This window comes from Eleginops maclovinus, chromosome 4 (assembly GCF_036324505.1).
Source record: "Eleginops maclovinus isolate JMC-PN-2008 ecotype Puerto Natales chromosome 4, JC_Emac_rtc_rv5, whole genome shotgun sequence".
NCBI lineage: Eukaryota > Metazoa > Chordata > Actinopteri > Perciformes > Eleginopidae > Eleginops > Eleginops maclovinus.
This window is the reverse complement of record NC_086352.1, coordinates 23,998,783-24,243,262: the sequence shown is the minus strand read 5'-3', so window position 1 is coordinate 24,243,262 and position 244,480 is coordinate 23,998,783. Positions and strand designations below refer to the sequence as shown.

Below are 244,480 nucleotides of genomic sequence, written 5' to 3'. Positions count from 1 at the left end.
GTTGATTGTTGCTAATCAAGCAATTAAAAAAGTCTTATCAAACTGTAATGAGTTCTCTATGGCTGACTGAGATTTTGTGAAGAAAACACTACCCCTTACAGGTGGATGAAGTGCACTACATAAATTAAATCAACACATTTTACACAACTGCGTAGTCACACTCAGCATGAGAAAAAGAGTGGAACATATTAAAATTGGAGAAAATAGGGCAGTCTGGAAAACTGTGGAATGGGAGTTTTAAAGAGTTGAGGAAGGGATGTTTGAACCATTAGATTGCATTATGGGAAATGTAGGGTCAGGTGTTTCTGCTGCTTCACCCAAACTAACAGCCAGTCAGGATGACTCAGAGTCTGCTCATTTGATTTTGACCTATCTTTAAAATCTGTCACTTTATTTCTGATTATTTTACAGTTTTCACTCATGTCACAGTTCACAAGTTTGTGTTCGGTCTCGCGAGCTAGGATACATTCAGGTCACAGAGGTAACCGCTTGTTTCCTAATGATAATTAGTAATCCTGCAATGTTCTATACCATAGTAAAATGTTTAAAACTCTTCCTGTTGTTTTGATTTTTTAAAAGACTCTTCTTACCATCTGGATGAAAAAATATTCTGCCGTCTTGATGAACATAAGGATATTCAAGCTGTTTCCCAAGTTACAACTTTGTTTCCAATCCAGAAAGGCTTTTTTAAATTCCATTTTTAATGAATCATTATTTAATGATACCATCAAAACAGCTGTTTTCATAAACAACCATCTTTTTCCTTTTGTGAATGTATTTAACTATCCTTTAGAGAATTTCTTCAAATACTCCTTATCTCTCTGATTCTCTGCCCACAGTTGCCCCACTCTGTCTGCATTACATTACTTGACAGGAAATAAACAACTCTCAGTTCTCCAGGCCTCATTAAGGCAGTAGAAACTCCTCAACTGTTCATTAAAAGAAGACATTTATAGACAGATACTGTAGTACAATGTTTTATTTGCAGGCATACTACAGCTCTTCACACCTCGGCAAACAGAACAAACTTCATGAGTAACACCAGGAGGGTGATGGGGATTTCATCTTTATAGCATCCGATTTTATCAATTAGTTACAGTTCTTCATGATATTTCCTTTGTTGAAATCTGTGTTGCCTGCAGTATATTATGCACATCCTTTTGCTCTGATGCAGTGCACGTTAAAAGGCATGCAACGTCTCGTAACAGGTTCAGTAACACAAAGCCATGTTGCTACAAAGTAATGCCATAAACCATGTTGAAAATACTGAAAACCATTCGAATACTTGAAAGCGTATAAAAAGGTACTTGACTATTTACAAAATTCAAGTTCATTTAGTACAAAGTAAAAGTGCATCAAATGTTTAATGTTTTCCAGGATGAAAATATTTAAAGAAAATAATTGAACTCTTAAAAGCAGATGCAAGTTGAGAAGATTCTTCTCAGTATAAAAAGATTGAGAATCTTCTGTAAGTTTAATGTTATTAATCTTCTTTGTACTTTGGTGACTTTAGTTGAGTTGTATTTCTTCATAAATTATTATGCAAGTGTGCTGAACCATTTGCAGATAAAATATTTCAAACATCAGATTTAATATACAGTATAATAACTTTACATATGCCGTAGCTTTTGGGTGGCATGTCACCCTTGAGGTTTTTCATGTATTTCAAAATTTACCATAAGAGTTAAATAAATACACATTAGGAAGAGACAAAAAAGGGACTGGCTAACGCTTGACTCGAGGACAAATTGTCGCCTGGAAATCTTGGGACAGATCGATCAAAGCTCACCATATTCTTCTTTTGAACAACCAGATAAAAGCTCCGACCAAGAAAACTGAAGCTCAGAGATCTGTGAAGGTACGACACAGAGGGCAGCGAATACATAGACAAAGAAGGCCCTGATGCCGCAACAGTGCAGGAATCCTAAGTGAGTGTGACAGTGCTGACTCTTGGGGGTCAGGGGTTGTGGCGTGGGTCGGATCCAGTGCACTGAACAAGCCCTGTTTCAGTGGTAATGCGGAGCCGTCTATGCAGTGCCACTGCGTTGTTGGGGAGCCTGGGGAGGTGGGTTGGTCCCTGAGTGTCGGGTCCCCTGTGGAAAAGGTAACTGCTGGGGGCCCTCAGCCTGCGTTACCGCACTTCAGCCACTTTCCCTTTTGTCTCCTGCTCGTCCTCGTCTTTTCGCTTCTGTCTCCGGAAGAAGCCGAGCTGGGAGGGAGAGCAGGAAAATACATTGAGAAATTAGCCTGACAACATGTAAGATTGTTGAAGGAAGTTCATTCTTGGCAATGACATCAGTATGTTTGATACAAATGAATAAGTGAGCAGATTTCTTTTAGCTTCAAACGGCATCTTACAGTCTTCAACCAGTGAATGTAAGTGGCTCAGGTGTTGTGACACGACCAATACTTACCAATACTTACCAAAACTTAATACACTTATTTCATGTTTTGACACTTCAACTATAAACTATAACTATAAAATCTAATTTTCATAGGGTATTTAGCTTGGCATATTAAACTCAAACTGAAAAAAATGCTTTACCATAAAAGATTTCAGTAGCCTTCATAAAAAGACACGATATAAGATGAATGCAATTGTAGGCTGTATTACACGGCGAGTAAACCTTTCTTCTAATTTAGATTTATGATGCTGTTTTGACAAAAACAAATACATTTACCTATCATCCAATCTGTTAAGGTAAAATAATAATTAATCAATAATTAATAGTAACCTACAATTGTAACTAAGATGCCATAGCGTAGTCAAGGTAACGTGATATGTCACCGCAAACTGTCGTCCCATTCGTAGTCATACCATTTTAACGACTTGTGTTCTCTTACACTCAGGCCTTTAACTAGGTGACTTCAGCTAAATCTGTGAGTGTTCAGGACTTAAGGCTTTAAGGGGACACTGGGATTGGTTTACAGTCAGCAGACACCCACGCAATCCAAAGAAGAGCTCTTATCAACGATAAAATCATCTGGGTGCAGGGCACTATACCCTGTTCAATGTTGTCTGCCTTGTGTAAAGCACCCCCCTCCTTTTTGCTTTTAAAATATATTAAACAACAAACGCAACGTAAAAAACATAAAATGCACTCTGAAACAATTTGGTGAATGAAAGATGATACACAATAAAAAACGTTACTTGATTTGAATTAGAAACAAAGATGACCTGATTGTTAATTAATATACTGTATGTTATGTTAACGTGAAAGATGACCAATGGCCTTTGTAAGGGTGAGCCATTTTTTTCAAGAGCTTTGACCCAGGAATAAATAGTAACAATCATTCAGCAATGATGCAGCCAAACTATTCTTTTGAAGTTATGAGTCGAGGTTAAAAATGATAACTAATGAACCTATGTTTTATAGGAAAACGCTGTGACACTCTGTCAAGTTAAAATTACTTTTCAATATCTTGTTTCAGGCATTATTCTCAACCAGAGGGTGGCAGCATAACCCTACACAGGCTGTGAGCATAGTTTTAACATGACCGATAAAGACATGATAACTTCAGGAGAGCCACATTAATTTGATAATGAAATAAGATACTAATAACTTCTTTACACTGAAAAACATACTTATACCTTTTCTTATAATTCCATATCTATTTTCCTTCGGACTAAATCTGTGCATGATATGATGACTTACCTTCCATAGCGCGAGAATGAGCAGGGCTAACAACAAGAGTCCTCCCAGCGTGCTGCCAATGATAATCCAGTTAGGGATTCTGTAGTCTCCTTCCTTCCTGATCTCCAATATTATCTGTGGATAAGACGACATTTGAGTCATTAGAATAGACCTTTTAATTTATTTTTGGAAACACTGTAAAATCAAGTGAAAAATGGCATAGTTAATTTATTTATCTTGCAAATGCTAGAGATATAATTAACAAACACTTAAATATATATAAGTGTCTATATCTTCACTAAAGTTAAAGCAGCAAACACTCAAAGGCGGAGATAATGCACTTACTCTGACATTATGATGGTTAATATATCAAGAAATCTGTTTTTGTGGGGTAGTTATATTCAGTACATGGGATATTCACCAAGAATGCTGACCTATTCTGTAACTCAAAGAGACATATTGTACTGTATGTAGAATAAAACATGACAATCTTTCTGAAGTTGGTCTGAAACGGCATCATTAATTGCACAGATCAGAAGCAGGTTTAGCACTAAATCTAGTTCCTTTTACACAAATGATTTATCAAAAGCTTACATCAGCTGACCAAAATCAGTTTGTATTGACTCATAAAAGCATAACAAAGAGAAACTGTATTACTGCTGGTACCTGCCAATAGATGGCAGTAGAGATTAGTGAGTGAGTGCGACTTTTACATGTTGTGCCGCTGGTCCTTTCGGTCCCTAAGCACCAAACATCACATGGGCTCCAATACCAACCTCTACTGTCTGAAAACCCACCGCTTCAGTGGGGCAGTGCTCTGCAATACTGCAGCAGAGCCCACTGATATCTTTTTATAAAGTTGTCACTGCAGAAACTGTTCTTGTTGATTGTTACATATTATACTATTTAACACTTTTGTTTTATTTGAACAAAGACTGATCTCATTAAGCACCACACATGGATACAATAACAAATATCTGAGAGAGGCCCAGTCTGAACAAACAATGATACTATTATGAGCTCAGATTTGAGTCATGTCAAACCCGGGACAGAGACAGTTTTTAGTTAAAAGTTTATTAGAGGTTGTTGACTCACATGTCTGACAGGCCTTTCTTCGTGTAAAAACATGGGGCTGGAGGAGGGGAGCTCCACTGATGCACTGGTTCCCAGTTCCAGGATTTTAAACTTCAGCTGGAGAGAGGATATCAAAACATCACACAGCTGAGAGACTACAATGCTGTCGTCATGGAAGCAGCACAACAGCCACATGAATGGAGCACTTGCATGCATGTGCGTTATTATAAAGCTTGGGTTACCAACTTTATGCATGGATGTTTCGGGTTTTATACTCACTGCGTGTAAGGTATCTATTCGTAGTGCTCCTGTGATTCGAACCGCAATTTCTCTGTAGGAGGCCACATTGAGGGTGCATCGGATCGGCAAAGTCAGGGTGTTGGATCGATTCTGTGTGAAGAAAACAAACAAACTTAAAGTGATGGATAGCTACTCTTCTTCTTCATCTTATTTGGGAATGAAATTGTTTGGTTATAATCTTACCAAGCGGGAAAAGCGCGACAGATCCTCAGGTGACGCTCTGCTCTGCGCCACATGCTGAGGTGGCAAACAGTGTGAACCATCCCTCTGAGGTGTGACATGAGAGAAAAATAACAGTTAGTATGCTAGAGGGAAAAAAAAAGTCAAACTATTGTTGTAATAGCTCTTTAAATCTACATGCATTTAAGGCAATTGTGGTTGCTTAAACATAATCTGACACAAGAAGAGGGCAAACTAATTAAACCTCTTCCCTCAAACTATGAACTATTTAACTGAGCAGGAGAGGGATTTATAAATTAGCTTTTAAATCACAAATAGAATGTTTTCTTAATACGTAACATGTTCTCATTTTAAATCAGTGAGGTCAGCTTAGTGACTGCACACTCACCTGGTCAATATAGAAGTAAGATATCTTCAGGAGTTGGTTCCCGTTTTTCGTCGTCTCTGGGATCTCAATATTCAGCTGCAGATCATTTACTGGAAAGTAGCCAAGGTTCTGGATCTGAGAGAAAACAACAGAGTGAATTATTAGAGCGGGACCCTCCCAAGGATAAGCAGGTTAAGCTAATGGGTGGAAGGATTTCCACATACTTTTCTTGTACCATAAATTTAATTGTAATTATTTGTGCTCTCACCTGGAATGTGAAGTTGAAAAGAGGACCGATAACTCCGGGCTCCTCGAGGGACAACTCTGATTTGATGTCATATCGAGTCGGATGTGAATCCCTTTTTAATAACAGAATAAACACGAACAAGTAATATGTGAGAACAATTTTATCTTCTATTTGTCCTGGCTTCTAGGCATATGTGGTGGAGGAATAAATCATAACAAATCCAGCTACAGTATCTGCAACTTATTTTCCCACACTGTTTTGAAATACTTAATGATATAATCTCACTTTGCTACGCTCACTTGCAATTCCAAGTTCATTGCTTCCAAAATCAACTCAACAGCTTCAGCAGCATTCATTATTTGATAAGACAGTGAGAAATTAACAAACCTGGTGAAGAGAAGGTCTGCCTCGTAATTCAGTGAGTAATAGATGTCATTAAAATTATCAGCTGTGCTTATTTCCTCCCCATCACTGTTGAGAAAACAAGACACAAATATTCAAAGAATTTAAGCAATGATGTAACACTGGGACACAACAGTTGAAATACTCATCCATCTTACTCCTTGCAGTTGCAGCTTTTTCATAACTATTGAGCATGCCACGTGATATATATCGCGGAAGTAAAGCTTTGTTCCTACTTTTTGGATGTCTTCTCTCCATGCAAACAGGAAATGTAAGATGTAAAAACGTATAAAATACATTTAATGATTCAAACCTTCTGGCCTCGAGGATAACTCTGATATGGTCCAGGAAGATGGTGCGACTGAACTCAAACTCCAGACGAAATGTGACCTACACAGAGCAGAAACAGTACAGAAAAAAACCAGTTTATTATCTCTTTTTATGTATTGTTTTTAAACACACAGGTCAGAAACTTCTTTTGACTCCATTTGTTATTGTATTTAACATCCTAACAGTAAAGACGCTGTATTTTGAATGAGTAAAGCCCTCAACAACCGGTGGCTTAGTGAGAGCAGGGGAACTTCCCCTTAGTAAATGGACAAATACGGCAAATAATCGAAAAACATCACACACACACACACACACACACACACACACACACACACACACACACACACACACACACACACACACACACACACACACACACACACACACACACACACACACACACACACACACACAAACACACACACACACACACACACACACATACAGACAAACTGCCAGTGTCTGTCATATCCAGGAACACATTTAAACCTACAGGCAGAGTGGAGAAGAGTGGATACACTCGGTGAAGAAAGGGAGAGGAGAGGAGAGCAATAACAAGAAGGATTGGAAAGGAAGAAGAGGAGAAGAGACAAAGGAGAGGAAGAAGAGGGGGTCAGCAGAAAGCAAACCGAGCTGAGCTTTGTTTATGCTCCTCCAAGCAGTAATGAACTCCGTCAGTCCGGAGAGGAATTCATAACAAGTCTATTGTAGCTAAAGTAAATATATACCAACATGATGACCTCTTTTCAGAAGGGAAAGGTGACCTAGGTACTTTCATTGAGTAATTCCATGATCAGCTATTTTATATTTTTAACCCAGGAAAAATGTTGTTGGCCATAGTTACTTCCATCGGAATATTTTACATAAAAAAAATATAGTTTCCTCCCAAAAATGTTTCCCCTCTAAACTGCTCGTATATTATTATTTAAATATATGTTTGCGGCTCAGATAGGAAACAAAGGCCATATACCTTTACATTTTTCAGAAACTGATCTACTTTTACTTAAGAAGGAATATAAATGTATTGGCCAATTATGTGTACATATAAAAGGAATTGAAAAGCAATACTTTTCTTTGTTTACTTTTTCATGTTATTGTCCCCGTTATGAAAGAGCTAGAACAGAGAGACTCATTGTTGCCCTGCTTTTCTTCTGAAATAATTGGATCAATCTATGTTGAAGGTAATTTAAGAGAAAATCTGACTCAAAATTAGAACACACACACAAACACATAAGAAAGGCACAGACACACTCATGCATGCAAGGGGGTTTGGAAGATATGACTGTCCGGGGCTAAAGGACCTTTGTGCACCAGAATAGCTGAACATGGAAATTGAGGCGGAGCATGAAGCCCCCCTTCCTCATCTGGTCAGATGGAGTCTGCCGGCATCCCTGAGCCACACTCACTGTCAATCATCACAAATAATTCACAACAAATAGTGTGCTATGTCTATGTGTGTGCCCACATGAAACAAACACACATTTGTCACCACCAGGGTATGATCTTTCAGACCTCACTTTCCTGCAGCGGCATTAAAGTTTACAGTACATGCTCGTTTTTTACACAGGTCAACACAACCGGAAAAGTCAAAACAAGAGTGATAACTGGCTGTTTTAAAGAGCCAGCCTTGAAGTTCTTACTTTCCTTCAGCTATACAGCGGTTTTGGCAGGCTTGGCAGCAGCATCATGTACAATCAGCCTGTATAACTCGGTGCCACATTTTTTAAATGCTCTCGACCAGAGCAGATCGGCCTTGTGGCTCTGGATGCTGTTCATGCTGAATGAATGGGTATGAATCACTTGGTTTGAAGGGGGAATGGAGACCTCTTGGTTCAGTTGTTGGGAAGCATAACACAGAAATGTGGTGATATTTCAGTTGCCCAGGAGATGTCTTTTGTTTGTGATAATGACGCGGTTAGGACATGTCATGAACTCTTTCAATCGCCTTCATTACTTCATCCCTGCACTATTTGTCAGCACACTGTGTATCAGTAACAGAGACATGTGCACGGACATCAATGGAAAACACGGCTTACCCATAATCTGCCCACTGTTTAAAAGCTTTTAACTGCACAGTGTGATGAACCAGTGTCCCCATATCCCTATCACTGTTAATTCAAACATCACTCTCTTAATAATAAAACGTAATACCTTGCAGTAAAACGGACTGGAGTCTCATAAATATTGTTGACATTACAAGCCTGTGGAAAGGCTTGGCATCAGCAGAATTGAACGTGAGAATCGGGAACAGATGAGAAAATAAAATACCCTCAGTATCTTTCACTCAGTCTCACCTGGAGCCCCGGGCTAGAGCGGAGAAAAAAGTCCTTAATGGCTGAGGAACGAAGTTGTTCACGTCTGTTTACCTTGTTGCTAAGATGTCTCTTGATAATAATGCAAGAACAACCAAATGGGTTGCTCATTTAAATTCTTATGGTGTATAGACTATAATTTAAGGGAATTGCTTGACTGATTTTATGATTTTACTTCTAACATGCAGATTCACATATGTAATGGCTTGGTTCCCACACATTCCCAAAGCTCTACACTATAGGCGAGTACATTCATGACCTTGTGAACATATAAAGTACAACTCAAAGGTGCCATCATCTGACCTTAAGACTTTGGACACTTTGGTTAATTAGTGCCGATGTCCTTGACATTGATTTTGTTGAATTTTGTTGATACGTTTCTCTATAGTAACTCAAGTTTTAGAGCATGAGTCTTGTCTGGGAAATTGCACAATTATATTTAACATTGTAATGCGCTTTGTTGACAAAATAGCTATGGTCACAGGATACGGATTTCAGCCTCCATCCCTCCATTAGCCATTGGATACATTAGGATTATTAAAAATAAATCTTTATTACAGCTGCTTCAATCTCACATTTGTTTTAGTTAGATAGAGAAGGATGTTTTTAGTGTCGGCACTAAATTGTTTTATGTCAGACCGTAGAAAGAAGGGATCTCTTGAACCAGTACTAACCCAACTCCTCCGGTTGGCTTGTGGGTTCAGCATTAACCAGTGTGGTGTGTCACGGTCATCTAAATTTGCGGCATGCGTTTTGGGTGTCTGTGATTTAAAATGTCCCCCGTCAATGTTTTCACAGCTTCGGATTAGCGGCACACTGGGCTGTGAGGGTGCTCTGATGAGGCTGCAGACAAGGATGCAGCTTTTTATTTTTATCAGACGTGCCAGCGTCTAAACTGCTTTTATCATCCTTGGCAAGAAGTATGGTTGGAAAGATTTACATCTGCTTTCCATTCAGTCAAATAAATACAGAAATGAAGATTCTCAACTAAAACATATGACTTTTTAGTTGACCTAAAACACCCATAAAACCCAAGAACCAAATGTCAGAAACAAAATTTGATTATTTTAGTGTCAACCAAGGGACCTCTATACTATGATATGTATCGATATTTTGTCAGACAAATCCATCTGTGGGTTTTTAAACAATACAAATGTAGCCGGTATAGTCTCAGTAAATAGATATCATTTTATTTTCCTTACTGTGTGGGTGTTTGCAAAAAACTAAACGCTAATGTTTTTTAATAATGATTGTTAAAGAAAGTATTATCTCACCTGAGTTTTAGCCCTCATGAAGGGAGCACTGACATTGCAGATCTTTTCATTCCTCAGTTTGTTGTCAATTAAACACTCTATTTTGATGTCAGAGTTGTCCTGGATCACAAAATAAGAAAGGTTGTTGTTTTTAATACAGTCTACATCTAATACAATACAATACATGTGGTTTGCCTGCTGGTTAAAACTGACAAATATTCAGTACATTTTTGGACAATTTTACTAAATTAAATAAGTTCTCATGCTGAACCACACAAGTTTGTCTGATGATGTCGTACCTTGACTATGAGGCTAGAGAACCGTAGATTGGGTGTGTAGCTGATATTAAGGAAAGCACTGTAGGCATTCTCGCCTTTGTTCTCCAATCGGACGTCCACCACCATCCGCCTCCTGTTTGCTTCAATAACCCGCAGAGACCCCTCTGCCCCGCCTTCGCTTTGATGGCGGCAGAAAACACCACGAGACTGAACAGGCTGTGCACAGAACTGACTGGGAGGCAGGGAGTGAGAGAAAAGTAAAATCTTAAGTAACAAAGTAGGCAAGGTTCAGTTTTACATGGTGTATAAATACACTTTGTCTGTGGTTTCTCATGTGTGAACCTACTTTATAGTCAGGAGATCGTTCATACTCTGCAGTGCCAGGTCAGGCATGCAGCGGTCGTCCTCGTCACAGCCGTTCCAGAAGGGCAGCTAAGAGACAAGATTTTGTCACTTCAAAGTGATTACATATTCTTTCCTTTCCATATGTACCATGATTATATCAGATAATAAGAGTGAATTTTATTAACTTAAAAGCAGGAACAGGATAAGCTGTCAAATTGTCTCTCACCTCAGTCCTCACAACAGTCGGCCAGCTATCATCCAGAACTGGTCCGAGGTCAGGATCTTGTAGTCCCACTTGTGCAGAGAACACAATCGGCCGTGCGTAGTCTGTGGTCTCCTGATATAAAACATTAAGTTAAAAGATTAGACTGTAGCCCAGTTTAATCATTTATCATTGCACTTTATCTATGGCTCCCCAATCATTTTAGCTTTCAAAAAGTTTACATGAAGATACAGAAATGCTAAGAAAAGTGTTGGTTTTGACAAATGTGGGAGATCAATATAAAAAATCACTATACAGCAGAGATGGTTGACCAAAGTCTGTTTTTCAAATGTTGTTTAATTCATATAGATATTAGGACAAAATACAAATAGCAAATGTATCAGCCAGAATCAAACGGTTGTAAAGGAACTTATTTAAACCTTCACATGATGCCAAACATTTTCAAAGAATCTCACTTGTTTTATATACTGTATCTTTGAGCCATCTTAGCTATTTAGTTCAACATTGATCTTGGTGTTCACATGCACTTGCACCCCTCATCATGGGCCTCACCATGACGTGGAAGTAGATGTGTTCACACTTCTCTTCTCCAGGAAAGAGGGTCAGGTTTTGAGGCTGCAGCTTGTTCGGGTTGTCCAGTACGGCCCGAGGATTGAAACGTCTTTCGGCAATGGAGACATTATATTTAATCCCTGGTGGGTCAGAGGAAGAGATCAGAAATTACACTTCCATTTGAAATATTTCAAGAGCCTGTTCTATTTTTGTTCAAATGTTTATGAGATAAATCGGATTCTGCTTTGACTTATGTTAGTGCAGACTAATTGAAAAATGGAGGCATCAGGCTATGGCAAATGACATCACTGTCGCAGTGCAATGCAATGCAATATTAGCTTTTCTTTGAACACACAGCATGATGAATGTGTAACCACATACGATCATCCAAACCCCCTGGTTTCAGAACGGAGCCATTTCCAAGCCACATTGTTTAAAAAGGCTTTTAATTTATTGCCTCATGTTTTCTTGGCATGAGGGAAAATCTACAAAGAGTGAACTTTTGCATGAGTTGTGTTTGGGGTCAACAAGAGAATTATGGAAAAGGAGACATTTTGAAAACAATACAAACAATGAACAAGAAGATTTTTGCCACTTTTCACCGACTTACATTAATCATTATCAACTATTATTACCAGTGTTGTTTCTTCGGATGAGAGAAACTCATGGTTAATAAAAAGATATATATGAATATTTCTAACTTTACCAGTTTGAACAGCTTTTTGGCCACTGAGCAGCATTTCTCGTCAGTATATTACCTCACAACTCAACAAATGGCATCTAAATAGTACATTTTTGGGGTCTTTTCTCTCAAACTGTAAATACACATCTTTGTAAAAGTAAGATTATCTTCACTGGGACAGAAAAAATCCATTTCCATTTTATGCAATAGACCACAGCGAACTCACAAACACCAGCATCTGTCAAGCATTACTCGCCAGACACGACAATGAAAGGAAAATGAAATAAACGTGTTCCTCTGTAAGTAACCAGCATAGACAAGCTAAGTTCTCCTCTGTTTTTCCTCTGCTCTATTTTGGCATGTCTGGTAGATTTGATAAAGATGTCAGGGGGTCAAAAGGTTAACTCAGAACACGCTCCTCCGCACCTCTGCTTCCTCCACCCTCACACGCAGTGAAACTGGACCCTGCCATCATATCTCTTAAAACAAATTGTCAGCAAAGAAGCCCTGTGGTTTCATGCAGGTGGGCTACTACCAGCGGCACAACGACCTTCTGCAGGACCTTTGAATCGTCACCAAGCAGCAACAAGTAGAAACAACTCTTTAAAAAAAAGAAAAAAGCTCCTAAATTTCATTCCAACCAGCGTTCACACAATAAAATCAAACATTTGACAGCACCAATGTGGTTTAGCTGTACCAGTTTTGGAAGAAGTAGCATTAGTTTTGGCAAGCAATAGCAGTGAGATCAGAGTTTCTTATTGCTAGTAAAGAAACATTTCATTTTGGCGCTACCCAGAGTTTTAGCCATCACACACTTTACGGGCCACATGCTGAAAGTGCCTTTTTAGCTCGGACATTATACATTCGGAGGGCTGAATGTTTTTTCTCACTTATAGACGGGACATTTTTCCTCCACTAATGTATCACAACCCAACACAACAGCTGAACTACATTGCAGACACAGAGCCAAAATATACATTTCTCTGCTCAAGCGTATCAGCACAAAAGATGTGTTTAAGATTTTACATTATCCAGAGTTTGACCATACAGCTGCCAGTGTCAGCGTTGTTTTCATTTTCCTCAGACGTGTAGTTTTATATATATGTTTGAAAGGTTTTGCAATAAGTAGGGTATGATTTACAAAAAGATGAATAGGGTTTTAGTAACTCCGGGAAGATGCCAAACATCAGGCAAGGGGGGGAGGAAGTTGGGAGGATTCACTGACACGCCTCCACAGAGGAAGATTATTTTTGCTGGCTTACCAATTTCCTGCGTGGGAAGAATGGCCGTCCTGGCAGTGATGTTGAAACATACAATGGCTGACATACAGGTCACGTCTTTGCCGCCTCTCTGACAGTCCTTCACAAAGATGTTGATCTTACTTGGCTCAAACCTGACGGTGGTATATATCCGGATGACACTCTGTGACCTATGAGGGCATGAAGTAGTTACAGATCAAAAAACAACTTTGAGACTCAAGAATATTTAAAAAAACATTATTACTTTTGAAGGTGTACATACAGGGTGATAAAAGAACATGTGGGGATAAAAGAGATGTCTTTAAAGTATTGCAGAAATATGCATTTTACTAACCAAAGGAGAACAGCAGCACCAAGGGAACCGACTGCCAGGTCCACCAAACCATCATCGTTCATGTCCATTGTGCCATGAATACTGCGTCCAAAGTACAGCAGGCCAGGAGCCAAATCTGTTGCTGCTATCCTCTGAGAAACAGACAGAAGAAAGATCGGGGAAAACAAGGGTCAGAATGACAAAAACTATCGTTTACAATGTTGTGATTAGAATACTTATCAAAGCAGTCATGTGATCAATTCAACTGAATAGTTAAATGCATTTCATGGAAATACGGTAGCAATTAGATACTGTACAAATAAAATAATTTACTTAAGAATAGAAAAAGAGTTTGTGATTTACTAAATTGTATGCAAATACTACATTTACATTACTTCCAGCCATTCTCTGAAGCATACACTCGACTTACATTTTTCACCACAGCTCCCTGCTTTTGTTTCAATCCATCACATACTGAACGTTTCCTCAGATAAACTTAATCATCACATTCTGTCTGTTTCTCATGCCTGAAATTCTCCTGTAATTGCAGTGCCGACTATTTTCCACCTGTCTGTCATCTGCCCTCAATTTATTCTGGTCACCTGATCCCCACATCAACCTGCACACCTGCCCCTCTTCCACTCATCTACTTGACACATGCCTCTCTGCTCAGGTCTGCCCTCTAGCTCCTTGTCAGGTTTAGGAAGCTCTTTCTGACATTAGATGTATACAATCTGAAGAATTGCCTACTCCGGACCTTGGCCTTTTGGACTAAAAGCATAACACATCTGAGTAAAGAACTGTTAAAGTATGGAATGAGACTCATTTTGTAAGATTTTTTTAGCTTAGTCCTGTGCTATATGTACTTGTTAGTTTATGTTATATTTAAATCAATCTCAACCTGTTTGTTTCTTTTAGGTTACAAGTTACCTAAATGTTTAGCTATTTTACTCTCATCAAAAAGATACAAAAAAAATATATATATATACAGCCGCGAAAAAGATTAAGAGGCCACTCTTAAATCTTTATCTCTACATGTGTGGCAGCCTTTCCAGTGTGTGTTGAACACAGAGAAAAAATGCCAGTAGTTTACAGAATACAATAAAAAATATATATAATAATAATCATTTAGCTCAAAATACAAACCTATAAAAACTAAAACAAGAGAAACTGATGATGCTGAAGTCGTCTCTTAATTTTTTCTGCGGCTGTATATATCATCTTCACTTTTTTGTCAACAAAGTTTTAGCACTTGATTTTTGTCTTTTTTGGTCAGAAATACCACATGTTGATATAAAAACATGTGGTATGCTTTTGAAAAAATGTTATGATACATGATGAAAGTCATTGAAAGCCAACAAATACATAGACATTGTAGTTATAGTGAGCTCTTTGCACAGCTCTCACCTGTTTGTATTTGCGCAGTATTCTGTTTTGCTGGCTAAAGAAAACATAAATGGCTCCTTTGTGGTCGTCTTCCAGCGGGGCTCCTATCACCAGGTCATTGAAGCCGTCACCGTTCAGGTCAGGCACGGGAGCGAGCGATGAGCCGAAACGAGCGTTCTGGCCTCCATTATGAATTTCCAACGCTCCCTCAAAGATGAAACGATTCTGGGGGATGAAGGGAAACAATGATGAGTGCTCATGAATATATTTGATATACAGTTACACAGAGCATCCTAGTCTTTCACCTATCAGAATGCATTTGTTTTCCCATTGGTTCCTACCTCATACATATCTGAAGGCAATTGACCCTTTATAGTTTAGATTCTCACAAGAATTGGAGATTATGTACTTTGATGTTGATAAATAGACAACAGATTACATGGCAAGTCTCAGTGCGGGCGATCTGGCACTCATCCAAAAAATTAACAGCAACAAACATTTTCAAACCGCACCTCAAGATGAGTCGAAAACCTTTCATGAGTTTCCAGACATTGATCTGTTTTCATGTGTACGGGACACTGGACTAAATGCTGCATCATGAGAACTGCTTTAGAGCCGGGGTATTTTTCGGTTAACTCAGCAGCAGGTTATCATGGCATTGTACTCACACACACATGCTCAACAATCTTCATTTTGATTGTTCTGTGTTGTGGAGACGTTTTCAGAAAAGTGTTTGTTAGATCAGCATTGAGTAAATATCTTTTCAACACTTAGTGTTTTTGTTTTAGGTTTAGAGGGTATGATTTATGATTTTTTTGAATATTTATTATCTTTTTCATCTACCTAAGAGCTTCTCAAGTGTTTTCTGTTCATTTCATAAAAATACTTGTATTACGCTTTAAGTATGGTTGTACTACCTTGTCTTTTTAGTGTTCATTTAAAAAATAAATGTTATTATGTGTGTAGCGGCAAAATCCTATAATCTATAAAAGAAAATTAACTTAAAACTAAACTGCCGCTGAGGCACCAGATAGCGAATCTTACGCAGGGAAAAATTATCATAGTCCATACAAGTCACCGTTTGTGCGTTTATTTGTAGTATCATTCACAAATAACACAGTTTCCAATCTTGCCTTTCTAGAGCCTTTCCTATGGCTCTCCGCCTAGCTTGAATCTACCTGACTGGTAAAAAACTATGTGCCTTCTGGTGCTCTGCTACCACCACCACCTGTCTCCAATATATACACAATTACACCAGGTACCCTAATCACCCAGTGCCCGAACATGCCTTCCATATAAAAGCATACAAACAAATTTAACTAACTTAAATAACAAGGCTAAATAATAATAATAATAATAATAATAATAATAATAATAATAATAATAATAATAATAATAATAATAATAATAATAATAATAATATATTCTTTATAAACAAAAACATAAGTAAATAAATTATAAAATAATATAAAGGCAATTTTTAGCTCCAACTATGTGTTTTGTTTTTTATGTCTCTTTTCTACAGTATCATGGCTGGTTTATATGGTATGTATAATATCATATTTCATGAATATGTCATACTAATTGTGACACACAAGCATGCATTAAACACAAAGAAAGCTGTTATAGTATGCATATGTTTAATATAGTATGAATACGTACACAGATAGCTCTACAGGACGAAACCTTTATTGGACACAGAAGTAAATGCCAGAAGGATCATTTTTTAAATAGCATATATAGTGTAAAGGGTGTCCTACTGTATTTGTTATCTAGAGGGCTGATGTATGCCTTCTGGCAGAATTCAGTTTCCAGTGAAAGAGCTGATCTGTTCTTCTAATGATCTATCATAACAGGAACTAGGAAGAGATTGTTTTCCTCTCTGCCCTCCATCCAGCGTTTGTTGTTTGAATTATCTCAAAAACCATCTCTAGTCAACTAATCGTGGTGGAATGTATCCAGTAAAAAGAAGCAAACAAGATTTGTTTTATCTTTCCTGAAATAAAATGAAAGCTACATTTCTGATCAGCTTCTTTGTTTTTCACATAATCCTTTAATTCTGCCTTTGTGAACTCAAATATCTTTAACATCTGGCAACAAAAAAGTGAGGAATTTACCCTCCTGGCAGTAAAAGGACTAAAGAATGCTGTATAGCTTTAGTATATTTATTTGAAGTTCTATTCTTAGAGAGTATAAAGTCGGAGGGAAAATATCCACGTCTTTGAAACTAAATACCCGAATGGAAACATTTTGAAAGAAAAAATTGAGGCAAATACTTTAGCCCATCAGCAGTCATGCATATCATTGCTCCACTTGGCATCCCAGCTCATAATATAACTTCAAGTTGGCAGAGGAAACATGACATCACTTGTTATTTCAGTTGAATGAGTGGGAAAGGACTTGATTTAGGAAGGAAGATTTTACCTTCCCGGCTACCTGATGTGTGCGTAGTGACTGGGAGGGAGATTAATGGGGAAATATATTCAGGGCTGTTAAATTTGAAACACATGGTTTGTGAGGAGACCATGAAGGGTCACGACCAGTATGCAATTTAAGCTAAATGTCTAATTTTCTTTCTCCAAGACACTTTTTTAAATCTTTGGACTTGGAGTTATTATACCTTAAATATTTGGTCTGTCGCAAACACATCTAAATATCAGTTCGTCATTGATTATCAATACTTATCCATAATTTTCTTTAACAATAATTGACTATATCCCAGGTATTTCTGATAAGACAAGACATCCAACTAATATACGTAGTTGAATTTATATTTGAATGAGAAACAGTAAAAATATCTATGCTAAATAAAAAAGGCAAGAGTCTACAGCCATGCAAGTGGCTCACTAAGGCGGTAGAGTCAGAAGATGATCCACATGACTACAGATATTGTTCAATAATGTACACCTATACCTTTTAAAATGAGGTGCGGTCATGCAGGCAGGCATAAATACATCTGCGGAATCATATGTGGATGTGTAGTGTTCACTGTTACCCCAAAATACAGATTCTGGAACCAGGGTGTCAAACCTTTTCCAGAACGATATCACTGTGCAGCATCTCTAGCAACAATAACCACCTGAATCAACCACATTATGATTATTAATCACCCTGAACATAAATCTTACTGTCCTGATTTCAACAGAAGATTTAAAGGAGTGATTTCTGTCTGTATTTATTTTGTTTCTGATTTTTAAGCTTGGCCCGCCACCTGTGATATGGTTTGGACCAGATCAGATATTTAAATGTATTTTCCACGCCTATTCAATGCATTCAAAACAGCTGAAGACATTTATTATTTCAATGAGCAAGACCGACCTGGAGCAGCAGGACATTTCCTCCTATTACAGAAAGTTCTCGCTTCCGAATGGTTTGCTGGAAATAGGCTTAGAAAGGGCAAAATACTTTCCTGTTGAGTTCAGACTAAACATCTAATAAAGTCTGCACACTGGCATGGCAGCATTTGATCTGCACATTTGACCTGGACAGGCCCATGTGTCAAATGTCTGCCTGCTGCATGTCAGTGTGAGAACTGGGGACCTGGAATGCAACAGAGTCTGGTTTGGTAACGGGACACTTCTGGTGAAGAAGAAATTAATGCAAACATCTGGAGTTTGAACAGGTGTTGACCCAATTCTGAGTCTTAAACTGATTTATCCCTGTATTTCTCTATTTGTTTGAGTTCTCAGAGTTTATACCCACCAGCTCTGTCACTCTGTAGATGTAGACCTTTCCCTTCTCCATGCCTCCACTGAAGAACATGGGTGCTGCCACCAAGAGGTTGTCTGTTATACCGTCTCCATCAATGTCCAAGGGTGCGATCTCACTGCCATAGTAGGAGCCAATCTGAAAGAGATGTATAGTGTATGCATGAAATTCTGAAATCAGTATTAAATCCTCTAAAGGGATCATGCAATCAGTTGTATTCTTGCATGAGTGTGTGAGCATCTATGTCAGTTTGGCCATGGCTTATCTTGCAAAACACTGGACCACTAAACATCATCATTTTTTTGTGTAGACTTGTAGTTGCATACTCATGGTTGCGGTGATTAGGTTTTTTTTTTTTAACTGTTCATTAAATATAGTAATAGGTTGAAGAAGTGTTACTTTATTTTGTGACTCTATTTTTATTTATAGTATAAAGACTCAGACACACCTGGCAGAGATCTCTACTATCTTAAAAGCAGTCATTCTACTAGGTGACGAAACTCTTGGCTTCTTCTAAACTATTTGTTGATCTGATTTATTGATGATTTGGAGTTGCTTTGAATGTTGTAAGCTGTTAGTGGATAGGGGTCTGTGTTGTGTCCCTGCAAGTAGTCAGAGATGTTGTAGATGCTCAGACTGTGAGTGCTGTTTGGAAGATCAGTCACTGGATAAAGATGGAGCATCATCTATTGGTTTTCATATTAGAAACATCTGCCTATAAAAAAGCTCTTTTCTCAAAAGTTGTGGGATCAAGAAACTTTTCTGCAAAGAAACATCTGCTGCTCTGGATGAGCTGTTGCTGACAAGGTACATTGTAAGCTGCTGCCGGATCACTTCAGGCCTGCAGCCTGTGAAGAGTTGCCAGTTATGAGTGTAGCCGACATTAACACAGAGCCACATTTCCTTCAAATGATGATTATTTTTAAACTCGCTAAACTTGGAAAGTGCCATTAAATCCCAACACATGATTTGCCTTTCTTCCTTCTGGAACTTTGTTTTCAGGATCTCAAATCATTTCATGACAGGAAAGACAGTTTGCTATTGATCAACACTGAAAATGTGTGTGCCAAAGTTCACCAACGTTGACATTGCAGTGATTCGATTCAAAATAATAGTTGAGATAAAATACTGTGCAACTGGACCTTCATTTATTCATTGTGAATATTATTATCATTTTTCAGCTCCTCTATATAGATTTCAAAAAGGTCAAATGTTTGTGTCAAAGCAAAAAAAACCCATGCAGAGCAGCTTTAAAGACTTGTATAACTAACTGGGCTGCTCTTCATCAGTGTTTTATCACCATGTTTTATGACATTCCTTGTTGCACTGCTGAACTCTTTTAAAGCAGACATGAGGCCTACATCAGAGAGCAACTGGCCTTCAGCTGATAAACTTTTTATCAAGTGCTGGATGTTTCCACTACCTGCTGGCCTTTGAGAGAGTGCAGGATGGTGAGGTTTCCCGAGTTCTTCAGAGTGAAGATGATGACTTTGCCCGTGTGGTTAAATCGTGGCGCTCCCGCTACGAGTAGACGACCGTTTCTGGCTGACACCACAGATGTCACAGTATAACCTGGTTATTTAAAACACACAAACATTAATTCTGCTTGCCAACCCACTGAAGCATATAGAGTTAGACATTTTTCTCCCCTTCCTCACAAAAGTAACACATTGAGGATATTACACATGATGTTTGTAATAACCATTTCCTTCTATTGACTACGGACATGTACAATGATTGCTTTACAGTCAAATTGTAAAATAAATCAAAGACCAAAGAGCAAATGGACCTAACTTTCAGGTTCATATAAGTGATCTTCATGAATAAAGTAAAACTTTGCCATATGAGGAATTGATACCTAGTGAGCTGCATTCAGTTACGCAAAGATGGATGTTCTGTCTCGGATTTCTTCTTTTCCCACTTAGAAATTCCACTTATTCTATGTATACTTTTCCACCTTCATCTCTCATCTTCTTACCCCCTTTTTCCCAGCTTTAAATTTCTCCCTGCCTGCCCAAAATTATGCTTCCACCTCATATTACTACCGAGTCTAGAATACTGTCCATTGGCAGCTTGGTGCATAAGCTCAGAGACAAACCACTGATGGTAAAAGCAGAGGGCTGTGGTGATGGAGTGAGATGGGGCTGAATATGAGTGGGTATATTGGAGCAATGGGTACACTTAATAGAGATGGGTTGCAGCTAATATAGTTGGTGTTAAACCATAAGTCTTCTACTAGGGCAAGACGAGGTAAAGAAACTGGTAGCCGTGGGAGAAAATGCTATAAACGTAGTTCAAGCATAGCCTTCAATATTACGATTACAATATTATACTTTTTACCATTTATTCTCTCCTTATAGGCATATCCATCATGACCAAGTCAGAAGTTTTCCACTCCATTAAAATAATTTTCTTGGGTGTTACTCACCCAAGTAGGCACCGTGGTTTTTGAGCTCTTCAGGGAACTCCTGTGCATAGGAGGACTTCGGCGGGACGACCTTCCCCTGACGTGTTTCCTTCAGCACTGCTCCATTCCAATCGTAAGCCCCGACGGCACCCACCAGAATCCCATCCTGTAGGGGATGGCAGTATAATTACTTTTTGTACTTGAAAAATAGCAGAGTAATACAGAATGGTCTGTTTGTTCTGTCTATGCTGCTCATACATGCAACATGGTAACCATTGTTTATGCCGATGATAAACTCAGGGAACAAAGTGTGATTTCAGAAAACAGCCTCATCTCAAATCATCTCCCTTTCTCTCTTCAGTCTGATCACTTTTATGAGGAAGTTGCAGAAGAAGAATGGAATATAGGAATCAAAAGTCCATCTTTAGGTGGTCTTATAAAAGGGTCCTGTCATCTGATTGCCGATCCCTCATAGGATTATCAGACAGATTTATAAGTCATCAATATTTACAGAAAAAGAGAGAATAACTTCCAGCTGAGCTGCTCACAAATCAGTCCAGGTGATCAACGAGAGCAGTCATCTGATACAAGGTTTTCTTCCTGCTCTTCATTGCATTCACTAAATAAGTGGCCAATTTGAAGGTCTCTTTTTCAGCAATTTCTGAAGAGATGAGGCATTCATCTCCATTAACAGACTTCCTTTATGTCGCTGAGCATGACCTTTCCACTACAGAGAAGCAAGAAAATCAAACAATGCAGATAATCCATTATTCTCAGATTCCACACTGGACTACATTAAGCTTTCTCCTTCCATAGCAGCGTACCGGCACATTTCAATATGAGTGTACATTGCAATATGAGGAAACAATGTACCAAACCTTTTTGAACTTGATTGATTATTGAGAAAATTCTAAAAAGTTGTCCATTTGCCCAGTTCTGTTTGAGATAGATCAACCTTCCACAGTTAGCACATATCATACATTACAAGTTATAGTTACAAGGGCCCCATTTGTTTAAATTATTTTGGTTTGTCTACTATCATATTTTGATTAACCTATTGCATAGCCACAACAAATAATCTACTCTGAAAGAACCAATCCTGTGTCTCCTGTGGTTGCTGCAGCTGGAGCAAATCTATAAACAGGTTTTGCCACACAGCACTAAGTGAATGAAAGCTGAACTGGGTTTCTCATCTACACTGTATTTTGGGCTTCTTCTCTCTGGTAGCACAGGAGAACATTTTCAAACAATATCAAACAACCGTGTGCAAAGAAGGTACGTCTGCTTTAAAGCCCATTATCAAATCCCTGCTGAACCCTGATCAGTGCATTTTAAATTGTCATCAAACAATGGAAATAAACCAGCAAGTGCAATAAGCTGCTGACACAAGGAGGGATTGAGGAGGAGTGCTCTGTCTTCCATGGTTCATGATACTTTGTACCACTGACACTGTAATTACAGGGTTCCTTTGCTTAATAAGCGGAGGTTTTTTTTCTTGCCATACACAATATGCAGACAACACATTTTCCAGTGTTTGAGATTATGCTGGAAGGCTTGTGATTCCTTCCTAAAAGACGGAATTTCGTGCTCACCACGCTCACACTACGTCACTCTCTGACAGCAGCTTTACGCCAATGTGGTTGGCTGTTCTGGTCAAAATGGTTTCCATGGCAAATGAATGCAACCCAAAACAGTTTAGAAGCTTATAAACCAGCGACCTATTTCTATTGAGTTTGCATGTACGGCCATGAGCCTCGCTTTGGTTAAGACTTTAACTTCTTTTCTCCTCTTCTATTGTATCGGATAGGGTTAGATTTACGGTCATACACAAACATGGAAAAGTGTATAGAGGACATATACGCTTTATACCAGCTCAACAAACGAAGAGATGAGCTGAATATTCTGTATTGTGGTGAAAACAGGAATCAGTTTAGCAAATAAGCACAGAGCCATGAGATTATTTTCAGCATTGTTTAGTTACGGTTTATGAAACAAAGAGCAGACAGTCTGTATGCAGTTGCATGAGATGTCTCTATGGATAGCATACAACATTACCGTCTTCAGAGTTGGCACATATCACATTCAGCAAAAACCATCTGGTCTTTTCGGGACTGTTTTTCTCTTTTAAAGCCCCAGCATTCTTTCCAATAAGTTGTCCTACTCTCAACACTCAGGTTAGTGGTGTCGAGGAACTCAGGAATCTGGCCTTGTGGACAAAATTTCCAGTCATTGCTGCCACCCAGCTGCAAATTCTGCGTTATATTTATTTTTCGTCCTAAATGGGATATATTTATTCCTCCCTTGACAAATCCCACTGTGAAGGGGAACTGGAAAATCAAAGCAGTTGCATCAGCAAATGTCTGGAGAGAATCAGAAAGTGACGAATGACCTCATTGATATGGTATGAGAAGCAGGTACAGTAGAGAAGAAGCACTTATCTTCCTCTTCCAACTGCTTCATCCTCAAAGCCAGCCCACCTGCAACTATTCTCAGATTCAATCAAAAACCTCTGCGTAAATTAAGTGGAAAAACAAAGCCATTCGGCAGCCCAACTGTCTCAATATTCAGTCCCAGCTTCTCACTAGTATGTTTCCCTGGGGAAGAAGTGGTGTCTTATTACCCATCACTGAACGGTTGAAGTGGAAAAATGGCTGTCACGGGCTCCTAAATCAGGATGAACTAAACCTCTGGGGCCACACAGCAGGCACCTCAGGGGGGGACTGGAAAGTAATAAATGGCAAGTTGTGGGAAGGAGTTATGATGCGCCAGAAATTGAGACAATGTGTGTTGTTGTAGATGTTGACAGATGGTATGAGGCGACGTGATAGCAGAAGTCAGACTCACCTCGACGTTGTGTGCGGAAAATCCCGCCTGAGACATCTGGAGGCCAAACGCTGTCCCATTCTTACTGGTTCCTGTGTAAACAAGTCAGTCTATTACAATTCTGAACCACAGCAGCAGCAAAGAAATGTAAGCTGCCAACTTAAAGTAAAACCTTGGAGGAGCCTTGGCACTAAAGTTTTAATGGATACATTTAACATGTAAGAAATATTTGTACATTTAATTAACAGGTTTAATCAAAGCATTACTACTGAAATGAAGGATTATGACCGATCACCTCTTAATGCCCCCCCTAATTGTAGTATATATTATATTATAATTACTATCAATTTACATGATAGAAAACAGAGAAAGGCAGAAAACTAAGAAGCTCGAAGCTAGTCAATTTGTTAAGTTATGACTTGATAATAAAAAAATGAAAACGCCATGGGGTTTTTCCCTATATTAAGGGGGTTATTTGTGTTAATGTCTGTTAGCATGAACATGTGTTAATGCAGCAGTACATTAAAGCTGTCTTGATGCTACTTAGTGATAAGAATAAGCAGTGTGGCATAAACACACATGTATGTGTTAATATTGTTGAAGCAGGGTTACAATTTTTTATGCATTTATTATGAGCTGCTTTGGGCAAAATTGTCTGACAATGTAATGTCATTGTAATAAATTCCTTGCAAAACCTTCTAAACTGAAGATCCTTTCTCCAAGTGCATCCACAATATCCTTCAGCGCCGACTCATCAGTCACATTGAAGAAGTGTTTGTCATCTGGGTCGCTGGCGATGTACTTGATTTCATTGAGGAAGGCCTCAGGGTTTATTCCACGACGGTTGTAGTAGCCAAGAACCTGTGAATTCAAGATTAAACAGTCTTTCAGTGCCATGCATGAATTTGTTGAGTGTCAACCAACAGAAATAGTCTGTCACATTTGATAACCCTCACATCTTTGGACAGGTTTCAGAGGATTTAGGTTTTTTACACCAGTGCCAAAGCTGTCACCAGTTCCAGTTGGTTTTCAACCAAATGACTTCAGCATTTTTTGCTCAAATTACCATGACTAGCTTAGCCACTGGATGGAATTAAGTGTGCTATTAGTTCTAACAGCAGTGGCACAAACTAAATAAGCATGTGGTTTCAAGAAGATCACTTACACCTTTGACTGCAGCTCTCCAGGGGCTCAACTGGGTTTGGCTCTACTCTCCACTTAGGTCACTATATCAACGTTAATGTTGTTTCATGTTGCACTGGAAATGCATTAGCCATCACAAAAAAAAGTTAAAACTAAGTGTAGGTCATCTAATAAAGTAAATAAAAGGTCTAGCAGACTCACAGCAATAGCATAACGGGTGATGCCATCCTTCTCACTGTCCTCGATGGCCTGCTGGAGATCCGGACTGTCATGTGACTCTCCATCAGTGATCACAATCATCACCTTCTTGGCACCACGCCGACCTCCTTGTTTGAAAGCTTGTGAGCTGTGACAGTATGTGTGATACATTCACTAAAATAAATTGCAGAATGGAGAGGAAGTCTTGCTCATTTAATAAAAATTAAGATACTGTACCGTGCTATGTTAATTCCTAGAGCCGTGTTGGTCTCCTCTCCACCTCGTTGGTTGATACTGCGTGCTCTTTTCACAACTTCTTCAACAGATTTGTAGTCACTGAGTTTGAATTCATGGACCACCTTCTCACCATACTGAACGACTCCAACCTGTCCGAAACCAAAGACACTGACAATGAGCCATCTAAATGTTTAAAAACCCTTTTTCTTACAGTTGACTAAAGTAGGAATTGTATATACTTCCTTGACCAAAATACTAGCCTACAAGAAAAATAACGTCCATAAACTTATCGCAGGCACAGCATGACAGAATTTGCTGAGATAAAGAAAATACTTGTGTCAATTAAGTCCAGTATTTCAATTCATCCAACATGAACATTACCATTAAATCTTACACACCTGTATTTGACCTGGTCCAATATAGAACTTCTGAAGAATGTTGATGAGAAAAGCCTGCACTTCATACCAGGGGTAGATGGAGTTCGATCCATCAAGAACGATCACAATGTCCATGTAGGTCTCACATCCTGAAAATCATTTAAAGATGAGACTTAATCATGAAAGCACACATGGAGAAAACACATTTTCCCTGCTGTGACAAAGAAGCATCCAAGGATGTTTGTCAAACAGGAGATATAATTTGAGGCTTACTCTGAAAGGCAGGCGCAATCGTTCTGGAGAACTTGAAGCTCTCATTGACTCTGGAGCATATGCCAGTGCTGTAGTACGAGCTGCCACACTCATAGGACCAAAGCGGCCCACAGGCCTGAAACATAAAAGAAAGCATTTATTCAGGAAACATTATCGACCTCAGCATATTACAGAAAGCTAGGTTCATGCTCTCTGAGAACTACGGAGAGCTGCAGTTTGAAAACCGTGTAATCAAAAGGCAATCTTGTGGGATTTTTTCCATTTTGACCATTGCTATTTTATTAAATGTGTTCTTACTTACTTACTCTGCAGCAAAAATCCATAACGTTATGTCACATCTCAATAAGTAAAATCCAATAAGGCTTAAACTCACCACAAAGCTTTTGTCTTGAGGGTTGGATGTGAGCGTCATTCCCAGCCTCATCTTGTCTTTTCGCTCCGACACATTGGTCAGAGATATCCTTCCTTGAGGGAAAATGAATCTCACTAAGAGGATCTTGGATGCACGGACCCATACATACATAAAAACATGCACTGTCCTGGGACCAAAGAGAAGTTCCACCATCTGGGACTTTGGTTTGTTATTGCTTTCTGGGCAGCCAAAACAGTGTCTACTTCCTCAGATTTAAACGTTTACTTGACAACACTTCTTGTGCCTTCCTAACCAGCACCACACATGTGCAGCCGGTATGAAGAAGCATGCGGTGAGATGTGTGGTAAAACACACATGTGGAAATGTACATAAACCATTTAAAAAACAGTAAAATGTGGAATGATTGGTATGATACCCACACTTCAGTCTCACACATGCCATCATGATGTTTACTGAGACACAAGTAAACATAAAACTCATACAATACATGCATCCACTCTTTGGTAGAATTTTATCTGTGTTGTTTTGTGATACTATACCTAAGTTAAGCTTGGAGCAACCATTGCCGTTGGTTCGTCTGCTCATTGAACACTTATAAATATCCCCTGTCTGGTAAGGGCCATTCATTTCATACGGAGCACCCACTAATAACCTGCAAAGACACAACATTCAAAAGTTAGAATCAGATAAAACACACATCAATCCTAGTGTGCTTAACACTTTGTCTCAGTTGTCATTCATGTATATAAACAGCAAACTAGTCCTAGTACAGCAAGACTGACAACTCTGTCAGTTCTGTGGAAGAGTAGGTCTTTGTCTGGTATCTAATCCTCTTAGGGAATATGACTATGACTGTTAACATCAGTGACCCACATAAAACCCGGGAAGACTTTAAACCTTTATTTATCCAAGGATGTTAACTAAGCATGTTTAATCATGTCCAGCAGCACTCGACCTATATTCATAAAACCTTTCCATATATTTCATGCGAGTAATATCTTTAAGACACAACCATATCTTCAATGAGCATTTACGTGACACTTATTTTGCATAAGCAAAATATATGGAAGCAGAGTTATCTTGTCACATGTACTGCAAAGTACATTTCGGCATTATTTTAGTTAAATGCAAACAACAAATAACACTGATACCTTTACGCTTACGCAATGACACTTGATGATGTTAGCATGTTCACCTTCAATGTAGCATCTTAGCATGCTTAAATCAGCTGATTTAGTTTTGGAAGTAGGGCTATCAGTAATTTACTATAACAATCAAGATGGAAAACAGGTTCTCTAAACATTAAGGTCCCATCAATCACTGCTGCAATGAGGCCATCATTGGGAAGACTAAGGGAACAAACTTAAGGGAAATTTTGTCGCCATAGACCATCGTTAAAAGGCAGCGTTTTAGAGTGCTAGACATTCTTTTCACATGACCTAGTGTTTGTGAAGAGTCAGTCGTGCACTTAACTTCACAGTGGGTTTCCTGTGGGGGGTCAGCGTGGTCTTATAAATGTCACTGTAAGGTTTTAGATGACTTGATTTGATGGAATAAATAAAGTTGTTCTAGTGTGCTTACTTCAGGGCTGATGGAGGGCACAAAGGCCTTACAGTAAATGGAGCCATAATTCACGTGAAATAAGAACTCTCAGTGTTCGAAGCAAAAAGTAACCTTCTTTAAGCTGTTATATTTATGATTGGTGGTATTCATGACACTCCTTCAGGGATGCACGCAATGTCTTGTGATGTGTGTCTGTTTGTAACATGATATCTTTAGATTAAATGTCTCACTATTTTTATATGTTAACGCTGTAACAGTCACAAGGCATACGATCCAAATGCCTCTGGTATTAACATGAGAGTTAACTGCCAGACCGCCATCAGCTGTCTCTTCATGGGGGATTTTTTACAATCTGCAACAGTCCATACAGTACAACCCATATGTGAAACCCACATCTACTGAAATAACACCTTAAAAGGGAGTTCAAGAAATATCTGCAACATTTGTGTAAATTGTATTTATAATGATATTATGAATAAAAGAAAAAGAAACAATCAACCTTTATTTAATGTCACATTTGAAGTTATTCTGTAATAGGAGAGAATTGGACAACTCATCTGTTCACATTCTCATAGTGATTGTTATGTGATATGGCACACATTCAGAAATACATTGAACACAGTGCTAAACATTCATTGAGCCTTAGAGTGTTAAATAAATTGAACAAAGAACTCATCATTTCATCCCAATTTCAATCTGTCGCCCTACCATGATTTTCTTTTTTTTTTTTATGGTATTTGAATGTTTTTCTTCAAATTTCCTATACTTACCTAATACAAGCATTTAATGGCAGCTTGCAAACTAATCACATTCCTGGAAAAGCTTCAATTCTTACAGTAGGTCAACTATGAATTCAAACAAGAGAAATCACAGGGAACTCTCAGTTCACCAGTGCCCCAGAGGAAAGACATCTGACACCACTTTATAGCAAAAGCGGCTGTGGCCAACCTCCTACTGCTTGACTTTTTGGTAAAATTCTAACAATTAAGGAAGCAAGGACTTCTATGTCATATTCATGATCCCCAGTTTCAAAGCCTGTCTAAATTTCCAAGAAAACCTTTTGGTAATGGAAGGCACATTTCTAAGAAACTTCCATTACATTACCAAAACAAATATGGTAAGCATGACATAAAATGATGGGAATGATTTGAGGGAAATTAAGTGTCCATGAAATACACTTTATTAATGATGGTGTGTATTTTTCGATTATTTTTTTTTGTGAATGGTAGCATCACATTCTTTCAGATACTGTATTGATCATTGCATGTTCCACAGTTTGTCAGGTCAGAACAACAACAGACAAGAGTTGACAATTGGACGTTTCTACAAGACAGTAATTCTTTTACCAAAAATGTTTTTCCAGCTTTCTGCAGGTAAGTCTCATGAGCACAGCCTGAAAAAGCATTCAAATGCTGTACTCAGAAAACCCTTGAAAACTATTCAGCTTAAATGTCCAATGGTTTCATCTGTTAAAGCTATAAAAGCTAAAACCCTTTGTGGTATTGTAAAACATAAATGATTGAAATAGGACACGGGTCTATGTTTTCCCGTTGCCGTCACCTGGTCCTTTTTTACAATCATCTGTATTAACCTCTGCAAGCTTCCAATATATCATAGGAATTTCATCTTAAAAAAATTCATACATTAAATATACTTTACTTTACATTTGACAGTTTATCACCAGGCTGCCATAAAAAAAGAAAAAGAGGTGTAACTTTAAGTAATGTAGCATTCCACCTTTATGAATGAGTTTCTTTAAGAGACGTTTCATACTGTATGTGATTTGGGTTTTTTAAGGCCACAGAAAGTATTTTAAAGCAGCAATGAGGACAAGAGGAAATGTTGTTCAAACAATCTATCACTGAACACTGAAGAGCAACTAGTGTGGGAGTAAGCTACAATGTTATCGCACCAGAAGCCAACTTTTTAAAGTCTCAGACTCTGGAAGTCATTTCTACCATGTTGGCTCCTACAGCGCTCACAATTTCAAGGATATTAATATCATAATTATGACATCAGTTATTGGTATGCTTTGGCTAGAGGAGACACTGCAGCAGTTCAGGTCAGGATAAAGCTACCTTGATGAAAGGGGACCATTGTTGCCTTTGACTTGGACATGCGCCTCGCTGACCTGCTGAGTTTAACCATAAGCTGTTCAAACAGTCATGTTTTAGAGCTCATCAGGGTCGAATGCAAGCCCCAGTGCATCATCACTGCAGTAACGGTAATGAAACCGAAATAACTTCACCCAAAATGAATGCGTGGACCTTTTCTACCATGGCTACCAGGGGATACAGGATTTTTGGGGTTTTGAGGAAGCGCCATCCCCAAGCCAAGGCTGTTATTAATGTGGTAATGTTTTTCGTATTTGGAAGGAAGAGATGTATACGCTGTGAAACCACATCCCTGCCCCAAACATGAGCGGGCTTCTCCGATGTCACGCTTTCTCATCACATTCCATTTGTCAGCATTAATATATTTACGAGGCAGCATTAACAAAAGAAAATGTTTCTTTTGTTAATGCTGCCACATAAATCCGGGTAATTGTAATGGTCACGTAATCATTTTCCAAAGACGGTCATTTAGTGCCTTTAATTGACATTAAAGCATTAACCAGACAGTGACAGGGGGAGTTATGGCGAAGCCCATGCCTGTTGCCTGTAGTTCATTGTCCCACAAAGCATGCTGGTCTGTTTCAACACTGAGCTGTCTATGAGTGTATTCACATGTACAGTGTAAAAGTTGTCCTGGTTAAGATCCAACTTAGGATATGATGTTTATATGCAACACAGAGAAATTTGGTTATTCATTCCAGTTAACATAACAAATCCCTGTTTATTTGTGCAGACACCGATATTCACAAAACAAACAAAAGCTCAACATGTTACAGAGCATTACATTCTTCTTATGGGAGTTATTTTGTGTGCAGATGTATTTGTTTCAACTTTGCTTAACATTGTCGATTTAAACTTGTAAGCACGCAGATGTTAGCATTTAGGTAAAAGCTGTGCCTGATACAATACAATCTGCAAAGTTGGTGTAAAATACTTTAACCCAATGTCACAAGCTTAACAATCAGAGTATTGTGTCTAATCTTAAATCCCTGAGATCAAATTTGGCTCTCTGAAATGTAAAAGCATATTTCATTACAGCTTTGTAAACAAGCTGGATAAAGGGGACACTATTTAAGGCTGGTGCTGAAAGACTCCAAAGACTCCCTGTAGGTTTTGGTGGTGTGCAACTCGTGACTGAGCTAAGGAGTAAAGGTCAGGTCTCCAATGAGGACAACTGTAGAAAAATAAACAGTGGGAGGCTTCTGTGGTGTATTGCTCAAGTATGCAGGTCAGTGTATCCCATCAGGTATAAACACCCAAGGCCTTCACCAATTGGAGGTGAAGAGGCCTATGCTCTGCTCCCAAGAGAGAGTTCGCTCTGGAAGAGTGTTTAGAGCAGCATAACGCTCAGTAAATGTGTAGGGAAATTACATATTCTTGACCTTTTGACCTTTCCTCAACTTGGTAGCTTCATTACTAGTCATGGACAGAATCTGTCAACAGACCTGACAAAGATGTCTAATTTTCTTCATGTCTTTGAGGCCAACAATTGAGTAAATAGTTTCTTTCCTGCTCACTTAAATGCCACATGCTTAGGGATTGATTTTCAACACAAGTCTTCTTTTACTCATACTGTTTCAATACCTCAGACACACAAAAGCTCTAGTAAATAACTTACTTAAGCACACTGGAATCAACAATTGCTGTTTTTTATTAGTCTTGTCCTCAAAGAAATCCTTTTGAATTTAGCTGCACTTCAGGTGCAGGTCATGAAAAAGTTTTTTTTTTTAACTGAGTCACTTTCCAGCTGTGAGCCTGGTCCTATCCAAACACAGAGCTGAGAGGTTTGGAGCAATCAGACAGCTCTGGAAAAGTTGACAACGCTGCAGTCCAGCACAGATTATACCAATTGAAATTCTCTTGAAAGCTTAGTTAAAATCAATTAAGGGGAAAGGGAAGGTTAAAAGTTAAAAGGCCTAAATGGCTAGGGACAAACTGTGCAAGTATATCACTCATTCGGTTTTTTAATTGACTGAAGTGTGACTACAAGCATCAGAAACAAACACAAACCCAGACAAACTGCAGAAAACCCCCCTCAAGTGCCGACACTTGGCGAGCACATGTTCTGTGTTGGTGTCTGGTACTTCAAAGATATATCGTTTGAAACAAAAAAGAGCAGATTCAGTCCTAATCAGCACAGATCAATGCCTCATCAACACATTAATCACAGTGAAAACAAATACAAATTCCTCTCAAACCTCTTGAAATAGGAGTTTTTACTTAAGTAATGAATCTGGTAAAAGAGAAAAACTGAGCCACACTGTCTTTGATTCAGATGTGTGGTCATGATGAAACAAACCAAGTCTTGTACGAAAAAACCAAGATATTATTTTTGAATCATTTTTTGATCCTTTCACACTCGATAACAGTGTTCACATCTCCCTCACATCCTGCAACATTCCTGAGTCCAGCTGAGAGCTGTCAGACTATGCACACACACTCCCACAGAAACACTCCCAAATATACTGTTCATCTTGAGATTGTGCATGCAGCTGTGTGTTCACATACCCACACCTACGCACACTGATTAAAAAGCCTTCTTAAAACTAAACTGGACTAAGTTGGACTGAGTTGTCTGACGGGAAGAAAGAAGAGTCATAATCAAAGTGTAATACAAGTAGGAGGCACAGCACTGTGGGTCACAGTGGGTAGAGTTAGAGAGTATACAGAATAGCCACAATATCCAAACAACTCGTTCTACCATTGTTCCGATATATAAAAATAGGAATGTTTACAGAAATGTTTTTGTTCTCTCTTTTCTTTATTTCTTATGAATAAAGGTGCTTTTATACCAGATGTATGAACATCTAATAAAGAAGCCAAAAATCAAATTCCCTGCTGCTCCACTTGGCAGGACTCTGTTTGCACAGTCTGTGCTGCTTTATTCTACCACTGTGAATGTTTTCACTTCAATCTCAGACCTATTCTGCAGTGAAAGCAGCGTCTCTGGTGACCTTTATTCCACACCAATCAGCCTCATCAGACCTTTTCAGTTCTAGTAGACATGTTTGGCTGACAGTAGCTCCGAATGGAAAAGAAGTTGAATCTTACAGTGTAATCGAGTCAGCTGCTGACATGAGCAGGAAGACTTTGACTACTGTGAACTGGCAGCTCTTGCTAGTTTGTCACTTCAATCTCCAAGTGTGTCACTGTCCCTTCCTGTACACCAAGAACACACAGGTTTGCACTCCCTAGCCAATTTACTGAACCTTGAAGGATAGAGCGAGGAAAATATATATTTCTTACTCTTAAATCCTGTGTGTGGTTCCTACTGTATGTAAATCTTTAAACAGATCAGGAATAATCCTTTTTTTAAAAGGCACTATAGGTTTTGCCAAAGGACTCAATCAAAAGTAAATTGTGGAATGTTTTGGGGACTATTTATATGCGTATATTAATATACGTTATGTGTATTTGTGAGAATTTGGGACAGAAAGACAGTTTCTCTTGGTTTTATTCATTGCATATGTTCATTACAATAAAGGGACATCAATGTGACACAATGACGTGTGTCAACGTTTTTGGAACCTTTTTGGGATGTCTCACTTTGACTCAAATTGGGTCTCAAAGATATAACTGCAAGAGCTCACAATTGCATATGCACAAACGCATACACAGACACATTACAGACATTCTGATCTGTGATTTAATATACAACAATATAGGCCTTATATTATAACATGGGCTGCCCCAGGGTGAATGGATAACTTGCAGAATTTAGAATGATGCCATTGGGCTGTTCTGTAAGGAATGATGAACGATTACATTTGTTATGGGCCATAGTTCTACCACAATGTTGTCGCAATGATAATTTGATTAGTTACAACTAACAACGCTTATGTTACACTTATGATAGGACTGATTGTTTAACCCTTATGGTTACAGTTCAGGATTCCCTACTAGATACTGATTGCTAGCTGAACAAAGGCATAGAGTCTGCATTAAGATGAAATGGTTAAAGGTTAGATTTTGAACAGCTACAGGTGGTACATTAAAATACTTTTTAAAATGTGTTGATGTATTCTGATGCCAAAACACTTAAAAGCAGTGTACACTATAATGAGGGAGGATTTTATGGTTATAGCAAGTTGGCATGGCAGCAACCTTTTCATGTTTTGTCACAATGGTCATGAGGTTAAAAGTAATACAGTGTTTACTTACAAAGTACCAGCATCTTTGCTTCACTATGTCTTTAATTGGCCAAAACAGCGCTTTTCCAGATGATGCTGCAATGTGTTAATGCAATAGTTAAGCCAGGTTATTTTTTGCCTTAAAGTGGCCATAGAATGCATCTATCTGGTATTTTAAATTGTTCTCTGATGTCTACAAAGAAAGTATATAACTTTGGTTGATCTAAAAAAATGTGATTAATGCAATCTAAGTTATATACTTCTAAGGTTATTCTGAAAGTTTCTCGAGCGAGTGGTCTAAAAATATTCATATTCACCTTAAAGGACAGTAAGACTGACCTGTTGCCTCCCAAGGTCAAAAGACAGAAGTCTATACAGCTATTAATATGTTCACTAAGCAGGCTGATGCTTGAGGATTGGAATGTGTGTGTGTGCGTTGAAGGAAGAAAGCTTCCTATATAAATGACATGAATCCTCTGTATCGGGAGAGACCCCACGCGTTTGACTGCTGAGAGCAACGTGGTGTTTTCACAGTATTATGCTTGTTAAGTAACAATATAATATTGGAACCTCATCCATTTCTGTGTCCGTGTCTTAATGTGTTTGTATTGATTAATGCTGTGAGTGTTAAGGTCTCGGATCCAAGACAATGTCCAGATGCGGGTTTACAGGCCCATTTACAACCCTATGATTTGGTCCTAGAATGAAACAAGCTGAATTGCCTTATTTGGGGCTCATTTAAATAATTATGACGAGCTCTGCTCCGATTGGCTGGTTTACAAGGTGCAATCCATGGCTGCCTCAGAGCCCACAGAAGTAAATGAAGTTTGCGAAACTGTGAGAGATGAACCATGGAGGCTATTGGCATCCAACCTTACATGTTTGAGCCTTTATCGGAGGAGGAAACCGATGAATTTGAAGAACAACCAGTTGATCGCAGATTGGAGAGCAACGTTACGGAGTGGTAAGTGTTAGCGCTCGTGTTTCGAGCTGCTGGTGTATGCAAATGTTGGGGCTGGGTTACCGTATGTAACGTCACACACAGGGATTGTTGTAATTCGCCCGTTTTACCGCTGTGGTATGCATATTCATGATTTGCACATGAAGGAGGAAACAATGGTGTTTGAGGTTCACAGTATGTCAGTTCAATTTACCGAGCTGTCCTTATTCAACTATACCAAGGCAAATCCAGTTTTTCATTCTATGGCACCGTTAAACATTTCCCCTTGTAGAGAGCTTTTATGCTTTAATTGAACAATCAACACTATCTTCTTTTCTGGTAAAGCCATTCTGGAAGTACTTGAGGTTGTAGAGGATATAAATGACGTAAAGATATATTAAAATAATTAATTATTTGCACAAATACAAACGCACAAGTACACACACACAGGCACACACGCCTAACTCTGCAAAGCTAGTGGGTAGCCAGGGACCAATTTTGTCCACCACACGGTGCCAGTTGGCCTAATAATAGTGTGAGTTTGGGCTATGAGGTCATATGATGAATGTAAGGTACAGTAGCTCAGAACTAAAGTTTGTTTTGCAAGCATACTTAACGGGAGGAAACTGCACACACTACAGCAAAGGTAAAGTAGATCACTGTTTTTCCGGGGAGGGAAATGTCTCACCACAGTATGTCACATCTGTTTTAATGCTGAATGAATTTGACCTCCTAATTCTTGCCCTAAGCTCACTAAGGTCAATTCAGGCCTTCTACAGAATCTAAAAACATATATCACATAAAAAAACAAACTGATATTCACATCAATAAATACAGATAATAAAAGTTTGACACTAAGAAAGAAGTGGTTATTGTAGTGTCAGATGTTTGCCAAGGTGTATAATAAGACATTGATCAGCTGCATTTTGCTGTAGCTTAGTACTGTACAGATGCTACCATCAGTGACCTCCAGAAAAGTATTCTGCATTGCATTGTGTAAGTAAGATAAGCCTCTTACCACTTTTCTCCTCCAGCAGCCACGTGTTGCTGAACTGTGTATCCAAACTGGGCTTGTTTAGGCCCCTTGATGATCCTAGGGTTCTTTGTGTCTATGTTGAAGCAGTCATGGAAGCCTTGAAAGACAAAAGACAATTTTTCATCAGCATTTGCTAAAGAAGATACTATTTAAGACCTTAAGTACAACATCGTTGGAATAATCTATACAGAACATATAGTTTACAGTGCCACGTGTTGGTATCTCAGCAGCTTTAAGGATGTCTGTCCTGAAAGAAACATTTACATTCACATTGATTAGACCTCAACATCTGGCCCAAGTGCAACAAACAGCTGCACACTCATCCTTAAAAAAAAACCTATGCTGTCTCGTGTTGTTTGTCCCCCGGCACCAGTCTAAACACAGACTTCCCTTCCAATGAAAACTAATATTAATCATATAATTGTTACAGAACAGCTGAGCTGTCACATGTGGCTGACATTCTTCCAGCTTTTGTTAAGCAGCGTAGTATATACGTTACCACCTACATGAACATATTTCATTCCAATAAGAACATTTTACCAGTCACCAATCTGGCAAACAACATATAAAAGGCCTACATCTGATGGAAGAAAGATGTGAAATCTGTGATTTATATTTCAGTAGCGAAGGAGCTGGAAAGGCTCTTGTAATGTGCTTACAGCTCTGAAAGTCTTGCAACTGCAATTATACAATTGGTCAAGAGACTCAGCCAGGACTTTTGTTTTGAAATCGCTGTTAATATATGGTGAAGTGTAACCTGACAAAGGTTAAGAGGGTACAAAGTTAAAGCTGCGGTGAGACCTGATCAAAGCAAATGTGTTTTCCCGATTGTGTGCTTAAATTCCTGTCACATCTTTTGACAGCTTACCAGGTGGTAGAAAAGAGCAGTGAATGTCTGTTTTCAATTAAAATACCAATCGGAGAAGTTACTTTTTTCAGTATTTGCTTGTCATGTTACCCATTAAGGCTAATGTATGATGATAGCATTATTTGGCTTTTAAATTTTCATCATAGGAGGGAGGGCTCTGCGTTAGGACTTGCGGGTGATGAGTTTTTCCTATTGGCGGAGGAGAAGGGGAAATATATAATCATCTACCACTGACTTCCTCTCGATCAATCTCTCTGTTCATCCGTCTTCTCCTAATCTGCTGCTGATCTCTCTCACCAGTTGCCAGACGTATCTTAAGTGCGTGTTGATCTGTGCTGGTCCACTGATATCTAAGCTACTGTGAGGTCAAGGATCACGTTGACCTTTACACTCAAGCTAATTAATACTCGCAATTACCTAATATACCAAGTTGCAATGATAATGATTAACACATTTCAGAGCCAAAAAATGCATTAAAAATAATGTAGGGAAGTTTAAACAGATTGTGTGCATAATGAGGTTTGTCTTTTAGGAGTTGGAGATTAATGCTTAAAAAAATAAGTGTTTTTTCTACAGTTTAAGCAGCACAGCTGGGCTGAAACCATAAAGGCATCTGCCTTTAACTACCAAAAATGCCCCTACTTCTCACATCTTTGCGGCTGTTGTGCACACACTGTGGGGCTTATTCAATCCCTCGCCCTCATGCTAAACGGCCCTAAACTCAGCTCACTCCCCATCTGTGAGGCTCAGGTGTCACGACAAGTTGAGTGAGCCTTATTTTCCCCTGCAAGGGATACTAAATGTAAACAACAAGGTGAAGGAATGCTCCACACAGTTTGTAAACATGTACAATTCTAATTAATCCTAAACAAATGACAGCTGAAGTGAAACTCAAGACAATTGTATCCATGGTTATCTTGTAATGATGTCAATCCTAACTCCCCCCCTGTTGGTCTAACTTCACAGGCAAAACAACATTGTGATTACACACACGCACATCAACACACAGATGAGTCACTGTAGTGGTGTTAATTCTTATAACAGAGAACTGTTTAACTTGCTTCTTATGATTACTGTTGACCAAAATACTGTTGCTATAAAGTATTATCCAGTAACCCTATTAATGTTGAGTACAACATCTGTTTTTACTTTTATCCAAATGATTCACACATGCATTGCCAACAATGACAATGAAGCACAAGTTACCCCCTTAAATATCTGTCTACTTTATATCAAGGACTGTATGTCCCAAAACCTCCCAGACTTAACTGTATTCCAGCCTGCCATTAGGAGAAATACAGCGAGTGTTTTGTATACACCTCACGGGAGCTGCTTGGCTTCTCTTGGCTTTCAATGAAAACAATAACACATCAAATTAAGATGGATGGAAACAAAGTCTTTCCTATAAAACAGACTGTTATACAGGAATTGTTGTACAAATTTCTAATAGTTGTGGGGTATAGTTTTAGAAATTAAATATATATTTTAGTTGTTTCATTTCAGTGACGATATGTTGGTTTGGAGCTGTGATTTGACTGTATAGACAACCCAAAGCAAATGTAAACTTTGAAGGCCTCTAAAGATGCCAGTATACTTCATCAGCTGCTGGTCAGTTTGTCAGTTTGTGGCGCAATGAAGAAAACCAAAAGTGAAAGTTCAACATTCACATTCCCTTGTGAGATAAGTAAGAACTATTTTTTCACTTTGAGGATCAGCATCATTAAAATGTGCCCTGTTGTGTATTTAAAAAACTATTGCATCTTCCCGCTCTCTTAGACGGCATTCAATTGTGACCATCTGGAATATATATAAATACATTTTGCTTGGGACGTGGTCGGACAACATATATAATGGACTTATTCTTTTTCACCATAATAAGATGTAGTCAGTGCCTATGTATTTAGGGGAAGGAAAGCCTCAATGTTTTTCCTGTTTCTCACTTCCTGTTTTTCACTTCCGGCGCTGCTACGAGCGGCAGCCAGCAACAGTCGCTCTCTCTGAGCATCACTGGCTACAAACAACCTGGTAGCCAGACAACAGAGGGTGGGCCTGACCGGGCCAACGAGCTGAATCTGTTCTTCAATAGATTCAATGAGAGGGCTCCGGTCTACCCCTCCCCCAGCTCCTCTACAACCATCCCCCTTAGAACCTCCAGCCCTGCTGTCCCCCCTCCCACACCGTCCCTCCACAGCTACACCGTACCTGCTCGTTCTCCCCCACCATTACCCCTACCTCACCCCTCCCCCATCAACACAACACAGACTCTTTCTTCCCCCACACATGGCACACCGACCTTCACAGCAGAGCAGGTGAGGAAAGTGCTATGCAGGCTCCGCCCAGGCAAGGCTGCAGGTCCCGACGGCGTCAGCCCGAGGGTCCTCAAAACATGTGCTGCCCAGCTGAGTGGAGTCCTGCAGTACATCTTCAACCTGAGCCTGAGTCTGGAGAGGGTCCCTGTGCTGTGGAAAACTTCCTGCATGGTTGCGGTACCGAAGAAGGCGCCTCCCAGCACCTCCAACGACTACAGACCGGTGGCGCTGACGTCCCACCTGATGAAGTCCCTGGAGAGGCTGATCCTGTCACTTCTTCGGCCCCTGGTTAGTTCATCGCTGGACCCTCTGCAGTTTGCCTACCAGCCGAAGCTAGGAGTGGAGGACGCCATCATCTTCCTGCTTCACCGTGCCTACGCCCACTTGGACAGACCCGGTAGCACTGTGAGAATCATGTTCTTCCACTTCTCCAGTGCTTTCAACACCATTCGGCCTGACCTGCTGGGGAGTAAGCTGACGGCGATGCAGGTGGACTCCTCCCTGGTTTCCTGGATCACGGACTATTTGACGGGTCGACCACAGTTTGTCAGACTGCAGGACTGTGTATCTGACACTGTGGTCAGCAGCACAGGGGCTCCACAGGGAACCGTTCTTTCTCCCTTCCTGTTCACCCTGTACACCTCAGACTTTCAGTTCCACTCGGAGTCCTGCCATCTGCAGAAGTTTTCAGACGATTCTGCAGTTGTTGGTTGTGTCAGCGAGGGAAATGATGAGGAGTACAGGGTCGTCGTGGACTCCTTCGTTGAGTGGTGTCAGCTCAATCACCTGCAGCTCAACACCGCCAAGACAAAGGAGTTGGTGGTGGATTTCCGCAGGAGGAAATCTACCCCCACACCCATTTCCATCAAGGGGGTGACTGCCGACATTGTTCAGGACTACAAATACCTGGGTGTTCACCTGGACAATACACTGGACTGGGCCAAGAACACTGAGGCTGTGTACAAGAAGGGCCAGAGCCGACTCTACTTCCTGCGGAGGCTCCGGTCCTTCAACGTCTGTAACACCATGCTGAAGATGTTCTACCAGTCGGTGGTAGCCAGTGCCATCTTCTTTGGTGTTGCGTGCTGGGGAAGCAGGTTGAGGTCAGCAGACGCCAACAAGATCAGCAGGATCGTCAGGAAGGCTGGCTCCGTCCTGGGGGTCCAGCTGGACTCTTTGCTGGTGGTGTCTGAGAGGGGGATGCTGCGCAAGCTGCGTAGTATCATGGACAACAACGCTCACCCTCTCCACCAGGTGCTGACCTCATACAGAAGCACCTTCAGCAATAGACTCATTCCACCCCGGTGTACCACAGAACGCCACAGGAAGTCCTTTCTCCCTGTGGCCATCAGACTCTTTAACTCATCTACCTCAGGTCGTTAGAGGAACATTGGAGAGTCAGTAACCTGAGTTCACTTTATTACATCTCAATGCTGTCATTTCACTTTACTTTCACTTTCACATGTCACTTTATTCACATGTCACTTTATTTAGTATTTAGTACTCAGCTTAGTTTTATTAGCTATCTTATTACTGTACTGCCATTTGCACTATACGTATAATTGTATATTGTATATACCTACGTAGTTACTGTAAACTATTTCACTATTTCATATTTGCAATGCTGCTCTTATTGTTGATACATTTAGTTTATATTTAGTTATACTTAGTTATTTTAGTTTATATTTAGTAATATTTGATGTATATTTAGTCTATATTTAGTAGTTTAGTTATATTGAGTGTATATTTCTCCTTCCTTCTTTGTATTGAACTGTTGCACCTTAATTTCCCTCGGGATAAATAAAGCTTCTTGAATCTTGAATCTTGAATATTCAGTTCAACCTCTGATCCATCTTAGAAATCATAAGGAACTGATTATTTACCTCCAGTCTCTCTCTTTTCCTCTTTTCTCTCTTAATATATAAAGCAGATTAAATAATGCTCTAGCATATATGCAAACTTTCATTAAGTTAAAACATGTTCACCCTTGCAGGCAGATCTTTGCCTAATTAATGCTGGCCTAAACTTAAGTGTGTCTAATCTCTTGTTATTCTTTTACTCTTCCTCTCACATTCGCTTTTGTTTCGTTATTTAACAGATTTGCTGTCTAGGAGAACTGTGGGATTTTTACCACTATCCTACTATGTTACACTGTGATGAAGATCGAATGATCCACTTCCAACGTTGTGACTGCAAGCCTAAAGTAATCTTGTCTGACACTGTAATGAGTGAAAGGACTCTTTGCTATCAGGGGTTGTATCATCTACTGTACATAAACAGTCAATTTCTTCAATTATGACAAGTTGTTAATCAAGTTTTACTGATAGTCGATCAAATGAAATTACTCAAATCACTTTTTTGTTATCAAGATTAAAAGTGTCCAAGAACTGAACAGATGCAACTCAACTGAATCTTTTTTTTTTTTTTACACATTAGTCAATATCTTTTTGTTTGTGTGAGCAGTTGCTTGCTCTCTGAAATGCAGTGGAGAGGTAACGTGTTGAACAGCTGTATTCTTTAAGAAAAATGGGGCTCCAACAAAGATGTTAAATGCTCTGCCTTTCTCAGCAATCAATATTTTGTGGTATTATGAGTATATCTAAGCAAAAAACAAAAATAAATATCTACTTTCACTGTTTTTCAGCATGTACCAGTAAAACTGCTTTTTGTAGGGTGGAGGAAGTGTCAAAACCATCACAACCACAATTTCACCACGGCACATTATGCGAGTGGAGGGACAACAACGCAGTGAATGAGTCATTCATTCCTCAAGTCTGAGACCGGGAGTACATCACACCTTCATTGGCACAACCATAGACTATTTGTTCTGCTTCATGAAAACCTCCATTAAAATAAATGTCCATCTCTGCCATGCAGGCTCTTCATGTAAATATTGATATATTCTCCACATTGCTCATTTCCTGTTGTATGAATGGTTCACATGTTCAGCTGGTGTTTGATCCTACAACCAAACATCCTCCTAAAGTTTCTGTTTATCTAGAAACATAAAAGGGGTGACTGAAAATAGATGGTTGGGAACAGATAGGTGTATGGAAAACAAATACAAATCATCAGGTAACTCCTGACAGTGTGCTGCAGCATAAATCATTTAACAAATGACGGGCAGCGTTCTTTCAAAGTCTTTCCATCATTGTTCAACTGGACCACAAATATGTTTTTAGCCATGGGACTGGATTTTCATGCTTGGAAGTCTTTTGAGTATTCAAAAAGGACCTCTGATGCAATCACAGAAAGGCAGATCAAAAATGAGCGAGTGCTAAGAAAAGGAAAGTGGCTGGGTAGAAGCATGAGAATGGAGGTGATTCAGTTTCCATTTTAAGCTACTAATGTGGCAGAGCAATTTAATATTCCAAGTAATTTCAGCAGCTTCTAACACAAGGTTGGACTCTTGCTGGGTTTCCTGTGTACCGGCCTCCATGCCCAAATAAATAAACCTCAAGCCGGTGGCTGCCGGTGCGACCCACATAAGTCCGCGGCTGCCTTTGGCCCAACACCAAGCTGCAGGAGCTCCACCACAGACCCACTGACATCCAGCAGCCGTGCGGGTTGCATTATGCTAAGGGCTTGCTTGGAGAAATCTGGGGGTACGTTCGAATTGTCAAAAACTCAGCTCCTATCGCCTATTCCTATCTACTATTCCTTGACCTTTGCATGACGCATCACGGGGTTAAGGAATAGTGGATTGGAGAATACAAAAGGACTTAAGAGAAGCGACTGCGGTGCTTTGACAATCCAACTTCATTTACACTATCCCACGTATTGATGATGCGCCAGCGGACGTTATTAATGTGCGTCTGCTGTGGGGACAGTTTCCTATAAAGCGGACTAATGAAAGCGTATCTACTTTGCACCGTGCTATGATGGTGTTGTTTTATGCTTTATGAACGTGGACAACAGTGAGACATATATTCTTCATTACAAATGTTGGAATTGAAATAAAAAAGAAAAGTGAAACTTATGCTTGTCACCCTCACCCTCTGGTCCACTCGTATTAACCCACATGAATCCCAATACGTATGATTATATGAAAATATTTAAAAATAAATACAAATGTGTTTATAATAAACTAGGTATGCGTTAACCTATCACTTTGTATATCACAATTCAAACATGTTTTAAAACGTTTAAGAAACCCACACAGCTCAGTAAACAATGAAATGTAGACTTTATTTGATAATTTCAGTAAAACAGTAACGTTCATATTTCTCCTTAATTAATATAGAGCTGAACGTTCAAAACAAAGCATTTAAGCAAGTTATGGTATACGTTTTAAACTGCTTAATAAGCAAACGTAACTTTCATGAAACGCATTTCTCCGCCACGGTCGGTTGTTTCCGTGAAATGTTGTGGCCCGCAAGGCATTGTGGGACAGCATTTTCTGCTTTCCTTTCCTAAAAGGAAGGTCCAGTGTTTCCTAAGCTAAAGGAGGTTATAGAGGAAGTTTCAAAGCTCCTTTCCTATCATCTACAGAATTCGAACAGCTCTTATCATGGCTGCCACTGAGGTACTTCCGGGTCATTTCACTCCGTTAGGAACCTTCCTAAGCTAAACTGACTATTCGACTGCAACCCGGATATCAGAAGGGCATGATGCAGTTCTTTAAAGAGTGAATGCAGTGTAATATTGTTAGGTATTTATGAAAGACTTTGTACATGATGATGTCTACAGATACTGCTATACAACTGCATCTGACTAGTGTTTTAACCAATGCTAAAGCAAAACAATATGTCGTTTTCTATTGATGCCCTCTGGGTTTCCATTACAATAGTTTTTTTCTGGAAAGATGCTTCACATTAAACAATATAACTCCAAATAGTTTGGCACCTTACACATTTCACATTTTTTTCTTTCACATTTAACACATGCCAAAAACTCTGGAGGCATGGGGTATCTAAATCAGATGTTTCCAATACACAACAGTCAGCCAACTGGGCACTGATTAACAAGCTGTTAACCGTCTGAGCCAACAGAATCCTCTCCAGGGATTCAAACCAAGACTTTAGCCAGTGATATACAAGACCCGTACCACCGGCTACTGTATTATTCAACTAGATTGCAATGTCGAAACATTTTATTGGAATAAGGAGTATGTTTATTGTCACTGAAAAAGCGACACATGAATTTCATTCTGAAGCAGTGCATTGTTGCTTTTGGCAAGTACAACTTTTGCTCAAACTAAGCCTATACATATTATAAAATTACAACCATTGATTAATGAGAAGGTATGTTTCTAAACAATCTGACAGTAATTAAACTGACTGATAATTCATTTTGATGAGACATTTTAATAATAACTATATTTAGTTTCAGTAAAAGCCGACAGACAGTACACACTTTTGGGATCTGGACACTGAAGGATCCAAAAGGCAGTCAACACAACATGAAGAAATGATTTCCTGACCAAATTAAATCAATTAGGTATCGTACAAAGAAGGCAACAGAGATGTGTTTTACATAATCCCCTAGAAATTTGTTGGCAGAGGTAGAGTAAATTCTTAGAAAACGTTGCTGGAACCTCCAGCAATCCGAACTTGGAAGACGTGGTGCTTGTAAATAGGATAATGACATGTAATTAAAGTTATACAAGGGTCAATGGGCAACAGGACACTGCACACAAAGCTTGGGTCAACTGCAACACATTTAACTTTAATTTTTCAAATGTGAAGGGGGTTGCAAAAACCAATTGAATTCATCGAAAATTAGCTCCAAAAAATGAATATATGTTTTAGCCGGTGGTTACAAGCAAACCACACATTGGTTCAATCTCATGAACCACATTGTTAGCAGCATCAGTTATTTCAGAAATGCCCGAAACAGTCAAAACTGCAAAGGGCACAAGCTTGTAGACAATAGGGCATATATCGGTGGTGGTGGCGAAGTCCATAGGGGGTTGGCCTGGGAACTGGAAGGTCACCAGTTCAAGTCCCCGAAAGACCTAGTGCCACCGTGGTGTCCCTGAGCAAGACACTGGTTACCTACACTGCTCCCCGGGCGCCGTACATAATGGCAGCCCACTGCTCCTAACACTAGGATGGGTCAAATGCAGAGACCGCATTTCGTTGTCCTAGTACTTGTACTCTGTGCAATGACAATAACATGTGTACACAACTCTTAAATTTCCATTATGGAAAGTGGCCATCATAAAATTGCAACAATGCACATGAGGTTTACCCATAGAAAAGAAGGCACATGGCTTCTACTTTATTTATTATAAGGGAGCACCATGACTGTTTAGTTAATTCAGTCAAAATCTGGCCACTGTCATTATTGCCATACAAACTGACAAAATAGCATATCTTTTTTAAGTTTGTCGATAATAATAAGCTTTCTCATTGTCATTTTCAGGGCACTCTTCACTTTTTACATCAAAATTGACGTCAGGGTACGTACTCTCACAGCTTGATCATCCCTGCATGGAGTGGGCACCATGGACATGTATTAAAGGAGTAATTGGGAGTTAACATAAGAAGTAAACAAATGTTGAGTAACATGCAGCCTCCTTCTCATGTGTCTGCCAAAACATCTCCAACCACAGCCAGCATCGAGCCTTTCTCCGCAGACTCCAGCTACAAGGTCAGTGTCTCCCTCTCTGTGGCATCACTCCATAAACTTGGTTCCAACTAATTCCAAAATCAAACCAAATATTTACAAAAGACAGTTCCTCCAGAGCACTTCTCAGTGTTGTGTTATTTACTCAATGTCAAAGATGAATTGATGTCTGCCTCTTGAAAAATTCCAGTCTTGTAGACATCAGTATTAACCTCCAGGTGATGCAACATAACAGAATAATGATTCTCTGTTGAGAATTGCTTTTCATACAGCTATGGTGACAACATGCACATTATTCTATGGGAACTGCGGCCAATTCATACTGTGTTTAAACAATGTGGTTACAGTCTAAGGTATGCTAAGCTCAAAACCATATAGAGATATCTACTGTAGTGTGCATCAGTTCCACAGTACATTTTAAGGGTTCAGTAGATACGATTAGTTTAAAAAAACACATTTGCTGCCTTTTATTGACTCTGTGACTCTCTTTCTTCCCTCCTGTCTAGATATGGTACTGGTATAGTGATTTCACTGGTAATTGCCCACGGTTCTGGCTAAGCACCAACAACGCTCCGCTTGCTAGAAACTTGACTGTGAAAAGATAGCATCAACTTTCATTTGAGAGAACAAGCCTGCTTCCAATGAACTACACAGCACCTCTTTGGACCTGAGGGGGGACAACTTATCCTTCAGTAAAGCCCCTGAGCTCTGCCCCTGAGCTCTGCCCTTCCTGTCTCTTAACATGATACTAGTCAAGATGTCAGGTTAGGATGTCATTCACAAGGAAGCCCTTCATTCACTGAAGATATTCAAATATTACTGCTACTTGTGTGCACATTAAAACCTTCACAAGCAGCAGTCTCAAAGTATCCAGTTGCTGTTGGAACGAGTCAAAGTATACCCAACAATTAGATTGTCATTATTGTACTGTTGTGAAGTCTGATTCATACATCAGTACAACCTGCATAATGACACACACATTACTGAAACAATAACAGAGACAGAGAAAACACCTTTCACTCACCTAACTGCTGGCTGCAGATCCAGAGCAGGAGGAAGCAGGAGTACTCCATATGTTTGCCGGTGCAAGCGTGCATGTGTGTGGGTGAGTGTGTATGTCTGTGTAAGTGATGAGCGCTGTGAGTGCTTATGTGGTGGGCCCAGGCATAGAGACCCAGCAGCAGGCACAGTTAAAGATCCCACTCTGATTGACTCAAAGTCTAAGTTAAAACGTTGCCTATATCTCGGGGAAGTAGGAGGGGACTGTAGAAGGAGAAGAAGAAGGAGGTCCACTCTGACACAGCAGGCAGGAAAACTCAGTCTCACAAACACTCTCACACTCACTCATTCAACTCAAGTTTGACTTGGGAAATACTCTCAAGGGAGTTTTTAAACATTTTCTTTTTCTTTTCTTCTGTGGTAAATTGTAACTTTGTACATTTGCCGAGCAGCAATACTGTATTACACATTTGAAAATACTACTTTACTTGAGAAATTACATTTTTTGCTACTTTGTACTTCTACTCTATTACAATTTTGGAGGGATATAATGTTCCATTTTGATATAACAATGAAAGGAGCCATTATGAATAATGAGTCATTTCAGCTATTGTAAGAGATGATATTGCTGCATTCCTCTCCTCTCCCAAACTCTCTAATGCAGTGTGCCTTCCCATCTGAAACAGAAAAGTCTGATATTTCCTTAATTACAGCTTGCAAGACAGCAGATATTCTCTTGTCACAGATTAGTAACACTGCCAAACGTTTGCTCATTACCCAAAACATTTCAGACATGTCAGACTCATAGCACCACAAATGCCATCACCATGGCACAACCACAAACTAACTAGTGTTTTAAAAGTGGAACTTAAACGTATACTTTGTATGTTACCTCATACCCCTGCAGCTGAACCATCCAGTCCGCACTTCAGTACCGAATGTATAATGACCCACTTACGTTATAAGACATAGATTGTGTACAATAACGCTCTTTAAGTGCTCCGCTGTGGTCAACGGGTAGATGTTCAATTCACATCTTCAATTAAATGGATATCTTTTCTTAACACCAGCCTTTTTTTCAGTTTGGTTTCGAAAATGATTTTAACATTGGCAATGACTATAAACCCATTTATTATTCATTATTGTTTGTGTATTGTATGTATATGAATACTGCAAGAGTAATAACTTGTGTTAGTTGCACTTTTAGGTCACATTGATGTGATATATTCATGTTTTCTTCATCCCTGTAAGGCCTGTTGGAATGTGTAATAAATGTACTATGTGAACAAAATACAACTAAAAGCTGCTTAAAGTCATCTTATAATAATAATAATCTATGCTTTTGTATTGAGGAAATTGTTTCTTTGAAGCTTTGATACACTTTCAACCTTCTTGTTATCCTCATTGTCAGCTGCAGCAAGCCAGTTTACTCCCTCATAACCTACTGCTTGCAACATCAGACAGACAAAGGTGAACACAGTGGAGCATTTACCAGCAACATTTCCCTCAAAAGTTGGTGAAAACCAAAACAAAGTAAAAGGAGAAAAGTAAACAGCTAAAACTGAATAAATTTGAACTCCAATTCATCACATTTACAGAAATATGACTCCAAATGACTGCCAAGGTAGTCCTGTTACTACTGGATGTACACATTAGCTGCTGTTTGTGGATTTAATAGGTAAGACAGAATAGCTTTCTAAATAGGTACAGTACATTTTTCCAAGAGACCACATACAGTACCCTGAGCAGACAAGCGGTCAAAAACACATGTGAAACTGTGAAGTACCTGCGAAACGCATCACGGAGGAAAATCCATGATGAGTTTGACACATATCCATTCCTGATACAGATCTTGTGAGCAGCTGTATATCTGAACATCTTTACTGATTGATTTCAAACTAACTGATTCATTGAAATATTTTGCTGAACCATACACGTTTTGGTTTTTAACACAGATCAACCGCAGATCACACAAATCAAGACAGTGTTTGTGCTTAAAAGTTAAGATAACCAAGCCTTCCGAGGCATACAAAGAATCAAGACTTGCTTTCATTAAGGGTACTTAAAAAGACATTGTTTTTTACGCTATATTTCTCCTCAGTAAACTGCTGGGCCCCTTCTTTCTTTCAAGTCAGGAAATTAAGCCCTGTGCCGTCTACTGGTGCCTGAAAAGGTCCACATAGAACTGCAAATGTAAATATAAATGGGCAGGGTTCTTGAAATGAGTTACTACTTTAAGTGTGTGAAAGTAAGCGATATTGCAAAGTTGGATTTAGTACAAATGTCTGCATTTGACATTAAGAACCTTCATCATGACATTATGTAGTACTTTTTACTGCCAATGTATTGTTTTAAAGCAAAAAATGTCTACAATGTATACCAGGTTCAATGCAAAAAGCAGCATTCCTGCCCATCAAACTCTATTGGAAAACAACATTCCCAAATTGGAGGGGAAATAAGTTTTAGGGGTTTATAATTCATTATAAAGTTCACCATAAATATGAAAAGTTTCATAACAAGCATTGTTTCCTTCACTGTTGTGGGTACAACCTCATAGCTAGAGAATCTCCCACTGTCTGCTTGTATGAAAAATCGTAGTTCAGAGAGAAACCTATAATTAAGATCTGGTGCACTGAATAAAGGTTTTGTGCCAGTGCAGTTGGGGAGTTGGGCTCTATTTGTCATAGTTTCAAGACCCTAAGAGGGTGGTGGGCAACTTTTCTCCAATGCTTTGCATCCAACCTAAATTACCATGTACATATGTAGCTTACTTTAATAACTTTCCCAGGGGACTGGAGTTAGAGGGATCAGAGGTGATCTAAAGTAGTGTGAAAAATTGGGATTTTGAAATCAAATTTCCCCCCCCCCTATAGCCCATTTAAGCCATACAGACTCCCACTGTGAAGTGCAGTCTGAAATCAATACTGAACAGGAGCTGCACTTACCTCACCTTTTCAGGGCCCTTTCCAACACAGACCACAACTGCAAGCAATTACCTCAATCACCCCAGAATGATCTGTTTGTGTGCTATGTATGGACTGTCTCCTCAGGCTATAGAACAGGAGCTTTTTGCAGACGCAGGACAACTCTTCTGGGATAAGACATAAGAAGCAAATCAGCCAACCTTTAGTAGAGTTCAGGCTGCGTGCCATTATCAACTAATTCTGCATCGCATCTTTCAGAGGCATCATTACCTAAGAATTAGCTAGACCAGAAAAGTCTTCACTTACAGTATAACGTGAGTTCTTTGTATTTTTCAAGCTTCTCTTTAAAGATGCATTTGTTGTGTGGCCACTAGGTGCCATATCATTTATACAGTGTATATATATATATATATATATATATTATACATACAGATGCCTATCACAGGCTTAATAGAAAAAAACGCTCTGAGCTGGCTTGGACTTTTGACTTTCGGTTTCAAATGGGAAAGCACTGTGCCACTAACCTAGGGCTGAAGCTCCTCCCTTGGCATAGTGCCACCAAGCGATGCGCTCAACGTTTAAAATATTTTAACTTTGGACTTGGTTGACGCTGACTTTTCAATTAGTTAACATTTGTAGGTGACACAGAAACCACACAGGCAAGGAGTGAAGGTAGGGCCTACCATGGAAATAACACCACTTATCTGCTTTCATCTCCACAAGGCTCTTTACCCTACCTCAAGGAAAGCGAGGAGAAAACGTCCTTTCGTGTGAAGGCAGCTTTAGAGATAAAGACAGTACTTTCCCTGTTCCCTAACCTGCGAATAATCAATGTTATACAGTTTACCTTTGATTTTAATACCCAAACAGTTAGAAAGATTTTTTTTACATTTGTTGGGAACCAAGAAAACCATTGATGTCTGTCTTGTTTGCTCAGAGGATGGCCATCCCCAAAAGTAAATGGGATCAAAAGAACCACAACAATGCAAAGAGGTGTTCAATCTTTGACTCAAAAAGATGAACAAACTGGGAGGACAGGATCAAAATCTGATCTGGGTGTGATGCCTTCCCCATCTACTTCCTTTTGAGTGTCCACATGCAGTCCCATATCCTGTTTTTAGAAGTCATATTCAGTTCTCAGTTAGTGCCAATTTTTTTTTTTTGAAATTGTACTTTAACATTCAACTGTACATGCTGAAGCTTATTGCCCGTGGAGATGTTACTTTCCACAACACACAGCCAAGAAAGGAAAGGGCCGAATAAAACAATGAATAGTTTTATAGCAATAGAGCACGCACTCGCAGTCAGTCCCCCAAGGAGCTTTTAGAAACATGCTGCCGTTCCAGCAGCTCATTTTTGCCCCATATGATCTGCTGTGAGGACAACAGGGAGAGACTACTGCACAGTTCCAGCGAGTAGCCCTGCTTAAAGCATTAACCTGGAGAAAGTGTGGGGGGTCATCTGCAGGAAGCTCTCTGTCAAGCAATATGAGCTGTAAAATACATGAACCAAACAAGACTCATCCATTATCCAAAATCGGATGGTTTGACAGATTAAATAATAATAATAATATTAATAATAATAATAATAACAATAATAATAATAATAATAATAATAATAATAACAATAATAATAATAATAATAATAACAATAATAATAATAATAATAATAATAATAATAATACATTTTATTTGTATAGCGCTTTTCTAAAAACTCAAAGACCCTTTACAGAGATACAAAACATAGAAACATAATTAAAATGACACACTTAACAGGTTAACATTTCTGTAATCTGGTGACCATGAAAAGGTAGTGAAATTATTCAAATTTCAATACAGTATCGGAGACAGAGAAAAACATTATGACTATCAACTTTAAACAACTCATCTGAAAATAACATTTTCTTTTACAAGGTGTCTTTAGATAAATGTGATGAAGTAAAGAGAAGGATTCTTCAAGTTGACATTTTGTTAAACTATAGAGTTGTTAACTTCAAATAGCTCTAAATGTGTTCTTAAATTATGTATTTCATCAAATTAAAATGTAAGGCAGACAGTCTCAAAATGTATTGTTTTATGATACGTATGATATTGGTTAAAGATTTAAACCTGGGTCTTTTAAATCCCCAAATGTATTTAATCATCTTTCAGGAATGAGGAAAGGCGGTCAACCAATGTTGGAGGAATACAAATTAAAGCAATGCGAGCTTTGGATGAGGGCAACTGGAATGGCAGTATACAGGCTGTAAGGAATACTGTGGTTTTTAGCCTGCCATGCAGAAATCCTGTTACTTTGTAGAGTGCATGCTGTCCTTTTTAGATCACTTCTAAGGGGTAAAGATAAGATAAGAATGACCTTATTAATCTCAAACTGGGAAATGTTTGTGTTGCAGCGGCATAATACACTAAAGTGCATTTGAAGCCTATCTTGCTGTTACGGTATGATATGACTATGTATGTGGCTAAAAAATGGTCCTCTGATGTAGGATAATAACCTATAAGCAATGCTATACTTTGACGAGTAAATAAACATAGCGAGGATCCTTTTCTGTGTGTGTGTGTGTGTGTGTGTGTGTGTGTGTGTGTGTGTGTGTGTGTGTGTGTGTGTGTGTGTGTGTGTGTGTGTGTGTGTCAACAGTCATTTGTTTGATTGTTTGTTTTTTTGTGCAGTGAATGTTACCTAAAGATGGCATTTAGAATAAACACTGTCATACATTGATGAACTCAACCTGAGAACTTTGGTCTTTAGCTTCAGTGGTCAGCCCAAAGTACTCTTAAGTGGAAATATGCTTACAACCCACATATCATTATGTACAAGTCACTGGGGTATCTTCAGAAACTGCAAATGCAGATTTATATCCTAGGCTTCTGTACGTTTTGGGGTAAATAAGCAGCTCCCAACTCCCCCAATCATTCATTTGCTTTGCCTAATGATCGCACCCGCAGTAGCCGAGAGCTGAAGCAGGATTTATTACAGTTCTAAATATTCTATATTGGAGGTTTGTAAGGTGGGGTCAATGGGGTTTCTCTCGCTTTTTTGAGCTTAATAATTCTGCATAGTATAAAAGGTGGTTTATATTGTTTTGACAGTTGCTGTCACAGCTTGTTGTTTTATATAACTTGGTTTTTCTTCTTGATTTCACATTAATACAATAATGGCCACTTTATAGTTTGTCCGGAGATGTAAATTCATCTCAAAAGGACCTTTACTCAGCGTTTCTAAAATATGGCATGCTACTGTCTTCTAATGCTGCAGGATCGACCATGGAGGTCACAACCATTTTGGTGTATAAAGGGGGGGAAATCATCATAGGAGCCATGGATATCAGTGGTTGAAAGAAAGTTGGTTTTAGCGAACAGTCAGCTAAACTAGTCTTCTTAGCACACTTTTTAGATCTGTTTTGTTTGTTACCATGTGTCCACTGTTTGGCAAAGACTAAAGAAGTATTTAGTTACTGATGCATTAGTAGTTTAATGCCTATGGAACATCTTCATACACCGTATATTTTAAATGATCATACTAGAAAAGTCACATACAGAACGAGAGAAGTAAATGTTGAGAGTGAGTCATTCTAACTTTTCCAGATCTCTGGCAGAGCATTGTGCAGGTTGAGTTGTGCCAGAAGCAATAGTGGGAAATAGACTAATGTGGAAACTAAAGCCACACGCCACAAGATGGACGACAATGGAACGCTGCAAAGCTCACACATCCAGATTCAGGGCAAAGCCATGTCTCTCGACACCCAGTTTAAGCATAAAGCCTTGCTGCCTACATGAAATTACTTCTGAGCAAGTAGTAGCCTGCTATATGTCAGTAAAGATTTTTCTAGTCTGCTTGCTAATAATCAATAAATTAACCAAGTTTGAGACAGTTATAGACATTCTCAGAGCTCTTATACTGTGCAAACCACATTCTCAAATTTGTGTTACTTTCCAGGACGAAAAAATATAAAAAATGAATTACCTTCACTCACCTCATTCCTATATCCAATCAAGTAACTCACAACTCAAAAGTCTATATTAAGAGACCTAGGTCATAACGTCCTGTGGTCTCAAATAAACGTCAGCACAGACTCCTGTTTCATTGTGTTTTCACTTACATTCATTTTGAGACAGATGGAAAAAATATATGAGGTGTGTTTCTACTGTTGGATCTCAATGGAAAACCAAATTGTCTACAATTTTCTTCTTGTACTTATTAGGTTTCATGAAGCTTATATACATTTGTCTGTTGCAGACCACTCAAAAACCCTGTTAAGTCCCTCTCATTTAATTTTTCAATGCAATCATTATGACAACACATCAACAGTTAATGCAACACATGTTGTGGTGTGAGGGTTCCAAGGGGAAAGTCTGCGTGATGGTATTTTATGTTGCTTTACACCCTTGCAGCTACTGTTCCAACGAGGGTTGAAACAGTCTGTTTATTTTCATAGGAGGGTTGGCAGTCTGTTTGCTTAGCAGAAGACAGATTCAGTTTCTCTAACTATGTTTGTATTTTTGAAATAACTATTTAATTTGGCAAGCAGAAGGTGTATGCACTAAATTGGTTCTAATCCAGTTATAGATTGTGCTGTACATCGTGTTAAAAAATATTTGCCAAGAATAGACTCGAGGCCTCTCAGAGAGCACCACCTGGAATCATTGCTTAGGTTAAACATTTGAAACCTAAAGAAATGTTCATTAGCTCAGCACAATTAAACTAAAAGGTAAAATATATTAGTATAACGGACTATAACAGTGTAATTCCAACATAGCCATAAACAAGGTTAGTGTGATTGCAGTTCAACAACAGACATTTGGAAGGAAGAGAAGTAAATGTTGGGTGCAAATACCAGGTCATATGCAATTATTATTTATGTATTATACAAGATTGGCATTTCTGACATTATGATTGACCCAAAGGTTTTTTGCCAAAGGCTTCTCGCCACCAGGGTCATGCCCTTAGGTCAGCTGAGGCCTTCTTAGTCTGATGTCCCTGGACACTTGGGTGAACATTTAAAAATATGAATTTATGAATGGAGGAGGAAATGTTTGTGTAGTCCCCAGACTGGCAAAACATTTAAAAAAGTTAAATGGAAATGGGACCAGTATTTTCTTTCATTATCTTGCTGACAAAAACACAAACTAACCGATAAATAAACTAACTAACCAAACCAAAATCATAACATACTTGGGAGATAAGACATTAAAAGTTATTGGTGTTTCTGGTCACCACATGCTCTAGAGAAGACAATATATTTTACAAAGTATGAAATACTAAAATATTATATATATGCAAAGCCCTGACTGAATCAAGTGCAGGCTTAATACTAGTAAGTCAACAACTTCAATGAGCTGATTGGTTTATATAAAAAAACGATAAACTATAGAGCATGTCGATAGAACCACGATGGACCGGTCTGTCCATACAACTTATACAGACTCATAAACACACTAAATTAAAGATACAACGACCAACACACCGTCCAAAACTGGTCTGAAAAAGTGTCATGGGAAAGAAGGCACAGTCACCTTCACCTTCACAACATCAACATATATAACTGGTCGGTGCCTCTTTTATACTCTGCCAAACAGCTTGTTTCCAGGAACTAGATGTTTAGCTGGAAATACCAACTAAGACAGAGGGAAACTTTTGCAACAACCCCTATAGCTTTGTGGTTTACAGTAAGAGGATGGCATGATTCCAGGAGCAGGGTCAAAAGCTGTGAAGGGTCCTATCCTGCTGAGCATCTTTCCTCTGCCAGGCGCAGCTCAATATGTACCCTGTAGACATTGACAGCTGGAACTCCTGTTCAATAACTCACTTTATGAGCACTGAGTCCATTCAGTACCTTAGAACCTCCAGCTACATGTTTTCACTTTCATAAAAGGGCTCCTTTTTCCTTTTTTTTCACTGGCTACATGCCTTTTTCTTTAGAAAATCAACTTTCTTATCAGCCTCTATACCTAAATTATTAGAGAAGACTACAACAGACTAACCCTCATAAGGTTAAGCAGTTAGCAAAATGTTAGCCTCATGGTTATTGTACAACAGAATCCCGGCAACACTGTTAATTCAATCAAAAGCAAACCTAGAACCTTTCAAATATTTGAAATGTTTGTTTTAAATCATAAATAACTTTTAGAAATATTCTCTGGAATGTTTAAAATCAAAATAAATAAATGCACATACACTAATGAAGCGTTGAAGGAGTACACTGCTGGGAGCAAGGCTTTGATTGTTTGTGATATCCTTGAGTCTTTCCTATAGTTCTTAATATGATACAATAGTTATGGTATTCTGAAACTACATTCAATTGCTTTATGTCGAAACAAATCAGGACAAATGCCCTGATTGAACAACACTGTGTCACTTGTTCCATGTGGCAGAAATGATTCTGTCCCTCAGTTTTGTTTTGTTTGTATATTTCGCATGTGAGGTTTATTGTAATGTGCCTTTAAGAGAAGTCTATTGATTTGCGAGAATTACCGCCATCTAGTGGCGTATCGCGGGAGCAGGAAGTGAGTTTGTATTGAAAGCTAGAGTACAGCCGAGTTCTCCGCACATGTCGTTCCTGTGTTGTCTGCCGTTTTCCTCACCTGTTGCACTTAAGAAAGGCATAATCTGTAAATTCAGTACAAAGATGCCCTATTATGGATGCGTATTGATACTTTCGTTTTGTGTTATTATGGTCGGAATGTTATTTAATCGGTAAAAGCTACGTGTTAGCGTATAGCATTTGGATCGCTATTTGATATGTTATTAGTTGCTAATGCTAAAACCGGAGATTTGTTTATTTTACACATGGCAATACTGTTGAATGTGAAATGTATGTTTTTATACTGAAACTATGGTCTTTATTCTTTTTCTATTGTCACAGTTTTACAAATTAAGAAATGGTTTTGCCAGTAAAGCTCAGAAGAATTCCACGAGTGACTCACGAGTGATTACTGAAGCCATTTATGTTTAGCTCGCTGCATAAGCTAAAGCATTCAGTTTAGCCGAGGGCAGAAGACTAACAAGATTGTCTACACATCGAGTGCAGCGTCGGGGTCCTGAAGCAGACATGTCCAACCACGGAGACACTCCTCCGCTCTCCCAACTGGAAGTCAGATCACAGTGCAGCTCAGCTTTATCACGCCGGTCATGTAGCTCAACAGCTAGCCTAGCTGCAGCAAAAGCAGGAGCCAACGCTGAAGCCGCCAGCATCAGAGCAGAGTACGCCAAACGCCAAATAGACATGGAAGTCGAAAAGGCACGCATCGAGATGGAGAAGACTCGATTGGTGGCTACGATGAACGCCCTGAAGCAAGAGGGAGAGGCCGAAGCAGCGCTCGCAGCAGCAAGGGTCCTGGAGGCTGCATTTGTGGACCAAGCAGAGTCCGTGGAGCGGCCAGACGTTCCTGCTACAATAGCCATGGATGCCAGCCGCACTCAAGAATATGTTAAAACCCACTTCCATAATGACGCTAATATGGAGACGAGACAAAGCCTGATATAAAACAAGAGTGGGACATGAACAACAACAACGTCAGGCCAAGCACGCCAACAGCAATGACGCATGCACGTGAGTACTTACCCAGCTCTCCACCTATCAGGCACCCCAAACGTCCACCATCCCATACGTTAGCCACATCGGGGCAGACAACACCCCATCTCCAGCATCACGTCAACAAGCTGATGTATCAGACCTCGCTGTGCTCCTCTCACGTCGTGACCTCCTGACAGCAGGACTCACAGTGTTTGATAACAGGCCAGAAACCTACATAGCATGGAAATCTATGTTTCGCAACGCTACTGGAGATTTGAACTTGAAATGCTGTGAAGAGCTCGATCTACTTACCAAATGGCTTAGCGGTGAGTCTCTCCAGCATGCCCTGAGAATCAGAGCTGTTCACGTTAGCAACCCGGAAGCAGGTCTGCAACGTTTATGGCAAAGGCTGGACAGAAATTATGGCTCACCAGAAGCCATCGAAGCTTCTCTGTTCAAACGCCTCGAAAGCTTGCCCAAAGCTGGCCCGAAAGACAGTCACCTCCTGCAGGAGCTTGCAGACCTTCTCCTAGAGCTCGAAGCGGCAAAAAACGAAGGCTATCTACCAGGCCTCAGCTTCCTAGACACTTCAAGAGGAATAAACCCAACTAACGACGAATCAACAGCTCCCTCTCTCAACCCCAATAAACAGTGTCCAATACACAAGAAGCCACATTCACTCGCCAAATGTAGAGGGTTTAGAATGAAGACACTGGATGAGAGGAAGGGCCTACTCAAGGAGCTGTCAATCTGCTACAAGTGTCTCTCATCAACAGAGTACAGGGTCAGATACTGTAAAGCTGGTATTCACTGTGTAGAGTGCAACAGTGATTCACACATTTCGGCCATGCATGCAGGGCCACCCCCATGGGGGGGATACAGGTCCTAATACTCTACCAGGGGTGCATGGCGGGGAGCCAGATGTCCCAAGCCCCACAGTGACCACATCCAGCTGCACTGAGGTATGTGGACAGGGACTACAGGGAAAGTCTTGTTCTAAAATTTGCCTGGTAAATGTGTACCCCAACTCAGCCCTTCATGAGAAAAGAAAAATGTACGCAATGTTAGATGATCAGAGTAATGTGTCATTGGCCCGTTCCCCCTTTTTTGATATGTTCAACCTACATGGTGAAGCAATCCCATACACAATGAAAACATGCTCTGGCACAGTGAACAGACTTGGGCGCAAAGCTCATGGCTTTGTCATTGAGGGCATAAATAGAAAAGTATCCATGTCACTACCAATACTTACTGAATGCAACCAGATTCCAGACAACAGGAGTGAGATACCTACCCCGGAAGCTGCAGCTGCGCATCCTCATCTATCTCATGTAGCCACAAAACTACCGCCACTTGATCCATCAGCTGATATACTTCTCCTGCTGGGCCGTGATGTGATTCAGGTCCACAAGGTTCGCTACCAGGTAAACGGCCCAAACGAAGCACCTTACGCCCAACAGCTTGATCTCGGGTGGGTAATTATCGGAGACGTCTGCCTCTCAGGAGCCCACAGACCCATAGTTAACTCCTATAAGACAAACATACTTGATAATGGCCGCCCCAGTTTTCTCTCTCCCTGTGAAAACAGAATTTTCACAAAGGTAAAGTTCACAGAAGACAATCCCCTTTTTGAGAGCATGCAACCCAAAGATGAGCTGAGCAAACACATCTTTAAACAAACAACAGATGATGACAAACTGGCACTCTCGGCAGAAGATGAGACATTTCTGAATGTTATGCACGATGGGTTTGCTAAAGATGAGACAAATAACTGGGTGGCTCCCCTGCCTTTTCGTCATCCACGACACCGCTTGCCTAACAACAGAGAGCAGGCTCTCACCCGCCTCATGTCACTACGCAAAACATTAAAGAGAAAGCCGGAGATGAAAGAGCATTACTTGGAATTTATGAAAAAGATATTCAACAAAGGACATGCAGAAAGGGCTCCTCCTCTCAAACCCCACCAAGAATGTTGGTATCTCCCAAGCTTTGGTGTTTACCACCCACAAAAACCAGGCAAAATCAGAATTGTCTTCGATTCAAGTGCCCAGTGTGGAAATGTGTCTCTTAATCAAGTGCTACTTAAAGGCCCAGATCTTAACAACAGTCTTGTAGGTGTGCTTCTCCGTTTCAGAGGTGAGCCATTCGCTGTGATGGCTGACGTGGAGCAGATGTTTCACAACTTTATGGTCAGGGAGGACCATCGCGATTATCTGCGCTTTCTATGGTTCCGTGAGCACGACCTGGATGGAGAAGTGGACGAGTTTCGAATGACAGTTTATGTGTTTGGAAACTGCCCATCCCCCTCAGTCGCCATGTATGGACTCAAGAGAACTGCTGTGGAGGGAGAGAGGGAGTACGGCAGCGATAACCGTAATGCTGGCTCAATCTAACATCCGTCTCCACAAGATTTCGTCCAACAGTCCTGTAGTCACCAGTGCCTTCCCAGGTGAAAATATAGCCACAGGTCTGCAGGGACTCGAGCTTGGACAGCATGCCCCGCCCATGCAACGCAGCCTCGGACTGGGCTGGAACTTGTCCACAGACCAGTTCTCATTTCGAGTGGAAATCAGTGACAAGCCCTTCACTAAACGCGGCGTACTATCGGTCATCAACAGTTTGTATGACCCACTTGGGTTCGCTGTGCCGGTCAGCATTGAAGGACGCTCCATTTTGAGAGAGATCTCCGAGGACATCGCTGAATGGGATACTCCGCTACCAAAGGAGAAACAGGACAAGTGGCAACAATGAAAAGACTCTCTAAAGCAGGGGTGCCCAAATACTTCCCGATGGAGGGCCAAAATTGAACGTGAGGGGAGGGCCGAGGGCCAAAATGATAATTTTGCAGTACATTAAGTGTGCGGTAAATATATGAGTGCAGTACATTACGTGTGTAAGTTAAGCATACGTGTGCAAAATAAACACTATATCACAAGGTCATTTTGAAAAATGAATTGCACTGTTTATTGTGCTTCACATTTAGGTCAATAACATTTCATAACATAGATCTGGCTTCTTTAAATAAAAAAAATAACTGAAGCACTATGAAATATTTGTGGACAGGTGTGGAACATTACCAGTCTTTGGGCCTACCATACTCCCAGGTGACACAATGGGGGCCTAGGGCAGGCCTACATATTCTGCCTGTAGTAGTCCAATCAGTGGGAAACATGAAGCCTGTTCTTGGTTTTTAAAAGCCTCTCAATATCAGGTTCAAGCTGACTAACTGACAAAGTGAGAATGTCATGTAGGTGAGAGTCAGATAAAGCATTCCTCAGTTTGGACTTGTTAAGATTCATAAGGCTGAAAGCCTGCTCACAGACATAAGTACTTCCAAAGAGGGATAACATAACCTGGGCATGTTTGCAGATCTTGCCATATCTGTGTGCGGGAATAGACCTGTAAAAATCTTGTAAGGAAAGCTCTCTGAACCTGCTATGGAGGTCTGAATCAGACTGAAGTTCCAAATGTTCCATTTGAAGCTCCTCACTGACTGCATCCACATTCACAGAAAAAGGTTGAGCAAACAGCTCAAATGCTGTTGTATTTCCACGAAAATCTTCAAAGCGATGGTCGAACTCCACCTCAAGATTGTTGAGAATGTCGAGGTATTTTGGTGTGTCTTCCTCCATCAACCCAACTTCTCTGAGGCTGGGGAAATGTGCCAAATTTCCTGAAAATACAGACACAAAGACAAAAGCAGCAATGTAAGATGCAAGGTTGTTCATGAAATGAAATGAAATACCAATCATCAATCAAATGGTGGGCAGGGGATATATTTTGTTTTGTTTATGGCTGCAGTAGACTATGAAAAGCAATACAACTACTGTTTTGGATTTAATGCCTGGTTTAGTGGTTTTAAAAAGAACATCTATTTTCCACCAACACAAAGTATACATGCATCACAAACAATATATCTATGATAGCATGGTTGTGACAACAAGCGTAATACATTGTTTTATGTTCAATAAAATATTAAAGTTAGATCTCACCTGTTGAAAGATGTCTGCTAAGTAGCTGGAGCTTTTGCTTGAAGGCTTTGACATGGTCATACATCTGCGTGATCATCTAGTCTCTCCCTTGGAGCTGAAGATTGAGGATATTCAGCAGCTCTGTGATGTCCACAAGAAAAGCCAGGTCTGCAAGCCAGTGACTGTCCGTGGGCACTTGGATGTTGTTCGTCTTCGTGGCTTGAAACTCTTATTTCCTCGCGCAGATCAAAGAAACGCCGCAAAACTTTCCCACGGCTCAACCACCGCACCTCCTGATGATACAATACATCACCATACTGGGCATCCATCTCATCAAGCAGAGCTTTGAATTGACGGTGTGAGGGGGCCTTTGAGCGAATATTGTTGACAATGGCGACGACATCCTGCATTACGTTTTTCAAGCCCATGTTTTTAGCGCACAGTTGCTCCTGATGCAAAATACAATGGTACTTTAAAATCGAGCCACCAAACTCGGAGACCTTGTCCGACACAAGTGCAGTTAGCCCTGCTCGCTTACCGACCATGGCGGGGGCTCCATCAGTCGTGATGCCAGATAGGGTTTCCCAATTCAAACCGTTCTTGTCCAGAACTCGCTCCACTGCCATAAAAATATCCACACCTTTTGTTGTCCCTTTCAATGTTTCAAGGCCCGATTGTTCTTGACACACTTCAAAGTCCTCATTGACGCCTCGCAAAAACACCAGCAACTGTGCTGAGTCGGACACGTCGGTGCTTTCATCGCACGCAATGGAGAAGGCAGAAAAGTGACTTGCTCTTTGGGCTATCTGACCTAGAACGTCTTCGGCCATGTCCTCAACGCGGCGGGTGACAGTGTTCCGTGACAGGCTAATTTGAGAAAATACACGCATCTGATTTGGACAGACATCTTGGGCAGCAATTGTCAAACACTCCTTGACGAAATCACCCGCTGCAAAAGCTCTCCCACTTCTCACGATTGCATTGCTAATGCGATAACTTGCCCGAGTGGCATTTTCTTGTGCAGTCGACTTTGTCTGTGTGCCACAGCCTACTACGCTCCATCCTTGAATCCTCTCACTCACTGGTCTTGGGCGTTATCGGATAGCTAGGCCAACAGCCTTTGGCATTATTTGGTAGTGCGCTAATAAATAATTTTCAACGAGAGCTTCCGATCGTTTATGGTGGGACAGTGCGGGAAGGCACGGGCCAAATATAATCGGTCCAACAGCCCGCGGGCCCCAATTTGGGCAGCCATGCTCTAAAGCACCTAGAACAGCTCAAGATCTCCCGTATGTATACAGACATCTCACTGTCCAAAGCACAGAGAAAGGAAATGCATGTTTTCTGTGATGCATCCACAAAAGCAGTCGGGGCCGTCGCCTACCTGAAACTCACAGCTGCTGATGGACACAGTGATGGGGGCTTTCTCCTCGGCAAGGCCAGGCTGGCTCCAAAACCAGACATTACCATTCCCAGGTTGGAGCTCTGTGCCGCTGTGCTGGCTGTAGAAGTGGCAGACATGGTCCAAGAAGAGCTTGACTCTACATTTAATGAGGTAAACTTCTACACCGACTCTAAAGTAGTGCTCGGCTACATTTCCAATGAAAAGAGACGCTTTTATGTGTATGTACATAACCGTGTGGAACGCATCAGGCGCTCCACTCAGCCACACCAATAGCATTATGTGCCCACACATTTAAACCCAGCCGACCACGCCACACGCGGACTGCCCGCTGAGCACCTTTCCCACTCTACATGGCTCAGTGGGCCTCCCTCCCTTACTGACTCAAGGCAAGGTCAAATACTGGAAGTGCCTTTTGACCTCATTAACCCCGAGCATGACACTGAACTGCCCCCCCGAGGTTGTGTCTTGTGCTACCTACCTGTCAAAAGGCACGCTCGGAGCTGCGAGGTTTGAAAGATTCTCCAGTTGGACCCGTCTGTTAAAGACCATCGCCAGGCTGTGCCACATCGCCACATCTTTTAAAGGTGCACCTGAGAGCGCATGCCATGGATGGCACAAGTGTAACAAGAACATCGCTGAAGAACAACTCCAGCAGGCCAAAGCCATCATCATTCGTGCAGTTCAAAGTGAGGTGTATGCAGATGACATCAGACACATCGAACATGGTGAGTCTGTCCCCAAGCGGAGCCCACTTAGCAAACTGAACCCAATCATGGACGCTGACACGATTCTCAGAGTTGGCGGCCGGCTAGCTAAAGCTCAACTGACGGCGGACGAAACACACCCCATACTCATCCCCAACAAACACCACGTAACTCGGCTCATAGTCAGACACTTCCACTCACAAGTGTGCCACCAGGGCAGACACTTTTTGGAAGGCGCAGTCAGAGCTGCAGGGTTTTGGATAGTGGGTGGGAAAAGAGCCATCAGTAGTGTTATCTTTCATTGTGTTACATGTCGCAGATTAAGAGGCAAACGACAAGAACAGATCATGTCAGATCTGCCAGAAGACAGAATGTGCACAGACCCTCCTTTTACATGTGTAGGCCTAGATGTTTTTGGCCCATGGCATGTCACAGTCAGAAAAACACGTGGAGGTCAAGCATAAGCTAAGAGATGGGCGGTCATCTTCACATGTATGAGTACTCGTGCCATACACATTGAAGTAATAGAGTCAATGGACACTTCGTCGTTTATCAATGCACTACAACGTTTCTTCGCCATCAGAGGCGCTGCCAAGCTGCTCAGATCAGATTGCGGTACAAATTTCGTGAGAGCTTGCAGAGAACTTCAAATTGACAAGACAGGCTGTCACAATGGCAAAATCAACACCTATCTAGGAGACAGCGGTTGTGAGTGGCAGTTTAATCCCCCACATGCTTCCCACATGGGCGGATCATGGGAACGCATGATCGGCATCAGCCGGCGGATTCTAGATGCGATACTGCTACAGCACGGAAAGGCCAAGCTCACACATGAGGTGCTAGTAACATTCATGTCGGAAGTCTCTGCAATAGTTAATGCAAGGCCACTCACAGCAGTTTCCACTGACTCAGAGCATCCTGAGATTCTCACCCCTGCCATGCTGCTCACGCAGAAAGTCTGCATGCCTCCAGTCACCCCAGGCCACTTTAATGACCGTGACCTGTTTAGAGCACAATGGAGACGTGTACAGTACCTGGCCAACGTCTTCTGGGGACGTTGGAAGAGGGAATACCTCAGTGGACTACAACCTCGTCGCAAGTATAGAACGCCAAAACCCAACCTAAAATAGGAGATGTCAAAGATGGGCAAGAGAACAGGAATGACTGGCCTCTTGGGGTTGTTGCAAAGACCTTTCCTGGTCAGGACGACAGAGTAAGGAAGATCCAAGTCAAGATAATCCGCAACGGCTAACAGAGACTGTACTTGAGACCTATCAGTGAAGTCATCCTGCTGGTGCCGAAGGACCACGCCTGAAAGGCTTCTCGTATCCTTTGAAAACAGTGGGCGTGGGTTACTAGGTCTGACATCTTACTGATGTCAGGCGGGGAGTATTCTGTCCCTCAGTTTTGTTTTGTTTGTATATTTCGCATGTGAGGTTTATTGTAATGTGCCTTTAAGAGAAGTCTATTGATTTGCGAGAATTACCGCCATCTAGTGGCGTATCGCGGGAGCAGGAAGTGAGTTTGTATTGAAAGCTAGAGTACAGCCGAGTTCTCCGCACATGTCGTTCCTGTGTTGTCTGCCGTTTTCCTCACCTGTTGCACTTAAGAAAGGCATAATCTGTAAATTCAGTACAAAGATGCCCTATTATGGATGTGTGTTGATACTTTCGTTTTGTGTTATTATGGTCGGAATGTTATTTAATCCGTAAAAGCTACGTGTTAGCGTATAGCATTTGGATCGCTATTTGATATGTTATTAGTTGCTAATGCTAAAACCGGAGATTTGTTTATTTTACACATAGCAATACTGTTGAATGTGAAATGTATGTTTTTATACTGAAACTATGGTCTTTATTCTTTTTCTATTGTCACAGTTTTACAAATTAAGAAATGGTTTTGCCAGTAGCCTAAAGCTCAGAAGAATTCCACGAGTGACTCACGAGTGATTACTGAAGCCATTTATGTTTAGCTCGCTGCATAAGCTAAAGCATTCAGTTTAGCCGAGGGCAGAAGAGAAATATGCCACTGGTTTCAGGCGGGTAGCACTAATCAGACATCGCATGCCCTCCAAGTTTGATACAAACTTGATCAAACACAATCAGGAAAAAAAGTTAGAATGCAATCAATCCTTGAAGTTAGGACTCAAACTACAGATAGAAAACATGCAACAACAGGCCAGAAAACCGAATGAGTTGATGAGTAGATTGACATGTATGAAATTGTAACAAATCCTTCGATTTTTGAAGATCACAGAGAGGTTTTTGATTCCTGAATCACACATAAGTAGTTCTTATTCTGTCAGAAAATTTGACACAGAAAGTTTTGGCATTTTTTTTAGCTTTACAGCAACTGACCAGCCTCTGACTATCAAGTGTTGGCAAACATGATTCAAGTTTTCACTTTTGGCAGCACACCTATGCAGATTTCTACAGAAGGTTCAAGAGCATTCCACTGCTTTATCATAAGCCGTGGCCTGTTAGTGCTAAGTCTGGGAGTGAAAACTTCAGGCTGGCCAACAAGCTGTGTAAGCAATGACGGCAGCTGCACTAATTGAAGAAAGAACATTGGACTTACTGCTGTACTATGAGCTGGTCTGCTTTTGAGATAGGAAGACCACACAACCACACACTTCTGTTTTTGTTACACCAACATCCCAAGATGTTCATAGTTTCTTGCTTTTATGACCTTACTTAGAGAACAAAAAATAACTGAAAATACCTTGGAATGCAAATGGGACAGTGATGATTTTAAGTGTAGGTTCAACATGAAGAAAAAAAATAATAATTGTAAAACTTTTTTTTTTTACAAAATTCATCCTGCATTTAATGACAATGACTACATTGTCATTAAATGATAAATCATGTGTGATTACAAAAAAAAAAACATATACTTTAATACATTTTTAAATTAAGATTTGTTTGATGTCTAAATGATTTGTGGAATGGAAAAACTGCCCCAGAAACTTCATGGCACAGCAAAACAATAAAATGTATGAAAAAAAAGGTCTGAATTTAGCTTATCTTGTAACATTTAACTTACCCTAAATGAAAACCAAATTACCATAAAAGTCACTCCATATTCAATGGAACTGACCAGAGAAATATCTAAATGTACAGTTTGTGCTATTGTAAAGAGAAAATAGGTAAATTAGAGCAGTTTGTGCTGGTCTGTCTCTAATAATGTCATATAACAATTGTATCATTGTACCCAGAAGCACATGGGGCAATTGCTCTCTTTTCCTGTCATTATTTGACAGGAAGTTGTGTGCTATGTTCCAGTATTTTATTTTTTATTTTTATTTTTTTAGGTCTATTTGATTCTAAATGTCTGTTTAACTACAACCACATGTAAAGCCTTTGTACTGCTGTCATTCACTTAATGCGAGTGTGTGTTTGCAGACTCTGTGTGTGGTAAATGTGTGTGTTAGAGAGAAAAAAAGACATACAGTGGCAAAAAGAGACGAATAGAGACTATGTGTTTCTGGTGACTCAACTTGGGTGTCTTTCCAAAACGGGGGGTGACACTAAACCTTAAATCACTGATGTAACTCCCTCCTTAAAACATCTTCATTGCATTATCTATACTTTATCATTATACATCTAAAACAACAGGGTTACTGAGGTCATTTTAAAAAGTAGGAAAGAAAGCTTTTCTTTTTGCAAAAAAAAAAACGCATATAGGAGGTTTAAGCTCAGAAGCATCTTTCCTTGACACTGACATGCAGGGTGCGATTTGACAAAAAAACAGAGGGGGGGATGTTTTTTATTTTTTATTCATAGACAAGAACATTGGACTTTTAACTTGCATAGGGAGAAAAAACCGCAAAAGGTAGGCTATATATATACACCTGTTCACTAAATAATTCACTAAAATAGCAAAATGTGCTGTCAACAATTCAGGGACAGGTCTGGAAAACTAGACTAGGTAAACAGTCGGCTCTGGTGAAGAATTTGTGGTGGCTTTTTCGGTTTTCCTGTCGGGGCATTGTCTGCAGCATTTCGGCCCTCTTTTATCCACAATTCTGCAAATGTGTGCGCAGGAAAGGATGCCACCTCTGGACCATTGACACCAATGAACAGTAGGCCATTCAAAGTGGAGACGTGCATTCTGTTTCGTTCTTCCGTGAGGATGTGGTTCATCGCACTAAAGCCACGCTCGCACTCAGCCGTTGACACGGAGCGTGGAGACAGCGATGAGCACTTTTTTCAAAGTCTCCCCAGTGACACCATTGCATTTCAGTTCATGAAATTCTTTGAGGAGTGTGGGCATATTTGTGTCTGCTATAGCAAGGCTTTTATGAATGGTCAGAAGTTTGTCATCCCCATAAAGCAACCGTTCATCTTCATCGGAGGGCCAATTTGAGGGGTTCAGCGCAGCCGCCGCAGAAAAAATGCCGTTGTCATCGAGCCTGCTCTGGATGTTATCGGCCAAGGAGATGAAAAAACACTCACGAAAGGTCTCTGCCTTCCGCTGTTCTCCGTCACTCGGCTGAGACACATTAACCCCCTTAAATGTTTGCTTACTGCCCAATTCCTCCTTCAGACATCGTATGTTCACTCCATCGGCATTCCTCATAGCCCTCAGTGTCCGCACGGCAACGCCCACCTCAGCAGTAGCGGTGATTGCTGTGGCATCTTGTCTCTGAAGAAAGAGGGACAGGGCCTGCATCGTTTCGAGCGCGTCTTTTACGAATGCCATCTCCACCACGAAAAGCCACTGAGTCATCTTAGCATGCATTCCCTTACATTTGGCCCTGTCTTTGGTTGATCGTGATGTGTCTTCGGCCAGTGACGCGAAGAGTTTGACCAGGGCTGGATAGCTTTGCCAAAGAGCCGTCACAGATGTGCAAGACGAGGATAGCCAGCGCACGTCAAACACCCTTCCTATCCTGCGAGCTTGCATCTCCAAATTGGAAGCGACAAGCTCTAGCTCTCGCATGTTCTTTGGACTTTGAGAGAAGAAGGCGTACAGGGAGTCAGTGAACATCTGGAAATGACTTGCATCTGTAATTTGTTTGACAGTGTCATGGACGGCAAGTTCTAGTTTGTGATTCATGCAGTGAATGACAATCAGGTTGGGGTTAATCTCCTCACGTAGGAGTGTGGCGACCCCCTTGTATCGGCCCAACATAGCGGCGGCCCCATCCGTCGCGAACCCAATTAGTCGGGAGCGCAACATGTCTTTTGAGATACCCTGCTTCTCAAGGCACTGAAGCACAGTGTCACGGATCGCCGATCCAGTGCACGACTGCAACTCAGCAAGTTGGAAGAAGAAATTGCAACACTCCCCTTCAAATGGAATTCTAATGTAAATGATCAGACATGTTTTATTTGAAACTGTTGTGCTCTCATCAATGAGAATGCTGAACTTGTCGGGTGAGCTTTTAAGGAAGTCCACCAGACGCACTGTCATTTTCTCTGCAATAAACATCAGCATATTCCGACATGCCTTGTCAGAATGCAGCATGTTACCGAGGATAACATCGTTGAGTTGTTGCAGTTCAACCAGGTGAGGCTGCATTTTGAATGACAGGTCAGTGTAGCAGATCATGTAAGCTGTGCGAATGCAGTACTCTGTGGTTTTTAAACTATGCTCATGATGCTTTCGCCACAGAGCTGCACTGTTCTCATTTGCCTTTTCAATTGCGGCGTCTTGTCTTTTTTGTACAATTTCAATACATTTGATATGGCTTTGACATTTTCCGTGCTTGCTGATTTTGTCATTTAATTTTTTTGCCGTTTTGGCTTTTATGCCTTTAATGAAGGCAGAGTCTATATGAAGCCTTTCCTGTGTGTGTGGGCCTAAATCCCTGACGTCGGAACAAGCTTGGCACTTGACTGACCCGTCTGTGCTGACAGCTAGCCACTCACGACCCTCTCTCCATTTAGCAAAGCGCCCCGGCTCAATGCACCCTCCTACCACATGCGTTTCAGAGTCGCTAGCAACATCGGCGTTTCTTTCATCAAGTGGCTGGGAATCGTCCTGCAGGCCTACATGAACGCCAACCTCCAGCGAATTTCTTGCGCTATCACTCTCAGGTGTTAATTTCGTTGTTTTATTATTTGGTCCCGTAAAGTAGGACGATATGCTGCTCTGAACGCGTTTCATGTTTGCATCAGCGCTGTTTTTCCTGCAAAGTTCCCGCACTAAAATGTTACAATGTTTTTGTTTTCGATGACGTTCCGAAATATGCGCAGTCTGCCAGAAGGCTGCTGAATAGCCTACTCTGACACTGAAGATCGTTAGATTTCAAGAGTTTAAGTAGTCTAGCAGTTAAGTTGCATTCATCGCTATCAAGGGGGGGAAATCCTTGTCCCCACCGGAGATAAAAATAATTTAGCAGAGGTAGGGATAGGAAAACCAGAGGGGGGGAAATCCTCACCATCCCCCCCTACAAATCGCACCCTGCTGACATGAATCACAGTCTAGTTAGGGTTTTGGATGGGATGTGGACTCAATTACCCGCAGGTGAAAAAATAGAGCAAATGAGAGGCTCCAGGAATGGAAACCTATCTGAAAATGAGACTGCGATCAATTAAAAACCAGTGGGAAAGAAAGGATAGCGATATGTTTGTGCATCGAGTGAAAAAACGGTGGAATTGTCTGCTCATGGTTAAGCTATGCATCACTGATAGAAAGAGTTACAGGCTGATGAGGACTCTGCACTGATTGATACGGATCTCAATCACTTGCGTCCTATGTGTGTCTACAGTATGTCTATCAGCTGCTTTGCTGGCCCCAATTTTTTGATGGCCCAACTCACCCCCTCCCCTCCCTTTTTTGTTCTTCACTTTGCTTCAGATAGAGGAAGTGGTTTGTGTGCAGACTGTGGCTGGCTAGAACATTGTGCTGTGCACCAGGGAAGCCGAAATTTGAGCCCCTGTGCCTTAAATATTCCACTAGAGCAACAATTTCTGTGAGGGGAAATAATGTGGTGGGCCAGTGTTAAAGGATCTGGAAGGGGGTGGGGGGGTGCTCAGTTAGGGTAGGAAGAAGTGAGATAGTGCTGGGGGTAATAATGGGGGGAATAATGACTTTTAAAACAAAACATGACCATTCCTTTGGTTTAGTTGTTTTTAGTCCACGCCATATTATGTAAAATATGACCACATACCTTTGTCACATATATCGGCGTCTTCTTTCTTCTCCATCATTCTTATCTCTCCCCCCTTTGCAGCAAGATGGCAAGAAAAGCAGAAAAATTCAAATGGATTACAGAAATCGATTACAGAGATAGAGAATAATGTATGTACAGTATAATGGAAGCAAGGACACAAAAATCACAGCATCATCTATGGAAAGGATTCAATCATGACTAATTTGAAATAGCAGTTGAGGGCTTGTTGTGGAAGTTGTGTGCTGTGGATTTGTTGTGATGCCCATTACTAGTTTGCCAACGGATTTAAAGATTTGTAGTCAGGGCTTACCTCAGCCCATAAAGGCAGCTCTAATAAAAAGCTGAGCAGAGTAATCATCACTGAATCTGGGTAACAGAACAGCAGCCAATGTAAGCATACAGTATCTCCTGGCTTTAAGTTTAAGAACCTAATTTGTAAAATGATGTCTTTTTTTGGCAAGTAGCCTTTAGCAGGCTTGATTTTTTTTATTGGTTTGAGAAAAATATGAGAAGTAGTGAACTCTAGTTGTGAAACAGTGTTGGTTACATACGATTAACTTGCTTGTGTCTTGATTAAATACCGTAATTTCCGGACTATAAACCGCTACTTTTTGCACAAGCTTTGAACCCTGCGGTTTATAGTCCAGTGCGGCTTTTCTATGGATTTTTCATGATTTTTGTGATATCGTAAGAGGTTTTGTTTTGGTTTGTTCCGCTGTTGTACGGCACTACTTTGCCTGGCGGAAGGGCATGTGATCAGACACAGTCACCGGGGAAAAGAGTGGTATGTTGGTCACATGTCCGTCCGCCAGGCAAAGTAGTGCCGTACGAATTAGCGCGAAAAAGAGACTAGATTAGCAAGAGCAAGAGGAGTAGCCTACCGTAATCACGTACAGAATAATTCTGCCTCATCCTAAAAGTATGAATAAATCATAAGGGGTTCCCATGAGCACTGGTGCATCAACAGGATCAAGAAGGTAATGTACACATTTTTTAAATATTCAAACAGATGAGGATGTGAGGCCTGCTGACAGAGGTTGGGGTTTCTAGACATCTTATTGCACATTTGCACATACTGCTGCAAATTGTTTGCTAAGGTGTTGCAATTACAGGGCTTTTTGGACTCACACATTGCATACTAGTGAGTGAACTTCTTTAAGAATAGCATTTAAAGGAGAGATATATGATTTAAAAGCTTGCATAGATGCATAGCCCCACACTCAATAAATGAGTACTTAATTGTGTAAACTGTCCTACACTGTAGAGCCTGCATGCTGCTTTAAAGAACATAACATTTGAAAATGCAGTGATTGATGAAGTGAAGAAAATGTCTCTATTGCACAACTTGTCTTGTCTTAAATTAAGACATTATCAACAATCATCACAAGTGCTCAACACAAAAGTTGAGCACTTGTTATTGGTTAAGAGTCTCTTAACCAATAAATCATCTTCTGCAGTGCTTTGACAGCTATTACAGACCATTTAGGTTTCAGTTGAAGCCTTATGATCCTTGTTTCTTTTTAAATGTTTGCAACACATTTGATATCTTCATCAACATATAATATTGATAAACCGGATGACAATCCTATGGTTTAACCATAGACTGTATATAAAGGTTTAACTTTTACCTGATGGCCCAGATTGTTTGTTAACGCAGAACCTTGATATCGCGAGAGTGTAGCAGACCTGCAAGTTACCTTTCATGTAAAAACAAGATACAATGATAATCAATTTCATTCTTCTAGATTTATTGGATTATCAATATATTGGGTTCGTCTGTAACATCATTTATGGAATAACCTACTGTTGGATGATATTTTAGTGATTGTCTGTATCTGCCTGTGGACAGTCGGAGGGAAGATTAATCCGTGTCATAGCACAAATGTTTGCATTGAGCGGCCGGACGGCGACGAGTCTTTCCATGCTAAATAGACTTTGTTGATGGCTGTGGCGGTTGGAGCTGTTGCGATGTTCATGAGACTCACGCCCCTGCCCACGTTGAGCCAGACCAGGTAAACTATGCTAAGCCAATAGCACAAGACATCTATAATTACTTCAGACTGTGTAAGAGACGCTTATCTACATTAAACCATGAATTAGACACATCATTCAAACCCCTCTGTGTGTTGTTTGTGTAACACTTTCATTGAAATATGCACTTATTATGAATCGCTTGCTGCTAGGATACACATGTGAACACACCTTTAACTATTACCTACCTTAGAAATCAGAGCTTGAACACTGCCATTTTCAAGGCAGCCATTCCTACATTGGTGTTAGTCATACAGGTAATTATGGATTTGATCCATGAAAGTGGACCAGGGCCCTGGTATAATGCATGCTGATTCACATTACTAATACTACTACTACTATTACTAAGTAGCCTACCACATGTATTTTGATCAGTTACTCTATAGGCTACCTGGGTTTACCCTACGATGACACGTCAAAACAGCTGATGTTAATAGGGCTTTGGTTGGCAGCACAATTAAAAGTCAATAATCAATTAGAAAAAATAAGTTTTGAGTAATTACAGTTTTGCTTTACATCAAAAATACATACAGAAAGTTAAAACAATAGGTCTGTTTGTTTCCTCTTGTGTATTGTTATTGTGTCAGTGATAAACTAATTTTGAATGAATATTGTTTATTATATAGCTTGCTTCCCTTGAAAATGGCTAACAATCTAGTCTGCAATTTTCACAGAGGTTTTGCAAATACTTTTATATGCTGGTGGCAAAGGGGGCCCTCTGCTTCCCCCTAATGTTAGAAAGGGTCTGAAAAAAAAATTATTTTTTATATTATTTTCTGCCAGGAAATTTAGTTTGTCTTTATTGTATTAGGTTTGACCCAGTGACATACCCTGGCTTGATCGTTAACAGGAAGTGGATTTTGGTCTTAATAATTTAGGTAATTTATGTGTTCAGGATTACTTGTCTTTCTTTCATTTTTTTAGGTAACAGCTTAAGTGATTTCTAAAGGTGTTTCACACTGTTATCTTATTGGTTCCCTTTTATTAACTGCATCAGAAGCCTTTTATACAACTGCTTAAAACAAGAACATAATGGATATAAAACATCAAAACAGTTATCTATGTGTAAATCATCTCTGTTCTATTTGTTCATGTTGAATCTTATCATAAAACAATCACGTCAAAATAAACAGTTGTACATATTTATTGTCAGTATAAAGGGAAAGAAAGACTCTCCCCTGAAGACAGCTGGGCCGGCTCAGCCTCGGGCTCTTCCTCCTCCAGAGAGACAGAAGCTGGTAGTTGGGTTCTGAAATACTAAAATATTCCTCTGTTACTTTGGTAATTTAACTTCAAAGTCAAAAATCAGTTGTTTTTTTTAAAAACAATTATGATTTAGTTTTTGCCACCTCTCACAGCACAATCTGCCACAGTTTTTAGACGTCTGGCAACGGTTTTCAGATCTAACAGTTTAAGGTTAATGGTGTCTTTATTAGTGCCTGATGCTAAGATTGTCAAGCAAATGGTTCACAGATGAACTAAACAGACTGTCACATTTTGTCATGGGGATTCTTTTTCAGTGGCATTATTTAGAAAAACAAAAACATAGTTCCTGGAAACATATGTCACTATTTATTTTCCACACTGACACCTGACTTTGACCGATCCTGGTGGGCAAAATTGCCCTGGACTTTAATGTTATTGAATCTTACAGTAAATTAAAAAAAGTATACAGGCCTTATCAGAAATTAAATACTGTTGAAAATTAAGTCTCAAAAACTACTTTGAAGTAATAATATGAGTTCACCACATGATGGCAGCAAACTATTAAGTATAATGCAGAAAGAGGTCGGAGTCAGACAAGAAAACAAAAGGAAATTAACTTCATTAAACAAAGCAGACATGCCATTATTAACTGAAACAAAAATGATTGATTGATTTAGGACAAATGTACTATTGCATTTATCAGAATTAATGCTTTGGACATCCACACATGACTTTTTATATAATAGGTTTTTTTAAAGTTCTCTCCTACCTCTATTTTCTTTTAAGGATCATGTAGATGTCTGATGGAACATGTGAGACATGATGGCTTTCTCTGGTCAGCAGGTCCTTGTTTTTGCCACCTCCGCCCAATAGGCCTAAATGATGTCAGTTCTTCCAACACCTTGTATTTGATGTAAGTACTTCCAACACCCTGAAGAAATACATTTCTATGGGTCAGCGCCATGGCACATCATGTAAGTGTCACACTAGATCATACTCATGCAAGGTGGAGAAATGACCTACTTACTAACTTTCTTTATTTTTTTCCCTGAAATGTCAAACTACCCAAGTTCTACAGTATAAGGTATGACTGTATTGTAATCCATTTGTATTCTCAAATAGATTTTGAAAACTCTCAACCCCCACCCCTAATGTGTTCACAGACACAGGAAATGCTATTGTTCCAGACAGGATATGCCCAGAGTGGGGCCTCAGATGACACGCTTAGAGACTCACATTGAGGAGCGAAGTGACCACTGATTATGAATGACAATATGGGTGAGTGTGATATACCCACAGTAAGAGAGAAATCCATAATTTGCTTCCTGCAATGGATATTTTCTATTATGTCATTCAGTAACAGATAGCGTCTGACTTTTAGTGATCTTACTCCAGCATGTGCGGACACTTGCAGTACACGCACACACACACACACACACACACACACACACACACACATGCATGCATGTAGATGCACTAAACAAAGCCAGTATTGTGGGCTGGAGCCACTAGAGAAGACTCTCTCACAGCTATGGGAAATTGAACCGTGGTAACTGAATTGGAATCTTGGCCTGTCTCTAGCATCCTGTATTTACACAATAAGTATGACAAAGATGTATATCTGTTCGAGTGAGGGCGGGTGCCTATGTGCTTCTAATGTCCTTTCTACTTGCACATTAGCATACCTACCTTCCTTCCACAGAACATACAGCCCCAGAAAAGATTGAGACCACTTCAGCATTATAATTTTCTCTTTTTTTATAGGTCTTTGAGTTAAATGATTTTTGTGTTGGAATTCAACAACACTGGAATGGCTGCCATATATGTAGAAATTAAGATTTGAGAAAAATAAGGCTTAAGAGCAACATAGAAGATAATGACACATGACATAAGAATTGCAGTTTGCATTTGCAACAGGTTTAGGGTTTTACGTAGAGTTGAAATCAGTGTCATGATATTTATAGGAATCATTTGTGGTGGCAAATGCTTGCAAATACTCAGACAAAACTCATGTGTAAGACAAAATATTTAGGCTGATTTAATTCAAATTACATTGAAGTCATTCTTTTAAACAACAGAACGTGGTAAAATACTACCAGTTCCACTGAACAGCAATGAAAAGTAGTATTGAATGTTTGCTCTATCGATATGGTGTAGGGTCAGAATATAAACTTTCTCGAAGAGTGTCCTGATAAGTACAGCTTTATAACCTCTACATTGTGTATTCCTTCTTGTCTATCCCTGTGTGTCTGCTTAGATCTCTGTAATGTATTCACCTTTAGAAATAATAGTCAGTATAGTTTTTTCTTAAAATGTTCCTTTTAACTCCTTTAATTTACACACAGACCCACACATTTATACACACCGGATGACGTGCAGCTAGCCTCATGCCTAGGAGCAGACTGCGACACAGCATCCAACTCTCTCCCTCCCTCCCTCTGTTCCTGCAGTCCTGTCCTCTCCTGTCCCAGGCAGCACCCGCCTCCTCCTGCTGCCCTGCCTGACTGCTCATCAATAAGCTATATTAGCCATCACTCATCATATTGCGAGAGACAGAGAGTGAGAGGATGGGGCAGCCAGACTTTGTGTGCATCATCTCCAGTGTGTGTTTGCGTGTGTGCAGGGAGGGAGGAGGGAGGGGGTGTATCCTAGCAGAGAGCTTTTCCCTGTTGTAGTAACCAACCGCATGCCGGCTTGCCAGCCATTACTTCACTGCAGCAGCAATCAGCCCTCTCGTATTTAGTGAGCCAGACACGCTAACCTGTCTGTCCCCTCCTCTTTTCTCTCTCGCTCTCTCTGCATGTTCAGCAGAGCTGCCCTTCTCTCCTCCTCATCACTCTGCCACTCCTGCGGCGTTGCTCTTTGCTTGAAGGGGACACTGGCTTGCTCCTCACCCACTGATTCTGCATGACTGTCACAAAGGTAAGACCGCTCTGCATGGGATGCAACTTTCAGGGTGTCAACAGCAATACGGGATTGTGGGTGGATTGGACCGTGAAGGTTATTTTGAGTGTTATTCTCATGAGTTGAGTTTTTAAGTAGTGTTGGAGCTGTCGGGAACAGAAGGTTATCATGATGCTGCTGCCAGAGGATGTTGGTTAATTTATATTCTCAATAGAAATGTATTCCGGTTATGATAAGACCAGAATCTAATTTTGTGATTACACTCTTTAATCTGCAGCTTATTATAGGCCGGCAACAATTTGTTCAGGGTATGAAGTTGTTCTTTTATCTGTATAGGACGTTATTTTAAATGAGACTAGCATTTGAGGACTAAACTTTGTTTGCTGCTGTCATTTTTACAAGACTCCCTTTCAAAATAGGTTATCATACTGTATGTAAAGGATTGATAAGAGATGTAGTGTTTGTGCTAATTCTGGCAAGCTTGGTTGTTTCAAATATTGTATTCCACTTCTATCAATAAGAATATGGGAGATCGTTAGCAGGTTTTGTTTGCTAGCAGCTGCAGGGAATAATCTCTCATAGCCCGAAGGTGGCTTTGACAAACACTGATTCATGATACTAATTAACTGAAAGATTACCATTTAGATATGCTAATTATGGGCTACAATGGATTTTTAACTACTTAACATGAAAAAAAAACGTAAGGATGTTGGCAGTATCAGTGTGCTTCAATCCTTTTTCTCTTGCTCAACTGTGAATTGCATTATTGTCATCGCTCATTAACACATTGATTCGACAAAACTGTCTGTGAAATGAGTACATGCTGTTTAACAGTCACATTACGGAGACTTAGCCTAGTTGATGGGTGAAAAGCAGTATCACATTAGGCAAATCACCAATATTAGGCTTGGACTTGGATTTTGCTTAATTTTAGGGTTAAATTAATTTAAGGGTAAGTATTGGGGTTGGATAAAGACCAACAAGGTAAATCATCTTAGAGTTACTGTCAACTTGGTGTTCTCTCAAGTGATAACAGCACATATGTTTGTGTGTGTTTGTAACAGTCCTAAGCTGATCTTAAAGTAGCCGTTTTAGATCTCCTGGCTGTTGTGTGCACCCAAGTGGTTATTGGTGGATGCAGTCTGTGCTTAAAGCTGCAGCAGCCGGTTAAATCCTCTTAATCAATTAACAGAAAGAGAGAGAGAGCGAGACAAAGAGAGAAACAGTGAAACAGGAAGACACACACAGAGGAAATTAGCACACCTACTCCGATGTAGAGAATTAACCTGGACCAAAATAGATGACCTACTGAAGACACAGGACAACGGCCTATTTACTAACACTTGCACTCACACACCTGCAGGGTCTGCACTGAAGTTATTTTAATACAGAATGGCATAGTTTTTGTTTCCAGGCTGAAATCTTTCACAGATTCACAGACTAAGCCTCTCAAAAATTTTCTTCCTGTGAGAGAGATTGTGTGGGAGGTATGTTAGCTGCTGTGTAGGTGGATGCTCTCCACTACCAGAACTGAGAGAGGGAAAGGTCAGGTGCTTGTGTGTTGGCACTCAGCCAAAGCCTAAGTCTGACTGTAGACAAAGCCACATGCATGGTACAGAATCTTAATGAATACACCCATGAGTTTTTTCTTTGCTAGCATTTTACATCTTACCTGCAATTATGGAAATGAGGGGAGGATGGAGAGGAGAAAAAAAAGGAAAGGCAAAAATGCACGTTGATATCTCAAAAAAAGACACAAGAGCACATTACTTAGTGGCATCTAAAAGATGATGGGTGTGTAGGAGAAGCAGAGAGAGAGAGAGTGTGTTGTTGCCTGCCAACAGTGGAGAAGTCACCTTGGGAGTGATACAGGACAAGAGCTGCTTTGCTGACGGGGCTAAACAGCCTTCTACCCCTCAGCACACACATATGGACAATCTCTGCAATGCCTGCTTAGTATCAGATCACCATGGTATGGTCTTTAATGACCTTTTGCGTCACTGCATAGATTTACAATGGTTTGCAATTGTGACAGAGATGCCTTCTCTTTGAAAAAGCTTAATTCTACATGTTGGCCTATATGTACTGTGTTTATCCAAACAACGTATAATGACAAACATTACCACATTTATAGGAGGAGTATTGCATCCTGGATTATCTCCTTAGACACATTTGTCGATACGTCAAATGCTGCTTACTTGATTAATAAATAAAAACAAGTGACAATCTTTCTTTAAGTATGTTATAAGTTGCATCAATAACCCATCGAGTTGGGTAGTAAAAGGTTGATACATACAACCAATGCCGGGATCAGAACAAACAACATTTATTTTGAACACAGTCTTTATTTATTGTTCTTTGGGCTGCTTTGGATCTCACTTATACGATTTCCCTGTAAGAGAGGCTACACAATTGGGCCTTTGGAAACTTTAATCCCATAACACAACTTTACATTGGTGGTGGTCCTGGAGTTTGTTGGTTTTCTGGCTTTGCAATGGTGATGAATGCAAAGCTGACTAAAAGTATGAGAATGCATGTAAGATAAAATGAGTCATGAGTAACATTAGTTTGTTGCACACTGTGATAAAAAGATCTTCAAACAGAGACCGAAACTACCTTTTTGTCCTCTGATAAAATGCTGACAGTGAAAATAGGTCATTGCGCGTTTAAATCCATGGCCTTTGCTTTCATTCGTGGACTGAGTCCTCTGTGAGACGGGGCAATAAGCTCTTTAGCTTTTTAAAATGTTGTCTACTGGCAATAACTTTTTTTTGGGCCTGGAGGATTTTACTGGATATTGCTACCAAATATCTAAATACTGAAGATTGTCAGTCTGAATAATCTCCGATTGAACATCATAATATGATTCATGTATTACCCGAGGGTAATGCATTTCCTAACTGATGTTGTTATACTGAATATTTACAAGAGGAATCAACTGTTTGTTACTGTGCCAAATGCTGCTATGACTCAACACTGCTGAGGAGTTCCTGGGGAGAATCCAAGAAAAAGCATTTTCACATTAGTTTTCTCTAAAGTAATCCCAGAGAGGCAGGAAGCAAACGTGGTTGAAAGGGGAATGATGTTAAACACAGGCCTGTGACATACATGATATAACAGTTAGTGCTCTAGAGTACACTCCACAAATTAGTTTTCTATCTCCATGTAAACAGTACAGCCGGTTCTGCCAAATTAAAAGCAGTTTAACCTTTAAATGAAAAAAAGTCAAAAAGATGTTTCTGCCCATTTCCCCAAAAATAACTTACACACTGCTATTGCAGTTCTTGCTTTTATGTTAATTTCCCATCCGAAACTGCTTGCAGATATGGTACTATAAACTTGATTTTACACAAAATAATCTTATGACTGTGAACTGAAAATATCCAGAATATTGAAATGAAAGGGGTGTTTTGTTTTTGTCTTGAGTGAGATTCTTAGTGCTGAATACAGCATGTTGCTCTTTGTGCTCGGCTGATTATTATTACTATATCTGGACACTCTGTTCTCATTTGCTTTGTGAATGTCTGTGTGTGCATGAGTGTGTGGACGTGGGTGGGAAGGCCCAAATGTGAGTTGGCAGACAGATTACTGTATGTGTAGGTGGGTGGAGAACCTCAATTGCTACTACTAAATCGGTACAGAGTATTGAAGATCTTGTAATATTAGCAAAGGGACAACCGGTTTATCTGCTGTCTTTTGACCTGAAACTGATTCTTTTGCCTTCTTCTTCAAGGCTGTTTGACCTCATCTGAAAGAAGCTCAATGAAAGCCTGCAGCACCCACCTGCTCGATTACATAAGTTAAATGTAGGAAGGCAATCCCATACGGTAAAATTCCTGAGCGGTATTCAGTTGTTTAATGAAAGGCAATTTGTGTCCTCCAACAGCACAGACAGGCAACAAAGGCTAGCTCTAGCATTAATTGTTGCCCTGAGTTACCTTGTCTGTTTAAGTTTGGTCTCAGTCCACAGGGCTCAAGGGAGAGGCATAATTACCACAGCGGGATTTCTATGTGCAAGAAACTGACCTCTCCAGAAGGCCGGGGTCACACAATCCTCCGTCTGCCAAACGACCACCAGTCAGAGTCGTTGGGAAATGAAGAACAGACGGAAGGAACTCTGTTTCATATCCAAACAAATTTCTGATCATCTAGCAACTGTGCCATAAAGCATAACGGCAAGCTGCTGCTATAGAAAAAGGTCGAACAGATCATTTGGGCTTGTGTTTTGAATAACCCCTTGTAATTGAAAGCTGTGATTTGCACGGCAACTCCTGAAATGGTCCAGTTGATTTTGGTTGGATACCACAGAAAGAGCAGTGTGCTTGGGAGGGGGGTGGGGAGGAGGGCAGGGGACATTGAGGGAGGAGAGGAGTGACCGAGATGATGAGGGGGAGGACTGGCCTTTGGAGTAAATCTTTTTGTTCCTTTTAGACACCAGCAGAAAAGCTCTAAAGGGAGTCCGTGTGGTGATAAATGAATGACTGTTCCCAGAGGACAGAGACACACACACACACACACACACACACACACACACACACACACACACACACACACACACACACACACACACACACACACACACACACACACACACACACACTTGTGTGTATTACTACACTTGAGAGACCCTTTTGACTTTTTTAATTTTCTGGCTCAAAACTCTAACCTTAACCATCTGCACTGCAACCCTAACCTCAGCCTAATCCCATTTGAACTTTAACCTTTTAACTAAAAGCCTCATCCTCAAATCAGATTTTGTGAATGATTTTACTCGACTAGGACGCTGCCCTAAGTGAATGCTTAACATGGTCTCTTAATTTGAACCCAGCAAAAGACCTGCTGAGGTCAAAACCCAGTGATTTTCATCGGAACTACCCACTGCTGCTTCTCTATATGCGAGAACCTAAAGTTTGCTCTTTTGCAAGAACACACACATGTACACTCTTGTTTCTCTCTATCAATAACTTTATATTTAACCATGCTGACGTGAATTCTATATAATTCAAAGTAGCATTCAAGCTGGGTTAAGTGTGTTTGTAATTACATATATGCAAACACCCCATTATGACAGAGGCCCTCTCTGCTCTGATGTCAGGCACACACATGTGGTTGGAAAGACGTCTGAAAGCCATTTTCAGAGTGTTTATGGTACAGTGTCTGCTGTCAACTGTAAAGATATTAAGACTCTTAGAGTATTAAATGATTCAAGAAATGTTTATAGACATGAAGGCTCTGACAAATCTTAGTGATATGCATTTATAATGATTTATTTTTCAAATTAAAATAGAAAAATAAACATTTGCTGTAGTTATAGATTCATGTAGACAAATCCAAGCACTCAAACTGTCTTGAATTCTTTACTCGGGGGCACCTCGCCCACCATAAATCTTAATTGAGTCTGATTTAAACCACTGGCCATTTGTCAAGCTTAATGTTTACCCGCACGCTCTCTCACACACTGACACACAGACAGACACATTAAACTGAGACCTATATCCACAACTTAGCAACTCAAAACCTGCTTTCCTTGAAGAAGGAGTACACAACACTTTAACATATTAAGAAGCCTAAACCGAGAATTCTGCTTTATTTTTATTTTTTTCCTCACACTAAATGAAGCAGATAAAAGAATAACCTTAAATGGAGAGCAAGTTGTGTCTGTTAAGAGTGGGAGCAGACAAGAAGTGTGAGAAAAAGGAGGAAACTAGGGACGTAGTTGTGAGAAAGCCACAAAAAAGCATTCACCACAGGAAGACATTCAGATCTCATGAGCTCATTGCCTGTCAGAAAGCTTCCTTACCCTGCTGTGTGTGTATGTGTGTGTGTCTGTGTCTGTGTGTCTGTGTGTCTGTGTGTGTGTGTGTGTGTGTGTGTGTGTGTGTGTGTGTCTGTGTGTTTCACTGTGTCTAAAAACGGTACTTTCCAAATCTGTATAAAAGCCTGTTGTATATTTCTGCAAAAGTTTGGGAAACTCTTCTTTCATTTTGTTATTGCATAAATCGTATCAAGACTTGTATAATAGGTGACTTTCTCACCAAAGTAGGATTACATTTTTTGAGAACGAGCACAGCGGTCAGATTTGTTATGGCTTTTGTTGGATACAAGTGTTAATTTTTGGATTTCCCTTTGGGAGGTTGCTAAATAAGAGAGACATTATTTGTTTATTTCCTGCAGTGGTGTGTGTGTGTGTGTGTGTGTGTGTGTGTGTGTGTGTGTGTGTGTGTGTGTGTGTGTGTGTGTGTGTGTGTGTGTGTGTGTGTGTGTGTGTGTGTGTGTGTGTGTGTGTGTGTGTGTGTGTGTGTGTGTGTGTGTCCTGTTTTTGAGCCTGGGGCAAAGCAACAAGTGCATTGAGACAGTAACAGCAAGTGTGTCGTCAAAATGTTGTTCACCCTGAAATGTTGATATTCTGGTGTGCAATCTGGTTTTAACATGTGAAGGAACTGGTCGTAAACTTCAGTAATGTTTTCAATAATTTGCTGCGGTCGGTTTTCAACAGTTTTCTATAGTCTAACCTTTTCTCATCAGGCAATCCTTTCTTAAATGAATTTTTCCAAAATGATCGCAAATGTGTTCCTGTCTCTCATCGGACTGATTAAGTGATATTGCTGTGTTGCTAGTTCTCAGAAATGACTATAACACACAACAGACACAAATTTCCCAGTTTGGGATTAATAAAGTAATTCTTATCTCATCTTTTAAGTACAAATGTATTATAACCAGCCATAGCACGACATATTATAATGGAATCATGCCCAGGAACCAATCCTTTTGAGAATCAATAAGAAAATGAAGTGAGAAACAGGGTGGTCCATTTTCTCAGTCGTTGCCCGGTTGGGAGGTTTGATGAGGTGTTGTGGAATCTACTTACGTAATTTTATCCCACATTACATTTCCAGGCATGAGGCTGACAATACCAATATTGTAGGCTACACTGCGCTGCGTTTTACATTTCTTGCATGCTACTCCAATGTCAACTCACATTTGAGGTATGTGCTTAGGCCGACACCTAATGTTTTGTGATTTGTTTATTTCTCACACACCGTATGGTTGTCGGGTACAATGAACTGTGATATATTAAAGTACATGCTCAAACAAGAGTCACATTCAAACACAAAAAGTGTATCTTTGTATGCATTATACTGTATGTGGAAGTACTGTTTGTTCTTCACTGAGTTTGAGAATTGATTGAACATAAGAGAGCAATGAGTGGGGAGTTGGGCGACTATGAGAGCACATCCAGGATGGATGGTGCCACCACCCACACACTCTTTCACAAACACACATTCTCCAGGAGTTCATCAGGGTCACATTCAGCTCTGTGTTTCGCCTATGGGCACTGATAGCAGTGTAAATATACATATTCATCTCCCAGCACAACAAAAAAAACACTTTATTTATTCCATTTACTTTCCTTGTTTGCTTTATTTCTGACTGAATGTCTACTATTCCCTTTTTTTATTTTTTATGTTTGACATATTTAGTTAATATTTTTTCCATAACATATTCCAACTTCCAATTTTAATAACTTCTCAATAAACGATCTGTTCATTGCTGCTAAAATAAGATCCACAATTTAAATGGTAGTTGGTCATGGTGGTTCACTGATGAAGCCATGAGGAGATCACATGAACATAAATACATAAGCCTCTTATACAGGCTACAGTATGGTGAAAGTGTCAGATCTGAGCCACTGATAATACCTGGTGTGTCAGCAGTTTGTTTAAATGAGTTTGGCAAATGCAATCAGGCATGTTTTGATTTTAGTTGACGTCCGGAGAGATCAGATGCCAGGTGCTGTAGTGGAAAGACGTGGGTCTTACCGCTGCTGTATTGTCAGTGTTCATAAGCAGAAAGATGGCTCTTCTTGCTGTAGTGATTGCTATTAGTTGGTGAGGGCATCTTACTGAGGGAATGGGGTCTGTGGGGGATAGGGTCAACAGAAGAGCTCTGTTGAGTTTATTAATATAAACTGATTCAATAACCAGGCTCTAAATAACTTTTCCCACTCAACTGTGAAGAGACCAAATCATGGTCTCCTCGCAGTTAAGGTTAAGGTAATTTAAATTATGTAGAATCAATGAAAAACTGCAGGCCAGGTATTTTAGTCATTTTCCTTTAAATCGTTGCATTCTTGTGTCACAAAGTAAGGACTGTAGCATGGCAATGTTCCTGACAATGAAGAATGGGAGCTGTGAACTCCACTGAGTATAGAGGGATAAAGGCTAAAAGACATTATTCCACATTGTCAGGGGAAAAAAGCAGTTTACGTTTTGAGTGGAAAGATGCTGAGGCTAGCAGCAAAGGAAAGGATGCTTGAGAGCAGTACAGCAGGTCCCTGTGTGGTGCACATTTTAACGTTCATTTTCATCTTCAAGTGCTTAAGAGGAATCTAATACATTTAGGTGAAGTTGGCATTCTGGTTAATACCAGGTGTTTCTATTCAAATTAACTTTTCCACTTCACCTTATGCCCTAGTTTATACCTGTGTCAATGGCTCTGTAAAAGGTTCTCTGGTAGGAAGAAATTGTACCTATAGTATGGCATTACTTGAACATACTTTTATTTTCAAGGACAACATAACAAGTCGTCAGAGGGAATACATCAACAATGCACCACACAGAACAGCTTTAAATATGTCTAAGTATGTACTCCAATATCTTTCATCACTGAGCCTTTAATACGTGAGCAGATTCAGCAGGGAGTACGTTGTGCAAATAAAGAATCCCTTATGGAATAACAGCTAGAATTAAATATTTGCCTCCATATAAAACAGTGAAATGAGGCCTGTGTTTCACAGCTGCCTCTTTAAACTAGGACACGTGTACTGCGCTGTAGAGGTCCAATTGACAGGCTGGCAATAAACAGATCAATTCAACAGACTGGAAAGCTCTGCATGAGTGACCGTTTGATAGATATCCCTCTTATTGCTAGCCAGCCAAACAATGTCCTGCCATGTGAGTGGCATGCTCTTATATAAACTATATAATTAACCAAATGGAAACAAATATAATAAGCACGTGGTGTAGAACGACAGCAGCGTTCTAGTTCAGTATTCTACATGTGATCTCATCAACAAAGTGGTTTTTCTGAAATAGGTCAAACTCACAACACATTAACCTTCACCCACATATGGGAATACTGTCATTTCAAATGTGGCTTGACATGTTCACACGCGTGTGCAAAGGCTATTACTGTTTCTTTCTTTCTACCATGCTGTGTGTGTTTATGTGTACTGAAGGTGCAGAGTAGGTGTTTTTTTTTTTCTTTACTGAAAAAAATAATGAAAATTAAATACAGTAAAGTAATTTTAACCACAGAGAGGTGATGAGAACAGTCTCTTTCCTCAGCAAGCCTATAATGATCTACACGGGTTTGACTTTTAATTCTATTCTGTGGTTTAACCTGCTTACTGTGGAAGAAAACCCCATTAGAAGTCTTTGCTTACAACATCCCTGAATAAACAGGAACATCTGGCGTTTCCCTGCCCCCACTTTAAAGCTGGCAAAGGTGCCAGAATCTGTTTGTCGCTCTCATATTTGCCCTCTTTGTATCCTGCCAATGGTAATACATTGTGACATGCCATGTGACATCATTCATTTGTGTTGAAGAACCAACAAGGAGAAAAACATTTTGGCCATGCTAACCCTCTTAATATTGTCAGGATCTAAGAAACTGCAGCTATACCTTCAACCCACCGTCGAAGTGATTAAACCATTCCATTCAATTGTAATTAACTATAAAGAGATTACAGAGAACTGACCTGATCCTCTAATATGATATTGACGTAGAAGTTTCCTGAACAAGGACATTCGTTATCTCATTACCCTCTGTAACTGGATCCAACAAATGGCTCCATAATATCCTTTTGCTACTAGTATCCGGCATCTGCACCTTCTGTCTGACCGTAAATACTTATGTTTTATAGCAAGATATCTCAACGACTACTGGACGGACTGGCTTAATTAATAATTTTCTGTGAAAAGATCTTAAAGCAGATGAATCATGAGATTTACTCATTACTGTTCCTCTGATGGTGAATTCCTTAAAAGTTGGATACTCATGTTCATCTTGCACCATTCTTTCAACTTTACATTTTTAGTCCCATTGAAAAGGTCCCAACAATAAAAAACAATGACAGCATATTTCTTGTTCCTCCGATACTTTCTTACTGGATGATGTAAGGAACTCTTACTCGTGTATATCCTCCTAATATTGGTTTATTCCTTCAGCTTATTTAATATTTAATATACATTTTAGATGCAATTCAAATGTATTGTTTGTTCACAAACTTGCTTGGTCAACATTGTCTTATGCAGATATCCAACTCATCTCTTTTTTCGAGACCAAAATGATGCACTTTTGTTTCATTTTCTAAATGGTAATTGTGAATTATAATATTGGTTCTATAATTTGGATTCTGTTCCTTCCTGGTTTCATTATCATGTTCGTTTATGTCTTTCCAAGCAGTATCAGATATGATAGGAAGATCAGTATTCTAGCAGCACATGCTGTTGATGCCAAGGTTCAGACGTCCACCGTCTGAAATGGTGTCTGAAAGTCCTTGGCCAGGCAGATGGTCTGGCACCCGGCTTGGCTACGTGCTCTGTCTAAGTTTGCTTTTTCACGCCTGCCATCGTCCAATCGTGCGAAGAGAAAAAGAGTGAGAACAAGAGATAGTGACAGGACACATTAGAAAGAGAAGAGAGACATTGGATATATTGTGTGATAGAAGAGCTGGTATCTCTTCCTCTTTAAGGACGTTCAGTCCATCTGGTCGTTGATACAGTTGGGTGGGATCGCCTTCACTGGTTCTGAACTTCAACGTTTTTTCACTGGAACAACTAGCTTTTCCCAGAAGTGTGAAACAATGGGCCAGAAATATGCTGAAAAGATCAGACGATTTTGAAATATAAGAGGTGACTTTTGAAACCGCAAATGGTTGGATTGATGGTTATTGGAGAAGAAAAGGTCATTGCTGCCCAGTCTTTCTATATTATATCCTCTGGCAAGACTTTCTTTTTGTTAGAATGTTAGAAAGTGTAACTAAGCCTTTTTCACAGCAGACATTTTGACTTGTCATAGTAGCAAAAGCACAGGAGCAAACCTCCAGGGTTGAGCCAATAGTATATACAACCTTTGGGAAACTGTTTGTTTTTGGACTCGATTATACCACAGACCCCACAGATGTTCAGGCTTCAGCACACTTTAAATATTTTGTAAAAAAAGACCCAGCTTGGCCACCTACAGTGGGCTAAAATGTGTGCATGCTAACACAGATTAAGCTTCTGTTTGTATTTGATTAATCGCAATGAATAACATGGCCAGCCTCCAGGTTCTGAGTTAAACGGTCAAGGATTCAACCACATGCAGGTGCAAGTGTGCTCCGTCAGCAATCACCTTGAAGTTTTGGATTGCAATCTCATAACGAAGATGAAATCATAACTCACCAAATAATTAATGATGTCACAGAGCAGCTTCTATGGTCTTTCGGCAGTGATGGATTTCAATAATCAGATGAAAGTGGTTCTTCATTTCCCTCTCTGCCATCTTGGGCTCGGTGCCATTTGGTTTTCTCAATTTGAACCACTGCCAGAGGGATTTTAGAGCTGATGAGAATTAGCATAGAGCACAATTTAAAATTATATTTACAGTTATTTTTTGTGTTGCTCAAACTGATGTCCATCACGTAAAGAATGGACACATGGTGTGTGTGTGTGTGTGTGTGTGTGTGTGTGTGTGTGTGTGTGTGTGTGTGTGTGTGTGTGTGTGTGTGTGTGTGTGTGTGTGTGTGTGTGTGTGTGTGTGTGTGTGTGTGTGTGTGGGGGGGGGGGGTGTGTGTGTGTGTGTGTGTGTGTGTGTGTGTGTGTGTGTGTGTGTGTGTGTGTGTGTGTGTGTGTGTGTGTGTGTGTGTGTGCGCTGCAGGCAGGTGGTCTGACAGAGGGGAGTTAATCTATGTCTGATAAAAGCCTCCCCTGCTCCTTTTCCCTCTCTGCCTTTTTCTTTGTTTCTTTAAATATTTCATCATTCTTTCTTGCTCTTCCCCTTCCCTTTCTCTCTTTCTCTTTTCTTAATTTGTCTTCTCTTTCACCTTATATACCTGATTGTCTCTTTCAGGCAGACTCTTCTTCACTACAAAGGGAGGCAGATATAGGACATACCGTTTTTTGTCTGGGCTTTTCATTCACCTTGAGTCTCCAACCCCCCCTCTGCCATTCAGGGTGTGATGCTGCAAAAAGCAATTGGCAGTAACTCCTTGGGGAGGAGGAAAGGAAGGCAAAGGAGTTACTATTCATTTAGACATTGGTTTTTGAAGACTGATCTGAAGTAGAATTGGGAACAATTTGTCCAGTTGTGTTTATTGTTTGTCATTTGTTTTTGTATATATCTATATTTAAATGTTACTTGGATAATAACACTGCTGTCATTAACCTCCTTTACATTCTGGGGTGATAGGTGGATTCCTGGACACCCACTCCACCTACATGTGCTCTGATAAGTGCCCTTCACCTGGGTGTCTGGGTTTCCTGTCCTTGGGTAGTTGGCTCTTTGCACCATTACCGCTGCTTAATGCAGCTTGCTTAAGGCCTAAGAGCAGCCATTAGCGGAGCTCCTGTATCTACCGTCATTATTGTCAAGTAATACCCATCATCATGAACACACTCCAAAACTCAAACAGCACTGGCTGCCGTAACACCATCCAACTATTTATGGCACAGAGACCACCACTAGCAATTGCTCCCTTCCACACTTCACTACACTAGCTATGGTACATTGAGGCAGTGTCTGACACGGTCTGTATATCAAGACTGCAGCCATGTTAGCAGCCCTGAAATACTGTACCGAGTCACAGAGGTGCTTCGAGTGCTGGCATCAGCAAGATAACATGCTCATTATTGCAATTTAACATGCAGATTTTTTTGCAGGTTCCATGTAAGGCATATTGGTTTACCATGTTTACAAGCAAGACTTTGCTAAACACAATATATAACTGAGGCTGATGGGAAATGTAATTTGTTTAATATTTGACCTGATCATGACGCTGGATAAAAAATCTGTCATTTAAAAACATTACAATTCTTCCTATAGGAACATTAACTGTCTGTAGCAATTCATGTAATAGTTGTCAAGATGCTTTACTCTGAACCATAAATGTCTAAAGTCAGTGGGATTCAACCTCTGGGGATCATGAATGTCTGACAGACAGATTGACATATGGTCTGCTAATGTCACAAAAGGGCCAACTGTACCTTTTTAAACATTACGACAAGCACACATTAGCGACAATCTTTAAGTACAGCTAGTTGACTATTTTATTATTTGAATCCCCAAATGAAGAACTTAAAATGTGTTTCTCACTATTCAAGGTCTCAAACATTAAGCAGATATACAACCTCTGAAATGTTAAAAATCAGTAGTTTCAATGGAACAAATCATATGGGACTTTATTCAGGCTGCATACAGTAAAACAATTGCACCTGCAAGGCTCCACTGTGACTTTTTAAGAGAAATCCTAAAGGTCCAGTATAAAGGCTTTGTAATATAGGGGTATACAGTAGTTTTGCAGATGTGACATGATGAGTTGACATAGCACCACCCCAACCCTCCACCTGCCAAGTCAGTACTTACCCTCACATAGGCTTAAGGTCTGACATTAATGATGGGAAGATTTTGCCCTTTCACTTAACCTTATGGCTCACTTTAATGTAATGTATTACTGTTGAGCATTTCTGGTGTGTTGTTTGTCTTCTTAATTGTTTGAGAAACTCCAGAATTGATATAATGGACATTAATGGGCCAGATAATGGAGACTGAGTGAGCTCCAAGAGCTGCTGTGACCTCTCTTTTCAAAGGATGGAAATTAATGTGTGCTTGAATAAAATTATTACCTTGCCAACATTCCTGAACTGGCCATCTGGAAATACAGACACAAATCCAGATGGATTCACTTCATTCAGCTGGAGCAGGTGTGTTAAATCTATTCTGTACTGTTGTACTTTATTCCATTGGCCCCTTATTCACAGCTGCCATGGCCTGCAGAGTGAGCTGTGCCTTTGACCACTTTTGTGTGCTTGTGATGCTGTAAGCAAACGGTGGATGCATGGCTGTCATCTGTTTGAGATACTTTTGCATATATTTCTCACATGACCTAACAGCTGCCAGTCTATTTTGCCAAACACAGAATTTAACTTGATTTGCTTAATGCCTTGCTTATAGAGAGTCATGATGTCACGTCGCACCTAGCCTCCGTTCCAACTGCTTATACAACATTTTCTTTTTTTTCATTGGACATATCTTTAACAGGTCTTTCTAGACAATTGCATTTTGTTCCTGGTAGCTACTTTCCATACTTAACATAATTCAGCATAAATCACACCTGCTATTTAAAAAAACAACAACATGGTGATCAAGTTAAAGAACCATTGGTTTGTGGGCGAGAAGAAGAAATACAAAGTAGCTTCTATGAGAATTTCAAGTATTGCAGCGCTTGTACTGACCTTGATTGCTGTTGACTTTCAGCTGACAGCGGGTAAAATGCAAATACTTTTCTCTAATAATCTGCCGCCTAACAACACACACAAAAGCCATTTTAGAACTATTGTTTTCCCATCAGGCATTGCCATAGCAGTGTACAAAATATTCCTTCTCTTTCAGCCAAGCTGTGATACTTCCTGTGTAACATGGCGCTTCACACTGAGAGAAAAAAGAGCCAATAGGATGTCTCGCTTTTTGTGATATTTACTCCTCGCAGAGAAGGGAAGTCATCATAAATGACTGTACAGTGTCGCTGCCAAGGGAAGGAAGAAAGGACAGAACATGACATTGTGGCTTGACAGGACTTAACCATGTCTGAGTGACAAGACATGCTGATTTCCCTTTTGTATCTTTTGAGTATGAGCTCAAATAGCTCTACTTCCTTATTTGGCACCATCATTGAGAACTCTTGATTAGAATAATCTAAGCCATTGATGTGATTTGGTGGAGTTTGAATGTCCTTTTATTGGTTGTAATGAGTCAGTATGCTGCCATTGACTGATTATAGTTTGAGAAGAAAATGGACGTTGGACTGCAGCTGGCATGATGGAGCATAGCCAAGTATTTAGTTTTTTGGTTTGTTGCTGTTCGACAGTTAGTTTCATATTTTGGTGATTTTTGTAACTGAGACATAAGTATTTGTTGCCTTTCAGGGTATCAGATAGAGGATTTAAACATCAAAGCCAAGGGAGGAAAATGGGGGGGATTGAGTGTGCAAAGAGCAGCAGCAGTATCTTGAAGCAAGACATAAAAGAGCTCAATAAACACACTCTGGTCTCTGGAGTGGTCTGCCTTGCAGCCTTGAACCCTACAGTAAATGTATACTGCTGCAAACAGACAACACATGGTCAGACATGGACTCAGGCACATAAACGGACTCACATGTACAACACATCATAAAGACTAGCATACTACACACAGACACAGATACACACCGAGCCAAGAGGCCAAGGCAAAACCCCTCCGTGGTGAACCTGTAGGGCTCCACCCTTATTTCAAACAAACAGACTAACATCAGGGGAGGCAATTTTCAGTATAACACCTGCTTCAGTTGCCTCAGGAATCGATCTGGCCAGGGTCATTTAGAAACAGCTAGTCATGAAGAGCAGAAACTTCAGGGCGTTTCTGTTGAGGAACAAGCTGTGATTTAGAAACTGGAGTTACTCAGACAATGATATGTCTCAATGAAATCTATAAACATACTGTGAAATTTTAAAGTCAAGTGTAGTACAGGTTATATCTTTTGTCTCACATATTCCAGGCAAAGAGGCCCAGTGTATTTCATAGATAAAATGAAATTATTGACCCCATTGGGTTCAAAGAACAATGATGGTCAAACTACCCATACATACATGATACTTAATTCCCACACAGCTCCTATGTACATATAGTGATAGTAACGCTGTATTTGTATGTTAATAGTATATGTTTTTAAAAGCAGGAACAACTAGTTACAATGAATAAGAAAAAATAAAACCCTAGCCCTGTTTTATAGAATAAGTGTAAGAAAATCAACTATTTTTCTCACAAGACAAAATACAAATTGTGTCCTCTGTATTTTAACTTTACATGATCATTAAATCTAACTAACAATACTTTTAGTTCATTAGCAGCTACATTTATATAATTAAATGCTGGGAAGAATTATACCTGCTTTTATACAACAGTATTTGAATTATTAAAATTGGGAGAGTTCTTCCCGTCCCATCAGCTGCTCTCAGGTTTCCATTAGACACACAAAAAGAAAAAAAACAGCTCAAAGAGCAGATATTGAATTTCTGAATATAGCTACTACAGTGAGCTACTGTATGCAGACAGTGAGAAATGGATGAAACTTTATTTGAGCTACAAAATATGTTTTCCAAATTCCTTCTTTATTAATGTTTCACCTTTTTGTAAGCAACAGTGTGAAGGTCTTTGTTGCATTGTACTAAAACTAAATATAATCACCCTGTATCTGGAAGTGATGTAGTTGATAACAAGATCCACAGTTGCTGTGACTCTTTCTGGCGTCCACCTGTCGATACCAAACCTTGGCAGTTTTCCTATTAAGGATTAGAGTAAAGATAAGAGATTTTAAGAGGGGAGGATAAAGAGAGGAGTAAAAACTGCTGGAAGTGTTAGAAAATCAGCCTAGAAAGGCCTTGTGATTCCATAGAGGCGGTGGGAGGAGAGGAGAGAAGCTGAATAGCTACTTCTGGCTGGCCTGAAGCCTGAACTTTAGAAGAGAAAGAGACAGAGGGCTGACTGAGTGGCATGATGGGAGAGAAGGCTAAGAGCAGGAAAGGGGGGAGTGCTAGCCCTGCAGCTATCAGTACCAGTAGGAGGAGAAGAGAGAGTTTAAAGGGGAGGGGGGAGGAAAAACATGAGAGAGAATGAGACACAGGCTGACTGCTTGGATTTGAAGGGGAAGGAAGGAAGGAAAGAAGAGAGGAGATTGTTGCAGCTCTCTGAGAAAGGAGTGTGGATGTTTGCAGTGTGAGAAGGCCACAGCAAGTCTGTGACTAGTGTCACTGAAAGGACACTGGGAAGGTAAGCTGGCATTTTCAAGGTGATTGTTATGAGAACATGTGTAAGGTAACCAGTTATGTAAGTAATTTGTCGAACTTGGCATAAAGCTTTTGAGAATATGCCCAAATATATTTAACTTTACAAAATGTGGGGGGAATCTCAACCCGAAGGTCTTGTGATGTGCCTCAATGAATACCAAGTTGTTTTATTTTTCTCTGATTTGTTGTGTTTTGTGTATGTGTGCACGCCCCTGCTCCTCATGTGTTTGTGTGTGTGTGTTTTGATACTGCAAAACCTCGTGAGACTAGACAGACCCGGACACACACAGATATCCTCTCTGTGCCATACCCCAGTGACCAATGAATGAGCATCCTTGTAAAGAGAGCTCAAGGCAGGCAAGTCTCGTCTAACCGTCCTGAAGGGCGCTTTCTGCTGCTCTTCTGTTCTGCATTAATTATTTAACAAGCTGCTATTATGCTACCCATACAGCCGTGGTTCTGGAGTAGTCAATCTGTGTTTGAATGGAATGAGGGTGAGATGTTTCCACGCTGCTTATGATCAGCTCACTGTTGAATTTTTGTGATCAGCAGTCTGAAAGCAAATATATAAAAAAAAACAAAAAGCAAATTCATTTAATGAGGGGTTACAAAAGTACTTTTATCCTTTACTCAAATAAAAGTAGTATAACTTCAGTGTATGTCAAACTAAAGTATGCCATTACAAGTTAACAATTACAATTAATCATTATACAAACTGACTTTCAGATTGTTTTGACTGTTGGATTTATTTCAGGTACTTTCTTCATTATGACATTATTATAATCTTCTCATTCTTAGTTTTGCAAGGCTTTAGGGAGGTATAGGACCAGCATGCACCTTTGAGAGTCTATGTTTGGGGTTTTTACAGAGCAAAAGAGACATGAGGAGCCATGATTTCTTTGTTCTGTGTTTGCTTCCTTAGGATAAATAAACCACAAGAAACAGAAACATCTGTATTACCAATGAACTTCTTTTCCTTCGTAATTTGTGTCATTGGCCTTTTTATTTGAAGATTTTTTAGACTTAGATTCTTGACAAGTAGTAACTATATTACAATACATGGTTTTTATTTATAAATTATTTAAAATCTTGACCTGAAAGAGTAATTACTTAATAGCTTTTGGAGAAATAAAATGGAGTTGAGATTACATTATCTCCGCACCATACGTAGTTCAAGATTAAAACAAATGTGCTGACACTGTAATTGCATATTAAATGTACTCCTGCAATGTCACCACAGCTGCAACATTTGAGAGCTGTGGTGTGGGCAAAGTGATCAGCCACAGTATTGTTGCCTACTGGATGTAATTTCTTCAGTCTGGTCTGAGTCTGAAAGGGACGGGGAAAGACAATAGCAGCCGCATGGTCTGAGGATGTTTCTATTTGCATGTGTACACCACTCCCACCAGTTTCCCTCTTCATCCCAAGAACAATGCTGAATAGAGGATTGCCTGATGTCATCCAGCAACGCTGATCTGACAAGAGTCCTAAATCCTGTCCTGCCAGTTCCTGTTATGAACCGATATCACTGGGATTTATACTCATAAACAGATCCCATTTCCCAGAGTGTAGCCACATTCATAAGAAAAACGCAGACATGTTGCCTGACGGGACAAAGGGCATTTGACATCTACTTCCTGTATCTGAGTCAAACTTTAAGTTGTTGTACAGAGCCAGCTCACGGCCAAAAAAATTAAGCTCTGTCAATGCATTCTTGTGGTTGAGAGACAGACAAAAAAAGCTCCTTGAGTCAGATGTAACCACTTCTCCTCCTTTGTTGTGTGCAGTGGGTGCAAACAAAGGCTGCTTTTTTGTTGTATGAGATCCATGTGAGCCAAAATAGAGTTACTAACTACAGACATACTGCAATATTTCATATTTGTTTAACCAGTTGTCTTTTCCTGTCATTTAATTTTTAAGAAATGTCTTAACTGTTCTATTGCTATTCCTTCTTGACACACTAATCATGGGCTGTAATACAATTTGAACAGTTTTCACCCTTCAAAAGTCTCACATCCATGACTAATTTGGACGATTTCCCACAAGCGAATGTGTGACAGTTATCGTGTCTGCACAGACAGCTCACCAAACTGTGGGTATGGTAGATGGGAACTTGACATTCGCCAACATTCATTCTGTCTGCATTATAATCATCACATCTTGTAAACAATGCATAAAGGATAAAGATAACTTTCTCTGGCAGTGTCATTACATTTTATTAAGTTAGAGTCCTATCTTGGATAAATGTTCTTCTCTTCTTCCACAGAATGTTAAAAATGTTTAACGGGCACACCAAATACTTTTTCATTTTAAACATGCAACTTCAATGATACAATGTACACACAGCCATTAACTGGATGTCAAATACAGGTCAAAGTTGTTATCATTACTGTATTTTGCTAAGCAATAATATTTACTAAACTTTTAAAACAATAGGCGATGAATTGAATAGTTTGGGGCTCAGACAGAACAAGCAAAACGTCACTGTGGGAAATTCGGATGGCCATTTTTCAACATTGCATCAACAGATGATCAACAATTTAACAATGACACATGAAATATATACATTTATAAATCTGCAAATAATTGTTAATTACTTATTTATGTATTTCTTTATCTTCCTCAGATGTCATGGCGTCCAACCTACCGAAGCTCCAAGTTTCGAAATGTCTACGGAAAAGTAGGCAACCGGGAGCACTGCTTCGACGGTATCCCCATCACCAAGAACGTCCATGACAACCACTTCTGTGCCGTCAACTCCAAGTTCCTGGCAGTCGTCACCGAGAGTGCCGGCGGCGGCTCTTTCATCGTCATACCTGTGCCCCAGGTAACTGGCAACACCACCATTCGCTGTTTGTTGTTATCTGAACCAGAATCCAGTTTATTGCCAAGTACGTTTTCACATACAGGGAATATTTACTTGGTGTATTGGTGCACAGGCAACACACATTTACAATGAAAATATTAAAACAAATAGTATTTAAATGCTTACAGGTTCAAAGACAAAGGGGGTCTTTCCTCTTTGGAGTCCTCAAAAAATGCTCAGTTGTGATTGGATTTGTATTTTGAAAGTATTTGGTCCTTGAAACTACTTAAAATAAAAACTTAAGTGACTTACTGCGTCAAAGCTTTCGGATGGTGAAGAACATGAAGGTAGATCTGTTTAGGGTTTGGGTCCATAATTATGATCCCCACAAATTCGCCAGGGAGCCTCCCTGCTACTTCAGAGCATGCCAGTCTTACATCTTCAAGCCAGAACCTTAAGATAAATTCTGAAAGGGGAGAAATGCCAACATCAAGGCATACTGGTATTTCCCATTAACAACACAACATGCTGCTGTTGCTATGGAAAGTGTGAAATTATTTTCCACAGGAAAAGTGAATGTGTCTGTATTTACTGAACATGCTCTTCTCTGTTGCTGGATTAATCATTACACAACATCATTGCAGATTCTAATGTGGAAGATAAGCCTGGCAGTGGCACATCTGACGGTATTATGCAGATTGTAAACTGATAAATCGTCTAACACTTTACTGGAAGGTCATTTTTCCAAAAACTGGGCTTAATTAATATCATGTTTTCTCACATGTTTATATGTGGTGATGATATTGTGTTTGATAAAGAGAGAATAAATTAGTTTCAAAATGCTGATATCGTGCCAATTATGAATTGAGTTGCTCATGTAATTGGCACGTGTTTTCTATGGGTGGCTGATAGTTGATGTTTTTGTTGATATGTCGTTATTGCTGTGGGACACACGCAAGTGTTATTTTTCCAAAGGAATTTGATGTAATTCACCTCTCACTTCAATTTGTAGTTCACAGTGTAGATCTGAAAAACCATAAAAAGAGTGTGTTGCCCCTTTAAGAGTGGCGCTGCCAAGGTACTTTAAAAAAGCTCTTGGCTGCCAGGCAGAGTCGAGTCAAGCTGTTATCAGGCGGAAGAAGTATTCAGCCTCTGCTATAAGAAACAGGGAGACCGACATTTTACGTTACATCATCTGGAGCTTTGCTCTTTAGCCGTGGAAAGAGACCTTTTAGTGATAATACTTGGTGTGAAGCGCTGAGATAATGTCAGCTTTTAAATTCTTTTCTTTATATCTAAATTCATTATTTAATAGTGTCATATAAGCAAGCAAGTACATAACAAGGGCATCATCCTGATATAACCTTTTCATAAAGTAATTTATGTTTTGTTAAGACTGTTTGTCATTTTGTCCACCTACACTGATATCTCAGATATGGCTTTTAAGATTGGTGAGGCTGCAGGAAATACTCAGAGTTCTCTGGGCAGTTAATATGCAGAGCTCTTGTTTGTGAAACTCCCTTTGTTTTGACCTTTTTAATATGAAGAAAAGCTGCATGGCATCAAATGACTTTTTTCTTGTTAGTCAGTCCAGTCATGAAGAAATAAAGTTTTACGAGTCGGAAAAATCCTACAGTGATATTAAGTTGCAATAAAGACCTTGCTAAATCTTATTTTCAAGAGATTATTATACTTTATTAAAGAACCTATTTTGAATAAAGGTGAAATAATACCTCACCTCACCTCATATTTCACAAGTGGTGTTTTTATGCTGTGTAATGACTCTATCCATGACCCTTCTAAAGAGCATACTTGATCGATTTCCTCCTCATTCCGCACTTAAGCATTTCCTCTGCTGAGCTGACAAGGTCAGAAATGCATTTCTCATATTCAGCAGCAGCAGCAGAAGAGCTGACAGCTTCTGTGGGATGAAGGACTGATCAAAACAACAAATCAACACATTTAAGTAATTCCCTGTAATAGATAAAAGGACGAATATTAAAAACTAATTATATTTTGTGTTTAATTTGTTGGTGCTTAATATGTGGTGAAGGATTATTTGTTTGTCTTTAATAGGCTAGTGGTCACTTATTTGTGATGTTGATTAATATATCATCGATATGACAAACATAAACGCATTGGGATTCTTTAACAGTGTATTTGTGCTGTACACAATGCATATTCTAGTGCAAGATGTTTAATGTTTAGGCTACAGAGTTAGCTTATCAAAAGTTAATTAACCTGCAAAATCGATGGATGTGGTTAAATCTTAATTGGAAAGAGGTTTGTTAATGTCACCAGTCCCACTTACCAAAATCAATAGCTGTCTCCAGTGTTAAGTACATCATCTAAAGGCCATCTGTTGAGTCCAATTATATGATATCAACTGGTAAAAAATTACTTGCATATATTTGTACAAGGTTGTAAGCTAAATCTTAAGGCCCCCTAATATTTGTGAACACTTAAAATGACCTCCTCCTGATCTTTCATTAGTAATTCAATCTGATGTGTGTGGGCTTGGCTAATGGCGAGGTGTGAGACATATGATGACAGCCGGCGAGACGGACATATGGTTGCCCCAGACGAAACCACAAGCAAGGGGAAGGACTACCGATGGCACCACCTGGCACACATCGGCCCAGAAATCACATCATGAGGTTACAAACACCTCTCTATCACCTCAGACAAAGGAAGAGAGTGCAGTGGGTGTGGTGCTTTTTAAATCGTTGCTGCCATTACTACTCATTCTAAATGATCTTTTAATTACTTATAAGCATTTGTATTTTTTGCCAGGAAAAAATGCTAATGACTCTTTGGTGCCAGTTTAAGTGTCACTTTTCTTCTGATATTTTATCAACCAACCAATTCATATTGAAAGGAAAACAGCATGATTATCAACAATGAAAATACTTGAAGCTGTTGCAATCTCATCTCTTACCTAAAATAAACGTAGTTCTGCAGTTTATCTTAACTAAAGGTTCTGCTTTGTTGTCTGTTCACCAGCAGGAACTAATGTCATATTTGATAGGATATGTAAATATGCCTACACTGCCTTCATATATTGTATTAAGAGTGTACATTGGTTAATGGCTTTTTATATGTAGAGATGGAGTTTACAGCATATTGTGCACAACGCTAATATTCATGATTAAGGATGTTATTCATATCACGGTGAAGTCATTTTTAGAAAACTCCACTACAGAGTCAAGATACTGCAGACCATTCTGCTGGTGCATACAACATGAATGCACTAACTGCACCATTAACATGAGAAAAACCACAGCAGCAGCAATTCAGTTTGATAAGCATGGCTCAGCATGTTCTTTTTCCTCTGCTGAGATTTACAGTGATTGACATCAGCATGGAGCAACAGAGATGTGTAGCTGCAGCATTCTTGAGTTGTTCAGTAAAGACAAGGAGGACAGAAAAGTCCAAATTGCCAATTTTGCATTATTGAATCCAAATGAGTTGCTAACATAACACCCTCTGCAATTCATTCACTACATTAAACTGTATTATAGCCAGACAAGTCATAAAATACTGCCTTTAGAACATCCCGGAACAGCAGTAATTAGGATTTATTGGGAATTAAAGATCAATAACGGTTGTTAGCGATTGCAGTGTGGTGCCTTTGGTGTAATGCAGCTGCTCGGCCTGCACATCTGTTTGACTCCAGGAGTGCTCATCTGAGGAAATGAGCTGCGGAAAGACAATAGTCCTAATCCACATCCTTCTATTTCCTGCTAGTCATCCAGATACACGTCAGCAACACTATTTTCGTTCATACGTTGTTTTATACTCTAATTTTGGTAGAAAGAGAGCTATTTTTTATTCAAATCATCTTCCATTTCAATTTCTGATGTTCTCATAATACCCCCTGAACCCTCTGGATCCCCACAGACATTATTTCTTTGCAGGTAATTAGTTCCATTTTAAAAAGGACTCCCTCATGTCCCATATTAATAATGTTTTGAGGCCATCCACATTAATAGAAAAATGTGTCTCGGATTTAGCTTATCACGTTACCAACTTGTTTACGTTTTTATTTTTTAATAAATTTACAAAATGTACATCTGTACATGTACATTTGAGTTTGTATTGGATTGTCCTGAGAAGCTTTTGTGGTCCAAAGTTAGCCGAAAATATCAGGGGAGTGATGTTAAAGAGTCACACTTTCTCCTACTATCCTTGGCTGTTTTATTGACTGAATTTATGTCCCACTAAATTGTTGTCAAAGTTTGGCAGATCTTTGTGTCTATTGCTTTTGGCACATGCTACGTATCTTGTTAGCTGAGACGCCAGTCACTTTGGCAAACTTGAAACAATGTTTTTTTCTATTAGCACACCTACTGCTTGGAGATTTTTGTTGGATAAGTTACAAGTATTACATTCCAAACTATTTATTGATCAGCATGGTATTTGTGTTTATGTTTGTATTTACTCTATCTTTTTGTATGGTGCTGAGAATATACTGATATTATTATTATTATAGCTATTTAAATTATCAGCTTGGTGTCAGTAGCAAGCTAATATTGAGCATTGTAGGTATACACTACATGATAATTTGCCATTCATTGCCATTCGGTCATTCAAACACATACATAACCTAAACATTCAGTACCTCAAGCCTTGACGCTGTATGATTTGCAATTTAGCGTCCTGCTTTTAAAAAAATGTATTGCTTTTAGTTTAGGGAATCCATTACTGTTTGCATCCTGACACCAGGGTGCAAACAGTAATGCATTCTGTTTGCCACATTTTGTTGTCATTCTTTCTTATATTTTGTATACTATAGAACGGTTGATAGAGTTCAGAGTCCGGCTTGATAACAGCTGGAGTGAATCTTCAGGGTTCAGTAAGGACAGTGCATGTAAACACACACAGGATTTCACTGAGGCATGACCCGACGCTCCTCAACAAATCTCTGAGGGAATAAGAAAATAGGTCAGTGGATTGAAGTTACATCAAACATTCATGACCGACATTTCGAGGTGTCAGTCCCCTGTTGTTGTGAGCCACTGCCACTCTGTGGACTCTGACGGTTATTGCAATAACAAAGATGTGCCTCAGACGTCCCAGTTCAATAACCTGGTCTGCTTTGTTTCATTCAGGATTTATTAAATCGTCTCTCTGATGCAAATTAAAAATTGTATTATGTTAGATGAGTCTTTCATGTTCACATCAATAAAATGTGTTCATTAATGCTCCTAGAAGATCAGTACAGACTCTATCATTACTATTCTTATTTAATAAAAAAAGAAATGTTTTTCAATTCAATTACCACTTACATTATTATATAATCTCTTGATTATGGTATGTTTCACATACCTACTAATAAATGTGTCATTCATTCCTTTCAGCAACATGCTACATAAAAAGTAAATGCAAAATAACAATTTCTGTTTTTCTGTTTCAGTCTGGCCGCCTAGACTCACATTACCCAAAAGTGTGTGGCCACCAAGGCAATGTGCTGGATATCAAGTGGAATCCTTTCTTTGAAAACATCATAGCCTCCTGCTCAGAGGATACTTCGGTAAGTGACCCACTTTATTTTATTGTTAATGTTTTTTACGAGGTAGGCTCAAGGTGATTATGGAGGGATATAGTATTGTGAGACTTTGAAGATGTGCAAAAAGAAATTAATCTGTGAACTCATGACAGCCACTGGCTCAGAAGGCAAAGAGATCATCAAATCATTATGGCCGGCGGGTGTGTGATGAAGAGAGTTGGTACTGGACACAGGCTTGTGATTGGATTTCGCCTTGCAGCTGCTGCTGCGGTTGTTATTGTGAGCAAGTGGGCTAAAAATGGCAAATGACGGATGTGAAATGCCTTTGTGCAAGTCACAAATCCTTGAGCTGTTCAGTCACTGACTATTCGACACAATATCAAATCTAAATCACTATCACTCTTAATCTCAAATGTTGCAAGCATACTAAGAAACTGCTGGCCTTTTTCCCCATGCACCTGTTACATTAGTGTACAGTAAAGCCATGCAGCACTGTGTCCTGTAAAGTACTTTCACTTGTTGACGGATAATCTCCTCTGGACCAACACAGAGCCTCTAGCCATATCTGTAATCCAGACTAATCCTAATGCAATGGGCAGCATTGATACCGTGAGCTATTTTTGATCAGAGGGATCTCTAGCTGTGTTATGTTGATTGCGGTCATTTAAAAAAAACATATGAGGTGGCCTCTGACAAAATCCTACTTATATACAGTACATACTTATTGACCTGTTCTATAAGTGTGTGTGTGTGTGTGTGTGTGTGTGTGTGTGTGTGTGTGTGTGTGTGTGTGTGTGTGTGTGTGTGTGTGTGTGTGTGTGTGTGTGTGTGTGTGTGTGTGTGTGTGTGTGTGTGTGTGTGTGTGTGTGTGTGATGGTGATTGCACTATTTATTTAGCATTTTGGATACTTTATGTTTACTGTTTACTGTTTAATGTTAACGCGGCAGGTGCGAGTATGGGAGATCCCAGAGGGCGGTCTGAGGCGCAACATGACGGAGGCGGTGCTGGAGCTGTACGGCCACAGCAGGCGGGTGGGTGTGATTGAGTGGCACCCCACCAGCAGCGGCATTCTCTTCAGCGCCGGCTATGACTACAAGGTACTGCACAGTAACGTGTAACCAAGCTCAGACAGGCAAAGAACACTGAAATCACTATGAGTATCTCATTGTTTTAACTGACTCTTAAATACAGGTTATATAAAACCATCTTTCTTGGAACCTCAAATACGGTTAGATATTGTCAAGACGTGTCACTTGGCTTATTTCAGAGTGCCTTTTAGTTAATTTTGAAAGAATTATTTTATGATATTGTGTTAGACTAATCAGTTATTTAAGTTGTAACATCTTTTTAAGGCATTTATCAAGCACAAATGCCAAATATTTGCACGATTGAACGATTAATAGAATTTCCTAAAACACTAATTGACACCTGTGTGTTTATAATTTTCATTTACAACCTGTTAAAATAGATAAGTGATTGCCAAAGATCAGAGTTTGGGAAATGTAACTATGATACATTCATCTTGAATATCAGAAGAGACTACAGTCAGATGTGTTAGTTACACACAAAAACAAAGTCAAATTCTAGTAACAAGCCCACAACATAATAAGACCAGTGAATAAAGCTCTACAGCAATCCAACAGCTCCACCTAAACTCTCCCTCCCTCCATCCTGTTTCAGATCCTGATCTGGAACCTGGAGATCGGAGAGCCGGTGAAAATGATCGACTGCCACACTGACGTTATCCTTAGCATGTCCTTCAACACTGACGGCAGCCTGCTGGCCACCAGCTGCAAAGACAAGAAGCTGCGAGTCATTGAGCCGCGCTCCGGGGCCGTCCTTCAGGTCAGCAGGAGGAGGCTGCTATTTCTGTGGGGGCTTGAACATTGGGGGAACAACTGCTTGTGTTAAAAATGTTACTAATTTTGATGTGTTTCACATCGACTGAACCACTTGTTTACCACATGATTTTAATATGGTAAACAGACTAATACAGACTTTATTAGGGTCACCTACTGATTTACAATGATATTTGATTATGAACGCTGTCTCTCTGTGTGCTGCTCCACCAGCAAGCCAGCTGTAAGAACCACCGCGTGAACCGGGTGGTGTTTCTGGGCAACATGAAGCGACTGCTCACCACAGGGGTCTCACGCTGGAACACCCGGCAGATCGCTCTCTGGGACCAGGTCAGACAACACCCCCATATGGCCTGCCTATGTTACGTCAGAGTGGGTGGAGTGAGTGTGTGTGTATGTGTGTGTGTGTGTGTTTAATTCCCATTTGTGTGTGTTTCTTTTTCTAGGAGGATTTGTCTATGCCAATTGTGGAGGAGGACATAGATGGCCTCTCAGGGCTGTTGTTTCCTTTCTATGATGCTGACACACACATGTTGTACCTGGCAGGCAAGGTCAGTGCTGCCTATCACTGGGTCACAACAAGGAATTTATTTTCTAAGGACTGCATTATACTTTAAGATTGACCTTATTCAGATAGATATTGACATTTATTAAATGAACAAAACTGTACCGCACATTAAGGTTTTTATTTTAATGCATTTATCTCACTGAGAAACAGGGTAGAGACATAGAGGAAAAATTAAAATACCAAACTAAATAATGAGCTACACATGTCAGTGCCAAGACCATGCAAACATAATATGCATAAATTAAAAATATAAAATAAATTATAAAATGTGGCCATATTGCATCCCATTAACAAAAAACAGTCCCCCTAAATAAAGTGAACAAACAGTTAAAAGTCAACACGATAAGAAGTCATTTGTATATGTCAGTATCAAATTTGGATTGAAGAATGTTTTTATACCTTATATTTGACACCAATCACACATTTCTCCCTGGTTGCTGCACAGATTTGATTGAACACTAACGAGTCTGATAATTGATGCTGGAGGGTTAGTGTAGTATTTATATTTTGATCCAAAAGACATTCATATTCACTTTTCTAATATTCAACACCCTTTATTAATTAGAAAAAAAAACTCAGTAATTAAAAATTGTAGGCAAAGCATTAACAATTTAAAATAAAGAACTACTTAAATCTAAGATGCCACCGTTTATTTTGGGAATTGGAGCAAAGCACCAAATGAGATGAGGCTAAACTAAGCTGAATGCTACAAAATGTGACGTGGTTATACATTTAAAGAGATACTTCTTGAACTGTAGTGTAACGGACACATTCTGCTGCCTTGGCAGGGCGACGGCAACATCCGGTACTTTGAGATTACCACAGAGAAGCCATACTTACAATACCTAATGGAGTTCCGGTCCCCGGCGCCGCAGAAAGGACTCGGTAAGTCAGCAAATATGATCTCTCCTGCTGAGAGCCGAGTTACAAATACTCCCCACTTCATTAGCAGTCTTTAGGGATGGCAGGATGGATTTACTTCTCTGAAAGTGGTGCTACAAGGCTGAAAGGATGAAATGAATTGAAGGAAAAATTAGGCAGATTAATTGAAATCCATTCCCTCAGTGTAGCTTTATGACTTCCACTAACATCATGTCACATCGCAGCAGGTTGAATTTTCTGTTGTTCTTTTGACTCCAATTGGCCTTGAATTCTTATGTCATAAAGGTTGTTTTACCACTGATTCTGATGCTTGTCTGCAGGTGTGATGCCGAAGCACGGGCTGGACGTGGGAGCGTGCGAGGTTTTCCGCTTCTACAAGCTTGTCACCCTGAAGGGTTTGATCGAACCCATCTCGATGATTGTACCGAGGAGGGTGAGTAGGTATAAAATAATAATGCAATGAACAGATTCTGCTCTATTCTCTGATTGTTAATTATTTCGGAATCCATTTTGCAATTAATCAGCACATAATGGGTTAAATAGCCATAGGTTTTTAATGTGGCTTTAATCAACCTCTCTTGGAAACTCTTTGAAATACAGTAGAGTAGTCCGGTATGCTATTAGCAGAAATACACAGCAAGGTAATCAGAGCTGAGAGTCATTTAGGAGAGGTAATTAATCTGAATGTAAAAGCATCATTTTTACATTTACTGGTTTGATTTACAAGGGTAGCAAAACAGAAAGAAAGGGCCATTAAGTTTCTTAGTCCTCGTTGAAGCCTTTGGTGTAGATAAAGAATATTTTCAATCCAATGCAGAGAGTTTACATGTCATGCTTTAAAACATGAAATGTTGTTCAAGATGACATAATATGACCTTTTTTTTTCTCAAATAGCAAATCTAATCAAAAAAACAAGAATGTATTTGTCTTGGTTTGCAGTCGGACACATACCAGGAGGACATCTACCCCATGACCGCGGGAACAGAACCTGCGCTGTCTGCAAGCGAATGGCTGAGCGGCATTAATAGAGGTAAACATCACTTTAGACACACAACATTTAACAGAATCCACTTTTTGCCAAATATACACTGATGTTAAGCAAAGATCTTAATCTTAGATCAACAGATCATCCTGCTTTGTGTGCTAACTCCCTAATATATTTCCTTAGAATTAAGCTTATACTCTAACTCCAATTCTGATTTGCAATTTGTGAGGTCTTTCAATTACAAGATCAGCACCTTAAAAACTAAATCCATAAGGTGAAGATGTTTTTTCTTAACAGTTTTGTCATAATAAAGCATAACAGACTGCCTTATCAAGAGTGAGCATTACCTTCTGTCATTTCACACTTTTTTTATCCCCAAACAATCCTGAGAATCTTTTATTGGAAAAACTACAGATTCCGGTTTGCAGACCAGGTATTGGAGGCACATATGGTTGTCCACGTGTTAAAAGGTTGTCAGTAATATAGGAGTTAGACGGACTAGGTTTAAGACCAACAAAGAGAATTGAGAAATGTTTGACCTGTAAAATCCTAAAGGGACATTTCAATCCAAAGTCACAAAATGTTCCCTGTTAACTGTTGTGCTATTCAGGAATACATATACTAGCATGGTAATAGAAAAAATATATCTCAAAAACTCAACAGCATCGCTCTTTTCAGAGATCAAGATTACTTATGATATACAAAATAATGAAGATTAATGAATAGCACTGTAGTAACCTGGTAAAATGTGTATTTTTGTATTTGTGAGCAGTGCCTTTAAGCCTGTTTGTGCTTTTTTGATGGTTTTCACATTATTTTGCTTGTTTTATGTGAACAGACCCAGTCTTGATGTCCCTGAAGGAGGGTTACCAGCGACCAAACCAGTTAGTGTTCAAGGCCCCAGTGAAGGAAAAGAAGAGTGTGGTAGTGAATGGGATCGACCTGCTAGAGAATGTACCACCCAGGACAGAGAACGAGGTGTGTGCTGAATAATGCTGTGACTTCACACATCAGCCACTTCTCTACCCTGCTGTTCCTCTAGTGTAAAAGTTGTCTTTGAGTGAATCTGCCTCAGCTTTTTGCAGTGACTATACGTGTCTTCCATTTGTTTACATTCTAAGAATTTCCTCTGTTCACATTTCCATAATTGTATGTGTAACTTGCAGGAGTTTTTGTTTTCTTTGCGTAGCTCCTGAGGATGTTCTTTCGGCAGCAGGATGAATTGCGGCGGCTGAAGGAGGAGCTGACCACCAAGGATGTGCGAATACGCCAGCTGGAGCTGGAGCTCAACAACCTGAAGAACGTTAGCCCCAACAACGTCTGACCTCTCAACTTCCTGGACTGGCAAAGCTGCTTCCTTTGCCCCAAATTCTGACCTCCAACAAGCTTCTGAGCCCTCCTAAGCCTCTTTTTTGATAAATTGTATCTTCATTCCTGCTGCCCTGCAAAATGCATACACTAATATGATAAGTGTTGGATAATGTCTTAACTGGTGCAATTACTGGAAAATAGTAATATTAACAAATGTGATAAGTAATGCAGACGAGGCAGTGTTCATGGATTGCCACCTTTACATGAACTCGATGAGGGTTGTTCGAGATCCAATCCATTTAGTATTATCTATGTTTTTACAACTTATTCTTGATCTAGCACACTTGTGTGTTATGATCAGTTGTTGCATATTTTCTGCTAGACCTCTAGAGTGTTTGTCTCACTGTGCCTACATGGCCATTCACGATGCAATACTTTGATCATTACGCAAAAAAAAACCCAACCTCTTATAATGACCAAACCACAATCCTCATTTTTTGCTGAGGCAAATCTGGAGGATAAAAAGACTGTCACGCTGGCTCCTATTTTGCTTCCACAAGGCCTTACTCCCTGCTGCAGACACCGTTTGCAGCGAGCTGCAGCATCATTTCAAAATGGCTGACGTGAAGTATTTTTGCACCTGACAGACGACAAAAGCTTTTGCAGACTTGGATCATGATTTTCACGAGCTGATTATCCCGTCCCTTTTTTTTCAACCTAACAGATGTTACTGGCTATAAATTGATTTTACAATACTGACTATTAGCTACCCGTATGCAGTCTTTTTTTCCAAGAAGAGTGGATTGATCACACACTTTAGTATTTTACTCTTTTATTTAAAAAGTGGGAACGCAGCAGGGGAGACATGCTTTTAGAGGTGGTGGACTTGCTTACCTCCAGTATAGTCCCAACCGAAGCTTTGCTGGCTGTTTTGGGTTTAAGGGCCATGTTGGGAGGGGTTAATGTATATTTGCTTCTATTTATTTGTCACAAATTACCTTTTTAACTAATAACATGTATATTTGTTAATCCCATTTTTTGTATGCTGTGGCTGCGCAAGTAATGATTGTGATGCTTGATAGATTTCTGCTGAATGTTTCCAGTTGGTGCAAGATGTGTGAAACTGTTCCTTAGAGGGTATTAGTTCTGACTCCAATAACATAACATCAAATACGGAATAAATATAATATAATCTTGCCTTTACCTAACAGTGCAGAAAACTGTAATAATAACCATCCTTTAACATTTAAACTAAGTATATCACCATTAGTGAGTGACATGTGCTTTACTGTAGGTGTTTTGCTCTAGAGACTCCAGGTCACCTACCTCTGCTGTTCACTTGTTCAATCAACAAATTTAGGTTAAATTACAGTTTAAATGCATACATTTTACCATTTCATATTTTTTTTGTCCCCTCAGTGAGAAACTGAAGTAAAATGGGCACTTAATTAACAATTGACAAACATTCTGCACAACATGCCGTGTGTCTTTTAACCCAGGCCCAATTTCATTCAGCCTTTCATATTAGTGATGGACTAAGATAAGGAAAAAGGCCTCATGTAGAAACAATGGATGTGTACCAAGAGTTGGTAAAAAGTAAGTTAAGGTCTCAAGTCTTCCCTGATCACATCATAGTTGGAACATAAAGGGTCCATAAAACAAGCCCTTTACATGCAGACTGGAACCAGTGACACTATAATGGTAAACGTGTTTCTTAAAAAAAAGTAGACAGTGCCAAAAGGATCCACCAGAGATGGATCAGCTGCAGTGGAGAGACAGGTGAAGTTAGATTGGAGTTATGTCGGGGCTTCTTGTGTAGGTATACTGAGGACTAAGACAAAAAACTAATTAATATATCTTTGGGAACCTGGAATCACAATATAGAGGCTTTTATGCTTGTACAGTAAAACGGCATTTTGGCTTAGACATGGGTAAACTAGGTAGTTCTACCTATTTTGATTGGCACTGAACTTGACTACATTTTGGACAACTAAACCCAGCTTAAGGACAATTAAACCCAGTTTAAATGTGATTGACTTGGTCTTTGGTGAAGAGTCTTGTCTAATAGAATTAACAGTATGACGTCTCAATGTGAAAAAGATCATCTTTCCATTCAATGACCTAAAACTGTTACCATTTATACACTTTGCATTTGACTTGACAATGTTGCACAAGGACCACAAACTCCAAAACGTATATAAAAAAGGGATTTATTGAAGTGAATGGGAAGGAAAATTAAACAATTTGGCTGATGACAGTGGATTTAACATGGAGTGAAAAATCACTGAGGTAGGCCAATTTGACCAGTACGAATAATAGTGAAAACAAAGTCCAAATAACTGACCGTTTTCCAGAGTTTACATTTTGTAACAATAAAATTTCAATGCACATAAGTTGCGGTTGTAACCTCCGTTTATATCAAGTATTTCTCTACACTACCACCACAAATTCAAACATTGCCACCTGTGTGTCACAGAAAAGAACATGGGAAAAGTGAGGATGAGTTTTGATGTTGAACATTTCTCTTTATGGAAAGATTATGCATACAAAGTTATGTTCAAATTCAAGAAATTTCCTACTGCATTTTTTAGATAAAGCAGCATACATATTTAATATCTTATTACAAGTCAAAGTTTCACCTCAGTTGTCTGTTTAATGTCTGCCGTCATCAAAGAGAATACAAAAAAATAGATTTGGTCAGTATTTACAAGAACACGTAATTTCCGAACTATCAAAGCTGAGGGTTTAAGGAGGAGGAGCGGCTTTGACAAGGGCAGACATTTTTTTGCTAAGATTTTAAAAATATGCCCTGTGAGGGTCACACTGTGCATGTTCAGACAGAAGTTTCACACCAGGACAGCAGAGAGTATTGGCATACTGGTGACACTACAAATACATAACTTACATTTAAAAAAAAAAAAAAGATAAAAGTAGAATGCAAAAATAAGTTTAAGAAGAGGAGAGGACAGCCATACATGAAATCCAGTATTTGACTTTAAAATGTTTAGACATGCACTCTTTTTGTTTTATTTTGTATTTTCTTTTGAAGGGGGTTTTAAATAAAAATCAGAAACTAGTCTTACACAACATGATAAAAGAAACAAACATTTCTTAAAAAGGTTTATCTTTGCCATTATTGGATATTATAAAATTGGTGTCCACAGAGCAGATAAAAGTGGACTGTAAAGACTGGAACACGGGAGCATCAAAGGTACATAAATGTAACATATTTCTCCAGACAACCCCGTCTACCTGACTGGCCAATAACAAAAACCACTCCTACTGCAATATGAAACGGGGAAAAAATACATGGGGTTGTTGGGATGTGACTGGGAGATACAAGTTTAACAGTTCACAACTTAGCTTCAAGAGGACCCTCAATCGTCTTCATCGTCCTCCCCTTCTTCATCCAGTTCCCTTTTTCTCTTCTGACCTCGCTCTTCTTCTACAAAAATTAAAGTGACATTTAAAGAGTTGCAAAGACTAAAATTAAATCCATGTCTTTCATTAAAGTTGTTTTTCAGGTTCCATTATTATGACAATCTCAATGTTAGCTCAACATGTTCAACAAGACTACATTGCATTGTGTTGGAACATTTGAAAGAAAACTGAATCAGCTCAGTCCCAAATGTATACTATCTACTTAGGCTAAGGACTTTGTGGGTTGTTTACATTGTAGAAGAGACCAAATAAAAAATCTCCAAGAAAAAAATCCAAGCACTACACTACCATGTTACAATGTGCAAAACAAATTGAGGTGCTTTCCACAGTTAGACAAAGTTAGGACTAACAGTCATTGGTGGTAAAACATCTCCAAGAAGTGGAGATTTTTCTGTTGGATTTTTGGAATAACACATTGCTGTCTCTTCATACATTTAATTGGCTGTGTCATAATAAAGTCATAATTTGAGTCTGCTTTCTCTAATAGCAAGACAAATTTGATACAAATGACTTTTAATTATTAAAACAAAATCTTTCCAGACACATTTTAATATAACTGCTTTTGTTGCTCAATAGTTGTGGAGGTGGAGGGAACATGCAAGCTAGACATACAAATTGAAAATATTTTATAAATAAATAAAAAAATGCAAATGTTTTTATACTGAAGGAAATGTATTCAATATGTTTGACGGGCCTCAAGGTTAAGCGTTTTACTGAAAACATGAAATCTGTCGATTTCTTTTGTACTTACTGCCAAAAATGTATACTATAAAGGTGTGTATATATTATATACACTTAGCAACTAGTATGGAATAAGGAGACAGCTTATGTTTTAAAGTCAGGCATAATATTACTCACCTTCATCATCCTCATCGTCAACCTCCTTGTCATTCAAATCTTCCTCCTCTTCCTCCTTCCAGAAACAAGGTTAAGTTAATACAATTTAATCAGAATTCATATTTTTTTATCATTAGAGTGCAAATATTATTTACCCTCACCTCTCCACTGAGGTCCTCCTCTTCCTCTTCTTCATTGTCCTCTTCGTCTTCCTCTCCTTCCTCCTCCTCCTCATCTCCTGGTGCTGCATCTTCATCATACTCCTCCTCCTCGACATCTGGGTGACACCAGTTTGTGGTTCGTTATTAGCGAAATGTTCAACCTTACAAGATGCTAGAAAGAACACATAAGGGTGTGCGAGGCCTCAAACTCACCATCTTCATCGTCGTCATCATCATCCAAGCCCTCTGCGTATACCTCAGCATCAGAATCTGGTGCCTCTTTGTCGTCTTTGTCATACCCGTCCAGGTACGTCAGCTGGGGTAGCAGCTTGAACACATTGTCTCTGTATTCGTTCAGGTTTGTCACTTCACAGTTAAACAGATCCAGACTTTTAAGGGTACCCAATTCTTTCTGTCAAAAGAAAAATCAAGTTTGCTCAATAATTAAAGCCAGCTGCTTGCTATATCATGAATTGTTCTGCAAATATTTCAGAGTCTCACTTACCAATGGTCCTATTGTGCTGAGGTCTTTGATCTTGTTGCCACTGAGGTTGAGATGTGTGAGGTTGGGGCATTTTGCTGCCAGAACTTCCAACCCTCCTGAGATCCTGTTATCACTGAGTTCAAGCTGTGGATCATTTAAACAAATCAAAATATGCAAAACCCCAAAGCCTTAAGTAACAGACTTGTTTTGTGCAGAAAAACACCCACCTTCTTGAGCTTATTTAGCTTCGGCAAGTGGGCAACTGATGTCAGTCCAACATTGATTGTGCTTAGAAATTCCAGCTCCTCAAACTCATCTGTTAGACCCTCGATCTTTCCTTCATTTGAGCGACAGTTGTCCAGAACAAGTTCTTTGACCTGAAGAGCAAATTTCAGAATAGTACAAAAAAACTAATCGTCAAATACATAATGCATGAAAAAACAAAGTACGTGTTCCCTTTCTGACTCCCGAAACTGAATATTAAGTCCAAACTATTTCAAGGTTAAAGATCTTTGATTAGTTTTATATTATTAATGAGGGATGCACTTAAAGTTTTGATGAGAAGCTCTTACTCTTACTGAGAATAAGTTTGACTTTACTAATTGTAAGTCTCTTTGAATGATCATGTTTGCATAATAAATAATGCTGGTAAATGGCCAACTTAATTGCTACTGCTAAAGGCTACTGCTTCATTCAAGTATGTTTCCTGACTAGAAAATGAAAAGGTATCCCAATAGGTTACTACTACTACTACTACTACTACTACTACTACTACTAATACTAATAACAATAATAACAATAATAATAATAATAAGAATTATGTTGCACAACTGTCCTTCTTTTTTTATGTATTGTATTTAAAATTGTGGGGATTTTTTGTACAAAGAAGGACTTGTTATTTTAATGGAGTATTTTGAGTGTGTGGTTTAGCCGTTTTACTTGGTTTAAAGATCCACACTTCTGCCAATGGTTATTGAGTACATGTACTCAAATATGGTACTTGGATAAAATGTTCAGCTACTTGTACCTACTGAAGTATTTCCCTTTAAGGTTACTTTGTACTTATATTTCTCTACACTTATTGGGGCACATATTGCAGTTTATTCTTCATTTTTTCAGTCACTTTGCAGAGTCAATTTAAAGTACTGTTAACCAAATAACAAAGGGTTATCCATTCACATAGCCAATGATAAATACACACTGAGCTACAGTGCATTTATAAGAGCGTTGATTTTGGTTCGGTGCATTGATAAAAAAATATAGATGATAGGCAGTCACAATTGTGCTGTTATCGGATATATTAACACAGCCTTTAACGTGACTCAACCAATCAGCACTGAGGACCAAAGATATGAAAACGTAACAGTCCATCAATAATCCGTAGACACATTATAACGCAGTAGTTATCGCGATGCATTGGCTCTCAGTCCATCACGTAAATATCACATTTAGTGACTTTTTCATTTTAAAAAAATAGACACTGCGCAGCGCTTTATAACCGAGTTTAAACGTAGAGAAGGATGTGTGCGAAAGGTACAGAGCGATTAGTGGAAACAGGCAGAAACAGCCCTACGAGTCGTGCACAGGGTCATTTGTGAGTAGGAGGGGCAGCTGAGGCACATTAGATAGCTGCCAGGCAAACGTATCATTGTTGCTTCTGCTAAACAGTATCCGTTTGGACTGAAGGCGTGTATAGACTACTGTTAATAGGAAGGTATGATGAATCCGTCGTCGTTTGTGTCGAATGAACGGGATATTCGGTGTATTTCGGATTGCCTTTGTTTCTCAGTAAAATGGCGGCTTGTCCTAGTTCTGGAAAACTAGAGCGACAACAACGCGGCTCGACCATTTGTTTTCATTATGGCTGCTGGATGTGTCGTCGAAAAACCACACGAGTCTCGGTGAAACGGCTGAATGCACACCCAGCAGTAAATAACAATGTGGGGGTGTTTGTGAAGCATGTCTCTGTGATTTAGCCATAGGTTTTCGCCCAGCCTAGTGGTCGGGAACGGTCCATGTTAACTGCTTTCTTTCGGCCATCTGTGCGTACTGTGGCTCCAGATACAGGCTGCAAGGGGCTGCAGGTTCGACTATGTTTGGATGCACTTCTGCAGAAATAAACGAGTTCAAACGACTGCTTGAGTAACTGTAGCTGTGGGACGCAGTTGTACGGTGATAAATCGTGGCTATGATCTTTATGCATCATTGATAATGTCATGACTTTGAGCATCCGCATCCTTAACGCGCCACGCGCACGGCTTAAATGTTCTGGTAAATTCATCTCCCAGCATGCAAATAACACATCAAACAAAGAGTACATAGCAATACCATAGGGGTTTGAATGGGAAAAGGGGTACGTTTCTTAGATGAAAAGTTACAAATATGGCTTCTCGTGCTGCTTGCCTTGTTTATACCGCTGGCATGAAAAGCTGTGCAGCATTCTAAAACTGCACATCAAAGACGTGCACAAAAGTTCACCCGGCGTACCTGCAGCGACCTGCCCACTGTAAACATGTTTGTAAAGCAACAATGTGACCCGACGTCTACCATCAAATTTTTAACTTGGAGGAAACTTTGTATCCCCACGCCAAGACATCACACGAAAGATTCTCCATTAGCTGAGAGTGAAACATTAGCAGCGAGATGTGAGGCCAACTTACATCTGACGGAGTGCGGTTCCGCAACTCTAGGTGGATTCTTTTCTTCATGTCCATCCTTGATCAGCGCCCCCGCGATATGATACACACTTTTAATAATTACTGCAAATGCAACTAGCACCTCTACAACAGACTGCTGTTGTTCATTCAAACTTGATCCGCTCGGTGGGCGGGATCACGTCTCGGGATTGTCGTCACCGCCGACCAATGGCAGGAGCGGAATAAAGAGGGAACGGATTAACAGACTGGGAGGCCAATGGAGACACCCCTATAAAACTGGGTGGGGTTTTGTTGTCGAAGTTTGGTTGTTTGTTAACTTAAGTTTACATGGTTGATCTGATCCTTTAATGTTTTACACCAAGTACATGACATGTGAGATATATGTGACATGTTTGTCAGTGCATAATTCTCAATATTAAACATGCACAACACTTTGTTTGATTTTATTCTGTCATGGAAAAAAGATTAACATTATACATCCTTCACCATATTTTAAAAACAAGAACACAAAAATATCATAGAATAAATCCAACATGAACACGCATAGAATAAAGGAGAAGAAATCGGGGGGCTTGGGTGAAACACAATAAATAAAAATCAGTCTGTTTTTCTACAAAAAGCCTGATAACAAAGATTTACTTTATTAATCCCAGACTGGGACATTTCTGAAAACTGCTTCACATTAACCACTTTAGAATGGGTCCAATCAATTATAGGTATATGGTTTTTATAGATAGTTTACTAAGTCGAAAACGGGTCTGTATATTGAGGTTTATTACTCAGAAAACTTCTGAGAGATATTCTTAATTGTGAGTACACTATAAACCTTTTCTACTTCCATTCAGGCATGCACAAAATCTTAATAACAACAGCATAACCCCTGTGACATATTTAATTTAATTTGTGATGGATTTACGTGTGTGTGTGTGTGTGTGTGTGTGTGTGTGTGTGTGTGTGTGTGTGTGTGTGTGTGTGTGTGTGTGTGTGTGTGTGTGATTGGTAATCGGTAATCCACAGGGGGTATGTCCATCAAATGTATGTTCATATGATTGGGAAGCAAGGAAATATATATGTTTATAATAGTGGAAATCATGACAACAAAAAATAGCATCAATGTGTACAATGATGCCTGTCAAAATAATAATAATGTGTTAAACTAATCCACGTATAACAATAACAAAAGCCCTCGTCTGGAAGTATTTGTCAGACAAATATAATGATTATAAAAACGTATGACTTTCTCACTTATTTTACCTTTATTAGTTTTAGAAATAATATGTGCATGATAGGGAGATGTTTGAGTAACTGCCAATAATGGTGTCAATAGTGCTGCCTACATCGCTCCCACCAGCCCCCAAAGCAATATGCCAGTCAGTTGCCTTCCTGCTCTCTGACTCATGCAGAGGCCTATTCTTCACATTAACTCCCTGCTTTACACCATCAGTGTCAAACAAGCGACTTTATAAAGACAGCACATATGCATCACACTTAATGAGGCAGACTTCTCCATGTATTATTTATCTGGTATACAAACACTGATGATAGACAGCACAATAGCTGCTAAATTTGGCTTTGTGTGGTGCACAAAGCCACATTTGACAAGACTAAAATAGGAAATTAAAGTCATTTCCATTTAACCTTTTTTAAATCTTACTGAAAATATCATTATGGTTGTGAAAGTAGTGTTAGTTAGTGACTGTCTGATCACATCAGATATAAATTGTTTATTAGTTTTTCATTCAAACTGTATGAGTGTAAAGACATTTTTGTTATTGCTGCACTATTCCATCAAATTGAATGTGTTGTGCATCACTTCATTAAAAACCAATTGGGGGTTGTTGCAAATGTTTAAATCTTCACCATTGTAAACAAATCTGTCTGCACTCAAAAAACATTTTGCGGCACAGCATAAGTTTGTATTAACCAACCCATCAGTTGGTAAAGTTATGAACATCACCACCAGAGGGCGACTCTGGCTTTTTCTTTTTGAAGACACTGTATCACTCAAAGAAACACAGAGAATTTATTTAAAACTTATTTAAGCGTCTTGAAAGTCCTGAATCTCACAAACAACTAATGAAACTATCAGTGTTTTGTCTTCTAAATGAGTGTAACAGTGCTGCTGCATGATTTATTTTTAGTCAAACATTTCACTAATGACAAATGTCAATGGATCATTTTCACCAGTGCCATCTCAGTGCAGTGGTTGGATCATAAGAAAGGTTATGATTATTACCAGTCTATTTTGAGTGAAGCACTTACCTGTAAAGTGATTGCTTTGCTCTGTTCCCATTGCCACCAATATCAATACTTTGGGAGGGTCAATGCAGAGGACAGTATAACAATATGTAGACCAGTATGCATCTATCAGTTTGGTGCAGTTATAAGACAAATTATCAGCTTTGTATGAAATTCACTGACATAAACCTTTGTTTAAATCCATCATGACAGATATCATGATAACTGATTTGGATTTGAGTCAAATATTTGATATTTTTCACAAAAAAATACAATTAGAAAATGAAAAAACATGGGTTATTTATCAAGGTAAATAAAGCAAAAACACTCCCAGAATTATAAAAAGACAAGATATATATAGATGTAGAGAAAGTCATCATTCAACTTCTTGCCAAATTCACATATGACAGTTACACAGCAGCAGCAGTTAAGCAGCAGTGTGTCCTGAAGAAGTTACAATCTGTAACTATTTTTGACCCATGCCTATGGAGTCATTGTCTGAATTTATCACTGAAGTTTTTTTGGGGGTAAATGAATAGAAGTCAGTCCTACATCACGTTTGAGGAGCCGGCGCTGGTTCACCTCACAAAACAGGAGGCCCCTGACATGAGCCTAAGCCCCTAGTGTTGTTTTAGGGACAAAGCATGGCTCCACGGGTAACGCTTAAATCACTTGAAAACCCAGCATGGAGTCTTTGAGTACTTCACCAGCTCTGCTCTCCAGATTATTGAGTTCAGTGGTGTCAAGTAGTGTATTATGAAGCCCCCCCCCCCTTTTTTTTTTTAAAAAAAGGCTGCTTTATTCTTGTATCTACATTTTACTCCTATAAATTATAAATCAGAGGTAATCACTGCTGGCTGTTTATGAATTCAGCCTGCTATATAAAAAAAAGCTTGCATTAATTACTCTCCTTAACTTACATTATTTAATACATTCTTAAAGACATCACATGTCTCTTTAGTGTTTGCTTGTTATGGAGTTAATGAGTAGATCGTTTGAGAGCTTTTCTGAGTAACAACTTTTGAGATCAGTTCTTAGTTTTCACTGGCTGAGAGCTGCAGAGTTTTCTGGCTGGAGTGTGTTCACTTTCCCATGATGACAAACACTGGATTGTATTATGTATAAATGTTGGTTAACTTGCCAGAAAAGACAAACAAGATAATACATATTCTCTGTACATTTTCCAGACTGCTAGCCTCACCATGCTCCCTGGGATCATGTGGGGACACTTTTCAGGGTGGTCTAGCTGAAATGAAGTAACTTATCTTGAACACTGAAACACTTTGCATCACTCCTCCTGGACACATAGCAGACATTTCCTGTTATCTGATTGCTTTTTTTTTTTATATGACTTGACCTACTACAACCAGTGGTGTCTTATTGTGTCAGAAATTGCTGCAGTGAAATCATTTTTGACGCTTCTGGCCTGCTTCGGTTTGACATGCCAAAAGTGGTTCATTGTCCCAGAGATTCAATCTAAATCCAAATAACCCACACTGTATTCAACTCACAAGAAGTTGCTGCTTGAGGACGCAGGCACTAAAAGTATGTGTCTATAATTCAGTTTGAGAAAAAATCTTCTAATTTTCTATGCAGGCAGTCTCTGTTGAACATTCTTTGCGTTCTGACTTACAATTGTAATCTTTAGATACAAAAACAGACCAAAACTCATTGTTGTGCCTTGTGAACACCAGGTGTATCGACAACAACAAAAAAGGTTCTATTAAATTGGTCGAAATTATTTATTATATATATCAGAGCAACATGTGTACGTACATTGGATTGGGGGGAAAAAAGAAAAAAGTGCTGAAGATAAAAACATTTTCTTGTAAATGAGTTCGTGTACCACAAGAGGGCAGTGCTTGTTAGGAAGAGAGGGCATGGCAGTGTTGACGTCTAAAAAAAATCTATTGTTGATGTTTTTAACAGTGTGTAATAAATTACAAAAGAAACACAACAGCTTCAGGGCAAAAACTGAAGCACTTGTTTAAAGACAATAATACAAGTATTACATCTTTAGCTATGCTTATATTCCCCTGCTAAGAGAAATTAAACACATTTAGTTATCTTCAGATGATCATAAAACTCGTACACCCTTTAATCAGAGGTCGGAGAAGTACTCAGATCTTGTACTTGAGTAAAAGTAAAAGTACCAGAGTACAGGAATACTCTTTTACAAGTAAAAGTCCTGCATTCAAAATGTTACTCAAGTAAAGGTACAAAAGCCTTAGCATCAATATATACTTAAAGTACCAAAAGTAAAAGTACTCATTGTACTGTGCAGATTGGTCCATTTCAAAATAATATGTATGATATGTTAGGATTATAATTATTGATGCTCTATCAAAGCTGGTAAAGGTGCAGCTAGTTTTAATGACTTTGTAGGGTAGCTTGTGAATTTACTCCAGGTGTAACTAAAGTCTGATTTAAGGGTTATTATATTTCACCTCATTAATCCAAATCTCTAACTATAGGTATTAAATAAATGTAGTGAAGTAAAATTAGACGATTTTCCACTGTATTGTAGCGGAGTACAAGTACTAAGTAGCAAAACATTTAAATACTCAGATAAAGTCCAAGTATCTCAAAATTGTACTTAAGTACAGTACTTGAGTAAATGTACTAAGTTACTTCCCACCTCTGCTTTAAAAAAAATGCAGTATTGAATGATTGAAAAGTGAACACATTGATTTCGTGGCTCAGTGATGGAGGAATATTTGCTGCAGAATAATCAAGCTCTTCCACTTTTCTCCACATGGCAGCACTTTGTGCCTGTGGTAACCCTCATCTTGAGTGCTCACACACGGGTGCATATTTCATTAAATCTTTCGCATAATGTTACTTCGTTGTCAGTTGTAATTAACTCGTCTCACACCAGCAGACACGTAAGGAAAAAAAAACTAACACATTTGATTAGAGTGAAGGTTTTCCACTGTTGGAGTTTGAAGCAATTTGGCAGCTTTCCTGGGCAGCAACAATGTTTTCACATGCAGAAATGAGGCAGGTGTGCTTATTTATACTGTGTTGAATTTAAACAGAAGCTACACTGTCAGGACTTACTTATACTGTGGAAGCACAATAATCTTTCCGGTGTCAAAACAACACTGCACCAGGGCATAGGCATGGGAAAATATTGCATTGTTGTGGCAATAAAGGACAGAAAACGTGAATGTTGATCTGTTGGTATATACGATTTATGTTCTAACATAATATGTTTCCCAGTTACTTACATTAGAGTTAACCTTTATTAAGGTTTAATATTGAGTCTTAATCAGAGGCTGATATTGAAACATACTTTTCCAAGCTAAGATATTCTGAGAGCACTATCTTCTCACTTTTAATATTATTGTATGCACCCTAACACACCTCATACTATCTGGAGCTCCATGTTTCGCCGGTTGTTTGGTACAATTAATCACCAACTCCTTAATTGCTCATTGAGATAAAAGCCAATAATGGAAATGCTAGTAGATCGATTTAGATTCATTAACCTGCAGAGCTGCAAAAACAAACCCAAACTAATCAATTCACATGTCAAACAGTGCAGTTCACATGTTCATGCACGCTACCAGTGCTGCTAGCTTAAAGTAAAATTGAACCAACCCTTTCAGTCAAAGCTGAATTATGTACTTTCATTTACCCACATCGGACAGCCTGTGTCATACTATGTGGAACAATTTCAAGATTTGCCAACTAAAAAAAAAAAACCGTCTAAGTGAAGAGTGGAATCTGTTTGAAATCAACTACATGTTTAACAGTATCATATTAAACAACTAACCCAGGAAAAAACTGTACAAGTGCAACAAGATGTAGATCTTAATCTTTTCCTCTCCTTTTTGGACTTCACAGGGCCAAGGTCACCTTGAATGTCAATTATTCACAACAGAACCACCAACACTTACAACTAATATCAATTGCAATTAATTGTTAATAACCTTTTCCCCTACTTCATGGGAGTAACGTACAATTGTACAATTGATGCCTCCATGTTGCTTGGATGATATAGCAACACACAAGGACAATTTTCACTCACTGTAAGCGAAGTAGTATTGATATACCCATGACATACACTAATGGGTTCACACATAGTTTGGGACTTTTTAGTTTTTTAAGCGATGCTAATTGCATTGCTCTGTCTGGAAATGCTCCACTTCTGTAAGGACTGTAATATTCCTGCAACTGTTGAATGGATTGACATGACATTTTTTGCAGACTTTCATTGTCCTCAGAGGATAAAGCTGACTGACTTTTGCAACACTGAGTTTTCCGCTAGTAACATCAGCAGGTGTAGTTTTTTACCTATCCAAATATCACAACATCTGTTTGATAAATTGGCATAAACATTTGGTATTTTACAGATGATTACTCCTAATCACTTGAAATATTCCTTGACTTTTCATCTAGTGCCACCATTAGGTCAACATTTGTATATAGCCCAGTTCTTAGGTTTGTGAAGAAATACCTGCAAAACTAATCACCATCCTTTAAGCATCAGATGAAATATGTATGGTGCTAATTATCAAATGCTAGTATGCTAACGCACTGCACTAGGCTAACACTGTTAACATTATATGCTACCTCTTTATCATTGTCATTATGAACATAACAGGTGGTGCCATTGTCCTCCCCTCTGTTTCTCCCCATTTTAACTCTGAGATCTCCAATAAAAGCCTTTTGGCCCCAAAAAGAGAACTGAGCTTAGCGTCTGCTGGTTCTCAGTGACCACTGGTTATGCCTGTTGAACTGTTTAATATGAGGAAAGAGTGTAGAGTGGTTTTTTTGAGGTGATGTCTCTTGATTTCACTCAGTGGCTTCAGTCCACATGAGATGAGGTAACCTTCCTTTCCATGTAAGATCATTTTTTAGCAGCTATGATGGTTCATGTTTATATATCCTGATGCTCAGCATTGGGTGACTTTGTGGTGTAAGCATTGTTACCTTTATCCATAAAACAATTAGCTCCCTTGTCTCCTGCAGAATTGAACTGCTCCGCATGGGCAAGAACAATAAGAGCTGGAAGAAAATGAACTCTCACAACCAAAAGCGTCAGTCGGCATTCATTATTCATATTAATTGATTCTGGCAGTTTGGAGACAATACCTTGTAATGCAACACGCCATCCAAGACAGGAAGACGATAAACACACACTGATCTCCTCCTGCGTGCTGGAAAGGCTGCTTCCTGCTCATGTGGTTTCTTCTCACATCGACCTGTGAAGAGAGGTGTGACTCAGGATTTATTCTTCATGCTGGAGTGTGATTTTGTTTGTCCGAGAATCTTGTTTTTTATTGTGCTTGTACATTTGTATTAATTGGAAAATTGTTCATGTTGAACACCTTAGGAACCAAATCCTTTTGTGAGAAGTTGTGGTGTAGTGATTCACTTGTTAATCGAGCTATACACATAATTTCTAATATATCAACACATGAGAACAGTTTCCACAAATTATTCAAATACAAATTATTCTTGTGGGAATCTAAAAAGTTTTCAGTCATTTTCTATTTGTCGTTTTAACGGTTAAAATGAACATGTGAAGTGTGTGTTTTCTCCCTAACCCTTTCATTTAATCACATGGCTGTTTATCTGACAAGAGAGGAAGCAATATTTTACAAACTTACATTTGGTCAAAGTAAAAGGGCAAAAAAAGAGGGTCATATGCATCTTGATGTAGATGGCAATGTACTCTGCATCACGCTGCAATTAAAATTTAATGAGGCCTCTCCATTCTGCACAACTAAAGCATTCAGATGTTACTGTGCAGACTCCCTGCTCTCCAGCATCTCCCTTCCCATCACCTGCTCCCTTTTTCTAACACAAGTGTGCAATTTCACAACAAACCAAATGGAAAATAATATTCCAGTGTTTTAAAAAATCTCTGACTGATCTTGATCTTTGGAGACGGTGCTTGTGTTTCATCTGCTACAAGCAGAGATGTCTTCTTCTTCTTCTTATTATTATTATAATTATTATATTATCTCTGCAATGTCTTGTTCACACAACAAGGGAAGATTTAGAATTACCCTCCCTAGATTACTGTAGTGAAGACATACTGTATGAGAGCATAAGGAGTAACAATCAGGGAAAAGAACACCCTTTCTGGTATTGATACCATCACCAGTTATTCTTTAACCCTGAATACAGAACATGATCTGCTTCAGCCTTTTCAAACACACTCCCACCTCTTATCTTCATGTTTGCCTTTGTTCACCTGCCTGATATTCTTTCTGTCTCCAGTGTTGAGCATATACATACTAACAGAACACACTTTCACAACATACATCTCTATATCCACAGTATATATTTCTCACCCACCCTCACACACACACACACACACACACACACACACACACACACACACACACACACACACACACACACACACACACACACACACACACACACACACACACACACACACACACACACACACACACACATAATAAAAAACATCCCAGCCTCTGCCTAATTATATTTCAACACGGTGGATGATGCATAATTACATATTTGCTGAGGACTAATCTGCTGCAGTGTCCTCGTGTTTATAATGAGGTGGAGGAGCATTTGACACAGATCTGATAATCTGGAATTAGGCAATCGGGAATTAGGCAAAGACGCTTAATTACAAGTGACAAGGCATAATTTCATAAAGCAAATGGTTTCTGCAGACTGTATTTTCATTAATGTTTTACTTTTACTTAATTTCAGTTGAATAGTTGGTCAAGACTTAAATGTATCAAAAGTTGTTTGTGAGATTCTTTTGTATGTAAACACATCTGAAGCATGACTTCACATAATCCTGGACCCACCAGCCTAATATTTTTTACTCTAATTTATGATTGCATGTTCTCTAGGACCTCTCGTGGTTGTGGTGATTCACAATTTGATACCATCTTTGACTGCTGATTCCTCACTACTTTTAATGGGCCAGTAGGGGCTACAAGTGATCAATATGTGCCTCAGTTGCAAATGCATTTATATGCATTCAGCCTTGCTAAAAATCCTCCTTTTCTAGTTTGATGACGGCCCCTGTTTGGCCTTTGTCATTGCTAAATAACTGACACCGATAGAAAAGATTTGACTATTTTTCAACCATGGTTTCATCAAATGAATTCCATACCAGTTATAACTAATGACTTTGTGATCCTCATGTAGCTTTGACAGTAGGTCACTTAATCAGTCTACTTAATGGATAGGTACATCATTTTGTAAAGAAATTCATGGTTCGCAGATGATTCAACTGATGCTCTGACTTTTCTTCAATCATCACCAGTCTCAACAAAGATCGGACAGATTGTCATGACATTTTGCGCAGAAACTAATTTATTACTTTTATAATGTCTGACACCTTGGTATTGACCAAATACCTCAAAGGTAAAAGGACTAAATCTCAACTTTCAGTAGCATGGATGTGTTTTTTTTATTTGCCACTGTAATGACCTTGTCAAAACAGCAGCAGCCTCAGTTACATGATTGACATTCATGAAGGAAACCACTTGTTCCTCGCAGGAAGCAGCACAAAAAGGTTTCACTTGAATTATTCCAAAAAATCACTGCAGTCAAAGGCCGAAGCTGTGGGGATAAATCAAACTATAATTTCTCTGGTATAAAGAACTTTCAAGACTCGTCCCTCAATGTGTTTTAAAGTCTGGGCCTCATTTGCATAATTCCCATTATCTCATAAAAGCTTCATAAAGCTTCTTTCCTTTCTTCCTGTCCTCATCAGTTCTTACGCTCCTCTTTGAGGAAAATGGTTAGCAAACTTTGTTTTGTATAGATTATGAGGGGAAATGAGTACTAGTCAGAACAGCTCTTGTTTCACAGAACAAAGTTGTTGATTGTCCCGTAGCATCACCCCTCCCAAAACCTGCAACAGATTCAACAGTGTGTCCCTGCTTTGTTATCATCATTCAGCTGTTTAGTGGTTTTCCCAACTAATTCTTTGTGGAAATATATACATTTTGCTTTTGATTAAGGTGACAGCTACAATATATTGTCCATTTTATCAAATATAGACCATCCTGGCTATATTACCAAAAATGCAGCTCGACCTACAGTAGTTTGTCTGAGATTTGGATGTCTTATGCTAATAGCCTAAGTAGCCTGAGGAGCGGGCTACAGAGATCTCAAAAACTCTACACCACACCCCGAGATTTAGAAATGAAAAGTGCATCCACGAACATCTTCCATTCCCCTTCTCTTGCAAACAAAAAGCAATAGAAGAAAGAGTTATGTCAATATACATGAATGATTCAAGCAGCTGTGTGTGTCTTTGGCTCTGGATGCAATGAAAAGTTAGTTAGTAGTCCAGGTCATCGGTGTGTATTGACTGGTCTGTGAGGGAGGGTGGGGCCTGCTGACAATGAAGCATGGTTGAAGTTATCTCCCTACCAACCACCTGCAACACCTACCCCAACTACCAAACTATCACCTTGAGATTATCAGCACAACTGTAACTGTTTTAATGCACACAACCCCCACTCTCTTTTTCTGAGATTATAGATATTTTAATTTACTGCTGAGGTAAGGTGAGGCAAGTTGTCTTCGCTGACTCCAGATTGGCTCTTAAAACAAAATCATGACAGGTTCCTTTTCGGTGAAACTGATTGATACAACATATGCATCCAATGAAAAGTGCACAGACTCAAATTTGTCAAAGTTCGCTTGAGCTCAGTGATGGATTGCAAATAAAAAAGCTGATCTTTCATTTGGCTGTCAGGAGGAGCTGCCTGCTTCAGCACAAATAACCCCTTTAAAAATGAGTAGCTTTATGGTGATTGCCACAGAAGTATTCAAGGTACAATGTGGTAAGAATTGTTGTTTTGAATATGAAAAAGCATGCTACCCAGCTAGCCTATCTGTTTCATTATTCCAACTTTTCCTTGAGAGACAATACTGAGTGAGCCAGTCTAACCTTGGCCAAATATTATATTCTTGTTATAAAAAAACCCCACATGTAATAATAAATGAAACATTACTCATAAAATGAAATAGAAGTTAAATAATGAAAAAGAATATATATCATCATTTAAAGTAGAAGACCTGTGACATTTTAAAGAGGACATTTTTTTTACGGAATAGATCAAATGGATTATACGACAGCCGTGTTACTTTGACCATCGTTTCAGTAGTATAGGTGAAATGCTCCCCCTATTTCTTTGGAGCATCTGGCCAGGCAGTGCACATTGCACCTTTAGAATAATCAATGACAAAATATGTTTTTGATGGATATTTTACATGTTTAACAAAAGCAAGAAATCATTTTAAAATGACTTTGGCACACTATTCTTATAATAACACCTTTGTAAGCAACTTTTTTATTGACAGTTTACTATTATATAAGCATATTAATGTTTACACAAAATGGTGTCATATCATTTAATGTGTCATCCCTATAGGTTTTGTTAGCCGCACTGGAGATGATTAAGAATACAGTCACCTTCACAACTAGTATGTTTGTTCGCATTCATTTAAAGTAAGAGCAGAAGGCGTGGGAGTAGATTTGCATTTAAAAACTGATTTCCTCTAAGGTACTTTGGTGTAAAGAGTTTGTTTTCCTCACTCATGAGCCAGCTTGCTTTCCCTTCTTTCTTAAAAAATATCTATAAAATCAACACAAAACCCTACCCCTCTCTTTGTGTATTTCTGCAATGCTCTACTTAAAGTAAATTAAAAAAAACACTGGAAGCCACAGCACATGAATCTTTTATGATCTTGAGAGAGCCGCTAAAGTGGAACACAAGAGAAGCTCAGTCTCATGGCGCACTCTGCACGGTCAGATCAATCAAACTTCGGGCAGACAGACTCATCTCTGTGAGGAATCTTAATCTGAGTGTCCGTGAATCAGTCAGCCCTTTCAGGAGAGAACAGAGTGCTAAAGTGCTGTTGTTGCATACGGATTTTATAAGTTGCTTTTGCTCAACTGCAGAAATGTAAGGATGTTATTTAACTGATGCTTTGGTAAAGAGTTACTTGTGTTTTCCACAAATCCTTTAAGATTTATTTTTTTTACAACAAAATAATAAATTACTTATTAAGACATAAATTAGAAATGATTTAACTTTTGAACAAAGTTGTTGGTGTGTCTGAAAAGATATTGCTCTTCAACTGGGAGATTGTATATCTTGATTAATGAGGAAAAATCATTATTTTTGTGCTTAGCAAAAATAGGTGTACAATATACTTAGTATAAATAGTTCCTGATGTACAAGGAAAGATGGTCTGTTGATGTTTGGTACAAACCAAAATGATCCATATTTTGTCAGATAAATACATTCATAGAGCCTCATGGGAATCGGAATAACTAAGAAAGTCAAATATTTCTGTGTGCACAGCAACGTTAGCATCAGCTGAGACAACTTATCTTCACTTACTGTAGAAAAAAATGTAAGGTTTACAGGTCTGTGGGAACTTGTATGTGCATGCCAAAATACAATCCTTAACTAACTTTAGCCAAACAGATAGTCTTGATCACATCCTGCTCAGTCTCAGTCTAGCTTGACCTCTGCACCCTGTTAAACACTTTTCGAACACGTATTACCACTTTGCTATTCATACATTTGTTTCATTTACATCTTGCATGGAATTCATTTCTAAAGCGAATTGCATCCAGGCCTGTGTCCCTTGGTGCTTTCTGTGAAAATGAACATTTAATTATTTCCCTTTGCTCTACTTCTTGGTTCATTAGCAATACAACTTTACTGTTCTCAAGAACTGAGAATGTAAATTAAGCAACAAACTGTTACCAATCTTAATGGTTTCTGTGGGTGTTTGTGTATTTTATGAAACCGTTAAACCACTCTTCATTAGTGCAAATTATATCACACAGCAAAGCTTAGTTTGGTGAAAATATTATTTTGTTTGCTTGTTTTGGTTAAATGGAATCCCAATTAGGTGTTGCCTTAGTAACAGCTTCTCTTCCTAGGGTCTATAATGTGAAGAGAACATTGTGAAAATAAAGGACACAAATCACTCAGTGAAATTCCAAGCTTTGGAAAAGAAATGGTTAGATGTTGTCACATTGATAAAGCTGTATAATAGAGAAGTTTATTTCAAATACCTCCATCCACAGTGACACCCCCCTCCCATCTGTCTCTGTCCACATAGGGCTGTCACTCAGTTCATTTCTCTTTCATGTGCCTGGGGTTGATGTCAGATACGTATAGCACCACATTAAAGCTGCACAGCTACTCTCCTTTTCCAAAAGCTGAAATGAGAAACAGACTTAGAATACCAATAGCCACAGATCAAATAATGGCAGGGATTTAAAGCGCCTTATCTCTCCCAGTCAGTCAGTTTGGAGTTGGCGGCAGATATAAAGACCCAGAGAGAGGACTATGACGTCAGAGATCCTCCAAGCTATCCCTCTGACTGCAGGGCACACAGGTTCACCTGCACACATATTAGGTGAATATGTTTTCTACTTTTCACTCATGCTGTATTTTGCCAATCCTCTACTGACAGTAATTTCCAAGAAAAGTTCATCCAACTCCAGTTTGTGCAGCATTTTAAAGGAGGGAAATTCGATTTTTGAGACTTAAGAATTAAGCTTACAAATCGCTATTTTCTGTTGCCGTCCTCAGTATGATTTCTGACAGGTATTAAAAGAAAGACTGCTCTTTTTAAATATCTTCACTGAGTCCACAATTTGAACATGTAGTTAAGCATAGACTTTGAGAAATCTCTTCAGCTGTGTTTGTATTTTTATTATTTATTTTTTTAGAGAAAGACGCAGTTAATAGCATCAAACTCTGTTATTCATGAGTGATTGGGGTTTGAAGGAGGACTTTGCTTGTCAACAAGAAATGCAAAATAAATTCTCATGTTGACGGAAGAAGTCTCCATCAAATCAACTCACTGATTCTCTTTCTTGTTATGTTACAGTGGAAGGAATAAAATGGGGAAATAGTCTGCTTTGAATTTCCTTTATATAATCCCAAATTTATTTCAATGAGTATGTACTTTAGCTAGCACTACATGCTCCTTTCAACAGTCACAGCGCAGTATATTGCTTTGCAAAAGAGGACAGGATTTGCATGCTGTATGCATGTTGAGCAGAGAAATGAGCTGTGACATTTCCTTTTTATTTCAATCTCATATCAGTTCCCATTATCCTCACAGCTGTTATCACTTGAAGTGATATTACAGTGTTTCAATAAATGCTGTTGTGTTTCTCTTTATGATAAGCTTCTGGTTTTGGATCAACATAAGGACACGCTGTACAGCTATATCACAGAATAATTTCACAAAGTGACAGTAGAAAATAACATTAACTTCTGCAGCTCATCTTTTCTGTTACAATCAATAATTATGTTCGATGATTTCTACATTTATTTGGAAACCTTATGTCTCAAAAGAGTGTCCATGTCCAGTAGCTTTGGTTCCTTGCACCGGTTAGGTAATCACACGAAGAACTGTAAAACCATTACAGACAAGAAAAAATGCTCTCATAACAAACATTCACGGTAAATTGTATATTAATGCATAATCATTGACACTGAATATAAAGCTCCACGGAAAATTCCTGCAGTTATTTTCACACATTGTCCTATCTTTGTAACATAGGAATATTGGAGACAACATATTGTAAAGAATCCTAAAAGACATATTCTGCACAAACAACTCAGTCAACTTAATATCTCCCAATAATATCCCATCCCCCTGATACATGATATAGCAGTTCATACATTTACCTGACTTTAAAGAACAAAACAACCTTTCTGCTCCCGAGGCTTTACATGTCATTTCTAAATGCTAACATGCTCACACATACAGTGCTAACGCTGCTTGTGTTTAACTGGGATAACATTAAGTAATCATTTGGTTACTAGTTTTGCAGATTTAAATGATGATTTATATAAATCTTATGTTGTTATTATCAAAAGTTATCAAAATCAATACAGTTAACCATGGGAATCGATCTTATAGAAAAAAGGTATTGGTTGAATATCGCACAAGCACTCATTGTGGCACTAGATGTAAAGTCACCAAACCCATTAGCTTTCATTGTCTGGGAACTGTAAATTGTTTTAGAATTTTGGGCCAATTCATGGAGTTATAATTGAAAAACATTGACATGCAATGAGGTTTGCAATTGAATGGCAATCCATCCAATATACAGTATGTTGAGATATTTCAGTCCAAACCAAAGTGGGGGACATCCATAGAGTAACACTACCATATGGTTATAAAAAAAAACCCCTCATTAATTCAGACAATTTCTAAGATCTGATTAACACCTTACTGTGACATAGTTTTCAAAGAGAGATGTTGCTGTCTTGCATCAGGCTGATGCTCTACCCTAAATTCAGTTGGCATGTGATAATATCATCTTCTTTTATTCTCTTTCATGGTGTATTTCATAAGGTTTGGCATCAGCATTAAGAGGGCAATATCTCATTTATTTAAGACTTTGCTAAAATATACTCATGAAAAAGACATCACAGCTCAAAGAAAGCTTGAAATTGCACTTTATGTAACACATTTCAGCAGTGTTTCCTCATTCCACTTCCTCAAAATTCTGCAGCACACTCTGCCTGAATCATTAACAATAACATCAGACAAGAGCTTTTATTTCTTGTAATCTTTTTCAGGGTTGCACAGAGGAGTCGGGTAGATAGAATAAAAATCAAAGGAGATTATGGGCCGGACACCAATCTGTCACAGAGCTGGTTCAAATCATAGGCTATGGGTGAGTTATACTCCATACTCTTTGTAATCACAGTAAGAAGCGGAATCCGCCCTATTGGCCAAGGATATTTGATTCCATTTTGCATTGGTTTCTTACAAAAACAGACACTGCTTAGTGTCTCATATAATCTTCATTTCTCAATTGATGATCTGTAATCAAACACAATCTGCAAACTGGTTTCAGCTATAGATTCGACCACTAAATAGTCCCTTTACCAAAGATCATGAAGCTCAACGTTCTTGGGAAGTATGTAAGAAGAACTGACCAAAACATTATACAAATGTAATTTGTATACTAATTATATTATTCATATAGCACTTTTGTTACTGTGACATTGTTTTTCTCATTCATTCATTTTATGATTTATTTTATTATTATTTTTTCAATTTATTTATTTGTATTTAGTCTAATTTTATGTTCAGACTTTTCCTCAGAGCAACTATCATCGCAAAAACAAAACAAATGCTTGGCTCGAGTCGGCAAATTTGATTGGTTCGTACATATCTCCAAACCCTCGTTCTATCTCGCGATACTGCAGATGCTTCCAGTGAGAAGCAGACCCTGAGCTGTATTCAGTCGCTGTTGTGGCTGGGAGGCAACACATTCTGCCAGCCTTTTTAGTTGATGCAGCCTGAGGTAAAACAGGACTCTTTTAAACTCACCGACCAACCGAAAACAACTACTTCTGGTGTCCTCTGAACAAACTCCCGCTCTGCAAGAGAGCTTTAATTCTGCAGGTAAGGTTGCTAATGTTACGTCTTGTTGGCTCCCTCTGTCCAGACACTCGTATGCAGTGCTGCTAGCTGATATGTTCACAGTTAAACATCAGCGAACATTTAAACCCCACCAGTCGTTATTTTCTGGTTCTGTCACAAGTTACCTTTGTGCAGCACTTAACCGATCAACATCTCATACAACCTCAAGCTTGTTGGCTTCATAACGGAACCGGAGAGGGACTGCAGGAACTTCAAAGCTCTGTGTTGACTTGTCTCTGGAATGCAATACCTCTGTTAGCTTGTATGCTAACGATAGATCTGCTTAGTGTAAAGTATGCTGTTGGCTGGCTGACTAGCTAGCTGGCTAGGTTTTCCTGTCAGCTCATCACCAAAAGTATCTTCTTTTTACTGCATTACTGTCATGCTGGACAGGTTGTGAGGATGTGGCTACAGGAGGAATTCATGACATGCCTTTTTTTTAATTAATGGACCAGATCAGAAACAGTGAAGAAAAAAGAGAAACTTAACTTCTCCCACCGGTTAGCTAACGTCCAGATGTCTTTGGATTTTTAATGCTTTTGTTTTTCAGTAAATATTTATTTTCAAGTCTCACGCGTAAGCCGTTTCAACAGAATAGCTACTTTCCATTGCTGGTTTACTCGCATGATCATCGGTGGAGAGAAAAAAGATACATCTCTTTCTAATGTGCAGTAACTTCTCCACCATGAAAGACTAGTGCCACGCACTACTGTAGCTGTCCTGTTATTAGGTTAAACCCCACTTTTGTGCAGTTGTGTTTCTGGCAATAGATGCAATGACCCTCAATTTAGTTTTTTAAGAACAACGACTGCATACACTTTGAATTGTCTATCCATACTAGACCTTTGCAGACTAATCCCTGTTTTGGTAAAAACACAGCTGTTAACGGAGTATTGTTTAAGATATGTTGTAGTTGACACTAAACTATTTAAAGCATTAATGCACTAAAGAAAATACGATTAGAGCTATTTTCATACTGATTATTTTTGTGTGTGTGCATGATGGTTGATATACGTGGTTTAATAACAATACTGTTCCCTCAAATATACTATTTGTATATAGATTGTTCAGATACAGGTGTAATGCGGTAATGTGTGGGTTATGATTGAATGAATTAACCTAACGGAAGATTTTATGGAATACAGTATTTATTTGAAATGAAAAGGAAACAGTGCTATTTAAAATAAACAAATAGTTTGAGTAGGAATATAAAGACTGCACTGAGTTTGAGCTATATAAAAATCCCTTGTCAGGGTGAGCAGCACGAAAGGCATTGAACATACTAAAAGCCAGTGGGAGGAAGGAGCTCTTCTGGCACTAATGGTGCACCTTGGTTGTGTCAGTCTTGATTCTGGGGGTGGAAAAGAGGAAAAAGCTATAACACTGCAAAATAAACGGTTTGCCTTCGATTTGTGACAGAAGTTAGATCATTATAAATTTAAACAGACTATATTTTATTATAAAATATGGTCTGATTGGAATTTCTAAACATTAGCACATGAAACACAAACAGTAATGATCCCTTTGATGTTGTTGTTATTATTTGTTTTGTGAGGGGGACAGCATTTCCAATCTCTGTTTATTCCATATTCTAAAATATTGTGATTGCAATAGTCATGGTGTTTTAGAGGAAAGCCTATGTTTTTTGCAGTGCTCTTTCGTCGGCTGCGCTTTTTCAGTGTGTGATCTCTGAATCTGTGAATTTCTCCGTATTGTAGTGTCAGCTGCTCGTCGTGTGTCCTATATCTCTTCTATCAAAGGGCTAAATTACTAAAGAGTTACCTTTTTTATGGCTTTTTTTGGCAGAGGTCATATTTCAAATTGTAATGATGTATGTGGGACATTAGGTCTTTCTGCAAACTGCTATGATTTAGATTTTATATGTCAAACTGCTCCACAGGCTATACCAAGTAGTTCTTTATAACTGTGGCTGACTGTCAAATACCTTAAATAGTTCATATTTTGCTCAAGAGCCAGCTGAGACTTGTTTGAAGTTTACACTAATTGAAATTCCTACCTCTTTTCTCCTACATGTATTAGTACATGGAGCCCACATGCACAATATTTACTTGATATAAATCAGTTCAGTTTACAGTCTGACTTTTGAAATTGTAATGTATTGTCTTACCTATTTGAACTGTGTTGGACATCTAAACAGTTTTGGCTAAATTGATTACTCACCTGTATTTGTCGCATACTTTGATTTAGCATTTACCGTGGGGCAAAAAAGTATTTAGTCAGCCACCAATTGTGCAAGTTCTCCCATTTAAAAGATGAGAGAGGCCTGTAATTTTTATCATAGGTACACCTCAGCTATGAGAGACAAAATGAGAAAAAAAAATCCAGGAAATCACATTGTAGAATTTTGAAAGAATTTATTTTCAAATGATTGTGGAAAATAAGTATTTGGTCAATAACAAAAGTTCATCTCAATACTTTGTTATATACCCTTTGTTGGCAATGACAGAGGTCAAACGTTTTCTGCAAGTCTTCACAAGGTTTTCACACACTGTTGCTGGTATTTTGGCCCATTCCTCCATGCAGATCTCCTCTAAAGCAGTGATGTTTTGGGGCTGTCGCTGGGCAACACGGACTTTCAACTCCCTCCAAAGATTTTGGGGTTGAGATCTGGAGACTGGCTAGGCCACTCCAGGACCTTGAAATGCTTCTTACGAAGCCACTCCTTCGTTGCCCTGGCGGTGTGTTTGGGATCATTGTCATGCTGAAAGACCCAGCCACGCTTCATCTTCAGTGCCCTTGCTGATGGAAGGAGGTTTTCACTCAAAATCTCACGATACATGGCCCCATTCATTCTTTCCTTTACACGGATCAGTCGTCCTGGTCCCTTTGCAGAAAAACAGCCCCAAAGCATGATGTTTCCACCCCCATGCTTCACAGTAGGTATGGTGTTCTTTGGATGCAACTCTGCATTCTTTCTCCTCCAAACACGACGAGTTGAGTTTTTACCAAAAAGTTCTATTTTGGTTTCATCTGACCATATGACTCCCAATCCTCTTCTGGATCATCCAAATGCCCTCTAGCAAACTTCCGACGGGCCTGGACATGTACTGGCTTAAGCAGGGGGACACGTCTGGAACTGCAGGATTTAAGTCCCTGGCGGCGTAGTGTGTTACTGATGGTAGCCTCTGTTACTTTGGTCCCAGCTCTCTGCAGGTCATTCACTAGGTCCCCCCATGTGGTTCTGGATTTTTGCTCACCGTTCTTGTGATCATTTTGACCCCCACGGGGTGAGATCTTGCGTGGAGCCCCAGATGGAGGGAGATTAGCAGTGGTCTTGTATGTCTTCCATTTTCTAATAATTGCTCCCACAGTTGATTTCTTCACACCAAGCTGCTTACCTAAAAAAAAAAAATGAAGAGACCACTCCACATTTTTCTTAAATCTAAAACAGGTTAGCATGGATAGGATATTCGATATGTTTGCACACACATTATATACACTACAATTTTGTATTTGATTTTTTAACACCATAGTCCCTAAATGTAGAATACAAAAAAAAAACATGTAACTCAAAGACATACCTCTGAATAGTAAAACCAGACAAACTGATGATGCTGAAGTGGTCTCTTAATTTTTTCCGGAGCTGTATATTCTGGTTTATGCTTCTGCTGTTGGTGAAAAAGTACCTTTAACAAATAAAATGTGTTTGGGGTCAGCAGTAATCATAGGATCAGTGCAGCGACCGCTCCACCCAAATGAACAAAAGGCAAATATTGAAAAGTAACGCACCGCTGAGAGGACAGTTGGCAACACACTTATGAACATTGCAATTATTAGAATCCTGAAAATTAGGCTTTTGCTAAATTCAGAAAATAGATATTTAGTAACAATTTCTCTTTGCGTGCCACATCAAATGTTGCGGTAGGAAATGATTACCTATACTAAAATGTCCCCTTTAACTCTAGGGTTAATAACTTGAGTACAAAAGTTCCTTCCTGAAAATATTGAGGAATACCTTCTGTTGTTTTTTCAAATTCTTCTTAGTTTTAGGGGCTTTAGTTAACTGGTTGGTGGTTGGATTATTCAGACCTATTATTGCTCAGTCATAATCAATGAATTTATGGCAGCCATTCTGTCAACTTTGGCAACCCACATCGATCTGTGGCAGCCGGCCTGGCTACCATTTCCAAAAGTTGCTGCCGGGCGCCGTCTGATTTCATTTGATGCTCTTAACATGATCTGCATGAACCAGAAAAGCATTGGAGTGAAGCGGATGCAAAGTAGTTTTTCCCCTAGTGGAAAGGGAAGTGAAGACCTATTTTAGAGACGGAAGTGAAGAGCGGTTGTTTTTAATAGGATGAATAAGAAATGCGTTTTCATATATTTATGTTGAACATTGCTTATCAAATTCCTTTGAGACATTAGAATGTTTTCCATCGAGACGTTTAGCACTATGATCAAATTCAAGTCATTGATGAATAGTGTCAGTGACTGGGAAGGCTACAAACATCTTAAAGAGCAGCTTCTGTAAGTGTTTTTATTTTATTTGGGTGGATAAATACATGATAAAGAAACAATTAATTTTACTTTAACCATGTGTGGTCATCGTCCCTTCAAACTGGGTTACATCACCGTAGATCATTTATGTGTTTTTTAGCATCTGGTTTTGTTTTGGAAATCATTTCTGAGGTTGGTGTGTAAAAATAAGGGCTTTATCTGATTCAACCATTGCTTGTTCCCTGGTTTGCATTGTTTGAAGGTTGGTTTTGCCGACTGACTGCTTTAAAGTAGTTACTGACTAAAGCTGCTTAAAACTAACCGATGCACTAGGTTCTAACTGGTTGCTGTGCACTCCGGGGGAAACATATGTGTAGAACAGGATTATATAATACTGAATTCAAATTAAATCTCAATTAACAGAAAGAACAATTAGAATTTAGTGGATGGTTATATTGATCGGCCTCCTGAGCTATCAGGCTTCCAGCAAAGTTGCTATAAAACAAAACCCTGTTCCATAGAGTATGTATTTGTACTCTTTTGGCAGATTGCAATCACACTGGCAGAAGTTGGCAGCTTGCTAATTATGCTGTCAGCTAATCTGAGCACAGTTGATAGAAACACAGAGAAAAGACAGGATACAGCATAATCACTCTGCACAATATATTTGAACACTATTGCATAGTTAATACAATACTTCATTAGGAAAACAGAAGATTCGGTATTAAACTTGGAATACCAGCAACTAATTTATGCTAGACCCAAACAAAGAGTTTTAAATCCATAAATCTTAGCATCTGCAAAGTGATCCTTTAGTCACTGGTATTGATCAGCCGCTCTGCACGCCCCTTTTAGATCTATTAAGGCCATTTCCTACTGTGGTGCAAACTGTATCTTTTCAAAACTCCAGCAGAAAGCAGCATGTTGGTTGTTTCATCTAGTTTCCCTCCACAGTTCTGCCCAGGAATACTTTATTATATTATAATTGTACTGCATATTGTGATGAGCTGATGTGTTGGTGGTGACACATAGTACTTTAATTTAGTCACCCCTAGTCCCCCATATAAGAGCTAATAATTGTTCCTCTGACACAATGGCTTCATCACACCATCACACCTTTTATATGCATTCTTTCACATAATCATGTGTTTGGTCATATAGACACACAGCCCTGTATGCAGCTCTGAATTCTTAGCATACCGTCTCTTCTCTGATTAGCGCCCTTAATCAGCACATTTCACCACACTGCATGAAACGGTCAAGTGGCGTTGCGGCTGAAGTTCTCTCTTCTTGTTTCAAATGACAGACAGAAAGCATTCAAATGGTAGCAGGGTTTTGTATTTAACTCATTTTGTATCCCCTTTCTGTAGTACAAAATGGAAACCAGATATGCAATGTAGCATGCCCAATCCTTTGCTGTGTGCACTGTTACTAATGTTAGTTCAAAACCTGAGACCATTGCTCTTTCATGTGCTCTCTGAAGTCTGTAAAAGAAATCAGGCCCTAATTATTATACTGTTACGCTTTTTACCAAGTCCAAACATGCCTTATGCGACAAGAACCAAACGGATAAAGATCTAAGTCTAGGCTTCATTTAAATATTTAAATATGAGCGTGACAGTGTTCTACCTACCAGCTTGAATTCCTAAAGCATGGTCACTTTGTGGTACTTGTCCCTGGTCTTCTGAACAATGTCTGATTTGAGAAGGTAAACGCAGCTTAAGTATGAATCCATCCCTGTTTAAGCCAACTGATTATGTGGTTGTTCTTGTTAATATACAGTAGTAATATACTGTTAGTTACTTATTCATGTAGTAGGACTTCAAATTGTGCCTTAAACTCTCGGTCTATTGGTGCATATTATACATTTTGGATGATGCAACAATTATTTTTCTCATGTATTCATGCAAAGCAAATGTAGCATTTATTTATCTGTGTTTACAGGACCTATTTTTTTTAGTGTTTTTATCATCTTAATTTAGCCCTAAAGGTCTGTCTAAAGCTGAGTCTTTTCTCACACTCTTGAGGCTTTCCCATCTGTTTTCTACCAGCAGCATAAAAAGAGGTAAAGATGCCAAATTATTAGTATTATAAGGTTTACTGAAATATTTGGGTGGCAGATAGGATTGGGCAAAAATACCACACAATGAGACAATTGAAATATTTAAGCCGGTTTTAATTGTAATATTCTTAACAGTGTAGCTGTCCCTTTAGTGCCTTTGTGTTAGGCCACTGTGGGGAATTTTGCAAATTACTGAGCAGGACTGCTTTATTGCAATATGGCTTTAGGTGACTTTTGATCAGTGTGATAAAGAAGCTTGATTTGTCAAGTACTTATTTTACACGAGTAGCAATGTATTGTTTCTCAATCAAATTTCCAGAAATGGCCATGGTGACATTATATTACTATTATATTATACAGCAGAACAAATTAAGAGACCACTCCACATTTTTCTTAAATCTCAATCTCTACATGTATGGCAGCCATTCAGTGTCTGCAGAATTCCAACACAGAGAAAAATGTCAGTAGTTTATAGAATACAATACTACAACACCAAAAAAATAATCATGTAACTCAAAGACAAACCTTTTAAAATACTAAAATCAGAGAAACTAATAATGCTGCAGTGGTCTCTTCATTTTTCCGTGGCTGTATACAAAAGACGATCCATATTGCCTATACTGGGTAGCCAAAGAGAGATTATCCGATGTGAGTTGTGACTGATCTGACAGATGGCAGCTCTTCTGCTGTTGCTCTGTCACTTGCTGAAGTTGACCAGAAAATCCCCTTTAAATTAACCATTTTCTGTTCCTCAAATCCCACCATCTAGCATTTTAGAGGTAAAACCTGCTGTCTGGTTTATGTTGGTGTTTTTTTGCTGTGATTTACTGCTGAGTTGTTGTTGGATATTGATAAAAGAGGCTAGTTTAATATCCACTTTACACTGAGATCTTTATTTAGATAGGATTGTATTCCCAGCCGTGGACTTACCCATCTGAGCCCCTTCAGTCCTCCTGAGATCTGATAACCTGTGCAGGGAATTTTCTACCACATGTTTTTTGCAAAATATGAAAACTGTAAAATTAAACAGTTTTATAGATTTTAGTTAAATAGTTAAAACATTTACATTCTAAAGAGTAGCTCTACTGCAATCAAAAATGTGGACACTAAATCACTCCCAACTTGGGCCTGCTCAGTGTCAGGAACAAAGGAAAATAATAGAAGAATGCTCCTAAAGCTTGCCTATGTCATTGAAAGCTGTCATTTTCTGTCTGCATCGCTGCTGTAGCCCCTTGAAGCTTCTTGAAGCTGCTCTGACTGAGCTTTTTGTTTCTTATGCAGTGAAGCCAGGTATTCCATATGCTTCATAATAGGCTAAAGGACAAATTGCTGCTCTTTTTTTGGCATCCTGCTAAGCCTGAACTTACTGGTCTTCTCACAAAAAATCAACATTCACCTAGGATGTTTCAAATTATATTTGTATTGTTTTATGCCAGGACAAGATTTTTCAATATTTGTTCCGTCCGAGATAATTGTGAGAAGCTCAAAAAGGGTTTTCATGGCTCCTTCTAACACTTCCCGATCTGTTGGGTCAGGTGATTATCTGGCTGATATCTCATAGTCTGGTCTTGACATTGGATTGCAGCTGTCCATGTTAAAGTGTCTACCCTATGTTGGTATATCACAGGGTTTGCAGTTTTTCACCTGCCATTGCCTAGCCCCCCAACAGCCCCCCCTGCGCCTCCTGAAAGAACAAAACTAAATATTTGATTTACTTTAATATGCACTCGTTTCATTTCAGCTCGGTAATGTTTTTCTTCTCTCCTTTTTTGTCTCTTCTGCCATTCGCCGAGTTGGCTGCTTCTTACAGTATCTACAATGTTCCCTCCCAGATTCTCCTTATTTTTAGGATACTGTTGCTTTACGATTGCAAACACTGCATTCGAAACAATGAATTTACCTTCTTTTATTGTCGACACGTATTGTGATGCTCTATTAACTGCTTGACTACAGTCAATAGAACGTCATGGTTTGGAAATTACTTCTTTCTGAAGACTCAAAAGTTCACAACCCAACGAGCACTTGATAATGGCTGCTTTGTTAGTTTCTCCAGCTATCATTCTGTGTTATAGTTTGGCAGTGCGTTGAGGGGGTTGGATGAGTCCAGGCTCTCTGTGGGACACTGCTGTTGTAAACCCTTGCACTGTGACCCACAAAGTACAGCCAACCACGGTCTGCTTCAAAGGCAACATGCAGACAGCTTATGTCTGCATACTTTGGAGCCATAACCCTCCCCCAGGCACGTTCCTCTATACCCCTCCTCTACTAAATACCAACCAGCCCCCTACAACAAAAGAGATAGGCCTCGGTTGCCCCTCAGGCACTCAGAACACAGCGATGGACATACGCTCCCGTCTCATTGTTCTTCATACTTTTTAGCTTTCAGTGAACAAGACCTACAGAAAGATTGTGTCTAACACTGATTTTGTATTGCGTATGTAGAAGGGTTAAGAGCTGATAGGTCCAAACAGGCTTCCAAGGAATTGTAACACTCTATGGGGAACAAGACTCTCTGGTTGGCTGGCTCATGATCATGTGTGGAGGGCTTGTTCGTTTGCCTCCTGTCCTTTCTGTCTCAGTGTCACTACCAGAACCTATTAATAATACAATTTTAGAATGTGTTCATATAGCCTTTCACAACCTAGTTCAAAAGACAAAGTCAAAAAAAGGCAAAAACTAAACGCATGATACCCAGAGAGGAAAACAAAGTCAAACTATATATTTTAAATAATGTGGTTACAGTTATTTAAAAGATGAGAACCAGTTTGACCCCAAGTCTCATGCCCCATTCATACACATGGATTAATCACACATTTAAGCTAATGTAGTGCACTTCTTCTCAGAAACCACCATCTATAGCGGCAGTCTGACTTGCAAGAGTGTATTCCATGGCAGGGAATAGAGATAAGATAAGAAGTGCTTTATTAATACCAAACTGTTGCCTCTGTTTGGACTCTTAGTGTCAGGATTTGGGGAAGGACCCAGGTGCAGAAGCAAATAGAGGAGGCAGGGGTTCAAAGGTAACAAAGGGCAAGCTTTTATTAATAAAAAGCTGATAACAAAAATGTACACCGAAGGAAAGGTAACAAAAGAAAACACAGACTAACCGGGGGAAAAGGGAGGGCCGAAAAAGGGAGATGCAAGACATCATGGGGAAACAGCAAAGAACGACGAACGACGACACGACAAAGAACACAAAGGAAAGTACAGACTAAATACAGAGGAGGGTAATCACAAGAAAAGAAACAGCTGGGAAAGGGGAGGAGACACACAGGGGCAACAGGTGAGCACGATCAGACAATCAGACAGGAGGGAAACTAAAGACAGGAAGTAAACTAAACAAGACAGGAAGTGAACAAGACAGAAGACAAGACAGGAAGTGACAAAACAAGATATACTTCAAAATAAAACCGTAAACAAAAAATACAAAGATGAGATCCTCACACTTAGCTTATTTTCTTTGCAACCAAAGTTAATAAGACTCCTTTTTTATACGGACAAGCTGAATGCCTCTTACTCACTTTAGACCTCCTGGGTTTTTGCTTGTTTAAACACTTCTAGTCCATAATATAATTGATGGTATAAACACTTTTCTTGGCCCCAGCCACACAAGAGCCATGTTCGTCTACTCTGCCCTTGGTTGTTAGTGTTTCTGCCAATAGTCCTTTTGTTGGGTTTTCTTTTTCTGCTTTGTATTCGTTAAGCATTTAAAGCAACATTTCTGTATTTTCTTCATGGCCATTGTGACTATGAGTCATGCTGAGAATGGACTCACCACCTCTGTTGTAGAGATGAGCGAAACATGGACTCCGGCAAAAACAGCGTCTCTAGAAAGGTTGCTTCAGTTTTATTGACCGCTAAAACGCATCTTTTGGTCAGACTCAAAGTAAACACAGAAAGTAGCCCCCGGATTAGTTAATGATAGAGAGATTCACTTCAAGGACGAGCCAAAATGAAAATACCTGAGTAAAATGCAGTGAGTTCTGAACATAAAAGTGTACTTGCACTAAGATGTTGCTTGAAAATTCTTCTGGTAGATGACTCGTTGACCCATTTAGAGACCCACATTCATGTTTGGCTCTGAATAAATACATTATAGTGTTGTTAAGTCTACTTCCCTTAACCTTCATTTAGTATGAATTTATTGCATACCATTTCTATACAATAAATAAATACAAATATTTCATTAATGTTGAGACAGTTTATAATAGAGCTGAAACCAGTGAGATAATCGATCGGCAGGAGATTAAACTGCAGCAGTTGTGATAGCCATTCAATAGTTTGACGCATTTTTCAGGAACAAGTGCCAAACCGGCTGCTCTTATCTGAAGATTTGCAGCTGTGCTTTGACTGGTATGATAGTCAACAGAATATATTATAATTTTTGGGCTGTTTCTCAAAAAAAGCAAGTATTAGGATGGGTTTTTTCACATCTCTTTGTCATTTTATAAACACAATGATTGATCGAGATGATCATTTTTTATTCCAAACCTACTTCACCACAGCTCAATAACCCCCATCTGTCACACGAACGTTAAAGATAGACACAGAAGAGTAGAAGTCTCTAAACGACACTGACTTCTGCATAATGTAGGAGTATAACATTTTTGAACACATGCACATCTGAGCATGTTGTCGCAGCTTCGTAGAGGATAGTCACAGTGATGCTCCCATGCTAAAAAGAAAGAGTGTGCGGCACTATACTGTGATTCGTTTTATTTATTGATATATATATTTTTATATAAAAGCAGGAAGGTAGTTGGCAAAAAAAAGAAGTGAAGCCTACACATGATGTTATATTTATGAAGGAGTTCTTTTTCATTCAGTTTGACGATTGAAGAGATCAGTGCTTGAAACTTGTGTAGTGAAATGTCCCTGGGCTGCCATTTCCCTTCACTCTCATAAGAGCCATCCGCTCTTACTACCCAATATAGAAAACATATCTTAGTTAATTGTTTTAATAGCCATCTTTACAACTCTACATACTTCAATACTGCAAAACTGAGCCACTCTGAAGCCCACTTATCTTTCCTGAACAAAATTAGCTGTCCACGACCCTCCTTCGCTCTGCCTCAGTGACATTCACACTTGATTAGGCTTGCAAATGAAGTTTTCCTTCTCTTAAGGTAGGAGGCGCGACCTTGGCCCCAGAGATCGGTTATGTCTTTATTGGATTGGCTGGACATATTAAGCTAGGATTTCCCAGCAGAGTTTGGCTGCAGCCAAAAAACCTGCATCATCAGCACTTGTTTCAGCTGTTCTTAATAATAATAATAATAATAAATTAATTTTATATAGCGCCTTTCAGGACTCTCAAGGTCGCTTTACAAAGAGTGTGTGTGTGTGTGTGTGTGTGTGTGTGTGAGTGCGTGTGTGAGAGTGAGTGAGGGTGCAAGTGCGCAGGGCGCCAGGTGGGGTTGTGAGGGGGTTAAAGTCCATAGGCCTCAGAGAAAAGGTGTGCCTTGAGGTGCTTTTTAAATGAATCAACTGAGGGGGCACAGCGGATGTGTGGGGGGAGTTGGTTCCACATGGTAGGGGCAGACACACAAAAGGCCCTGTCCCCAAAAGTCTTAAGTCGGGTGCGGGGTACTGCCAGCTGGTCCTTGACAGAGGACCTGAGGGACCGCAGGGGGGTGTAGGGGTGTAGGAGGTCGGAGAGGTAACGGGGGGCAAGGGCGTGGAGGGACTTGTAGGTGAGTAATAGGATTTTGAATTTGATGCGGAATTTGACAGGTAACCAGTGGAGCTGCATGAGGGTGGGGGTGATGTGCTGCCAGGGCTTAATGCCAGTTAAGACCCTAGCAGCAGAGTTCTGTACATATTGCAGTCTGTCCAGGGTTTTTGAGGGGAGACCTGTGAGGATGGCATTGCAATAATCCAGGCGGGTGGAGATGAAGCAGTGAATGAGGGTTTCGGTTACTGAGGCTGAAAGTGAGGGTCGGAGTCTTGAGATGTTTTTCAGGTGGTAGAATGCAGATTTAGTGATGTTGTTAATGTGGGACTGGAATGATAGAGTGGGGTCGAGAATGACACCCAGGTTGCGGACAACGGGTGATGGGGTGATGTAGCAGCCATCCACTTCCAGGAGAAGATCCCCAACCTTCCTGAGCAGTGGCTTGGGCGCCACAACCATGAGCTCAGTTTTATTGCTGTTGAGTTTGAGGAGGTTAGAGGTCATCCAGGTTTTTAGTTCTTGCAGACAGTTGATGAGTGGGCCAGGTGGGAGCAGAGTGGAGGGTTTGGTGCTGATGTACAGTTGAGTGTCGTCGGCGTAGCAGTGGAAACTGAGGCCGTGGTGACGAATAATTTGGCCGAGGGGGAGCATGTAGATGGTGAAGAGGAGAGGGCCGAGCACAGATCCCTGGGGTACGCCATGATTGACTGGGGCCAGGATGGAGTTGGCATCCTTCAGGGTGACATATTGTTTGCGGTTGGAAAGGTAGGACTGAAACCAGGAGAGAGCTGAGCCCCTGAGGCCGATGAGCTCAGTGAGACGGGAGAGGAGGATGGAGTGGGACACTGTGTCAAAGGCTGCAGAGAGGTCGAGGAGGATGAGGATGGAGATGAGGCCATTGTCGGCGGCAGTGAGCAGGTCGTTAGTGATTTTAATGAGGGCGGTCTCGGTGCTGTGTTGAGTTCTGAAGCCAGATTGGAGGGGTTCAAAGAGCTCATGGTGTGACATGTGATGTTGAAGCTGGGAAGCCACTGCTCTTTCCAGAATTTTACTTAGGAAAGGAAGGTTGGAGATTGGACGATAGTTGTTAGGGTCGTCAGGGTCCAGACCGGGCTTTTTCAAGGTGGGAATGACTGCAGCTGTTTTGAAGCCTGAGGGCACCACACCAGAGTCCAGTGAGCAGTTTATGATGGCGGCAATAGAGGCAGAGATGACAGGGAGGCAGGTCTTCACCAGGGTGGTAGGCATGGGGTCCAGCTGGCTGGAGGAGGTCTTCGCTTTGGACACCAAGTCATGCACCTGGTCAGTGTCCAACATGGTGAAGGAGGAGAGGCAACACTGCAGTGGGCAGGCAGTAGGGGTGTCGGCACCAGGATGGTGGGGAGAAGGGGGGGGTGGTGTAGAATATTGCAGAAGGTGATTATGAATAGTTTCCACTTTTTTCTGAAAGAAGTCCAGGAACCTGGAACACAGATCAGCTGCATCAGAGGGTTGGGGGGAATCAGGAGGGCGCAGTAGTCGGTTGATTGTTATGAAAAGCTTTTTAGGGTGGTTTTGTTGGTTATTAATAAGTATGGAGTAGTAGAGTGTCTTCGCCTTCAAGAGAGCCTCCTTGTAGTCCCTGATGTGGTCTTTGTAGGCCTCATGGTGTACGGTGAGGCCAGATGTCCTGTAGCGCCTCTCAAGCTGGCGGCCGGCTGCTTTCATGAGGCGGAGCTCAGGAGTAAACCAGGGAGCGGGGCGTGCAAATGAGACCAACCGGGTTATGGGAGGGGCAACTGAGTCCAGACTGAGGGAGAGAGCAGTATTGTAGTGTTCCACCAGACCATCCACGGTGGTGTTAAGAGGGGGAGTGGCCAGGTGGGTCACAAGGGTGGAAGACAACAGGGATGTGCAGACCTGTTTGGTTTTCCGAAATGTGATGGTTCGTTTACTGGGCTGACTGGGAAGGGGCACAGAAACAGAGAATGAGATGGCGAGATGGTCCGAAATAGCCAGGTCATCACACTGGAGATGACAGGGGGTGATTCCAGTGGAGCACACAAGGTCAAGGGTGTGCCCCTTGGTGTGTGTTGGAACATGCACATGTTGCGCAATACTAAAACAGTCCAATAGTGACAAAAAGTCAGAGGCAAAGGGGCAGTTAGCCGAGTCCACATGAATGTTAAAGTCACCCATTAAAATAGTAGATGGGTACATGGGGCAGATGGTGGCAAGCAACCCGGAGAGCTCTGACAAGAAGTGGGTGGAGGCTTTAGGCGGCCGGTAGATAAGCAGCACTTGGAGCTGTGTAGCGCCTGCCAATGCAAAATGGAGACTTTCGAAGGAAGTGGAGCTGACTGGAAATTCTTTGACCAGTATATTAGATCGATGAATAACAGCTAGCCCACCACCACGGCCAAGGCTACGGGCCTTATGAAGATACACATAGTCTGGGGGAGTGGCTTGGTTAAGAGTTACGAAGTCCTGCTGGCTCTGCCATGTCTCTGTCAGACATAGGAAGTCCAGCTTTTTATCCAGAATAACTTCATAAATTAGTGGGGCTTTGTTATTTAGTGAGCGAGTGTTTAATAACATAAATGTGGCAGCCCTATTCATGGAGGCAGCAGCAGGGGTCACAGTGCAATTGATGGGGAGCAGAGGACACCGGTTGACAGCAAGTGGGCGTGGTTTGTTATGATGACGTTGCAGCAGAGAAGCGGTGCACCTAACTGAGGGGACAGCAAGAGTATTATCCATGTAAACAAACTTGTGCCTGGCAGCCCTATGCACGTAGCGGGGGCGACGAAGTAGGCAGAGAGATCTGATGACCTCAAGACAGTTCGGAGAAGAGAGAGTGCTGAGTTTTAGAAGTTCAGCCGCAGAGTAGAGAGTCATGGCAGCGAGACAGCGCATCCTAGCTATCCAGCTAAGAGCACCAGAAAGTGTTAGCCTGCTAGCGCGGCGGCTAACTACGAACAGGAAAACTTCAGCAAGACTATTATGGAGGAGGCAGTCCGGGTGAACCAGGTCAGTTGCAGCACTGTTGATCTGTGTCAAGCAGGGTATCCGTAACACGAACACTCTCGTTGGTGGTAGTCCACAGATCGTCTTGAAATGAATGAAAAGTATACGCAGATTACACAGGCTGACGAGAATGTAGCGACGCGAGATTGATGCCTACTAGAAAGCAGATCAACTCGTAAACAACAGCGATTTGCAAATCCCTGTAGCAGCAACCTGTAGACCCGCGATTCAGAGGTAGGAATCCAAGTTTGGAGTCTGATAATTTTAGCGAGTTGGAGAACTTTGGAGAACTTTCTTCATAGCTTTTTTGTAGCCTCGTGTTTGGACACTTGGTAGCCTCTAATAACTTGAGATAAATATTAACTCCTTATATATATATATATATATATATATATATATATATATCCCATTTATTTGTTGATTAACAGTAAAACTACCAAATCTGTTAGCCACTTCACTCAGCCCAGCAAATGTAACAAAGTTATCCGTAAAGTTATCCTTTACACATGAGTTTGCAGTAGTAGGACATTCATAGACTGAGAAATGTTATATAATATGTAAGGCTCCAACGCCCCGAAACAAAAATATGGTTATTCAACGTTTTAAGTAGAGTATTTTTTATGTGATCAAGGAGTTAGCCATTATATGATTCACCAGCAGACATGTGGACCTGTCATCAGTTTCATATTTTAGGGTCTATCATCTTGTCGGATAATTTAAGATGTTGAGCTAAAATCACTGCCTGGGTATCTTTTTGCCCTAAAATTAAGCCCGGCCAGTATTGGACTTCCCTCTGAACTGAACTGAGAAAATGTCTTCAATCTGTTAGAATTGCTTAGTATATAAAAGTGCTAAGTACTAATGGCAGTTTTTGACAATGTTCTAAAACACCAGAGCAGTCAGGGTTTGATCGAATCTTATCTGGTAAATTGGTAGATTTCTGTAAAATGTCTTGAGGGTATTTATTGACCTTTTCCATTAACAGATTAGCTAATTTATCTTCCGTTTCTCTATTCTCTCCTACAAAACACAGGACTTATTCTGTAATTTCCGAACAGAAGCCTCTTTGCTAATGAGCCACTGCTCAAACTGGCAGGACAAAGGGGATTTAAGTCTGAGCTAACTGGTTGAATTCAGACAACTTTATTTAAGCTTTACGATGACATTTACAGAACAATGGCTCAGTGGTTTGCTTTGTTGCCTCACAGCCAGTCAGCTCAAACCTGCCGGCCTTTGTGTAAGCAGGTAACCTTTTCCCCCCATGAGTAGGTTTTCCCTGGCTGCCCCTGTTTCCTCCCACAGCAGAAGACATGTAGGTAGGGTGAAATTGAAACTCTCTATTGCCTATAGATGCACCTCGCAAGCATCAAACATTCAATAAATGATTAAAGCGTTGTTCTACTTGGAAGGCTCAACAAAACCCCAGATGAATGCCGTACATCAGTGCTGGTTGTGCGTGGTAGAGGAGATGTAAAACTGCCTTTTGTCCTCACATTTTTTAGTAGGCTTCAGTTGATCAGTCAAACCAGAAGAGATTGCCTTCAAAAGAGATGAAGGTTTACGTCTTTAACATCATACTTGAAGGCTGGGAATGACTTTAGAATTTGTCTTTTGGTGGGTCGAAGAACATTTGAATCCTGTCCTTCAAATTAGTGATTGATGGAAATATTAAATTCAAGATTCAGTCACTTTTTTAAGTATTGGCCAATCCACAAGTAGAAGCCACAAGTATACATATTCTTGAGTGTTGAGCTGGGAGACTAAAGCTGTTTACGATCATTTGTATTTGCATGAGAATTTAATCATTCCTCTTCTACTTCTTTTTTACATCACCCTTCTTATGAATCCCACTGAATTCTGTAACCCTGGGGAATGCAGACTGCAATGTGTTGCTGTCTCTGTAGAGCTCCACATATGAAGAAGTACATCGTAGTCTTTGCTGTACCATCAAAGCACATGTCTCCTCTCATCTGCTTCCCCACAGCCCGCACCCGCTGTATACCCGATGATACCTGAGCCACACATTTGCCATTCAGCTCAGCTCTGACAGCCTGTGTAGGCAATGACGAATTTGATGGACCATGGCTATCTCAATGTCATATCTGTAACCCACTGTATCCATCTAATGTAAAAAGGACACTGATAATTCAACCAAGGGAAGAGCCTTGTTTTTCTGGGATGATATAATGGAAAGATATGATGCATATAGACAGGTTTTTATAGATAACGATTTCTATAGATCAAGAAAAAAAGAAATCAAACACAATGGTCACTTAGTAGATTTCAAACCATGGTTTGTTGTTTAGGGTTTTGTTTAATGGACCTTTGGACTGGTTTATTTTGGTTAAGCATCATTACCTTCTTCATAGGATGGTATGTGTCGTCAGGTAGTGAATGAGATCATTAATGTACTGCAGTAAAGACGAGCATGCTACACAACTCTGTAGGTCTCTAGCTTCTCCATATGTAATACACACTCAATATTTTACTCTGTAGGAGTGGAAATCTGAGATTTTTTGACAAGTATGAATCATTATTCATTTGCATAATAACGGACAGTTGTGGTGTTGCAACACTGTACATTTTGTATCTATAAAATACAATTCATTGCATTGAGTAATAGATGCTTATGCAATGTGCACAACTTCTTTAATCCATTTCGGGAATTTCTGAGGGCACTTTATTGAGCATTAAAACAACACTCCACAATCAAGCCAATCAAATACCAGAATGTAAATGTAATGCACTTTCACTATATGTATTCGCTACACATGTACAATCTTTAAAAGGTGGTGTTGTACTGTATGTCATTGTAAGAGGTGTTCCTAATTATTTATCCCCACTATTTAATTAATTAAGGTTGGCAGAATATGATAAACATATCACAATACAATGCAATCCATTACAACACCACTAGTGACATCACTGCTAAAACGTATAGCTGAACATATGCATCAAACAAACAGATTAAGGCGAAATGTCTTTATTTTATTTCATTAGATTGCACAGGATAAGTATAAGACAATAGGGAGGAGTTTCAGACCCAGACTAAGATTTGTTTTCCATTTTGCTTTCATGAATTCAAAATAACACTGTAGTGTTGAGGAGTGCTGTCTTTCTTCACCTGAAATGATCATGTACACAAATCTTCCGGATATGTGAATGCCCACCAGACAGGAAACAGGGAAATGTGCCAAGCCTGTGCCGAAACCTATGCACAGAAAACATGCATACCCCATTTCTAACACATGAACTAGTTTTCTATAAAAAAACAGCATGTGCCTGTGTGTACCTCACACACTCTTCTTTTAATGTGTGCTCACGGTTCTCAAGGGCGATCCAACGGGGACATGATAGTGGAGAATTAGATCCTTTTACCTTAATTAGCACTGTGTGGTTTGGTTACGAAGACTACCAACTAAATCATTGATTATCTTTTTATGTTTGAATGAGATATCAGTGTTTATAAAAGAATAAAGGTACTTTGGATGTTTTATTGATATGTTAAATCATAATTAAGGTGCTATTACAGCCACATTTATTTGTAATGCCTCTGCTTTGACTTTTTCAACAATCTTGCCTATGCAACAAAATTAGTTAGATTTTTAATATATTTTTTCAGTTATTAACTAATTAGAGTGTAGGCAGAAGTATTGACATGCAACCACTGGATAATGATTGTCTCATACAGTTATGGCTGACAGTGTGAGGATGATCTGCCTCCCAAACATGTGACTAGTCCTACAATAACAACATATGGTGAGAAAACATGCATACACACAGCTTAAAACCTGGCAAAAGTTCATTTATGCTCTTATTTTTGTCGAGTTTTAGTCGTGAACCTAACATAAACAGGTTTATCTACCTGACCGTTATCTATAATAGCCACAAAATGAACGTGTACGATTACATTACAGCTAACTAATCATACACAGAGAGAACACAAGACTACTTCAGACGCTTCTGAAATGTTTCCATTGGACATTTGGCCGTGACAGAAGTGTAATAGCCAAGCCACATGGACGTCCTGGGTGACAAACAGAGTTACAAGCTGATAGACTTGTGAAAAGTGTTAAAGAATTGACATTGCCTTGTTTTACCATCTGTATAACTAGAAAGATATTTCTGAATCACTTTCTTTAATGCCCTTTCCATATTCCTGTGATGATAAATTCACATTCGACTGAAGGGAGAGGAAATGGACTAAGAGCTACAGAGAGAGCTGTAAGAGATTTATACAAGAGCAATTACAGGGTAGAGAGAAAATATAAGATAGACAGAACACTGCCGCCCTGACTGGAGTAATAATTTGCTTAGAAAGGCCACTTAAAGGTAACCCTGTGGATTACAGCAAACACAAGGTCAGCTAGAAAGGCTTTTACCGCTCTTTCTGCCAGACAACCTGGATTTCTGGTCAAATCTTTACTTTGTTGAGCGAAGGTGCTTTACATATTAAATCTCACAACAGGCCTTGTTTGTCTTGACCATCACTACTCTGCATCTTAAAGTTTGGGGTTTTCTTCCTCAAATTAAATACGGAATTTTGTTTTTTGAGCAAAAACTACTGTTATTTAAACCTCAAGGCTAACAACCTATTTTTCATGAAAATGAAGGAAGACTGAATCTTATCTCTTTGCAAATTAGGGGTTAATTTCCCCCCTTGCCACTACTTCATCAACATATTTGGCTTAGAGTCACACCAAGCCGAAGCACAGCGTATCTCTCTTTGAATCTTTCATCAGGAACTTGCTGAACTGTAATTATTCCCGCAAAGACCTCTGGTGATCCGATCATTTCATTAGGAGCCTGATCCTAGATTCCTCTGGAGAGAATCAGATGAAATGCTTCCTTTGCCACACTGAAATCATAACAAAGATTTCTGCTCCGCTTCCGGCATCTGTCCCCCTCCTCTTCTTGATAAGGAAACAGTATCTTTCCATTCCCACACCCTCATTTCTGCCCCACCCCTCCCAGCAGAGGACAGACCCAGAACATTTCAGTACGTTTGAGTTTCCTTATCTACAGACTCTGTCTTTTCAAGTAGAGAAGCAGTGGTGCCAGGCATGTAACTGACTTATTAATGCTCTGAATGTGCTCTGCATTTGGACATTACTGGAAGTGAGTCAACCGCATTACTTGAGTGTGTCTGTTGTGATAAATGACCTGAAACCTTATGGTGTCCCACTTTCCTCATTTTTCTATTTATGTCTCTCACGTGCAGTCTTCTCAGTCAGTAAGTCATGATATTTTAAGAGTGAGTCGCTCTTATTGAGGCATAATGATATATGCATATGCAGAATTGTCAGAGGAACCTGATCCTCCCTCCCTCTCTCAGAAGCACTTTGTTCCCCTGTCTTTATTTCTTCATTCCGTCATATCTGCTCGAGATTGAGAGATATATACCATCAAAGCCTTTTTTGAAGCTTCCCACTCTCTTGCAAAATCCTTTTGATTTCCGACAGCATGAACTGCTTAATATTCCAAACTAGTCGGTGGCCTTTTCAGAGAACTAACAAGGTTCTGAAGATGCAAGTCTTGTCTTCATGTGAAAGGCAGCTGGGGCACAGCCTTCTGCTTTTTTGGAGCTTGCAGACCGAGGTGTCTGTGCTGCTGACAAGTTCACAGTTGTTCTGGGATACACAGAGGCCGGCAAGAGATGTTCTCATGTCATGCGTCTTTCTGTACTTGTTCTGCACGAGTGGCCATCTTCTGTCCTCTCAAAGACTAACTATGTTTTCCTGCACTCCTGGACCTGGTGGTGGAAGTGACACTTTGGTTCCATCTCGCCAGATTCATTTTAAGAGATTAAAAATGTCATAAATGACATGATAAACTGGACATTGATTAGCAGCTATTTTCTGTGTTCACGTGTGGTGAATGTTTAGCTGAATGCTTTTTTTGCAGTCCCTGTCGTACAAAACATGCAAACTCATCCTTTAAAAATATTGATTGCCTTTCCCTATTTCTTGAACTCATTAGACAAAACAAAGGGATTTGTGATAAAATGATCTTAAGTTACACCAATTAACCAAATTGTGAGTTTTATAGGCCTGCAGCAAACATGAAACATCTGTGGTAAATGAAGTCTCATGTGGACTGAAGGTTGGTGGATATAAGTTTACAACTTTTCTTTTGCATACTTAATGAGATCATAAATAATTCCTGCGCCTTAACCGGTTTAGTGCTGATGCTAAGGGTTGTTGTGTGTGTATGTTTATTTTCTGCTTCTGTGACTTATTGCTGGAATCCGATGGTAAAGTCTTTCCTTTGCCAGCTTTTGACTCCAAGCATGAAAGCCGAGTTCACTACAGAGAGCACCGAGTCTTGACAGACACCAAGGGTATTTACTCAGCTTCCAAAAACTTTTAAACTCTGCTTTACTTTCATCTTGCCTCCCACTCCAAGTCGTATTTTTTCATCCAGTTTTTTCCTGTGAAGAGTTGGATTGCAAAGCAGGAGTGGCTCTCAGAGACACTTCGTTTTTCAAGTTCCTGTGTTTTGTACTGCGTTTGCTCCCTGAGTCCCCCTGACTCCCCCTGCCTCCACAGAGCCTGTTTGTGCTTGTTGCCTCACCCTTTAAGTCTGTCACTCTAACACTGATATTACCATGATCTATTGACTGAATGCAAAACACAGCCTTAAGTGTATGTTTACCTAAAGAGTGACTAAGTTATGATGCTACAGGTGTGGACGTTTTTTTATAGTGGATTCCACAAATGGAAGAATAGTTTCTGCATAGGAAAGAAGAGAGCAAACATCGGGTGAACAGCTGCACCCAATCTGGGCGTGAGTCGCTGCAACATTTTTTCACAGGCACAAAAATGGAGCGACACAGCCCCTTAAATATATGCAAAGCACCACTAAATAACTTCAGAATTGACTGTCTACATCCCTGAACACTTGTGACAACCACGACGCATCTCCCAGCATGTGATGCAGACCCTCTGAAACCCCTCTTTGTTCGCTAAATCCGGTGTGAAAATTACGCTAATGTGTTCAGAGTTGGGAGAGGTTGGCCGCGGGCCTGGTGCTTTAAGAGAATATGCCTAGTATTGGGGACTATATTGGGGCCCCTAGGTTTGTAAATTTTAAGGGGTCGAATTAAAGATCTTTATTTTGGCTTTGTTTAGATTTTTGGTCTTGCATAGTTCTTAAAATTACACTACTATTAATAAAGAAGCAGACAACAATGTTCACCCCAGATTGTCCCATTTGTATTGCTTTGGACTGGTCTTTACGAACCTGTAGTATGTAATGTGAGTAATAGTTAACATTTCCTTTTCCAAAGTGTATGTTATGTGTTACTTTTACCTCTTATTTGTTACCTCAATGCCTAACATCCATTGTCCTCAAAACAAACACTTGCTCTTTTTATCACAGATAATAACTTCTAAATGCAACTTTTTTGTTTCTCTATTTTTACCTAAACATGCACAACACACAATCTTTTTTGATAATTATTGATGTATGAAGACTAGCACTTGGCAAAAGACCAGCACTCATTTATCCAGCAGCTGCCTTGGCACTGACTTGTAATAAAACTGCAGAAATAGGTTGATTGATTAAGAGAAAATTGAGTATTTTTATAACAATGTAATTGTTAAGGTGAAAGCAAAGGTATCCAAGCATTTCCCTGGTTTGGTTTCTAAACTGTGAGCAATTGCTACTTTGCTTTTTCATATATGAAAATGTATTGATTACAGAGGAGGGAAAGTCTGCATATTTAATTTATAACATGGTGTTGGTTGCAGCCCTAAACTCTTAACTATGCCTGTGCCACTGGTTTTTGTGTGTAGGTGAACAGGCAGAGTTGATGAAATGGGAGATAAGAAGTGATCACATTTAATCAGTTCGCTCCGGCTCTGCAAGCAGAAATCTCGATTGATTGAGCTATTCACTTTGCAGACGTAGACTTCTTGGAAATGGCTTTGGGCATCAGATGGTCAACGATTGCTGGCACCATGGTGGCATCAGTGGTGCGATCGTTCAGTGTTTGGCCAGCCATTGAGTCCCTTGAGAAAATGTACGCATAACGAATGCCCAACAGATGGGTCTCCATCTCTCTTTTTTACCCCAACTACAAGTCTTGATAGATGGCTGCTTGTGTCAGGGTGGCAGAAAATGAGGAGCAACTAGAATAATTAATGACCTAATATCATTCTCAGTCAAGCTGCCATAAAAGAGATATCTTCAGCCTAATGTTGAAAATGTATTCACAGGAGAGAGCCATAAAGTTGATGTTCATGATTCATATGCGAGTTGTCAGCCCTTTGCTTAAGAAAGGTCGATTGAATGGGAGAATATGTAAAGGCTATGAAAATGGTGTCAGCGCGGTGCTAAGCTCAGAGAGCCACATGCTAAGCCACCTTGAAGAGGAGCTGGAGTGCCTCATTCACCGCCCTTGATAACGCACCCTTAAGAGATTATTTCTATAACTCATACTTTGCCCTGGTTCAACTTCAACTTTGTAAATTAAATGCCTTTCATAAGGTCTGCCAATATGTTTTTTTTGCAGCCGTAGTTATTCTTAAAAATTGTTTATACCTCGGCCTCAGAAGGTTCCTTGTAGAACATGAAAGAAATGTTGGACTTTTTTATTTTAACACCATTCTTGATTTTAAGGAATGTTAAGTGTTGACCAAAATGTATTTTATATATATTGTCAATAGTATATATTTCTCATAACAAAAATACAACAAACCGGCAAATTTAAGAGCACATTATCACTAAAAAATATCTTTCTACATAAAGGTTTTTTTCCCAGGATATTGGTGAGTAGAGTTGCTGATCAATCACCTGCTGCAGACAGATCCTGAAGCATTGCATCTCATTATTAATGTAGTTACAAGATCTCTAAACAGTCACACCACTCCTGGCCTTTGCGGTGTGATGTATCACCACTGCGTCACACTGAGCTGTCAGTGTATTAGATTCAACTTAGCTAAAACTAATGAAGTTTAATGCATCAAACCTGCAATAAGTCTTACCTTGAACAATGTAATATTCTGCCCTTGCTGAAGCTGTGTTTTTTTTTACCTGAATCATCATTTTGGAGGCCATTGTTTGTGAAGTTGAATTGCACTATGCTTTTTCTTATATTAACAGCACCACAACTACATATCCAAAAATGATCACAAAGTTAAATCAGCACCTCTCTTAAACATTTTCAGTCAACACTTTGCAAAGGTACGATGTTCTGCAGGTGTGTTCAATTGGACTGCATTGGACCTGATGAACTGCAATGAACTGAAAACCTTTTTTTTCTGTATGTATATATATGCATATTGTCAGATAAATTAATTATCTTTTTTTGCATTTGTGGTTTAGTGAAGATATATTATTAATTAAGAACCATAATGGTGCATTTACAGGCTCAGCTACAGCGACGATGAACCGCATAGAGCCTGCCTGTGTGAGGGTCCTTTGGTTTAACACAGATGATCATTGTTTTGAATGGCCCAACATTACAGCATGCATAAAACAGTATGTTATTCTTGACTTCTTGATTGTGGCCTCAGTATAAGTGCACACCTCTTCAAGTGCTCAACTTCGATGTTTTTTTCAAGCTCAACAACACTTTACCCACATATTTGGACAGAGGAGATGTCTAGAATGAAATGTTGCCTGGGAAATGCATAGACGACAGGAGAGGTGCAGGATAAGCCCCAGGAATAATGAGCTGCTCTAGGCTGATGTTTACTCTCATTTTCTACTTCTCCCCATCTGCCTGCCGCACACCTGCCTGAGAACAGCATCAGTACGCCCATACAGTAGCCAGGGAATATTGATTAAGACTGCTGACATTTCTACTTCTTTTCACTCTGTCTGGGCACAACATGTGCCGTCTTTCAGAGGAGGGCAGGTTACACGAACACAGAGCACAATTATATTAGTAAAACATTGAATTTATTTAATTTTTCAGAGCTTCTACAGTACAAATGCGTAATGTATCTACTGGTTTCAAATATAAATTATCTTAAATCATTTGCTTGTTTTGCAAGAGGTGGAATACAGAACATCTGATAAGAGACCAAAAGGCTGGAATTCTTTGATCACATTCTGAAGATACTTAAATGTGGCACACAAGCTGTTATGTGTTCCTGGCGTGGAGATGGAGTTTTGGTCCAACTAGGAACCAGTACTTGGTTATATTTTACTGTCACACTCTCTTTAAACTGCAGTTGAGAAAGAAGAATAATGCAAACATATGAATCAACATCCAGATGTGGGATTATTTACAATGGCTTCAAATAAATTATACTTTGGCTCATTACATTTTTATTTGAATTGCATTATTTTATCTACTCCATCCTGTCTTCTTCTTCACATTCTCTCTTTCCTCTTAATGCCTTGTAAAACTGCACAGGTCCATGCCTTCACAGAGAGAGCCCAGCTGGTTTTACTTCCACAATATCTAATTTTAGTGCTTTGTCAATAGGCACATTTCATACAAAAATCAATATTCTCTATTTGATGTGGTGATTTAGCACCTTCTCTACTTTAATAGCCTGTTTCAACAGGGGCTAGAAATACATTGGTGAGATTAATTGCAGAGTAAAGTAACCAAGTCACTCTCAGCGCATTTGCCCTGATTGATTGGTTGTACATTAATGATCCTGCTGTCAGAAATCCTTTACATTTATCGTGGCTGCAATTACAATTATGAATTTGTTTCCACATCTCTTTTGTAGAGCATCGATATCAGTCTATGGATCGCTGTTTAAGGTTATGATTAGCTGCAGTAGAAAATGATTGCAATATTTTATTTTTCCCTTGGAATAATTTGTATTGAAAATCTGATAAGTGGGCAAGAGAAATCAATCATAATGTACGTCCGGAAACATTTAGCCTGGTAACGGTTTCCATCTGACAGATATTCAGACTTATAGCAACATGATCAGATTACTGTTGATTTGATTATTCTGTATTATTATCTAATTATTTTGATGGGTATAATAAACATGCAAAAGACCAGCAACATATCCACTGTTTCTAAGATACCGCCACTAAAATGGTTAAAACTAAACAAAATACTAATTTATTGAAGTGCTCCGAACTCATAGACGACCACAACCTGTCAAGAGGAGCACAAGAAGACTTTTTAAGTTAGACTGAACATTTAAGAAGGAAAGAGATTCGATGTTCTTCAGTCTTGTTTAATGACAAATGATAATACTTGTGTAATCTCATACACTTCAATACAAGTTTAAAAGATACTTTATAGATGAATATGAAGGGAAAGAAATGTTGAAGGCAATATCTATAAATGTGTTCATATGTGTAGGTTTATATTTAAGCAAATATGCAGTATCTTTTGAATCTTTTGTCATGCAAACAGAATAACACATTTGTATTGATGTTCATGTACCTTTTTTTTTACTAACCTTAAAGCCACGATAATTGAATCGGTCTCTCTCCTCTGTCATGTTTAGGTGCTGATCAAACGGCAAGCAGAAATGCCTTCAGTGCGAGCTGTGGAAAGACTCGGAGTTGAATGACGGCAGCATGTCAAGCCAGTTGACCGTTTCCTTGTGAATGGATTAGAGGTCAGTATAAATCTCATTACAGAATAAATAACACACTGTATAAAATGTTTCATTGACAAGTCAAATCTTACATTTTCTGCGTGCTCTTATGTCTACTGTGACAAATGGCCCGTTCTAGCTTGCATGATGAAATGATAAGCATTGATGTTACAAGTCCCCCTGAGCCATGCGTTCCTCCTCTCGTCGTCACTGAATCATCTTTGGTGTAACGTGGAAAGATGGACCTCTTTGAACTAACGGGGCTCATTATCTTGTACAACACGGGTAAATGTGTGTCTGCATGGAGAGGCACACCCCCCCATAAAGCACTGTTATATTATCTGAATAATAACACACCACTTCATATCACGGCTGATATTTTAAACAGCTGTGTCACGGGGTCAGTGTGTTTTTATTCATCGGAAATGGTGAACAGCCAGAGTGTACGTACTGATCAACTTTCCTGGTGTCATATACTCATTACTTACCTATGGCACAATTTACTTATCCATCCATGTAATAAGCATGCTTTAAAAAGTTATTAAACTGAATTGTTTTATTTACTAGTGCTGCAACGACTGAACGACTGACTAAACGCTATTGATCGCAGGATCTTCTGCGTCTAATCCCATGGTTATGCGCAAAATTCAATCATTAATTCAATAGTAGTGTATTGCGCAAATAGTGCTTTATGAACAAAAGAACAATAACATTTGGTTTGCAAACACTTTCAACAAATAGGTGCTTTTTTAACAGCAAGATTCCCTTTACACCACGGGTGTCCAAACTTTTTACACTGAGGGCCGCATACAGAAAACATACGAAGGGCTGGGCCACTCACTAGAGGTGCATTATACTGCCACATAAGTTAAGTTATAAGTCAATCAAATGTATGCTTTTACATATATATATATTTGAGAAGTACAACATAACACTAGCACAAGTTTCATGTGGGGGCCATATTCCATTATACTTTCAGAATTTGCTGATGGCTGCTGTTGGCCCCCGGGCTGTAGTTTGGACACCCCAGTTTTACACGGTAGCAGTTAAAACACTTCTTGTAAATCTCAACTTATTCATTAATTAATGGAATCAAATCAAATATAAAACCAAAGCTATTTACCACTGCCAGGGTATGTTTTATGTACTTTGTTATAGAAACACCAAGTTACCCTCAGAGTCCAGTGAAATTCTACTTTGCAGTGGTTTCATCGTTCTATCATCTCTGTCGTCTGGAAGAGATGTGAAATGTCTGTGTAAGAGTTTGGTACCTTTCTCCATGTTTCAATCCCCGCCAGTTCTTTTGTGTTTCCGTTCATGTGAGCGCTGCAGCAGCTTTAGGCCGACCCCTGATAATAACGCGTTAACTTGCCCAGCCCTATAATTTACATAAATGCAACATGGATTGCCAACATTCCCCTTTGAAATAATTTGGTCAGTAATTTGCTTACATCAGCGCATTGAATCAATTTAACATAGTTTCCTAAATATGGAGTGATCTGATCCTCATTAAAGAAAAAAAGAAACAGTAATTAGAATGCAGGGATAGTTCAACCTCAAATGAACTGCACAGTGCTATTGCGTCGCTGCTAGAGTTTTTACTGTCTCTACTGTTGTTGCGACACTTTTATACCATGTGCACTAAATTCTACTAAAGCTTGATTTCCTCTTAAGCTTTTCAACATCCTTTGCCAATCCCTTTTTCTTAGATCCACATTTGTTTCCTAGTTTTTGTAGGACAAACAGCTGGCATGTCCTGCCTCTAAACGATGGGAAAAGGTCTTGTTTATATATTTCTCTCTTGTCTCCTCTCCATTTGATAAGGAGTTTGCTTAATCCCTCAGTAGGCCTCAGATATAAGCTGTTTGGTAATGACCTGCGTAATCCTCCTACTAGAGATAAAACGCACAGGCGCATTAACTTCAAAGCAGTTTACTCACTTCTCCTCTGCCTCTAAACAAAGCCCTATTATCAAGCAGTGATGCAAGTGTGCTTGTTGTTCTGTCAACGGTTTAGGTTCGTAATCTGAGCATCTCCCTGTCCTTAAGGTGACAGAGGAAGGCAGGTGGATATAACTGATACATGGTAAAGATAGACCATGCTCAAAATCACTGCAGTGTTGCCATATTTGTGTCCCTTTTTAGAATGACCTTTTTAGGTAATCATTTGAAGTCCCTTTCTAAACTTTTTTTTTTTAAATGTGAGGAGTGACTGATCTTTGTCCTCTATGTTATCGTAAGCTGAATATTCTTATGTTTGGGGCTGTTCGGCAACATGTCATGTGAAGGCGTCACATTGACATTTTAAAAATAGCTATTTTTCTTTATTTTCTGGCATTTCATAGCCCAAATAAGTAATCGACTAATTGAGAAAATACTTTCAAAAGGACTGAAAATAAGTGATAGTTGCAGTGTTGGTGTCATTGGATTTGGAAACTTTTAGGATCCTTTTAGGCAAACTATTTAAAAAACAACCCTCACTATGAATCTCAATCCCTCTGGGGCAGAGATCACTTTTCCTTTTGGTGAGTCCCAAATCAATACATAGAAATAAAAACTAAATAAGTAGGGAAATTGATAGAGAAAAATAATATTTCCGACCATATACTAGCTCATATGGCTGCACACGAATATAGTAATCAATTGATCCAGATATTTATGATACTGGATCCCAGTTTTTGAATTGACTTGTAAATTTAAAATGTGATGTTGAAGCAAAATTGCAATCTTTAGACGTTGCTCAGTTAGTGTTTTCTTGTTATCTGTAAAAACAACACATCTGTATATCACAATATGATTTCCTCACAATCTGATTCTTTTAAAGGATAATAAATAATTCAGTCTTGATTATGAGTGTTTGAAAAAAAAGAATTATAGCAACTCTACGGGTATAAATGGCTGTGGCATTAAAATGAAAGTTGTTTTTTCTCCTCTCAGTTGTTGCCTTGAATTCACCCTGAAGAGCTGAACGGTATCATAATCAGGCTCACAACCACAACAGACACACACACACACACACACACACACACACACACACACACACACACACACACACACACACACACACACACACACACACACACACACACACACACACACACACACACACACACACAAACAGAATCCCATCTCTGTAGGAGCTAACATGGCTCACTGCTTCAGCATAAGCGGATAATTTACAGGCAGTCTCAAACCTCTACCTTACTTCACCCGTGGAGAGGAGCAGTGAAAATGTCAGGAGTTTAGTTAGGGCTACAACACCTGCATCTCACACATACACCGGGCTTCTGCTCCAATAGCTCCCCAAGGGTGGCTCACGAGCACTCAGCTTTTATTGCTGTGATGACTGCTCATGATTTTCACGCCAGAGGACAGCAGGATATATAAAAAAATCTCCATTCCCCCATCCCTATGCTCACTGCTGCAGCAGCTTCCACATGCTGTAAAAGACGAACACTCGGCACTGGAGACCATGATAGAGATTAGCAGCTGGTTTGACTTGAAGTGCGTTTAACAAGGTCACAATGCTGTTGTAGACATTTTCAAATCACAAGTCTCTCTTCAAAACATCTTTTCTCATCACTGCAAAACAAACCTAGTATGAAGTGCCTGCTAGAGTTTTCCCATCCTTGTACCTGGGGATTTCGGGGATAAAGACATATAAATATTTGCATGTGTTGTCTGTGTCAGGCAGAAATAATACACATATATTTAAGCCAGTGGATCACTTGCTGCATTCAAAGAACCAACATTCAGGGTACCCAGAGGTCCCTCATATGTTACAGTCAATCACAGATCAAAGGACCATGCTCACAATCAAAGACCAAAGCCTTTGCCGATCTGCAGAAGCAGCAGAAAAGCCGGGTTCTCAGAAATTCTGCTCGCCCTTTTTGTCAGTAAAGCTGACGGTCTTTCGAGCAGCTTCTGCATAGCTTATAACTAGCTAGCAGTATTATGTAGAACTTGTCAGCAAGAGATCATTAAGCTCTTTCAGAATCAGATTGGATTTGCCAGCAGCTGGTAATCGTAGTTTTTAGTAGTATAAAACTTTAAAGACTATTTTCAATGACCTAATATTTTTGTATTACATGAATGAACATTTTTAGTTACGTCATGAGGACTGCAATTTATAAGTATGGTCATCATGATTAATCTGGTGCTTCATTTCTCAAATGCTTAATCATTTATTTCATAAAATATATAAATGTTCACAGTTTTTACATACATTAAAATGCTAAATGAGGCCACATGGATTGGGTTCCTGCCCTTACCCCCTATCTTTGTGTTAACACACAAACACAAACTGTCTGTTAAAGTGTGACATGCCTGTAAATAAGTAAACTGAGGAACAGTTTGAAAAAAACAATCCAGGATTGTTTTAAAACGACAAAATATTGATTATAAGTTCCCTGTAAATAGCAGCTCAGTGAACCCCAGGTCGTTCATCTTATTCTTATTGTAACTGGAAGAAATGGGGTAGCCCCAGCTTCCTTAACATTATTTTTGCTCATAATGAGGACGGAGAAATTGATTTGATGTCATCACATCCCCACACAACAGTGAGGTAACATCACTAAAGTTGAAAATGGCTATCTGGTTGCATTTGTTTTGCTGCAATGTATGGTTGGACCATTTAGGTATTCACAAAGAAGATGCCATCATCGAAAAATCGTAATCCTCAACGAGCCTGTGTGGTATTTCAGAGACTTTCAATTTCATGAGGAGGGACACCGGAGCATCTAGATTGAAAAGCAACTTTTATTTTCAGTGTCTTTTTCCTTAATTTGTCAACCATGGAAGACTTTTATTCCCCAACACGATTGTCTTTCACCTTCTGTCCAGTCGCATCGGTCTTTGTTATATTTTATATGTCAGTGGAGTCTTCTTTCCAGACCAAAACAATATTTTTACCAGTGGGTAAAGCTGAGCTGAGAACAAGTGGATTACACAAATCCATAACTCATAAACAAGTCCTCATACCTTTTTAAAGATAAAAAATAAATAAAAATGTATGCATGACTCTGGTTCAAAGCCTTTTCTGATCTTCCATCTCTGTAAATACTCTAGAAAATACATACTTAAAGGTTGTGGTTTAGGTAGGAAAGAGTTTAGTTTATGAAAAGCTATAAAGTGGGTGTTGGTAGGTAACTGTAGGATTAATTGCGACAGATTGTATTCTCAACTATCCACGGACCTCTTGCCAACAGCTTCTGTGTTCGTGTAACACACAACTCCTGTGTTTGCTACAGCTCATCCAACAACTGAAAAGGTTGCTTGTCAGGAAAACCAAAGCAAAAGTCATTTCAAACTTTCAACAAACAACTGGCGCTGTTTTTTTCTGGGGAAAACAGACTAATAGATGTTCATTAATTTGAGTCAAAATGCATCAGAGACAATGCAGCCACCGTATGAGCAACTATCTAAATGCGGTTTGTCTTGCAATCAACTCCTGCGTTCGCAGGAGATGTGATTTTAAAACTTACTCATTTGTGGAAACACTATTTAGAGGACATTATAATAGTTTTAAATGTAATTGGTTTTGTCAACCAATTCAACAGGACATAAAACAACATCTTATAATTGTATATGTTGGATAAAATAGGAGGTTATTCTGCCTCGTGAGGGATTCAGACCAAAAACAGCCCTGCATTAAAACGCAGGGGGCTGTGTTGGTTTTGGCTTGGCTTTCCAAGGACCAGGAGGCCAGTTTGATAAAAACTAATAATTATTTTAATGGTTTATCAGATGCCAAAACATTTCCTATGCAGTTAAGGATTTTACAACTCTGTTAAGTCCTTGATGGCAGCTATTAACTATTATATCTTTCGTCGCTGTAATCACAAGCTAAACTTGAAGGGCACTCTGAGAACGTAAACCTCCGCCAAGTCCATTTCAATAAGTGAAAAATAATCTGTGTTTCCACCCCTTGATTTGGATATGCTCCAAAATGTAATGGTTTCTTTCTTGACATATGCTTCACCCTTCCACCAAGTTTCATTAAAATAAGGCCCTTCAGTTTGTCTGTAATCATACTGACATACCCAAACAAGAACAACCTCCCTGGCAATGTTACAATAACGTTCAGGTTACCTATCCACTAGGATGTGGTCAGGCACATATTCGACCCAGCTTTCAAGTAAATATTTCAGTTTCTGACTCAGTAGTGTTAATACCAGTGTTTTACAAGTTTGTGGTTTCAGTGCTGTCCTGATATATGTATATGATGTTTCCCAATAAACTCTATTCAATATAAAAGGGATTGCAATTATATGGATAGCACAAAGTTATCAATGACCCAAGTTCAGACTGCATTCAACTCCCTCGTTTAGAGCCCGTACCGGTTTACAGGCTGGCTTAGTTTAGATCAGGTTAAGAATGGTCTCAGGTCAGAGGTCACTGTCCTGTTGCTACATGGCTATGAGACGATTAGTCCTTATCTATTCAGTTTGTGTAACAGTGTCTTAAGTGAGTACTGTCGTAATAATCCAGGTTTGATATTTTTAACATGTCATCCAAATATCGCAATAATTCATACATTAACTTTCATTTCTCCATTCTCCCCAAAAAATACATTTTCTAAAATGTAACTTTCTTGCTTGCACAGTCTCTCTACTGCACCATCTTGCTCTCTTCTCTTGCTCTTCTTTAAATTACATTTCAGTTTCAGTGGACTTAAAGCTTCAACTTCTAAAGCTAGTTTCCATCAGATGGTTAATGGGCAAAGGTGTTGCATGTGTGAGCAGAGAAAGATATGATTTTGAACAACAAAAAAGTAAGTAACCATTGTCACCATAGACATGAAAGTCCACGTCCCATGTGCTTAATATTGAGTGTAAATTACGTTCAGGAAAGAGACATGGCTTTAAACTTGTCTCGTATTCAGTGTGTGGCATTAGGATACTCTGCGTGCTGCAGTGCTTAAGCCCATGTCTATCCACCTTGAGCCTGAGCTCAACAGCAGCAACAAATCACTATAAAAGGAGCAATTATTTATAGTCGCTTTGCTGACAGGGGACGGTCCTACTTATCTTTCAGGGTGCAGTCCCCCTATGCCACGAATTTACAGCATTGTCGGAGCTCCTGTACGCCCAGTCCTTCATCACTGCACTAAGCAGCAGCAACATTTTTCCAAATACCCATGATGGTGTTTTTATGCAAGGTGATAATTAATCAGAGATGCAGGGTATTTTTCACTACTTACTGGAACAGCATATAGATCTACATTTTTGGTCTTTCCTGGGAAATGAAAATGGTTTAGTTTACATATGGGTGTTCTGTTTTTGCCTTTGAGTGGACACGTGAAGCCCCATTCTTAGAAAATCCAACCCAAAAGTCAGTCTTTAGGTTTAACAGTTGAAATCCTAAAACTTTATTAAGCAGGACGGTATTTTTCATCTACAAACTGCACTTCCTCAACATTCATTTCTTTAAGCAGTTTGGAAGTTAACTATGTAGAAAGATTCATTCAAGACCTTCACTTTGTTCAAGAGGCTGCTAGCACTATAATTTCACAAAGCTGCAAAGCTGTAGGACATTTCTATCATCCAATTAATGCGCATTAATTGGGCTGACCTTTGCTAGTGTCGAGTTTAAGGTGGGATATTGAAATGAACTCTGGGAATAATGATTTTCCTCCTCCTCTCTCTTTCATCAGAGGAGCGGAGTGTCGTCTGTGTAATAGTGAATTCTTTGAGCAGTAAGCTGTAATTAGTGTGGAGGAGGAGACCTCGGTGTGTGTATTGATTTCCAACTGGCTTGGTGAAAATGCCAGAGAAAAACAGAGGACATGAAAACATGGATCAAGACTGAGTCATCCAGTTACATGTCTCTTTGCATTGTTAGAAGTCTTCATTTATATACAATTAGGCCATCCGCCACCTATAAATGAAATCGGAGTTGGTGCAATCTGAGCAAGTCATTTCACTCTAATATTAATTGTCGAATGCTCCACCTTCAGTTTAAAACAGTCCAGAGTGAAAATGAATAGATGTATTAATTGGAAATGCACAAAACATATCATCTGATATAGACGGAATATGAACGATCATGTTGTGAAAGTAACCTTTAAGTAAAAGAAAATGTAGAAATGTCAATATACATTGTACTTGCTAGTTGGAGTGCAGCACTTTTTGAAAGGGCAATTGGGACAGTGTAAGGGACCTGGGTTGAGCTTTTGAAAAATGAATAATAAAACTATGCAATGGTTAAACAAACAGGATATAATGTGTCAGTAAGTCAGCTTCAGTAGTGCTTGTAGTTAGTTGTTATTACCTTTGGACATTGCCAGGCCTGCGTTATAATTGTTTGTGTGCTAGATACAAGAGTTTTGACTTGGAACAAATGCACAGTCCTAAGCCTCTAATTGGTTGAAAACGTGCCATTTAGCAGGTGTGGCGGACCACACTGAGTGTTGGTGGATTCCTGTCTTCATTGTGACTCATCTTCCGTTAGACAGACTTCTCACCAAACAAAAGTGAGCAAAAATGTGTTTGACACAAATTACAACTTCTCATCTATTTTGAGAAATTTGATGCATTCTCTCGGGTTTAGGTAAGTGTTCACGAGAGAATCACTACATAACACTTGCAATGTATGTTGCTGCTCAGTGTGATTTTCCATGTAGCTAATTTAGATGTTTTTCATGTTTATTTTGGTTGTTTTCAAATTATTTTAAACACTACTTACCTTATTTAGTATAATCAACTGACTTTTCACTGATATAGAACAAATAAAATCAATTGTAAAAGAGCAGTGTGGTTATGTCACTCATAGACGTATCTGTGTATTCCATTCTAGACGATTCCCCAGCTAGATTTGTCCTGTAGAAACCTGATCTTTAAACGGATGCATGTGCATAACAAAGACTTCAAACGTGGTCATCTGAAACAGGATGAAAGGAAATATACTTCAAAACTATTTTATTCAAAGCTTGACTAAAACTGCCACTAAGTGGCATATTGAAGTCTAAAGCAGTCAGTTTCCACTGCTAAACATTTGACTCTTTGTGAAATTCAGACCCATTGTTGCTGAAAGGACAAGCTATGAACTGTGCACACATAATCTGACTGCTCACTGCAGCGTGATTCCAAATCCTCCCACAATACAAAAGTATCTTGTAAATTCATAGCTCCAGGTCAGGAGAGAAATCTGATGTCTGATCCGCTACAAGTGAAGGCAGATTCAACAGATTAGATGTTCTTTATGGATTTTACATCATTTTATTTACTTTTAGCACCCTTTTCCCCCCTGTCTTCGCCGTCCCATAATAATGAGGATATGATGAGTCAATACTGTTTAAACGGCAAAAAAAACAAAACTCTTCAAGCTAACAGTTCTGAGATTTGTAGATTGCATGATAATGGGCCCGACATATAATCAATGCTACGTGCTTTTAATGTATCCCATGTGTTTGCATCATGCAGGCGAGTTGTAACCATGCGCTGCCTGGCTGCTCGGGTGAACTACAAAACCCTCATCGTTATCTGCGCCCTCTTCACCCTCATCACTGTGTTGCTATGGAACCGCTGCACCAGTGACACCTCGCTTCACTTCCTGCCCCGTGCTGCCGTGGTGGCTCCGAGTCCCAAGGTGGGGGATGCCAGCATCAGCAGCCAGCAACACCCTCCACAACCCCCGGAGCCTCCGCCTGTTGTCGGTGTTGCCGCAGGGATCAAGTATGAAGAAATCGACTGCCTGATCAATGATGAATCTACAATCAAAGGCCGGCGAGAGGGCGGAGACATTTACCTGCCCTTCAGCTGGATGGAGAAGTACTTTGAAGTGTACGGCAAAGTGGCGCAGTACGACGGCTACGATCGCTTTGAGTTCCAGCACAGCTACTCAAAAGTGTACGCACAGCGCGAGCCCTACCACCCCGATGGAGTCTTCATGTCATTTGAGGGATACAATGTGGAGGTCCGCGACCGTGTCAAGTGCATAAGTGGAGTGGAAGGTAAGGCCTTTGTATCTAATTATGTTCTTTATATACATATTTAATGACACATCCTTCTCAGATGTTAGCTTTTCACATACTTACAGTTTGAGTCACTGAACATCTGAATATACAAATGTTTTAAAGAAGCGTCTACGGTCTGTGTAAACTCTTAAGATCTGAAAGAGTTCTTGCTCTTGAGTCCATGCTTCTTGAGAAGCAGTGTCAGGTGTTTGTATCAATGATCAACAGCCCATTACAAAGAAGAAGAACAACAACAACAACAACAACAACAACAACAACAGAATATACCCTTAATTGTCACACAGAGGGTAAATTTGCATTCTGCATTTGACCCATCCTAGTGGAGCATGGAGCAGTTGCATGCTCAGGGACACCTCTGTAGCACTTGGTGACCATCCGGTTCCTAAGCCAAGTCCTAAGTAATAAGAAGAGGATCTAAAAAAAACATTTCTTATATGTGTAGAAAGGGACAAGTGAACGTTGTGGTCATAGAACAACTTATATTTTGCCTATAAAAACACAAGATTAAGGAGAATATTATCTCATTATACTGCAGTTTGGTTGTATTTATTAATAGTATTTTCCTTTTTAGTTGCCAAAGCTACCCACCAATCTATTGGTTTAAACTTCGATTGTGTCAGTGAGGAATATACGACTTACTTGAAAAGGTTGTTTCTAGCTAAAATAAGTGATGATGCATCAGAAACGTTAAATTTGATCGATGAGAAAGGGAACTAATGCATGATAAACAAGATGGATCTGATTTCAAAAGCACCTACTCAATCTCTGCCAACCAAATGCTATCAGTTTTTGTTTACCACTACCAAACAAGATGTGTGTGCATTCAAATATGTGTCTGATATTGTACAGCTTTCTGGCTGGTCGTTTGATCAGTGAGCGTATGTCTCCCTGTTCCTTCACACTTTGAGCCCAATCCTCAAAGCTATTTCCTCTTCAAGGTCCCTTTTTTAAAAATAATTATCAGGAAGGATCAATATCTAATTTTAAAGGCTATTAGTTCAAACCACATTGTCGTCAATATGATTCTGTTCACAGCTCGCTTGAAGAAATGACCCTGTATACTTTACTTCAATTGCAAAATAAATATTCATCATTCTGCTTTTAGTGTCACAAAAAAGGGCAAACCATGAAAAGAAACACTATGACACGAGCAACCTACAATACAAAGGGTCTTTTAAGTCCTCCAAAACATTTCCTACAGATTAAAATTTTATCAGTGAAAAGAACACAAGTAGAAGAACCTTAGTTATTTTGACCACAGTCCTTAGCCTATTTCCTATCAAGGAGCCAGCCTTTGTTTGGTCCGGGAGATGTAATAAAAGGTGATATATTCACTGGCAAAGTGTCAGTCGCTGAGGTTAGCCTGATGAGTAATGACAGGCAGTGTCTGTGAGAGCAATTTGCCAGCAGTAAATAGGTATTTCTGCTGAAATGGATTGCACATTTTCCCCGCATTGGCTTTTTTTAGTGATACACATCTGCTTTCCTGTTCATCACACAAACAGAACAACACACAGTAGTTTTCCTTAAAGTAAAATCTGCAAGAAGTATATGTGTCATGCTTTCAGAGGCGTTTATATTCATATGGATGCAGAGAATACTTAATTACAAGGCAGGTCATAAAACACATTTAGTTGATTACTTCCATGGGTTTGGCTGATTTTCAATAAATTGCATTGTTTTCATAGTTCTCTTTACTTTCCATCTGAACTGAAGTCCCACTAAAGGACCAACTACAACACATCCAGTGGAGGGAATAAATATAGCAGGAAATGGGTCAGACGGGAATCCAGCCAAAGTTGAGCAGTGGGGAGCCGAGTTATTCTCACCCTCTCATTTCCTGCAGACGGTTTCTTTCAGTACAATATAGAGGAAACACTTCCATGCCTAGACACTTGCATACACACTTGCATACTTTAACAAGGTTCATTAATTAAGCCCAAGGCTCTTTCCTATTTAGCACTCCTCACGCCCCAGCTCACACGCCTCTCTTCAACTTGCATATTTTTATAGGTGAAAATAGCACTTCATTAATGAGCTTGTCACAACCCAAGTTACCAAAGGGCTTACACAAGGTCATGGGAGCATTTCACTCCCAACACACCATGTTACCCATGGAACAGTTACCCTGAGGGTTTTTCATTAAATGTTGTTTACATCGCTTTAGCCTCTGCCATATTCTGCTGGAACATGATGTAACTTGTGTCAGGACTCAGACCATTTGGCACCCACTTAATTTAAGCATTCACTCGCTTATTTAAAGGCACAATGAGTATTTCTCCCTTGCGATTTTGAAAAACAACATTCAGATTTTGCCCTGCTTAACCAGGGTTGCAATGCAGTACCAGTGTGTAGAAGCAACACCCAGATTCACTCTAGTTTTGGAACCATCGTTATCTACTTGGCATTTAGCCTCGCTATATTTTGAGTCTTTACTTCGTAGCTTCCTTTGAATGCATACTTAAGATCTGACACCTGGTCGCTACCTCATTACAAGGCTTGACGTCTAAAAACATCTCAAACAAAATGAAAGGGAAAGAGAAATCAAGGCAGAGGAGAGTCACTGCAGATACTAACACCCTCACACACTCCTAGTGCGTCATACATGAAGAATGAGAGGGATTATTTTTCTATTTATCTATACATTGATTTTAAAGAAAATCCCACACATTGTGCCTTTTTAAACTGATACTTTTTGGATGCCAAATAATCTTCAAATTGAGGGCATTTCACAGAATTTCTTCTTAAAATCAAAACCTGTCAGAATACGGAACTACGCTCTCAGGGTTTTTTCCTAGATAGTCATAAAAAAGCAGGACTCTACGTGTCATTACTTGTCACAAATCTTGTAGAGCTTGTAGTTTAATAGTCGGGCTTAGGAATGGAGATCTTCTTTCTGTTTTTGCAGCAGTGCTTTCATGAGACAAAGACCAAAAGTTGAGAATAATGAAGCTCCAGCAGCCGGAGCGCTATCATTAGTGGACGTAGTTAATCCTCTGTAACAACACCCTCTTAAATCAAACTCGGTCTCGTTTTATGTTTCTCTCGCTTTTCCTTGAACCATCTTTCTCTTCACACATACACTCAGAGCCCTACAACACATTTGTTCCACTTAATTGGTTGATAAAAAACACATACTGTCCCTAACAGACATATATATGAGGCGTGACCCATCTAACACCTATACACCGAACCATGACCAAGAGTGATGTTCTAGTGAAATAGCAGGTGGATTTGAGGGAATAGTCTGTTGAACCAGGACGCTGTGGCATACTGTTGAAGTTACAGCTAGGTCACAATGACTCCGAATCACACATATGTTTAAACAGACAACCTTCTTTTCCTCTTGTTTTTGCTTTAGCTGTTAAGGTTCTTTGTACATTTAAATGTAAATGTGGTGTAAGTGTTTGAATTGAGCATTTTTTTTAAATGCTAAATAGTTTGTTAAAAATACTTATTTTTATTATCTTTATATTTTTGACCTACTTTTACAACCTATTTTTTTAGATTGTTTATGTTCGCACCACCAGACACCAAATCAAATTCCTTGTATGTGTAAACGTACCTGGCAATAAACTTGATTCTGATTATCACACCAAGTTTGACAAAAAATAAATAAAACTGGTTTGAAGTAATTTATCAGGCATTACGCTTTATATCTGTGCTGTTTTGCATTTGGCTTCAAATGCAAGGAACATGTGAAAAGTGTATCACTTTTGGCTTTTCACAGATATGATGTGAGTTTTTTCGCTAACAAATACTTCAGAGAAACTGAAAGTTGCAATGCCCAGGTTGGTTCTTATTTTTGAGCCCAAAAAAATCAACCTTTCTCGTCACATTATTCATTTTGGTTTAATATTAAACATATTGCTAAATGCCCTTTTTAGTCTACTCACCTTCATGCAGATGTTAAAGGCTTGCTGACCTACAAAACAAAGTCTGCATAATATAAGATGGTGGAACACTTTCCTGCTGCATTAACTTCAGTGGGCTTAGAGCCTCCTGTAATTGGTACAGGGCCCAGTTTTTGAGATTGTAAGAAAAGTCAGCTCTCTGGAGTCATGAAATATGTGGAGGCTTAACAGTCAATTCCATATGGATTACTGGGTGTTATTCAGTGAGTAGCACAGCGTTACACTGTTAAGATTTTGACAGTCATTTGACTTAAGTTGTCAAGGGAGATGGCAGTAACGAGGCAAGCACGGAGAAAAGTTTGGCACTTTAACCTCGAAGGGAGCTGCATTGACATCCTCAGGGAAAATGAAATAGTAGATCTGACCAAGAGAAACAATAGCCAGTAAAAAACGTATGCTGACCAAGCATTCATTCTTGTGTGTTGTTAGTGTTGTTTTAAAAATCCTCTGATTCTGGAACATTTATTCAATCATGTAATTGAATATAAAATAAGTCATTACCAACTCATGACATTTATGTGAATGGGCTTTCCATTTCAGCACTTTGCAAAGGAACATGTTTAAAATCAGAATGACTTCTGCTGAGCAGTGTGACTGCCGCTCTACAGTTTAGAGGCCATGATTGTTTTGTGTAATGAATTTGGTCCGTCTGAAATAATTCTTCACAGAAATGCCTATGCAGGCCATAAGAATGAGGGGATCAGGAGTGGACGGAGGGTGTTGTTTAAGCTCCTTGCTAAAAGGGTGAAAAGGGACTTTGTGTTTTAATTACGGCATGAACAACAGATTGGTAGGCAGATGTAGAAATGCACTGTACATGTGTGCATATTCATAACTGTCAAACATTTAGCCATTGTTGATAAATCGTTGTTTTGTATATGTTATTCAAATTGTCTTCTTTAAGCAAGTAATAAGTAAAGGCGGCGAGACGGTCATTATGGGGAAAAGAACACCCGACAGTCTGATCACGAAGCGGCGGGATCTTGGTCAGCCTGAATACAGAGCCAGATACTAAACATACTAACGACTCCACTCCCAATATTAATTGAAATTATTTTATTGACTTAAAAATTATCGTATTTCTTCCGCTAAGAAAAAAAACTCTGTTCCACGACACACCGGCTGGAACTGCGACAACATCAACTTTACGGCAGCACTGATAGAGGTTTTCTAACTGTTCAAGTCTGTTTACAGTTTTCGACTAACAAGTCTTTAAACACTGCAGAGCACTTAGCGTGTTCCTGTTAGTGTTTACTTCCTGTCTGTCTTCTTCTGGTGATTTATCTGATGTCCAGAGCTCCATCTTTTAACATTCTTTCTTTTCTCTCTCTTGATCCTCCTTAGCAACGGTCATTACAGTGCTTGACAGCGGTCTGTACTGCTGTATTAACAACCTGTCTCATGTTGTGTGAAATGTTTCATGTTAGGAAAAAGGGAATAAATTGCAATTAGGAAAGGAGAACATAAGTGGTCAGCTCTGAATGCAGTTGTGATTAGTTTTAGAGGAGCAGGCACATTCTTACCTCCATAGCATCAGTGTGTTATGATGTTCTTCTCAGAGGGGTTCAGGTTGCACATGTGCTCTCACTGTCACAAGTTGTTTAAGTGAACTATCGGTTAATCAGAACGATTCTCCTGCCTGAGCTATTTCTGGCTGTGTGAACAGGAAAGCTCGCATCTGGTGAAATGCAGTAGATTAGCTTGAATTTCACCTAGCAATCCAATCATTTACCAAAGCTGGTAGTGCTTGTTTATTTTAAACCTTTTTCTGCTTCTTTTTTGTCTTCCGTGTCTGCATTTAATAAGTAAGCCCAGGTTTCAACCTTTGTATTGCCACAGTCAGTCGCATTTTATATTTGATTTAAGCCCAGTTTTATTGTTATGACTGTGCTTATAACCTTTATGTGCACCAAAATAAGCTGTTATGACAACTGCTATCTTAAAAGGAGGATTTGCTTGAAATAGACTGCAGAGGGCCTAAAATAAATATGTTCTATTAACAAAATGATCACATTGTTTAAAGCATTTTTCTTTTAAAAGTGATACATTGAAGAAGAAGAAAACCACAGGGTTTAATATCTTTGTCTATATTCTAGAAGGTAATCGTCTGTCTTTATTTAACATTATCCTTCTCTACATCCGTCTTTTCCACCCAGGCGTGCCTCTGTCCACACAGTGGGGTCCTCAGGGATACTTCTACGCCATCCAGATCGCTCAGTATGGCTTGAGCCACTACAGCAAAAACCTGACTGAGCGTCCGCCCCACGTGGATGTCTATGATACAGCTGAGGACAGAGACAGCCGGGCCAGCTCTGCGCCCTGGAGCGTGCCCAAAGGTTGTGTCCTCAGCCGTGTCCACGACAAGACCCGAGCTTCCTCTGTGCGTCAGTTCAGTGCTCCAGGTACGTAAAACTTTCCATGAGCCTGCACAACTTCGGGGCTTCGAGCTTATCTCCTGGTAACTGTGACTGTAGGAGGCCTGATATACAGCTACCACCTCAGGGGGGATGATACTCTGCAGTGAGTCAGAGCCACAGAGCGACAATACAGACAGGCTGTTGCTTGACAGTGGACCCACCACACAATGAGAAACTCTGAAAATGGTGATGATTTAAGAACCAACAGATGCAACATCACACATTTCAGCCTGTTTTGTCCACTTAGTCAGACATTGTCACATATTAATGCTGTTTAAATGCATTCATGCTGGTCCTACAGACACAAACACCTACAGTCGACATTATTTTCAGAGGAGACTTTTATCCAGCATGAATATCAGTGGCTGAAATGAATTCATCAGCTGGAGCCAATTAAACTTAATTGTGTTTGTTGGTCAAAGGACTGAATAAATCTCTGGCTGTTAGTGCTCTTTGAAAGCTGTTGTTCGTGCCATATGGACTTTAATGACAGGTAGTTAACATGTTCCTTTTTGTGGTTCAGGAACACTAACAGTGTGGTGAGTCTCTCCAGTGGAACACTTAGTTCGTCGTTTCAGACAGGTGGTCAAGGACTGAAGGTATAAAACTTGGAAAACTGTGTTTAAATATTTTCTTTCACTTCTCAAAAAAGGCTTAATATTTCCTACAACAGATGGGGTAATGCATTTGTTCCAGACACATTTGGTGTTCTTGTGAGTATATACGGCAGCTGGACGGTGTATGTTAGATTGATTTTTAGTTAGTTACCCAAAGCAGGCAGCTATAACATTATCAATTGTCATTTATCTGTATTTGAATAACTGGAAGTTTGATAATAAACAAACAATGAACATGTTTCATTGACCCATTGTCAGTAGAAAATATATTACAAGAGCAACAGAGGAACCATATTTTACTAGAAGTATTTACAAGATAAGAGGTATTGTTAATAGGCCCTGTTTAATACAACGGACTGAAGGATAGCACTGTCCTTGGTGGCATTTTGCAATGTTCCCAAGTCCAAGATATAATTAAATGTATCCACCTCACTGGCTTTATATCCAGGCTCATATGGTACTGAGGGCACTCAGACTGTATAGTGGTTTATTGTGTGCAGCCTTCTCCCTTATGCGCCCAGAAATTGCTCTATAAAGAGGGAAAACATGAAATGAAAAAGGAAAAAATGGACCGTCTCCCTCTTCACTCATAATGTCCTTTTCATTATGTCCCAAACGGAATTGTGTGTGTGTGTGTGTGTGTGTGTGTGTGTGTGTGTGTGTGTGTGTGTGTGTGTGTGTGTGTGTGTGTGTGTGTGTGTGTGTGTGTGTGTGTGTGTGTGTGTGTGTGTGTGTGTGTGTGTGTGTGTGTGTGTGTGTGTGTGTGTGTGTGTGTGTGTGTGTGTGTGTGTGTGTGTGTGTGTGTGTGTGTGTGTGTGTGTGTGTGTGTGTGTGTGTGTGTGTGAGAGCCTGATGGCCTGATCCACATAAGATTTGAAAGAGTGCAAGTTGTTTGAATCACAAGAGCGAGTTGGAGTTTAATATGGTGAACATTTGTTTCTCATTACTCAAGTGTTCACGATTAATGTTATTTTTTTGACGTGCAAAAAAAAAAAACAATCATGGCTGCTGCTGCTTAATATGCTTGTGGTATCTTTAGATTGACACATGGCCAAAAATGGTTTTGTGAAGGAGAAAGCACCACTGTGTGACATTTTTGATGACGATAAAGAAGTGGGCTGTGTCGCCTTGCTGTTCATAACACCAACAGAGTGATGAGTGTTTTATACATCAAGGATCTGGTGGTTTACCTCACTTAAATTTCAGACTAGCTAACAGGTAGATGACAGTCGAGTGCAACACTAATAGCTGCTGAACGTTTAGAAAAACCAAGTAAATCTATTATTATTGGGACTTTTAAGGGCTTATAATATCTTCATAAATACATTAATATATGTGTAACTTGGTCATTTTTTTCAAAGAAATCTCTTTGTCTTACTCAAAAGGACATATTAGAGGAAAAAAGGATCAGAGGAACTCAATAGGAACAGCAATATATTATAATTATATACAGAACAGAACTCAAGCTTAATTTGTTATTAAAGTGTTTAAGATGTAAACGCAACTGCATTAATAGTCTGAGAATATCTTCCTTAAATTTAAAGGCAATTTCCAGATGTTGTTCTTCTGTTTTGAGTATAGTATCTAAACTTTGAATACAATCTGACTGTTTCTCATAAAGATTGGAGATGTGGCCTAGTTTTTCAGCTGCAAAATGACCAAGGCGGGGAGATATTTGGCAGAGTTATTTTGGGATTTGGAGAAGTCAGAATCTTATACCGAGTGCTGACTGTGAGAGGTCTTTATTCTCCTTTGATCTCCTGCTGATATTTCCAGGATATTCTTTCTCTCTTTGTGTGTGGGTCCTTTTGTTGAGCTGCTGCCTCTCCTGTAATTTCCCCCTCCTCCTAATTCCTCCGCTTTCAACCTATCATCATCATCGACAATTTCTTTTCATTCCTCCGCTCCACACTTTTCTTTCTGTGTCTGCTCCTCGGTCACCGTGCCTCACAGCCTCGACTTGCCATCATCTCTTTCCTCGACATCATCATGTTTTCATCATCACTCCTCAGCCCTCCCTCGGCAGGCTTCATTCTCCATTAATCTTGGTCATCCATCTCCAGATTTCAGTCACTTTTCCACCTCTCTTTACTCATCTCCGCCCACTTATCCCCCCTCAGCCCTCTTGTACTTGCTAAACATTGCAATCCTATTATGCTCTATCCATGTTAACGCCGTAATCTGCTCTGTAATACAAACCTTTCCTGTTTTCATCATTTTCTGTCAGTTTATCTTTCCTCCACTTCTTCCTCCTCCTCTTTCTCGCTGTTAAGGTCTTTTTCCTCCTTACTTTATCTAGGGCACTGGTGGTGAACAGCCTCTCAAATACTCTGACAAGTGGATCAATCGCATGTCCCCTGATAATAACCTACCATCTGCACTTTCCTGCACAGTGTCCTCCACTGAGCACCTTTATTTACTGAATCCCCTCCTGGTTCTCTGAGTTTAGAATTGCATTTTGTACAAACCTGTCAGAATATGCGAGGTGATCTGTGTATGGAGATACAGTTGAGTGACGGCTGTCAACACAAGCAGTGCCTTTTTAAAAAAGTGTTCACCACAACAGGAAGTTTTAATTTAAAGTCTCCTAACATTGAAACAAAGTAGACTTTTTTTGACACTTAAACAAACCACCTGGAGTCTCTTTAATAACGATGTTGTCAATAATTTAAACTTTTTCCATTACTGTCTTGCAATAAAAAAAATAATAATCCTGTGAAACTTGCACGGCAATGGCGGACTGCTAACAAACATACTATATAGAGAGATTATTACTAAATGTAAAACTATTCAGTGGCTTTTGCAGAAAAATGCTGACCACCATTGCACGAAAATCTTCAGTCCAGATATCAATACAATCCATTATCGGGGGCCTCCTTTAAAATATCATGATTTCCATGCAATCTCATTTAGCTCAAGCAGTTTCAGAGACAGATGTGGAGAAATGTTCGGAGTCTGATAGAGACCGACCGATACACAGAGACTCAAGGCTGTGAATGCTGCAAAAGGGGGTAAATCACTTTATTTTAAATCCTCTTTAGTTGTCTTTTGATGCTCATCAGTGTCAAAAAAGCCTAATAAATCTACTTTCATACAATGTTGTAAGACAGCCAAACATAGACTGAGCAGAAACTCAGACCAATTTGTCGATAGACATGAACATTAATGTCCAGCTAATTCCTTTATCTTTAAATTGCTGTCTGTTTCCAGGCTAATATGCCAATGATTTCATCATTTATCCTTGTCAAACTTGGGGATTTGATATATTTCCTTGTAAAGGATTGTAAATTGAACATATTTAAGTGTTGCACATCTGCCCCTACAAAACAAGCAATTCACCCCGGGCTCTGGGAAATGAAAATGGGCAATTTGCTCCATTCCATTGACACAAAAAAAAGACATTAAAAACAAAATGTTATTAAATCTTAGTTTAATTTTAATTGATAAAAAAAATACTTTTTATTGGCAGCAGAACATGGAAACTTCCCAAGTGGTTTAATAATGTTCGTAGGCACTGTGTGCCGTGACGTAGTTACCAGAGTATGTTAATGATTAATCTAAGACTGTTGGATTATTTTTCTCTCCGCACATAACACGCACTGAACATGTGTTTTCCAGCGTATGTCATGCTCATTTGTGTATACAAGCATTATTTTGACGCTGACGTATGTGTAGCTACATATTATCTCTGCCTCCCGCCTGATTGTTAACAGCTAGAGAGCCGAGCAGAGGTGGAATCTCGTCTATATTCCCTGCCCATCCTTTATTGATGCCAGAGTAATCACAGGGCCAGAGTACAAATCCACTTACTCTCTGCATTGCCTTAAGTAATGGATTTATGAGTGCATTAAAGAGCTGTAGTCTTGCAGAGGCCCCTGCCAGACTGGCTCTCTTCTCCATTCTCCTCATGATCGACTGTCTTTGTGTCTGCTTCTGCTTTCTGGTGTTATGTGGGATCTGATTCTCAATTGTCTTCTCAGTATTGGCTCATTTTCACTCCCTCCGCTCTTTGGCTGGTGTTAAGGGCACTTGAGGCCACCCATCCTGCCATTACCCTCCTTTTTTCCTTGACTCCTGCATTTTTTTCTATACTCCTTTGAGAGCCTTCATTATAAAAATTTTTTTGGTTGTTGTTTCTTTAGCTGTGCACACCACGTAACAAGGGCAAAGGAGAGATTGTTCCAGAAACTGTTTTTGTTTTAGAGAGTTGACATGCATTCAGAACAGCATCTGAAGTGGGTGGCACTTGAGTTGATGGTTATAGGAGCAGTGGCAGTGTGACAACTGAATCTCTCCTGAGTTTCTAACTTTAAGCTTTGTAGGGAAGCGATTTGGAGATGCAAATGGGAAAGTTTCTGCAGTCCATCAGCTACTCTTCTTTTTATCCTTCTCCCTACATGTCTGTTTTTTTTTTAAATTCCTTTCTGTCCTACGCCTAATTAAGCAATGTGTGCAGTGACACATCTGTACTATACTCCCCATGAGAAGCTTGTCACTTCGTGTGTTCAATGCTCTCACACAACCACACACTCACGCACAGCTAGGCCCTTCATACGGGAAATAACGACACAAGAAAAGAGAAGGTTTTTGACCGCAGAATGTTTCTGACTGTAATTGATCATTTGAGTACAGACAGTTTGGGGAACGTGGGTGATAAGACAAGCTCTCATTGAAACAAAACATCAAAGGAGACAGACCCACTGAAAAAGCTTTCAGTCAGTCTGATAAAAATAGTCCACTGTCATCCAGTAATCGTCTAGAGTTTGTAAAATCAGTCAAATGAGGTTAGTCATGTTTTTCCAGACGAATTGCTCTGGAAGAAAGACTTCTGTTCTGCTTCAATTTAAGTACTTAACATATTTTCCTCCCCCAACCACAGAGTCCTCTGAAGGCGTCTCCCTCCAGCTGGCGAACTCCAAAGACTTCATCCTCAGCTTGGACATCAAGTTCGTCTCCAACGGCAGTGTGTCTGTGATCCTGGAAACCACGGAGAAGGGCGCGCCGTTCACTATCCACTACGTGACCAGCACACTGCTCATCGCATTCAAAGACCGTGAGATCACGTACGGCATCGGCCCACGCACCGCCTGGAGCACCCTGACCCGAGACCTGCTCACCGACCTCAGGAAGGGCGTTGGGCTGTCCAACACCAAGGCTGTGAAGGCCACCAAGGTGAGTTACTGCCAAACACTCAGTGTGGACAGCTGATGAGATCTATGTAACTAGACCAGTGCAAAAATATTGAGTAAATAACAAAATAACTATACTGTATGTTGATCATTCAGTGATTGTTAGTTATAAGGAATACATGGGTTCAGCTGCTTAAATGTGAGAAAATGCTGCTTTCTTTCTTGTATTCTGCCGTTTTGGGGTTTTGGACCGAACATGTGAATTACATGTAACTATTTTCTGACATTTTATATACACAAATATTCATATATTAAAAAGAAAACGATCAGCAATGAATAATAAAACCACTTATTGAAGTAGTATTTAGTTGAAGCTCTTAACATTATCCTTTATAATTTATTTTAATTTGAACATTTAACATTTTAAATCTACATAACTGTTAATGGTATCCACAGAGCAATACCCGGATGGACATTTTAACAGATGTTGATAAAATATAGATTTTTGTAAAATATAACTTATTCCTTTTTATTTTGTTAAATTTGACACAAAAGATGAACATAGAGATTTCATTTAGCCTATGCCAAATCATTATTCCAGTTATAATATTAACTCTTTGTGTTCTCAGATCATGCCCAGACGGGTGGTGCGTCTAGTTCTTCACGGGCGTGGCTTTGTTGACAACGTCACCATCTCAACCACCGCACACATGGCCGCCTTCTTTGCCGCCAGCGACTGGCTGGTGCGCAACCAGGACGAGCGAGGCGGCTGGCCCATCATGGTCACCCGTAAACTGGGTGAGGGCTTCCGGCCCCTGGAGCCTGGCTGGTACTCGGCCATGGCTCAGGGCCAGGCTATGTCCACCCTGGTGAGGGCCTACCTCCTCACCAAGGAGCAGGGCTACCTCAACGCTGCCCTCAAGGCAGTGGGACCCTACAAGGTGCCTTCAGCGCAGCATGGGGTCAAAGCTGTGTTCATGAACAAATACGACTGGTATGAAGAATACCCCACCACGCCCAGCTCCTTTGTCCTCAACGGCTTCATCTATTCCCTGCTGGGGCTCCACGACCTGACGGAGACAGCCGGAGAAAAGCTTGGCCGGGAGGCGGGGCAGCTGTTCAGCCGTGGCATGGACTCGCTGAAGGCCATGCTGCCACTGTTTGACACGGGGTCTGGGAGCATCTACGACCTGCGTCACTTCATGTTGGCCACAGCGCCCAACCTGGCACGCTGGGACTATCACACCACGCACATTAACCAGCTGCAGCTGCTGGTGTCCATAGACAACGCGCCCGTCTTTAAGGACGTGGTGAAGCGCTGGAAAAATTACTTAAAAGGGATTCGTGCAAAGCACAACTAGACAAACTGTACCACACATTTAGCATACAGCTGAGAGAATGACTGAAAAAGATGAATATACTGAAAATGATAGAATGTAAGGTGGCATTGTGTGTGTGTGTGTGTGTGTGTGTGTGTGTGTGTGTGTGTGTGTGTGTGTGTGTGTGTGTGTGTGTGTGTGTGTGTGTGTGTGTGTGTGTGTGTGTGTGTGTGTGTGTGTGTGTGTGTGTGTGTGTGTGTGTGTGTGTGTGTGTGTGTGTGTGTGTGTGTGTGTGTGTGTGTGTGTGTGTGTGTGTGTGTGTGTGTCCCAGTTTTGGTTGAGGTTCATAATCTAAAGGACAAGTTAATTCAGCCGCAGCTCTACACTAAAAGTTCATTGTATGCTCTGCTGCAGGTTTAATGTTTCCTGCAACACTGACTGTAGCTCTCCTCCAAATTATGCACAGACCTATTTTCAGAGTGTGTGTGTGTGTGTGCGTGTGTTTGTGGGGGGGGGGTAACAATATATGATGAAACCCTTTTTGTTTAAACTGAGTCATATTACCGACATTCTTTGATGCATCCACCACTCCTCTACAATTGTATTTTTGACCATTTCATCCCAATTTTGCAAAGATTATGAAACTAAAAAATAAAACGGAATATATTAGATATATATTATAAGTATTTGGACGACATTTTGCATTTAAATCCTCCACTGCAACCCATTTTATTCCATAATCCTCAAAAGGAAATTGAATTAATTTTGAACTTTTACATCAAGTAGTTTTTTTTTTTTTTCAAGTACACCATGTTTACGCTCTTAGCTAAGATACATTTGTTTGGCTTTCAAGTTTACCAACTTTCACCTTTCTGAATCTCTTCCCCTGAAACTAATTACAAATAATTGGGGAAGGATTATGATGTTATGTCTTTAAAATAAATCATTAGGTACCCGACACAACAACATTTCTGATTTCAGATCTTTAAACCTGCTCCACTACAAGCTCCTTGCTTCTACCCACAATTCCCCTGTGTTTGGCAGAGCTGTTGTGTGGCCACATCTGGTCAGAGTCAACTGCATCTTCAGTTATGTGACTGTTTTAGGAGCGCGCTGCCACATCATGTTCCAGTTGCACTCCCTCAGATCGTTAATAATGTATCCTCATTAGCAGCTGTAATACCGTTACCGTCATGTTTTAATACTACAAACTGTGTGCTACCTTTATCGGCTAGATGCAAGCCCTACTGTCTCAGTTGGTCACAAAAAAGTTAATAATTCATGTGTCACTGAAAACAGCTAGTTAGTTTGAATTCTAGAGGTTCACCGTCTTATTTGCACAGTTTTGAGTAAAAGATAGAAATAAGTTGTGATTTAGATTTTGTCAGTTAACCAGATCTATTTATCTTGACTTGAAGTGGACACGGGTAATCCAGTGTGTAAACTATAGTAGTAATACAAGCCTTCTCTCATCATTTATCCAACATTTTTCAGATCTTTACAGATATTTTCTTACTATTCTGGGTACATATGTACTCTGGCACATTTAACGTTTGTATTATTTAGCTGATAAATGAGAAAATACAAATAAAGTCTAATAAAGTGTCTGGCAGATTAGTTTAAATACACGCCCAGTTAACTTCACCTCATAACAAATATAAACAGGAAAGACTTTAAAAAAACTATCATATATTCCTTTTAAACTTAATTTAAATGACACACTTTAGCTTCTGACTAATCACTTGGGAGATATTAGTGTTCGTATCCCTATTATTCCACTTGGTTTGAACATCGGCACCATTATCTAAACTTCCATTCATTTCCATACCCCGCTATTGACCTTTGTTAGAACGCTGTTCTTCTATAGCTCACACTTCCAGATGATAATTGCGGGAAACAAGTGTAGGTGGTGGGAGACGCAGTGTGGTGTATTCAGGTAGAAGGAGATGTGGGCTGCAGAGGCACAGCTGTCTCGCTAACACCTCATTTTATTATAACGTTTAAATAGACAATGCTAGGAGAAGTGAAGGTCGGGGTCAGTTCTTGACAAGCGTAAAGAGGCTGTCAGTCCCAGCAGGCTCTCATCGCTCCTTTCTGCTGTCGGAGGGGGGGCGTGAACTCAGCGCTTTTAATCTGAGCGCTGACCTGTTGACCGCTGTGTGAGGAGAAAGAAAGCTCGCCAAGACACTAACAATTCACCAGGCTAATAGGCTGGAGAGCCCGCACACGCAGCTCAGACGCTAGTCAGGGATGAGTCAGCACTCACAAACAAAACAAAGTGGAGCCCTCAGCTTCAATAAGGCTTTCATCCATCTACCTGAAAGATTATTAATGGAGTAGCATCAGGCCGCTTTGTTCTTCCCCACATTTTCTCTGGTCATTTTCATGTAAACTTGGAGATGAAAACAGTTTCTCTGCTTTCAACTTGTTGTATGAGCTTATAAGACTAAAGCAAAGACGCTTTCAATCAATTCAATGTAACTTTGGATAAACATTCAGTCATGTTTTGAATCAAACTCATCTCCTTCCCCTCGCCTCACAGCTTCATCTCTATCCAACTCCCTGCATTCAGAAACATGTGTCAGTATTTGTAATTATTAGGACCACAAAACAAGAATTAAATGAAGGTATAATATTTCAGAGATAAAATGATGTGCAATGAGTAACAATATTGTGAGGAAAACAATTTTCCTTTCCAAGTCTTTTGCAACGAAAGTAGTAATTGTACAATTCAGTATATTGCATATATGTTGTATCGTAGAGACACTACTACATAAGGAAAAGCTACCCAGTTCAATAATCACATACTGCATTTTGTTCTCAGAGCAAAGCGTACTATGACTTTATCGCTATATTTACTTTTAGTCTTGAATTATGTATTTTTCTCAGAACATTATGCCTTTCTCCAGTTTATACCACAATTATTTTGACTTTGGGTTTACCCTGTGGGTGCAAGGAGTCATTTTGATATTCCGTTTTTTTAATTAAAAAGATAAACATCACAGAGGTAGGTGCTCGTTTAAAAATCTAAAAGGTTTTTTGTTCTTAATTTCCTGGTGGTATTTCCTTCCCATGAACACTTCAACAAGAATGGGAGTTTTGCGAGTGAATAACTGTCTTTATTTTGTTTATACCAAAGTCATGGATTCAAGTTTATTTGAATTTTTCTATTTTTGTGCAAACCAGTTTCCATTTAGCATTCACTGATAAGTCTCTTGGGAGACGTCACAGAGAGACACTGCCTTTTGAGAAATGTTGTTTTTTCAAATGTTGGTTGAATAGATGATAGAAAATAAGACTTATCGTAAAGGGGATGTGTGCAAATAGAATAGCATTTAGTCAGCTACTGTTTTAGAGGGGAAAGAACCAGTAGCTGCAGATCTCTATAAATGTTTTTCTGTCAGTTTACATGTTTCATCATCTGTTGGTATAATTTGCAGTGGAGAGAGGTGTTTGCTAGATAGACAAAAGCACAACTGCCGTTTATTTTTTTGTTTTGGTTGCGTATCTTTTGGATTGCTTTGTTTTTTTTACGCTTAGGACAATTTGCAAGGCCTTCGTTAAGAAAGCTGCTATTGTTGTTCACTGTGTAACAGGTGTGACCGCTTCTTTTTCCTCATTTCACTGGTTACTTTCTCTGTGTTTCCACAATCTGTTCTACACATGACCAGTGAGGTCAAATGTGATTTATGCAATAAAATGTTTACTGAGGTCGTGAACACCACAGGAGACCCAGAGCGGATGTAAAGACTTTACAATTCAAGCACAATGTGCAAATGCTACCATTTTTTAGTCCAAGCAAGAGAGTTGTTTATATACAGAGTAAATCTTTGTGCTTTAAAAATGTGCTTTTTAAAGGTGTAAAAATAAATGCATTTTTCATATAAACTGCTGGATGGATTTCTTCGTCACAATGTGAAAGAATCTTCGTGTTATTTTAATTATTCATTTTTGAAATTCCTAAAAAATATAAACAAAATATATTTTCTTCACCTCCCCAAGAGTAAAGATTAACAGATTTTCTTTGTCTTATGTGATCAAAAGTATATTTGTGTTTTATTGTTCAGAGGAAGCAAATACTTACGTTAAGTCTTTTGTATCCTTCAAAATCTAATTCCACCCCCCTGTACTATTTAATGATGGGACAAATTATTAAACCATTTCTCCACTCTCCTGATAAGGGATCTGAATACTGCAAGTCATTGTTTATTCTACATTTTAATGGGGAACGAAAAGGTTGATTTGAACCATTTCCTGGTTAATTATTCTCATTGCTGTTTATGCTAATGGAGTTATTTCAGGTGATGTTTTGCCTTAAATCCCACGTCTAGGTTCAGCTGCTCCCGTCCATTGTTGATCAGCTCTCACTGCAGAAGAGAAACAGTTTGTTCTTACTGAACGTCCTCTCTGGGAAACTGCTCACAAGAAAAACAATCCTGATAAATAATGTATCCTAATTAGGCTATTCTGATCCGGGCGCAGACACCTGAGAAGGGCTGGATCTCCTGCCACCCGCTTGCATTTTTCATTACCTTCTGCTGTTTGTACTATCCAGTCGTAATTTCTCCCTCACAGCCACACACTTCTCATCCCTCTTCTTTCCAGGACGTTAATGACATCACCGTCCCTCCTGACAGCCAGTCTGTCTCCCTGTCCTGTAATTAGCCCCACATAAACCGATAAGCTGCGTCCTATGCTCTGCCTCTGTGCCGGCCCCCTCTGATGCCATTCAGATGCCTTTGAGATGGCCCTGATGACATTACAGTGAATCCTCCGTACTCTGCCGTCAGAGGCCACCCGCTTCATGGTGGCCATAAATTTACCCACTTGATGAAATTAACACTCCGTTGAACCCTGCAGTATTTGATTTGCTTGTGTGTTGTTAGGGGGTCTCAGAGGAGGTGGGAGAGGATGTGGAAGCATCCAGTGAAAACAAAACAGAGGCAATACACCTGCATATGACCACTGTTACATCCCAGCAGGTTTCTGAGGTTTGTAATCTGGTTGAGTGACTTTCTTACAAAGTTTTAAAAGTTTAATATTTTGGGGAATACACTTTCCTCTTTATTTATTGTGTAAGAATGTTTTTATGGCAACATTATTGGTGTTTAAAACAATGCAAATCAGTAAATAAAGCTTAAAACATTTCAGCTGATAAATAAACATTCAATTGTAATTATTTGGAAGATTTTGTACACACCAATATAACTAAAGGTGCTGTGTGCAGTGAACAGTATTTAAAACGTCTCCACACAAGTGCCCATGCCTTATCAAACACCTTCCTGCAATATATAATTTAATACATTTATTTTCACACGTGCAGTTTATTCCTGAATTGATCAGGAACATTTTTTTCATTGGGTTATGTGTGATAAAGAGCAGGGATCTCATTATTATTATTATTATTCACTCTAAAGTTGCAGCTAGATTTTGTTACTTTAAGAAAGACCCCATTTCCCAATGTGTACACTCTTTATGTCAAATGAACAGCTGTTGACTTCATACTTAGCTAGTGGTATTCCTTTTCTCCTACACATTTCAGCATGAAAAACAACAAGGATATTTTCTTAAGTGTGGAAGAACATCTTTAACACTCTGCCTTATTATCCGTTACCTGAGCAGTCTGCTGTGTCGCTTTTTCTAAATCAGCTCTGCCTCCAGCCATCACTTCTTATCGGGTTTCATTTAGCTATGGAGCAGACAGTGTTATCACATTCAGCTCAGTCACATCCTCTCTCAAACGAACACCAGATGCAGAGAAACTGTCATTACACTAAAATAAAATATAAATATGCTGCTTCGCTTTCCAAACCTAGTAATTGCTGTGTTTTGCTCCTTCGTGAACAGCTGGCACACTGAGGTTTTTTGCAGTAGAGAGAATAAAAGTATTCAATAGAGAAATCAGCAGCCAGAGTCAGACATGCTGTTACTGCTGGAGAACAATGAGGAGACCGAGCAACAGGGGGGGGGCAGAGTAAATAAGCAAATGATATAGAGATGTAAGGAGAAAAAGCAAGTCTGCGATGGGAGATCAGCAAGGAGAAAACACTTTGAAATGTGAAATTCCTTAGAGAAAAAACAGTGCCTAGAGTGAAACTACTATTAATAATGTATGGGGGGGGTCTCATTTAGAGACACAAATGACACCTCATCCACCAAAACACGAGGGAGGCTCTAACTGTTGGAGCAGCTGCTGGCCAGCATCCTTGTACAGGGGGAAAAACAATTCACATCTGTCCCCCTGTTACCACAGACACCCCATCTCACACGTTAATTATTATCAGTATCAGAAAGGTATGAAAATGATTGTTTAATGAACTGAGCCAAGTAAAGAAAAAAACATTGAAATGATGTTGTGTACTGTGTCTGATTACAACAATGTACAAGTACATAACTGCTGTACTTCAATACAAATTTGAGATAGCCAGACCAGGTTTGTGTTAACATATTTTTACTTCCATTTGAATGCCCCCAAAAAGATTATCTAAGATTCCCTTTCAATGAGTAATGGCAGCCTACAGTTGGAGGTGGGACTGGAGGGACATTACTCTCCCTAAAGTAATTCTGTTCAGAAGATAATAACTGTCAAATATATCTTGTGCACTTCAGACAACCATCGTGGGCTTGGTTGTGTCTAAACACAGGGGATAGGAGATGGGGGAAATCCATCCAAAATGTTAACAATACATGTTGTAGACTAGCTATTTAAGAAAACACTTATCTGTAGCTCTGCCTACATTGTATAATCTACAAGTGACCTCTGGCTACAATCCTGAACATTTGAGTTCAAACTGTTTTTTAAAGGACACCCTACCAACCCTGTTCTCACCTTCTACTAGTTCATGCTCATTGCTCCATCACAACATTTCAGAGGGATATCTTTTACATTTTACTTAATTGCATTAACTTCACAACTGTAGTTATGCGGGTGATTAAGAATTACCATACAAATTAGACTGTATGAGAATCTTATAAAATATGATTCACTATTCTAGATAATACTACAGTAGAACAAAATCAACGGTAGAATTATGCCACACCTTAATCAACTACAACATTAAAATGTCATAAAATCGGGGACACCAGTAACAATAACACATAAATATGATAAATGTTTTTTAAACACTTTTGATTTATCTATATATTATAATAATTGATACAGTTACAATTATGCCAGAAGTATTTTTAAAGCTGTAGATGGTTGAGGTGGACCCAATTAAAACTTTTGAATATACAAAGTAATAGCTGTCAAATATAGTGGAGTGTAGAGTGGAAACACTCATTTCTACTACAGTTTCCTTTCCATCACCATTGCTGTTCCTTCTCAAATGTAATATTTGTGATATACCTTTGGACAATCCTACGGTCATCTGAGGTAAACAAAGTGCTCTCGATATTAAAGAAAGCAGTGTTTGCATCGTCAGCAGCCACTCAATGAATGCTTAATGCGAGAAGCTCCTTGGTACTTGTGCTGATGTTACACAAACATTCAAGACTCAGGAGGCTCAGTTTGGCTCCAATAGTACAGAGTGCTTTGGCCTGAAGTGAACTTGTTACTTTTCTCATTAACAGTCAATAAAAAAAGCATGCAGAGTGATAGGACCTTACTGTCCCTGCGTTGTGCACTTTAATTCAGTATCTGAGTAGCCCAAGGTCGCAGTGTGATAATTGAATTCATAGAAAAAGAAAATCAAAGGCAGGTTTTAAGAATCTATGTACATCTTCATGATTAAAGTCAATTCCTGTGCAGGGCCACACCTGTGCAGCTTCTCTGTGAGAACACTGCTACCCTGTGGTGAGATGGAGTAGTACAAGTGTCAGCAGGCCCAGGAGCAACACAGATTTGTGACTCAGATTGTATTCTCAATTTCTCATTATTATGTTTGATTCATATAGGTGGATGGCGACGGGAAAGAAAAAACAAATGTGTCTCTTTAAGGTGTTGTTCTTTTACAGTCCACTCTTCCGGACAATTTAAAACAATTCTTCATAAGGATATTTCCTCCTGCCTTGTATTTGTATTCATTAATCCAGTTTTACTTTGACTTTTAGTTTTTATTCATGTCATTTTTTAACTGATAGGTCAAGATGAAATAATGTGTTAGCTTTTATTAGATATTGATTGGTCAATATGAATCTTTTGCTAAAACCTTTTTTTGTCCTTGTATTTCCTTTACTCTTGACTGTTTGATCATGTTTATAACCCTCGTTGTCATGTCGTCATGTTGGTTTTCAGAAGACCAAATCAATAATACAGAAGACTGAAATAAAAAACACAACTTTGAAATATAATTAGATAGAGGTATTTATGTATAGTGTTTAGGTACAGGTATGATAGGCTTAGTATTTGGATTTTATACATGAATATATTTCAGCTGGAATTATTGTTGCTACTCCATTTATTACCTGCAAATAATACACATAAATAGTTTGGAGATAAATAAGTGAATTTATGTACTTCAAATATTGTTTCTGTTAAACTTTGTTAGTCCACAGTCACATCACTGTTGCTTTCGGTTAAATCGGTTAAAAAGCGCTAACGGGTCAGAAAAGTGAAACATGCACAATTGCTTAAACCTGCGATATTTTAAAGGCCAGAAGGGGGCGACAACATGGGTTCAACCATAGACTGTATATATCTATATATATGTCTATATATACAGTCTATGGGTTCAACGGTAGCTAAACTAGTTCAAGCCATAGCTGTTTGAACCAGGTGTGTGTGAGCAGCATACTGTGCGGTGGCATTGGGTATAACTCACGCCCGACTAGCAGTCACTTGGACAAAGCTGATATTGTTCCTCAGGCCCAATTCCCAATCACACCCTACCTTCCCACTCCGTGGTGGAGTGAACTCCGTCTGTAGTCTCACTCGCCGCTGAACGAGGGTCTTCTTCTAGTGGGGCAGATAACTGTAACAATTGTTCAAAAGTGGATACAAGCACTAAATTTGGTCAATGTATACCTTTGGGGTCATTAATTAAATAGATAACGTTAGCCACTTAAATTTCCAAGATGGCCGCCATTTTCCAAGATGGCCGCCAATTTTGCTTATTGACAGACATATTCTGTCACAGAATTGTACCCATGGGACATATTTTTTTACTTTTACCATTAAATCCTCTATTATTTGCCCTGGGCACATCCATAATGTAAAACATCTTAATGATTGAGGGTATTTTGGTGCGATTTGACAAAGTAAATAACATAGAAGAGGACAGAAAATACAAAATTATTTCAGAAAAAAAATATTTAATATGAAGAATGTTTAATTAACAGAATGTATCATTTTCTTAAGGTTGGATCTACTTTGTTTCAGAGACATCTAAACATCAATTCACATCAAAGGTTTAAAAGTTCATTGCCATCACGCCAGACACCTACAGCTGCACAGAGCTGTACAGGTAAGACCAAACTGGTAACACTTGCATCGTCCTTGGCATTCTCCCTTGCATCCACATTTGGTCAGCTGCTGGCAACTCTCTGCTATTGGGGAAAGCTCTGTCCAGAGGACCTGCCACTGGTCATCTATCTTGGTCCATCCCCACTCAGAAGGACTCTCTGGTTCTGGTTGAAGTACAGTTGCCTGACTCCAAATGCAGCCTGCCTGGAAGGCTGCACGCTTTATATGCTGAAGCAATGCTGCTTTCGTCGGAGGAATGGCTTCGTATGACCGTTGTTTCCTGGCAAACAAGTCCAACCTGGCATCATCCACTCCTGCTGCTTCACTTGATTTGTCATACATCATGACCACAAACCTTTCTAAAATATTCAGGTCACTGTCACCTATTCTTGGCGGATAGTGGCTGAGTTTGGTGAAGACTTCACAGGCTTCATCAAATACACCCCATGTTTGCCAAGCAGTCTTCTTCCCTTTGCCACGAAAGGCTGAAACAACATCACAGCCTGTAAAGGCATGGAAGAAAAGAATTCCTCTGCTCCTCTCTCTTCCTATACACTGACAGAGGTCATGTACAGGGATCCACCTCATGTTAACTCCTTGACCAAAAGCAATCCATAACTGTTGTAAACCTGCTGCTTGAAGAACTGGCAACGCACTGACTGCTATAACAAGGACGTCTGTATCGTTGGCTTTGACCATGATGTTTTTGCTGCCATTGTTCACTGCATGCTTGGCATGGACAAAGATCCTGGTGTCCGCTTCCTCATGTGTGCATGAACTCACTTCGTCAAGGTCGATGGACTGATTGCTGACCGCCTGCTCCTCTTTGGTCACTATAAGCACATTTGGTGAAAATGTTTGTGCAACCTTGTCAGCAAGGAAGTGGAACAGCTCAGTTTTGTTGTCATCATTTCTGAGAAAATTCCGCCAGTTAGTTGGTATTTTGCCATTGCAGGTCACTTTCCTTCTGGCTCCATGTCCTCTCTTAGACCTGGTCTCTGCTTTCAAACTTGATTGCCGGTAGATGTCAAAGACTATGTCTGTTCTTTTGTATTTCACAGAGTATCCCTCAAGTTTTGGGAGAAACTCAAATGAAGCATAGTCGCCAAATGTCTTTGAGCTCCGTGGGGGCAAACTGTTGATAAGAGCTGAGCCATCAATAATACAGGTTTCCACTTCTGGTTCGGTGTCATAGATTGGGACAAGAGACTCAAGTATGGCTGCCAACTGAGCTTTTTGAGCAGTGTGAAGCCTCCCACCATCACTCAAGGCAGCAGGGAATGGCTGATTCTCATGTTTGAAAAACTCTTTGAGGTCACATTCTCTGCTCTGACAAGAGATGAAAAGCTTGGAGAAAAGCTGACAGTCCTCCTTCAGCACTTTCTCTTTTGAAAAATGGACTGAGGGTGAGCCATGATGGAAGAAGTTGGTGTAGTTCTTCTTGATGGGCTCATAAATCTTGGGATCTTTTTCCTCTAATCCTTTCATGAACTCTTGGAAACGGGCGCTACCTCTCTCAAAGTGAGTATGAATAAACATGGCGACACTTGGGTTTGCAATATCCTTTGTGTCAAGTGAGAACAGATCATGGCTCTCCTCAGCAAAAGGATTTCCCAGATCTTCCAGGACACTGGTTAGCTTCTTGACTCTATCAAGAAATGATATTTGAGCATTTGCCGTCTGTTCGTGGTGACTGGTGTGCTTTGCACCCTCCCTGGCACTGGATGATGCTTCATATTGAAGAACCAAGCGGCTGACCTCAGGTCCAGCTATCATCCACCTCCTCAGTGCTGATGGATCTTCAGTGATACCTATGGCTCCCCCACTTGACTTGATGACAGCATTGGCCTGTTCATGGGCTTGGTCCATAGCAATTGCTGAGAAGTCTCTGGCTGATTTGTGCACAACAAATTTTCCACTCTGAAACTCCTGTGCTATCTCAGGGTGCCTATGTTTGAGAGTCACCATGTCTCTGAGGTGGATAGGAAGCCATCGTGCATAATTTACGTTGTTGTTGGCAAAAAAATATGGTATTAGCTCTGCCAGAGACTGACAATACAGGCTGAAGTTGGCCTACCTGAATGACCGGATCAGCAGGAGAATTACAAGTTCCATTGACAAGACCAAATGCCAGAATTCAAATTGGGGGCTTTGTTGTTTCCGTTTCTCACACCAAGCTTCAAAGTCAAGCATCTCTTCATTGTGGTTATGATAAGCTGCCTTCAGGAGCTTGTACAGGCTGCATGCTGTAATTTGGTGCATTTGCCGTGTTTTAGTGATGCTTGAGGCTGTCAGAAATGATTCAGCTGTACCAGGAGATGCAATCCCTGCCTCCACCAGAGCCCCTGTCCAACCACTGTCCTGAAGTAAAGTTCCAATTGATTTCAGTGCTGCCATCTCTATGTGCAGACCACCGAACATGATGACAAAATTGTCTTCACCATACTTCTCAGGCCAGTGCCACTGCACCTGCTTGGCTACTGCATAGATTGGTTGGTCAGCAGCAAGAACAGGTACCTGGCCTGGGTTCAGGAATGCTACAATGTCTTTAATTTTGTCCATCACATGTTTGACAGTAGCAACGGAGTGGGCCTGATCACGAAGCAGAGGTAACAGTGATGTGATGCTGACCTCAAATGCAGGGCCTCTCTTCTTTGAAGCATGGTGTGCAGACCAAGTAACATCTACAGGCCCCTCAGTCACAGTGATTTTCTCCAGCCACTCATACTCCAGAGCAATCTCTGATCTCAGTAGACTGGCATCTGGCAAATCTGTTGAAGTACTTGCCGTGGATGTCACAAAGCATTCAATTATGTTTTCTATGGTATCATTGTAATCCTTGACCATCAAAACATAGGGGTAGACATCATCCTATATGTGCTCTGATGTTTTTTTCACAAGATATCATGGAAAACGCATATTTTGATAATGGCGGAAACAAAATGGCCGCTGCAGCCGACATGAGGGTTTTTCGCGGTGGCTAACGTTCTTTATTGGAAGAGCAATACCCATAGAGTAATTGAGCCAATTTTGGCGCTTGTATCCACATTTGAACGATTCTTATGAAAAAATGCTGTTATCTGCCCCACTATTCCTGGTGGAGGGTGTTGATAACAGCGGCAAGCTTTGGAACAAACTCCCCTCTCTCTGGCCAAAACAGGAATTTGCGTAACTTTTCGTAACAATCAGCATCTCTTGGACAAAATATTAGATAATAACTTAAATAAAACTCCAAAAATCTGTAATGGCGTTTCTTTATTTGCAAACATCTTCTATTTTTAAAATATGATGTTTATAAGCTGCTTGATTTTCGCACTAGTCTGTATGAAAAAAAAAAAAGCAGTAGGTCAGACACCTCCCGACCACACGCTGCAGTCCTGAAACAACCGGAGGCAGTAAAGCTTTGTGTTTCAAAAAACATGTCTGAGAAATCTGGTGATCATTGATCGCTGTTTTGGAACATTAAGTTACGTTAAGCCTTTTCCTAAAGGCTATAATAGGCTTCAATGAGAGGAAAACACTTAATGTAAGATAATGTCCATAATAATAGGATTTCGGTTTTGATTTTTTGACAGGTGTAAGTGTTCATGGCAAGACATGTCCGAGAGAAATTTGGTGAGCATTGATCGCTGTTTAGGGACATTAAGTTACGTTAAGCTTGTTCACGTTAAGCGTTTTAGAATGTCCCTGTTTCAACCCTGTGTTACGTAAAATAAGCAACACTTTGAGATAACTATAATATGAATTATGGTTATATGTTACTCTTAGCTGAGACTTTTTTTAACCTTATTCAATGCTTTTCACTTGACCTTGTTTTCTCTTCTCTTGGCTCCCCCTGTTCACAACGCTCCTCACTTGACCGTGTTTACCCTGTGGCCACTTAATGTCTTACTGACTTACATATTAACTAACCGACTGCAAACCAAGCCAAACTGACTTTCAGGCAGACTCGTGTGTGTTTATTTTCTTTTAGCTGTAAGCCTGTGATGTTGCTCTTAGTGCAGCTCTGCTCCTCTGAGAGAAAAAGATGAATGAGATCCCATGGTGCTCTGCTGTACTACATTATTAGGTCATGGCAATGAGCTGTTGCAATTAAAACTAACAACAACAATACAAGGTGGATTACTGTAATAGTTGTTGATTAAAGCACGACTGAAGATTTGGAGATTCCACTGATTTCTTTGGTGTTACAAAATCAGAGTTCAAACTAAGGATCAGCCACATACTTTTATAATAGTTTCAAAAATACTTGAAACTGAGGACTAGGCATTCCATTTTAATTGTGGTTTTCTATCAAACGAGATAAAACATTAACTTCTCTTTTGTCTTTAAACTTCAGCATCGACGTTTAGTTAAATATTAGTGAGATCAAAACAAAAGAGCTCCTGTATCAAGTGATGTCACCAATGTCAGAACATGTCAAACCAAACAAAAAAATTAACTTTTCCCTTTTTTTGTATGATATGAACTGTCATACAAACCACAAACAGCATTCTCAGTTTTAAAAAAAATGTTTTACTTCCTAATTCTTCGGTTGCAGAGGGGCGTGTTTGTTATCATTGCCTCAGAGTTTGAACAAGATAACCTGCCGGGGAGCTCTCTAGGGTGTGACGGCTACTTTCGGCATGTGTGGGCAGACATGACATAGCAGTTCAACCAGGAGAGGAGCATGAAAGTGCCCTGAAAGGAAATCTGTTTACTTTTCATCCAGACCAATTCACACCCTTCAGTCACATTTTGAGGCCCTATCTGGACTGGCTGAAACTTAGAAAGCACTTGTTAGGTTCAGCTCGTTAGCTGAGTTTCTGGCAGAAACTATTAGCTACTAGTACTAACTACTAGCACCAGTTGCCAAACAATAATGCAAAATCACAGCTCTAATATCTTTTTTTATCCACCCCGTCTAACTGGATTCCCTGTCATCTCTTTGTGTGAGGATCATGCAATGACATTGAGGAGAGCTTTGTCTTTGAAACAACATTCCTAAAACTTGTCTTCTCCTTACAGAATGGTCTTTTGGCCAATGAGTAGTGTTGGTGTGTGTGTGTGTGTGTGTGTGTGTGTGTGTGTGTGTGTGTGTGTGTGTGTGTGTGTGTGTGTGTGTGTGTGTGTGTGTGTGTGTGTGTGTGTGTGTGTGTGTGTGTGTGTGTGTGTGTGTGTGTGTGAGAGCCTTCACCTGTGTGCACATACCCTTTACCTCCAGAGAGGCAGCAGGAGGAGGAGGAGGAGTGGCACAGGTATACTGGATATTCTCGCTGGGTTTGAAAAGGGAGGGCAGCATGGCAACACACACCTTTAAAGACGGAGACAAGCGCCTACACTGGCCTCACTACTGCTCTCCTCTCTGACAGCAACAGCAGCAATAATCATGCTCAGCCTCATCAAATTACCGCGAGTCTTCACCATCAATCAAGTGCCCAAAGTAAGTTCCTCTTTATGTTATCTTTAATGAACATTTATGGCATTTTCACGTTAACACAGTCAAACTGAGGTGGATTCAGTCGAGGTTAAGGTTGGTTAGATAGACTTAAAAAAATACCTTTATTTACAACTTTTTTATGATTTCACTTTTTGAAAAAACGTATTGATTACTCAGTTTTACCTGTGAGTGCAGGTTAAAGTGTAACATTAGCTAAAATAAGCTAAATAAGTATTATTAAATCAGTGTTCACTCTTTCAACCCATTAACCCTAGGTGAAACAAATCCATGGCTTGTCACCAAAGTCTAGACCGTGATTTCTCCTTCACAGATTTCTTTAAGCATAAAAGGGTTCAATTCCCAGCATTTTATAAGAAAAAATATACTTTTGATTTATAAATAAAGAATATTTATTTATTTTATTTCTATACCTTCGATCGTGTTATGATCTGTCATTTGTATTGTATATTGGGGGATCCCAAACCCTGCTCCCAAACTTGCAACTCTTATTTATTAAGAGATGTCTTCTGTTTCCAGAGTAGGAGAAATATATGTTTTCACAAAAGTGTCAAACTTGCTGCGAACTAAACTCAAGGTTTTCTCTCTTAAGCTTTTCCATGAGGACGGCATCATCTCTGGATACCGACATCCCCACAGCTCAGCCACTGACTGCATCTTGAGCCTCTTCCAGCTGACCAATGAGACGCTCAACATCTGGACACACTTCCTTCCCACCTGGTACAGCTGATAAATGTTCTTTCCTTGCTGCAATGCATCAAACTTATAGGTCTTATAAACATGTGTTTGCCACTTTTGTTTGAGAGTCACATGTGACACACCTGAGGGCGTGAACAGCTGTTTTCCTTTTCAACTGTTTTGGAGGCATATGGCTTAATTTGTGTAAGAGGTCACCACTCATTAACCAAGAGCAATCTTTATTTATTCAGACGAAAAGTGTTATCCCGAAAAGTCTACTCCCTACAGCAGAGTTGTAAGTTAAAGTATCTTTTACAATATTTTGTGATTTTAAATTTCAGCTGGGAGAGTTTCTTTGTCCTGCTATGTGATGAAAGGACTCTTGATCAGCTTGTAGAGCCTGTAGGTCAGAGAGTATTGCAGAATTTCATTGTGTGGTTCTATAGTTCAGTTCTGGTACATTACCATTTGAAGACTACCATTAATTTTTACAGCTCATATCCAGAGCTACAATATCTGTCTGCTTGGCATTCATTGTGTCTGTCAGTGAATACATTCCAGTGAATTTTTTTACATAAACGAACTCTTCAAGTAATTAAAACGAGGACGGGAGAGCAGCAGACTTTACATACTTCAGTAATAAACCCCTTGGATATCGTAGCAACAGCTCCATGTAAAAGGAGACAGATTACACATGAAGACAATTTGTTTGAGATCATACATCCCAGCAACCATTTGGGATGTGCAACAGACCTCCTGCAGTGTTTTCTACTGTTTGTGCAAACAGACTCTCATAGTACAGCTGCATTCATACAGTTCATTTATTCTTTAATCAATTCATAATTTGATTTACGTTTTCTGCTGGGAATATCCCCTCCATCAAATTATACATCTCCAGAAAGCGTTGTTTTAACTAGTTTAAGGAAAGTTACCATGGCGTTCCGAAATGTATATTGGCAAAAGAAAGGACTGACTTTATTGTAAGTGAAAAAATACATTTTCTGTGCAGCTCCTGAAAAGGTACATTCAATATTCCACATTGTCACACACACTAATAAAACAAGATTCAAGAGCACTCAAAAGATGTATGCATGTCACTCAACAGAAGTGATCTCAATGAATAGAAATAAATGGCATATCAAGTTACTATTAACACTCAAAATAAATATTATTACACATAGAGTTATAGCACATTTCCTTTAGTTCACAGCTTTAGTTCTATGCTATAGGTATAACAATCTTTGTGACACTTGTATGATCAACTTTCATTTTACAGAACAGTTAGCTTTATGTAATGACGTTAGGTTACATTTTAATCTAAGGTTACACATTGCCTGCTTCTAAAATTTCGTAAACTGAAGAAGACTGTGTCTTGCAGTTGTTTTCTCAGCTTCTTAATTTTTAACTAAGATGCAACCCCTTCAGGTGGAGACAGGGAAGCTGAAAAGCCGAAGGAAGAATAAGGAAAGAGGCTGAAGCTATTAAGTGCAAGAATGAGGATTAATATTTATTTGTCGACTCCAAATCTTGACACAGTTAGTCCATTCTAAATGGAGCTCCATTGCTTACTATCTCCTCTCTTTTTGACAAGATTAAACGTAAAATACATTATTTAACGTATGCAATTATTTCATTGTGCATGTCTGTGTGTTTACGTAGAGTAAGTTTCCCCATGTACTACTGAGGTTACTGCTCCCATGAGCCATGCCGAACATCCTCCTGCTGAGATTAGTTGCTTTGACTGTATGGTTGAGGGAGAAAGTGTGAGTGTGTGTGTGTGTGTGTGTGTGTGTGTGTGTGTGTGTGTGTGTGGGTGGGTGGGTGCGGGCGGGCGGGCGTGCGTTGGTGTGTGGGTGCGTGGGCGTGTGTGTGTGTGTGTGTGTGTGTGTGTGTGTGTGTGTGTGTGTAGTGTGTAGGGTTGTTGAGCATATGCTGAGGTCACATGGGTGTTTGTGTCTTGGGGCTTGGTGTACCTACAGGCAAGCCGCTAATGAGCAGATCTGAGCTCGAGGCTTTCATATGAGTTGTCTCAATTAGTTAACTGCTCAGTGACGGGGTAAAGCACAAATAACAGTGATTTGTTAATGAGACGTGTGGAAACAGCCACACAAGGCAAACTATACCCCCTGATAACATTCACTTGGTTTTGTTTGAGTGGTTTTTTTTTTTATATCAGTCTGCTCTATGTTTAGTCATTCATTTGTTTGTCCTTTTCTTATTAGGATTGCTGCCAAATGCTTGACGTGTGATAAGATGATAATGCTCTAAATCAAATTGATTAATCATTACAGAATTGTGAAAAAGACACACACAAAATCTCAGATATGCACCACCCAATATAGTCATCTCAATGTTATTTGTTTCTCCCTGCAGGTATTTCCTATGGAAAACAGGGACTGTGGTGCTGATGCACACAGCATGGCAGGACTCCTTCACCTGGCCTCTGGTCGTCTTCCTGCTCTCCTGCTGCATTTATCCGCTGGCGTCAAGCTGTGCTCACACCTTCAGCAGCATGTCGGAGCGGGCATACCACATCTGTTTCTTCTTCGATTACGGTGCCCTCAGTTTCTACAGTCTGGGTAAGTCCACATGTTGTTACCTTGACTCAAACTGATGGGAATAATTGCATGGAGTTCCTTTAATGGAGTTCCGCTTAAAAGCACAATGCAAGTTTACAATTGCTTTCTGCTGCTGTGTCCTGCTGCAGGGTCTGCAATCAGCTACTCAGCTTATGTTTTCCCGGACAAGTGGGTGAACAGCTTCTTCCACCAGTGGTACGTCCCCATGGCTATGCTCAACACTGTGGTGTGCACGGGCCTGGCCTGCTACTCCAGGTATGTTGAGATCAGTTACTTTATACAGAGAACAATGAAGCTTAATGTTTTCTATCGGAAACAAAGAGTAACATGATAATGAGCAAGCATTTTCCTGACAAAAAAGCTAACATCAGTTATGTCCAATTTTAAGTCACAGAGTTTAGGATTTGTTTGTCTGAAAGGTAATTCCTGGCAGCTCATTACTGAAGTCTTGTAAAGGAAGGGGTGAGTGGGGGGTATTCAATTGTGTGCAACCTTTAAATGCCACGCTACATCCTGCCAAATTCTATACACGGTCCATTTAAGTAAAAATAGCAGTAGTACAGTGTAGAAATACTTACATTTTACGGAATATTGCATTAATAATCTGAATCTGCCAAGTAATGTGCACCTAAAGGTATAAATAATTGCAATGGAGTAAACATAAAACACTTTGACAATGAAATGAAAAGTTGGTCAATTGTACCAATTTTTGTATTTTGCTTTTCACCTTTGTCCTGGTCTAAGGCATATTTTGTAACTGGTCTCAGATATTTGGGGACTCATGTGTGAGATAAATCCTACCTTATTACCTTGGTTACCAGATAAAGCAAGACGGGGTGAATGGTTTTCATTAGGATAAATAATAATTTTATTAACAAATGATACCGGGAAATTGGGAAATATAACCTTTGTTGGACCTTTCTCACTGGAGACAAATAGTTTCGGAACCCATTCTGTATGAATACAACACTGCTTCCCCTCTCTCCTGTCACATTGTTAGCGCTGTTATCTGTTCATGTTCTGAATGACTGTTTTCTCAGTATAGCTAAATGTATTGCTCTTTCACTTATCTCTCCCTGCTGCTAAGGCTTGGCTTACCATTTCTGCAATATCATCATGGCATCATAAAGAGATAAAGACAATGCATTTGGAAAAATTCTGCTCCTCTTATAGTTTCACTATTCCAACTTATTGTAGGTTGATTGAGCATGTTGATTTATCATGTGGGATTATCTAAGGACAAACTTTATCCAACAGACATTGTTGACTTTCAAGAACTGAGTTTCTCTCTATTACAAAGGGTGTATCCCAAGACTGTAGAGACAAACCCTAAACTGATTACCTCCAACTGTATTGTAGTTTCAGCTGAGCCGGTTAGCGTGGCAGAACATGTTTTTTAATGACTGTTAATCTCAGGAAACCAAAGATGGCTAATGTGTTGAAGTGTGGTATTATACAATACTGGCATGTGATTTTTAAAATTAATTCTAAGAGTTCTGTTAAGCATGTCCCTCTCCTCAAAAACCATGTTCATCATATTGAATACAGCACAAATGTATTTATTAAGTAATTAATATATTTCAACTTCTTTGATTTAAAAGTAAATAATATATTTCTGAACTGTTTTCCTTATCATGACATTTCCAGCTCAGGTACACTGTCTTCAGCAGGGAAGTATGCTATGCTGGTAAAGGATGACAAGACACTGTATCCACATGGATTAAATCAAAAAGTATTTTATAATTATGGTATTACCTCTGGTGAGGCTTGCGCTAGAAGTTTCCACATAGGTTCCTCTACAGCTGTTGCACAGTTTAACCATGAGAAATTTATATTAGCATTGTTTCTTGTAATTAAGAAAAAGTTCTTCCTTTTTTCAGATTTACTGTGTCCCAGAGTCCGAAGTTCAGCAAATACCTCCGAGTTGTTGCCTTCTCCTACCCCTACCTGTTTGACAACATTCCTCTGTTCTACAGGGTATGTCCACATATTTACTTCACACGTGTCTTTACAAAAGACATACCTGAAAGGATTTGTGTCTCAGACAAAAGTCAATATATATTGACCGAAATGATACATCTTTAACTGGAATTATAGAATAGAGTTCTCACCCGCACCAAACCATGGCAGCACATCACCCCCACCCTTATCCACCTTCACTGGCTCCCGATCAAGTCCCAGATCACTTTCAAAACCCTCCTCCTCATCTACAAGTCTCTCCATGGTCTCGCTACACAGTACCTATCAGACCTCCTCCATCCCTATAGTCTATTTTTCTGTTCTTATATTTGCTCTAGTTTTTTGTTTGTTTATTTGTTTTCTGTCTGTCCTCACAAAATGGAAAGCGGCGTTGGGTACCTAGAAAGGTGCTATATAAATTCAAATTATTATTATTATTATTTTATTTCCGCTAAACATTAAGGAGTTAAAACAATTCTACAGTTTTTAGGGTAGATCATTGGCTCTAGTGCTCAATGCTTACACTTTCATATACATTATAGTGTGTTAAGGCCCATGGCAATGGTTATTTCTGATACATTTATATAATCTGAACATTTTGCAGCACTTTTGCCTTTTTTAAATGCACATTGGAAATGAACATGTTATGATATGAATATGATATGAATCCAGTCTTACAGTGAAAAGGTGAAATTTCAATGTTCCATAATTGAGACAAGAGGCACAGTTTTATTGTTCAATATGTCTACATACATTTCTTATTTAATCTGATCAGCCTGAGGTCTACTAAGTCCTACATTTCATGGGAGAGAGAACTAACAGCAACATTTTAAAGGAGTGCATGCCTCGTTAAGAATCGTGAAGGTGATAAAAATGGATATAATGGAGATAGCACTGTAATTTTTTCTGTGTGTTTGTTATTTACAGGTGTTTCTGTGTGTAGGAGAGGGCTGTACAGACAATGATACAAACATCCTCCACTGCAACCACATCGCCTTGGCTTTCCTCACAGGCTTTCTGTTCGCCACACATTTACCTGAGCGCCTGGCACCTGGCAGCTTTGACTACATAGGTATAACCAGAAGCCATTCATGTCATCAGCATTTGTTTATTTTCCCAGTGTGACAAAAGCCTACAGAGAATTACCACATATGTCTGCTATTCCCCGCAGCACTAAAATTAGATCCTCATTATTAACAAGAAGTTCTCAAAACCAATTAGGAAAAATGTGAAGAAACCTTGAAACAGTAAAAAAATGACTGAACGATTATATCAATATGTTTATACAAAGCATTATGTTCTAAACCTGCAGCATTCTTCAACAACATTGAAAATGATACCGAAGGTTCATTTCCTAAACTGAGAACTACTGAGGGCTTGAATGGGCTGCTACTGTTTTTCAGTTTTCATGTCAGTATGCTGTTTTAAAGACAACTCGACTGCTCCCTCTGCAGGTCACAGCCATCAACTCTTTCATGTGTGCGGTATCCTCGGCACACACTTCCAGATGAAGGCCATTGAACAGGACATGATGACAAGGCACCCCTGGCTCCTTGAAAACTCCATACCCATCACCTTTTACAACTCAGTGTGTGCAGGGCTGCTTTGTCTGGTGGTGAATCTGACTATCATTATCCTCTTCAGTCTACCTCTCCTCACTCCTCCAGTCTCTAAAGAAAAGCAATATTATACTGGTCCAAAGAAGAACTCAGCTAAGCGTTGCCTCTACTGGTGAACCTCTAAGCTGTTAAGGATTGCCCGTGCGTCACGGCACATCCAGGCATGTCAAAAAGAGTGCATTGTGGGGATATCAAAACATTTTAAAGAGCATTTCTGAGCAAAGAGGAGCTGATCTGCATTAAAGTTCCAGTGGTGTTGGTGCTAAAGAGATCACTGTGATGACTGCATGTGTCAGTAATCTTAAAGTGAGACCATCACTTGCACAAACTGGAAATGAACTGTTACAAAATACAAATGTAGCATGTTAGCTACATTATGAGGCACTGCTGTATTTGTTCATAAGCTATTTGATGCTCAATACTCTGATTTCCACTCATGTGGAGTTTGAAGTGACGGCCAGGTGCAAGGAACACAATCTATGTAGAATAAAAAATGGTAACATCACTGTCAATTTTAAATTGCAGTGTGGTATTGAAGTGCTTGTGAATACATGTATTTGATAGTATGCACATCACTCGCATACAACATGAACAGAAATAAGAGACAGTTTTGACAAGGGAAGAGAATGGCTACAAAGATGCAACAAAATGAAGTTAGATTTAAATGACTGTAATACATGATATGTAGCTAATACAGAGTAAATTCAGAGTAGTTTATTTCCCTCACATGATTGCTGTTTCTGTCCCGGTAGAATTTTGAGACGTGCCACATTGTGCCTTAATGATGCAAAACTGAAAAGTATTTATGTGCAATATTATTTATTATTATTTTTCAAATAAACTTTTAACCAAAAATGCCTTTCACTTTTTTTGTTTTTTAAGAAACTGTCAAGGAAGTCAATTGGGTATACATAATTGTCAGATATATCCTCAAATAAATGATTATAGCATGATTTTAAATAAAACATATTTAACATTGCTATAACATGCTCTATAAAAATGTTACAATATCTAGGTACGCAATGTTTCACTTCAGATGTTTTTATTTTTTTGAGATTTTGAAAGGTAATCAGGTAATATGACATTATTTCAATATGTTTTCTCAAAATTATAATTCTTTCCAACTTGTATTTTATTGTTTGAAATGTGATTCAGCCAAGTAACACGGGGCAAGATGTTAGGAGCGGGACTTCCGCTACTGACCGCCATGTCTGCTCTGTGATTGGTTAAAATATATGACACTCATGAAAACGCTTCACAGGGGGAATTTCAAATCGAGAAGAGGCGCTCTGTTTCCAGTGGCGTGGAATACAACAACACAAACAATGCAGAGACCAAAGTGAGTATCACCGTGTTTTTATATTTATATTGACCTTCATAACTGGCAAACAATGCACAACTAAGCACTGTGTTGTTAAAATGAGCGAGATACATTAGCTATTCTGCTATCGCTAGTTCTGTAGTAAGAGAGTGTTAGCTTCTCATGTTAGCATAACGTTAGCCCTCTGTCTAGCCTACTGACGTTAGTCACTGTTGCCAACTGGTCAATATCGGTGAATGAGATTACTGAAAATATTACACCAGTTTATGTTGTAACTCTATAAAAAAGTCAAACACGTAATCCAGTTTTGGTTATCTTAAAGGTTAAGTGGCAAATGTTAAGTCAATGTTTTTATTTTATTTTATTTTTTTAACGTCACCTTTGAGTTGTCATTAGCAAGCGACACCTGAGCTAACGTGGCTAGGCAGCGTTATCGATAAGAAGTTTAGCAGCGTTGTAACGTAACCAAATACTGTACTTACTACAATGTAGAGTACTTTACTTGAGTATTTTGATGGTTTGCTTCTTTGTACTTTTACCCCACTGCAATTCAGAGGTATATACTTTAATCCATTACATTTATTTAATAGCTTTAGTTATTTTGCTATTGCCCAATAATGTGAAATATAATCGACACTTAAATCAGAATTTAGTTAAACCTGGAGTACATTCTAGCTGTACCTTTACCAGCTTTGATAAACACTTTAATGCATCAATAATTGTAATCTAAACATATCATCTAATATTCTGAAAGGGACCAATCTGCATAATGAGTACTTTTACTTTTGGTAGTTTAAGTATATTTTGATGTAAATACTTTTGTACTTTTACTTTAGTAACCTTTTGAATGCATTTTGTAACCTGTATTCCTACACTCTGGTGCTTCTACTTTTACTTAGTTACAAGATCTGAGTACTTCTCAGATGAAATGAAAACAGTCTATGTAAGACCATAGTGTGTTCCCGGCTCTGTGGAAAGTTTTTTAAGTGTTTAATAAGTCTTTAATGTATGTTAGTATTATTATGAAATTTAGCGTATATGTTTTTGTGTTTGACCTTGATTCTATATTTCTGTATCACTTGCAGCAAAGGGAAGACTCCTCGGAGGCCAGGCCATAAAAAGGCAGCCAACGTGGATAAAGATCCTGTTGGGGTAGGTGAACACTGCTTACTTTTGATATTCCTGAAACTAAAACAATGTCACATTAAAGTAACAGAGGACTGCTTGTGTCCGTATTTAAGCTCTTATGAGAAGCATAAAAAAATGACCATATTGTATGAGGTTTATGGAGTGTAGATCTTACAGTTGTGATGGCTTCGTCAGAGTAAACTGAATCTGTTCTTCCATCTTTGCAGGTATACTGCCGTATACGTCCACTCGGAGCAGAAGATGTGGAATGCTGTGTTGAGATGATCAGCAGCTCCACTATTCAGCTACATGCTCCTGATGGCCTTAAAGCCAACCGCAATGGGGAATACAAAGAGGTGAGTGTGCGAGTCACCTGAGCATTTAAAGCAAAAATACCATATTTACTCTCTTTTGGTGCCTCCTCACATCTCAATCGGAAGTTATCATCTAAAATAGCTAGCTTGAGAAATCATCCTAATGGTTTTACAATATGATATGATTATTTTTCAGTAAAGGGAAAGCATACAGCGGTACTGAACAAATCCACAATTGTAGTTTAGTAAGGCTTTATAAGTAAAGACCTGAGACTTTCTTGACACCAACACTTTTAACATATTTGTGTTGTAAAGCAATGTTCTCCATTATGTGTTGAATGCCTTTAACATGTACTTTGTTTTTGTTTTTCATCCTTCAGACACAGTACTCCTTTAAAAAAGTATTTGGTATTAATACCACTCAAATGGAATTGTTTGAGGATGTTGCCAAGCCTCTGATAGAGGACCTTATTCATTGTAAAAATGGTAAGTTAATTAAAGCATGATTCCATTCAATTACTTTTCATCCACTTTGTGCGAAAAAGGAAAATATGCAGAAAACAAGATGGTAATTTAATTAAAGTACAATTTGGATGGAATACTCATCACACACAAGTTTTAATTGAATGACATTTCATATTATTTGAATTTGAGTTTTTCTTCCAAATCAGTCCTAATTGTCTGTGTGAAAAGGGATCATGTGATGGTAATATTCCACTTGCATAGGTCTGCTGTTTACGTATGGTGTCACTGGAAGTGGTAAGACCTTCACCATGACCGGCTCACCTGGGGAAGGCGGGCTCCTCCCCCGCTCTCTAGACATGCTCTTCAACAGCATCGGCCCCTTTCAGGCCAAAAGATTTGTAAGACTTCCTCCATTAATGTTTTATGTAGTCGGTCTCTAAAAAAGGTTTACATTTTTGGAGAAGGTTGGGACATTTATATGGATTTCTCAAAAATCTTCATCAGGTGTTTAAACCAGATGACAAAAATGGGATGGAAATCCAGGGTCAAGTAGATGCTCTCCTGGAGAGACAGAAACGAGAAAGTCAGCAAACTATTCCCAAAACACCATCCTCCAGGTAGCTATTAGTGACTTTATTTTTACTTCTTTATACTATTTATGGTTTAAAAAAACCTGAAATTTGATTTAAGTGAATATAAATGTAATGTACTCTGCTATTCTTTTGGTTTATTTCAGGCAGAAGGCTGACCCAGAGTTGGCTGATATGATCAAGTCAGAAGAGGCGTATAAATCTGAGAATGTGGATGAAGACTGCTGTTACAGCGTTTTTGTGTCCTACATCGAGATCTACAACAACTATATCTATGATCTCCTCGAAGATGCTCCGTTTGACCCAATCAGACCAAAGTAAGAGGCAGCATTTCCTATTGGTGTGAGCTTTTTCAAAGGACAACAGTTATTTCTTAGAAAGTCATTTGTGTTTTTGTTGTTTGTCACTCTCATCAACTAAACCCACACAGACACACTTCTAATGTGATCTAAAGATGTGTTTCTAGTAGTAGTGCACCAATATGTTTGTGTATCATAGACATGTTGACTGTGCTCCATGTATGTGCTGAATAAGCTAATATTTGAATCCCTTTGTTGTTGACAAGATGCACTTTTAAAAAATCCTGTTTTTGTCAGGTGGCTCGCTGGAGGCACTCCTGTACGGAACAGTGACTTCATGTATGTGGCTGGTGAAAGTACATTACCCAGTACCATGCTTATTTATAGCTGTAACTTGGCTGTAGCTGCTTACCCATAGGTCATTGGTGCATTTCCACCCTATTAATCCAAATCCCTGTAAATAGCTTTTTGTAATTTTCTCTAGGACTCCCTGCTGTTGCTCTTAGTGTGAGAACTGAAAACATCCCTGAATGGCTCCCGGCTTGTGTGCATGAACCTCTGTTTACCCCTGAATTTGACCCCCGAGATTGTCTTTTATTTGTACGTTATTAGCACTAACTTCATGTTGTTTTTTCATTTTAGATTTCGGTGCTTGTCTAACTAAAAGGAAACATCATAATGTTACAGTACGTTGATTATTTTTATTAACATGTTTCAGAGCACCTCAATCCAAGATTCTCCGTGAAGACCAGAACCACAACATGTATGTGGCTGGCTGCACAGAGGTGGAGGTCAAATCCACAGAAGAGGCTTTCGAAGTCTTTTGGAAGGGTGAGTAGTCATATTTACTTGTTTCTTTTATATACTTTATTTTATGTATTTATTGGATGAGGGTACCCAGACACGCAGGCCAATTTTGAATGCAAACTAAGTTCAAACTCTTTTTTTATTCATAATTTTTGTATCTTCTCATAATGAAAACTTCAAATGTTAACACACTGATTATGAAAGAGTTTTACTTAATGTCTGTATTGCATATAATGAGGCAGCCCGGACTTTTCTTTGTTTAAGCAGCACTGACTGCTGATATGCTGAAGGCCAGTTTAGACAGTTCAATGCCCATAATCAGAAACTCATGATAGGTTTACACACCAAGCAGACAGGATTCAATCTGTGAACTTCCTCTAGAAATTATTGTGTGTTAATAAATTACACTATCAATGATGCTCTTCTGTGTCTCAGGACAAAAGAAGAGGAGGATAGCCAACACTGAACTCAACCGGGAATCCAGTCGCTCCCACAGTGTGTTCACAGTAAAGCTGGCCCAAGCTCCACTTGATGCTGACGGGGATCACATACTACAGGTGTGCTGCAGCTCCAATATTACATTCCTTTTTTTTTTTGTAGAAAGGGAGTTTTATGTTTTTTTCCCCCATGATTATTATTTATTTAAAGCCAATTGATCCTTTCTGGTTTTAATTTAAGCAAATCAGGCTGTGACAAAAAGCAGACCAAATAAGAGCACTATCCAGGCGCTATTAGGTGATGCAGACCGCACGTTTTTACATTACAGGATAAACACCAGGTGAATGTGAGCCAGCTGTGTTTGGTGGACCTGGCAGGCAGTGAGCGGACCAGCAGAACCAGAGCAGAGGGAAGCCGTCTCAGAGAAGCAGGTCTGTTTATTTCTTAACTATGGGCCTGTGTCTCAAGTCAGCCAGAGGCATGTTGTGTGTATCTGCAGATTTGAGTCTTAAATTAATGTTTGGCCAGACACATCTCTAGTAATGTCTCATTCACAGGTAATATTAACCAGTCTTTGATGACCCTGCGCACGTGTATGGAAGTCCTACGGGAAAATCAGATGTGTGGAACTAATAAGGTTGGTGTTTGTTAATTATTATATACTGTCATTTAACCGTTTTATCTTTATTTATAGTAATATTCTTCTAAATGTATAATGTTGGTCACTTTGCAACAGATGCAGTTTCACTGAGCCTTTATTTCTTCCAGATGGTGCCATACAGGGACTCTAAAGTTACTCATCTGTTTAAAAACTACTTTGATGGTGAAGGAAAAGTGAGGATGATTGTGTGTGTGAACCCAAAGGCTGATGACTATGACGAAACTATGGTGAGACACTGTTTGTGTTGCAGAATGGCTTTAATGTAAATATCTGTCAGATTTCTAATTCTCTTTATTCTCACTCGCTTTCTCAGAACAAATATGTACCGATGATCTCAAAGATTACCTTTGAAACTTCTGAAACATGAACATTTAATTTGTGGTGCGGCTAGGTGCTTTAAGGACATTTTGAAGTATTTTTCCTAATAGATTTATATTGTGTGTGCTGCAGCTGGTGATGCGCTTTGCTGAAATGACCCAGGAAGTGGAGGTGGCACGGCCCGTTGACCGGCCAATCTGCGCCCTCGCTGCAGGACGCAGACACAGAAACCGGGTCTACAAAGATGAGCTGTCACCTCGCATGGATGAGAGAGGCGCTCCCGGTAATGCAGGTAAATCCCCCTCAGATCTCTTATACTGTAGATACACTGTCCTCATTTAATTCTTTACACTTGCATGATATATATGCACTTTGAGAAATGTAAATATATAACTAATACAACACAAAGCTTTCCATGACTTGTTGTTATTCACACAGTCGATGACGCAGCTCTGCTGGATCAGCTCATTGAAAGCCTTCCAACCTTGCCTCGCTGTGAGCTGGTGGATCCGGCCGATGATCAGACGTTGCCCCGCCTGATGGAGGTCCTGGAGAGGAGACATCGTGTCCGTCAGATGATGACCGAGCAGTTCAACAAAACTGGTACAGGCCCATTCTCTACCCCACAAATAATGGGTCTGGTTTATACAGAAACAACTTTATTTCCGAGTTTAGGCAGCAGTGATGCAGGGGTTTTCTGGTCAGTGAGTGAATATTTAAAGATCACTTGTTTTAAAAAAAAATGTTAAACTGTTTGCATTAATGTTTTTCTACCACAGCCAGTACCCTGAAGTCCATGCTTCAGCAGTTTGACAGTCAGATCAATTCAAAGGAGACGTTCCTCCATGACCAACGTAGCAAGCTGAGCGAGAAAGAAAAAGTCATCAGCAGTCAGAAGTCGGAGATGGAACGATTGGAGAAGAAATCCAAAACACTGGAATACAAGGTGTGTCCTAACTTAAAAAACAATCTAATTCTCTACCTTCTTTATACATGTGGTTTGCATCATTTTAAACGTGCTTATAAAGGTAAGGATTTTTAAGAACTTATTTGTTTTACTCCTCTTCAGATCGATATCCTGCAGAAGACAACAAACATGTATGAGCAGGACAAGCGCTCACTTCAGCAGGAGCTGGAGACGCGGGAGCAGCGTCTACACAGAGAGCTGACGGAGAAGAAGCGCATGGAGCAGCGCATGCAGGGCATGGTGACCGACACCAAACTCAAGTGGGAGAAGGAGTGTGTAAGTGGACTTATTGAAAGGAAGCCTACTCTTAAGGCTGGAGTATTGAGCATTGCATTGACTGTACTGTGTAATGTGCTTTAATCGGCTTTATATATATGTTTATGCCAGGCTGTCCACTTTATGTGTATCTGCAGCCCAGAATGGCATACTGTCAAACAAGTCGTAGACGCCACACCAAAAAATGGATTGATGGTTAAACGGAATGTAGAGGGAGTAAAGTAATTACTGGCCAAAGTTTAAGGGACTGTCGCATACCAATTTACAATATTCACCTAAGCCAGTCTTAACAGTGGGCAATTATAATACCTTTTGCCAAATAAGGAATGCAAATACAGATGGATTATATCTTTTTAAATATGCAGACTTAAAACAGTAGATACATTTCTTACTTGCAGGCCACTGATCCTGATATCTTTCCGCAAAACAATACCATACGTATGTTTTGGTTTTTACAACTGAATGTAAAACAAAACAAGCTGACGGATTTTTATAAAAGTATGCTTGAAAAATAATAAGTCCCAAAAACAGTGGATGATTTATCCTCACTTTATTGTATGTTTGCACCTTAAACTGAAGTGCCTGAACTAAGTGTTTGGTCAAAATGAAATCCTTTCATTACTGAAACAGTAATAATTTCTCTAGGTTATTTTGTCGTAAGTGATTAGATGATTTGATAATTCTTCAACTGTTCCTGATGTCTTCTTCTAATTAGGAGAGGCGAGTGAACGCCAAGCAGCTGGAGATGCAGAACAAGTTGTGGGTGAAGGATGAAAAGTTGAAGCAGCTGAAGGCGATAGTGACGGAGAGCAGTAGTGGCTGCGGCAGCGGGTTCCCCTCGGAGCGCCCAGAGAAGCCTGAGCGGCCCTCAAGGGAGAGAGATCACAAGAGGTCTGCCTCGCCATCACCCCTTCAGGTGAGTCATTTACTCCACGTCATCATTCTCCTTTGAAACTTAATTTAATGTGGAAAATTTGCATGCCACTAATTATTAATGTGATAATCTAAACAAGATGTCTACTGTACACGCTTCTTCTGTCACCCTGTTGTTGTTGTTGTTGTTGTTTGTGCTTATCTCGAGCCCCTAACATCCACAATGCTTGGCCCCATTCCCTCATCACTTTTCAGGACTACAACCAAACTCCGTCCCACCAAAATAGAGCTAATGTTAGGGCAGCTCAGGACCCTTACCCCACCTCCTCCTCTTGCTCCACCACCACCACCTTCTCCTCCTCCTCCGCCTCAACCTCCTCAGTCTATCCTTCAGTAGCCTCCTGCGTCTCAGATTGGGAGCACAAATTCCCTGTAGACTCAAGCAGCAAAGCTAGGCATCATGGAACTCCCCAGTACAGGAGCCGGACCCCCGGCCCATACCACGGCGCCAGCAGCGTGGGTCGCAGGAGGGGCCAGCGCTTGGCCGCAGACACTGAGGCCCCCGCTCCGACCGTCTATGGGCTCGACCTAGAGGCAGGCACCAGGGTTAGTGTGTGTGTTAGAGCCTAGAGGCTCAGCTTGTAGTTTAAGGCTTGCTTTGTTGTAGAATTGCTCTTGTAGTGTTATCAGTAGTTGTCTGCTTGTTTAGAAATCATCAAGTGGGAGTGCTGCATCAGTGAAGGCTGGTGTTCCTCCCACCCGACTTTAAGACAGACTGACCCGTCGTGCTTGTGAATCATCTTGACTTGCATTGGGAGCCTCAGTAGTAGTAGTTTGTTTGTAGTTCTGCTGCTTGTTGCTCTCTAGAGTGGCTTTTCCCTTGTACTGTCTTTTCTACACGTCAGTAGCGCCACTTAAAGGACAAAAACTGACCTCCACTAAAATGAGCTCAAAAACACAAGTTTATGCAAGAAAGCTGTGTTTGGAAAACAATATAGTATTGCAAATTATAAAAGATTGATGCCTTAAAGCTGTTTGTTTGTTAACGGGGGATTTATGAAAAGTTGGACCCTTTTACGTACAACTGCAATGCACATGCTTGGTTAGCCGGTGTAGATGATTTGATGTGGCGCTTCACATTTAAAGAGTTTCAGTTTTCTCAAAGACAAGACATAATATTGGATTTTGGTTTACCACATGTCCAAATAAACCACACTTTTAGTAATGTTATTACTAAACAAATGTGGACCAAACCAACTCATTAAAACATGCACTGTTTTGGCCCTTTGGTCAGATCGGGATCAGGCCTTAAATTAACTTTTGATTAGTTAACTATAACTAGCCTAGGTATAGTCTTCTTAATTGCTGCTAAAAAATCTGCAATTAAAATAATCATTGAAATATTTATATTATTTTTTTTATTATAATATTATTCATTAATGTAATTAGCAGCATTTGGAAATCCAATGATCCATCCACAAGGGGGCTTCCAAAATAACAGCGGAGCTCCTTATTGACCTGCTTATATTATAGTGTATCAGATGCCAATTAAAAACGAGACCCCCCCCCTTGGGATTTATAATACATCTTAAACCTGCAATTCACGCGTATGTTCTGTTTGCATGTAGATCCACCACCACACTTCTCATGCGCTGCTTTGCATTTCTATTTATCCCTCTCCACTCTACAGGGCTGTTTTCATTGCAGTGTGTTTTAGTTACTTTATGAAAATTGGTATTACTGGAAGGCCAGAATATTGATTGTTTGGGATGTCATTTGAAATACTTATCGCCCTAAAAGAAAAATATTATGGAGAATTTTCTAGTAGGACAAGCACCTGTCCCTTTCGGCCTTTCAGTAGTACATTTATTTTCAACACTTGTCTAACACCCTTTCGTGCTCAGCATTCACCACTAACCCCCCCGTAATGGTCCCTGGTGTCACATGTGAATAACTTCCTGGTTTGTCTTTCTCACTCTGGGATCACCAGACGGCCCCTCCAGTTCATCCCACGCACAGGCGCTCACACTCTGCGGGTGGGGAGAAATGGGTAGACCACAAACCTGCTTCTAATTTGGACCTAGACACTGTCATGCAGCCAATCATACCCAATGCAATCAAGGTGTCGACCCCCAACGAGAAAGCTCTGTCTAAATGCCAAAAGTATGTGCTTAGACATCAAGAGCTTGCCTCAGACGGGGAGATCGAGACCAAATTGATCAAGGTAAAATGACATGATTACTTAATTTGAGACTTTGACAGGTTATTTTACATTGTGCATGACTTTGATTTAATCACCTTCTGTTTGATTTCAAATTTTGATCCTGTTTTTGTACTACTGGGACACAGCTACATGTTTTTCTGGTAACTGTAAATAAAGGTTTCTTTTGTGTGAGTTTTCTTTTCTTTCAATTTCCTCAGGGCAATGTTTTTAAGACCAGAGGAGGTGGACAGGCTGTGCAGTTCACTGACATTGAGACACTAAAACAAGAGTGCGCAACAGCATCAAGGTACAGTATTTGCCCAAGTACTACAGGTTTAGATATTTCTGTAAATCAATAGGATAAACATTCTGGTGATGTATGTGTTGTTTCACACTTAAAGATACAGTTCCTGAAAAAAGACAGACACTTATTTTCGTAGGCTTAGGCTCCTCCTCCTAAGAGTTCGTCTATTGTGAGTCATTTCTAACAGACAGTTCAAGTTTGGCCAATCATTCTCAAATGTTTTGTTTTAGTCGCAAGAGGCGCTCAGGCTCTGGAGAACAGGCAGCTCATATGGAGGACATAGAGAACAGGGTAAGCTCTTATTTGAACACAAACATACAACACTCAAGACATCAATATGATATTGCTGTTAAACTATTTATTGAATCTGTTTATAAGATTATTCTACTCGGGTATCAATGATTAGAGTCTGTAGCTAACTATATCTCAAAGAGATTTCCTGATTTCATATAAATTGGATAATTTGATGTCTGTGCACTTTTTTTCAACCCTTCATCTTTTCCCCTCCCACCAGGCTCCAGTGCCCAGCACAAGTTCAAACGTTGGGTATCAAAAGTAAGCTAATAAATGTGTGTTTGTGCCAATAGACTGTTAACCATGTAGTGTCCAGCAGTGGCTCAGTCAGTAGGGGCTTGGACTGGGAATCGTAGGGTCGCCGGTTCAAGTCCCTGAACAGACTTGAAATATAAGGTGGACTGCTACTTGGAGAGGTCCCAGTTCACCTCCTGGGCCCTGCTGTGTTGCCCTTGAGCAAGTTGCTCCCCGGGCGCTGCACAATAGCTGCCCTCTGCTCCTAGTACTAGGATGGGTTAAATGCACAGTATTTCAAAATTCAATTTTCAAATTTCACTGTGTGTGCTCTGCTGTGTGCATGTATGTGACAATAAAGAGGGTTTCATCCTCCGATTCTTCTTCTTCTGTTATATAAGATTCCAACTGTTGCATTGGGTTTAGAATGAAGGTTATTAAGGTTTGTGCTCTTATCATTTTCCTTTTTTTTCCAGACGCAGGAAGCCTTGAGTTGCTGTAAATATGAAGAAACTTTTCTCTTCTTGAAAACACTTTTGCCTGACTGTCGGAGCAGAGAATGAACCTCCAACTGTGCATCTTTTTGAGTTACCAAGTTTTTTTTATTATGACTGATTTTAGTAAACATTTTTAGGGTGCTATGTACATTTAGTTTGCTTTTTTTGAATGCGGAGTTATTACTTCTTAAAGATATGGACACATGATATGGCTCTGAGTATTTGCTGATAAATTCAATATGTCATAACGTAATCCTTCACTGCTTTTGTAGCTCTACCAAAGACTAGATTATTGCAGTTTTAGAATAAGGATTTTAGTTTTTACTTTTACCTTTATTGCAAGGGTTCTTCCTTTATAGGATTTTGCACTGATCATATCGCCGATAGCAAAACAAGTATAGAACAGAGTTTTTTTTCTTTAAATTACAATGTGTAGACCTGTAAATATAGAGGTGTTTAGTAACTTTTGCTGAAATCAATCTCGGAATAACTGTAAATAAGTATTATGAGACATTTTACTTCTGCTGAAACTAAATTCTTGCAAGAATAAAATGTATTCAAACACTAAATGTCGTCAGGGTGAGTTTTTTTTTTAATCCAAAAACGACAACATTAGAAAGAAAAAAAAGTCAAACTAAATAAATGCTATTTGTTTTTGTTTGTTGTTATTGTCTGTTTGACGGGGACTAAATTGAAATTGCATATCCAAATTCTAAGGATATTTGAGAGCATAAAGTATTTAATTATTTTCATGATGTGCTTCAAATGATACCACTTTCTTCATCTTAAGGGCAAGGGGAGTCACTGTCAACAACTTGTGTTTAGAGAGTGTAAACTCCACAAGCTAGAGGTCAAACACATTTCCTCTGACTTTCGGTGAAAGCCACAGTGACCCACTCAGCCTAAAGTCAAAGGCTCACTTTAGGGCTAAGCACACAGTTTGCATTGCTGACAGGTTGACATGTTATTCCTGTTTGTGCAAAGTTTTTGGCCCGTCAACGTGTGAGAAATGTCTACTACTCACTACACAACCGGATAGAAACACACACCCGGAGCTCTGTTTATTTTTTCTCTCACCTCTGCTAAAATCCTGTGAACCTTAACTCTCTGGTTGTGTAAAATTCCACGAAGATGTTTCTAATGCTTTGAGGCTGTCAGTGTTGGGTAGAAAGGTATGAAAGACAGATTGATATCTGCTTCTGGGAGCAGTTTATCATATTCTGTCTGACGTGTGCTAATTCTGAACAATAAAAACCATTATACTGTAGAACAGACTCAATTATTTTATCCTCCTTTCTGGGTTGCTTTGGTTATGTTTTAATGTCACAAAGGTTCATTTATGCCTGTGTGCTTCACTTCATTTATATTCATAAGAGGACACTTCAGTCTGACATTTGTTAGAAATAAAAGTATTTTTTTCCGGAGCAGGAATTTTTTACAGCTCCGGAAACAATTAAGAAACCACTCTCTTCTTAAATCTTTATCTCTACATGTATAGCAGCTATTCAGAATCACAATCAGAAATACTTTATTTATCCCAATTGGGATTATTTTTTGTTACTGCAGCAAAATACAATTCAATATGAAGCATACCAAAAAAATTGAAATAAGAAATATACAGATAGTAAATTCCAGTGTCTGTTGAATTCCAACACAGAGAAACATGCTTAGTAGTTTTTAGAATACAATAAAACATCTTTTAACTCAAAGACATACCTTTTAAATAAACCAGAAAAAAGGATAATTCTGAATTAGTCTCTTAATTACACATATTTATATATCATACATATCTGCCATATACATCTGCTATACATAATATATGCATCTGTCCATACCTCCTCATTCCACAGAGTAAAGTATTTAAATACTTTCAATGTATTCCACATATGTATATATTTCACATCCTCAAATCTTTATTGTTAATATTGTAAATATTCTTCTCTCTTTTTGCATTTTTATTTATCTTATTTGCACCATGTATGTTGAGTTGTTGGAGGAGCATCGGACATAAGATTTTCATTGCCAACATATACGCTGTATCTGCTGTGCATATGACAAATAAAACCTTGAAACCTTGAAACCTTAATTTGTTCAGGGGTTGTATATCTTAGCACACTTGTGTTTCTTCAGTAGAGGGGACAGAAAATGTGTAATTTACAATGTGAACAGCAGGTGGAACTAAATACCTTCAGGTAGAACTTACATAATTGTTGAAAGACCTTTAAAAAATGTATTTAATTTAAAATGATTTACTTTCCAGACCTGAAATGACCCATTAAGGCAATGAGTTTGACGGTGTGGAGGTGTAATGCTGCATACTGGCTGCCACTGACTGTAAACCATGGATGTATTATAAGAGGTAGACCGCTTGGTGCTACCCAGAATGCCCTGCTGCCTCATTGGTATCATTTCACAGTGAATGCGTGGACAGCCAGGATGACGGGTCACTGAACTGCTCTTCTGCCTGGATGATCGGCTGTCATTAATGTTTCCCAAAGATTGAATTTTCTGAAATTTCCGCTTCACAACAAATGAAGTTGAAAAGTGTGCATGCTAATGGGCAATGTGCAAATTGACTATGGAAGTCAATTGGGTTACTGCAACAGGTTGATCAAATGTGAGCATAATTATCTTTTTCCATTTGGAGCCTACTGAGCATGGAGATTGTTTGCTCACCTCAGATTTTGAATAATAACCTCATGTGTTCTTGTTTGAAATGTTTGGTTATATTTTTTCAAACATGAACATCTTGCAATACTAGGGTCTTATTCAGGTATTAAAGGGCTTTTCTATATGGGAGATTATACAAGGTTTTACAGCAATACTGAGATTTTATATTTGGTTACACATTGGTGAGGATGCTGTATATTTTATGTAAAGTAATTGAACGTGTTAAAAATAAGAATGCACTCTCCTGGCCAAGTATGTTTTACATTAATTGGTAAGAATACATATTTATTAAATGTGTAATGACGACAGTGTACAATGTCTGTATACATTTCCTAACTGTGTCTGTAATTCGTAAACAAGTATACCAATAGTGCCATGTTGTTTGCAACGGCATTTTTTCCTGACATGTTATAAAGTAATTCATTCCTTTATCTTACATCTCCTGATGACAGCTATGTAGTTTTACACATTATAAAGCTATAGAAAAGTATTTAATAAATAGACCTATTGACACTTGTTTCCCAGTATGCTTACAGAGCTTTTAAAATAACAGTGTTAAAACTCCTAAAGGCTAATGCTTTAGCTGTCACCTTAAATTGCCAAATATTACTTGTTATTTCATTCTGTGTTGATATTTGCTGACCACATGATGTCCCTCCTGTCTCGTGGCCATATCAATGTGAGCACCAGTTGGAAGTGGTAAAAATGTGGGAAACAGCTATCAGCCAATCTCATCAATCCTTGTGTCTCTAGGCTTGCCTGTGAAAATATTGACCCTTCCTTCCCCCTCTGTTTAAGTAGCCAGCCTTTAAGCAGTGTAGGAGCAAATACCACATGACAGCACTGCTTTACTAAATGGCTTCTTTAACTCAAACACTCGCTAATGGCTGCTTAAACAGGCCTCCTTATCCAAGGCTGTGTGTTTGCTTTGGTACATTGTATTAGACTGGTCACCTTTTTGTGTACTGCTGAATGTGAAAGTGAGAGATTACAAAACACTGTATTTGATGTTTGAGGCTTTTACGATGTGACACAAGTGTGATGTGTATACACAGTGTATGGTGTGTTTTGTAGGGTTGTGCACACATACAAAGACGTGTTGAAGTAAAAAGTGGAAAAACAAGCATGCTGTTTGGTTAAGGATGTGGTGTGAAAGGTTAAGTATGTTCTGTGTAATGAGGAACAAGATCAAACTGGGTTTGTATTACATTTTTGGGACATGCAGACTTGACGTCACACAAGCTAGAATAACAACATCTAGCTAACTATTTATAAGGACACAGATCTTTGTGCCTTGTGCACCAAAATATTTTCTCCTGCTTTGCGTTAAAGGTCATATTTTTTTTTTCATGCGGTTCTCTTGAAAATAACAGTATTAAGATGATATTTTGACAGGGTTGGTTTTGCTTGCCATGTTGCTTTGTATTATTTTTTCAATTTGGTGCACACTCAAGATCCAGTCATTTACTTGTGAGCCCGACAGTCAAACATAATTTGTTTGTTTGTTTAGCAAGAGAAGGTTTGCGACACTGGGGCCTCTAAATGTGGTGGTTCCCGATCCATATGAACCCCCCTCCTCACGGGCAAATGGTTTCGTCTGCACCGGCTGTAGTTTGACGTTTGATTAAGATCATGGCATTTTTATTTGAAGTCTAGTTAGATATTTAAAAAATGTTACGTTAGGATGGAATTGAATAAGTACAGAGAGGCATTCAAATGACACATTACTTTCAGAAAAAAGGTGAGCTTGTTAATGTGAAATTAATCCTTTTAGGAATAGGTAATGTCAAATAATTGAATGTCAATAGGCTTGCTGATTTGTGTTGGTCTGTGACGGCTAATTAGCTTAATGTTTTGCAGTGCGAGTAAAGGACATGTTGACAGATATTAATGACATGTAGCAAAGTAACATTCTTAACTAGCCTTTAAGACAGTAATGGTGGTAAACTTTGTGACGTGCAGTGCCGAGGCCAGAGTAACATTTTATATATTTAAATGCCATTGTTGTCTGTTACTTATAGGCAAAGTGAGCAATGTTTGGAAAAAGCTTTCTCGAGGCCGAGGCACCTGTTCCTCCACCGTCTGAGGATGCTACTGAAGACAGCAGAAAAGGTAGGAAGATTTACCAGGTTCCTATGTGATGCTCTTTTAAATGCACTGAACTACAACGGTGATATAAGAAGAAGGGAAAACGTTATGACTTTTTAGGGACATACCATTGTCCATGGGCTGTTAGGGCTACTAATGTATGGCAACAATCATAATAATGATTATTTTGGTCAATATTGAGATCACGACTATTTTACCCACTGACTCACTGACTGAATTACATTATGCATTTGCAATATAACATCTATATCTTCTAAGTAAATGCATCAGTCTGGTACTCTTTGAGGTCCTGATTTGCTGTTTACTTTGCAACCAAGCAAAACATTTCTAGATTGTGTTATTCTTCCCACTGGTACCTGTAGCATTATGCCCATACCAATTCACCCCTTGATGCAAGGCTAGTTATGACCTGAACATTTCCTGTCGTCTTAATCATTCTGTATTGTGTTTTAGCTTTGTCTCACATGAGGTTGAATAAGGTAGCTGTGGCTGATTGCTGCTCTATTATGTCTTTTGTACTGATAAGGGTTATTTAGACCAGGGTGCTTTTCTTTCATCTTTGGCTTTTTATATGTATATATGACCAACCATAGTTATTGCCAGTGTTTTGATTTAACACTCTAGTTGTTCTAGATTACACTCTGTGCCACCATTGTCTTAGAAAATATATGTCAGGCCCTTTCCAAATCCACCCCCCTTTTTTCCATCTACCTCCTGTGTCTCCTCCCGAGTCAACAAACAGTGTTTGTGCAACCATTTGTGTGTGTGTACATGTGTGAACATGAGCGTGCAGAGTAAACAATGGTGGTTAGAAGCTGTACTGGGTTCCCTTGTTTCCCATTTAATTTTCAGGTCTCACCTCAGTTGTCCATATATTGCCTTACCTTACCTCGTTGAGTGAAAATCAACACAGTTTTTAGCACTGTGATAGTAAAACAAATGTGTAGCAATTGTAAATAATGTTGCACTGAGCAGAGATGGGATTTAACCAAAGGGACTATTTTTAAAGAAAGGTGAGAACGACAGGAAATGCAACCTCTTGTTGTTCCCCAAGTTTAATCGAGCACTTTGAGTTGCCTTTATAACCCTTAACATCATGCTTAAGGCGTTATCAGCATAAACTGTAGAGAATATGAGCATTTTATTCTGTTGCTAATGATTCAAACATCGTTATCAAACCCTGTTTCAGGATTATTATTTTAAAAAGCTGAGCATTTACTGATGTAAGTAAGGCAGCATTACATCAAGTTTACTGTCTAATAGTTGTACATTATTTCTAGCTTCTAAAACATTGTCAAACTGGCAATGTTTAAAAAATCTGATGCAGCAGAGAGATGTCTTGTTTATCCCAATAAAACTCTAGATATACATAGAGCGACAGCAGGCAGTTAATGTCAGACGCATTAATATTTAGCCTGTGTGACAGTAGCTGGGATATGTTTGGATGTTCCCTGGGAAACTCCCCCTAATATCTTGATTTCACAGTTTGAAAGATAAATGCAGGGCCTGTGTGTGAGGCAAAGCTATAACATCCTCCAAACACTGTTGAGCCTGTTTACCTGTTGATCTTGCTAAAAGCCTCACACACCCCCTCAATGCACGCACTCTTTCTCTCTCCCTCTCACACACACACACACACACACACACACACACACACACACACACACACACACACACACACACACACACACACACACACACACACACACACACACACACACACACACACACTAAACATGAGAGTGTGTACCCAGTTTAAACACACACATTAATAACAACTGTAATGCCATTCTCTGTCGAGTGCTTTAACAGGTTCAACATTGACCTTAGTGTTTAATCTTCCAGCACAAACGACCGTCACTTGATATGCAAACAAATCTTTTGTCACTGTCCGCCAACTCCTATGTTCTTTCAAAGGTGAAAACAAGGACACAGTTCAGAGTATCCTGTGTCCTGAGATAATTAAAATATTAAACTCTTAAGCTATTATTACATATTGTCAGTGATCTATGGCATTGTGATATGTCATCTGAAAACAACACATGTCTGAATCTTTATGAAATTCAAAATCCTCTACATATTGTTCATCAACATGTCTACACATTTAAACACAATCTATCTCTGTCATTGAGATTTGTGTTATTATTTGTCTTTTTGAATGAGTTGTGAGGTTAATGTCGGCCTGAAGGTGAAGTTGAACGATGTTTCCTGCTTTCTGTCTGGAGAAAAGGATTGACCGTGAACATGAGAGTTATGAGCAAAGGAGAGGCTGTGAGGCAAAGACAAACATCTCTGTTTGCTGGAATATGTTGTCAGCATTTCTAATCTCTTTGCGGTGTGTTTTTCAGAAAAGCTAGGAGATCTGACGCCTCTCTTTCTCACAAAGATACGTTTGACTTCCACTTCCTCTTTAAATACCTGCAGATCAAAATCTCTTGAATTAACGTCCACTTAAGTGCATTTTTTACAGTAAAACACACAAAGATGAAACATAATGCAACGTAATGTATAATGCTTTCACCTACCACAACTTAATTGGTTTATCAGACTATTTTTAACTTGAACTGTACTCTGTACATGCATCCATCCAGACACCGTCCCCTGTGTTATCAGCTGCTGCCGTAAGATGTCGCTGTGGCCCGCTTATTCTTGAGTTTCCCTTTTCACCCCCCCTCCAAACCGTTGACTCCCTTTCCAATGAGAAACAGATGGGAGACCTTTGCTGCGGGCTACTGCCAAATGGAGCAAATTGTCATTACAACGTCTGCAAGCTCTGTTTATTCTCTCCAAGCTTCACCTCCACCCCTAGCACCAATTTGCCATCTGATGTGTTCACCCCTTGTTTCCGATCCAGACGTGTCATTTTGATTTGCCTTCTTTTGCTGATTAGAAGATATTCATCATCTTTAGCACAAAATGCGAAGCAGACATCAGACATTATTTTCCTGTAGGGATGCTTACAGGGATTTGTTATGACATGCTCACTATATTGTTGGTGTCCTGTGAAAACCATATATCTCCAAAACGACAGATCTTAATGAGTCAAGAAAACAACCCTATTTTCAGTGTTGTCACAATCCAGTTCACAAATGAGCCATTGGGTAGTTAACTCATTCGTTGTTGTTTGTCTAGAACACTAGGAGCAAAAAAGATTGTAGTGGTTTGCAAGATGATTGCCCAGGAAAGAAGAAGAGAAGACTCAATTCTGCTACACAAAATATGTTTTTGATGTTCAAACCTTTTGTGAAATACTGTTGTTTGACCTTTTCAGGTAATGAACACTGAAATAAGTAAATCTGAGAAAAGACGCATAAACATACAATAAGATGATTAAGGCAACTAGTACAACGTTAGTGAGTTAATAGGAGAACAATTAAATAAGAACATGGTGCACATCTTCACTAGATATCAAAACTACATGTGAGCCATAGAGTGGGACTGACAGAAAAATAAATCAATACATTTTTTTATCTTGGGGAATGTTGTATATTGCCGCCTGTATTGAGGTATAATCGTGTAATTGTAGATTGCCGGTCATACAATATGTATACTCCAGACATTTTTATTCCGGATTTAACAATTCACGTCAGGCACATTCAGAGACAACCAGACACACCGTCTTTTCACTGTAACATATCGTAGTAACACGTTCACCTTCGTCCTTATTCGCACCGACTCTCCCCACAAACTTCTGCTTCCCTTCATATTCGTCTCTATCACACACAAATCCCCTGCTCTGTTCGAGTCCCCAGTCTGGAGGCTAGCACTTGGAATGGAATATAAATGACATCATTATGTAATATTCAATCTGTTGCTGCTGCTGCAATATCCTATTCCACAGATAGCCCGTCACCACCCACCCCATATGCTCCGGCCGCGCTGGTCTCCTGTTCTTTTTTTCATGGAGAATATTAAAGAGTTATTAAATTAATCGGTGCTCGCTGGCGCATGTTATTGCAGTGCAGAGATTTGTGGGAGCGCATGAAGCCATCAGACCGCACCTTAAGCTGATTTATTAAGAGGTGCCAGGGAATCACCAAATAGACCTGATAACCTGTTTTATTTTGCATAAGTGAACACTTTCCCTCAAATCCGCTTATGCCCCCCCCCCCCCCCCCCCATTTTTATTAAATCTGAGTTAAGCTATTTCTTGTATTTTTCTGTGACCTGTAGCCGTGCAGCGTTATCGCCACCGTCGCTTCGTTAATACTATTATGAGAGCTAATATTTAAAAAAGGATTGAATGGCACAAGTGAAGAGTATTTCAAGATGTAATAGGCTACTGCTCACATGATGGAGTTGTATTTCGTCTCGTCTTTACTTTGCGCTCCAATTGTTTAATCTGTCTTGTCTGGTGGACCTGTGGCTGAGTGATTGGTTTATAAATTATTTAAAGCGGTATTTGAATCTATTTCTGTCCGTCACCGTACTCCTTGCATCGAAGTCTCACTGTACGGTAGCTGATAGGAAGTTTGTACTAGCTATAAAAAAAAGTATATAAAAACAGAACAAAAGACAGAATGCTGTCAAGTCATCTTTAATGAACCTTACAAGAACGGTTCATTTGAAATTCACGCAGGCGGTTTTGCAATACCAATTTTCTTTCTGTTTTCTCACCTGCCGCTTACTGAATGAAGGAGTATAGAAACACCTAATGTGTAGGACAGCGAAAGACAGCTGGGGGTGAGGGATAGTGCGGCCAAACAAGTGCTTGTGTTTTGTGCACAGCCAGCTCTCTGTGTGTTCTCTCGCCCCGACAGAATCAGCAGATTTAACACTCGTTGATTCCACCCCAGATTCCTAACCTCATTTATCAGAGTGTATGCCAGCAGTGTAAACATTTAATCCAGCATGAGATTTTTGGGCTCCTTTGGGTCAACAGTTTAGCTGTTGCTTTTTTTTTTCCAAGCCTCAAGACAAAGTCTGCTTTCAATTATTTCTGCAAAATTGCTTTACAGGGTCCATGCATGATTAAATATTCATTATGTTAAACTAAGCACTTTCTTTGTATATAAATCCATATTAGATTTGGCTGGCAGGCTGCCTAAAGCCACATGAGAAGGATTTCTGCTGCAAGAAAGCCTTGGACCTGCTTAGCAGCTCCTTTTCTCCTGGTTTTGTTCTGATGTTAATGACGATTTGTTGATATTTTCCTACCTTTGTTGTCCTCCTGGCCAGGCACACACAGGCCGTCTCAGTTGGGAGGGCTGTTGGAATTTTAAAGTGGGCATGGGAAAAATAAACAAGTGTGTCAGTCCGTCTGACGAGGGGGGACTAGAACTGATCAGCCAATTTGTTTATGCATCTGTTTCTCAAGCACTACTTTGTGTGTGTGTTCAGCACTAAGATGTGTGTTTGCGTTTGTACACTCGTGTTTGGAAAACGGGGGGCTGGGGGTGAGGGAAGCAATTCCATTTCAAATATGACCAGTTTCCCTGAAAATATTTACCTAATATTTTTCTCTTTCCAAGCAAAATTGACCTCTTTGATAGAAAAGATTGCTCCAAAGACCTCATGGAAAATAAATTCAGGAGTATTTGAAATTCCTGGGTGGATTTGCCAGGACTGCCTTGCGTGAGCCCGTGTTTATTTGTTTTCCAACTGCAGGAGGGATCAGGGTTGTGTTGACTCAGAAGGTATTTGGTTTGTCTTCTGTTACAGACATCATGAAGGGGCTCTTACTGCAGATGGTCAGAAATAGGACAAACCTTAAGCAGCTGTGTACTCTTCTTTCCTCAGAAGGAAAAAAATGATACTTGTCCTTCAGCCAAGTAATATGTTTCACAATTTGCTACTGTGGTATTGGTCTTTATATGTCTTTTTTCATCATTATTTTCACTAAACCAGTATCCAATAAGTGCAACCACTTTACGGGCAGCCTTGCCTTTGGCAGTGCAACCTGTCCTGTTGGCCCTGCAGTGCGGCTGAGGAATGCATATCATCTTTGAATGAATTGGACAGGCACTAACCGCAGAAAAGAGAGCCTGGTGTTCTGTACAATAACATCTGAAGAAAAGGAAAATTTAATAGCAGAGGCTTCAGTCATAACCTCCACGCTCCATCCACATAAGAGGGATGTGTGACAGGCCTTGAGAGGCAGTGGTATTGGAAGGTGGAGGACTACCACGCAGATATGGTGGGTGGCCTTACACAGAAACCCATACAGTCTGAGATTGTGTAGTGTTTGTAACGTAACACTTTTCCTCAGCCTCACACCGAACAAAAAGAAAGGTATAGGAACCAGCATGACAAAATTAGTTCCTCTCCCAGCAGAATACACACAAATACGCACACAGTTCATATTACTAAGATAATGACCTCTCTTTCACACACAGGCCATGATTGACTCTCTGTAACATGAGCACTGAAACGCACCATGTGAGTCAGGCTCACCACATAGATACATCCTTGCATTATTAACTTAATGCTTGTTGAGCGGTGCTGTTAATGTGTTGCACCCTGTTATTACATTATAGCCGTTCTGCTTAAAGGTGACTTGGGTTAATTCAGTAACATTACTTTTTCAATCCTTATTTTAACTCGTACTGAATTATATGAATTATTAATTGTAAGGTCGGCTAAAAAGCATTCCTCACCGTCGTAAACATTTTTATAAACCCCTTTTTATGAGATTTCTGTTTAATTTAAAGTTGCAACAATTTTTTTAAGTTCATACAGGTGCACTGCATGTGAATTATCCTATGTGTATTCAAATATTTAAAGTGAATTGAAATGCAGCTTTATGCTGAGTTATATGATGCACAGGGGATTTTTTTTGACCTGAAATAGTTTTGAATTGGTGAAGGAACCACATTGGTAGTTAATTAACATTGCACAATTTGTCTTCAGTTTTATCATTATTTCACAAGAAACATTTCATTAAGAAATTGAGCCGAGCAGCATTAAGTCAGCAGTGTTTATACTTTTTTGTGTACCTTAAGTTAAATGGGTCTCATGTAACAGAACAGCTTTAAGAACCCTTTCTTAAAAGGTCAGAAAAGATCTCCTTACTGCCATTTCTAGTGTTTGTTTTCCCTCTGAGAAGGGAGAAAGGTGTTGAGAGTCCTATCATATGTATAAGTGCATACATAGGTTAAAATGAAAACTAACTGAAAACTAAATTCTTGGCCATTTTTGCAACAATTAATTGATTATTGAAATAAGATTGTCTATTTACTTATCTTTCTAGTATGTTGGCTGACTACTTGGTGGTCCAGTCTGTAGGGACTTGGACTTTGGACTGAAGGCTCGTCGGTTTACATCCCGATCGGAACAAGGAAGAGGAGCCAGATCCGAGGTGCCCTTAAGCAAGTCACCAAACCTGCATGTGCATGTGTCCATGTGTGTGAATTGTAGGTGAATATACAACTGTGTGCACATGTGGAGTGGAAAACTGAATTTCCCCTTCAGGGGATTAATAAAGGTTCTTCTTCTATAATATTCATACTATTAGGATGGTGGTATTCTACTAAGATTCACACAGTTATTGAAACATAAATATTAGTCTAGTCTAGGCACATGTCGGATTTGTCTCAGAGAAAGGCACCTCTTCCTGTCACTTTTACACTGATCTGCTGTCTTTCACTCATGGAGTTCAATAAATCATCGTAACCTTAGTCCAATATGAAACCTTGCTCACAGGATATGACTGAGGCCTGGACTGAAGAGGGCAAATGGAGAACAATGGAGGAACAAGGGCTTCCCCATTATGAGAATTAATCTAATCGCAGCTCGGAGCTGAAAGCAGGCTTTGTTAATGGGGCCTGTACAGTCAATTATCTTAATTGTTCCATTTACAGAACCTGCCGCATGTTCACGAGCGGCCGCTGGAACCTGAGGGATGAGCGCAGTCACTCTCCATAATTGTAATTGTCGATTGATTCACTTATGAACATCAGGGTAGCCATAAGGAGGGTGAGGGTGATGGCAGGTTGTTCAGGGGCGGTTACTGTGACGATGAGAAGAAGATGGAGGTTCAATTTTAATTCTTCTCAACAGATGATGACATTTTTGTTATTTAGTCAGGCTAAACAGCATTTAGTTCAGTCTCGACCACCTTCAATAAGCCTCAACTCTATGTTTTTTTTTCTTTGAATTGCTTTGCTAAAGTGTCATGCTAAAAAAGAAACTGTAAAGCTATACGCTGTAACATTTTCATCCATCTGGTCCTCCTGCAAAGTCTATTACCCCTCACAGATTGCTCCAAGGATGCTCCTGCAACTGGTGTCGAACCAGAGGAATTACATCCATAAATCACAGAGTGGAAGATAGATTATTTTCACCTGCTGCTCTGCTCTGATGCGCTGTCATTGTGAACATCACAGACCAATCTCCAGCAACTCCCATGCCCCTGATAGGAAAAAGCCTTAGTGCAGGGGCTCGCTACGGTTGATGGAGCCTTCAGACAAACCCCACAGAGTGGGGAGGTCTGCAGTCCCTCCTTGTACTCACCAACTCCGAACTTTGAAATACTCAGAGAACACTGTCACACTCCCACCCCTTTGGGAAACCCATACCCAAGTCTGTCAGCTATACTATGAAGAGACAGATGAGAGAAGATGGGTCTCTCATGTTGCCTCTCTCTTATACGTGCTTTTCTCTTCTCTCTACACATATTTGGTCATTTCTATGGCTCTGTTTCAATTTGGAATTGCTGGAGAGTAACTAACATGGAGGCCCCGTGGAGAAGGTCAAGCACTGGCAGCCATTAAACTCACTTGTCTGAGATATCAAGTGCTCTGCTTTTTTACCATGTAGTGTTTGATGAGCTGCAACATAATATAATCACTTGTTCTCTGCACCACGGTGGCCTTTTTCAGCAGTGCTTCACAATACCAGGGGTGTTATAAAACTCCTGTCAAAAAGTCTGTCAGAGAGATGGACAGAAAACTGTCTGGCTGTAAGAGAAGATGTTGGTGAAAGAGATGGACAGGATGAGCGTGGTCGTTGAAGAGAGTTGGGGCTTGTGTCATTTAAAGGTGTTGTTACTTCAAACATTTGGTTATTCTTTTACATTTCTTCTCATAATCAATCTTATCGACCATTCACTAAGTCCATTCCCTTGGTGACTGTTGTTATGATTTAATTTTTCTTTCACCAATTTGAAATATACATAGTCATTCGGTTCAGGCAGAGGAAGACAAAAGCAGACTTCTCATTTCTATCTGGCTAAAATTAGGAATTGGTTAAAAATGCAGTCTCTAGCGGCACTGATTATGACATTTTGAGCTGAAAAACTGATGCAATCATCTTTCCAATATAAGAGTGAGGTCACATTAAGAGAAAGAAACATTTCTAACAAACTTTATGTGGCTGATCTTTCCCGAGAATATTCCCACATGTTCGACATTGTCTTTTTTAAAAATTATAATTTCTAAACAAACTGGTGTGCACCCGCTGCACTCTGATACAGTATCATTTGACAGCCGTGTCCTGTTAGTGTCTTTCTCAGAATGAAAAGCTGAAGGATATTAAATGCGACAAAACGGATAAACATCTTGATGATAGGCCAAAGACAAAACATTGTCCAATGGCCAAAAATCCTTTGCATCCGTTGTTTTTTACAGCCCGGCCCTGTTCATTATAGTGACCCTTCAAACTCATCAGCAGGCTTCAGCACACAACACGCTTTGGCTGGTATTCAGTTCAATCCAATAATCACATTAGCTCAGAGCAGAACTGAAGACATTTTTATAAATAAGCAATTGCACAGTGGCAAATTAAATCCAGGGCTTCATAATTAACCTTGGAAGGAAAACTCATTTAAGTATATTAAATCATCAAATGAGCTCAGGTAAAGCTAAACTTGATTATGCCACAAAAAAAAAACCTTGTTACAGACTTTGAGTTGAGGAAATAGCGTCTTTTATTGGAGCCAAAGCAGCTCTCTATTTGAGCCGTTAAATTGTGGCTCACACATCAATGCAATTACTTGAGTCAGAGGAATACTGACTTTCTGGTTGAATTCACAATGTTAATTAGCCGGTTGGGATTTTTAGAAATAAGTTATTGCTCTGCTTTATCTTGTGCTCTGGGTGAATGATTCTCATAAAGACTAGAGCCTTCTCTGTGCCTTCCTATCATAGACAACTTGTGGGGTGAACTTGCAAAATAATTGCAAGGAAGTGTGTAACTAATGATTTCCACAAAGCTGTGGCGCAGAAAGTGTTGCTGTTTAAAATGCAAATTTCTCCTTGTTTATTCAGGGAGCATATTCAGAAATCCAACTTACAAACCTTGTTCGGTTTCCCAGCTTAGATTCAGTTCAACTCGTAAACATTTAACAGTTTTCTCTTATCCTTGCAGAGCTGTGAGATATGTTTTTAATGACAATCTCATATTTTGAGTGTTTGCAGTAGCAACTAACATTTGCTGGGTGGTTTGTATACATCTACATTATCTTATTTGAAGCTCTCAGTGTAATTGACTTTATGCCTCTGAGGAAACCTATTGTTTACTGTGTTAATCATAGCTATACATATGCACAGGTTTCCTTATATGAAACACTTTTATGAAATGGCAAGCTTTTTTATTAATGTCTGCCATTTCAAACACAAGTAAACTGTACACAGGTGTGAATAAAGCAGTAAGGGTTGCTTTAAATCAGATGAGGTTGTTGTGGTTGCCCCTGAGATGCCCATGACCTTTGGAGCTGCCACCAGCGGCCAGCGGTAATCTATCAACATCCAAACTTTCCCCTTTGCTCGGTCAAACACATGTGGGAGAGCGGCCACTGACATTAAAACTCAATTAGCAAGGTCATTCTCTAAATAATACATTACCAAAGTGCATTAGCTGTACATCACTCGGTGCCCAGAGCACAGTTCTTGCAGTACATCTCAATATGTCACGGCTGCGACTGTCTGGGAGCTAATATGTTGGAATGGGGGGACTTCGGGATGCAGATGTGCTCCAGCAATTGGAGCATTACCACTTTACAGGGAGAAGGAAGTTCTTGTTGGTCTAGATATTCATGCTTTTGCTTGTCTATTTACGGACTTGATTCTACTCTGCAGCTGCTACAAGTTTTGTATTTTTAAGAGAAAGCACAACTTAAAAGCAATAGTGGATAAAAGTCTTTCTCAGTGGTTTATCTTCTATGAACATTATCTCATGAGTTGTAAGGAGCACAATGCTTCCTAACAATAAAAGCTTTAGCCCTGCTCTGTGCCTCTCGGGATGGTGATGTTGGCTAGGTGGTTGGACTGTTGGTCGGTGCTTTGGTCCAACAAATATTGACAATCACAAATGGATTGCCATATCATATATATACCTGCAAAACGAACAACATTCCCATTGGCCTCGGCTGTGCTTTGGTTAGCAAATGTTAGTATAGTCGGTAGACGGTAATCTTTGACAGTTGCAATGATAAACATTAAAACTGCCAAATGTCAGCAGGTTGGCATGCCGATTTTTAACAGTTAAACTGTTAGTTTTTACTTAAAATAGTTTTTGAATTCTTCTTTAGTGACAGTTGAGGCTAAGAGCAAGGAAAGGTAAACTGAGACAATGTTTTCCATCCTTGGTTTTATGCAAAACCCTCCTCTAGCCATAATCCCCACATTACTGAATGTGCCGTGCTTTGTACGCCACCATATTGCTCCCATTATGAAACAGAAGCTGCTCTCAAAAAGTGCATCCGCTTGTGACACAGTCTTAATACCATATCCATAACTTTTGAATTTGACTGTACAAAATCCTATTCAGGAATGCTAGTGATGAGCGGGGCTACACCATGTGCCACAGCACAAACATAATGGAAACAAATATTATAAATAGATTACAGAGGGTCTTAACCTTTATCCACACAGAACGATGCTCCTTTAGTCAGAGGAGAGAAATGTGCTAATCTGGCTTTGTTTCACTTACAGGCCTCATTTGGCATCCCATTGCTCTGTATTTGGGTAATGACTCCTTTTGCTTTAAAGCTCACCAACTATTAGAATAGCTCACTGTAATGCATTGAGTCACCTTGGTTGTACCCATAATAAAGCATGAATAGATATGATGCAAGTCAAATTATTGTTCTTAAGGCGTTCTAAATAAAGGCCTCACTCTCCCTGGCTTTAGCCCTGGCAGAAAATGGTTGAATTCATGAGCTGTAAAAGATAAATACATTTGCAAGCGATTGCCGTTAAGCTAGTTCCTCGTCAACACCAACCAGGACATGGAGGTCCCTGCCAAGAACAATGAAAGCTCTTGGTTTTTGCATCCACAGAAATATTGGAAGGCATTGTTGAGGGATAAACACTCTCAGGCAAAGTGGGTTGGATGTTTTCCTTGTGTTCCTGGCAGAGCTCTCGGTTTCTGCAGCTGTCAGTGGTGTGGTTTTGCTAAGGCGCTGTGAATCCTGGGCTGACTTTTACTGGCTGTGTCATCTCTGTGATGACAGAGTTGAGACTGATCTTCATCGACCCTCACTCATTAAAGTCTAGTTTGTGTGGTTTCCTATCACTCTATCACTCTATCACTCTCTTTATCATCCATGTTGAAAACTCCCAGTCTCCTTTTTGACTTTACGGCTTTGAGCTTTTTACCATGTTGTTCGGGTGTCCATTTGTCACTACAATATAATTCAGAAGTCACGTCTGATTTTTAAATTTTTTTCATACATCTACTCACATTATTAATGCAAATAAGCTATCTGCATCACTACACATGGAACCAGCTTCTTTCTTTCCCCCCCAGCACTTTCAGCCATATCCTTATGCAAAAATAAATCCACTCCTCAGTCTTGTCTTCGGTTATTTTACAAAATGATTGAATCCCATATACATTAAAAGGTGCTCTGTGGAATAAATATAAGTGTTGTGGTTTTTACCATAAAAGTGGCTAAAGTAGCTTTTAGAAATGGATGCCAGACTGGCAGCCAGAAACCTTTGGCTGCGAAGTTTACAGAATGTTTTGTATTTGAATAATTTTTAAATTACAATGGTATTGTGCTCTCTTATATACCACATACCTGATGAATCGTGTTTGATTAATGAAGAAGTATATAAAAAGGTTAAACACATGCAGGCAAACACACATCTAACAACACATATCAGTGAAAGAATAAGCAAACACACTGAAGTTGGAATTTACATTTGCAGTGTTGGTTGTTAAAAGTGCCCATTTAAATAAGTCTTTTTCATCGTATCAGGTGAGCCTTGGTGTTGACCTTGAGATGCATTCTTTTTTCTAGATTATATTAAAGCTATAGTTCAGTCCTTTGGTCTCCCTGACTAGGGGAGTATTACTCCATGCGAGAGACCCTGGCCACGGTGGACTGCTAGGAGTATTGCGGAAGAAAACTTCCTTGCTGTTCCGAGGACTAAAGTAAATTAATTATATGGTGAAGACTACATTGGCATTCAAACCATTTTTCCTTATCTTCAAGAAGCATAGCTGTAGCCGTCTAAAACAGCTTCACCTAATGTACTCTGTGTTTGCATTTTGGAGTGTTTGATGTGGCTTACGTTTGTGAAAAACACGAATAAAATGTGCCGACGTCTGTGTGTTCATAGAATAAGTCACTTATTTATCATTTCACAATGGCAAATCGTGTTCTGTTGTTGTTTAGCAAATAAAAGCTATCTGATATGTACAAGGTCAGAATACTGGGAAGGCTTTGACTAGTTAAAATTAAGGAGAATTGAGAGTGTGTAGGTGTGACTTAAACAAAACTACAGCAGGGACAGTGTCAATAGTTTTTATTTGCTTCACTTTTATGGTGGTGTTACTACTAAAGGATTAAGGTTTACTTGGTAATTCACACTTTTTATATGAAGAAACCAGTTTTAATGACTGAAAATGTCGGTTGGCGGCGACCAGAGACTCCTGCACTGTTTGCTTTTCCTTCCAGTTTATTGTTTTAACGTCCCTATTAAATCCCTTCATCCTTATCAATCTTTAAGACCTATCTTGCAGCGTGGGACAGGATCGTAATTTGGTCAAGATAACACTGCCATAGCTGTTCTGATCAAATAAATGACAGCTAGGTATATGGTTATATGATATCAATGTTTATCTCGACTCTTGGAAACCATAAATAAAGGCCCTCTGCACCTTTGCTCTTATTAACTGTCAGTGCCATTTACTGTAAGACAAGAAGAAGAGAAACACGTGTTTGATACACACATTTAATTTAGTTTGTATTATTAGGAAATACATGATTGCATTATTTGAATATTTCCTTTTGATTTACAAAACAAATGAATTGATAATTTAAGTAATCAAGTTATTATTGAAAATTGTTTAGCCATTAACAGTGTTGTTGTTTTTAGTTACATATGATTATGTTTGTGATGCTTCCAATTTTTTTGCATATAGATTCCCCACATCTTTTTTCCTGGTAAATAGTTTTGTCAGATATAATGATTTCAGAGATGAAATCTGTGCATAAAAATAATTTAATATCCACATCAACATCAGAATCAAGCTAATGTTAAAACCTTATCAATTTCTGATTCAGCCAGTTGTTCACAGTTCTGTCATGGATAAAAGGAACAATGTCATTTTTGATGTTGGGATTTCGCTTGAAAAGCTAGATCTAATTTTATATTTTGAAATCTTTACCCTTAATAAGGGATTTTTTTTTTTTCTTCTTCTATTGAAATATTCTACAATTCAAGATGCTGGATTGGAAAGCATGTAGTTATTAGAGCCCGGGTTGGCCTCAGATGGAGAAGATAAGTGTATGGAGGAGCCCCGAGTATAATTGCACCAAAGCTGGCAGGAGCAGTAGAGTGTGGTGCATTTTCAGTCGCTGGATGAAAATGAGTAGAAATGAGTCATGTATGAGTGGGGCTACTCACAGGCTGCCACAAGAGCTGTCCAAGTGGCTTTTCAAAAGAGACATAATTGCTTTCCTTTTCAACTGAGCTCACACTGGTTACAAGAAAATAGCATACTGAATTTGTTTTTTTTGTAGGGTATTTTAGAAAAGCTCTTTCTAGCAAAGCCGACATTGTCACATTGATTGTGATCACACAATAACCCTGTAATTAGCTGTTGACAATGACATAGCTTTCATGTCAGATGCTACTTAACATTTAAAGTTGTATAAAAAAATATACATTGCTAGAGATGATGATGGTGATTAGTCGAGTGAAAGCCTCTGAAATGACTTCTATTGTATTTTAGACACTTAGAAATACTTTGTCAAGTTTAAACCCCCAACACTGGAGCACTTAAGACTGACGCAAGATCTCTCTGACGAGGAAACAATCTTGGATTTTAGCACTGAGTCATGTAGGATCTTTAGCAACAGCTTAGTTACAAAAGTAATTCTCCTGGAAACTTAACCGTAAACCTAAGCGGTCAGAATATTAGATGAGCCATCATCTCTCTACCAGACTAACATGTAACGTGTAAACTGAAAGTGAGTGCACACATATACGTAGGTGTTGGAGCTATATATTGCTTTATACTATTAGTTAAACATTTATTTTCTTGCTGTTTTTGTTTACAGTGAATGTATCCTTATTTTGTGTTGTTATTGAGTGATAAGTGAGTTAGTAGTTTTGAAGCTTTTTATTGGAAGGCATGTTTGGGCACTGGGTGATAGGGCACCTGGTCTAATTGTATATATTGGTGGTGGGAGTATAGCACTAGTAGGCACCTGTGTTTTTTACCAGAGTGATTCAAGCAACAAGGACGGCCATAGGAAAGGAATCGATAGGAAACTATGTTCATTGTTCTTTTGTTAATGATATTGGATCATGGAAATAAATGCACAAACGTAGATTGATGTACTGCGTAAGTTTCGCTAGGCTAACTGGTGCCTCAGCGGCAGTGTTATTTTAAGTTGATTATCAGTTGTATTTCTATATGATTTTGGCCTCTACAATAGGCAATACTCCCATTTGGTTGCATATACTTTTAAAACTACCTTAGGAACATTGCTAACCTTGATGTTTGTTTTCAATTTGTCTGATCATCTAACTGCCTGTTTTTTTCCTCAGCAGACCGATTTGTTTTTAAATGTCAACAATTACTTTGGGTTATTCAGCAGCTCATACTAGAACTGTGTGTTACTTTGTGATGTGTGTTTTTTTATAGACATTTTCAATTCAGACTATTTTATCGAAGGTTTGCCAACTTATGTCCCTCAATATCCATGTTTGCTCTGCATTACCTTTATTTGCTAAAACACATTTAAACAATGCACACTGTACTCCACCCTCCCTAGCACCTCCCCTTCTCTTCTCTTCTGTTCCCTTTGTCTTTGTTCTCTTTTTTTCTATTCCGTTGTTAAATCTATAAACCATTTAATATGGCCAAATGACTTTTACTTTTCTGAGAGGCTGTCATGTCCTGCCAAAGCTAATATTTGTCTAATGTTTATTGGCAGTGGTGTGATGAAAAGAGTTACGTGTTGCGGAGGCTTTGTCTTAAAAAAATAAAAGGGCTTCCGCCAACAATAAAATGTTAACTGTCAAGCCGTGTGCCAAAATAGAGGGATAATTGCCTCCGCTAATATGAGGGAGCGATATCGGTCACACAGTTGGTACTGACCAGCTTGTATTTGGGGAACGAATAGCTTCAACAAGTATATATTTGTTGACAGGCGTTTTGCTTTTTAGATATTTGGCAAAACTTTGCACCATTATGCAAAGCATTTTAAACAACTCTAATACCATGTGCATCCTTGCAACTCAATGTCATATTTCACTAAATATTCAGTATTATTTTTAAGGAAGTGATTGAAATATTTTTGGCATTAGCAGATAATCTCGAAATATAAGAAAACACTTATTTGACCATTTTTGTGCTACTTTGTACATGAAAAAAATACACAATGTTAACCAATTGAAGACAGTATCAGGTCTTCACCTCACAGGGAACTTTGTGTTCTTGTTCTCACAAAACCACATGTTGTTGTGATGTTTATAGCCCATGGCACAGTAATTTAGTTCTCAGAATGTGGCCAGGGATCAAATGTTGCTCAAATACCAGAGATAGCACCTCAGTCACCTGCCAAGTAGATTCAAGCTGACCTTCAGGCACCACGTAAGTCCATTTAAACCGAGACAATTTGTTGCCAACTCGGTAAAAGAGGGCGACATAATACAAAATCCTCGGGAATCTCACTTTGAGAGGAGCCAGAAGAAAGCAAGACTGAACTTTGCAGAAGAACACCTGAACAAGCCAAAATCTCTTTTGGACAGGAAATGGAAATCTGAGGTTAGATCAAAAGGACAGAGCCCATGTACACTCTTCAGAAAGCAGCCAGTAGTTTTACTATCATTGTAATGTTACAATTGCATTGATTGCTGAAGATGTCGAAATGTAAATTACATTATAAACCTGAGAAGTTGCAGTTTGGAGGCCTGATTCTCACCTTCCATTACAACAGCTTTGACGGATTTGACCTCAGCGGACAATTCACCTACCTGCTTTCACCCCTTACTTTTCAACTGCTGCTAAACCATTTCATGCTATTTCATCTGCAGATTCCACTATTTAGATAGTGATGGATCATTTACTCTTCAGGAAATGTGTTTCCACAGTCTGTTTATTCAAAAACAATTGAGGAACATCAGTCCCTAACTTATAGCCAGAAAGAGCACTTTAAAGTCACAAGGACACAAGTACATGAAGGGCTCAAATGAGGGCTCAAAAGTCTGCCTGTAGTCGAGTCAAATAAAAACAAATTGAATTTATCTCTAACCCGCTCGGAAATTCAAAGAAACATGTCCTAGTCTTTCACAGGAATTAGTGTTTGTTAATTAAATTGTTTTAATCAAGATTGTATATTCAACATCGCATTTCTTTACCCAAGCAAATCTTTAATATTTTTGTTAAACCTTTCATTTCAGTCAATCTGGTGGTAAAACCCATTATTGACATTGTGCTAAACCCTTATGAATACTAAATATGTATCACCAGGAGATGGCAGTACTAACCATGAAAGATGCTCACCTCAGGAACTGATGTTGTGTACCTGCCCTGCCCCACCCCCACCGCTGCTGCTCTCACATGTATATTAAAAATCTTTCTGTACCATACTCCTTTGATATGTCTGCATTTTTCTGTCAGTCTTTTTTTTATCCATCTCCATTGTATAATATGTGGAGGATACTGTTAAAGGGGCAGGTTTCTTTGTTTGAGAGACATCTGTAAGCTTTGTTGAGCATGGGAGAGACACTGGGTCGGCTTAACAGTTAAGTGCTAGACACTGAATAATCTGTTTGTAAACTTTTATGACCTCCTGCAGCGATGATGATGACAGACTTATGGTCGGTAAACTCCGCCTGCTGTCTATCAGAGACTGTAAAAACAAATAACAGCTCAAGCTAATGTTTCACAAAGTCAACGGATTTGCTCTTCAGGTCAGTCAGGTTGTTCCGCAAAACCTCACCTCTTTCTTTGATTTGGTGTCATTTCAAATGGATTTGTTTTCATCACAAACAATAGCCCTTGCAGTTGTCTTTCCTTTGTAGACTGGTTCTGTGAATAACACCTGATAATACTAAATCTGATATTAATAAGTCTGTCTTTGTCTTTAGCCTTCACAACTTGCTCACGTTGAACAAGAAACAAAGCAAATGTCAGATTATACAGCACCACACATTAGTCAAATCACACACCTCCACATATCTAAAAGAGCAGAACAAAAAACAAAGCAACACAGAAAAGTCACTAAATATTTAACTAGTGTAAAAAGATGACATTAGTCCACGCCCTCAGTCTTTCTATCTGGACTCAACCTGAGGAGCAGTGGCCTTATTGCCCAGACGCTGCTCCCTCACTGTTGTTCTAATACAAGTCAAACATTACTTTGAATGGCCAAACTCAATAGCGGCAGTGTTCGGCCTGGCAGTGTAAATATTAGCAGAGCACACAGAGAAGCAGGAGTTGCTATGTGTGTATCTGTGTGCTAAGTGTCGTCTCTCTGTCAGCTATGTCTACATAGTACACAGCAGCAACAATAAAGTTGGTGGAGACAAAAAGAAGAGCGAAGAAAAAAACAAAGCAGAAGGAATTTGGGCTCATTTCTGGCCTGAGGCGCTTCCTTGTTTGACAAAGAAAGACATGTCATTTTTGTATTAAAAGATGCCACAGTCAGTGTTGGTCACACATTCTTGTTATAATCTCTGCTATGTCTATTTAGCCTGACAAGTTTTGTGACAGATCTACGCAGCGGTAGAGCTTTGTTGAGAAAAGTCAGTGTATTCTGGCAGGTCTCTTCCTAGAAATCACCTAGTAGCCTACAAAAACAAAACAGGGGCTGCTGCTTTGTGAACAGAAGCTTTCATTGCCACTTCCACACATCTGTAGAAGATTTTGAGCAACAAGTTCACTGACCATCAGTTCATCAGCAACGTCAAGGACTGATTCTATATACGCATTATAGTTAGTTCTCTGGTAATTTGCCATGTCAAACTTTAGGAAAGGCTTTTGTTTGCTCATCTCTGGGCAGACGTTTGTTTAGTGGAAAGTTAAACAGATGTTAGAGGAAATGGTCTACCTTGAATCATGACAGTCAGTGTTTAGTGTCGTTGACCCTTACTAACGATGTCGCTTTGGAAATCAGTGCGTACATGATAGAGGTCATTTACATATTATATGACTAACGTTTGTGTATTTGTTAATTTGTTTATAGTTTGGACTGTTCATGATGATGCAGTGTTACTCGTTTGTCCTTACTTTATTTAGTTACAATGTGTTGGTTTGTAGAACTTCATTTGTTGGTATTTTGGTTATTTAAGGGCTTCTTATACTTAAATTAAGAGCTAAAAGATAAATGGCATCAATATGGTAAACATGGCTTATGACAGATAATCATCAGCATCATTATGTCAACTGATAGGTATATCATGTGATACTGTTATATGTTTATGGAGACATAATAGTATTCCGACTATTAACCTTTTTATTTGATTATAGTATTTGCCTCAAAAAGACAGTGTTTAGGAAATCAATGTAATTATTGGCATAACCAAAAAATTGTCAATGTCATTTATTTTTTATTCATAAATGCTCACTCATAAATAGAATACATAGAAAGAGCAGCTGTGATAATGTTTGCAGTTTTATCTCAGGAGAAATCTGCGGGAAGTACAGGCATTGTCAGCTGGTTCAGATGCCTTCTCTTGAAATGCTGTTTGTTCTGGGCACAGACACAAAACACCAGTGTAAGTGATGGGCTGGGCAAGCAAATAAGCAAACAGGCTAATATTGACTATAGTTTTGTGTTTGTTTATATGTGCCATATGTGCCTGCTGTTCATTCCAAACAAGATTGATATCACACTTTGTGTACAGAGTTTTTTTTTTCAATCTAAAGTTTTTGTTTTAACCAAAGCCCGAATTGTGGCCTCATCAGTGTTATTGTTGATTCATTTCATTCAACTAAATATGTAAAATGTTCCCATTATAAAAAGTGTTTTTTTATGGGCTACAAAAAAATATATAAAGAGCCGTTAATGCTGCTTTTCGTTACGATATCAGACATCATGTAATGAGCTTGCTGTGCCGCCTGAGGAATTCATAACAACCTTACAATACTTATTAGGCCACTTGCCTGAAAGTTAGTATGTAAAAACTGACCAGATCCAGGTATTTTACATTCATTTCACCCCCGGGCTGCTGTAGAACTGCTTACCTGGTCTTGCTCTTGGCCATAGGGCCTCACCTGTCAATTTCTGTAGCTTTAATTCTAGCCCCAGGCTTCCTACTTTACACCTGTGCTGACATGCTGCATTTCTCAGACATTTAGCCGTTCCAGCAGGTCACTTTCAAGAAACCTTAACACTGTAGGAGAGCACCAGTATCCTGTCTGCCTCTCTCCTTTTGTAGAGCCGAGCTGTTCATCCGTCTCTCTGTGTGTCGGATGTGTATGTGGTCTGCATCTCCAAAGAGAGGATGCCAGACACGGAGGCATGGCCATGGGCTCATTCTCATGCAGGCCCATGGTGTGGAGCTGAGGCTAGGAGATAATTGCTTCTCTGAGGAGTGGATGGCCTGGGAGCTTTCTTCATCTACTGGTGCCAGCCACCAAGCTGTCCATCATATGGGCCTGATGACTGACATTCTCTGAGGAGAAACAAAGGCTATTAGCAGTGTATGTGCACAGCTGCTGCACAAGCATACTGAATTAACTTAAACATAACTTGCCTGCATACAAAGTGAGACAAGGGCACATGCGCTGTCAACACTATCCTTGTGTTTTTCTTCACTTCCCTTCCCATTATCATCCTCCCTCCCCTCCTCCTCTTGCTGTGCTTTTCTAATCTCACTTCGCACCTGCTGTCTCTGACATACATGTTTCCCTCGAGAGAAGAGAGTGAAGCTTGAGTGAAGGGCTATGGCTTGGTGTGGGAGGTGGAGAGGGGGAGATAGATTGAGCCTATTTTATAACAGACCTCCCTTTGGCTCTGGTTTAGGCTTCAAAGATGGGGCGTATCCACCCACAGGGCAACATTGGTGCAGGATAAAGCCAAGAGGGGGTGTGGTAATCAAAATGGACATCACAGCGCTGTGAATTTTTCACAAGCCTTAAATGTGTTTTAAATGCATATAGAGTATACCAGAAGAAAAGCATGAAGGCTCTGACATACTAAACATACATCAAAGAACTAGTAGCCACGCAGCCCACTCTGACGCCTCATGTTGCCTGCATCTTGGCCAAGAATTTGCACTTGAAAACAACGCAAAGACTAAAGCCCACGGCTAACTCTTCCTTATGTTCGCTGCCTGCTTGAGAGGAAATAACTTCATAACAGCAGGAGTATGTAGTCTGCATTTGTCATTCAGGAAGGGAAAACTGACAGCATATGAGTGTAGATAAACACGCTTTTGTTAGGATATATACATTAGAACAAAGCCGACCATCTTTAAATCAATCTCATTCCCCAGTTAGCTTCATTCCAGACGACAATGGTCTTGTAGAATAATCTGAGGAGATAAGCTGAGATATGAAAAGGGCAGTTTTTAAATTAGTTGTTTTTTTGTTTTCCTCATGTCCTTTTCTCTTCCTGAGTTGCTTGAGTTGAACAGCCAATCAGAGTGATTTATTTTGCAGAGGCTCTCTGCCGTGCCGAAAAGTGCCAACCTTGCAGGACACTCTGCAAAAACATGGCTGTCAGCGACGGTTCCAAATTGACCAACGGGCAATAATTGGCTTGGGGTGTCGGGGCCTTTAAGATGCAGATGGATGCATAGTTAGTTTTTCACTGTTGAGCTAATATCAGAATATGCTTATTGTTTTGGATTTTACCAAAATCTTAATCAGTTATCGCTGACTTTATGTGTTAACCTTGGATTATCAAACCGCAGTAGTTGTGTTATGAAATGATATATCCAACCAAGATTAGACAAGTGTGAGGTGTCAGAGACTCCAGCAGCGTCCTCCTGCTCCTGGTTGATTGGCATGAATTCCACGCTGGGTGTATTTCAGGACCCTTCACAGGGTGTGGAGCTCTAATGAGGGGGAAATTTGTGCTTTGTAAGCATGGCCAGATTTATGAGCCAGCACGGCTCTCCAGCTTTGCACTGACAACGGATATAAATATAAGGACTCTTCAGGGGGACTGTATCACGCGGGGAAAAGACCCTCGGCTGTATTTGGGTGGGATGGTTTCACAGGGAGCGAGCACAAATGATGCATTTGATGAATCATGGTTTGTTCCTTTCTTTATCATTTTACTGTTAGTTTGACACGTAATCGCCATGTGTCATCTTGCTCCTCTTCGATCTGACTCAAGTTCTGGTATTAAACAACAAAATCATACTAAGAATAATATTTCATGTGGCATGTCTGGCTGATATCCAATCCATTTATTTAGGTTGGTATTCGTGCCAATACCCATCCATTACATTAAATCATGCATAACCAGTTTCAAAGGCACTGTAATTTAGGGAATTGTTAATTTCATGCTTGAATAACGCAAATAACCGAAAATGTTCACCTGACTAATGAGCACCAAAAAGACAGTGAATGTATCAGTATGCAAGAGGTTGCGGTACATACAGTGTATGCAGGGAAGTCGAATCTTTTACACAACTTAAGTATTAAGGTATTAAACTGGGCTTGCAAATTGTTTTACCATTTATTCAAAACTCCTTAAGCCCATTAAAGGAGAATCATCCCTAGTTATACTTGTTTGGATATGTTATGGCTTCTCATTTGACAAACTGCATTTTAAAGTTAGATTTAACTTTCCTTATAGGTGCATCATTTCTTAAATGACAATTGTAAAATCCGGTGTAGTCAGTGGTATTCACATTGTCGAGAGCATTTAGGCGTGCTAATGGAATTGCGTTGCTACTAATGCTACATAAAGCGAAGGCTAAGCAATCACAATTTGGGTGTAGTGTTTCCTTCCCTCCTGGTGGGTTTAATGACATCTGAGTATCTTAGATGTTATTAGTGGTTTTAACAGGAAGAGGGTGTTTAAGTGTTCGACTATTTTTTCTCACATTTTCAGTGTTCCCTTGTTCTGGCTTTCAATGAGCTGATTCTTTCCTGGAGTGCATTGTGTTACTCTCCCTGGGACTCCACTCTTATCCTTTTGTTTTCTTTGGATGATTGGTCTGAAATTTAAGTTGAAACTGCATAGCACCGTGTTTAGTTTGCAAATTAAGGTACGTCATGAAAATGTCAGCGGTTTCACTTTATTAAATCCTTTTCAGCAGTTTTGACATACTCTTGACACTGCCCTGTTTGGATATACTTTGACCCAGCCGTTTGAAAACTGGTTTGTTTTCCT

The 244,480-nt window shown here is 39.5% G+C and overlaps 6 protein-coding genes and 1 long non-coding RNA gene across 16 annotated transcripts; 4 read left to right on the top strand and 3 right to left on the bottom strand.

Moving 5' to 3' along the window:
- Nucleotides 1-991: 991 nt before the first annotated feature.
- On the bottom strand, nucleotides 992-72,534 carry itga11a (integrin, alpha 11a). 3 transcript variants are annotated; one of them, XM_063880575.1, is made up of 31 exons: nucleotides 72,472-72,534; nucleotides 70,841-70,895; nucleotides 36,443-36,557; nucleotides 27,217-27,329; nucleotides 26,678-26,769; nucleotides 26,305-26,419; nucleotides 26,053-26,180; nucleotides 25,655-25,803; nucleotides 25,421-25,565; nucleotides 24,772-24,937; nucleotides 24,098-24,168; nucleotides 21,275-21,419; nucleotides 20,270-20,418; nucleotides 18,841-18,984; nucleotides 15,160-15,363; nucleotides 13,774-13,904; nucleotides 13,443-13,609; nucleotides 11,499-11,638; nucleotides 10,950-11,060; nucleotides 10,725-10,810; nucleotides 10,400-10,610; nucleotides 10,122-10,220; nucleotides 6,519-6,595; nucleotides 6,191-6,274; nucleotides 5,825-5,915; nucleotides 5,578-5,691; nucleotides 5,193-5,276; nucleotides 4,989-5,099; nucleotides 4,731-4,826; nucleotides 3,657-3,770; nucleotides 992-2,209 (listed from the first exon to the last, which is right to left on the bottom strand). In XM_063880575.1, the coding sequence occupies exons 2-31, from the start codon at nucleotides 70,878-70,880 to the stop codon at nucleotides 2,132-2,134; spliced, it is 3,570 nt and encodes a 1,189-aa protein (XP_063736645.1). In that variant the 5' UTR covers nucleotides 70,881-70,895; nucleotides 72,472-72,534; the 3' UTR covers nucleotides 992-2,131. The 3 variants fall into 3 exon arrangements, with proteins under 3 accessions (XP_063736645.1, XP_063736644.1, XP_063736646.1); XM_063880574.1 differs by lacking the exons at nucleotides 70,841-70,895; nucleotides 72,472-72,534 and adding an exon at nucleotides 47,232-47,361; XM_063880576.1 differs by lacking the exons at nucleotides 70,841-70,895; nucleotides 72,472-72,534 and adding an exon at nucleotides 39,622-39,744.
- A 1,468-nt stretch (nucleotides 72,535-74,002) lies between these two features.
- LOC134862979 (uncharacterized) lies at nucleotides 74,003-76,676 on the bottom strand. Its single transcript, XR_010165605.1, has 3 exons — nucleotides 76,446-76,676; nucleotides 74,850-75,011; nucleotides 74,003-74,131 (listed from the first exon to the last, which is right to left on the bottom strand). It is a non-coding gene; the product is annotated as an uncharacterized LOC134862979 (long non-coding RNA).
- Nucleotides 76,677-76,717: 41 nt separating this feature from the next.
- Nucleotides 76,718-110,942, top strand: coro2ba (coronin, actin binding protein, 2Ba). 4 transcript variants are annotated; one of them, XM_063881171.1, is made up of 13 exons: nucleotides 93,694-94,048; nucleotides 94,336-94,418; nucleotides 96,692-96,892; nucleotides 102,288-102,404; nucleotides 103,329-103,478; nucleotides 104,062-104,226; nucleotides 104,454-104,570; nucleotides 104,687-104,791; nucleotides 105,597-105,693; nucleotides 106,011-106,123; nucleotides 106,630-106,720; nucleotides 107,514-107,653; nucleotides 107,865-110,942. In XM_063881171.1, exons 3-13 carry the CDS (start codon nucleotides 96,692-96,694, stop codon nucleotides 107,997-107,999), a joined length of 1,431 nt encoding a protein of 476 aa, XP_063737241.1. In that variant the 5' UTR covers nucleotides 93,694-94,048; nucleotides 94,336-94,418; the 3' UTR covers nucleotides 108,000-110,942. The 4 variants fall into 4 exon arrangements, with proteins under 4 accessions (XP_063737239.1, XP_063737241.1, XP_063737238.1 ...); XM_063881168.1 differs by having other exon boundaries at nucleotides 94,336-94,422; XM_063881169.1 differs by lacking the exons at nucleotides 93,694-94,048; nucleotides 94,336-94,418 and adding an exon at nucleotides 76,718-77,002.
- Nucleotides 110,181-115,779, bottom strand: anp32a (acidic (leucine-rich) nuclear phosphoprotein 32 family, member A). Of its 2 annotated transcripts, none has more exons than XM_063881172.1 (7): nucleotides 115,570-115,779; nucleotides 113,137-113,286; nucleotides 112,931-113,053; nucleotides 112,639-112,837; nucleotides 112,420-112,541; nucleotides 112,286-112,340; nucleotides 110,181-111,431 (listed from the first exon to the last, which is right to left on the bottom strand). In XM_063881172.1, the coding sequence occupies exons 1-7, from the start codon at nucleotides 115,621-115,623 to the stop codon at nucleotides 111,364-111,366; spliced, it is 771 nt and encodes a 256-aa protein (XP_063737242.1). In that variant the 5' UTR covers nucleotides 115,624-115,779; the 3' UTR covers nucleotides 110,181-111,363. The 2 variants fall into 2 exon arrangements, with proteins under 2 accessions (XP_063737242.1, XP_063737243.1); XM_063881173.1 differs by having other exon boundaries at nucleotides 112,426-112,541.
- Nucleotides 115,780-132,044: 16,265 nt separating this feature from the next.
- glceb (glucuronic acid epimerase b) lies at nucleotides 132,045-186,230 on the top strand. The gene is made up of 6 exons (XM_063882363.1): nucleotides 132,045-132,228; nucleotides 158,879-158,992; nucleotides 168,393-168,922; nucleotides 175,017-175,262; nucleotides 180,774-181,066; nucleotides 181,653-186,230. The coding sequence occupies exons 3-6, from the start codon at nucleotides 168,406-168,408 to the stop codon at nucleotides 182,382-182,384; spliced, it is 1,788 nt and encodes a 595-aa protein (XP_063738433.1). The 5' UTR covers nucleotides 132,045-132,228; nucleotides 158,879-158,992; nucleotides 168,393-168,405; the 3' UTR covers nucleotides 182,385-186,230.
- A 10,763-nt stretch (nucleotides 186,231-196,993) lies between these two features.
- paqr5b (progestin and adipoQ receptor family member Vb) lies at nucleotides 196,994-204,856 on the top strand. Its single transcript, XM_063880491.1, has 7 exons — nucleotides 196,994-197,167; nucleotides 197,775-197,902; nucleotides 200,234-200,439; nucleotides 200,568-200,694; nucleotides 202,320-202,416; nucleotides 203,326-203,470; nucleotides 203,853-204,856. Exons 1-7 carry the CDS (start codon nucleotides 197,114-197,116, stop codon nucleotides 204,131-204,133), a joined length of 1,038 nt encoding a protein of 345 aa, XP_063736561.1. The 5' UTR covers nucleotides 196,994-197,113; the 3' UTR covers nucleotides 204,134-204,856.
- Nucleotides 204,857-205,283: 427 nt separating this feature from the next.
- On the top strand, nucleotides 205,284-216,663 carry LOC134863857 (kinesin-like protein KIF23). Of its 4 annotated transcripts, XM_063882601.1 has the most exons (23): nucleotides 205,284-205,356; nucleotides 206,424-206,490; nucleotides 206,694-206,822; nucleotides 207,161-207,266; nucleotides 207,507-207,643; nucleotides 207,750-207,862; nucleotides 207,982-208,152; nucleotides 208,853-208,965; nucleotides 209,377-209,498; nucleotides 209,708-209,810; nucleotides 209,937-210,016; nucleotides 210,148-210,267; nucleotides 210,491-210,650; nucleotides 210,797-210,961; nucleotides 211,138-211,304; nucleotides 211,428-211,601; nucleotides 212,317-212,517; nucleotides 212,730-213,080; nucleotides 214,465-214,698; nucleotides 214,896-214,984; nucleotides 215,212-215,272; nucleotides 215,496-215,536; nucleotides 215,986-216,663. In XM_063882601.1, exons 1-23 carry the CDS (start codon nucleotides 205,343-205,345, stop codon nucleotides 215,999-216,001), a joined length of 2,934 nt encoding a protein of 977 aa, XP_063738671.1. In that variant the 5' UTR covers nucleotides 205,284-205,342; the 3' UTR covers nucleotides 216,002-216,663. The 4 variants fall into 4 exon arrangements, with proteins under 4 accessions (XP_063738671.1, XP_063738673.1, XP_063738672.1 ...); XM_063882603.1 differs by lacking the exon at nucleotides 212,730-213,080; XM_063882602.1 differs by lacking the exon at nucleotides 214,465-214,698.
- The last annotated feature ends 27,817 nt before the right edge of the window (nucleotides 216,664-244,480 follow it).

What these genes read in the sequence shown, in the direction of transcription:
- coro2ba (XM_063881168.1), top strand. Translation starts at nt 94,387, where the DNA reads ATGAATGAGCATCCTTGTAAAGAGAGCTCAAGGCAG. An exon ending in TCGTCATACCTGTGCCCCAG is followed by an intron (nt 96,893 to 102,287) that starts GTAACTGGCAAC and finishes TTTCTGTTTCAG; the next exon opens with TCTGGCCGCCTAGACTCACA. An exon ending in GCTGAGCGGCATTAATAGAG is followed by an intron (nt 106,721 to 107,513) that starts GTAAACATCACT and finishes TTATGTGAACAG; the next exon opens with ACCCAGTCTTGATGTCCCTG.
- paqr5b (XM_063880491.1), top strand. Translation starts at nt 197,114, where the DNA reads ATGCTCAGCCTCATCAAATTACCGCGAGTCTTCACCATCAATCAAGTG. An exon ending in ACACACTTCCTTCCCACCTG is followed by an intron (nt 197,903 to 200,233) that starts GTACAGCTGATA and finishes TTCTCCCTGCAG; the next exon opens with GTATTTCCTATGGAAAACAG. An exon ending in GGCCTGGCCTGCTACTCCAG is followed by an intron (nt 200,695 to 202,319) that starts GTATGTTGAGAT and finishes TCCTTTTTTCAG; the next exon opens with ATTTACTGTGTCCCAGAGTC.
- glceb (XM_063882363.1), top strand. Translation starts at nt 168,406, where the DNA reads ATGCGCTGCCTGGCTGCTCGGGTGAACTACAAAACCCTCATCGTTATC. An exon ending in GTGCATAAGTGGAGTGGAAG is followed by an intron (nt 168,923 to 175,016) that starts GTAAGGCCTTTG and finishes TTTTCCACCCAG; the next exon opens with GCGTGCCTCTGTCCACACAG. An exon ending in GCGTCAGTTCAGTGCTCCAG is followed by an intron (nt 175,263 to 180,773) that starts GTACGTAAAACT and finishes CCCCAACCACAG; the next exon opens with AGTCCTCTGAAGGCGTCTCC.
- LOC134863857 (XM_063882601.1), top strand. An exon ending in CCTTTCAGGCCAAAAGATTT is followed by an intron (nt 207,644 to 207,749) that starts GTAAGACTTCCT and finishes AATCTTCATCAG; the next exon opens with GTGTTTAAACCAGATGACAA. An exon ending in TGGAGGACATAGAGAACAGG is followed by an intron (nt 215,273 to 215,495) that starts GTAAGCTCTTAT and finishes CCCTCCCACCAG; the next exon opens with GCTCCAGTGCCCAGCACAAG.
- anp32a (XM_063881172.1), bottom strand. Translation starts at nt 115,623, where the DNA reads ATGGACATGAAGAAAAGAATCCACCTAGAGTTGCGGAACCGCACTCCG. An exon ending in AGCTAAATAAGCTCAAGAAG is followed by an intron (nt 113,054 to 113,136) that starts GTGGGTGTTTTT and finishes AATGATCCACAG; the next exon opens with CTTGAACTCAGTGATAACAG. An exon ending in TGACGATGAGGATGATGAAG is followed by an intron (nt 111,432 to 112,285) that starts GTGAGTAATATT and finishes TAATTTTTGTAG; the next exon opens with AAGAAGAGCGAGGTCAGAAG.
- itga11a (XM_063880574.1), bottom strand. Translation starts at nt 47,304, where the DNA reads ATGCACGCTTGCACCGGCAAACATATGGAGTACTCCTGCTTCCTCCTG. An exon ending in GATCTGCAGCCAGCAGTTAG is followed by an intron (nt 36,558 to 47,231) that starts GTGAGTGAAAGG and finishes TTGTCTTTCAAG; the next exon opens with GCTTCCATGACTGCTTCAAC. An exon ending in GCTGCTGGAGGAGAAAAGTG is followed by an intron (nt 27,330 to 36,442) that starts GTAAGAGGCTTA and finishes GTGTCTTTGCAG; the next exon opens with GTTATTAGTGGGTGCTCCGT.